Raw genomic sequence first — 288,358 nt, 5'->3', positions numbered from 1 at the left:
AGCAGGCTCCACAGAAGCCCTGAGTTATCGTAACACCAGGATTACCAACGAGTACAGACAAGAGAAAAATAAGTGAAGCTTATTCCAAACCAAACAGCCATAATTCAGTATTTGAGACATCACAAGTTACCTATTAAAAATATTTAAAAAGTTGTAGAAGCTAGATCTTTAAGCTTAACTGCCTGGTTTGGATTTCACAGATGTTAAAAGTGTTCACAATCTGGAATTAAACTAGGCTAATCTAAACCATAAATACAAACCATCATTTGGATTATGTCTGTAACCCTCTGGTTCAATTCACAGCTCATTTTTCTAGAGTTTAACAAGCGACAAATAAACCTTAGAGAGAGTTTTGTTAGTGTCTAGTGTAATCTACTATTAAATAAGTCCTCACACAAACCATAATAAAATTCAATTTATTGTAGTTTGTAAAATGTGATTCCCCACCTTGATAATTAAAAAGATATTGTAATAAAAGTCTTTAGTCCTCATGGGCTCACATTTGTTAAGGTCTGATTTTTATCCGAGCAGAAGGGTTATAAGAACATGGAATCACTGTTACAGCCTTTGCGTGCAAATGTTATGCTAAGGGAGACAATTTTGGCGTTACATCCGTAACAGGCAGGAAATTCAGGGCTCGGAGCCCTCAGCAGCCACCTGCACACTGCTGGACCAGCCCAGACCACCAAGGACCAGCCCTGCACTCTGTGGCATCAGCCCAGCCTCCCAGCAAGGTCATTGGGGCATCATTCAACCACACTGCTGCCATCTGAAGATCTCTGCACCGCTTCCAACGTACACAGACCCTTGGTCTGAACAGGGGGAGTAGTGCTGCTCTTCTGCTTTGGGTTCCATGGCAAGCCCAAAGCAAAGGCTCTGGTAGTCAAGTAACAGGCAGAAGAATCAGTGGTGCAGTATTGGCCCTTTCAACCTGCATAGTTAGCCGATACCTAGGATCTTCTTGCCTGGTTTCCAAGAGAAAGAGTCAAGTAGCTTCCCATTTAACTGAAAAATGTGCATGCAAAGTCATTTTTCCCTGACTCAAGTAGGAACAGAAGGAGAATTTCCTCGCAGACATTTCCAAGCCTACCTTCCTAGCCAACACTCTGCCCGAGAAATCTCTCATTCTCTTGGCATCTTCTTGGGGCACAGAACCATTGCTTTTGTGGATTTTTCCTGGTCCATTCGCCACTTCCGACACAGACCCGCACACCCGTGAACCAGTCGGGGTTCCAGCCCTGCACTCGCAGCCACAGTCTGGGAAAACCCTTCAAATTACCCCGAGTCAGTTCGAATTCCGGCTTCGTGCAAGGCCAGTGCTTTGAGCGCTGCTTTCTATTGTTCCAGCTATCTCAGCCAAAGAGAAGTTCGATTGTTTCTCCCACCAAGCTGGTGCAAGAGGTGGTAGGTATTCCTCTTGCTACGAATGGAAGGGCTACCAACCACTGACCAGAAGGACCACTCTGGAAGCTGCATCCTCACAAGCAGCGACCAACACAAGAAGTCTGCTGGAAGAAAACGTGACCAAGCATAGGGAAGCGTCATCAGTTGCAACTCGCAGCTCGACAGCAAGATCCTGAAGGGCAGATGCTGCACCTCACGTGCAGCCCTGCTGAAGGGGACCCTGCGCTCCAGAGGCTCACCCAGGTGGACAACATCTCTGGCTTATGCAATTCCACCCCCCTTATGACTTCCCTTGGCTGAAAGCAGCATCCTGGATCTGAACATCAGATCTCAGCCATTGGAGTAGGCTCAAAGGGAACCCGACTGCAAAATATAAATCCTTCATCCAAACACATCACTCTCCCTAAAAATCAGGAAACACACCCAATTCTAGAAAGTGCCCAAATGTACTGTTTATTTAACATGTATTCCTCCACCTCGTAAGAGATTAAATACATCTAGCCAGACAAACATTCCCATAACACAGTAAAAAAAAGAAAAAAGAAAAGAAAAGAAAAAAAGAGACAGACTCTACTCCCTCCTCTACAGCAACGAAATCTGGAGGCTCCAGAGAAGCAAGGTTATAAGCTTCATAAAAGGTTTAAGTCTTACTCCTAGATTAATTATTTCTAAACATGTTCAGAATGCAAGCACGTCCCTAAGCCAAGCCGATTCCCAGCACAGGTTGTCCTACAGTGGCACTCTGCCCACCGCAGCGTGACCTAACCAAGATACGTGTCACACGCGGCCATCTCCAAGTTATCGTGTCCAAAGGGCATTAATTTGTAGGTGCTTTTATTATAGGACTAGTGAAAAAGCACTACAGAATTTCTAATCCGCATGCCAGCATTATACATACAGGTCCGTAATTAAGTTTATTCGTTCATATCTAGCCATATGTAAAAGTAAAATCTCTATATAAAGCACCCAAGAGCTTTAGGCTGGATAACTTTACTCAGGTAACTGTAGAAAGACAAGAAAAAAACCTGTTAGCTAATTGGAAGAGCAGCTAAGGGTAAAACACAACAACAGATGGAAATGGAAGAACACAAGGACCGTTGCTACCGTATGGAGACTGCAATTTATTATACAGAGCTCAGCCAGCAAAATGATTGGGTTTTTGCTTAGCGACAGGCCAGGACTAGAAGAAAGATCATGCTAAAAAAGCAGCACAGGAGAGAGCACACAGGTTTCTCTCATTCGCAGAGATAGAAAAAACCTTGAGGCTTCCCTATCACCACTAGAATAAATAAATTAATTTAGTGTATCGAACTATGGAGTATACAAAAAGCGCTCATTCATTTACATATTTTGAAATATCAGTACACAAAAGCCTCAACAGCCATCATGCCACATGGAACACTAGGAGGAAAAAAAGCAAAGCAACATGTGGTGACAGGTCAAGTCTTAATTTCTTACCGACACTCCAAAAGCCATGTCTGGTTTGGAAAAGGATTTATCATTTCCAGCTCGTCTCGGTGCTGCACACGAGAGGGCACTGTTCAGTAGGCTCAGGGGATAGAGCTGCACAAATTAATCATGTGCTGCAGATGAAAATTGTTGTGCTAGCGCCAAGCAATTAGACCTTCTCTGGAGAATTAACTGTGTAGCTAGAAGCAAACCTGCCAATTAAATTAGCATCTTCAAACACCTCTAGGTGATCCTTCACTTCAGTGACCAGCATTGCCTTTTTTTTTTTTTTTAAACAGAAAAATCAAGCTGTTTATCTTAGCACAATTATCAATGTTATCGTTTTTCAGACATCACAAGCCTGGAGCTGACTCCACACAGGACAACAGCTTCTTGCTGGGGGTATCTGTACCGCAGAAGCCAGGGATGACAGAGACGACACACGGTGGTGAAGACCTTCAGAAAACTCACCGGTCCAACCCCGGCTGGATAAGCCATTCAAAGTCAGCTGAGTATTTAAGGCTTAAACAAATGGATCCAAAGACTCTGATCAAATCCAATGGTAAAGTCAAAGTGACACTGTAAGTGCCTCCAACTTGTACGTCAGGCAGAAAACAGATGCCCACATGTCAGGTATGTTGGTCTGCTACTGAGCGGGTGCAGAAGAGACAGAAGGGACAGAGGCAGGGTTCCAGCCGAAAATGCGCAGGTGTAACGAAGGTTAGAAAGCACAGACCAAACGCTGCTGAAGTTTGCTCATCCTAGCAAAATCATTCCAGATTTACCTTGCCCTGGACCACATGGGCTACGTTTTGCTTTTGTCCCCAGACTAACACCCTTTCGTTACCTGCTGCATTTCTGACATGTTCTCTGCCGTCCGAGCACAAAAGCATGGCATTCGTGATAGCCTTGGCCCCTCCTCCTGTAACTCACCCAAGCAAAATTAACAGGAAAGGGTATTTTATTATTGAAAACATAGTCATCCGTCTCCTGTCAAGTCCTGGTTTTAGGCTTCTGTATTTCTCTCGCAGCATGTGCTGACAGATGCCGCATTCCTCACGCTGCCATGAATTTCTGCAACGGGGGAAAGACAGAGGCAGACTATGGCCTTGAAACATAAGCAAGGCAGGAAATTGCTATCTGTTCGTTCGGTATAAAAAGAAACGCATGCACCGCTTCTCTGAGGACAATAACGTTCCTGCTGAGGAACTGGGACCAATGCCTCCGTATCAGATTACTTGCATCCCAGAGCATTTTAGTTCCCTCCCATTCACATCTTAGCTTTCAAAATCTTATAGGTAAGTGGCCAAGAAACCTATCAGTCTAGTCATCGTGTCTGCTTTTCTAGTCACCTTTCTGCGCTAGAGGACCAAGCGAGCGCCACGTCCTACGACCAGCAGCGCACATGGAGTCAGGCATCCCAACCGCACCGCGGCGGGGGGCACAGCCTGCCGCTGCCATCCCGGTGACCGCAGGCAGCTCAGCACATCCCTCGTGACCCGCTTCCCAAAGGGACTTGGCAGCAGAATAAATATCGTATAAAGCTTCTGGATTAGAGGCATCCCGCAAGTGCCAAGCTGATCGTCAAGTGGAGGCTTTTCCTAAATTAAATTAAATAACCTGAAGATGTGCTCGGCTCAGCAGTGTTGCATGTTACCAAGGACAGAGTGAACGCCTGGAACAAAAATCTTTTGTCCTTAGGTAGCCTGTGAACTTCCTGAACTCATCCAAGCCTACGAATCAGGAGTTCATCTCTACATGCCACACTGAGGGATATTCATGTCTCCCTTGCCAATGCTCTGCATTGCTACGGAGTCATTATATCATCATCTGTATTTCAGAAAGATGTTTCAAACATCTGGTTAGCTTTAAATGCACAAAACCACATGCACACACCAGTATTTTTCACGTTAATCTGCTTCTCCCATGGTTATGAGAGAACGCGAGAGCAGATGAACCTCAATGACTCCTGACTGATGGTGGACATTCTGTTTACGTTTCAGCTGACAACACTAAGGTATTTCCTCTCCAGCTGCAGCCAAACAACAACAACAAGAAAGAGAGAACACCACCAAAACCCCTAATCACGAGTCACGGACTCCGAGCCCGCTGTCTCCGGGCCACGAGCTACAGAGGTAATAACATTGCGGCGACAAATACGCAGCATCCTTCATCCATATTCCAAAGGGATGCAGATGGATAACGTTATTTTACCTCTTGCTTAGAGGCACTTACCTCTGGTCTGGAATACATTTAACACAATAGAGATAATTAAACTTGCTTACTCAATTCTACGATAATAGAAGCAAAATGCAATTTGACTGAAAGGCAAGACGGGCACATCGCAGCCTGCAAAAGAAAATGCTCTGCGATTCTCAGTTTCAGAGCTCCTGGAGCAAGACATAAAACTGCCCTCAGTGTCAAAAATTCATTCTGTAAAGATACCTAAAGATATCTAATAACCAACTATTTTACCTGACCAGCCTTTCATCTAAATAATATTTTCTGTGACCTCTAGTGAGAGAAAACTCCAAAGCTATATAGCTGGTAACGAGCATTAGCCCCAAGTGCTCCAGTTCCCTTGAGGAACGTACCAGGGAGACGGGAAACGAGGTGGGCTGAGCCAACGCTGCCTGTTGCAACACTCCAGCCAACAAGGACATTATCGTGGTTGCAAGTCTCAATCTCTCCCTGTAGTCTCAAGGAACACCAGTCCTTTCCACGAGAATATATCAGGATTTTCAAATGCATTTATTCATAAGGCTTTGAGTCCTGAAGGGACCATGATATCATATGTTCTGACCTCCTACATCACCCCAAACATTACATTTCATCCACTCACCCGGCTGTATAGAGCCCAAGAACTAAAGCCCTACAATTAAAGCTTCATTTGGGTCCTGGCAAAAGCAACCCTCCCGTGCATGCAGGCTTGATTTGACAAGCACCAAGAGACAGTAAATCCTCTGTGGCATTCATACTCAGAAACACGTGCTTTGTATCCAAGTTAGAATGTGTTGGGTTTTAGCTTCCAGCTAGGATTCTCACTTCTTTTCCTTTTGTTTCCAAAGTTTTCTCTCTCATTTATGCACTGGGATCATTTTATCAAATCACTTCATTTTTAGTTTTTATAAATTCAGTCCATTAAGCGCTTTTAAATATCATGCTTTCCCCAGCTCTCAAATAATTTTTTCTAGCCCTTTTCCACATTCACTTCTATCTGTTGACATCCTTTTGAAGGAGGGGGGGGAAAAAAAAACCTCAGACCAAACCCACACAGTTGGGTGGGATAACATGCAGCTTTCCTGCATACACACCCCAGCATCACACTGGCCTTTTTTTGCCAGCCTGGTACACTGCAAGCTTGTTCTGCCCTTCACAGAGTCATTTATTTCTGCAGCGCAACCGGCAGTGCCATCGGTACTGCTTGCCTGCCTTGGTCCCAGATGTAGAGCTACATCTGCATCAAAGCATGTTGTATTTCTGTGGGCTGAGCTTACCAAGCCTTCCAGACCACACGGCATTACTTCTTTAGTCACCACTATGCACTTCCCAGCTCAAGTGTGAGCTGTACAAAAGCTTCATCAGCAGTAATTTTATCATGACTTTAGGTCGCTGATGAGATGATGGAACAACCATGCGCCAAGCTCCACAAAGCCCAACAAGCAACCTCTCATTTCATGAGGGCTCCCCGATGATGACTATTTTTTCAGATGTATCGGCCAATTCTTAATCCATTTGGTGTGTGTGCTTTATGCTCTAACATGCTAATTGTTTTCCTCAGATACACGTCCAGCACGTCAAAGAAACATCCAACTTTATTTCAGCTACCTTTGTCAACCAAATCCTTAAAGAATGAGGCAGCTGTTTGGCTGTTGACCTCCATCTAAAAAGTGTCCACCAAAACCTACTTTGTCTACAGAACCGCAACTGGAACAGTTTATTAGTGCTTTCTCCTCCACCACAGGAATACTCACAGGGAAACAGAGCGAGCAATCAAGTAGTGACAGTTTACTCAGTTGTGAAGTCCCATCTAAGTATCAAAGGCAACAGCTGCTTTTCCCAGTACTTTGCAAGGGGAGAAGCAGAAAACCAGACAAAAGTATCCATCAGTGCAGGGCACTCCGAGCAGGGAATCTGGGACTCCCAAGAGATAACCATCATTCAGCAACAGCTCTCCAGAAGCACAGGCATTAACCGGTAATTGCTTCAAGAACACTCAGAACTGGAAAGTAAATAGAGTCTTCACATTTCCCTAATGTTGGTCAAATAATGGTCTGTTCATTTACCCAGCAAATCCAGCTCTTAGTTTAAATCCTCACAATCTATAAACAGACTGCAATTCTTCCACAAATTTCTCCAGCCTTTAGCTCTGATGAATAGCCTGAACAGACAAACTGAAGCTGCTACAGACAAAAGTGAGTTGCTACGAGTCTGGGCTACTGGTGCCACTCAATTAGAAATAAAAGCATCTGGCCTGAGTTGACTATCTCAGACTTGACGATCAAAGGCTTAGACAAAACACAAGTCTTCCCAACTTGTTTGCCAGTTGCCCACCAAACAGCTATAAACATTCAACAAGTCTCTTTGGTGAGTAATCGGAAGAGAATTTGCGAGCGGCCGTGCGAGCGCTTTCAACGTGGATCCTCTTGTGAATATTATTCGCACAAGCATGCAACGTGATGTTGCTTTCCCACAACTGTTCTTGCCAACGCAATTGTTGCTCATCCGAACTGGTTGGGGAATAAAAAGAGAAGTGTGGTCAAAAAATACCAGCAAAGCAGATCAGCGAATTCTAGATGGAAAAAGAGTCACGGAGGATGATCCCAACCACGTGACAAGGAATGGCTCGGTGCCTATGCGCTACGTCATTTTCCCCGTGTAGGGCAAGAGGGCAGATCTGACTCGCTTTCTTCTCCCCTCTCTACTTTTGCAGCCACACGCTCACTTATAATTAGAAAGAGGTAGCGTATAGTAGTAACTATCAATAAGACAACATATGAAAGCTATCATGTAAATGGGTGAAGTCCTTCACGCGGTTTAATCGTAGAGCCAGAACTCAGCATTGCCTTGGGCTCTGTGGTCATCAGAGCGTGCCATAACTTCAGTGTGATGAAAAGAGACTGGGGATCACTTTGACAAAAAAATTAAAGTATTTCAGACACTTCAGAAATGTGGGATGTCTCAGGTCACACATGAGGTTTTTCCTCCTGACATGCTACATCTGTGATACGAAACAGCTGGGAAGCCGATTGCTTTTCACAGGCACGGCACTCACTGTTGCGAGAGCGCAACCGAAATCGGCAGGGACGCCGAAGTCCTTTATCCAGCCCTCATCACACACTCCTTGAGCAACGGAAGATAAAGATTTGGGGTTTTGCAAGGCCTCCACGTACCTTTCCATTCACTCTGAACAACAATATCCAGTTCCTATTACCAATGGCAATCAACGCCACCCCCCCAGTTTCCATGCGCAGAAGCATCTTCTTGTAATTAAAAAAATTTAGGATGAAGACAGGAAAGCAGGTAAAATAGAGAGCCCAGTCTCCCAAAAGCAAGATTAAAATCCAAACACAGTCTCTATTAGAACACACAGACTTTTCCGATGTGGCATTAAATGAGGAAACAGCACAAACATGCAATGCAAGAAATGAAGTACCTGGTGCAGGTGTTCAGGAGATGAATTCACACAGGACAGAATCAGCGTGTTAAATCATAATCCTGCCCAGTAAGAGAAAGGAAAGAGCAATTAATACTTTTTCAGAATAGAAAATAAAGATCTTCCACAATGGAACAAAATAAAGACCATCTAACACATCACAACTTTCAACTGAACAGCTTTTGAGCACAGTTACATTAAGAAGTACAGACCTTGCTTTTTTTCTTTAAACTGTGAACTTTGTTCTATCCTATAAAGGAACAGTTATTAGGATTTATAATAATATTAATTATTCAGCTTTCTTATATCCTCCAAAAATATTTTATTCTAACAAATAAAGTGCTTGGAAGAAAAATCCAAGATAACCTTTACAAGAAATCTTATAATGTGAAGGTTTCACAAACAGGCTTCTTCAGCAGCTGGTTCCTTCACGTCACCATGAAGTCTACCAGGCAATTTCTGGATAGTACAAAGAGTAGCAATGACCACACATCCCATCCACTCCACACACGTTTGCAATAGCCTTCATGAAAGACTACTTTTTTATTTTAATCATGTCCGCATTTAAAAAAAAAAAATATCAGAAACATTAAAAAAAGACCAAAAACATTTAAACAAACACCTAAAACTTCAGGAACAGGGTTGCGATTGCCATTAACACCCCACAAGCGTAAGTGGCTTCACAGCCACGCTGTTTCAGAGCAGCAAGACAGGGCTCAAAATCCAAATACCACTAAAAGCCAAGCAAGCTCCTTATCTGTTTGAGACAAGACTGTTTTTTCTTGCCTCTGAAGGGAGCAGACACAAGCAATAGCCTCCCATGGGGAGTCTCCAGTCCCTGGGGAAGAGCCGGCCATCACCCGGACAAGGCAGGCTCACCCCATCGCCGCTCCCTCAAGCCCGCGCTGCCAGCTTGCGTGGTCTTACCCACAACTCCCAAACATTTGAGCATCTTTTAAAAAAAAGTCTCAACACCCGATGGCTCCTGCGTCAGCGAATATTTCGGCTATGCCATTAAAATTAAAGAATGAATCTCAAGCCACTGGGGTTGTGGAGAAATCCAGAACGCACGTATTGGTTTTACCCAGAACCGCAGCTGTCAGAAAGCAAACTGAAACACCCCTACGTTTATTTGTTATAAATCTCATGACTTTTAGCAACCGACTCACGATTTCTAAGTGTGCAGGGTTGGCAGAGCCGAAAATCCTTTTGACTCATAGCGTTCGCGGGGGAATCCCCAACTGGCCTTCGTTCCCCACCCACTCGGGGAGCGCTGAGGCAAAGGCGGCTTTTACCGGGTCCATAAACGCGTCTGGAAGAGAACATGCCTCCCCGTTCATCGGAGATTTCTCTCTCAGCGTATCTATGGCAAAGCTATTGCACAATAAACAACACGAAGCGTCCCGCTAAAATACAGCCAGTGTTTTGAAATCATACAGAGAACGCTGAAAAGATAAATAATTTATGGGGTTTGATGAACTGCAGCACTGCGCTAATGAAATCAAGACTTCAGAAATGTGCTCGGACTGTCCTTCACCCAGGAGTAAGGCTTCATCGTAAGTATTGCTACTCAAAGCAGCAACTTCTACACCGCCTCAGAGGCGGAGAGGGTGCACGTGGGAGATCGAAGGCAGAGAGGGGAATCTTCTAACCCAAGCCGCAGCGAGAAACGCTAAACCAGCCGCGCCAACCACCTCCTCCTCCTCGACATCACCTGGCCAGCAGCGACAAGGTGCGCCGATGTCATCGGCCGCACCCGAGCCGTGGCCAATCCCAACGATGTCAACTCGTCAACATCCATGTCAACTCCATCCCCCGGCTCGGATGCTGCCCGAGACGCAGACACGGGGGAGAGCCCTTTGGGGAAGGCGAGGCGACAACCGCAGCGATGACGGGAGCCAAGGCGAGGAAATCCGCCCGCGTTCAGCCGTCGGGGACCCCTGCCCCGTTCAAACCCGCAAGATCGCGGTGACTTCCACGCCTTATTTCCAGTGTCAGTTTAAGGACGGGGCGACCAGCAGCGTTAGGAAGCCAACCCCTCCAAGGCCCCGAAAGCGCTTTGGGATTCTGCGGCGCAGGAGTTACACGGCGGAGCGGCACCGGGTCCCAGCTCCCTTCCAGCGAGCCCCCGCTGCACGTTCGCAGGCTGGGCTCTCGTGCAGACATCCTGCTTTTCCCACCCTGTAAAATGCTATTCCAGAAATTCCGTACAAACGCCTTTCACATCGCATTATGTTCCCCCAGCAAAAATGAGCCAGATAAGGAATGCCTGCCTACGAGCGTTATGATCATACTTTCAACACAGCTGAACTTCAAAGAGAAAAACCGCTCATCCCAGCAAGTATTTGCTACAGCCTCTACCTCCAGTGTCTTTCAGGTGTCTGATAATCAAGTTATGCCATGAAACACATGCAAATTAATGGATTCCCTAAACATTCTTAGGTGGTTGATAAGCTGCTTAACACCACTGACCTCCTAAACCCCCAAAACGATCAGCAAGTGATATTTGAAAAAAAAAAAAACAAAACAAAAAACCACAAAATAAAAAACCACCCAAAAAACAAAGCCAACCACACCAAACATATGGTAGCACGTTTGAACACAACGGCTCTAAAAGGAAATAAAAGCTCTCTGTAGACTCCACATCCTCTAAATCCATCCTGCGGACAGATAAAAGCCACATTGTAGTCGAGTCTCCACCTAAACAGCTACAGCTAAATCTAGGTCAGCGCGCTCTCGCAGGAACCGCCGCGTTAACCGGTGGCGCTTCCAAAGGGGTTTTTGACTAACGCAGTGTTTTCATATAGGAACTGGCAGCCACCACCTTTTGCAACTCAATACTCTCTCAAAGGCTCAAACAGCCAAAAGTTACACTCGAAAAGCGCTTTTAAGCCGGCTGGAAAAAACAAGGCTGGCTTTGCCCTTATTCAGAGGGGAGGTGGGGGGGGGGGAAAAGGAAGAAAAGATGATGCCATGTGTTGGTAACAGCAGCTCCAACACAGCACTTCCTACCCAGCGCTCCCAACAAGAGGTGTCCTCTCCTCGCAGGTGAGGACAATCCATTTGCAGATCCAGGAGCACAGCCACCGGACCGGGACTCCCATCTCGCCGTAAGCTGCGAGCGTCCTAAGTTTGCACCGTAACTATTTAAAACGGGAACCAGTCACAGGAAGTTTTCTGTAGCCCTCGATTTAAGCAGGACCATCTTTGCTGGCTGGAAATGAAGTTTCTCACCCCAGTTCTTTGGGAGTAGGACTCGGGACATGGTTCCTCTTGGCTGCATCGAAGGAACTTAACATTTTCTGCCCAAACAGTTCAGAGATGTGTATTAGTTCTGACAATATTTGGTGGAAAAGAATCTGAGGTCCAGCGTGAGCCATTTGCTGCCTCCAGAGAGATGGAGGGAGGCAAACTGGTGGGAGGGGGAGCCTTTTCTATCCAAAAACAAATGTTTTGTCTCCATTCCATTCAGAAGGAAAAAAAAAAAACCAAACACCCTTGTACTAAAAGGTCTTGTTTTCATTCCGTTGTGGAACCAAACCACATTTTAAACCTCTCTGTTTGTACGAAGCAGACTTTTGTTTTCTGGTCATTTATCACTTTCACTCGCTCACCAGCTCCCGCCGCTGAGGCGCGGGTGACGCCGCGGGAGAGGACACCCGGGGCAGCCCCAGCCAGCCGGAGCCACCGCAAGGGAGCCCAGCGCCGGGGACCGCTTCTCCCTGGCCGTCCTGCCAGAGGGACAAGTCACCTTCGTTCCACAAGGACGTAGCTCTGGCTACAGAGAGGACCCCCGAATTATTTTTGGCCTCTAGAAAGGAAAAAAGAATTGAAGGCTAACTTCTCCTCTCTCCCCCCAGCCTCACCTTACCACACCAGGATCCAGCTCCGTCACATCCGAGCTTTCCACCCTCCTCCTGCTCCCCCACATCCCGCCCCAAAACCGTTTTGCCCTGCAAGATGCAGGTTTTGACCCTGGCCGAGCTCCCGCGCGTACCGTAGCGCGGCAGCCGCAAGCCCTGGGTCAGAGAAAGGCAAGAAAATAGGGACGAGGCAGGAAAAGAGCGACGCCGTTACCCGATTTTCGCAATTTTAGAGCGGCTAGGCGTGCAGATTTGGGTGCCGGTTCTGCCTTCCCAGGCCCGGACGGGGCCGTCCTGCCGCACGCCTTCGCGTCGATGCTGCTCAGCGACTATCAGCGACTCCCAGGGGTTTCCTTGCTCGGCGCTTGCTTTGTCACTTGCCGAGGACAAAAGTCCCCCTCGGAGCGCGCCACTGCCCAGAGCAAACGGACACGAGCCACGGGGGCTCTGTCAAACAGCCGAGACCCAGAGCGTCCCAGCCACGCAAGATCCGCTACCGCCTACGAACACGAAAGTCCCCAAGGGGTAGCATCCCCCAGCCAGCCGCTCTCTGCCCACCAAACGCGACGATGAAGCGGTTGCGTCTGACTTCCTACCCTGCGTTTAGCAAAAGGTTTGCTTTTTCCCCCATTTGCATCAGTTTTATGTCCATGTAGCCGGTTTTATTACATGTATCGCCATCATTCTTCTGACCCGCTATCTCCTCCAGAGCTTGCGATCCCGCTCTATGAGCTATTTATCTCAAAACCCAAATAAAGAACATTTTTAGGCTATGCCATTGCATGGGAGAGGAGCGCTTTAAGTTAACAGCTTGAATTAACAAGCCAGTAAAACTTAAAATTACCTTCTTTGTAGTTCCTGGCATCAGAGGAAGCATCAAGTCTTCCCTTTTTTCTTTTTTTTTTTGTTAGCGTGGCAGAATACGGGTGAATAGAAAGCTGCTTATGGTATCAAATGTTCCATTTCAATTTTGCTCTCTAACAAATAGAAAAGAACCCTCTCCTTTCCTAAAAGGACTCCTCCGGAGACAAGCTTTTACTGAATGATAAACAGTATAATTATATTTTAACCAGGCTGCCCACAAAGAATCGGCATTCAAACTATCCACTGCACCCTTCGCAGCCGAAAAGGCTTTGCGGAGAAAAATCAGGGAACACAGAGAATCTATTAAAAATCACATTTCAACAGAATCATAGTATTTCTCAGTACAAATCCATTAAAGAGATATACCGATACCTCCATCTCCTGTCGAGATAGCGTTCCTCTATTTATGTAAAATGGGATGCTAATTTACTGGGACTGTGCTGCAAGCCAATTCAGAAGTCGGCTGCACGTTTCTTCCAGCCCGATAGCTTAAACCGAGCCCCCCAGGAGCGCAAGTCGCCGAGACTGCGGGCACGCTGCTCCCACAGCCCTCCGGCGGGACGCCCGGCCGGCGCCCACCCTCTCCCGCCGGCCCCAGGAGGACGGCCTGGGCTTTTCGGCAAATGCTCCTGCACGTCCTACAGGCAATTCACGGAACAAAGGCGTGAGGCTGCTTCCAGGAGATCTCGGCACCCGTTTTCAGAGGCTACCAGGACTTCGCACCACGCAGGATCAGACACGTCACCACTGCCTGGTCCCCTGACCTGCGCTATTTTCTTCCCCCGCTACTGATACTGCACTTCTATTTTCAACCCACAGATCTCCAAAGCACTTCAAGTGTTAATAAACTAAGTTCTCGCGTGCCAGTGCATGATATACGTACCATCACGCCCATTTCACAGACAGGGATAATATTAAAGCTTGGGCTGTGGAAATATTCCAGTTCATAACACTGAATCGAGCGAGGAAATGGGCACTGGCAATATTACTGCGAGTCCTACTGTTCCCTCAGAGACAGGATTTGTACCAAGGTGGTTTTTCATCCAGCCACACTCGCTAGCCAAGCCCATCCTTCCTCCAGTGCCAGCAGCCATGTCCTTGATCAAAGATAGGTTTGTTTTTTTTTAAAGACTGTTTTATTTTCAGCCAGTACTGTTGTGAAGGAAACATGCACTCTGTAGATAAAGCAGCATAGTTTCAGCAAAATTTTCCAGAAAAAAAAAAACCCACACACACCAAACCACCAGTAATTCCTGTCTTCAGAAAGCACTTTCAGAGGACGACCATAGCCTAGAGAGCTCAAACGCACACGGGGGTTGCGGCGGAGTTCCCGCTTCCCCTTTCCATGGCTCCCACGAGCACCAGCAACTCTTCTATTAGAGGTTCCTGCAGTTTCCGTACTGCCCAACTGCTGATGCCCGAAGGCAGAGCGCCCGCCGGCCGCCCGCGGGCATCCCCTGAAGGAACGGGAAAGAACCGCTGCAGGTGCTTGGCGCTTAATGGAAAGCGACTCCTGAGGAAACAGCTTTTTTCCAGAAAAATATACCCAAGCATGGATATAAGCGCTTGCTGCAGAGGTTCAAGAGTGCAACCGTAAATGCCAGGAACCCTAAATCATGCTTTCAAAGCTCTTCAAATACCTAACAGGTGAAGGCAAGCCCTACAACTGAATCTCCAGAGAGGCTCTCAAAAAATAAAATAAAAAAAAAAACAAAACAAAAACACAGCTTAGCTGCTACCTCATCCTAGAAACATTTAGGCCCTCTAGACACTTAAGGCAACTTAAAAGATTTCCAGGTATCCAATATTCTGCCTCCAGACAAGCAGGATGTATTTTACTCATAAGAGCTCAGGAACACAACATCTGTTTCCAAACTTAATCAAGTCCTAATGATCAATACTTTATCAGAGATACCCAGGGAAGCCGCACCTGGGCTTCACGCAGCTGCAGAGCCCCTGCCCTCTTGCCAAGGATTAAACTGAGACATACATAAACTCATAGACAAACATGGTTTGGGGGTTTGGTCCCATCACATGTCGGTCCCCCGCCCCCTCCCCCGCTTCCTTTTCCTCTTCTTTTTACGAAGTGTTTCAGCCAGGATGTTCCCATCCCTGGGAACATCCCAGGCCAGGCTGGACGGAGCTCTGAGCACCCTGGTTGAGCTGAAGACGCCCCTGCTCACCACAGGGGGTTGGACTAGATGGCCTTTAAGGTCCCTTCCCACCCAAACTATTCTGTGATTCTAAATGCTGGAAAGATTCACTCTGGAACAGAAGGTCAAGGTTCTGAACATCCCGATAAGACCCTAGCTGAAAAGGCACATGGCCTTTTTTTAATGAGGCCAAAAAGGTGGAGGCCCCCGTTTAGCACACAGCCCACGGGAGTGGGTTATCCAATTGTCTACCAGGTGTTTAGTGGTGATGCTCTCAAGTGATCGCAGCTGCAGCGAGGAGACACTCTGCAGGGTAGGGAAGGCAAGAGAGACTTTTAAAACAAAAGCGAGGCAAACATCACAGCATCTACTCCAAAGACCATTAAATCCATGGAAGTCTTTCAGACAGCTTCCAAAGGTTTTGGATCAGGCCCAGAAGCTGCTTTTCATCCACAGCTCACAATGACTTTACTACCAAGAGAACAAAAAGCCTTTTTATTCCCATTTTCCAGATGTGGATACAGAGGAACAGAGAAAGCTGATGCAGAGCAGGTCGCAGCGGCACAGCCTGGGACGGGGTCACTCCAGCTCCCCACGAAAGATACAGCAGTACGGAGGGGGTCATCAGACAACACTCATCCCTTCGAGCAGCAAGGGGTTGCACTCGCTTTGTTATTGCGACACACAAAAGACAATTTTTAGTGGAAGAAGGACGTCTCTCTCCAAGAGAGAGTAGGGAAGCAGAAGGTAACATGGTGCACCAGAGCCATCATGTAATTATTTAGGATTGCAGGGGGGTATTGCCCTCGGCTGAGCTCGCAGGTTCACGCCGAGAGGAACAGAAGAGGGTAACAGCAACAACAGAAGCGAGACACTGGGTGCATCCACCCAGCCAACATTTGAGAGCTATAAAAAAAGGGGCTTGTAAGAAATACAAAAAGACGTACCTTTTGATGACATTGAAGAGCACAGGACCAAGACGGATGAGGCTTTGGGAGAAATGGAGAGGAATACTGAGAACTATTTTGCTACTAGGGAATATTCCTCTGAAACCAGAGCAGTTTCTATATTCTGAGACTTCAGAGCCCCAGGGCTGAGAGACTGGCACCAAATATTGCTCAAAACAACCGGGGGAAGGAACAAGATGAGCTTTGCATTCAAGACAGCTATAATCTCTCCTAACTCAGAGCAGGCAGCACAGTAGCATAACTGAACCAAGAGGGAGCTAAACCAAACCACAGCTCAGCCTCCCACCCCCACACACACACCAGTAAATCACAAACCATTAAAATCAAATAAAGGCAATTCAGGGACACAGAGGAGCGAGACACCTCACTAACCTGCTGGGCTCAGAGGCTGCTGCTCCAGAAGGAAAGGACAACGCTGGAAGATGCCCAGGGCTCCAGCCAGATCCCCGAGGGGACGGCAAAATTTCTAAGGTCCACATCAGCCCAAGCACAGCGCTTTGCGACCCAAAATCCAGAGGGTCAAGAAGACCCATGCAGCCTCCCAAGAAGGGGAGGTTCATTACCTGTCTTCCAGCTCCCTTACTGTCCCTGGCAAGCTACTAAACAAGAAATAAAACCCCAACTCCAGGCAGCACCCCCAGCCCCAGCGAAGGAAACCAGCACTTATGGGTAGTTTCAAGCCTGCTGCCAGGTGGGGAAGCTGGGCTGGGCTCTTCCACCCCATTAATCTCTTTCAGCTGCCCACAGCCACTGATCGCCCAACCTGGGGAGCTCCAGGCTGGAGCAAGGGCTGGTCCCTCCCGGGGAGCACCGCCGAGCCTGGCTGCCCTCCTGCCGGGGGGCACCTACTCCCAAGGGCCGTTTCGGGACCTGCTTTTCGGCAGCGCTCCCTGCCCGCCCTTTCTGCGGGTGGTCTCCTCCCCAGCATATCTGCTCTGCTCCGGGAGCCCAAGCAACACCAGGGCAGCTCCCGGAGCGAGGAGGCTCTCTCCCGAGGTGCGAGGGGCTCCGACAAGCGCTTCTGCGAGCCCCGGCTGAGAGGGGTGGGCGCCTTCACCGTGCACGCTGCTCAGAGCTCCGACAGCCCTTCCGGAGCGCGCCGTGGGAGCGCGCGCGTCTGCCGACCCCGGCAACAGACCGGGGTGCAAGAAACACGGAGCTGCGCTTGGCTTCTCAGGCTTGGGCTAAAGGAAAGCAAGACAGAGCCAGCACCTTTGACTCCAGCCAGGATCACAGCGAGCATCAGTGCCTTGGGACAGCGCAAGAAGTTGCCCGACAGAGAAAGAAAAATCTGACCCTAATCCCACCTTTCCCACCACCATCTGTGTTAATCTGCCACCAAACCGGGGGCTGACCTGGGGGGTGGAGTGGGGAAGGAGAGCACGGGCTGTCAAGAACGCAGCAGTGTCTCAACAACGAAAAAGAGCTGCAGAGTTGAGGAGCTGAAGGTTAAGTTTCCACTGGAAAAGGGGAGGAAAGCTCAGACACCAGAACGTATAGAAAGGCAGCGCTGGCAGCTCTTGCTACGTTACTGCTTATCCCGTGCTATCAGCACTTCTCCCCACGTCCAAGTGCTTTGAGTCACAGGAATCCACTATAATTAACTTCTAGTAATTACTGCTTAAAATCCAGGGCTTAAGTTTTTAATGTATAGGGTTGCAGACAGAACTTAAAAATGACAGCAAAGTGCTGCTTAAACTAAAAAAAAAAAAAAACAAGCAGGAGGAGGTAAAGAACCTCAAATTTATTAGACATATGAGACCTCATAATTTTGAAACCAGCCTTATAAGGTTGGAAGCCAGGTCACAACTTATTAAAGCAAGGGCCAGCAATACTGCGAGTGTGAGCAAACAGCACGCGGTACGGAATGTGAAACGTACCGAGCTACTGGATGTGGTTGTGCTAAACCCTTCACTTTCTTATTTATTTCGTTTTTCTGCTAACACTGAGGCCAGGCACATACCCCCACCGGCACGCAGAGACAATGGAGGCGAGTCTAAATGATTTCTAATGATCAAAAGCTCCGGCTGTTTGCAGTCTAAATAAGCCACTTTTATTTTTTAACCGGACAAAGGTGCTGGTTAAAGCCTTGCTCGAGGGACACGCTGGTCCTGCCCCAGTGCTGAGCCCAGCCCACACAGGAGACCAGGCTTGCGAACAGCATCTCCCACAGAGCCAGGCTGCAGCCTCTGCAAACTGAAATCTTCCCGTTTTCTGGGTTTTTTTCTCCAGGGAGGAGAAACAGCAGCGAAAAAAGGGGACTGCTCAGTTGTGAGTGACAAGAGGCTTTCCTATCAGTGATGGGTTGGTGCTGGAGGAGCTCGGCCACTGATTTTCTGCAGTGAAGGGACAAGCACCAGTAACCACCTCCTGAACCGGTAACTCATGGAATTGCCTGGGTTTATCCCGCGGGCAGAGGGTAGCCTCACGCTTGAAAGCCGCCTTCTGCAGACCCTTCTGCAGGTGTTACCATGCGTGTCTACCCCGTGCCTGGGTGCAGACACGCTCCACGCCGTGGGCGAGGAGCAACTTCACTGCTCAGCAGCTGTAAAGTCCTCCACGACCAGCAGCTGTGAGCGCGTTGCCTCTGCAGCCCAAGCGTGTCCTGTCCCAAGCACCCGCTCTTGCCGCTCCCGCGTCACTACAATTGTTCGTCAAGCCCCTGCACCGCACCGGTGCCAGGACGCCTGACAGGAATCGCAGTCTCGCTTAGAAGACACGCGGCCACCGCTTTTGAAATGAACTTTCCCGTGACCCGGAGGTGAGCCAGTCCGTATACTTATATTGAAGGAGGTATTTACGCATCCGCGGGACTCCCAGAGATGGCTCGCTTTGGCTTTAAAGCTTAATACAAGAAGTCTTCTCGCAAAGCTTTACCGCAACCGCGCGGCCAGCCCGCTCTCCCGACCACCTCCGTTACACCACGCTCTTCCTGCACCTCGCATGCCGTGCTGACCTCCGCGATTTTGTGGCCGTGTGGGAAGGACAGCGGGACCCCGAGCAATCACACAGGAAAATGCTATTTCGGGAAGGCGGAGAGTGACAGCCCTCCTCCAGCCTTGCACTTGCAGACTAACTTATGAGATGTAGTTCCTATGGAGAAACCTTTCACCACGCAGTAACGGTGTCGACTCCGCTTTTGGAAGAGCAACAAGATTCAGAACTGCCAAGATTCCTAGTTCCCCAGCAAAATATGGCCAAGAGAAAGCCAGCTGTGACACCCCTACAAATATGCTGTATATGAATGCTGGAGGGCTGTATGGAAACTGGATAGCACACCTCTGGTATTTGCAGTGTATGCATTTTTTTCCAAGACTGAAGCCCATTTTCATGGGGTTATAAATCAGCTATAATAAAAATTAATTCTCAGCACAAAACGCTGCCCGATAGTAAATCTAAAAACATATTTAAAAAAAAAAATTATTTGAGGTGGGTCACATTTCCACAGGTTTTACTCCTGAGATTTTGTCCACACCTATCTGGTCACGGAGAGCAGGACTGCACTCTGAATTTCAAATGAAATCTCAGAGAAAACGGGCTCAGATTCAATAGCCTGGACTCAACCTATAGGAAAATAGTAAAGGGAACGACTGCCCTTGGCAGGTCAGCTGTAATCATGCTGCTGAACCCCGCAGAGTGTTTACACACCGCCGAGATAGGTCTACTCTGTAAATACTTGGGAACAGCAATCTGTGCAAGTATTAATTGAATTTCCCAACCATTTCAGTGTCAGTCCTTGTGGAGAGCAGATTCACAAACCCCCTTAGCAGACCTGGGAGCACAAATTCCTGCAGGTTGGGAGAATCCACATTCCTCACCCTTTAGACACTTTTAAATGACACTTTTGGGAATCAGCACGGCATCGTGTCTTCCTTTTCTCCGTTCAGAGATAGCAAACAGGGTCCCCAACCATTTTTCTTGTGAAAAAGATGACGGGTTTGCATTTATACTGGAAAGCTGGTAATGCAGGGACCTTTTCTACTTCCTATGGCATGAATTCAATATCTTTATCGATGATCTGGATGAGGGGATCGAGTGCTCCCTCAGTAAGTTTGCAGATGACACCAAGTTGGGTGGGAGTGTTGATCTGCTGGAGGGTAGGAGGGCTCTGCAGAGGGATCTGGACAGGCTGGATCGATGGGCAGAGGCCAACAGTATGAGGTTTAATAAGTCCAAGTGCAGGGTCCTGCACTTGGGTCACAACAACCCCATGCAACGCTACAGGCTTGGGGAGGAGTGGCTGGAGAGCTGCCCGGCCTAAAGGGACCTGGGGGTGCTGGTTGACAGCCGGCTGAACGTGAGCCAGCAGTGTGCCCAGGTGGCCAAGAAGGCCAACAGCGTCCTGGCCTGTATCAGCACTAGTGTGGCCAGCAGGAGCAGGGCAGGGATCGTGCCCCTGTACTCGGCACTGGTGAGGCCGCATCTCAAATCCTGTGTTCAGTGTTGGACCCCTCACAACAAGAAGGACGTTGAGGTGCTGGAGCATGTCCAGAGAAGGGCAACGGAGCTGGGGAGGGATCTGGAGCACAAGTCTGACGAGTAGCGGCTGAGAGAACTGGGGTTGTTCAGTCTGGAGAAGAGGAGGCTGAGGGGAGACCTCATCGCTCTCTATAACTACCTGAAAGGGGGTTGTGGTGAGGTGGGTGTTGGTCTCTTCTCCCAGGTAACTAGCGACACGACAAGAGGAAATGGCCTCAAGTTGCGCCAGGGGAGGTTTAGATTGGATATTAGGAAAAATTTCTTCACCAAGAGAGTGGCCAAGCGTTGGAACAGGCTGCCCAGGGACATGGTTTAGGGGGCATGGTGGCATTGGGTTAATGGTTGGACTTGATGATCTTGAAGGTCCTTTCCAATCTTAGTGATTCTGTGATTCTGTGATTCTGTGAATTACTAGGTTACACTTAATGCCACCCCAGCCTAAGAAACCCATTATGCCTCTCCTGTGGAGAGGGGGATCTCTCATGCCACTCTTCTCTGGGTGTTTTTGAAGACTTTGCCTTTCATGAGGATAAAATTCAGTGCTAATGTCCAACCCAACATTTTAATGATTGGAGGGCATTCCCTTCTCCGTTCTACTTTTGCCCATGTCAGGAGCATTTTTGCACTGTTAATAGCCACGGCCTGGGGAGGGGGAGGCAGAGACAGGCTATGGACTTCCCCAAGGTGGCAAAAGCAGCACTGGCAAGATGATCCCAGCTATCCCAAAATGCTCCTGACTCAGGACAAGAGTGCTAAAACCACCACTACATACAAATACGTATTTCATGGGACACTGAGCAGGGACAGCTATAGCGTCCCAGAATACCATGGCAGCAACGCAGCTGAGCTGCAACTGTAGGAACCCTGTTGAGCTTGTGGGTACGTTATATGGTCTCACATCTAAAATCAAGGAGAACTCTTGCACAAAACGTGTGAAACACCAGGCAACAACAATAACAACAACAACAAAAGGGAGGACAGACAGCAGGAAGGGGGTTGCTGTGAGCTCCCGAGCCGCACATCAGGTCAGCCATAAATTGGAGACCCCGGACAGCCTGGCAAGAACTGGCTAAGACTATTTTCCCTGTCTAGCCTTGCGTATGAGGGGCACCAGGTATAAATCAATGCATTTAATTAGCCACCTAAAATAAGGATTTGCCATCCACTTGATGGAAAGCTAGAACAGGAGAGCGGCCGGGGCCACCAGGCTGCAGGATACTGATCGTAGTTACCCTGAAGTGAGATGATGGATGGATGGATGGTTCCAAAATCAGCTACGCACATGCCAGGCAAATCCCCAGGCACAGCACACTGGAGATCATTAGGGGAAGTCAGCCCCTGGCAGAGATCAGCAACGGGCGACTCTCAGCCAGAAACCCTGGGAATCTGCGAATGTACCTCCTCAAGAAACAGTGGGCAACCGCAATTTCCTGCTTTTCATCTGGGCTTCAAGTCACCATTTTTTCGGCACAGACATCACCGTCTCTGCACCTTGCTTTCCTTTGCTGGCAGACAGTGATTTTGTCCTGGGCTTTGTCGTGTCCTTCCCACCTCTCCAAAAATAGTCTTGTTTTTTCCTCTTTAGATTTATTTTTAGCCATTACATTCCTTTCATCAAAGCAGGCAGAAAACATTTTTAAAGATATTTATCTTCCCTTAGTGGCCTGACTCTGACCTCACATAGCATGGAATAAATTGGGAGTAAACTCCCTGAAGCCCAAGAAGTATTGAATGGGTCTAAAAGTAGTGGCACTCTCCCCAGCAGGAAACATTGCTATAAATTGCCCCAGTTTCAGTCTTAACCTTACAGAGAAGAAGCTAAGCTCATCACTTATATGCTTGGAGGCTGATTTGTCTTTGTAAAATCTGGCAAAACTGAAGGAAGCGGCATTTGCAGTCAACCAGCTAGGTCTGGTTATCTATTAGGAAAATCGGTGGATATAGTTAAAAAATACAACTTGCTCTGCAACAGTATGGTTTGGAGAAAATGCTTCAGACACAGGAAATGAAACATTTTTGTCTGCGATAGACAAACAGCTTCATCTTGCAGGGAAAGTGCCTTAGATTTGCGCTAATCGCGTGACAAGAATCCAGTGTGAATTCCACGCGAAAAAGCCAATAGCAGGGAGGGTTGCAGCATCCAAAACTCCTGCGAACGGGCAGGATGCTGCCCTCCGCAAGACCCTCACCTGCAGCGGTGGCAGGAACAGACGTGCAGCGAAGGCAGCAGCTCCTGCTCAGTTCAATGGCAGCAGCACCTGAGGTGGGGTGGATTTCCACGCAGAGCAAATAGCTGTCAGCTTGCTGAGAAGACAGCCAAGAAACGGCGGGGGGAAAGGCTGAAATTCAAATAAAACTCAATACCCAGAAAATGGGAAAGGTCAAGCAGTGCCACTGCAGCACTGTATTTCATTTCATTTTGGACACGGTGCAAGCCAGTCTTTACGGGAGGAACATAATGCTGGTGTCATCAGATTTTTCTTACACCACAGTTTTGCAACTGTCAGTGAAAATCAGGTCGGTCCAAGCCCCTGCGCAGGCAACTGCTGCGTGGCGAGGCTGCTCAGCACGGCTCACGCAACGCGGGCAGGCTCTCCAGCCAGCACCAGTGCAACCCAAATTTCTACATAAATACAAACCTCTGTACCTTAAAAGATGGGAAAGCGTCTCCCAGAAAGCTTCGTCTCTCATACGGCCACCGGAGGTGGGGACGCTACTCTCAGGAGACGATGCTGTCTGCTAACCGTCGCACACCTCTGTCGCAGAATCACAGAATCATTGAGGTTGGAAAAGACCTTTAAGATCACCAAGTCCAACCATTCACCCAACACCACCATGCCCGCTAAACCACGTCCTGAAGTGCCACGTCCACACACTTCTGAATACATGACATACCTGTCCTCACCAGCACGCTCGCTTCAGAGGACCCCCGCGCTGCAGGGACCACCATTCTCGGCTCCCACGGCCAGCGACTTTGGGGCTCCCATAACTTTTAAGCGGTGCCCTAAGCCTCACAGCCCTGCGTCCGCTGTCCGCCCTGGGGATTTCTTGTCCCAGAAGAAGCAATCCCAGCACCGGCCCGACGTGTCTCGCGTACTTGCAACGGTTTCCCTTGGATGAGCTGCGGTGAAATTGAAAGGGAAGAATGAGAAGAGAAAGTTGCGCCAGAGGAGGAGGAGGAGGAGAAAAGCCTTCTTCAGTCACCAGCCCAGCTCCTCAAGCTCATGTCTGTGCCTGCGCCAAAGCTCTGCCCACCTACGGCGTCTTCTCCCGCTCCCCCAGCCCATCACCGGTTTTAGTGGCCTGGGAGATGCCCTGGGTGCTCCGCCTCGCTCCCCTCCGCTTTTCATCTGAAATCCTCTTCGTTACACGGCTGGGGCACGGGCCCACCTCTCCCGCCGGCGGCGCTGCCCGCGGCCGCAGCCGGCGCTGAGCTGCACGGCCCGAGGAGCGGGAGGTTCGGCGAGGCGGCGGGGGCCAGCAGCTGGGGTGGATTTCTTCCAACTCTGGAGTCTGTAAAGGTGAGACAAGGGAACAAACAAGCAAGCAGCAAAGGAAGGATCTCTGTGATCTAAGAATAAAATTAAGCCGGGGAAGATTTCAAATTTCAGTGTTTGCATCATCTCTTTCTCATCTGCCCTTGAACAAAGACAGATAGTGAAATTCCTCTGAAATAAGAGAAAATATTTAAAATGTGATAGAAACGCTGTTAGCATAGGGCAGTAGCACTAGATGTTTTATCTCACCCACCAGGACAAAAGGTTCATTAATCATGTTGCGCTATTTTATGCACCGTATCTTATCTTCAGATTGCTCCCTATACTCTCTTTTACAGGACATCTGGGAGCAGAAGTGACAGCAGTAAAATATTGATTAATATTATTATGTACTGATGTTCTTCACTGAAATTGCTTTATTACTTAGGAAGACGTGAACAGGGGCATTACCTTGCCCCCAAATGCAGCCACCTCCTGGGTGGGATCCGCGCACCGGCACAACATTTAGGATAAGGAATGGAGAATCCTCTAACAATGAGGAAAAATATAAAGCCTTAAGGAAGGTGGAATATAAGGGCTCAAGTAGGCATTAAGACAGCAGAGCTACATGAAATCCCTTCCCTCTTGGGAAGGTGCCAACACACCTTTGGAGAACACGACTGGTGTGAGACCCCAAATCTTCATTAGATATGGAAGAAATGTGAACGTTGATTTGCATATTTTGGGGCTCGGCAGACAAGATTGCCCCCTCCTCAGTTATTATGTGCTTTTATAGTTTTTGCCAAATCTCTTAGCAAGAGTTTCTGTTCACCGACATGTTAAACACAGGATGTGTTTATGGCTGGGTTGGGAACAAGCAGATAAAGCTGATTTTTCGGAGCCTCAGAAGGAGAAACTCCAAATTGCTATTTCCCATGGCATGGCCAGCAGCAGCAGGGCTCGGTCCAGCAGCAGAAGCCCAGCTGACACCAGCTTAGTGCGACACAAAGCCTGAAACGAAGGAGGAGACACCGAGCTCCGGGCTCAGCTTAATCTCCGGAACACCAGCCCTTTAAACCCCTTCCCCACTGGAAAGCCGATCTTAAAACACGCGGGAATCGCCGCTTTCGGAGGCCTGAACCGCACCCGCCACCTGAAGAGCAGCCTCGCGTGTGGCCGTCCCTGGGGACGCGGGTCCACGCCGCGGGGTCCCCTCCGCGCGAAGCCCGTGCGCAGCGGCTGTGAGTTACAGCCGAGCCGTGCTGACGGGGGACTACACCCCACCAGGACCACAGCACACGAGAGGTGGAGACCAGGGTCTGGGATGGGCAACGTGCTGCAGGGAAACACCGGGAAACAGCCACGGGATTAAGAGAATAAGGAAAATCCCGTGCAATGCTGAGGCTGCAGGCTAATTCACTACTTCTGGCGCGCGGACACGGGCGAGAGGGTGGGAATGAGCTGAACGTGGCCACGGGAGAGCCGGCGCGCCTGCGGCAGGGCCGGGAGATGACCCTCAGATCTGCCGAGTCTGTGCCTGGTCGCGGGAGGAGGCTGAAGCTTTTCTTTTTGGAAGTGCTGGGGAGAGCCGGGCGGGAGCGGGGTGGCTGGACGGGCACAGCACCCACGAGAGGGCAGTGGCACCATGCACACGTGGGTGTTTCCACGGCTCCGCTGGAAACATGCTCCTCCGGCACCGCACGGCAGAGCCGTGCGGGGTTGACATGGCCCATTTGAATAATGCAAAATAGAGGCGTGCTGGAAAGAGCCACGACGTGTTTGTGAAGTAATGACCTTCAAAGAGGTGGAGACTTATGAGTTATGAACCCATCGCTGCACCCCCCCACACTTCCTAGCTCGTGTATAAACTTACGCAATGATTTATTTGCATCCTTCACAAAAACAAATGGATGTTTTGCATATTTATATCGTAAGATAAACCGATATTTAAACTGATCAAAGACAGCGGCAGATCTGGAGGCGATTACAGCAAGTGTTTTCTTAACTGAGGTCACGATGCACTTTGTGCGGGTGAGGCTGCGGATCTGCTCAGCACATGTCAGCGCACGATGAAGGTCAGCAGATCGAGGCGCGCGCTGAAAGCCCTGGCTTTCCGAGAGCACCGACAGTTCAAGCAAAACTGAACCTGGCTTCCCGCATCGGGCCTTGGTAATTACAAATAGTGGTCAAGGGGATAAATCTTGTACTGTTTGCAAAACAAAAAATTGAGTCCTTATGGAGTCTAAAGCCTTTCCTCTCTAATGGAAACAGGGTGGCAAGTCGGTCCAGCAGTTTCTGAAATCCGTCTTGGGAGATGCACGGATTACCAGTGTCCTGGGACTATGATTTCATCAGTTCTCATCCATCAGCTGAGCTGCGGTAACGGGCTGGACACGTCTTCCCGAGCCACCGTAAGTGGAAAGAAGCGCCGTGCAGCAGCACGCAAGCGGTCTACAGCCCAGCTGACAGGCAGTAGCTTGCCAGCCTGTAGCGCCTCGATTGCGCGCAATCAGCTATCAAGCGTGATGGATCTGAAGGGTGGAAAAAGTAATTGCCAGATTCAGAGCGAGGCAGCGACTTCTTTTGCTACGGGATAATGCTTCTGCAGTTTTTCCAGGTGCACGTTCAAAATCCTTGTAGCCAGGGCTCTGATTTGAAAAGCTGCAAGCTGTCTGCAGCAGAAGAGACAGATGCTTAGTTCTGCAAACCAGAGCTGGCACACCGAAGCTTGCCTTAGAGGGATTTTCCTCTTCGGCATCTGAGCTTACACGTTTAACCGCACTGTTGGTCAGGTGCCCCTGTGGGAATGGGCAAAGGATAAAATGGATGTAACGCTTTCGCTTGCAAAGCCTTGCGGTGACTGTGGCTGGGCAGAGGCTACAAGATCCAGGGAATGGCAACCTGGAAATTCTCTTCCCCGGCCCCACAAACTGTGGGTCTCTCGAGGGACACGGGCAAGGAGACTTTCATAACAGCCACCTCTGTGGGAAACCCAGAGCAACGCTGATGCAGAGATCTCGCCACGGTGCATTCCTTGCCACTTTAAATGTCATAGCACTGTGTTTTATTTCTGTCCACTCCCTTTCAAACAGCAGCTTCCCACTCTCATACCGGAGCCCGTGGGCCAGCAAACTCACAGCCTCCCAAAGCCCGTCGTTGGAAGAGCCAAGCTGTCCCTGTAACAGGCAGTCAGGAACTCGCCTTCTCCTGAGTTTCCAGCCTTGCAAAGCCACGTTGTGACTCGCCACCCTTTCCACTCAGCGTAAACGACTGTTGCAGGCCCAGAAGACGAAGCCAGCTGGGATGCGCAATCCCTCAAAGAGGCAGAGCTGCTCCGGGATTTCCATCCCAGAGACATCTGGGTCCCTGCTGGCCTCTGCAGAACCCGATGGCAGAACTGCAAACAAGCTGCCGGGACGGGAACATTTCTCCTTCCGTCTAATGTGATGTTGAAATTAAAAACATACCGTTATCTTCCACCCCCTTGTCATCCCGTCCCCCTACAACTAATTGCCTTTGCCCTCGCTCCTTTTGGCACCTTGGGTGCTGCAGGGAGGGCAGCGCCTGCAGCTTGCGGTTGTCTACACGTGGCACGTCACATTCCCCAAGCTGCAGCAGCTCAGCGAGCACATCCCTAATCAAGCCCGTGTGTACGGCACAGAGGACAAGGAGCTCGCCCTCCCCTTCACTCGCTCCCTCCAGCAGCCTGAGCATTCGTCGCCGTCGCTTCCATGTCAGTGGGTGTGATGATACCCACACGTCGGTGGGTGTGATGATAACGCACTCACCGAGCTGGTTATCAGCCTGTCTTGGGCAGGATAGGAGCATCAGCTGCCGGCTTGGAAGGGTGGACTAAACCACTGCTGCCGTGAGATCTGCTTTTAAGCACGGAGCAAACAGACTCACTGCAGGTGCAAAAACTCCCTGAGAGGCTGAGAGTTCAGAAACCAGAGGAATCTTTTGCAAGTCTTTTCCTTAAGTGACAGTGAAGGCGACTACAGGGCCACAGACTCAATGACCGCTGAACACCTCGGTGATGCTCTGGGATGGATGAAACCAGTATGCTGGGCAGCAGGCAGAAAGCTTTGCTACGAGTTGTCTCCTCTCCTCTGAAAAACACCCCTGAAGAACAGGAGAAGCCTGAGAATTTAATAGAAAAGCTACAGACTTGTCTTTTAAGTTCCTTTCAGCAGCACAAACAGGTTGGAGCGATCTGTCTCACTGTGTATGGGTCATGGTCTCTCTACCACGGAAAAGTAATTATTCGGTCTATAAAGGGATTTTGATACAAAATACCTGAAAGAACTAAGACTTCCTGTAGCCAAACTCCTGCACAATACATAAAAAGGCAGAGACTTCAAACAGCATCTTTCAGAAACTTTCCAGCAGATAAATAGAGAGCTCTGCCTTTAAAGAAACCAGGGGAACTGGGGCTGCCACACAGCATTTTGCAGCTTTTTGGGGAAATTTCGTGTTTCGCACCACCTACGCTCACTAAGCAGGGCTCCCTCTGAGTTTTAAGCAAATTTATCGCTGGTGAACAGGGTGCACCAGGCTAGGTGCAGCCACGACTGGGGTGCAGAGCTGCTACAGCCTCCACCCCACTTGACACGGAGCACGTTCCTGACGTGGGACAGCCAAGAGGGCAGCAACAGCCCCGCAGGACAGCACAGTGCTGCTCTTCCTGCATCCAACCAGCTCAGGAGATCACAGGTCTGCGTCTTCAGACAAGACATAGCATGGGCAAAAGCAAGGCATGTTCCCCTACCTACAGCAAAATCCCAGAGTTGACTCTGCATCCGTCCATCCGCCTGTCCACCTCTACACAAACCCTGTTTCTGGGGACAACCCCACTCCTGGTAAGTGCTTGGGTCAGACTCCATCGCTCGCACGTACCTTGGCCTCTTTGCTAAGGCTTTCGGCAAGGATGTGCGTTAGCGCTGGCGGTTCCGGTGGCATTTCGTGAGGTGGACGCTAGCCCAGTCAGGACTGGATGGAGGCCAGCAGACGCGGCTTCCCCTCAGCCAGGGACAGACCTTTCCAGGATCTGCCCTTGCGTTTCAAAGACTTGTATCACCAGAGTATATCGGCACAGCCTGCATCACACAGAAACACCGCTCGACCGCAGGCAAACTGGGACAGAAATAAGCAAACGACCTAGAAATAAAGGGTTTCACATCCATTTTTCCCAACAAATACAACCTCCTTTAATGTGTACTCGATCAGCCTCCGTGTTCTTGGCAAGTCTAGTCCCGACTTTCCATCTGCATCCCCCAAAACCTCTGCAAAGCCCTCGGAAAAGGACAGATTTCATCATTCTTATCTGAGCTTTGTAGACAACATTTATCTTCTCTGACAGCAATCAACTTGGTGTGCGAGCAAGAAGACAAATTAAAAGGCCACGAGACCCAGGAGGGCCTGGATTGTTTGAGCTGGCGCATTCGGGGGGTGAAGTCTTGGAGATCAGCGTTTGTTTCCAGTTTGTCCCTTTGCACGTGGTGCGCCGAGACCGCTCAACACGTCGGCGCTTGTGGGAGACTAAGCAGGGCCGAGCCATGCACAGGGAGCACAGACCTTGGGGGCTGCAAACGTGACCTTCGCGAGACGGGGGCCGCCAGCCTGCCCCATGCCGGCAGCCCCCCGCCCTCCCCACACCGCCGTGGCTGTCCTGTAGCCACGTTTCTGTTGGCTCCCGTGCCGGCTGGGCTGCAGTACAGGGATGAAATAATATTTGGACATGCTAAACGTTAACAGCAAGGGTTCGCTCGCAGTAGCGTTGTGTGCCGGCAGGTCTCGCAGGGTTTTAGGAAGGAGATGAAAGGCCACTTGCCCCGCTTCACGGGTGGAGAAATGGTTCACAGTCCAATAACTGACCTGGTAAACCAGGCTGTTCTGGATAGGATTCTCTGCCCTACAACGACCTGCTCAAGATGGGGAAATGCCATCGGAATGGTGGAGCAGGTCCCTAAAGCCTCAGGCCTGCTGTGCACCAAAAGGGAAGAGGGGTTTTGGAAACCTCGTTTCCACCAGGTTTCTGGCAACCCTGGGCTGCCAGAATCTGTCCCAAACTGAGCGATGAGGGAAGCAAACAAATCCCACGCTGGGCATCGTAAGGTCCAGATACATCTATCGGCCGGGACAATGCAACGCACGTCAGGATTCAGACAGAGCTGAAATCTCCCTATTTGTGGAATAAGTGCGGCAGCTGCTCCCGGGACAGCAAGTGAATCAAAGCAAATTCCCTGCCCGAGATGGGGATCCTGGTTTTTCAGGCTAGGCCCATTTTTCTAGGAAACACTCTGTCCTCCCGTGCCCTGCACAGGCTGGATTCTGAGCAGAGAGGGAGGAAGCATTTCATCCATAAAGATAAAAGACATCTGATGCGCTCCCCGTGCACCGCGCATTGGTTAACAACTGTGTTTGCAACAAATACCTCTTCTTGCTTTACCCAGAATCTAAGCTGCTTCCTGCCACGTGAACAGTCTCAACACCCAGCTCAACGAAGGAGTCCATTGCAAACTCTGTGATGTGCCAGAGATCTCCAGCCAGGCAAAGCAGCCCAGTCTCAAAAAACACAGCGTCCTGCCATGGAGAGGGTGTCTCCACTGACCTTACTCTATCAAAGCTTCCAGGTTTTGTTTGCTTGAACTCTTAGTTCCTTCTTTATGGTTCCCTTGAGCTGATATACTCATCATGGACTATGCTCCGTAAGTGACCCATCGCACCAAGATCAAATGGCCAGACAGACCCTGCAGAGGCCAAGACACAGAGCAGCCCAGCCAGCGCTGTGCAAAACAGGTCCTAGGAGGTGGTGAAACCAATTCACAAGGCAACAACGGAGAAGGCTGCCCTGGTTGCAAAAAGCCCCTCAGGAGAAATTTTCAAGCACGTTATTTCATGTTGAACAGAGCCAGCTGAGCAGTGGAGGAGCCTGGGGCTGGGTTTATCCCAACGGCAGGTGCAGTAACATGGACCGCACACCCCACCAGCCAGATCTGCCTGCATCGAGCACGGAGAGGCACCTCCGGATTTGGCATGTGTGACCCAGCAGTGCCAACATGTTTCTGCCTTTGGCCGAGTTCAACCTCCAAATCCAGTCATCCATGGGGCCTTCCAGCAAGAGAACTTCTCCCTGCCTAAAGGAGGAACTTTTTCTTTTTCTCTGCAATTAAATGAACACATGCAGAACTGATCCAAAAGATCAACTCACTCCACAGGGTTTTTCTTAACATGCTCATCACCACAGTACGCCGGCTGCATTTCGAGTGGCACGCTGTCCTGGTTTCAGCCAGGGTAGAGTTAATTTTCTTCATAGAAGCTAACGTGAGGCTATGTTTTGGATTTGGGATGAGAAAATGTTGATAAGGTGCTGATGTTTTGAGTTGTTGCTAAGTAGTCAAGGACAGTCCAGCTTCTCGTGCTGGCCTGCAGCGAGCAGGCTGGGGGTGCATGGGAAGCTGGGAGGGGACATAGCTGGGACAGCTGACCCAGGCTGGCCAAAGAGATATTCCATACCATATAACGTCATGCTCAGTATATAAAGCTGGGACAAAGAAGAAGGAAGGGGTGGAGGGACGTTCGGAGTTATGGCGTCTGTCTTCCCAAGAAACCATTACGCGTGACGGAGCCCTGCTTCCCTGGAGATGGCTGAACACCTGCCTGCCCATGGGGAGTGGTGAATGGATTCCTTGCTTTGCTTTGCTTGCGTGCGCAGCTTTTGCTTTATTTATTAAACTGTCTTTATCTCAAACCATGAGTTTCCTCACTTTTACTCTTCCAATTCTCTCCCCCGTCCCACCGTGGGGGAGTGAGCGAGCGGCTGCGTGGTGCGTAGTTGCTGGCTGGGGCTAAACCACGACACACGCAGATTTTGCGCACAGAAAATTCAGTTGGTGGATTTCGGCAGCAGTTTTCCAAAGACCTGAAAAGGACCAGGCACCAAATGCTCATAAATTGCAATGGGAGTTCAGTGCACAACCAACTCAAGCTCCATGGAAAATCGCAGCTGTCATTACTAAGAGGTTGCTGCGAGATGCTATTCCTCCCTGTTGTGAGTTACCGTGTGCCCCTCACCAAGCTCAAGTCTAGTAATGGTCCAAAGAGTCCAACCTCTGCGGAGAGCTTCAAGCAGTCAGCAATATGGGTTCATTCTCTGCCACCCCTTGAAGGCAACCATCACTAACCACTTTTTTGACCTTGAAGCTGAGATACAAAAATTGTCCGTGAGCAGCCTCTACTGTAGGGGCAGTTGAAGTCACAGCTTGAGGGACTGCCCTTTAAAAGGTTTCCAAGTAGCCAACTCCAAGCAGTGGGAGTTCACTGCCTCTGAAAATCACAGTTAGAGCCTACTCACATTAGAAGCTGTTTCTTTTAAGGAGGTGACCTTAAATTACACACTCAGTGCAACGCACTGAGTTCGTCACAGAGCCAAGACTAGACTCCAGCTCTTCTGGTTTCGGTACGATTCAAAGAAATCCAAACTTAAGAAATTTAAACTCAGTAACATCAAAGTGTTATTAAGCAGACATCTTTATTGCAGCACTGGACGCATGCGGGATATCTCCTCCTAACATGGATTTCTTTGAATCAGGTTCCTCTCCCTGATCCCGCAGTCTTTTTCCCATGTTTGGTTCCTTAAGAAGCCAACGGCTCCACCAGCACCGACAAGCTTAGCTCATTTGTGTTGAAGTGCTTTCCCTTCCCATCCCACCTGCTCACGAACCTCGAACAATTTCCACAGCAGCGGGTCACGTTCTAGCCCCTGACTTTGACCCCATGAAAATTCCTTCAGGCCCGTCAGCGGTTTGACTTCTGCAGGGGCTTCCATGGGCAGATCTGCACAGAGGGAAGAAATTACCTGCTTCCCTGAAATAAAAGCTGAACAAGACAAAACAACCCTATACAAAAGGCCGCAGTTGCCATCTGTTATAGAGGAAGCCTAAGAGAAGGAACTATCACAGAGGCAGAAAACGATCGCTGGAGACTGCAATTACAGAGGATGAGGCTTGTGGCTGGGGGCAGGAACCCCCCCGAAGAACCAGTGGTCCCCTTGCAAAGAGCCAGCAGGATTACAAAGATACGTGGGCAGGCACCGCTATTTCCCACCAGACAGAAAATGGGGGAGATGCTGGAGCTAGTCCTCGACGGCAGCCGCGGCCCTGGCAGGCATTGGCCTGGGAAGGGAGAAGGTTTGCCAGGATGCGCAGAGGCTCCGAGTAAGGAGCTGTGATTGTAACTCGCTGGCCCAGCTGGATGCAGGCTACAGATTTCTCGAATGCTCCTGGGAAGAGCAGCCCTGCTGTGCTTAATGTGGAGCTGCCATCAATTTTAATGCTATTTTTCAGAAATTCCCACTGATGATGGGAACAAAACCCACATCCTTTCATGGCAAAATCTCCATCCATTAGAGCAGCAGGAAATGATGATGCACGCTTCTGAGGAACAGAGGCCCTTTATATATAAAAAGGGCCAGGGAAGAACAGAGAAAATAATCATCACAGGGCTGGAGAAGAGACTTACAGGTCTGTCTTGGGACCATGATATTGGTCAGGAACAGCAAAGCCGAGAGGGATACAGCTTCTCTGCAGGTAGGGAACATGCAGCGCTTCCCACTCACTGTTCTCTAGTATTTTTTCAGGTGTGCTGGAGGTAAAAAAAGTGAAGTGATGCTTTGGACCTTCTCCTATTTCTTACAAAGATTTCTGCGAAGGTATGATTGTCAAAGCAAGCACAATCTGAGTCTGCCCTAACTGACCTGAACTAAACCAAGTTTCACTTTGTGTAAAAATTACCAAAAAAATCTTTATCTTAAAAAAATTAACCCCTACGCAAAGTCCAAGCACCGACCTCAACAGCATCATCAGCAACTTCAATCCATCTCCACGATACTCCTTGTGTATCCGCATCCCACTGTGTCTGCTTGCCAGGGCTTACCTAAACCGTCCCCGTTGCTCAAGGCTGGATTTACCAGGCGGTGGCAGCTCCAGCCCTGGCAGTGCTCAGATTTAGGGCTTCGCTGCAGCAGGTCTCAGCCCTCCTCCCTCCCTCGTGTGCTCTCGGCAGCCACTTCCCAACGCTTGGTAGGCCCCAGGGAGGAATAGAAGACACATTGCCCCCCTCCTGGCCCCAAGAACTTAATGCCTGGAGCAAAAGAAAAAAAACCCATGCCTTCCCTTTGGATCAGCGTGGTCATCGATACCCCACTGCACCCAGCACTTGAATTACCAGTGCAGACCAAGCCTAATCCTGCAACAAACCATTTCCCACCTCTTAGAGGCATAGTTAGGCCTTATACAAAGACGACAGAGGTGTGTATGCAAAAGTTTCCACCACCTGGGCTGTGACAAAGGGACGCCAGGGCTGAGGAGCGGGGCTCCCTCTCTGAGGGCTGGGCAGGACTCTGCCTCGCTTTTGCTTTTTAAGGGCTTTTCTCATGTCGTTTGAAATTTTGGTTTGTTTATCCATCTGTTTGTAATTCTGCTGAGGTTTGGGTGTTTTATAGTTAATGAGAAATTGTTTTATGCACCCCAAGCTATTATGAGTGGGAGAAAGGGTGGGGGTTCTTGGAAGCTATTGCTACAGACAGCTGAGCAAAGCAGATTTCCTACAAGGCCCTTTAAGTTTTGAGTCACAGCGCTGGGGTCCTCCAGGGGACCTTGCAGAAGTCTCTGCTCGGTGCAGATGCTGTCCCCATTTTCCTGCTTCTTCTACTCAGAAAGGCTTGCCTGCTCTCCCACGCAGACACGCAGCATCCGTCTGTTCCACACTGGCCAACTTACCCCGTTGTCACCTGGCTGGGGGATGGTTTGCATCGTGCATTTCCAGCCCCTAAACTGTCTTAGGTTTGTTATAGACCCCCAAAATGACTCAACACTAGACCTGCGCTACCGTAAAACTGAAGAATTACTTGTGTTTTACTACAATACAAAACCTATTACTGTTCTTCAAGATGGGGTCATAGGAACGGAAAGACATCCTTAGCAACCCACGCACAACTTCGGCTCCCATTGGCTTCTCCATCTGGATCCTTCCCAGATGAAAAACCGTCTGGTAGCTCACAGAGCTCTCAAAGGAGTACTGGACCCTAGTCAAGTCCTTATCCTGGGTGTCGTATCAGCACAGCCTGTCCTTTTCTAACCATTTTCTCCCCAGGGATTGCCTCTTGATTCAAACTTCACTGTCTGTGGTTTCCTCTACTTCATAAGCTTGGTACTGAATCAAGATATCAGCTTCTATTTGTTGAAGGATTAATTCTTCTCACTGCCTTGCTTTAGAAACGTTCATGCCCCTCAGTCATGGTTAGACTGAGTCACTTTCTGGCCAGACACAAGCAAAACTCTGCTGAATGGACAGGCAAAGCCAAAGGACCAGCTCGGTCCTTAATTTGACTACAAACAAATCATTCATCCACTGTGAATGAAGTGTTCCCAACAGAGCGAGGGGAAAAGGTTCAAGCTTTAGGGCACAGCCTTTACGTGTTGAAAACTGCCCTTCCCACCAGCGCGATGACTTCTTATGGTTGTCACCTCTGTGCTTTATACAGTCATGTAAGATGGCGATGACTTTGACTCACTATGTGCTCAGGAGAGAGGCTAGATATGGCACTGATACAGGAACTTTGGGTTGAATAACCTCAGCTTTGGGTCTGAGACTGAGTGACTTTGGGGTATTTTATTGTTTTGAAATCAGGCAAAATGCTGGAATATAATCCCTTGGGAGCAAATCCCTGGGAGGCGTTCACTGCTGGAACGGGCTGGAGAGGATGCTGGTGGGTCTGAAACTCTCCAGTGCCACTGCCACAAGGGTGGAGGAAGACGGGATGGAGGAGGTCGCATCAGCTCTCGGTGCCTTAGTGTACAACCAGTGAAGCACTTGCACAATTCGCTCCATCAACACATTTATGGGTTCTGGGCAACACGAGTGAAAGCAGTGCATCTCAAAAGCAGTAACATACTAAAAATAGTGAAAGCACATAAAAGCCTTAGCAATGCCGCCACAGAGCTGGAGGGACTCTCCACGCACGCTTCAATACTAACCTGGCTTCATTTTAGCCACCATTTCTGTAGAAACAGGGCATCTGAGTATACCAGAGTTATTACAGGAACAGAGTTAAGTCATAAATAGTAGCAGAAGCAGAAAGAAATGAAAAGGTGTGGGCAAAGAAGAACAGGCACGCTTGCAGCTGAGATCTGGAAGGAGATAGGGAGATAAAGGCAGATGCTGCTCCAGATGGCAGGAGCAGTAAAGAAGAAACACTGGCATGTGCTGTCACCTGCTATCTAGCTCTTTTTGGACTTGGCTGGGTTTTAGTTTGCCAGGAATCAATAGGACAAAAGCAGAACCCAGCAGTGAAGCCGCGCTTTGCCCCAAAAGTGAGGAGGAGACAAAGCAAAGGCACCTCCCTGCAACCCAAGGCAAAAACCTCAGGGCTGTAGAGCAGCCTGAGCCCCCTCTTGTCCCAGCCCTCTCTGTAGCCAAGGCTACTGCCGCGACACAGCCCATATATCAAGCAGAGCGATCAGCATCAAGGCAATTCATGGTTAATGCTCTGTTCGGAGAGCAGGGCGGGCTGCGGTAAGGTATGATATGACTGGCAGCTGCCACCGCTGTGGCCAGGCTCGTCTCCGAACCTGCAGCCCCTGAAGGAGCCAAGGAGATGAAGGATTCATCCAGCCCCAACTCACGCAAAGCCTGCTCAGCAGCCCTGGAGGTTTCTTCCTCCAGGAGGTTCCTGGCAGGCTGTCGGCAAATACTTAGAGGCAGTAATGGTGGTTGGAAGCCAGGGTGGGCTCTAGATGTTTTGGAGACCATTTTTCGTCGTTTTTCTGGGGTGTTGAAAGAAACCCTTCATTCTCCGTGCCTCTGGGAGCTTGAGAAATACAACGGGGTGCTGCTGTATCTCTGGAGCTTAAATCCGAGCACTGAGCCTCAGCAGTAGGAGAAAGCTCGCTGAGCTTTATTAATTACGTCAGCATTGCATAGGTGTCCGCTCAGCAGTCTTTCCCCGGCTCACGCCGAGTGCTGCAACGCTCCCAGAGGCTCCATCTGCGGATATCAAGAAGGCTAGGGCAGAAAGGCAATGGTTTTTCCATACCAGCAGTGCCTCAATATTGTGCCCGGGTCACTGTAAGGATGGGGAGTGAGATGCCGTCCCCAGCGCAGGGCTGGTAGCCGAGCAGTGCAGTGCTTGCGCCAGGGCCACGCACGTCACGGGCACGACCCAGCGCTTGCAGCGGGGAGCAGAAAGACCGCTACGAAGGTCAGCGCAAGGATACTTTTAAGAAATTGGCCTCAATGAGTCACCAAAATGAGATTTACGTCACAGCCTGGATTCGACCCCTTGTCTTCTGAGCCCCAGTCCTTTCCCAGGCAACTGTTCCGCCTTACACAGAATAGGAGCATGTGTGAAACACGAGGCTGTTTCGCAAACTGAATCCATCTGTCGGGTGGATCCCAGCGCACCCCATTTTATCAAATAAATCTTACCCACATTTCCACTCACACTGAGCAAACGGTTTTCCAGGCAGCACCAAAGAGGGAGAAAGAAACGCTAGCCGGATGCAGCGAAGGAGCTGCGTGCTCCCCTTGACTCGCTCGTGTGACCTCCTGGGCTGCCAACTGGCGAGGGCTTTTACTACGTCAACCGGGGCAACAACAGAGGGACCTCCAAGCCTGTGCAACCGAGAGGAAGCCACTTGAAAAGGGAAAACAAAATTAATAAAACAAAATTAATAAACCCCCTTTTGTTCTGCTTAGACCCAGCCGAGGGAGGTTGATATAAAAAGCACAGAGAACTGAAACAGAGGGAGAAGGCTCGCTCGCCTGCCAGTTGTGTTGTTCAAATCCAGCTCACTCTCGGTAAGAAAACAAAATCCAAAGCCAAGACCATCCCTGCGCACAGCTCCGCACTCACATCCTCATTTGCATTTTTCCAGAAGATCGCTCGCTTCGTGCTCTTGCAATACAGTGCCCAAAAGCTCCAAGCTCCCCGTGTGCTCACACCCACCCATCGGAGTCATCCTGACTCACCGCTGGCTGCCGCTCGCCCGCCCCGGCCATCAGGGAGAGCTCGTGCCCACCCCGGGCCATCGCGGCTCTGGGTTACCGCAAGGCAGGAGCTCGCCAGCAGCCTCCATGGCTTCTCGCTGATTGTTATTAATGATTTTTAATCTGATGCTGAAGAGGTGAGGCCGGCAGTGCTGTGGGTAACAGCTGTCTCTGATTAACTCGGCATCAGGGAGTCGTTTTCTTTTGGAAGCCCACAGCCAACTATAAACTCCCTTTGGAAGGCCTTGGTGCCATTGTGTGAAAGGAAAAAAAAAAGGAAAAATCTCAGGAGGCGATTAATTTATCATCTGCTTCTTGCTAACGTGTGTCCACAGGATGAACCCCTGTCACAAGACAGGGGAAAAACCAGCCTTTTAAAAGCCAATCTGGAGATTTCCTCAATCCCCGAGGAAAACAAATATCTGCTAATCTCAGAGTCTCTGGGCCAGAGCTGAATATCCATTAGACTGGGTCAATGCCAAGACTTCAACTGTAGTCCTCTGCTTTTACTTTTTGCGTTGGTTCGTTCTTTGTTTTTCAGTAAAGGGGTGAACGTGGTGACTCCCCGCAGCTCCGCACGCGAGTATCCCCAGCACACAAGCCAGCGCCGCACCGCCGCAGCACAGCACGGCCGCCTCTCTGCGACACCGCGGAGAAGGCGTCGCGATTGGCGATGGTCCCTCTCCAGCTGGACCCCTGCCCCAGGAGAAGGCACAGCAACCCCCGTGCACGCAACACGGGAGAAGATGGACAAGGGAGACTCAACAGGGGACTTCTGTGGCCGAAGCCTGGGCAACTGTACGTGCTTTGTGGCTTGCCTCACAGGTTCTGCTGGAGCTCAACGGGGCACCGCCGTCCTCACACAGCCACTGCTGCCACTTCTGTGCTCAAGCCAGACACCCGACATACCCATCCTGATGCTCCAAATTTGGCTCCACAAAGCACTGTGGGACTGGTCGGCTCACCCTTCCCCCCGGCCTGGGGTCCTGAGCTGCCCGGCTACCCGGGCAGAGACACATCAAAAAGCCACGAGGCCACCAAGACCTTTGTGGCTTGGGCTGAGTTTTAACAAAGGTCTCCAGAAGACAGAAGCTGGTGATTAACCCCTCCAACACATCCTCCTCAGCCCTCTGAAAGCCAGGGAGATCTTCCAAAGCAGTAATTCCCCAGCAGAGCAGACCACACAGATGCAACCAGCTGGAAGAGAGGGCTTTAGTTTTTATCTTTAATTTTTTTTTCTTTATGGCGTTGTTTTAACCTGGAGACAGTAATTCTGGGAGGGGCAGCTTCTCTCCTTATATATCCTTCTGCCCAACCTTAAATGATATTCACGGAGATGGAGAAAACGCTACCGCAAGGACATCACCGGGGTAAACCCTGTATCTTCACGCCTACATCCCAGCACAGAGCTTGCAGTTGCAAGCAAAACAACAACAACAACAAAGCCCAAAACAAACGAACCAGAGATTTGCCTCTCCAAAGCCATAATTTTTCCAGCTGATGACTGACTCAGGGATGCTACGATGTGCCTAATATTTAAAACCGCAAAGGGTGACATCGTAAGCCAAGACCCCTCTTCTCTTCTGACATCCATTACACAGGAGCCATCTGGTGAGCACACATTTGCATCACTGGCCGCTGGCGAACAGCATCAGACCAACTTTGGCACCAATTTGACGTTACTTCGCTAAATCTGCAGGAGAGTTTCCCGTAACTCGGTAAGAGAGGGTGGGCATCCGCAACGGGAGCTGCTGCTCCCACTTGCCACCATCACAAACCGTGGAGTCCAAGGCGTGAAGCCCATAAACGTGCCAGCTCCGGCATCCACCACGTCACGAGACCAGTCTGATAACCTCATCCACTCATTACATGTGTCACAAAACGGTCATTTTTGCATGAAGTTTTAGTTCATTTTTAACACAGCAATTGCATAAGCATTTCTGCATGTGGCTAGTTGTAAAACCTGGCCCAAGGTTTCCTTCAAAATGGCTAAAGTGTTATCTTAGGGGGGGCGGAAAGTTGTACGCACTGAAAAAACAGATCTATACAAGCTTCAAGTAAGTCTTTTCTTTGTCCTGCAGACTAAAATTACTGGCGTTTAAATCACTGCTATTTTTTGGAATAGCACCTGGGAGAAGGTTTAACCCTCTGAACAAGCATTAATTTAAAAAAAAAGGAAGTCTATTAGTTCTATTCTTCAGAGGAATAGAACTCCTGTATTATTAAGAGCATCGGGGATTATTAAAAAACGGTGAAAGAAAACGAAAATCTAATTCTGTTCTCACCGTTTCCTGACCTCTTATGCTTTTCCTGTCCTGGAGTGTGAGATGTTGCAGAAGACTGGAGGGACGGACAGGGCACGCGGTGGGAAGGGGACTCCACACCAGGCGGGGAACATGCCTTCGAGTGGCTTCCCTGCCACTGACAACGGGTTGGGTTTGCTTTCTTGTCCGCACATGCTGGGGAGGGAAACAGTGGGAGTCTCCCAGAGCCACAGCCCCTGAGTCTCCCCCCTCACCTCCTAATTTGCATTTGCATGAATTACAAAGTTTTTCTGCATTACATTCTATAAAATAGTTTCCGTAACATAAGAAAGAAGAGAAAATCCAAGCTCTTGTTATCTGAATATAGCCCTTGAGCATACGGAAAACCGAGCACGATGAAGAGACCCCACAAATTAACTCACTCCTCTTAGAGCAGAAACCTGTCATTAGTAGATGCAGCATCATTAAACGGCAGAAGCCTAATGCCAAACTTTAGCAGGAGAATAACGAACAGCCAGCTCCTTGCACGCTTTCACTGGTGTTTCTGTTTCACCCTTTCCTTCATGATACGGCCAACTCACGGAAACTACGACAACCCTTTGTAAAGCCCCGATAACTTACCCTGCAAGGTGCAAACAAACAAATGCTCATCTTCCATCCAGAATGGTAAAGAGGTAATAAACAAGGGAGAAACAAAGAGATTCATCTGCTTACCTTGTTTTTTTGAAATGCCTCTGCGTATCCCTGTGAACACTTACTTGCAGGTGATACTTATTCTCCAACAGGTAATTTCAAATGCTGCTGTGGTTTCAGGGTTTTTTTGAAAGGATGTGACATAAAATCACCTAACCTTGAGCTACTGTGGGCTGAGAGCACAGGTCACGCTGCAGATCTCTCATTCATGAAGGAAACCTTTTTTTTCCAGTGGAAGAACAAAACTGCCTGGTGAGAGGGATCAGAATCAGTTTGTATGTTAATATGTTTTTCTGGGACATAGCTCCACCTCAGACATGAAAAAAAAATAAATAAAGGGGGTTAACAAACAATTAGAAACAGTTGATTTCTATTAAATTCTACAGGATTTTTCCTGGGCCGTTGTTTTCAAGATGTGTCCGATCTTATGAGATCAGACACGCACGTGCCCCGAGTTTGGTGAGCACACAAAACTCCTTTAATAAATCACACGTGCAAATTCTCTATCATTGACACATGATTGTTTTTCATCTTTTTGCATTTGTCAAAACAAGAAGGTTTTCCAGGGAAGATGCCATTCCTTTTAGAAATGTCACATCTGTGGATGGCTGCAGAGCACGGGAGAGGTTGCTTTGCTCAGTTCCCTTCACAGAGCCCGTGACAGTAACCCCCAAACAGCGGCAAGGCCACTGCTGGCAGGCGGATCCGCAGCGGCGTACAGAAAACCTGCATGAGCATCAGGTCTCCCCAGGACACGGAACACGTGAGAGAGGATGCAAAGTTCATGCTCTCGTGGATGCGTCTCAGCAGCCTCTGGGTCATCCAGGGGAGCGACGGGGAGGACTCCGTATGCAGGTATTTGGCATTTCTCTGAAACCTCTGGTTAAATTTTTAAGGAAAGTCACTCTGGGTAAGGCAGAAAGGTATAACCCTTTCTGCCCCTGGGTTTTCCTGTCTTGGAATATTTGCAGACTAAGATACTATAGCTGGTGATTTGGGGCTTATGTTCAGTTTGCCTATAACCCCATAGAAAACCGTAAAACCCGGTGGAAGTATATCTATACTCTAAAGCAGAAGTTACATTTATTTAAAAAAATTAAAATAAAAATACTTTCAATACAGTCCTTTTTCTAATCTACCGCTGATGCCTCGTCTGAGTGAAGAGCCCCTTTCTATGCTAGGTACTTTGGGGCATTAACGTAGGAGCACTCTGGGTTAGGAAAATGGCTGCAAAAGAATATCCCAGCAATAGGAAACCTTCAGCCTGATGTACCACAGTCAGCCACACTTGAAAACAAATTCCTCACATCCAACCATCCAGCTGGGGCAGTCACAGAAAGGCAGAGGATGGGTAGGGAAAGGAAACAACGCGAACATGGTTTTTACTTGCCTGGAAAAGATGAGATTAGTAAAAGCCAGTTAACAGATGAGGAAACCACCTAGAACAGCCAGGGTGGTTAACAAAAACAGGTTTAAGTCACTTCTGTCAGCTTTTAGGTTCAAACTGAAACAATTTTTGGGGTGTTTTAAAGACAGCCCATGGAAAACATCCAGACAGGCATTTATTGCAGCATTTATCAGCTGTTTGCATTAACGCTTCATAGATGTTTCTAGCTGAGCCTGCAAAGGAAGCCGACACAAAATGGGGCACAAGTCAGCTGCTTCTCTCTGTGACTAAGTTAGTCATAAAAAACCTTAAACTAATGGGTAATTTTAACTCTGTGAGAAGCATAATGGAGCACAGTGAGAACAACAGAGACGGGATTCACTGCTCCCTGCCTCAGTTTCGACTTGCAGACCCACGTCAGAGGAAGCACATGGGTGTTGTCAGGGCTAGGGCAAAATGTCCCCAAGTTGATGGGGACAGGCCGGAACACAGGAACTGTCCCAACAGTCACCAGCAATCCTTCAGGGGTGGTATTTTACTCTAGATGTCCGATTTTCCTCGATTCTCCCTCTTGAGCCAAGACCCCGGGGACCATACCCAGCCCCCAGGCTGTAACAGGAAACATGTTCCTCCACAAAGACTTTGACAGTGGGGTTATTCCAGTCTCACACCTTCTACTTTATTTATAAAATCTAGTCAGCCTCTCAGTTGAGCAAAAAAGACCGCAGGCACTTTCCTGCTGCCTGGAAAAGGATGCTGTGTGGCTTTCCTCCTCTGCTTCAGGGAATAAAGGCAAGGATTAGCCAACAGCTAAGCATAAGGTGCCTGTGTCGTCTGGAAATAACGATTAACAAAAGCTCTATCTCAAAAATGATAAAAAAAATTTTAATCATTTTTCTGATAAAAAAATCGTTATTTTCTTAATAACGATTAACAAAATGCCTCCCATCGTTGGGAGGCATTCCCAACGATGAATGCCTCCAAGCTCACCACCCCACTCTCCTCCTCCTCTCATGTGCCACTTGCCTTTCTCAGCTGCAAACCTTTTGAGACACGGGGGGAACGAGCTTCGTGGGGTCCCGAGACAGAGCCCAGCGACGGCGCACGATGCTGAAACGGAGCGACTCTCCCAGCCTTGCCTTCTGGCCTGAGGCCACCGACGCAGCTGGAGAGGAGGGAGGTGTTTATTTACCAGGACGGCGATGACTTTGTAAGGTAAGAGAGAGGGAAAAGGCAGGAAGCCCAGCCTGCAGCCCATCTCGGAGGGGAGCCGGGTCTCGAGGGCGGCAGCGGAGCCTCCCCAGCCAGAGCGCGAAAACCTGAGCTGTCGCAGCACTGCAACGCGGTGGGCTGGCGGCTGACGGCGGGGTCTGCTGCCAAAGGCAGCCTTCACAACAACAGCTATACGAAGCAAAACATACGGTGCAGTTAAGGTGCACTTTGGGAAAACAGAAAGCTCTACTGGGGGGCACTGAGAGAGCAGCCAGGAAAAGCCAGGGCTGGAACTGGAGGAGACCACTAGCAAAAAGAAGCATTATTTAGCAGCCAAAGTAGTATTTTCCTTTCTCTCCTATGCTTCTCGAGATTATGAAAAACAAGGGTCTGCAGAACGCTGTGGAGGTCAGAGAATTAACACAGGTGGCTTCTTGCTCTTGCTGTATATTCAGACACGTTAACACACACGCAGCTTTCTCCATGAGATACTGCTGGCGAAGCCCCTTGCCATGAGCGCAGGGGCAGATGAGGAGCAGTGTCACACACCCAGTGTTTGGAGGGTATAGACGGAAAGGACGGTAACTGCCATAGCCCCTTTTGTGCAAGAAGTCAAGGTCGAGACCCAAGGGCTCAGTCTGAAATGCACCGGTCAGAGTTAAAAATGAACTGGTTTCCATCTTACCAAGGCTCCCAGAAAGCCGGAGAAGAACTAGATAAAAGGCACATACGACTCCTCCATTCTGGTAATTGCAAGCAGTTACTCGTAATGACCTCTGCTGAAAGAAATGTTACTTAGCCACTGGTGTGACTATATCCAGGGACAAACTGGGGGAATAAAATGGCGAAACTAGTGTGGAGCCTGGATTTCCCGACTCTCCCATCTGTTTTCCTTTTCTTTCAGTGCCCACGTCACCGGGTGGTATCTCCTTTGATAATTTATTTTTTTACTGTGTAATCACCAATAATCATTTCTGTGCACCAGGACTATCAGGCATGCTCGTAAAGCGATTTCCTACCCCCGAGAGCCCGTGCAATTGGATACCTCGTGTGCTAACCCATGAATTTTATCTACTTCAACATATACAGGGGCCCGAGGCCTTGAGGAAATTAACAATCCAAACAAATTCTACTGAGGTTTAAAAGATGAATTATTTTAATAACACTGAACTTATATTGGATTCTGGTTTGGAGACAGCTCTCTGCAAAATCAGGCAAAACGTCTCAGACAAAGAGGGATTTGACCAAACTTCAGCTCAGTTGTCACATAGTTTTCTGTCTCCTTTCCTTGCATTGCTGATTAACAAGATTATTTATGTCTAAGCACAAGTTCAGTCTCTCTTCCTTATCCAGAAGCTTGCTCTTTCCCTGAGTTCCAGAGAAAAATGAAAGTTAGTGGCTTAAAAATAGAAGGAAAAAAAATTGCTATCTCAAATGACTTTTGCTTCTGGCACTTCAAGAGCTGTTCCTTGTTTCGTTTGCTTTGCTTTATTTCTTGCCTTTTTGCCTCCCTCTTCTCAACAGCAAACTGCAAAGGTCAGACGCTACCATGACACATATGCCTTCTGCGGCAAGATTTGCTCTGCAGTACTTGGCAGACAGAAAAACCAGACAGTTTCTTAAGCGAGGTCGCAATCCGGCCTCGGTAAGATCACCACTGAGCACCAGAGCGTAAGCACGACATGGGAACCCTGAGTCAGAGTCTGAGCACAACAGAGCAGACGTCTCTCCCACGTGGGTATCGGATGCAGAGCAACAAGGGAAGGCGCGCGTCAATGAATAAATAAAAAAACAGGTAATTGAGAAAAAAAAAGTGGATTTTATGTCTGGCTCCTGTGTGGAAGTAAGTCATCAAAGCATCCGTGCTGCGAGGGTGAAGAGGACCTCCGCTGTTTCGCAGCGTTTTAGAGACGAACGCAAAAAAAAAAATATCACGGGCGAGAAAGAAATTTCTGAACTAAGAACAACCTGCCCCGGGCCCTGTGGAAGGTGAGGTTCAGCCATCATTGCTGAGTCCTTCATAGTTTCCAGTGTGTTTTATCCCGAAATGGACCACAACCATCTCCCATACGATGCTGGAGCTACGAAGTACAGAGCGGGGCAGAGGACAGCAATGAACTGAGCGACCGGACGACGCGCCGCAGCTAGCAAGAGAGCAGGACAGGCAAGAGGGACTTTAGATGGGTTATAATGCTTTTATAAACCATCATCCTTACCAGGTACACTATGAGGCAGGGTGTACTTCAAACCATCTGGCGAACATTATAGGTGCAAACATGAAGTTTGACCTGGTAGGAGCCACGCTACGAGACGTTTGGCAGCCACTATGACTGTATGCCTTTGTACAAAGGGCTTGCTACGGCGTGAACCTGCAGCTTCTCAGGTGGCTAAAAGCATTTAAGAGCTGCTGTTTATCTTGCCTAGTAATTCACTCGCATCCAACAACATCAAATTTCTGCCAGGCATGCCTGTGGTGCAGTTAAGAGACTCAGTGGCTCTCCCAGGTGCACCCCATCACTGTGCAGTACGGAAAGAAACGTCTATTTTCTTCCATTGCTCTTCGCTGCATTCTACAGGTGACACTCCACCCCACAAGCCCTACCAGGTAGCTTGTCCTTCTCCGGTGCCTGCCCACACCGTCAGCAACCAAACTATAGAGGGACAGATCTGAAATTGTAACCCAGACAATGCAGAAGCTTCTCCCTGTCGCTGCTGGACGGATCTGGTGACCTCCACACGGGCGAAAGCCAGCGTTCGTGCGGGAACTACCCATCAGTCGAAGCCCAGCTCCAGTAGCAGCAGCAAATCCTCAGGCTCAGAACTGCTTTAGTAGTTTGCGAAGGTAAATATACCATAAAGCAACAGCAGGGGAGGAAAGGGCGAGGACTCTGGCTTGGAGGAAGAAAGGCAGTACCCCAGGCTTAGCCAGCTGTGGGTCAGCGATTCTTCTATGGCAGAAGATGGTTTTCTCTCTAGCAATTCACTAGCGCCAGACAGTTAAAAGTTAAAAACTTGTAACACAATATATATGACTTTCAAAACAGCGTCACATCCCACAGCCTGAGCCCCTTTCCCAGTTGCGGAGCGTGAGCACTCGCTGGACCAGTACGGGTTTGCTTCCAGCCGGCTGCAGCGGAATGGGTGAAGCACAGCTCCAACCTGGTCCCTAAAATGGAAGCAGATGGTCACTCCAGGCTGCCGGGCCACTCTGCTTCTCTGCTGAAGGTTACGTTTACCCAAAAGCGCTTCCCCCCTCTCCAGGGCTCGCAAACAAAGTTCCAAAAGCTAAAAGAAACCAGCTCCCTCTGCCCCGGGCTTTGAGCTCTGGTCTCGGCCTGGCACGGGTCCTGCAGCAGCAGTTAGGTCTCTTCTAGGAAAAGCAAAAGCCGCCACTGGCGATTCCAGCCCCTTCCCAGCTCTCTGCGGGGAAGCGGCAGCTGCCTACACACCCGAGGTCCTCACCACCGTGTCCCGCAGTTCATCCCCAAACTCCCATGCTGCCCACTGGTCCTTCAATGAATTCTCACTCATTCTCACCTCATAACCTTGGCATAGTCCCCTTTGGCTTGTCTGAATTTCAGCTTTTCTTAAAAAAAAGATAAAATAAAATAAGCTTGTTTCAAAAACCCCGCACTGAAAAGTACTGCTGTGATGGACTAGCGTGACAGTGGGCTCTGGCCTGTGCCCAGCCTGCACAGGACAGGCAAGGGATTTATCCCACCTCCAAGATTCAGGGTCTGTGTCTGCACCAGGTTCAGGATCTGAGCTCTCAACATCTGTCCACATCCACTCAGCTCTCCTACCCATCGGCCTAGATAAGAGCTACCCCTGTGGCACAAAGCAGATCCCAAATTTGGTCCCTCCATCACTGTCTCTTCTAGGATGACAGCCAGGCTGACAACAGAAGATTTACACCTGAGGATGCCAACATTCACGTGTCTGTAAACGTCACACCTTCCCATGGCCAAGTGCCTTACTGGGTACGTCACACGTACAGGAGAAAGATGACAGAAGATTCCACATTGCACGTGGAAGGGACGATGCTTTCGGTGGTCCTCGCGCTGCCGCATGCGATGGGGCAGAGCGGGGGGAATTCTGTGCTTTGTGAAGGCGATGAACGCAGACATTAGCGTTGTGAGCTTGGGGAGGACATGTCTCCACAGGAGAGCTGTGTGTGTGTGATGTCCTGCCAAAGGCATGTTGGCCCTCACGATGGAAAAGGATCTTCAGCAGTAGTTGAAATCCAACCTGTGGTGTTGATGAATTACAACAATATATATCTGAAATACCTTCTGTTTTATTAATGAATCATGGAATGAAGATAAAAAGGGAATTCAGCTGAATTCGGCTAGCTTGTTAATTGAGGGGAAGCTTTCACAGCTTGAAGTGGAAGACTCATTTCCGGGAACACATGAATCTAAACCAAACCCCCAAAAATTGGAAGTGGATTGCAGGAAGCAACTCTATACTTATAAGAGGACAGACTTGATCAGACCTAGAAGGGTTTAAGATGATCTATCAACGATGAGAAGAGATACAATAATCATATAATGAAGGTGCAGGACAGTGAATTAGGAGGCTTGCGTTTAGTCCTTCTCCTGCTGAAGAGTACGTGTGGCGAGATACTGCTTCAAGTAGCTAAAGGACTAGGCTTAAAATGCTGGGAGGAGTTGAATGAGTACAGTTGGTCTTGGCTTCATCTCCCTGCCATAAAAACAAGTGAATTTAAGAGACAGGATAAAAAGAAGTAGCAAAAAGTGCAAAAGAAATAGAAAGTTTACGTACGTTAGCTGTTTATAGCAGGAGAATGAGTCAGTCTATCCCAGCAGTTTTCATTATGACCTAGATTAGGCCTTCAGCAAATTCCCACCTCGAAACTGGAAAAAGCCTCTGTACGTTGCATATAAATAGAAGTTTTCCAGACACATGAGGACAAGAGCTCAGACTAACTGGACAGACATCACCCACAATGTAAAACTACCATCAGGTTGTTTTACTATTATTATTATTGCTTAGAAACTGACCTTATTTATGGCAAATGTTAAGGACTAAAATCATGGAAGAAAGGGAAAAGCTAGCTATGTTTACATACTACAGGATTCTTTATGCCATACACTACAACAGGGTGCTGGCTACTGAAGATTGCCTGTCCCCCCTCCCAGGAATCACGTAGCTATATAAATTGAGAGTTCATCTGTCGCAGGGGCAGACTCTGCTTGATATACAGCCCAACCGAATTAATAACCGAGGCAGGGACAAAAGCCAGGACAGGTTGAACTGTTGCCCAGTGACGGTGACCACACAAGCCTGGGTCTAGGCTTCTCCCATGCGATCTTTCTTGCGCACTGACATATGTATGTTGTTTTTTTTTTTTTTTAATCCCAAGACTCGTGTCCCTTCCACAATCAACACAGCGACAGCCTGCTCCTCCCAGGTTCCTTCAGTCCATATGGGACAATGACTAACTTACCTAGAGGATTAATTCTTCCCCGGATCCAAGAAAACATCAGTGAGGGAAAGAAAAGACAGCTGCTATCGCACACCAAAAACGAGCCAAGCATGGAGACACTTCCTGAACTTGCAAGAAACCCCTCGGTTACAGCCTGCTTGCAAAGGGACTTATTATCCATAAAACTAAACTTTATAAAATGCAGCTAAAGGAGCTCTGGGCTTTCCCTACAAAAATACGTGGGATTCCTGGGGTGTCTGTGATCCCAAGCAAAGACCGGCAGCTGTCTACAGCTGCTCCCTGCGTAAGCCATTCTTTACAAAGGTCATGCATGGACTATTTGGAACAAGTTGGTGTGCTAGAAGGAGGCCTTACGCTACATGATGCTGAAGAGCTGGAAGCAGATTTATAGGAGCAGTAATCACAAGCGCTGCAAATGCAAGACAGCGCCGCGTGGCCTTGGTAGCTTTGAGCTCTGAGAAACCACTTTACCAAGAGTAAAAGGCTATCCTGAGGAAAAGCGAGTAGCAAAAAGCCTCACCAGAGCTGAAATCCACTAGAGACAGATCAAATGCAAAGCTGACAAAAATAGAGGACAACAGCATTAGTTCAAGGAAGGCTTCACAGAAAAAAGAGACGGCGCTGCAATGGAAGCAGATTTTAAAGCAGAGGTGCACAAAGCAGTAAGGAGCCAGCAACAGAAGCACTGAGCATAAAGTAACGAGGTAAAACTCAGGGTTTCATACAGAAAGCTTGGTCTTACTAATGGCACCTAGAGCTGGAAAAGATGCAATTATTACGAGCCTCACCACAGAGCAAGGAAAAGAATCAATAGATTTGTTATACTCCCAGGTTACTGAAAAAAAAATAATCTATAGAGACAAAATAATTGTAAGAATACGTTAAAAAGAAACATTTTCCATTACCTACAAACAGAGACATTTTTGGAGAGATGTTTAATGCCAAATATACTTCTGTGCTTGATGCATCAGCAGTGTTCTGGCAGGTGCCCTTAGAAAAATAAAGTTCATGTTTGTGGGCATTCAACACTCTTTGAGAGACACTTTCCTCAGCCTGCCACTTGGGTTGAGTTCAGCACCAGAGGTGTTTCACTGGAAAATACAACATATTTTTGTTGGTGTATCCAGGAGGGTTCCAAAGTCTACAGAGCTGATGCTTACATCTGGGGAAAATCTGCAGAAAAGGCATGACAGAAAGCTCCAACTCACTTTGGAAAGAGTTGGAGCTGCTAAGCTAAAGCTGAATTCCACGTACTGGAAATAAAGGAAAGATATCAGGCAGAGAAAAGTTTGGCAAGATGTACCCGGCTACCACAACAGACAAGGAGATTCAAGGATTTCCTGGAACGATGATGTGCAAACAAAGCTGCCCTACTTCAGCTGCTCAAATGAGCAACCTGAGAGTGCTATTGTACAAAAAGGGAACAAAGGATGCTGACCTTAACAGAGTACACGCGGGAACTGAAGAGGCAAGGCTTCAGTCCTTAGACGCTGTGATATACCTCTAGAGAGGATCTTAGCAGAGTCTCTGTCACCAGCATGGTCAAAACCAAGACCTATGTCATGCAGGTAAGGTATTGGTGCTCATAGAACTAGTACGCTCAAAAGGGATGGAGATTTTGGCCACAGTTGGCAGTTATGCGTTTAAAAGCAGAAGCCTCTCCTTGAGGAAGACAAGTGTTATCTGTGATCAACCACAAACCATGAACGTGATTGGGATCCATGAACACGACCGCTACCGCTGCCAAAAAGATACTGAGAAAGCTCTCCTTGAGAACGCAGCTCCGTTTCAGCTATGAACACACGATTTGCAAAGCAGATAAAAATGTCTGGTGGTTGCAGAGACACACTCCACACTCCCTCATTTACTGCTCTGGAGATGCCAACAACAGCTTTGCATACGGCGTTAGCAGCACCACCACCACGCCCTGTGCTCAGAGACCTCTGATTGAAGAGATGGATCGCTATCTCCTCCCGGCCCTGGTAGAACCCCAGAGCAACACCCTGCCCCAGCTCACCCCCAGAAGAACCTGCCCACCCAGCACCCACGTTACCAGAAACGGACCTACCACATTCGGGGACCTCCTGCTCTAGCAAATTTGTCAAAATAGACTGGATAAGCCTCATAGCCCAAATATTCACAGAACACCCCAAACCAGTCTGTATGTATTCTTGGGGAAAAAACACCGACTGCAAATGCCAGATCTACTGTAGAAGACGAAATCTCACAGGTATGCACTGGCACCGGATCAAGCTAGTACGCTCCTCACACATCTTTAATCTGCACAGGATCTTTTGGTTTGGTGATGGAATTTTGTTTAAAAGCACAGAGGAATGTTTTACAGTAGCTGAAATAAACAATCACATGGAAGTAGTAGCTCGGGATTGTCACATATGACAAAACCAGTCAAACAGGAGGACAAAAATCAATGCTCTAAAAAAGTTTTCACCAGAACAATGCCGGTATATTTTCATTACAAAAAACAGCGAGTGATCTGGATTATTAGATCTCTTTCCATGATACATCTTGCTAGAAGTTATGGCAGCTAACAAGACTGAGCTGATTTTTGCTAAATATAGCAGCTGAAATAATAGTCCTTGTCGATGGGCTTAGCCATCTCCAGTAAAATCAGGATCTGGAGTCTCCTTTCTGATTTGCTCCTATTATCATCGGTGCAACGGTTTGGTGTACAATGTCAAAACAGTGAAGGACCTACTAAAAAAAGCTATGGTCAGACGCTCACGTGAATGCTTATACTTCGTTTTTACTACTGCTGTGTTTGGCGAGCGAAGGAGCAGGCGAGCAGGGACGCCTTTCAGAGGCGCTTTCAAGCAGCCGTCGGACGCGGCTGCTGCGCTGCCCAGACGCTCGTGTTACAGCAACGCGGAACGAAGCCCTGAACGAAACAGGTCTCGTGGCTCAAAGTCATTACTGAACAGCTCAGCTCCTGATTCTGCTGGAGACTCTTAAAGTCGGAGGCTAGAAATGATCATCCCCGGGAGCAACCTGGTAGGAAGAGAAATTTTGGAAGGTTCAGTAAACACAGCCCGATGCCAACGTGCGTGCGCCGGTGGGCAGCGCCACGGCCGCAGCGGGACGGCGTGACAGGAAAGCACGCACGCACAGCTCCTACGGCCCTGCCGGAGCGGTCCCAGCGGAAGCGACACACGCGTCCTATGCGGAAGGCGCGCAGCAAGTCTGGCACGCCAAGGATGCAGCCAACCTTTCCTCCCCGACACACCAGTGCCAGGAAACCTGCAGAGACCCTGCTGTCCGGGGAGGTAATCTCGGTGATGGACCTGTGGCCTCTGTGGCCTCCCAAATATTTTGTTGATAAGGACTCAGCGGGCTGAAGCTGCATGAAAGGTTTTATTTCGACAGATCGAGTTTGATCTGCTCTGCAGGGCACAGTCAGGTTTTTAAAGCAGTCTAAAAAACCAGAAAAAGGCTTATAATCTGCAGCTTTGAATCTTGGTTCTCTTAATGTGTGCTAACACCAAGCTAATTATGCTTAATCTTAGCACGTACAATAATAATTAAAAAAAAAAAAGAGACAAATAACACTGCTTATGCATTAATGACCAAAGCCGCTGAACTGGTGACAAGTGAAACTAGTGAATGAATTACTGTTAGTATCCTACAAATAGGTGCTAGGTGCCGCACAAGGAAAAGACGGTCTAAGCCTCAGAGAGACAGAAGGCCAATAAAGACAGGGAATACAGGCCAGGAAAATAACATAATATTTAGGAATAATATTAACATAATATTTAGGCCTGCTAGGAAGTAGTCTTAGCATGCCAGCAAGTGAAACTGCCAAGACTCTCACACAGGCACAGAAAACACCACACCGTAGGAAGGGATTAACGGGCAAGAAGTAAAGGTTGTTTGCGTGTGAAACTTTGGTCCTGTCAAGTGCAAGGGGCAGCACGGGGGAAAGAACAGATCTTAAATGAGAAACAGGATATAAGACGAGGAGAGGCCAAGAAGGACTGCAGAAGTACAGACAAGAATTTGATGCGAGAATAAAAAGCCAAATGAGAGGAAGTTTCTGAATGGATATGATTTGGGCAAAAGGCGGTGTTCATCAAGGCCAAGAGAAAAGGATGTTGCATTAATCGAGACATGATGAGATAACAACTTGGACAAGAATTGTAGCTGTGAGGAAGAAAAGGTTGAATACTTACGGCTGAAAACACTCAGTACAGGAACAGGAAAACAAGATGATGTTTATTGGCCAGAAATAGAAGGAAAATCTCTATCCACCACCTGAATTGTATCAGCTGAGACAAGTCCTCCCAGGACGCTCTCCTTCCCCTCCCACATTGTACAGCTTCCTCCTTCAACCCTGCTTCCCTTCCCAGCTTTCTGTTATCATTTGGATGTCTATCTTTTCTTCTGCAAAGGACTTGACCAAGGAAAACAGAAGGCTTGTAAATCCGCCTGCCTGGATGTGGCTTTTTGATGTCTGGAGCACACAGACACGCCGCTGAAATTTATGGTTTCCAAGGAGGACTGAGAAAGGGCGAAACTTATGTTAGGAAAATGTGACTGCCATCTTCGTTCATCTCCCAGTTGTGCAATGGAAAACAGGCATCTTACAAACACATACACACAAAGCCCAGCTTGAAACGGTTTATCAACTCCAGCGTATTAACCACGAACCATTCCATAAAGACTGGTAATAATAATATTAATAATGAAATAATGAACACACCATCTGTAACATCACATCACCATCCACCTGGCAGGGCAGAAAGCACCCCGCGGAGAAGCAAGGCAGCAGCATCTCTTTCGTCTTCCATCCTTCATTCTGTCTGTATCAATCAAAAAGACTTTGGATCCTTCAGACCAGCAGACTGACCACAAACACCCCACAGTCCTTACCCAAGCTGTTGTACATTACACCGGCAGCAAACAAAATGTAGAGCTACACCAGATTTACTGAGGACGTTTCAAAGCCGCTTCAAAGCGACAGCTTCAGGAAAGCCCATCCTGAACACGTGGATTACCTGAAAACGTTCAGCTGATTACACTGAAGCAGGCAGATAACTACAGCAGCTCAAGAAATTAGCTGGAAGGAGTTAAGCCGTTAAAACAGAAACGTTCAAATTTGTATATTAAAGAATACAGACAAATTTGCATTCCCGCTAAATGAGTGTGCTTTTCAGTCCTTGGCAGCTCATCTGGAGTTTTGAATTTACGGCAGGAAACAATATAGATTACGCTTCAGACAACCACAGTTTATTTTTTGAGACTATTTGCAAGGAAACCTGAAACTCACAATAAGATAAAAGAGTATCCATTTGATCTGGTACCAAATAATTTGAATTCAAAGCTACCTCAATTTCTGAAGCTTACACCAAGCCATTTCAAAGTATTTAAACCATTTTGCAAGCGTTTAGACAGGAAGCTTTTCTATACTCACCCTTGAGGAAGTGATGGCATTATTGATACATGTCCTGCACTACATTAAGTGTGGCTGTGGAGTTATTTATGTGCTTTTCCTGACTTCTTTTGACACAGGAGTTGATTGCAGTGCGGTATGATTACGTCTGCATCTCTGAATCTTTCCTTCTCAGCTGGAAAGTCTCAAGTTCCAAGCTGGGATTCCCTCTCCACCCCCTTCTCATGTACTTAACCCTGCTTCTGCTGGAAGTGTCCAGTAAACACCCACCAAAAACTCGTAGGTAGAAGAGACTGCAGAGAAGCAGGAAGTGGGAAGGCAGCATTTTAAGAGAAATCAAATATATTTTCTTAGATGCTCCCTCCTTATTGACTCCGTTGTATACGAAAGCTCTTTTTAATTATGCTATTTTTAACTATGGACCCATAGAAACCAACCAGTCCCAAAGGATTAGGGATTTCAAGTCTCTTTCTTTTTTTAATCGTTTCTGTCTTGAATTCTTTTTCTTATGAACTTTATCAACCCACCCCTCCTCCCTCGGTTCCCAGACCGCCTACAGACAGAAGCATTGTTCATTAGCATGACTCTTGCCGTCGGCTACAAACAAGCATCTGTGCACAAGAACCTATCGCTTTGCTGTTTCCCTGGTCGCAACTGGGTAAAATGCCCCTTTCTAGGCCAGCTCAACCCTCATACACCGAGAACTGCAAAGCAGGCGAGAACGTGTGCTCCCCCCTCCAGGAGCAGTCGTGCAGGATGAAATGGCTGCCAGTGTCACCTGATTTCTGAGCCAAAGGCTTCTGATGTGACAGTCCTGTCGCACGACCAGCCAACGCCTGCCGCTACCCATTCCCCATCGTCTTGCTTGCATCCGTGCAGACCGACGGAAAGAGAAGCAGCACCCTACAGCAGAGCTCAGGGTGCTCCGAAGGTTTTCAGCAAACCCGGCACACGTAGATGAGCGTGGCCATTGCAGTGAAAACCTGCACGCTGTAGCTTCCATTCACTCACCAGAGCCAGCATCTCTGATGCATCACAGACTCCGTTGCCACCGTGTATTTCTCTGGACAAAGTAAAGGACACAAACTGAGAATGGAAGCTAAAAAAAACTATATACCCTGCCTGTGATGAAAGGTGCTCCGTCGGCACCTTAGAGCCAGGGGCTGCAGAAAGGCGGCCGGCGGGTGCTGCTGGGGCCAGCACGTACGGTCACCTCGGGCTGCAGTGGTGCAGTGGGAGCTATTGCCATCTCCAGGCTATGAACCACTCCAGAATTTCCCCATCAGTAATTGTGAGGATACCTGCCTTGTGTCTCTCAGCCACGTGAATACTCTGGTATGCAGCTGTTAAGATAAGGAAGATTGATTACTCTAGATAGAATAAATATTAACTTATGCAACATAAAGTTTCCTTACCATCCTCTCTCACAACATCTAAGGAAGTGACAGGCAGCGGTGCCAGCCACCGGCATGCTTTGCTCTGCACGTTCGGTATTTCCACGTAGGTATCTGTTTTCAGCGCTCATTCCAAGTAATTATAGGGATTTCGAATACCTAGGGTGAAGGAATATCCCTGAGTGGCAGGAGACACTCCTTGGCCAACCTGTTTGACCAGGGGATCTCAGCTGTGCCTACTCGGGCTGCCTACGATAGTGCGGATGTGCAGCCAGAAATTACACCACAGCCACTGCCGAGTTGTTGCTTGCATTTTATCTCTGCCCAAGTTAATGCAGTCAGTTGTTTGTGTGAAAGACATGAGGTTGCTCTGGGCTTTTTTCAGCATGTTGAGAAACGTTATTTAGGAATTTATTCTACTGGCAACTGAACATTTTTAGTAAGTCCAGATCCAGGGTAACAAACTAGTAATGGGTTTAGTGTTTCTGGGCACCTTAACATGGCCAATGCCATTTTCACATAGGTGCAATCTGGAAAAGTGCTCAAGATACAGAACGGAAACTCTTTTTAAGATTTTCAGTTGATTAAAGTTGAAATCATAGAAAATGGAACGGGGAAAAGACCCATGAGCTACAAAAATAGACACTCAAGACCTACACCAGAACATTGCTAATCAACAGAGAAAATTCTCATCAGAGAAGAATGAGCTTTCAAGCAGGAGAGTGATGGCCATGAGAAAACTTGTTTCAAGGTAGAACTTGATACTTTCATGAATTACAGACTGCATGACATAAAAATGCCAACCCCTGCTGCTGTCACAAGGGTTTGGTCTGCTCGGTTACTTGGCACTGTAAAGACTGAAGGAGAAACTGCTCCCCACACCTGTTTTCAAGACGCAATGTGATGGGCCGCAACAAGAGGTTGAGTGCTGGAGAACACATGCTAGTGCCTAGAGGGATATGAAGTTAAAAAAAATCTCCAGTGTCTGGCTTGTGCGTTTTATTCTTCTTTAGTTACCAGATTTGGATTCTGGAAGGAATTTTTTTTTCAGGAACAGATGGCCAAGAAACAGTTTGCTATCTCCTCCCTTTACAGAGTGCATGGGTAGTCCCATTCCTAGGACTACCTGGTATCTTCTCATTACAAGTTTCAGTCACTGCAGGACACCAGCAAAGCTGCTAATATTTTATACTTTTTACTTGTACATCTTAATTTTATTGAATTTAGGATATTTCATACCTTACTGGGCTGTGCTTTACGGCATGTGCTGTGTAGGGAGTGAATAGAGGCAACATCCTCTGAGAGAGTCCAGGGGATGGATTTAATAACTACAGGCTTCACTGCGTGGACATTTAGTTGTGAATCTGGTGAAGCCGCAGACTGTGGGAAGCACGGGCATCCCACGGGATAACCCTTGCACACTTATCACAGAGCGCCAGGCTGCCGCAGATCAAGGCACACTCCACTGTATCGTGGGGCTGCATTTGGCGATACTCTTGCCAACCAAGAGCAGAAGGTACCTAAGGATGAGGAATCCACCTCCCTCAACAGCTTGTTCAGTCAGTAATCTGCCTTGACACACGTTGTCAAACACTCTGCCTCATTTGCCACCTGGGTTTGACTGGCTCATGGTTCTTGCAGTTCCCTCCCTGCCCCAATGGAAGAGCCAGTGTTTTCTTCCCCAAGAGCAACGCTCCAATCAAGGGCTTTTAAATCTTACCCTCTATTTGCCCAAATCTGCACATTGATTAAAGCTGCAAAGATTTAGAGGGACTTGGAGCCAAAAGCCTGCAGCCACGAGGGAGCTCAAATCCAAGCAGACGCTTCTATGTCAGGCTCGTTCCTGTACAGCTCAGAGAGCTCCATGCTGTGAATGGGATCAGTGAAACGACGCAGGTAAAAGCAAAATAAAAGCAAAGCCACACGCACAAAATCTTCCTCAGAATACTCAACCACTTACTGTCCATGAAGCTTTATCTGTCCTAAGTGTGTGGCATTGGCTCAAAGCAAGGAATCGGCGTGGAAAACCGTGTCAATCCATGCAAAGACATTCACAGAAGTCAAAGTTTCTTGTGGGAATATTCCTACAAAAGTCGATTTTCTGGCAGAAAAGATCAATGCCTTCCACCTTTTACAAACACTAAAACGAAAGGAAAAATTTACTTTCACTAACACTAAGGCGCATTCAGCCTTTTGCCTCACAAGAAAATTTCCATGAAAACTAGGGAAAGTGTCAGAGGCAGAAAGCGTGGAGATGCACTATTTTTTTGAAACTCTGAGAACACGCCAGAGAAGCTCCTAGTTTCATTATAATGGTCAGTGTAATGCAACTCAAAGGAATTTCAGGAAGAACCCAAAACAGATGTAATCCTCCCAAGACACTTAGAGACTATTTAAAAATATAGTAAGGTATAAACAAAATTAAAAAAAAAATCAAACTAAAGCCCCAAACCTTTATCCTCCACCTCGCCCCTGCCCACCTCCAAAGCTGCTGTTCCTTGGATAAAAGTAGGATATTTTTGTCACTATTGTATTACAAAAAATGAAGAACTCAATGTGAGCCACCTCGCTGGGCTGCACGTTTAACTGCAGAAAGGAGCAAAAGGCAACCTGAATGAACGAAAAGGCAGGGAGGGATTCAAAACAAATCAACAAACTGATTCTCATCTTTCCCTTGATTCCTCCCGCCGCCTCTTTTATGAACATTTTGGCTTTTTTACTCCTCCTCTGGTTTTGCTGAAGAGAGCAGGGAGCCCATTAGAGCAGGGGGATTAAGAGAGTTGAAGTAGGATTGAGTAATAAACTCGCTGTTAAATAACAGCAATTATGCAAGGCAGATGGCCCCAGCGAGAGAGCCGAGCGTTTCACACGCACCGGGATGGGAAGCAGAACCAGCCCGCTCTGCTGCAGAAAGAGCACGTCATTTGTGTCTGATTAAATCATACCCGTTTATGATTATTAGAGAAGGGCCGCCCTAAGAGGGTTATGACACCAGGGAGAGGGAAGCAGGCGTTTTGGGGAGGAAAGGCATCGAATGACAAGTTTAGCTGCTGTTTAACCTAGACTGGAAGTTAAGCAGAATTCTCAGTGCAATTCACAGTACTTGGGCATTCACCTGGGCGCCTGCAAAAGAAGGTTTAATTTTGCTACCGTGTGGGAACAGCAGGGGAAAATCTGGTCACTAAACTGAAAATGTTACTGATTAATGGCAGACACATAATTCCAACCGTGACAAACTGTTAAATAAGCCAAGCAAGAGAGCTCCTTCCCTGTGCACCAGGTAATGCCTGTAACTGTGTTTTTTCTGTTAAATGCAATTCAGAATCCAGTAGACCAAGGGTTTCCGATTTATTTCTTTTCAATTAGAGGTGGCCAGCTAAGCTCCTCTGCTAAGATCAAAGCAGCAAAATGGATCTAAGCTTTTTGTAAGATTAAAAATAAATGCTATAGAAATGAGAGAGTAAATATCAAAAGGAAGCGAGAAGAGGGGAGAGGTGACTTCTAGAACCAAAGCAGTAGGAGGTGAGCCAACCCCATGCAAACTCAAGCAACAAGATAGCCATATATAAATATATATGCATGCATATATAAACACATACATCAAGCAAGCTGAAGTATACTTTTCAGCTCGTCAAATGGTGCTGGCCAGCTCCCAATTTTTCTTCTGCTTTACCCAGAAAGTTGATGGCAAATTTAATACATAGTTCATCAATTAAAAATTGAATTATTTTAAATATACATACAGGAGATTTGGTTGCCCTGTGGTAATAACAAAAGAGTAAATAAAGTCCTTTTTATTTCAGTGTACTCGCTTAAATTCTCAGATCCTGATATAATGCACTCAAGAGTTTGACAAGCAAACCCCAGTGCATCTTGAAAACAGAAGTCCCAAAGATTCCTTAAGGAAAGCAGGGAATCACTGTGGAAAATAGGGATATTTATTGTTTTCAAATTAAATACCATAAATGTCCAGATTGTGGCACAATGAGGGACAATGAACAGTCTGTCCTTACAGCTGGCATCACAGCATAGCATGGAGAGATGTCCGGCTAAGCTCAGCTTTCCATCCAGGCTTTTGCTGATCTGTTTCACAACCAGATTAACTTTCCTTTAACTAGTACGAAACATCTGAAATAAAATACTTACTGGAAGATTATATAACATATATTAACTCACGCTCAGCCCAAGCTGATGGACAGAGATGAAACTGGACAGTTTACTTAAACATTCAAAAACACTGATTAACCTGAGGGACCAGAAGAACAGAACTTTTTCCAGTCTACCGGTCAATTAAATATATCCATGCTGATGAACAAAAGCCTAAGAACGTAATTTTCTGCCTAAAACCAGTAACATTTTATTCAATATCTTTAGAGGACATTTTTCCTTTGCAAAATGTATACTTTAAAAAATTGAATAAGAAACAAATGTGAGAAAGCTTTCCAAAGCAGAATTCACGTAAATTTAAAGAAAGGCAAGGAAGTCAAATAAGGAGACATTTGCTCTTGAATTAAACTTCGCATGTGAAGCGAAAGATGAGGAAGAATAGGTTTTCATCCAGTTCCATCCAAATTATCAAGAAAAAGAACAAGACTTGATTAAAAATTCCCTGGCATCTTTCGAAAGAGGAGTGTTAACCCCTCGCCCTGGCCAAACTGCACGTGGGCAATCGCATCCCACACACTTCAGCTCTAACTTCAGCTCTGCACGACTCCTCTTGCCTCCGCTTGCTGCACGGTTAGTTACTCCTATTTTTGCGGGGTCTAAAACAACCTCTAAATATGTCAAACCTCGTTTAGCAGAGAAACCAAATATGTCCACTTGTACCAGTGCATTAAAAAAAGCAATCTCAGTTTACCCCAAACACCACTCTAACTGAATGACTTTTTTATTCCCGGCTTCATTCAAGGAAATGAGGTTTGACTGTCGAGTACTCACCTAAATCAGCAAAGCTTATAGAAGTGCTTTGGGATTGCAGTGAATGAAAGGAACATTCTTATTTCTGATAATAGGAAACAGTTTTTGCTGAATTATAGTTATGGCTCTAAATTTTCGGTACTTAGATAATTAGGAATTCTGGAGGAATACTGATTGCCAACAGAAGTTTGTGCGGAGTGAGATTCTACAGTGATTTTGGGGGTTTTTTTAGATATTGGCTTTCTCACTCTATTTTCTAACATGAAATTCCATAGCAGTCCTGTGAAGCGGATAATAAAGTCCAGGGCCACCAGAGCATACCCGTATGTATGCCAGGATCTCCATGAGGGAGACAAGCACTAGAGCAACACTTTGGCCAGCATTCCTTGCTTTATAGGCAAACTGTCAATACTGAAATGCCTGAAAATGCATCTAATGAAGGCATTCCAGTTTATTTGGGTCACAGAAGGGTGCTCGTTTTTATAGTTTTGTTTTGCAAGACAGAAATATGTAAAACTAAGAACAAATGAAAGAAAGAAAAAGAAAAGCAGAAAAGAAATAACCCACATCCTTCAGTTTTTTTAGACCAATTTCTAGTTGTACAATCCACCACACAATAACATTTTGATTAGTTTTTACATCAGGACAATAGAAGCCCTTAAGAATTCATGAGGTGGATGCTCTTTCAAGTGGGATTCAAGATTAAACTATCTGAAAGGTCATTATAAAGGTACCATCCTGCCTGCGCAGCCGTAACTACATGTCAAGAATTGAGTACAACATCAAGATAAATGGTGAGGTCCCAGCTATAGCAAACTTAGTATCAAAAATAACCAATGGGGCCAAGTAGCGTAACCAGAGGCTCTCCTCCCCAAAGCCTGCCTGCGTAAACATTATTACACAAAACAAAACCAAACCCATTAGAACAGTATCCTGCAGGTCACAGGATGAATTACAAATAAAATATGCAGCTGATGCTAGTCTAACCGTACAAGAAATGTCCCCCTGAAGACTCTCGGTTATATGTTCTCAATCTCTGCCTCTCAGACAAAAGCAGCACGAGGAGAAAGAGAACAGTTAAAAATGAGGATGTTATAAGGTTTGCTGAGGAAAAAGAACCTTATTATTAAAAAGGCAGAGGCTGTGAATAACAGAAGGAGACATAGTGAGAACTCACTTCTAGCTGACCTACTGAAAACGGTCAGTCTTCAAAGGCAGAACTACATCCATGGTGAAAAAACATCAACCTACCTGAACAGAGACCCAGGCAAAACCCTCAGTATCCCTGCAAGATTTTAATTCTTTGAATTATCTTATAGTAATTCTAGGATTTCTTACTGTTATGTCGATATGTTACTGTTACGATAATCTCTGTATGAACATATCTTCACACTTGCACAGAACCACACAGACCCTTCACAGTCACAAACATTTCCTAGAAGGGAATTAATTCCTGAACTACTCTTCTAGGGAATTACTCATTTGTACGTGACATAGCTTGTGATGTCTAGAAAACACATAAAACATCCCTGAAAAGACATTTCCTCCCTGGGCCAGGACATAAAATCAGGGACAGGGATTACTCATAGGAATACCGGGCTCAACGTTGAAGTCTCTTTTCTCTGAAGTATAAACATAGTGTGACACAGCTGAGACTAATGTAAACATTGACATAAGACTAAGAAAAATTCACATTTTGAGGAACATGCAGTCTTAACATCTGAGTGCAGTGGAGGATCTTACTAGGCTGCTCTCCTTACCTATTTCAATTGACTTGCACACTCTCCATCCCACACTGGTGAAGTAGATTTCATTCTCTTTAAATATAGTGAATGCTACTTCACTGCTTGATATGCCTTTACCATCACTTTTGGCAGAAGAGCCTTGAGCATGCAGCAGTCTAGTGGCTAAAGGAAACCTCTCCTGAACTCAACTTCATCTTGTGCCTGAGCTGAAAAATGCAGAGAGAACAGAATTCTTAATTGCACCATAAAACAAAGACAGACACCCTACAATTTAAATGCATGTGTGCTCCCCTTGAAAGCAGAAGATGCCCAGGATGCAGAAGGTAAGCTGGGTAAGAGTAAAACTTTCTGAAGATGACAAGAAAGCCACTGTGGCCAATATGAAAATAGCAAGAGAGTGGTATGTGGTAGCATGCAGGGGCTTTGCCATCCCAACTTTCTCACTGTCATTTCCAAGTGATAAATTATTATTAAACAGCCATGCTAAAATGTACAGGCCTTGCTTTATTTTTAGGCTTCTATTTGGATGCCAAGCTCTTCAAACATTGCCCAGTCTGAGAAACACTATTAAAAAAAGAAACTGAAGAGTAGCCAAATTCTTGGCCTGTTGCGAACATTGTATTCAATAAGCTGTGGTTCAGTTTGCATTGACTTGTGTGTGAAGAAATAGCCTAAAGAGAAGTAGGAATTTACATAAAGCATAATACTTACCAGGGACAACATTCCCAGAAATTGGGTGTGCTTAACCCTTCCTTTCATTTAAAAAAAAGTTACCCTGAATTCAACCATGTAGAATTTGTGGCTATGCCATTCATTAACACATTAAATGCATTATGAGCCATATATTGACAATAACCATATAGCAAGTCAGCTGAAAAATAAATACAAAGCAACACCTCCCCCAGCAAACTCTATTTTTCTGCAATGTGCACCATTAAGATCATCAGGTTAGAGCAAACATATATCCTCTGCACTCAAGCTTAGCAAATATGAAAATGTAGCTTTCTTGAAATCGGTATCAAATTTCCCACAAGTTGCAGTGGAGAGAGGATTACACCTTGCTGCTGCAGGTTGGATTACAAGATAGGTTAGACTGACTTTTGCAGCCCAGCTTTTTATGGATGAATCTCAAACTGAGGTATTGCCACAAACGACAAAGGAGGTAAAAAGGAACTAAAAAGGAGAGCGCTCAGAAGAATTGTTCACATTTTTAAATAATTATTTCATAAATTCATGGTATAAAATAGGATTTGCAGACTCAAAAGCTGCATTCCTCTTGCACTGAAAATTTAGATAACATGATTTAAGATTGATAACTTCCTTATAGACTTAATCTTACTTCTCAGTTTGACAGCAGAGCTTGCCAGAGAGCATGTGTCTTCGAATACTCCAGAACTACACTCTTACAGCACAGTCCAGTCAAACCATATTCATTCCTAAGGCAGAGAGCAATGTAGAGCTGCACTATTCATAAATACACATTTATTTTTCATTAGAAATGCATAATTACAGCATTTAAAAGTGTTTTCCCCTAGAAAAGTAGTTAAGCAACAGTACAAACAAAATTGTTAGTCTTCTGCAAATACAGTTTTCATTACACTGAACAGAAAACACCAGCAAAAGGCTAATACTTGCAGTTATGGGATTTTTCTTTTTTTAAATATTTTCCATTTTTGTTATAAACACCATAGCAAATAAAAAAAAAGCTGTTTAAACAGTGAAAAATATTTGAGCTCTTGATCTTCTATATGTGGTAAAGCAAGTATTGCAAAGCAGCAATACACTTCCTAAGATATCTGCAGACATTCAAATGGCGTATTTCACAGAAGAAATGAACAGGATGAAACATTAATTTAGTCTCACGGTTTTGATTCATTAGATTTCTTTTCCTCTTTAAGTGTACCTAAGGGCAGGCCATTTATTTTTTCTGAAGGCCAGATCCTCAATTGATGTAGTGATGTAGCTCCAATTTAAGTAAATGGGTCTGATTTATTCCAGGTGAGGACAACCAGATCATCAGAACTCTGCTATTTGCAGGAGATGTTTGAGGTGTGACCGTTAGTCTAACAGGCATTTCCATGGTCTTGTTGTTATACGAAGACTACAGCACTTAACTTCTGACTGCGATTCACTGACGTCTCGGTTGACACAGCTTTGCACAATTCTATTGAATTTGGATGGCTCCGTGTTCTATCTGCATTTCTGGTTGGATTGCTGATTGAAGGGTATCAGTGCCCTGCAAAAGGAAACACGAAATCAGTAAATCAATACACAAGTGCTTTCCACTGGTGTGGCCAAGGGAATATGAACTTAGTATATTAAGCTAAAGTTCTTGTCTATACCCATGCAAAATCTGCATGGGTATCAGCTCTACGACAGAGCTGGAATGGGAATACACTTAACAAAGGCACCAAAAATAACCTCAAGAGTCCACATGAAGACTAAGTAGCCTAATGCCCTTCAGGCTGGAAAGAGAAGGCTGAAATAATGAAATCATGATAAGATCTATAAAATCATGAGTGGCACAAAGAGAGCAAATAGAAAACAATTATTCCCTCTCTCTTCCCAAAAAAGAACCAGCTCTAAAAAGAAACACAATAAAACCCATGTCTGGCACAACATGTGCCGAAGCCGTGGAAGGACTTGTCCCAGCACGACATACGTACTGACAGCTCGAGGGCACAGAGCTGAACAGTGTTCCGGAAGGGAAGTCCACCAAGGGTGATCATAGAAAAGACAGCAGCAAGTCCCGGAGTGACAGAACTATTGTAGGTAAGGAGAAAATTACCTGTTTGCCCTGTGCTTGGAATTTCCCCAGCTGGTGCAGGATACGGTCTAAAACTGCCGACTTTACCCACTGCAGTCCTTCTCCATTTTGTGTAAAATGAGAATAGCGCTACTACAGTCAACTTTTTTCTCAAAATTCTTCCCACAGGCCTGATTCTACTTACTTTCCAAGCAAAAACAATTCTCCATGAAAGAATTTCAAGTAAGCACAATTGACTTAAGCTTTCAAAGGAAGTCTCCTTAAAAATTAAATTACTGCCTACCAGTAGTCTCACAATGCTGTGAAAGGATAATCCCATAGCAAAGTTTTTAGCCAAGTTAGTTGGAGTAAGGAAAACTAGATTATGAAATGAAGTCCATCTTTAGAGCTATAAGATGAATAGCATTTAAGAACAGCTGTATTGGCTTGGATAAAGTTCATCACACCCAATAAGCCTTCCCCTGATAGCAGCCAGTATCACAAGCATAGATAAACTACAAGAAAAGGGCAAGAATTTAATGATACTTTCCTGTACGCTCCCACAGATTCCAGAGATCTGCCCTTGATGGATTTTCCCTCCATAAATACATCTAATAGATGCTTTATGTAACACCCTGGATACAGAATTATTTCTGTGGCAGTACTTCTGTTATGAAAAAGTCTTACTTGAAGCCCTGCTTTACGCTCTCAGCCTAGTATCTGCAGGATGATCCACAAAGACGCAAGGATGGAAACCCAAGCAGATTTCCCATCCTTTAGGTTTTACTATACAGTCACCACTTATTTATTCAAATGGAAATACCGGAGGTTCAAAATTATAAAGCACTGCTCCTAAATTAAGGTCTCGCTGTCAAATTATTTCTCCTCTTCTCTCTCTCTCTCGTTTCCAGTAATTGCACACAGCTACAAGACTTTTTTCCTGTTCAACGTTATAGGTAATTTGGTGTTTACTTAAATGTTCAATAAATTAGTGCCGAAGTGGTGAATATCAGATTGCTGAATTTGATAGCGGGTAAATTTTCAAGTGACCATCAAAGTTGCTTTGCCTATTAGAGGAAAACTGTATTGAAGTAATATAATTATCAAATAATAGCCACAACAGCAATACTGAATATTATATCCAACTTTCAGACCAGAAGTAGAAGACTGCCCAAAGGGATTAGAAGCACACTTTAGATTTGGAAGGATTTTTTTTTTCCAAATCTAACAAAATTTACCATCAGCATAAGAATTTGAGCACAGAACTAATCCAAATATTCTTTGTCATCATTCTGGATTTCTACATTTTCCAAGCTGCTATAAGTAAGTATGCTATCAAGACATGAAAACAAGCCAACTAAACCTAAATCCCCAAAATGCATCTGATTTCAAACCATGGCTCTCTCCTTCCACACATGCATTTTCAATTTTACGCCAGCAAAACACTGTTGACACATTAATAGTTTGTGTTTACATATGTGGTTTAGGGTCACTACGGAACTGTCAGAATCCTACCTATTAAACCTTCTGTCTACAGCTAATTTGCAAATACAATATTGTGCATGAATACGTTGAAAATACCGAGCTAAAAGGCATGTTGCTGCCTGCTTCAGCTGAAGTCAGAGAAGAGATTAATTTCAAATAGCCCCACTCCTACCTTCAGTTTTGCACGAGCGATTGCTTCCAAAGGCATGGCTCCCAAGAAAAAAAGGTCAGAAAACTGGGGTCTTGTTTTCAGACAATAAATAAATTTGCAGTTGTGGTGTTTCAAACACAGAATTTGTGTAGAGCATAACATCCAATCCAGGCGGATAATAAACTCCACTTTTATAAGCTTTGATGGATAAATAGATCCAAAATCATTGAGAACATCTCAGTACCTTGGCAAAGAACCATATAAAAACAGATAAAAGTGTCACTACAGCCTCACTTAGAGGGTTTTCCCTTCAGATAGGAGATGTAAGGCGAGTAGGACTATTCCATAATTTTAGTCAAAAAAAGAAAGCTATTGAACTATCCATATAACTCAGAGTAATGCAAATACCAAGTTGGTTTCTCCAATTCATTAACATCCTTCGTTTTTCATTTGTGTAAACTGAGGAAATATTTATGGCAAACTTATTTTTAGTCTTCTCCGTTTTTCCTTTCATACTCTTCTTATTTCACATTCCTCTTCTGCTTGTCTTCAGCTTTGTATAAATCTCTGTGGTTAACCACAATATTAAAACCTAACACGGTGCAAAGTGTCCCTGAAGAGAAAAGTAACTCCTTTGGTGGCTTCCAGTCATGTGGGAGACGGATGCCGATGTTTACAACTGAACTCCCTAAGCTCCTGCCCGTCAGAGGTGGTAGCTGAGAAGGGAGGCCAGGCACGAGGAACAGACCCAGGAGAAAGTCCGTGGGAGGTAAATTTGAGAATTTCCCAGGCCTGGAGCGAGGACAGCAGCACAAGGGACATCTCTCACCACCTGGTGCCTATGCACTTTCTTAATTGCATGGGACCGGCAGTACTTGAGGATTTATACAAAATAAGGCACAATCCCTGTAGCAACACTTACCATCCAGCGTACTATTACGAGTGACTGAATAAAATATTGAGAAGGTTAGTGCAGAGACAAGACTAGCAAAGACGGAAAAACGATTATTAAGGGCTCCTCTGCACGGGAAGATCAGTGTACAGAACCTAGGATGTAATCTCACAGCACGGCACACTCACATGCCAGACAGTCCGGTAATTTTTCTGAAAAGCAATCTGTAGCATCCAGGTGGATATGAGGACAAACTTTTTAGCGGGGCCTGCTGCAATAGGACAAGGGGTAGTGGTTTTAAACCATTAAAGGGTGGATTTAGACTAGACAGGAGGAAGACATTTCTCACAATGAGGATGGTGAAACACTGGCAGTAGGCAACATAGCTCCATCTTTTGTTTGCGGCCCTCTTTGCCACTGGAGTAACTAACGTGCTCCAACTTCTTCTAGTGAATTGATCTGCAGATTGCCTTACCCATGTAAGAAGCACTAAGCACTTGAGTTTTGTGCACAGAGAGTCTGGACATGATTCCCTTGATTTCTTACGCCTTTTGTTTTTTTCCCCCTCAAGAGACTCAATATCCAAATGTTTGTAGCCAGATCAGGATTCTCTACAAAACTGGGTATGTATCGGACAAAAATCCACTCCAGTATTGGCTGCTAAGGATACCATTATATTGTGGCTAGCAAGCAAGAGCTCATTTTTCACAACCACTTGGCATTCTCTAGAACAGCAGCCCACTAAGTGGGGTTCACAGAAGAATGTGTAACCATCTTCAGAAAAATTTCTGACAACTGTTTTAAGTCAGCATTCTTGTGTTGTCACCAGTCACAGCTTCAAGCTGATGAGAAACTTTTTCTAGACTCAGATACATGACTGTTCAAGCTGATATAAAAAGTAAAAAAAAAAAAAAAATTTTGCCACCATAACTGGGAGGATCAAGTGTTCACTTACAATTGCTAACATTGCGACTCCTGCGGGAAATCCAGGCTGTTGATCAAAATAACTGGAAAACTGCTGTCAGAGAGGGAATAACATTTTTAAGAGAAACCTCAGTCTGAAAAATACTTTTTGGATAGATTCCAAGCAAGTTTTTTGCTCTGTCCTTTAACATGGCTCTCAGCCTTCAAGGATGCAGAAAAACAATGAAGACCAAAATAACTATTCTCTAGAGGCATTGTGCAAGAACATAGAAGCAGGGATAGTCAAAGACCATTTATACCTTTAACAAAATGATGTTTCTTATTATAGATTACTTTTTTTGTTTTTACGGTTTAGAAACAGGATCATAAACTCATTGGGACTGCAGTATTTGTGGGTAGATATATAGTTCGTCTGACAGATGCTTCAATCAAGTACATTCAAATGGCAAAAAGATATATGCACATACTTGATTAGTTGCAGAGTGGTCTGTCACTGGTGTCAGCTGCACATACTGGACTTGGATATCACTCCCTTGGAGCGGGGATCCATCAACACCCCCCGACGCAGGCTCGGCAGAAGCAACAGCTATTAGCTGAGCACCCTGCAACACCTGCAGGGAAAGCAACGGAGAAAGCAGCTCGTAAAAAATCACAATCAGCAATGCATTAGGAAGCATCTAACTCTGAACAGCTGCAGAACCAAAGACCATCAAAAAAAACACAAGAAAACTTGTCCACCAGTAACAGTTGCTTTAAATCAGGTGGGTTTCCGAGAGTTCACGGTACACATACGGAAAGATTCCCGTACTAGATGCTGATGGCGTTTTGCCTTATGAGATTCATAATTCTGTTAACGATTATTGCAAAGACTGAGTGGCACAGCCTGAGCAGGTTACACTGAGAGTGTGACAATGTCAATAGCACACGAGAACATCACTGAGTAATGCTCGTACTGAACAGACACAGATCCACGATGCTCCTTCTCACAGCCAAAGGCATTCAACTTTTGACAATTTATTATAGTAATGTTTATATTCCTATTGTACATGAAGGTGTAGGTTTAAGAATTACTGCTAATTAATGCTTGCTCTAGACACATCTGCATTTTGACTGGTGAAGGCTGTAAGTCCCCTACAGGCTTCAAAAACCAAAGAAAGGTTGATCCACCTAAAAGTGCTTGCTTAAAAGCATTCTTATGATTAGACTAATTTTAATTTACTTCTTGAAACACAAATCAGAATAAAATACATGTATTTAAACAATGACAAATCCTCAGACTTATTTTTTGCATTTGTATATTTTAGCTGGATTTAGTTTATATCCCGTGAATTATGTATTTTTAAACTACGGTATATGAACTACAGCGAAAAAAAACATCTTTCAAACAGAAGAAAGAGAACAAAGAACAAAAATAACATTCTTAACAAAGTATGATTTCTCAGCTGATCTGCGGGTGGGTGGCCATGAAGGAGTGGGTAGACCAGAATTTCTCTAGGGAGTGTGGGAGGCAAAAAGCGGTGACCTCCATAAATGACCTGCAGGGGTGTTGTCAGGATTTTATAGGGATCTTGGGTGTTCTGAGATACAGTCAGCATCAAACTGTAAAAGGATGCTACATTTTGTTTTTACAGGAGTAAGCAAAATTCTCTTGTCCTACGGTATTTGTTTTGGAACTATATGATACATACTGTCAGAAGCACATCACAGTCTGTCCTATTGATTACCTGCAGGTCTTAAATGTATTTTTTCTCATTTATTTCTGACCTATAAACTTCAGAACAACTGAGTGACCCGACAAGCCCATCATTCTCACATACAAACTGTTTTACAACAAAGCAGCCTATAACTTATAACAGTACCAGCTTCCCTGCTTTATGGTATGTTCTCAACTGCACACCTTCCAGCACACTTCTAAAGAGCTCCCATTTACAGCACACACTCTGGGCAACACTAGATAACTCTGCTATATGTCATCATATACCAAACCTATCAGATTCCTAGTGATAATCTATCTTTACCATGCTGCCTACAATTAAAAAAAACCAAGCAACCAAAACCAGCAATACTTGCATAAAATACTTTTTGCTGTCAAATTACATTTCCCTATTGGTTTCATGCCAATGGGTATGTGCTTCTCCTATTGCGCCTTCCTGCTGGATAAAATATTTGTCGTTAACCTTTCATTCACAAAGAACCGGGAAGCATTTTTACAGGATGTAATGATGAAGCTGAGCTAGGATCCACAGAGGTAAAATGGACAACGTGCCAACATCAGCAGGGGCTGACAAACGCAGGTATTTATGAATTACCAGTGACAAGGTCATAGATTGACTGCTGCTGCTCCATTCTCCCCAGCTAGCCAGATTAAAACCAGCTCAGTTCAGCTTAAACGTGCTCCAGTCCCAACTCAAGACTACAGCGGTAATAGCCACATACACTGCGCTTGGTTTCCAGTTGTACAGTTTGAAAAAAGATATTGATAAACTGGGGAGATAAGACATCGAACATTACAAAAATTGCAATTAGTATAGATTTTCCTTCTTTGCCACGTCCTGCTTGTGCAGGACCCAAGGACCACAGGCTTTAGTAGTCAACAGGGGAAGGTGAGTGGCCAAGCAAGGCAGATTCGTTGCCACTAGCGTTATGCCAAACTATCTGGGTTTTGCAAACCAGATGATTGGCTCTAAGTTGAATGTCGCATTGATATGTTTATTCTCTACGAACTGCCGCCGTTCTATTTTTCCCCATAGCTAAAAAACATGTTAGGATGCTTGGAAGCTAGGAAAAGGTCATTTTTCAAAACCCATTCCGCTTCTTTATACTTCTCTTTATCCATTTGTCCATCATGCACAATCTACTTAATACATGTTTAAAATCACTTTAAAAAAAAAAAGTATGTCTGGACTTTGAAAACTAAAATAAGAACAATCTAAGGCTGAAAAAGACTTCTTAATGTTTTCCACTTAATACATGCTATCATTAATAGCTGTCTTAGATTTCATTAAATATGGCCTGGTTTGTTATTGTGGCGTAACTGGCTATACAATCAGTCACTGAACAAGTAAGAATAAAAGCAAGAACAGGAAAAATATCTCAGTCTTAAATTAAACCATCTGACTGAACTTCAAATGAAGGAATGAGTGACATGTTCTTCTTAATATCTGCAGATTTTATATACAGCACTCTGAACAAAATTTTTTTTTTGCACTTTCTGTTTGAATTAATGTACAGTTTCAGAAATTAAGACACAAACAGATGAGAGTAGAAGGGAAGAATTGCCATCTTTGCTCTTTCTTTTCTGTAGTCTCAATGGCATAGTACCTTGTGTTTAATCTGCTGAGCCAAAGAGAGGATCAACCCAACCTCGGGGTCAGCCTGGAAGATTTGATTCCACTTTGCACATATGAAAACCTCTGTCAAACGTGACACAATGATGACCTGCAGCTTACTAAAGATATCACTTAACTAATCACACCGTATTCCTCCGATAACGCAATTTGTCATGAATCTCAAGCATATCCAGATAGGAAAATCCACCTGAACTGACATTAAAAACAGCAATAAATTACATTTTCTCTAGGCATTACTGGAGATTACGATAAATTTCTTAATACTTCTGTCCTAGCTTAAAAATATGCTAAAAGTTTGTTATGCTGGAGAACTATGACTGATGTCACCCATTCTACTTCTCTCAAGCAGCAGTGCTGATACATATTTTGTTCAGAAGAAGCCCAACTATAGAGTGGCAAGTCTGGTTATGGTCCTTGGATTCTGCTGGCATTTGCAATTCCGCATCACGTCACACGGCATTCGTGGAGGCGCTGGGTGGCAGAGCCTTTCGCAAATGGGGCAGGTGTAAGTATACGGCTTTTCTTTGGCTGCTCGCTTGATTTCCAGAACAGTAACTTCGTAATTCTTCCCTGCCCTTGACCTTAAAATAAAGGAACTGTACCAAAAAAAGAAATAATCCACCCTGAAAATGAACTTCTCTTCCTGGTTCCACTGGGCTTCTCTAACATCCTGCCTTACTGGTCCAAAACAGGTAACAGAACATGGTTAAACTGAAAAATAATGAACTTCACTTCTAAGAAAATAGATTAATTCATGCTCTAAACACACAGAGAACAAGCAGCTTGGTCACCCTCACTTAGGCATAAAAGCACAGGAATATCTGACATGGAACGTCGCTCAAGCTAACTCGGGCTACTGAGAGCTCAAGCGAATGCTGAAAACAATCCGAAAAGAGACTGCCTTTAAGATTAACAAGCGGACCAAAAAAATTATTTTGTGGAATAATTCAGTGGAGGACTTAGAAAAAGTATGTTTGGTCATCTATTATTGTCTGCTGTCAGCGGTAAAAAGTTGCCTTGGCAGTGACAAGCTCTTTAGCTGTCGCGGAACCGGAGCGCACTCTTTATGTTGCACAATTATTTCCACGGCAAGCGTTAAGCAATCGCACAGCTGGAAGAGAGCAGCTCGCTAAATTCTTCTGTTCTTTCAGCTTGCAGTTACAACCACGGGTATATGCTTTTCCCCAAACAGAAAACCTAGTGGAAAATGTTTATCACGAAAAATCAAAATACTTTAGGAAACGTCTGTAAGATATTTGAGAATATCTTTCAAATATATGTACTTCAGAATGCTTTGAAGCTACCAATACTCTCAAGCACGTTTTGTGACCTGGCCTGATCTTTGCAACCCTTCATGTCCCAAACCTTGCTGCCTCAAAGATTACCACACTGCATGGTGAGCCTGGTGAAGACAACGTGCCTAAATTAAAAAGCAAGAATGAAAAAGCCCCTTTCATCACCACTACCATCACCTTTCAGAATAAGACAACATCCCCTAAAACCTTCTGACAGAAATACAAATACATTTAGATTAGTTTTGATTTTAAATGGTCCTAGGAATACTAGAAGGAATAGCATTTTGTTCAGATGTTTAGAATGAAATGTGACCTCTTGGCATAGTCAGTGAACGCAGAACCACAGTCTCTTTGACCAAACATTTACTTACCTTAAAGCTCTATAAGCTTTCAGTGAGAGATAGAAGAGCTGACAGATTTGATAAAATGAGCTGAGGGACAGAGAGCAAATGGCCTCAAGTTGTGTCAGGGGAGGTTTAGATTGGATATTAGGACAAATTTCTTTACTGAGAGAGTGGTCAAACATTGGCACAGGCTGCCCAGGGAGGTGGTGGAGTCACCGTCACTGGAAGCGTTCAAAAAACGTGCGGAAGTGGCACTTCAGGACATGGTTTAGTGGGTGTGGTGGTGGTGGGTTGATGGTTGGACTTGATGATCTTGAAGGTCCTTTCCAACCTGACTGATCCTGTGATTCTGTTACACCCACTCAAAGCATACTGTGCCCATACGTACGTTCTCTGTCCCTCCTTACGGCAACGCTAACGCAGAGCCAGGCCTCCCATCAGAACCGTAGCAGAAGCGCAGACCCTTGCAGCGGTTTCCCACTGGCCTGAATCTTTGCCTTTCTCTTTGGTTTTCTTCCCTCCCCTCTCAACCTTTTTTCCTCTATCACTCTCTCTTCAAAGTCTTGATGATTCGGGACATGCAAGCTATTGAGCCTGAAGGTCCTGGATTTCCATTTTTCACCCCTTCTTTGGTGAGACGCTTGCCATATAAAATGTAATAATAAAATTAGTATTAATAATGAAAACCAGCTATTTTCTCTGCTCCCTTCCTTTCCATCTAAAGACCATTTTAGCTCATAACTAATAGTTCCCATTTAACATTCAACTGCCAGGGCAGGAAATAATTTTTTTTTTTTTAAATATTAAACTGTAATAGGTTTTCCTTCAGTTTTTTCCAAAATTATTCAAGTACAGTTTCCATCATGGTTCAATTCATACCATGTCCTTTGCTGATTTTACTTATCACTGAGAATTACCCTTCTAGAAGCCCATAACTTAAAACTTTTCTCTAGGCCCCAACCTTCAAAAATAGGTAACTGTTTTGGGATAGCTGAAGTTTGTTTACCAAAAAAGCCCATTCCTCAGTCTGGTCCTTGCCAGATTGAGCCTTCTAAAACACATTCTTACTACTGTTGTTGTGAGCTTTTTTATTAATCTAGGCAAGCACATATGTTTGCCTACCTATAAAAAGCTCAAAAACAAGACACACTGGGATTTTGGTCTCTTTTTTCCATCGTTTCTTCCCATTTCTACTGTAGGAATGCAATAAAAGATGACGTTTCTTTAAAAAAAAAAAAATGAGGTTTTGAATCACTTAGAGTGGTTGTTTATAGAAGGTTCACATCTGAAAATCCTGTAATACTTATAGCCAGCAAGTAAGCATTTCAGCAAATGTTGCACAAAAGAAATGAGTTTGCATAGGAACAAGGAAAGATCTCAGTGACATGCTCTAGCTAAAACTTTGGTAAAAAGGACAGTTTGGACCCGAGTGTGTAAGGATGGTTATGGGTTTAAATGATTCCTAGAAAACAAAAATTTAAGAAAATACCTGCCTATCATCCTCCTCCACTGTCATTGATGGTAAAACTGCATAACACTTTCAAATAGCAAACACGGCTCCTTCAAATGATACGAAGCTCTGCTGATAAACATGTTCACTTAAAAAAGAAAACTCCGCATAGCTGATTCTTTTCAGTCTTAAAAGTTTTCTTCATGGAGCCTTAAGACTGAAAACATCCACTGTATTTAGGGCCAACAAAACACTTGCAGGCCTATAGATGAGTTTACCTGGAGTAACTAGACTCTACACTTAGGTCCAGAAATCAAAACTTTTTAGTATCATAAATTAATGAGTTCCTTGAAACCATCAGAAAGTTAGACTAATCAAGGTCTCCACCACCCTGGCATTTACTAAGGAATCTGGAACAGGCAATGCAGAACGCCAAAAAAAAAAAAAAAATTCTTCCATAAGATTGTCTTTTGTCGTTCTTAATTTCACTTGATGAAGCAGAGCAAGACCCAACACCAGGAAACAAGTCCAGCATGGAGAATACTAAAGCATAAAGGAAAATCGGCAACATGATCTACTCTACACCCCTTCCTCTTTAAGCCATTGGTTCAATTGAACCGAGCTCAACTGTATTGACAAGCTCATATCTGATGGTGGTTGATGCAAAGTTATTTTGGTGATTTTACAGTCCAGTTCAAATAGAATTAAAGTATTAACATGACGAAAAGGAGCGGCAGCAAAGGACGGACCGACCTAACTGTTCTTGCGGAAGCAGTCATCTTCATGCTTAGATCAAGCAGTATCCATCGGGAACCGCAGTAACCCTTGCGCTGTATTTACCTATCCCGTAGGTACCTAAAGTAAGAATGCCTACATAGCCCGATGACGTGTTATCTTTGTAGAGAAATAAATTCACATTCAAGCTGTAGTTCTTCAGAACGTACACAGCTGACAGTACGGTCACTACATATTGCTGCATACTTTCTATGCTGTATGAAAAATTAAGCATTAAGTATTTTGACAGAATTACAAGACAGTTTTAAGGTCTAAATTTTATCTTCCAAACTTCTCAAAACACTAACAGCAATAAAAGACTGGAAGTTCCTCTTCCAAAAAGATAAGGAAGACAGATGGCTCACAGTGTTGCAGAGAGTATCTGCAGCTTTTCTCTCTCAGTAACTACTGATGAGAAGCACACAGAGGTGCAAGTAAGCACATGGAAGATGTAACCCATCCTTTAGATCATTTATTGGCAATGCTTTTTTAAGCAGAAGTCTCCAAAATACGAGGCCTCACTTCTTTTTAAGGTCCTTTTTTATGGCTGCTGTATGTCCGACTGCAAACTACTAAGATCACACTAAAGCAAAGCGAAGAGCCAAAATATACCAGTCGCTTTTTTTCCAAAATAATTACATATATTATTTTCTTATTTTTCAAGCTGAACTTGTTCTGATTATCATTTGATTATTACCAGCATCACCAGAAGAGAAGAAAACCTCTAGGCCATAATGCGTACTCCAATAATGTGTTTCATATCCAGCCACCACAGAGTTTCCAGGAATTCACAGGTTTTTCTATTTTACTGTTACAAAGGGCTGATCGTTGTATAGTTTGTCTTACACGGCATAAATTAAAGACCCTTACACAAAGCAATGTCCATGAAAACCACAGCTGCTTTTTGAAGTATAACATCTCTTTTAGAGGCCATCTTTATTTTAAAGACTTCAGTTGACAGAACAGCATGGAGCATCTAACATACTGCCCCGTCTTCTGCGTCTTCTCATTGCTCCCTGCAGGAAAAGGTCTGGGAGGTGAAAGACTATATTTTATCATGTCAGGCAGGCCACCAAACATTCACCGGTATAAAAAAAAAAATAAACCTGGAATATTTGTTCTTAGAAAAATACATTACTTTTCATCTAGTTTTATTAAAAGGCAGGTTGAGTCAATCATATCTAGTAATCTAGGTCAGAGTGTAAAAATGACCTGTTACTTTCATTACTTAGCATTTAATTACACTTCCATTTACATATCACTAATTATTAATTTTCTTTCATATCTTTGATTAAACTACTGAATAGCATTAGTCAAAGATATTTGTGGGAAAACACCAGAAAATACAAATTAGAAGGCCTAAAATTACTTTTTGCAATATATCAACTAATTTCTTTTGACTACATTTAACACTGGCTTCAATCATTTGCTGTAGGGCTACATTTTCAAATGATTGGAACAGCATGTTGGAAACATAAAGCAAATAAGTATACTGTCAATCACAAAAACCAGCCCATTTTTAACAAAATAGTGCTGATTCACATTAAGTATGCAAACATATTTTAATTCTTTACTAACTACCTTGTAAACTTTTCCTCTAAACTGGGCATATTTATTGAATTAAAAACACACTCCTCGTGCCCAGACGTTGATGCCAAAGAAAAAGGTTCAGCTACGATCTCCCCTTCCACCTGAGCACGATAGCAGGTATGGACTGGGCTACCCAGAGGAGAAAAGAGGAAAAAAAAAAAAAAGAAAAAAAAAAAAAGGGGGGGGGTCTGGGAGACCCAGTGGGAATGAAGCAACTACCAGAGTCCCCAAATCACATATCCTGTTGGCAGCTACCATCACCCAAAAATCAAATTGCTCCACTCACCTGTCCTCAAATATTGCAGTGTTGTGCGATAAGGGTTTTGCAGAAAATTACACTGCAAGAGCTTTGGTAACGTTAAGGTAATATATTCTCATTAACATCCCAATATGTTTCTTTTAAAATAAAAGCGTGTTTATTCTAAGGTAATTGGAAACGATATAAAAAGGATCCACTGCTCTTAAAGATTAGGTTATCATTCTGAAGGTAATGATCTAGTTCATAAAGCTTTAGAGTCCTTTCCTTACTCCGACAACAACCTGTACCTAAATTTGCTGTTTATTTCCTACATAAAGTGTGCCAATACAAACATAAATTCAGCATGTATAAAAGTCTAATATAGAGCAGTTCACAGAGAGAGGAACTCTCCCTGCTGTGTACTTCTAAGTGTGCTGAATTGAACCATGCAAAATGTAACCTTAAATCTGTCAAAACTTCATTAACTAACACCCCTACAGAGCCATATAACTGAGAGCACCTCCTTTAAATTCCCCAAACTAAAAGGCATGAAAAGTGAAACTGATTTCAGCTCTACCAAGTGTGGAAAAATGAAAAGAATAAGTCCAGAGTACATTTTTATCAGTGGCATTATTTCCTTGCGTAACAAATAATAAACCATCTCATCTGCTTTTACTTTGAGCATATACCACAGCCCCGTCCTACTCAGTAACATCTGCTCTGAGATTCCCTTACAAAATTCCCCCGTACAAAACCTGCAGAAATACACGAGCACAAACTGCAGCTATTGTGGTTACTTAAGCAAACTTCACAAAAACGTCCATCTTTCTGGCCACTGCGGTTGGCTTGCGCTAAACAAGCGACGGCAAATTGTGGCTTCGGGTATGTAAACCATCTGCATCTTCAAAAGCCCTTTCACAACACACCACCTTGTTTCCCAAGATCTCCATTTCAGCGATCCCCAAGGAGAGCAAGGCTCAGCGTGCCCCAAGAGCAAGCCTCTGCCTCTAAAGACTAACTCTACTCAACAAAGCCACCAATACTTTCCAGCACTATGGTTTTATGGCGAGTAGCAGCCATCAGCGAAATCTTGCCATAGGCCCCGAGCAAAGAAAAACGAGGTGCACAGAACTGCGTGAAGTTTTGAAAGGGAAAGCGTGGCAGAGGTTCATGATCTTTATTAACATTCCCAGTACAAGCTTTTTTTAATAAAAAATTAAATTACAAATAAATATTCTAGGGTCTTTGAAAAATGTTCACATCTAAATTTGTAAATAAACTGGAGAAACATAAGGGGCAGAAAAAGATTGAATTAATACAGCTCATAACGTCTTAAAAAAAAAAAAAACAACAACAAAAAAAACCCCAAACACCTGCTCTCACCATCACTCTCTGACCCTTTCCCAAGCACAGTCCAACTGGAATAAGCCACTTTTTTCATATACAATATTTAAAAACACGTAACATACAAAAAACCCATCAGGCTTACGACCTCCCGGCAGGTTAAATGCATCCTACCTAAATTCAAGGGAATACCTAAAGACGAAGGTGCAGTTGTTAAACGCATCTCATACCTTCACTGGGTCAACACACGTACTCTTACACGGCAAGCTGGGGGTCCCTCAACAGACTAACAGCTCCTTTGAGAAGTGGTTGGTATTGAGCCCAAAAGGGTAACCAGTGTAATTAAAACTTTATCTGTGAACTATTACACTAGCTGAAAGGGATGCAAAGTTAATTACTAGGAAATAAAAGCCCAAATCAAGCTTTGTATGCTGTGATCTAAATACCATGAGATTATATGAAATCCTGTATGTAAGTAGTCCACGTTTACATCAGCAGTATTTTATTTTAACTCAGTATCACAGGTAGAGGGACAGTAATTTATCTGCCAGCACCAACGGAGAGCAGAGCAAAGAGAGAGGTATCGTCTCAAGATGCTTCGGGGTCACATCCCATGGAAGCCAAGCGGGGTCCTTCCTTTGACTTCAAGTAGACATGGGCTTAGGCCCTATACAATGACATAAAATACACTAAAACAAAACACAGACTTCCACTGAAAATCCACTTTAAACTAGCACATGTGCAAAGCTTAATTATAATTAACTGGCAGTTCAACTGCAGATGTAATTTCAGTAAAAATTGCTTGGTTACGGAAAGAAGAGTTACGTCATCTAAATTCAGCGTATCAGATTAAAGAGGCTATTCGGAAGTATGAGGCTTGTAAGGAAATCTGTACGGTCCATCTGACTCATCTTTTGTGTGAAGATACTCTTAGGGAATCGCCCACCACGGGAAACTTCTCAAAACAACTTTGTGGTTAACTGACAGCTCTTCTCAGATGTTGCACTTCCCAAATCGTAACCTACGGTTTAATTTCGGTTGTTACACAAAAAGTAGTTTGAAGGTAACTGCACCTACCAGAGTACCCTAAATTAGGTACTTTTGGTATTTCGTGCCCACTTTCTCTGAAGGCAAGGCTCAGGTTAATCAATCTCTTTTCTGTACCTTTTTTTCTGGTGAACCAATGTTTTACATCATACCAGCTATATGCATGCATATGAAGGATGTGACAAGTAATTAACCCACCAAAAATTATTTCATATATCCCGATCACCTTTTGGCAGAAAGAAAAAAAAGACAGAAATATATAACTAAGTGTTTCAGCTCAGCTCAGCCTTCGACATTCTGTTATAGCTTGCAAAATCTTCATCAAATAAAATATTATTATTATAAATAATAAAATTATAAATATTATTCAAATCTACGTAATTGCAACATTTTGTGATGAAATGGCTTACTGTTAGCAGTAAAACACACCGAAAAAAAGCAGTACTGTTAAACCACAGCAGTATGATAAACTTGATGGAACTACTTCCAAAAGAAAGATTTTTCAAGAGTGGACAATTAAATATCTCTACAATAATTCACTATTTTGAGCAATACTAAAGTAGCCTTTGGCTTAAATTTTTTCCAACAGAATGTTATTTTTGGGCTTTATTCAACACACAACTGAGTGCTATTAAGAAATGGCTGGACGGTTCAGAGAAAAATACTACAGTGTCAGAGAAATCTTACTAAGCTGTAGCTGCCGAGTGCAAAAGCTCAAGAAACAAGTCATACATGAGTGACCCAGACTCCCTCCAACTGACCAGCACTGATAAAGATTATTCAAGTGAATAATAAATGGTGAGTCACACAGCATCTGGCCGGTGGGAAATTTTTTGTTGTGACATAACCTAGCCAAGGGGGAGAGGATAATTCAGTCCTAAAGGACTGTCTCCCTTTACATTTTTATGTGACAAGTCCCTGCTAGTCTAATAAATGTAAACACGGCTTTAAATGTCACCCTGCTGGTCCCATCCTCCAGTCTCAAATTCCTGATGGGATTAGTTATGCTTAAAACAAAAGGTCAAGATAAACACTGAAGTACTTTCAGCATTTACTATGAAATTCTGCTAAAGTCTTCAGGCAATTTCAGCAGAAATAGCATTCAATCCTTTCATAAATAACTTAAAACTAGAATTTGGACTCTCAGTGCCGATGAGAGGGTACATCTCCTCCAATGAGGCTAGTAGTAAATATGCCACTTAAAAATAGTAAGACCAGATCACTGAGGATCTACCAGAATCAAACACATCTGTTATTTTGCTTAAAAACGTCTAAAACAATTTATCACTTTCCACTCGGAATGGTGATTTTACTTTGATTCCATAAAGAAAAGGCATTTGGGGGGAACTGCAAATGTTTACATCATAACTGGCAGTGATTTTTTTCTTAAATACTAGCAAAATAACATCTGAAAGTTTGGTTTTTGTTGCTAGGGTAACAAAACACTGCTCCTACCGTACACTGCAGGATCCTATTAAGTTGGAGAAACATGGACGGGGGAAAAAAAGCACATGCGACAACAGCATGAGCCTTTTATGCCCAGAGGAACAGAAAAGTTCCAGTATTGGAATGTTCAAGAAAAGTCCTACGGAAAAGAAAATTAATATACTACTTCCTGCACTTTAATTATGAAATGATGTAAGCAGCTCAATTTATATCAATCAGTATCAGAAATACATAATGGCTTCAAAAGAGAAGCAGAAGAAGAATGGTAGGAACAACCACAATGAGGAATTAACGGTAACTGTGCCTGAACTATAAATCAGAAGTTGGAGAAAGTTATAAGCCAGTACTTGTCAATTAAAGAACACTTAAATAAAAAAGCAGTACTCCTGAGAATTACCTGAATTACATTACTAAGTTGCTTACAGAAACCTGCACAAAAAATAACACTGTAGACATAATTCAAGAAAAAAAATCCCAGGGAAGACAAGAAAAAGTGTAAATTTGACAGAAGTTAAAGAGCAGATTCAAACACTCAGGAGTTTTCCCCTTAACAAACCCAAGCCCTAAGGGAAGATGCTCTCTGAGTTGCACAGACAGGAAAAGGAATCCAGAACTTGGGAGTACCCATCTCTTTGGTTTTGTTTTTCCACACAAATCTCAAGATAGACAGGATAACTGTAAGATACACAGACACACGGAGTTCAACTCAAGTTATAGTAGGGTACACATATTTGTAAGGGGAATATGTACTCCATAATTTAGGATAGAAATAAACATATGAAATGGCTGGTTTTTAGAAAAAAAAACAACATACAACAAGCACACCTGGACTTCTCAAAATACCCCTACAAAAGCTTACAGGATACTGGTAGGGAGTGAATTAAAATACCCAACTGTACCTCTCATCTTGGCTTTTATCTCCCAGTAAAGTTCATGTAAAAAGAATCCAAAATAATAGAAGCTGTATCTACTTCATTTAAATTATTTGCACTGAAAAAAGGTAGTGTCACTGTAAACTGCTCCGTGTGTTCCAACAATGACGAAAAATTAAAGCAGATGTAATGTATATTTTAAGCTATATATCATGTTCCACCTCAGTAAATCTTATGTTTCATGTCAAAAACGTTTTCAGACAATAGTGCTCAAGCAAAAGCAATTAGGAAAAAATGATTGATTTCTTTCATTAAAGTGGATGTTCTTACCTATATCCACTGTCATTTTTAAAACTATCGTCTTTTTGACAAATTTAATAACGTTAGACTAACACAAATCACCATCCTCTGATTTCCATCACAGTTCACAGATAAGACATCCATTATATACACTTCTCCCTTCGTGAAGCCATATCATTTCTATTTAGCTTCTCCATCAGAAGCCTGAGTCAATGTGCCAAGGGGACAAACGTTCCCAATACCCTGGAGAAGAGCTTGGGAATTGGTGCTTTTTTCACACCAGCCTTTGCAATAATGCAAACATGCTTTTTCCAATTTAAAGTCATAAAATGAAAATGAATCCTAGCAGAGTGTCAGCTTGTTTGACTAAGTCGTGTACTATATGTTGCGGTACTGCAGCCGATACTTTCCCAATTTTGCAAATGAATTCCTGGTTGTTGAATTAATTTCCTCCTTTATTTATTTTTCTCAAGTTGAAGCCAGTATCCTGACATTTAAGAGTTATACAAATTCTTAAAAATGTGAACTGCCAGTTACATTCCACACTGAGAAGGCAAGGAAAATAATTTCTCTGGTAGTGATTTTCACAATTTATTTTTTCTTGCATTTATTAGCCTATGGCATGAAGTTCTGCAAGCCTGCTTGCTTGGGAAGGCATGTTCAGAGAAACTAATATTACAGATGATAACCAAAACTCTGCTGTTCAAATTTTGAACAAAGGAGAGTAAGAAGTGACTGTTTATCCGCTTCATTTCCAGCATCGCTTAGAAAACTGTATCAAGTCATTCTAAACACATTAGGTAACACATACACCCTGTCCTGCTATAAATCATTAAAATTTCTTTGTTTTGGGGTGGAAAACAATTGGCACAGTAGTTGAGCGCCTGTTTTCCCCAGTGAATTAAACTTCAACCATATGTCTATCGTCAGGGCAATTTTACCCTTCAAGAGCACCAGCCTGGGTGGTTCTCCAAGGTTTCGGGCACTTACCTGCGTGCGCCGTCATTTATTCGCCCGTTTGTCTACCGTTGGTGTTCCTTTTCCCCTTCAGTGAAATCCATGGCAGACGATTACTTTGGGATGCAATTACAGGAACCGTCCATCACTAACACTGTCTCCGAATCCTCTCCCACTTTGCCGTAGAGCTGAAAGTTTCACCTATGTGGAGCTTCCAAACATTAATGGCCTGTGGTTGAACTTAAATCAGGGTCTCCCATACGGCAATATATTTTGCTACCAGCTGAGCCTCCAGGCCAGCCAAAGGTCTTTACTTTCTGAAGCCATGTCCAGAGAGCATTTGCATACATGTTAAACTTTCCGATCATCATTTGGATTTTTGAAAATGCATTTTTGAACAACTCTCAATTATTTTTTTTTTTTTGTGAGAAAAGGGAGAGGAATATGGAGTGTGAATTTGAAGCAGACTTCAATGAAAGCTCTGGACCCAAAACTATTGTTTTCTTAGAGAACACATCTGGTTTTCCCCAACATACTGCCAGTTCTGTAACTCAGTTTAATACCCAGCTGGGATAATGTAAAACTAGCATATAACCTAAAATAAATGCTAGAAGCACATATTTTTGTTCAGTAATACTTGTATGCATTAAGTTCAACTTGACTAATGTTCTACCCACATACCGAAAAGTTTGTATCAACGAAGGAGAAAAAGAAGGAGGGGGGGAAGAAATCACACCCCAAACCAGGCACCGTGTACATGTGTGGCCACACAACTGGAAACTAGAACTAAAGCTCACCGGAGCGGCATAAAAACCTTCCTTTTAAAAGGTTAAAATTACTTATTTTTACAATCAAAACACAAGTTTTTAAAGCAAAGACATTTAAAATGTGGTTTTCTCCTAACATCGGAAAGGAATTATTAAAACCTCTATCACTAGCGTGTTGCAAGAATGTTCCCCACGCTGCTGAATCTTTTTTCCCTGACCAACCTGAAACATTCGTGGGAAGTGCAAATGTCTGGTAACAAAATTTTTAATACTTAGGAAACTATTGGAGTGTGTAGAGGAAATTGCTGAACCAAGAAAGCTGAATCTACAGAATACTCTTGTATATAAAATCATCTTCTTTTGGCAACTTTGATAGCCAAAACATAAATCAAAACCATGCAGCAATAAAAGTGACAACCTGCTAATGTTATCCTGAAGGCTGCTAAGAGGTAAGCATGAAGCAAGGACGACAGTGCGCTCAGTTTGAAAGCAATTCGAAAAATGTTACTAAAGGAGTTTAAAGCAGTGTCATTAAAAGTTACTCCTCCTCCCAGCCCATTAATGCCCGAATTATATTTTGACTTAGATTATCAGATTTTTATTCACACAGTAACTTTACATCCTAAAGTCTAAGTCTGACTCTATATGGCTGGCTGTTCTTATAGAGATGCATAAAAGCTTTAAAAGGGATTCAGCATTTTAGAAAAAAACCCAAACATTTGTACTTGATCAGATCAGGTCCTGATACAAATTGCAGCACTTACAAACCAGATTTGCAGCCCTCACATGGTTTCTGAGACTGCCTTGGGAGTGTAAAATGTCAAGATGCTATTAATATAAAGAATCCATATAGCATGTGCTCGTAAAAAGCATTTTTTTCATATCTAATACAGAACATGCTACTTTTTTTTCTTACAAATTCAACAATTAGACTTCAGCAAGGCAAGATCATCAAGATCTGAATGACCCTGCTGCAGTGTACCAACCTGTGAGACTACTTACACTTACTGAATTACTCCAGCTGAGTAACATAGGCAGACTTGAGCCCTGAATTCACAGTTAATGAGGGAATTCTGGAAATATTTCCTTTTGCATTTATCATTTCTTTCCAAACACCAAGGTGTTCTCAGGAACCTGTTCTCCTCCCGGTACCAACATTTTCCTGTGGTAAAATCTTTGGTTGTATCTTGCTGTAATCACAACAGTCAAAGTGCAAGGACTCCAAACTGCATACTATAAAAGCTATTTCACAACCTCCATTAAATCCAAGTTCCACGCTTTTGGATGCTTTTTGGGGAGAAGGGGGGAAACGGGATTTAAGGAGAAGGAGGTATCAAGTGCTACTTAAGCATTTTTGCCATAGCAAGAAGGTAAAAGCACAGGAAAGAAGAAAGGGGTAAACCAGACTCCCCAGCGGTGCGGAAGATTTATAGCTTACCAAGTATTCCCTCTGATACTTTGCTTTTATTTACCTACCAATGTGCATACTGCTTTTTCCCACATATATGGCTTAGAAATTGTATCACACAAAGAAACCCACTGTATAGGAAATAAGCCACAGAGGAGAGAAATAATGAAACAGCACTGGAAAAGATTAATTTCAAAATTTCTTTCCCTTTCAACCACAGTCCGATTAAAAAAAACCTTTAGTAATTATCCATCCTAGCATTTGAGATAAATAATAAACGACTGTACAGGACAGAGCATGATTAGGCAGTGTTATTAAAAAAAGCAATAATAGATAATAATTAGATTTTAAAGTTTAAATGATAGTAGAATCTAGAAGACAAACTCTGAACAGGTAAACTTTTCTAATAGGCTTGAGACTCTATGCTTTGTGAAAAATTTCATCTTCAAAATACATGGGATGAAAATTTCTAGCCACTCTCATAACAACGACAACATCCTATATGTGACTGATCGGGGGTTAAGTTAATTGCCTGAGTGGCCAGATAGACAGCTGGAAGTAATGAGGTGAAGAAGACTATGAAATCTTGTCCCACCCTTGAGCACACGAGCTACGCGCAGCAAACGCGCAGCGGCTCATGACTGCACGTTTGCTGTGAGCAGATCACGCTCAAGTCCTTTGCGCCGGTAGTTTCAGAGAAGCAAATGTTTGCATTGTGCGGGGATGATCTTCCTCTGCCTGCAATCCTGAAATTTTTATTATTAGGGCTCAACAATTCAATACCTTGCTTCTCTACGCTGCTGGGAAGCAGACCTGAACTGAACGGTGAATTCAGCTGTAGTTTGTCACTTCAAAACAAACACACTCCGAGTTTGCCCCTTTCAGCTGCAGTTGATTTGCAGATTTTTCAACTGTTCTTCCCTTTGGAAATCTGTGCGTCCTCTGAACAGCAGTGGCAAATACCAGCATTGTTCTGGCTAATGTCTTGCTGGATTGCTGGGTTCACACCAGATTTTTTGCTGAATATTGTATTAACATGTTCCAAAATGTCAAGAGGAAACTCATGCTAAAAAACTCCACTTTTCTTTTGGTGAGATAAGGTTAGTCATAAGTAACATTTACAATTGAAATACTATAATTTGAACCTTTGACAACCTTTGATATTTCTTCACTTGGTTCAAAATCTGTTACAGCGCTAATTTCTACCACTGTAAAAATGTACTCTCATTCTGAACCAAACTACTGGTGACATTTACTGCGGTCTTTTCAGAGACCCACACGGGCCAGTGCTAGACCTATTACGGCTTTATTTACAAAGAGCTCCTTTGAGAGTAGGAGCCAGCTCCATATAGATCGATGCACGTCTTTAAATTACAGATCTCATTATATAAACCATAGCTGCAGCTGCTGATTCATAAATGGATTTCTAACCCGTTAGGGCACAGGGAAATGGTTACGTTATACCGTTCCCTTTGGACTTTTCAGGGTCTCTAAAGAGCAAGAGACCAGAACGATGCAGCTATGTATAGAAGCAGCAGCACTGTCGCTTTGCTTGTGCGGTATACGGTGCTGCGTTGCGAAGGAACAAATCTACACCTGAGTTTGTGCACTCCTTTGTATGGAAGGCAAAGATTAAATTAAAAGAATTCAGTTGACATTGGAAAAGTCTGTTTGAAATTGCTTAACATGTTACTACCAAGGAAAATTTCTAAGAATTTGGACACTGCAAACAACAAAACAGCTCTTTACTGAAAGGGCTAAAGGTGCACATGAAAATACTCAATGTAGATAAAACTATAATAATGGCACAAGAACGAATCTGAAAATGTTTATGCATATCATGCAGGAAAAATGTATCTCAGCGCTCACGCACATTTTATCTGTCTAAAGAATCTGAGAGTAAGGATGCAAAGCGAGGCAGAAATTCCACTAAAAAGACTGAGAGAGAAACTGGAAAGTACAAAGTGACCCCATCTATTTGGTTCTCAAAAGACTACCTTCAGGATAAAAATTATGGTGGAATATTGATGGCACTCAAGGAAAAAAAAACCAAAACAAAACACCCTGCTGCCAAGCACTGCTCTTACTGTACACGTAACACAGGATGAAAATATATTACCGTATATTAAGATAAACATTTCTATCTTGATAAAAAGCTGAGAAATTCTGTAGACATCATGTTGATAAAATACTAGATTCTAAGATAATTTAGCAGTAGATAGAATTGCAATTAGTTTCGGTTGTGCCAGATTCATAAAAAACTTTAAAAAGAGGAGGAAAGTTCTGTATTGAGAAACAATTTGAAATAGTTAAAATCTGAGAAATTACACTTAGTTCTAAACTACGTTACAAAAGTACATCAGCAATGGATGTACTTACTATAAACAGCAAAAGTTTCTATTCATACATACAGCTTAAACCACTTGACCCAGGACAAGTTGTGCAGTAAAAGCAACGCTATCTTTCAAAAGCTTCCAATGGAATATTTTAGATAGATAAAATTCAAAATACATCATATTTATCACTGGAGGGAAAAAAAAGGAAAAGCAAACATCAGTTTTATTGTTTTTACTGCAGCTGGAAATTAGACTTCAGATTGAAAGGAAAGGACAAACAATACTCAGTCTTATGTCTAAATATGTTTGTTCACTGGTTGATAACTGGGGAAGGTTTCCATCCAAGGAAAACAAAAGTAATGAACCCGACCTAACAAACCAAACGGTGAGAGAGGATTCAGTCTGTGTGATATTAAGGATACAAATCATGTTAAATTACGTGCTAATAAAGAGACAGCTCTGAGCTTTACAGACCAAAAATTTCTCACGCTTATCCAATATTGTAAATGTTTTTGGCCTCGATCTTTCTCTGGGCGCAGCTGCTTCGTGCTGAAGTACTAGCAGATTTTGGCCACCGAGCTAGTTTAGCCAGGCCCAGAAATTAAGTGTGGATGCAGTGCTCCAGGTCCTCTGTCATGCCCCTTCCACTCACGACACACACACCCCATCTCTCTTCAGCAGGTCACTTTTAGACAAGCACCTGAAGTTGTAAACCATCAGCATCCCTGGGACAACACACAGGTTCTTCTACTTCTTAGCACATTGGCCACAAAGACCGGGACCAAGACCACCAAGAAAAAAACCTATTTTTTTTTAAAAGTGCAATAAAACCTTCATAAAGTTGATTTACTAAGCATGCCAAGCAACTTGGAACGCTAAACCACTTTTAATATCATGATGACCGAGTATATTTTAAAAGAAAATGAAAGGGAAGATGATTCTGCTTCAAAATTTAATTAGATAAAATCTATCGTAGACCTCAAAAGCACCAACAAAAATGAGTAATAAGCTGCTAATCTCCTACGCATTTCCAAGTTTTTACTCACTCAGTGGTAACAACAGTGAATGGTCCCAAAATTTCTTTAATAGGATGTAGTTTCTCTTGGTCACCTATGACTATCACTGCTAAAAGTATCGGATTAACAATTTTGGGGGATTAGACAAATTTTCCTGACTTTGAAAGTTCTGCTTTCAATTTCTTTAACAGCATTATGGTCCATTTTTATGAAAAGCCAAGAATTTTAAATAAAGAGTATTTATGGGGGTTTATTTAACATCGATGCTGTTACTTTTTTGATTTACGGGGTGGCATTATAACCAAAAATTTGTTTGAAAAACTTAAGGATTTTGAAATATCTGGCTAATGAGTGAATAATTGTCAAGTAACTTGATAACTCAAGTCACTGGTATCCCAGGTAAATAGGAACTGCCCAGATACAGAATGTTCTCAGCAAAGTGTCCAAGACTCTGGAAACTGGCTCAAGACGAGCTGCATGTTTTTGGAAACACGATGCAGAGGAAGGACTTGTGGAAGGACTCCTATGGGACAGGCTGAACTGAAGGAATGTTCAAAGGCTATGAAAGATTTACTTACTATATAATGAAACCACCTGAATTTTTCCTATGCAAAACACAGCACGGTTTAAATTTAAAGAGATACCTAAATGGTGTTACCTTTTCATCTATAGAGTGCTTCCATCAAAGTAGAGAAATTTCTGGTATCCTAGGAAAGCGTTGCAGCCACAAAAATAATGAGAAATGCTAAGCAAACAAAGTAAGAGGTCAGTATAAAAGCCTTGACCAGATATTGTGATGGACAGACCACCGAATCCCATTCCCAGTACTGCTTAAAGGCAAAAGTAAAGCGAGAACAAGTCACTTTTGCCTCTGTAAGCAGGGAAAATCTTCAAAATTAAAATTATGTATTAAACACTTCTGTTTTACACAACATCCCTGGCTACAGTAATGGGTTTTTCCGGTATTTATCTTTATAACTGAAGAGAAAATGTTGTTATTTTTCCTTGCATTAGCAGGAAATCTAACACTTCAATAAGCTGTATCTCCCACTTTGCAGAGCGCTGAGGGGCACTTTACGGTCAAGCAGCAAGCTCTGTTTCACCCAGGTCTAACGATCTGAGTTTACATAACCTGGGCACACAGAAACTGGCTTAACACAGACCTTTAGAGACCTGAAGCTTAAACCCCAGGTGGGTCCCCTGTTCTTACACCCTTTTTGCAGAACACAATACAATGTTATCTCACCTAGTATCTAAATAGTGACATCTATTTTTACAGACTTAGTAATTTATCGCTCCGTGTTGTTTTATTGTGATCATAACCTTTTCATTAACTTGTAAATTAATGATGTGAAAGACTGAATAAAAAACAAGGATGAAGATATTCCAAAGCTGTCATGGATATTTTTAATAAAAACATTTTGAAAGCAAGTATTTATTTTAGCTGGAAACAAATGCCTCTAAGTTCCTTTACCTCTTTTATACGCAGCTGTAGGCAACTGCTAGATGAATGAAACATTCTGCAGCTACCTAACAAGAAACAAATATTTCTAATACAGATATTAAGATTAAAACCAAACTCATTAAAAGGCACCAATAGCTGACTCCAGGCTACTCCTGCTAACCTTTAGTTAACACTTAAGGGATGCAAAGAATCTATGAAGTACTTCTAAAGTCTTTAGACTTCAGTTGATTACAAACAAGTTCTTCTCAAGGAGGCTCGAATTTGCTGTACAGACCTTAGTTAGAATCTTTTTTTCCAAGGAAATTGCACATCAAAAAACAATATTGAAAACCACTATAATAAATGGAACACAATGACATAAGCAGCAGAGTATTCAGATTGTAAATCAAGAGCATTCTCTGTATTGACAGAGAAAAGTATGAAATTGGCACTTTCAATCCTTGCTTCTTGTTTCTTAGATGTGTGTGTGAATAAATTTAGAATAAATAATAAATTTAGAATAAACAAGTCACTTCACTTTGTCAACTAAATTAAAGCTTTCCTGAAATGATTGCATTTGCAGCATAACAAAGGAGAATTCATTCATCTGAAATGTTACAAGGCAATCAAACCCATCCCAAGGATTTGGGGGAAAAACCTATCACAAATATGTCAAGGTCCTCTGTCCACTGAGAACCACAAAGCGTTTGAACACATCTGCTAACTCGGAGAAAAACTTCACTGCAACCCGCACCGCGTGTCTGAGCGCTCTGGAAACACAGGTGCATGTGAAAATCCAAAGGCTTTTATATAACTGGTGCAAATCTGACAGTGTTGGGGGCTGCAGACTTTGAGAGCGCTTTCCTACGTAATTCTGTGCACAGCACAACACGTTGTGCTAATTCACAGCAGAAGAAAAAATCAGAAGAGTTTTCTGTTATTAGTCATAAGCTGCTCAGCAAGGACGAAGGGCTGAGAGGTGATCTGACAAAGCAGAAAAGAATCAAGCCGTTTTCCTCCAAAAGCAAGAAAGCTTCTTTGGCTTCTTCCTTGGTAAAAGCAGGACAAAATCTATTATGAATCAGAGAAAACGCTTGAAAATGTAGACAAGAAATTCAGAACTCATCATTTCTGATCTTAGCTCCCTACCAACTTAATTGATCTTGGGCAAGTCACTGTTTCCACCTCTTCACCTGTACAATGAGGTTGTTAATACTTTCTTACAGGGACATCTGGAGAACTGACATAAAGGCTTGAAAAATGAAAAAAAAAATGGCTATGAGCTGCTTCTAGCAGCTACAGATATCTGGCAGTGACTCCACTGTCAGAGCTGCACTTAAAAACAGATTTAAAATGGGAAATAAATCCCTATCCCCCTCTGGAAGAAGGCAAACAATTAGAATATGAAATTTTATACGGGGTGAGGTTCTATGTCCCGGAATTTCCTCTGCCCGTTGTTGCTCTCAATTTTTACAGGATCCTATGCATCTGAGCTTCAGCTGACATTTCTCTGTGGCTGTACGCTTTTCTGTCGTTGGAAATACTCACACAACCACTGCCTGGGATTTTTGTTCGCTGTTATCTGTGCAGCTAATTGGTACTTCAGCAGTCAAAACTTTACTACTAAATAGTAGGTGCACACGACTTTGGCTACCTTTTATTACAGCAACTATGATTGCCATTAAAGAGACATGCCGACAGTCAAAGAACCGCACTGGAAGGAACTTTAATTCAAGGACAACGTCCTCATTAACTGATGCACTTCTGAAATTATAATGACATTAGGACCTCGTAATAAGGCAGAATAGCTGTGGTCAATCCCCCGAGATTCTTCCTGAGGTCTGATAAAATGCAAAAGGTGGAGTAACACAAAATGTCATTAATGAGATACACTGCAATTACTGCCTAATTGCGAATTTAGGGATTTTAAATCATGCATCATCAAGCAAAAACCGTCCTGCTTTAAAATTGGCAATATTATATTCCTTACATTGTATCTCAAACATTATTTGTTATCCTATTAAAAGAGGAAAATTTTGTGAGTACCAGGGAAAGTAAATTCTCAATTTAGCTGCAGGCAGGCCAAGTCGAATGGGCTAATTATGTTTATTTGGACAGCATTTAATTCGCAGCTGTAATGAAAAAGCAAACCAACACAAAATCTGCACAGACTGAACAACAAAAAGCTGACACACTTGCCTATATGTACAAGCCAGAAGTTTTTCTACTGTTTCAGGTGCTTTTATATTCATTATATTTGTTAAATATTACGTGGTACGTCAGTGTATGCACGCAGTGCTATTTTTGAGAGTTTACTTCTAGGAAGTTTCTAAAAAAGCACATAACTTTTACCCTAATGTAAATAAGTCCACAGAAGGTCAAAAAATCAGTTTTGTTTGTGGAATCTGTGCTTAATTTAATATAACTTGCAGTCTAAAACTTAATTTTTTATCCTCACTGCTCTGCCCACCACACCTGATCTGTACGAATTCCTCTTCTCATCATCTTTTTTTTAACCTTTTCTATCATTTTCCCCATAGTTAGAGAGTCTTCATAACGTTTTTCCACAACACCTCTCCGAGAGCAAACATACCAGGTTTATAAAGCATTTATTTGTTCTAGCCAACACCCCGTTCTTACATGTTCTATAGCATTAAGCATTAAAAAAAAAAAACAAACACCCTTGTAAGAACAAAAGGGTTTTATCTTCTGCTTGATTTATCTCGTGGTGTTACTTTCTTTTTCATAGGTGACTTGCAGGAATAGCAAATGGAAGGGCAAAAATCCAGCCAGAGATGATCTTTTCGTGACAATAAAACCCACTTCTCTCCCCTTCCCCTTGACTCTCCCAGCCTCGGGAGCACTATTTAGCATAGCTCCAATCTACGAAAAATTACTAACAAATGGTATGTTTGTCATAGAGGGAAAATATTTCCAAGAGTCAGGGTTTTTATATGGCGTATGTATCTATATGCATATATACATATTTCACTAGCTTGGCCAATTAGTGAAAGTGGTTCAATATGCTCTTAATTTCTCTTTTTAAATTAAAATAATAAAAAAAAATTTAAGTCCTCATGTTGTCAGACGTGCACATTTTGCCAATTTGAACCAATTTCTACCTCCTCCCAAAACCCAGGAGGCACTTCACACATATTTCATTCCTGGACTCTGAATCCTGAGAGGACATACAGAGGACTGTAAAAGGGTTCTCACTGAATATTTGGGAACGCTTAAACTTTGAACTGATAAGGCAGAGAGAACACAGCCAGGAGCGTGACTGCAGGATTTTGTCAACTGCAGAGGAAAACAGAAAAAGGTAATCCACTACTAATCTCATCTAAATAGGATTTGTGTTGCTCCAAGCACAGTAAAAAAATCTCAGTGAAATACAACACAGTAATACGTATCTTAGCAAAATGCAAGGCTGAGCTGGCATCACACAGAGACAAGCAGTAACTAAATGCTGGATTCAACTACTAACAACCATTGAGCCTACAAAGCAGAAAATGCCAAGCGACTAAAGTAACGAGACTTTTTGTAGCTGGAGCTGGAAACTTCAAGGTCTGCTCACGTCTTGTCAAATCCATGGCAAAATTCTCAAGAGCTTGAAATGGAACAGCATGAAACAAAAGCATGAAGAGTATAAATAACCAATATTCACTCAGAAAACACAACTCAGCTGCGAATATGAGTCACAGACACATGAGCTGGACACTTGAGATAAGCCGGGGAAACCCAAGATGCCCTCCCCAAAAGCTGTGGTAGCATGATGTAACCTCTACGGTTAAGATAAACACAGAAAGTTGTATCCTGTCCAAGGCCAGAATAACATTTTCTGCAAGTGCGTAACTACAGACTTTTCCTGTAACACCTCCACTCTGCCTCCTGATTTCCCGTCTTTACATAACATTATGAGGGAAGCTATAGCTACAGATGAGTTAAGATAAAATATTTTTTATTTTCACTTTGTGCACACGCACACACAAAATCTTGGATCTTTCCTTTCTCCACTGCAGTATGACACGTCCTGCAAACAGTAAGTATATATTGAATATATTGTTGCTCTTACATTGACTAAGCAGACTAAGAAAATCGCGTGGTACCTCTGAGCAGTTGGAATGTACAATAATGGCTCAAAAAAGCCTATTCTTACCACACAAAGTAGACTGTCCTCTTACATGTAGAAGTAAACATTTAAGAGTGCCTATCTATAACAGGACATAGGAAAAAAAAATAATGTGGATAAGCTAAACTACATTAAATACCTCAGCACCCTCATTCATAATTCAAGTGACTTTCATTAAATTCAATCTAATTAGACTGAAAAGTAAATTAAGATATATGGATTAAATCTGCTTGAATTCTGTAAAATAGTGTCCACACAGGGGCTTATTATGGTTTAAAATACTAAATGTATATCTTTGGTTCACTTAGATAAGCTCTTTGAAGTGTTCTTGTACAGAGAAGCCCGAAAGAACCCAGGTTCTCTCTAAAGGATGAGTTCAGTAGAATTATCAAAGGTTTTCTCATACACAAATCTACAATTTTTGGATTATGCTTTTAAAACATAATACAGAAATTAATCTGTTCACATTTTTAATGCAGGTTGCCGCACACAACAAACCCCTGCTATAGCTTCGTACTTAGTGTTGGCAATGTTTATTAAATATTTGTTGCAGGCACCCCTGGATGTGACACCCCTCCACGCAGTCTCCCTTGAACACAATGAATCTCACACTGTCACTGTTATTATTCAGTCTTCCCAGTCAGCAAAGGAGTGACAACATTCATAAAAATTACAAGGGAAATGCACTTTTTGTTTGTAATAAATCTGACCTTCTAGAACATCATCTTAAAGATTATTATAATCAATGTCCACCACAGACATTTTTCTTTTGCTTTTTGTTAGAAAGCATTGTTGACTGTATATAGTAACCCTACAGCCGTTGACTGTAATCCTCTACTTTCACTCCGTACCCCTCTGAGATTGCCATAGAAAAGGACTCCCTCCCATCACCAGCCTTTTGTAATAATGCCTGGACCATGCTTTGATATTTTGGAGGCCAGCCAGTTCCAGCTATAACTCCATTAGTACTGTATGTTACCTCCATCCAAACAAATCTCTTTGGGTATTCCCCTCGCTCCGGGAGGCAAATGTTCCTGGAATGTAGGAACTGATGCCAAAAACAAGTCCAGGTCTGGAGTGAGAACCGTCACCCTCCGCTTTATGAGAAATAGATTGAAAATGCTCCTGAGATCATACTGCAGGTGTAAGGTCCCCAGAACCTGCAGGGGACATACCGCCTTCCTCCTCTGTCTTTCACACCTCCAACAAGTGAGGTTCAATAAAAGAGAGAAGGGAAAGTCCCGAGGGCATTCTGGAAAGATTAACATTCAAATGACAACTTACAATCTTGATGATACCCTTTAATTACTGCAGAGTTTGGCCACGTCTCGCATCGCTACTAAGTCACAAATAAATAGCCCACTGCTCTATAAATCATCATACGACAGGAGTGCACAAACTCTTACTTGCGTGACAACATACAGTAATACAATATTAGCACACGGATCACAAATCTACTATTTCATTACGACCAAAGGACAATATAGCTTTTCATGTGTTAAGAGCAAAGAAAGCCAAGAGCACTCGCATCTCGTGCATGAGTGTAACCTATACGCGCATTTTGTGAACACTGCACGCATTTTCCATCTATCTACTTAAAATCCCTTTTGAAATGCTGCCAAGGCAAAATCTAAAAACCCTCTCGCTTACCTAGAAGGCTCCTGCAGTGAATATCCTAACATATCCATCAAGCACATCTACACATTTTCAACAGTTTGAGAAATCACTGAAAATTTAATTGAGTCATTTAATTTAATAGAGTCATTAAACGTTTAAGGTTTCCTTTTCTCTGAGGAAGTTGATGCCCATCCCTGATGAAGAATTATCTTCTAGGAGATTCCCGGGCTCTGTTTCTAGTTTCAAATACTTGTAGCTGATGGCAGCAAGAAATAACTCCATGAAAAATCTTCACAGGAGGAGCTTCATTCAAATACATTATGGTTTCATTTCAATACACTCTGCTGCACAGAAATTGGAACAAAACCTGCAATTTTAACGCATCAATAAATACAACAAATACACCCGCGTTAAAGTCACATGGATAGAAAAACAGGAGCAAGTTATATATTGCTGATACCTGTGCTGACTTTGATAGCTGCGTCTTAGGGATTTTCATTAAATTTAGAAAAAGGTAGAGCGAAGCCCCTCGAAGCACTGGACCGAGAGCCGAGGCTCTCTTGTTTCTCTTTCTCATGAGCCCTTGCACTGTAGCTGCAAAGCCACTTGCCTTTCCAGGCACAGTCTCAAAATTGGAGTTAACTTCCACCTTTTAAACAAAACTTTGAATGTAGTCGCTAATAGTTTTTACGGGAGAGATTTTGACATAATTTTAAACATTGAAGGATTATGAGTGCAAAAGCGATGAGGAAAATTCCATGTCCAGTACTCAGAAAAAGGCAGGACAGACAAAGCACAACTGCCTGCTGAGATCGTTCTGAAAGAGGATATTTGTCCTGCGCTCGCTGTCCTGGGCCTCTTTTGGCCACGCTTCACCTTTGCCAGACTCGCAATTGATGTGCAGTTGTTTCTGAGACTTTACTAGGGTGTTTCTTGGAACTAGTAAACACCAAACCCATTTTCTTGACTCACCGTGGCTTAAATTTTATTTTCCACTAATTTTGGTAGGGATGGGTTTCCCATAAGAGATTAATTCCCTATGCAACCTAGGCTCTCCAAAATTTCTGTTTCTATTTTAGCATGCAAGACAAGAACACTTTTGCCCGAAAGGAATGCTGTCATTACAAGAGAAATAACGAATTACCCTGTATATTGAGTTGGCATTATTCTGCTTTGTATGGCAAACTATTACCGATAGTCAAATACTTCTGGAAGTTGCTACACAAAAATCTTTTTGCTGTAAGATTTTTTTCATGCATACAAAATAAAAAGTTGAACATTCGCATTGCTCCTTGTCTTTTGTTATCTGAGTTTTCAAAAGAATCACTTCATGGAAAAGATGGAAGTTCTTCGAATTTCTTTTTTTTGTTAAACAAATTTTAAAGAACACAAGGTTAAAGTTGAAAGATGCCACTGCTATTGTTGGCTGGCTGTTTGTGAGTTGTCTGAAAATATATATGGAAAAGTCTCTCTGTAAAAATGGCTTTTCATTTGGATAACTGTAATAAGGATTTGCTTGGCAAGTGTTTTCACAGGAAAAAAGCTTTACATACGCAATTTTTTCCATAAAAAGACATAAACTTAGAACAGAGATAACAGTGTACAAGTCTATCCCTAGAAAAAATACTCAACAATTGTAAAAACAGAAAATTAAAAAAAAAATGTGCTAAAGTAGAGTCCCCTTAGCTCCTACATAGCCCTTTCTAACAAGTACCTTTGAGGACATCCTTGGATTCAAGCTTCTTCAAAGCCTGAACCCAGTGACTTTGGTGACTCTGGATATGGTCCAAGCTCATCTTTTCATTTAATGCCAAGTTTTGAACTGTCAATTCAGTACAGCAGACACCCAATGCCAAAAAAATTCTTTAGCAGTTCTTTAGCACCCTGCTACTGTTATTTTGCTCTTCTAAATCCAGCTGCAACCAAAGAATCTTAAAACCCCTGCAGGCATTAGTTAATTAGGCCTTAAAATTTGGACATGAAACCACTACATTTTTGGATTGCTTTTCATTGCATTTCTGCAGTGATGTTTCAGGCAAACAGTGATTTAATTGGTAAGTAACTTCATTTGAGCTGAAATTGTCTCGTGTTGAAAATGCAAGATTTCAAAAGGGAAAGCTCCCAGGATGGGGCTTCAGCCAAAGGGAACCTTTAACTCCCCAAATCCTACCCTTTCGTCAGAACTCAAGCACAGCTTGAGGGGTTTAGCAAGTAGAGAAATGACCCAAGTGTTGCTCTTCAGGAAACAAGAGTGACTTAAAGATACGGTCTGAACCCTGTTGGTATCCTCTTCTCCCACCTGTAGATCCAAGGCCGTGCGCACACAGCGCAGACGCGCACTCGTGCGCGCAGACCGGGCGCTCAGAAATGCGTACGCAGCAAGATTTAGAAGCGGGGTTGCCTGGGGAGAACTGCCTGCCTTCGAGACAGGAATCCTTCCCTCGGAGCAGTCTCGTTAGAGCCCACGGTAATCGCTGATGGAATTATTATATTAGGAAAAAAAAACACCCTACCAGCATTTGCAGTATGTACCGTGTCATAGCGCAGGAGCACGGGCTCACAGCGACAAAGGCAGGGAAAAGCAGCATGAGAGTGCTCTATAGACCCACCAGGTGAAAACAGCCCTGCACCCGAAAGGATGGCTTGTGCAAAGGCTTAGAGAGAGAGATTATTTTGCCAGCAGGCTCCTTATTTTGAACTAGCAATACAAAGTATTTTGAAGGGATTCAGTCCTACTTCTGTATCAACAAACCCTTCGGGTTCAGCTGTGTCTCAAGAAATTGAATTTTGTTTCAACCCTATGTTTTACATAAACTGGATTAGGCAAGTAGAGTCTGTATTTTTTTTTATTCCTCTTTTAGTAAAAAGTACAGGAATAATTACAGACACAACCAAAACTTATATCTCCTTACTTCAAATTCTGTGTTTACCTCAAATTCTGTGTTTTCAGTTAACAGCTTGTGTATCACCTGTACAAAATTGCACACATTACTATCCATACATAACTGAAAACGAGTTGATAACTTATTTCTACCTACAGAGAGATAAAGGACACTTACAAAAACAATTCTCTTCCTTCCTCCGAAACCTAGCAGCTAATGCAACGAAAATAACACAACACCACGCTGAACAAGCATCTCCTCATTTAAAACAATGACTTCTTTTTCTTTTCTTGTGTATGTGAATATAGGAGGAGGGCAAGTTTACAGCCTGAGCTCTCTTTTGGTCAAAACCTACCCCCAGTTGGTAAATGCAATTTTGGCAATCCACAGGCTTACTCACAAACTTATTGTTTGCCTGAGGTCTGTGATAACACATTTTGCATAAAATGAAGATCTGAGCACAGAGCTGCTATGCGCTCTTAGAAAATCAAGTTGCGGCACAAAATGTTACTACCCAAATCTACAGAGACCTTGGGTGTCTGCTTAAAAACACACAGTTTTACCTTCTGCATCCTGCCCGAGGCAGCTGGATGTTGAGTGTTTCTTGTTTAAGAGCATTTAATACAATTTAGAAAAACTGAATGATCTAAGCAGATGTATCTAATTCCCCTCAGGTGATTTTACAAAATGAATCTAATTCCTCATGAGTGTTTTGAATGATTCCTTCCCCCCCCCGCCAAAGAAAGAGAAATGCCAGAAATCTAGAACTTACACACAACCCAGAAGTAACAGAAGGTATCTGCAAACAACTTAAAAGGGGGAAAACAGTCTTCGTTTCAGCTGTAGTCATATTTACTAGTGAAAAAAGGAATACGTTAAAGTAGTTCACAACACTTTTACTCAAAATATATTGCTTGCAGAATGCTTTTCTTAAACGTGCCTTAATAACAGTATAAATATAACTTCTGTGAGAATGGTAGCTAGCCAGTGTACCTGTGAAATGGCAAATCTTTAGCCAAGAACTCAGTATCAATTTCCTAATATTAGAAGAAACACCATGGGATTTTTAAATCGTCAGGAATTTTTTTTTTTTTTTTTAACCTTAACGTTCAAAAAAGGTGGATGATTGAGCAACATGCACGTCCTGGGAGATACTGAAGCATTCTGGTGACAATAGGATAGCGTAGAGGAGAAACTCCTGCAGGAGAATCCAAACCAACTCAGCAACACATGAAAGCTGCATAGCGGCAGGTGAAATTCATCCTCAACAAGTGCAAGTTAGTGCCAGGTAGACTTACAAATTAACTGTGCCCATTCATGGAAAAGAAACGCAGTTAAGCAGAGGCTGTAAAGTCAAGCTAAACAGATGTGAAAGGCACGGGAAACAAGGACATAAAAAAAGTTATGTCATTTTGTAAAATAGTATTTAGTGCTATGCCTTTAAGTATGCGTTCAATTTTAGCTTCGTAATCTTAGAAACAAACCAGAAAGAAAATAGAGAAAGTGGCCCAGAGAAAAGTCTCCAAAATATATTGGAGATCTGTACTTCTTTGATGTGGAAGAAGGGTTGGAAAGTTTAAAGATTACTAAGACGAAGAGGCACAACAGGGCTGCATTTGCTGCACTTTGGGGCAGAATAAAAATGTCTCCTTATACTTTACTGCTTTAGTTCAGCATCATGAGACGCTCTTCAGCTTTGCTTTTTTTGCAGCATTTTAAGTAGTTTCCAAATGCCAACTGAGTTATTTCAGCTCTTGTAGCACACTTGTTTTACGTACCCAATAACATCAGTTCCAGTTATCAAAGATTAACTTCCACCGTGCCGAGTCGCACGATGCGTACTTAAGTGCGTCTCTCGTGCTCTGTAGCTCGTGCTACTGCACTGACATGTTGCTGAAGTCCTCTCGCTACGCAAACAGCACAGCAGGGTGAGCTGAGGATAAAGAGGACAAGAGTGCTAAGGGGGGAAAAAGTTGTTTGGATAAAGAGAGTGGAATATTCTTTAAATGAAGCCATATTTGAAATGAATACAAAAGGCTTCCAAAACAGTCAACTTATTTTCCTCATTGCTGTTGCAAATTAAGAAAAATTCCAAACTGAATTTGAGCAGCAGAAAGATTGTTTTGAATTGAAAGCCTTAATCACAGAATTGAAAACCACATCTAAGCGCTGTAACTTAAAGTTGTATTTATATGTGACAAAACTGCTGAAAGTGATGCTACACAGCATGGCGTATCTTTAGCAAACGGATGTATGACGACAGCTGAACTGACTAACAACAACATTAATTAATTTTGGTCAATACCGAACCTTTTATTAAACACTGCTAACATAGATTTCGCAGCCCGCCAGATTAATTTACTGCACCCTCAACAAAAAACAATTGGCAAAAACTGAGAGACTAAAAGACAATTATATTGATATTAGAAAAGTATATAAGTTCTTACCAATTTCGTGCTCTTCACTATCTCAGGGTGTGATGCAGAATCTAAACTAAGTATCAGGAAGAATTCCTCGCTCTAAAATGGCTCATCTTTAACATTCCTCCTGAAACGTGAGCACTCTCTTTACGGCAATTCACTATCTGCTAGCTAAAATTTTCATGATGTTCATTCCAAATACATATTTCTTACTACTTTGCTGAACAGAGTTAAACATTGTCAACTGAAATAAAGCAGACACAGCTGGAAATGCAGCTCAAACAAAACAAAGACATTAGATACTCAAACTTTTAGCATGCAAAGTTCTTATTAAATTAATAGGGCTCTCCTTGCCAAATAGGTATAGGAGAAATACATATAGGAGAAAATGTTATTTTCTAATCGCTCTCTACAATAGAAAGAGTTTAGAAAACTTTCATCTTTTAAGTTTAATAAAAAATACCCTTATCTCATTCTTTCCATATATGCATTGTGAATTTTTACACCAACATTCAAATAACACTTTTTAAAAACCCCGTAACCTGCACATTCTACAAAGATCAGCATCAGATAAAATCACCAAGGTAGTCCATGAAAAAAAAAAATCCACCTTCTACCGGTAAAATCTGCAGAAAATAATAAAAAACAAAATCTTGGGGGTTTTGGTTTTGTTGTTCGTTTGTTACATATCTGTTTGACATGAAGAAAATAAAATTTCTTTTTTAAAATCCTTTAGCCTAGACATAGCAGTAAAAAGAGCGGTAGTAAGTTAGAGAGTATTTTTATGTAAGCCCATGTAATTTACCAGTACAGTAAAATCCTACCTCCACCCTTATGGGTTTAAAAAATTTTATACAGGATATTAATAAATAGTAAAATACTAACAGAAAGCATATATTCAGTAGGGTATTTTTGCAATATTTCCTTTAATCCATTATCTCCTGGACAGTTTTTGGATCATTCTTCAAAATAAAAAATGTATGTTATCAATGAAGAATGTTCCCCAGGAAATAAATTACTTAAGGGATCGGAAAAACATTTGTTCTTCTACCATTTCTTAACACAAAAAAAGCATCCAACCTGTTCGCTTCTTTGGCAGGAATGCGTTAAAGCTTTGCGAAAATCAGCTTTAATAAAGATATGATCAAACGTTACCTTTTTCCACTTAGGCTGTAGGATAATTGTTTCCCAACATGATGGGTAGTTAACATGCAAAAATTAAACTTTTTCTTAGATTTTGCCTTTAATTATGTACTAAACACCAGTGACATCTTTTGCCAGCATACTTCCGAAACAGAAGACTGTTCCCTGCAACAGGGGATCTTCAACGTCTTGCACCGTACACACATCTGCACCACATGCACCACGTTGCTGGAGAGGGGCAGAGAGCACCCATCACCGCAGAGGTTCATCGTCCCCCAAATCCCCAGGCAGGCCAGCTTCTGAAGAGCACAGGCTCTAGAATATGCACACCAGCAACGTATCCCAAATTAGCCTAATTATTGCAAGGTAAGTTCTTTTTCTGTAGTAGTGGTGAAAGTGCTGTTAACAGTAGTGACATTTGGACTTCAGTTCTTGGAATTTAAAAAAAAAAATATCAATTCTAGCTCTAATTTACTGAATACAGCCTTACATGTGTTGAGTTGGATGAGCTTTTCAGCAATGCAGATACTCCGAGCTGACAGAAAAGCCCACTGTTAATTAAGAGATCACTTTAGAACGTCAATAAACGACTTCACCAGACCATACACAGCCTTGCCAGTAAGAGTCACCCAAAGGCCTTCTAGGTTACAAACCCCAGTGGGGCAGCTCGAGAGCTGGACACCACAGCCAGGAGGTTCACAGTGCTTATTTTTTGCTGGAAAAGCTTGACGCAAGCAGCCGGACTGACCGCGATGTGACCGCCACAGTGAACACATATAGGCCAATGTGCAAATTGACCTAACAAAAGCAGCAAAACAGCTCCTCCCCACCATCAGGGAATAATTTCCCTATAAAGAAAATGAGCTGCTTGCAAGTCTGCTACATATCTTAACAAAGGGCTTGGCCATTATTGACCTTAAAACACTGGCACAAAATCATACGCTTATTACCTAATTAATCCAGTCTTCTGGGTTTGAAGTTAGTGTACTCAACTTCTTCAAGAGAAGAGCTGCAAGGACTAAGTCCTTCAATTAAAGTCAAGAGGACAGATGTGAACTACCCATACTTCGCTCCTGCGGATTATCTTGGAACTCTGACAGCTCTGGGATGTGCAGAGCAGCTCCTGCTTTCTCCAACATGTTGGGGAAAGAAGGTAAAAAAATCTGAATATTTCTTTATCTGTACAGCTGCATATTCTAACTCTTGGGCTCGTACTGGGACAGTCACCAAGCACAAGCTGCTGAGGGCTGCTAGCAGCCTTGGAACAGACACTGTCACTGAATTGCCCTTGTGTTTTACAACCCAGCCTCGTTGTTACAACTAAGATCCAACGCCAACACAATCCCAAGCGACAGAACAGACTTAAAGTGTAGCTTGTATCCAAGTGTCTCCCTTGGGGTGAAATTGTTTTTGCCTTGCAAAACAACTGAGAAGAAACCCAAGGAGCCATGCAACGATCTAAACATTACCAAGACGACATTCACCAATGAAGAGGCAGGTAACAGCAAACACGTTATAACCACTGGGAGTAACAAATGATGCCGACAGCAGGATTGATTGGGAAACTTTTCCAAAGATCTTGAGATTTCCAGGCTTTCAGCAACCATGGCCAGCCAGGTTCACACAGTATAAACCCATAGCTTCTGCAAACCTGTTGCAAAGTCTTTGTTGCTTTACTCTGCCCTATCGTCATTACATGGTCAAAGATGACTCATTAGAGCAGAACACCACTGGGGCTCCTGAAGATAAAAGCAAGGGAGAAAGCGGATGGGTTTTACAGTCTTGTACGTATCAGTTTCCTGACTCAATGTTTTGCTGCTCTCTTACTGCAACGCTGCCAAAATTTAGTAAGAGGAAGAGGACTGTGCGGGTGGAAGGAAAATCAGTTCTACCTCTTGGGCATGCTTAGTCCTTTATTTCATTGAATAGGGCTTCCTTGTTTAACGCCGAAGAACTGCATGAAGGCAAGCTGCCTAAGAGTTTCTGGGTTGGGGATGTCCTTGGCATGCGGGTTTCAAGCGTCCATCAACCTGTTCAAGAGAGACACTTGCTAGTCTACCATCTTATTGCTGCAGGTTTGGCAAGTGAAATATCTGCAGATACAGGCCTTCCTGGGATACAAGGCTCTCTCCAGATGAGTAAAGGTACTCACAGCCTTTTATCTATTGCTTGGCTTTTTCATGTTCAAAGCGGTAATCTGAATCCATGAGACAACAGGGAAGCCTTTGAGGGCACAAGAAATTTTTTTTTCCCTGCTTTGAAAGAATCTTAGAGGTTATCAGTGACAACTGAAAAACCTAATTTCATAGTCCTGCTATATAAAAGTACCTAAATCAAAAAGTGATGCAAACCGCAGAAAAATCTCAGCCTACCACATCTTCAGATGAGGGGTGAAAAGAAGCAGACATTGCCCTTTAAGCCCTCAGCATGAGGCACATGAAATGACAGAACTGATACAAAATACAACTCCCAGTTTGGGAGTATGAGGTATATGAACGACCACAGTGGAATGTACACATGGATGGATTTTCATGACATTGAGAACAACATGTTTTATAAGGGAAAAAACAAAACTATTGTACATCAGCATAAGCCAAATTAAGGAGGTATTTCAGTTTCAGGTCTGGGCATGAAATAAGAGGGACTAAATATTTTTCAGAAACTAAAAGACGACTGTGTTTATTTCTGTTCTAGCACCATCGACCACGTTCTTTTCCATATAATTTAAGTCCAAATTTTACAAGAAAAACATTCAGAAAATATTTGTTCAAGTAAATAATCAAGAATTATTTGTGATACAAATTTAAGCACAGAAAGTTACTAATTTATGAAAAGCAGCTCTTCTAGAACCCTAAGAACTCTTTTTTTTTTTTTTCCTTTTAATATTTTTCAAAAAAAAAAGCATCTGGTACATCTGGCATGCAACCAAGTCCGTACAAATGACTAATCGAGAGACAGGGGCACAAGGATGGGAGCTGGAATGTGCTTGGGTCATATGAACTTCCTAACCCCAATCTGGATGTCTAAGGTTTGCTGACTTTGTTTGGTCTATCTCACCGGATGCTTTCCTTGGCACTGATACAGGTGAGGTTTTTTTGCAGTCAACTAGATCGGTGTTCAACTGTAAAATCCTGAGCAGTCATTTTGATGTTAGAGAGAAGAGCTCTGACTGAAGCTTTGGCTGGGATATTAAATTCTAAATCATAAGAACCTAATAAAAGACAAAAATAGTCTTATAAATATTTATAATTTATTCTTATTACATTTTATTTATTACTGCAGAAAGTATGAACCATGGAAAACTACACAGAAGCCATCAAGCTTAGCATATTATATATGAAAGACCATTTTTTACATTCTGGAAACAGATAAACAGAAAGGCTTCTAAATAAATCCTGTAAAGATCCTAATCCAAGACAAATATGATGATGATGATTGTATAATGCTCCTGCAGAGCGTCTGTCGGGTAATCTAATTGTTTCATGCGGTAGAAATAACCCCTCTACTGATAGGACAGCAGCCTAGTTAAAAGCTAGAGCACATCTGGTGATCTTACACACACTAAAAATGGCTTTTTGTTCAGACATGACCACTAAAAAAATTGTGAAACCAACTATTTTTCCTGTTAAAATATTTTGACAATATTCATGCTGGAACTCGTGAGCTGTGCCACTGCTTTTTACAGTGGAAGTAACGGGTTTTCTTGGCCTAAGCTGCTACTACACCCCGTAGTTTACGGGGCTTGCTGGGTCTCCTCCTCTGCCGGCAGCTCCAGGGTTGAATCCGAATCTGAAGTTGCTGTGAGCTGCATTTATTGCAAAGGCTATAGCTGACAATTGAGATCTCAGAACTAGAATATCAGAATGTTCTTTTCATGATTATCTATTACTCATACTGTAGAAACTAAGTTTAAATACATGCAAGAAAGTTAGTTGCCACTTGGTCTTAAGTCTCACATAACAGATCAACTTCCCTTAAAATTACAGTGAAGTTGGAATCATGGCCAAATTTTGCCCTCTAACACCTGCTTGCAAGGTAACTAATAACTGGTTTAGGCTGCTCTTTTTGAACGGGAGAGAGAAATCTGCATCATGATGCTGTGTAGTGAAATACCCTTTTGATTTTAGTCAAAACTGGAGACTTCTGTTTTTTCTACTACCTGGAGCCCTTTGCCTACAGGCAGCATTATCACGCAAAAATTAAGTTGACTTTGAGGCTGTTGCAATAAAACATAAATAGCCAGCAAATGAAACAGCAATGAAAAAATGGTAAGGGAGAAAACGTAAGCTTAGACTCATCCTCTTACTTCCATGTATTTAACCCACATACTTCAGGAAGGAAGAGGCCGGATAACAAATTGATTGCCTTTTTTTGTGAATCACCTTAATTCTGAACTTTTTGATCTTAGCCTTCTCATAACCTTGAAATCCAGTAATGATAAAATTCCAGAGATATTATGGAGCCCACAAGGGCACTTAACTGAAGTGTACTGTTACAGATATGACATTTAAAATCAGGCCTGGAGTTGGCTGGACAGATTCTCTAATATAATAAAAATAGCCTTTTCTTTCCCACATTTTACTATCTGTCTTTGTTTATTCAACCATTCAGCAAACCCAGCTGGATCACAGACATTGTCAAAGAAACATTCTAGGTCAGCCAGAAGTGGATGCCAATTGTCTAAAAATAAATAGAGGCTTTGTCACTGGAGTATAATTTTAAGGCCCCTGTAATGAATAATGGAATAGAAAAATCTTTCCAAGCAAGTGGGATACACTGATTTCAAGCAGAAAGATTTCACAGTTAATCTGAAATTCACAGTTATTGTAAGCTCCAGATAACCTAATTTTTATTTTACTTCAATAAAAATGATACATAGATGAGCTTATTAAAAGGTTTGGTATTGTTTTTAAATACTTAAAGAGCTGCAGAATACCTTGGAAGACAGACGAGACTAGCACTTACCTATCACACAGACAGGAAAACTGAAATGATGTGGTGAACCAATTTCCTATGGGTCACCAAGTGACAGAACTGGGATCAGATTTCACACTTTCTAGCTCTTATCCCTGATACAATACACAAATTATTTCCTCTAAGCAAAAAGAAGAGACAAGATAAGAACGCATAGCTTTATCAGTATAGCTTAATTGCTAAAGATCTTAAAGGAGCTTAAATAAGAAGCAGAAGTCAAAGATGTTATAACAACTAGAGCTTGGCCCTGTAAACATATTAATTTACTTTAAAGAAAATACTGATCTAAAAATAAATTCCGTCACAAAAGTTTTTAAAAGCTACTTCCTCAGTGGATAAATACAAAAGTTTTCCAACTGACATTTAGCCAAGACTCATCAGCAAAGATGAGATTTTGCCTCAAGTGTCTGTCACTGAGGAGTAAAAGATCGTGTGGAAACTCATTGTACATCTGTAAATCAAACAGAATTTTTGTTCCATTTTCTTTGGTCTTTGTTAATTCCTACATAAAACATTTTCCAGTCTTTTCTACTCAGCTTGAAGTGCCCTGAAAATGGCACGGTACAGGGAAGACACATTTAAGGTTTGCTTCTGCCAAGCTACATTATAACAGTGGTTTCTGTATCGGGCATCAGAACCACTGGATAATCCTGCGGAGTTAAAAAGTGGTGCTGGACACTTCGAGAGGTGATAAAAAATGCACTCAAAAAGAAGTGTCACTCAGATGAACAATTTCCTGATTATTAACTGTCAGTTTGCCAAAGTTACAAGTACCAAGGAAGCCCAGAGATTCGGGGCGGAACAGCATCAGGGTCACTTACATTAAATTAGAAACGTTATCATTTCAAGTTTTTAGAAATGAACAGTTTTGCCCCCAATTCCTTCAATTTGTTAGAATGAATCCCACCTGGCAAAATGAATGCAAGTTCTATTAAGGACATAGTAATTTATAAGACTACAATTTCAGAATCGTTAAGCCAGATTCAAGGTACCTCTTTGTTGTCTCTTCTTCACACACAACAGAGGGGGAACAGGAAGGGAAACTTTCGGTCCCCGGCTATGCAAAAAGAGCAGGTTGCTGGGAACCCTCGCTCTGTGCTGGGACAGACTGCACGTCGTACAACTTCATGTTTTGTATGTAAAGTTTTTGGACTGGCTCAGTTCTTATGACATTTTATTGTGTTTTATCACGTCCTGTTGAGAAGCTTCGTAATGCAGTAACAGCCTCACATTTTTCGTAAACTCTATTACTGGCTGTACTCCTTCATACCAATAGTGAAGGTACTTTCTATAAAGTTACATTTAGCAATGGCAGGCACGGGATTTGAGAAGTAGCAGTTTTGGCTTTCTGTTCAGCACTCGATAGATTATATGGCATGAAGGAATGGACTACATCCCCAAGAACCATAAATTCAAGTCCTAAAACAACAAAGTATGTCAATATTTCTTTTAGGAATGGGAGTCACTACATTGATCTTCACTGAGCTGGTTGTGTTTTTTGCTTGTTCAGTATTTTGAAATCATCAAGATAAAACGTCCAAAGAATGACATAGTAACTGAGTAAGACTCAAGTGAATATAACCAACTGCTTCTTGTAAAACCAGGGAATTACTGAACACATTGCTATACTTTTGGCATTGCTTCTGTGAGATATAAGCTCTCTTATGCTTTTGACATCTGATGTTGCTGTAAAATATGTTAGAAATGATGTTACATCTCTTCAGAAGGAAATCCAACCAATTTCTAACCTGCCATAAGCTACAGAAATTGTTTGAAATCTAAAGCAAAGTGTCCCAGACACAAATAATTTTCTTTTCTAATTGGCTAGAACTCTACTGCTCCTTAAAAAACGCTCCTAACAAAATACTTTACAGTGCTCTAATTCTGTAAGCATTACAATTCAAAAGTTTCTTAGCTTTCTCAAAGTGCTCATGCATTCATGATAAAAATAGTCTGGAAAAAAAAACATTTTTTAAAGAGGAAAAAAAGGAAGAAAAAGTTTTGCACGTTTTTCTCATCAGGTTGGACTCTAGTTTTCTATTAAAGCTATTCCAAGAAAGAAATGATTCACACTCCCCAAGTTTAAATGCTGAGAAATTTATGGTATCTTCCATCCTCACCCTGCCTGCTCCAATGAGCCTGCAAGCAATGGGAATTAAAAGCCACAGCAATGACAAGAACGTGAAACCAGTGCTTCCCAGCCTCTCGGGGAGAACATGTCGGATACTTGTGACCGCAAACTTGCCTTTGTTTACTCTGTTGTGAAATACTTCATATTCTGATCAGTTCTGTGGTTGAAAAAGGCTTAATGAATAAAATCTGCTTTAGAGATAATACTCAGACTGTTGTGAAGACAGTTCCCTGTAAACATTGATACACAAACACTACCATAAAGATGTAAAAGATAAAGGCTGTCTGAAGTTATTCTAAGAACGATCTCATGGTATTAATTGACACAAAACAAGTGAAAAATGTTTATCAAGAGATCTATCCCTTCAGAAGGAAGAAATGAAAGCTGCAAGGACTCAGTGATCATTTTCTCCTGCTGATGAGATACAAACAGGCAGCACTCAAAGGGAAAGGTGACAAGATAACACAGGTTGTTCTGCACTGCCAGAAGAGTTTATTTTTCCTAAATTAAAAGATCAGCTCAAGAGGAAAATTTAAGCTGGAATGATCTGGCCCCATGTGGTGGTTTTGTGCTCACTCAGTCCTGAAACACTTGCTGGAGCACGGCTTCACTGTGCCTCCCTTTCCAACTGGCTGCGTACAGGCAGAGCGTTTCACACCACCTTGCCCAGACTCCAGGCCAGGGAAGCTCAGCTGTTAAAAGTCCCTAACATCACGTCCCCCTTCCAAGTCAGAACTTAGAAACACATTAAAAGATTTAAAGACCAACATTAACACAACATGAAGTATTTACAGTCAAGCTTGTGGTTAAGTTCTTTACTGATCAGTTAGGAAAACGTTCTCTCTACCGGTGCTTGAGCCTTCTGGGCTCTCACGAAGCACTGTACCACACTAAGGTAATGGGGCTTGCTCGCTCGTTCCTTGCCTTGGCATTTGTGGTCTCATTCTCCAGCCCCTGCCTGCTTGAAATGATTTCTGGCAAAACCACCTTCTTTCCTCCTGGAATTTGTGCATCTATCTTCTGTTACTGCATATTGTGCCTATATGGGTTGACTCCCACACACAACCACAGGACAAGCTCGTGGACATCCCTGCTCCTTGCAACCGGTCTTTCCCATTGCAGACCCACACAGTGTCCTTTTCCATAAGACAAAACCAAAAACATTATTAATATGTTAGTCTCATGAGATCTTTTAGTCCAAGACTTTCAAGACAGCACTTTCTGTGCAGTGTAGGCATTCTCATTTTCATTCTTCCATAGGACAAAATGTCAGAAGGTGATTCTCAATGCTTCATTGCTGCTGTTCTGCAATTTAATAGTATACAGTACAGATTGGTTTGCAAGGGTTTTCATGGATCTGAGGCTACCGTAAACGCTTGGATTAAAACCAGCAAAAAAGATTGAACAGTCATAGTGTATCTTCTCTAACCCTTGTTTTTAACAAAAGAATTAAACCCCTAGTTTGCTACCTTAAATAAAACCTCCTCTAGTCATTACAAGGCCTACTGAATTCACACACTGACACTGGAGACACGCTGCCTCAAGCCTCCTGTTGTAATAGTTTTAAGTATTTTCTGCAAGATCCCGTCCTCTGTGGTAGCTCTGGCAACTGCAGGCCACATCGTGTCTGACTCTGGACAGCCTTTGTTTGTGTATAGTTGGGTTTGATCAGGTTGACATGTACTAAATTTAACTCTGGTCTTTGTTCCACTGTGCTTTTGGCAAAAGCTCTAGAAACAATGTCTGCAAATATAAAATGTCTAATAGTTTTGTATTCCATTGGCTAACCGTATATCTGCAGTCAAAAGAGCAATCGTTATATTCTAGTGGGATATCACCCATTTGCTCTATTTGGCAATACCAGTTAGTGGCTGATGGTCAGCTGGCCTCTCAAAGACGAACCATGACAACTTTTCACATAGCTGCATTAAAGCCAAAACCTCCCCCTCTTTTTCACTCTACCGGTGCATTTTTTTTATTATTTTTGTTTAGCAACTACACATACCAGTTCCTGACCATCAGTTCTGATTACACGGAGGCAGAAGAAGCGCACAAAGTCAGAAAGCTTAAGTCATTTTGGTACTGTCGCAGTCCTGGGGCTTCCTAGGTTTTGGTTGTTTTGGGGTTGGGGGGGGAGGGGGCAGGGGGCAGAAGTTGTGGATTTACAATCACGTCCATAAGTTATGTTTATCCGTCAGCATTCTTAGGCTGCTGATTCAGACGATTTCTCACATAGGAATCTCTTCTGCATCTCTTCCTAGTCTATCTAGGACAGCACAGCAGTAATACACATCTTTAATGCGACCTTCCTGCACAATCTTCTGTTTCGCCGAACGTGTTACTGCATTTGACACTCTACACCGAAATTTCTTTCTCCTGGCTTTTTAAACATTAAACTCAGCTATAACGCCCATTCTGAAATCCACTACTCCAGACACCCAAAGGCAGCTCCTCCTCTCCCGCACTTGCTAGCCCTGGATCTGTCCAACCCAACACAAGCCACATGCTGAGAAACCACAGAGGAGCAACGCTCCTTCGGTTCTCCTCCCTGCCATCACTCTTCCTTCTGGCCCCAGGCTCACCCTACCTCCAGACCCTCTCCTCTTCTGCTCCCAATGCTTCCCCAGTGCACGAACTGACCCACAACCTGAACATCTGAGCTTCAAGCCATAAGCCACGTTCTGCCTTCTCCATGGGGTCCTCTCCAGTACACAAGCCCTACTGACCACAGGTCAGACTAACTCCAACACATTATTTATCGCCTTTCCTCCCAGCTGAGCACATATCCAAATATAGTAAGAGCGCTGCTGAGACTCAAAAGAGATTTTTCTAGCATATGAATACAGCCGAGACTGCTGCAATGACCATGCATCCAGTCAATAAATACTTCTGGCAGGCCAAATTGTCCCCTTGGGCTGTCCATTGGCCATCACTGCTCCGTGCTATCAAAACCATGCTGTTAATTTTCAACAGAGCATCTCTGGTGTTGAACAGAACTCAAATGATAATCTGAGAAGACTGCTTCTTTCAAAAAGATTAAAATGAAAATAAAAATATAATTATGCTTTTTATGGGCTCTTGTTACGGACCTCCTGTCCCCACAAGGAAACAGAGCTGCTGGATTAAACAAAATAATATTTAACACACATATTTCTGCTGGATTCCAGCTCTATGATCCACATGATTTGTGGCTGCAGGTCTCTTCTGTAGTATTTTGTATTCTTCCTCACACCCACAGCATGCCGTATTCATCGTTTTTACCACAAATGGAATAGCTTCCTTTGATGGACAAATTCTACTGCTTTAAAAAGCATTTTGCTTCTGAGGCTCTTCCATCAGATTGCTATCACAATCTGATCTCTTCTCATAGAAACAATTAAAAAATCTTTCAAAATTGAAAAAATGGTTCTTGAGACTTTGATTAGTCACAGCATTTTCGATGATTTCAACCACTTTTAGCACCTTCTCTATTAGAAGGTAAAAATGCATCTCTCCCCCATGTTTCAGATCTTACTGGAATGAAGCACTGTTCCAATTTCTTCAATCCAATTTCACAGTTACCTTCCTCCTACAGAGATGAAAGGAAATTGTCAAGTGTCTCAAGTGTGTCAAAACCAGCTATTACTGTCCAACCGTGTTCCTTTTTGCTGTCCTCAGTCCATTCTTGTTCAAACTTTCCTGTACACCTAGCAAATTTCGACTCCGGTGTGTGTTCTACATCTTCCTTTCTCCCACTGAGGGTATCTTCTATTTTCTTTGTATGCTTCGTACCACATGGAATTCCGCAATCACATGAGATTTTTGAAAGACTGCATGTGCACATTTGTGTCGTGGGGTTTTTTTAAATTGCATATCTCGTTCCAAGTTGGCTATGCAAAATACCAATAACCTTCAGAACCCTCTACATGTATTTTGTCTCAAAAATTAATCTTTTAAAGAAGCTGTCCCTAACACCACACCTTGCTGGTGAGAGCATGACTACGTGGCACGACTATGTTTTTTCCTGTAATAAGTATTTGAGAGCTCTCACGTTGCTACCAAGAAAAGCTGTGGAGGAAGGACTGACTACACAACGTAAATCAGTCCTGTCAGTGCTACAATGAAAAATACAGTATCGATGAGGAAAGCAGTCTCAAGCAACTCAACTAAAATGACACTAACACAGGAATACCAAACCACCATGCAGAAAATGAGAAGGGGGGGAAAAAAAAGTGGTGCTCACGTGTATTTTCTGATCTCAATTCCCACTCACACTCAAATGTTGTGATTTTTACATGAAGTCATCATTTGAGATCACATTTATGGTGGTGTGCCAGAAGCTTTGTGCTTCTGCCCGCACTGGGATAAAAGAGCTGGAAGCCTGACAGCGATCAAGCTGCTGAAGTTTTACCTGGCAGTCACTAAGGAACCCAAGGGACCGAGTTGCCCAAATCACTCTGAATTTGAGAAAGGCTGTTAGTTCTTTGAAACCAGTTACACAAAAGTGGCATGAGCATACTTCAAAGGCACCAGTGCAGTATACTCATGAAGTTTCAGCAAAAAGCACAACCATGAAGGAATGTCAGGACAGCCAGGAGCCAGGAAGGCAGCCTTTGATGGGGCTATGAGAACAGAGACCAGGGGAAACCAAAGCAAAGCCAAAATAAGAAGATTCTTAAGAAGCCAAACTTTTCCTGGAGCAACTAAAGAAAAAAGGTGCCAAAGACTACCCTGAGGGAGAAGCAAGCCCCTGATTAGACATATGGATGACTATTGTAAATAAAATGTAGGAGTAGAGAAAGTCTACTTTTGGACCTAAAAAGAACAGCTCAAAAAGGCTTCAAAGAACAGCACAAAAATGAAGTTTTTAAGCTAATTCTTAAGATAGTATAATATATAATATATAATCCTGATAATAGAAGATCCATGCCTGTTTTTCCACAGGGAAAAAACCTCCAAGAATCAAACCAATTCTAAAGTAACTTTAAATTTACAGCTTACATAGAATACAATATTCTAGTACCAGAGATGTCCGTGCAAAAGCTGTGCAAGTCAAAGAGCTGGCTGCTGTCAAGCCCACGCTCTCAAAAACAAAGGTTCTCTGCTACCCATCAACACTGCTTCCAAAATGTAAAAACGAGGCCTGTGCTTTTTTAAGGGGATGCATCTAATCCAACGGCACTTTAAAAGGCATCTGGGTGCCCCGCTTCATTGGGTTCTCAGTGGAACATTATAGCTTAACAGACACAGTACATCTCTTCCACAGTTTAAAATAGATTTTAGAAGTGCTGCCTAGTGTCCACCAACATATACAAAGGTGAAGGAAACAATTAACGCTGAAAAGTCTCAGCAACTGAACTGTTGGCCCTGTTCAGCATCCCAACAAAGCCATCAATGCCACAAACTCCTACATGACAACGAACGTCTTTGCTATCCAGACGATATAAGTGCAATTCATATAACCAAATCCTCTTATACTCATATATATATATATATATATATATATATATATTTCAGTGTTACTTATTTCCTATATATTTTCTAATGGAGGGAGCACAATTTACTTTGATCAGTAATAAGGGCTGGTCTCCACTACGACGCACTCACACTCGAGGCGAAAGTTTCCTAACAGCGCCTAGGAAGCGTGGTTTATGCATTCACAAAAACTTCCCAGCCAGAATAGTCTCTGCTGCTGAGGCATCCGAATGTCTCGGGATGCTCCAGAATCCCACTCTGTTGTCATCCTTGCCTTGTAGCTCTTTTTTTATTATTAAACTATAAAACTTTGTTCACTGAAACAAAATGTTCTTTTGCAACAGTAGATTTCCTTTATAGTATATAGAGTCTTTCAGAGAAAGCCCACAGCTACCAAATCATGCCTTTAACCCTTTTAATTCCCCGCAGCATCTGCTGGTCAGAGGAGACGATGTTAAGTTTGTTTGTGTTCTGTAACTGCCGCGCTGGCTTTGACACCATCGGTCCCCAACGGGATTTCAGCAACCGGCTGCGCAGAGAGAGGCACGTGGGAACGTACTGAGAAAACCTGCCCAGGTACCGGTTCTTATTTCACAGGAGTAAGGACCACATATGTTAGGAAAACTTAACACAGACAACTCTTTTTAAACACGAGTTCTTGCTGCTTGTACAGCCTGGCCCGAATCGTTTCTTCCACTAAGATGCTATCAACAAAGCAGAGAGTGGCACGTGAACCATAAGACTTAATGGCCCAGAAAACTATATACATCATAGCCTCACACACAGCAGGCAGCTATCCTTATTATTACTGTGCAAACTCATACTTTTTAAAAAAATTATTCTAAAGCAGACTGGATTTTTTTTTTTTTTTTAAAACACCGAAAGCAGTTTTTAACTTTTCTTTTTCCCCTCACAAAAACATTTCATTTTGGCATTTTGGTTTGAATACCGCAAAAGTAAATGGATTTTTTGTATGTGTTTTTACTCTCGTATTTCCCTGCTTTTACTGCTTATTGTATTGCAGTGTTTCTCACTAGAGCAAATACAGAAAGAACTTTCCAAATCAGGAAAGAGGAAGTCTGGGGATTTTTTAGCTTTTGATTTTTGCACTCAGTTGGGTTAAAAACAGCAAGGATTTTTATTTCATTCAAACATTTTGCACAAATTTCTGCTTGAATAATTACAGTAAAAATGCAAACAGATGACATATCAATTTATCATATTAATAAAATGTTTTACTTGAAATGGAAAATGCAATTCTCCAGAAATTCAACATTTGGAATTAATATGGCATTTGTATGAATTTAGAAAAAATTCAAAATAAATGTCAGTTCTTGTACTGACATCAAGGTCTGACTAATAAAAAACAAACCAATTAACCGCAATGGCTAAAGTCTGTGACTTTTAAGTTCTTTTCTTGATCATTAGTGGTTGCAAATGCTCAGAATAAGAGCTGCTGGATGCCATGTGCCATACAGAATTAGAGCTAGGGAAAACCACCACATTGTCAGTTGTGTTTTCCTGGTCTAAGCAAAACAAATTTAAAGAGATACTATTCACTTTCAGGGGATAATTTAAATAGCATTGATTTTCTTTATGAACTCTGCTTCCCTTTTTTCCAATTATGTACTAGTTAAGGGGATGTGAGCTTTTCATTAGAGGAAATTCTGAAGAGGAAAAAAATACAGATTTGTTTGGAAATGTCAATTACTTAAGGAGAGAAACAATGAGGAAGGTCAAAATCTATCTCAGTCAGTATTGACAAAGTCTGAGAAGTAGGATTCCACTGTTACAATTTTAGAATTTATACAGATTTTAGACAGAGACTGAAAAGATTTTTTACTTAATATTTCAGGTAGGGAAAAATTTCTAAAATGAACAATAAATGCTTAGGAAACAGTCTGGCTTAGTCTGAGGTAATGGAACAGGAAATAAGATTAAGATCATGTTGAAAGCACAGAACATCAGTACTTCACTCTGGAAGACGTTGGCTTCCAACACACCACCAAAGTCATCGGCTTTGCCCAAAGCTAACAAAGCTCTGACTTTGCTAACAGCTCGCTACAGCGTGATTGCGCATTGAGAAGCGCTACAGGAGACAAGAGACTGATATTAATGCTCTAGTGCTGCTGCGGACAACACGATCAAGAGCGGTAGTATTGCCCATTCGGTCAACTATTTTGCAGCATTCTAGGAATTCTTTTATTCCTCTGTTAGCTTTGCTGCAAGTTTTCATCAGAGCTTTTGACAAAACCAAGTGATACGGAATTACTGTACGGCAAGAGGACACTGAAAATTTAGTGGTATTTAACTGTGGCTTCTAGCAGTGTTGCAAGCTATTAAATGTGTTGTGTTACTATTAAAAATATATATATGTTCACAGAAAAAGAGGACCCAATTCCAACTTCAGATGTTCTGATTTTGTAAGGGTGACATTCCTTTTTCATTAACCAAGTCAGTCTCGATCTACACTACCATCAGTGAGACAAAATTCTGCTCTTTTAAAAGTCAGTGACAGATTTTCAAAAAAATCAAGTTTGACAGCGGTCTCCAAATATATTCCACTTTCACAATAATGAAAATATACTATTCAATGTATGGAAAACTAAAGCATCTGTGTATCTTCAATAAAGTAACTCCAGAAAGTCACAGATATTGGTAAGCCAAGACTTGTATTCTTCAAACCAAGTGACCTAAATTAAATTTTCCCAAAGGAAAGGAGCATTTCTAATGAAGACATTTGCAACTGATACACCTAATAAATGCTCTTATTTAATGATATTTTCTAAAAGAACAAAGTGCCCCCTGAACAGTTTTATCTATCCATTTCTAGGTCAATCGTTCAGAATCCTGGATTTCCTCAACTACTACTTAACTACTCCAGATAATGTACAAGGACTCAAATGAGAATCATCTTAATTTGGAAAATCTCCACGGAAGAAGGAGCATCTATCTGTTCCTCATGTTTGGGGCTTTTAAGTATATACTTACACAAACAGTCATGCAATACACTCATGAAACTCATGAGTGATTTTGTTGTTGTTGTTAAGAATTCAACATTGAACTTAAATGGACTCCAAATAATGGTAAAACCGTTAGCATCACTTGGAAAAGAATTAGGGCAATAACAAATGTTTTTGACAGTTCCATTCCCATTATGCAAGTCTAAGTCATATTGTAATTCAGAACAGATGATTCACTGATCACTTCTTTCTTCAGGTTTCAGATAGCGTCCCTCTGGCGTACCACCATTGACAATGAAAAACACACACCAAAAAGTAAAATCATTCGGTATTTTACCATACGCCTTTGAAGAGCAGTGTCCTGTTCCCCGGTAACACACAGATACACAGACAGAACAGTCATTCCTTTAGGAGACTTAGAATCTGGCTTCACACCAAAACGCAACCCTTTAGCACACAGCTGCACGGGACGTGCACAAAGTGAGCATCACGGGCAAAAATTTTATCTTTGCTGTTGACTTTTGGAATACCCCTGTATGCAACACTGGGGCACGTTCTCTTTTCTATACGCTTACTACCCATTTCTACCACCTGACAAGGTCTTTTTTGTATATTGACCTGTTACAACACAAACTTATCTTGAGGGAAAACACGATCCCACCAAAGTCAACAACAAAGGTCACTGTGCCACTGTTGAAACAATCTCATTCATTTCTCAGAGCAGGGGCTCTGGTTCGGTCTTTCTTACAGCTTTCTCCTCCCTGCACGGACACCTCCTCTGTTCATACTTACAGCTTAGCAGCCGTCCTGTTCTTGAACTGCACACTGTTTTCTTCCTACCGTGTTTTATGCAAAACGCTGCCATACCTGCCTTCTGCTAAAAGAAATACTCAAAACCCAAAACTCTCACAACACAGTTCTGGAATTTAGAAGTACCGATGAGCAGGTTTTTCTTTGCTAGCTGTTACATCTACTTACCTCCTGGCACCACTGACATTTTGCCTCTGACTGAATCTGGTGCATTACAGCAACTCCTGCAACCCTCAGCATCTCTACCAGGGAAACCCATGAACTGGCTTGGTTTTGGAGCCAGCGCTGAAGTATCATCTCAGAAGCAAAACAGTGCGAGTCTTGGGAACCATACACAAACTTAAGCGTAAGATGGGCTGGATTTGAAGACGGTACTTCTTCTGCGTCACTACTGTGGGACTGAAATACCTCCTTTTCAGCGTGGTTACGAGCCACCTAACGAAACAGTTAACTAGAAAAATCACACTAACGTGATAAATAACTTAATTCTAACACTTCCTCCTGGTGAACTCTGTAACACTTCTGCTGTTTAACACAAATATTTAGCAACATTCCAGAAGCATGGAATGACATATTTCAGGAATAAAAATAGTTGTAAAAAAAATGAAGCAATTTATAAAACAGATTCATTCATAGCTCAACCCTGGTTGGAGCCCAGAGTTTCTATCAAAGAAAAAGAGTATCTGTGTGTAAAGCAGTACTGCTTTTTGCTTCCAGACCAGTCAGGAACTGATAGCTCTAGCTGAGTAATTGATGGAGCCAGTATACAACAATTAATCCCAGCAGACTGCATCAAATAAAATGAAGCAAGTTTATAATTTAAAGTACTTATTCCACAAAGAAGAATCTTGTACACAGTACACTAAAGAAATGGCTAAGGCAAGCTACAGTGGATGATTTTCCAAATATACTTTCCCAATGTTGCTCACAGTAGTAGAGATACGTACTTTGAATAAAGTGAATATATCTCAGCTAATTAAAATAGCATCTGAGATCAGAACTAAAAACTGTGCTGTTGATGTGGGATTTCAATGTCTAAAATAAGCAACAAAGTGGTTATCTTGTAGTTCTTTTTAATGTATGCACTTGAGAGACAGACACACATTAACTATTAAAAAATACACTGAACTATATAGCATCCTGTATGTTTTTTTCCAAGTCACCATACAAATCACAAAATCATGCTCTTTGATCATCCTCCTTCAATTTATTAGATATTCGCTCAGCTAGTTTGAAATATCTTAAGGATTCTGGAAAATTTGACTGAAGATATATTTGAACTATGGAAAGGATTAAATACTTGAACAACAGACATATGTCAATCAACCGGTCTGCTTAACATTGTCTTGTTAAAACCTTGAAAACGCTGTGTAAATTACACAGGTTTTGCTTGCTCTTAATTTGCAATTGAGCTACTGCGGTCTAATTTTTTAAAAGGGATAGCTTTTGTGACCAAACATTGCAAAAAGCAATTGTTTTAATGGCGAGGAGACAAAAAAGGTGAGCCGTTTCCCATCGTCACATACTTAAATTAGTCACAAAAGGCTTCCAAAGTCATGACCACCGTTTGTGAAATACCACAAAAATCCCATTGATCGTTTAACCTAGGCAGACAATATGGAAATCTGGAAACAGATTTAAGTCATCAAGATTTACTGTTATGCTTAACATAGTAGAAAGATTAATTATGTTAATGGCCTGAACTCTATACTTGCCATTTAGTAACCTAACAGCACATACACATGCACACACTTATTTTGTTTTTCATCGGGATGAAACGAGATCTCTCCATGCTGAGCAGCTAAGCAATCATCAGCGTCTGCCAGCAGCAAGCAAGTAGTTGGTATCCAGCCAAGGATATTAACATTATAATGTATCCCGTATCAAGCCATCCTAGGCATTGACAGTCCAATTGTATCAACCATTCCTAAAATCCTTCTTGGAATTTGGAATGTCGGACAGTGATTTCTGAACATAAATACGATGCTAGAGGCATCCCTAATATTTAAAATAACTGAGCATGGAACTACTAGAGCATACCAAGTGGAACAGTGATGGGATAAGGGCAGATCTGCAGCATAAAGACAGGGTTCATATCACATGATGAGAAAAATCATAAATGAAGAGCACTAAAAAAAATAAACAAAACAAAAAAGAAATGATTTCTCTAGATTAGCGCAGCAAGATAGCTTTGTGATGACTGCTATTCTACAAGCAGAGATTTTTATTACCAAAATCTCTAATAAGAGACAGCTTGGACCTATGCCTTCTATGAAGGTGGAGAAAATTATTTTTCCTTATATTTAAAAGATTATCACTTCATATCTCATCTCTTCTTATTAAGTTTACAGCAATATTAAAACAAGATTTGGGTGAATAAAGAACATAATATACTCCAAAATAGAGAACATATTCTTTGGAGCATTATAAATGCTCCTGTCCGCTTGAATGGAATTTTAATGGAACAACCCACCCTCTTAGGAGAAAAATAAAAAAAAGATGACAGAAAATATTATCCTTTTCCAAAACCTTCATTAAACAGCCTTACTTTACAGCCACCACAGATCACTCTATGGACTGTTGCTCAGGGACTCTATCAAAGAAAGTACCTATAAGAGATTAACAAATCATCTTTATTAATTCTTTCCACCAGTCAGAACATTTTTAAAAATGGAAACGAGTAATATGGAAAAAAAAAAATCCTAACACATATCAGTATTAAAATAATGTCTGATTTTAACATATGTCTGTACATTTCACTACTTTTGATTAGCAAGCCAAAGAAAAACAACCAAGTTTGCGATGGGAGAGAAAGGTAACCGTGCAAGGCTCCGCAGGTCATTAAGAGAGACACTGTATTGGGAACTGGGACTTCTGAACGGAAGACAAAAATAGTTGCGTGACATAATGTCTAAATCTTGAGAAGTGCTAGGGAAGAACTCTATGTTTAAAACACAGACATTATATTACGTGCTTACAGCCAAGTATCTGCTGGAATTCACTGTTTGCTCCCAAAACAAATCTTTACCTGCGTCACTGAAATGAACCATGAAAGCAGGGTCAAATTTGAATCCTCTGTTATTGATGGGAAGCTATTTCTTTATTGTTGCACTTTGCCAAAAGCTGAAGTGACCAAAAAAATGCCATAAATATGAGATTTTGCTGCCGGAGACTTTGTTTACTTTGCCTTCAGCAGAGATTTGGGTGTTTTTTTTAGCATGTAAAGGTAGGCTGGGTCCCAAATCAGAAAAGACAAAAAAACCACAAGACAAAACACTGCATGGCTGTTGATGTATGGTAATTAATGATAATTAGTAGATAGGGAAAAAATTCTTAAACAAATTGACTTGAAAGGCAACTGCAAACTTTCTTACATGTTACCTCTTAGGTGCTATACTAAGAACTTGGATGAGACAAAGCATTATCACCAAAAAATTAAAGACATCACAATTACAGTTGCCCACAAGACAAGTTCAAGGACTTCACATTAAAAAGCAGAGCAAATGCCAGCAAATAACAATCACAATGTGGCTGATGAGGAAGTCAAGATGCGCCATGGACTGGAGATGCTCGTCCTTTTACCAAATGGTAAAACAAAAATGGCTTTGTAAGTCTCAGACGGGGCCTGTGGACCCAATGAGCGTTAGTGAACTTCAGTGTAGACAGAGAGCAAGAGGGCAGACACCCCCGTGATTTCCTAAGCTCACATTTTTGTTTCAGGTGCTGAACTGCAGATTAACAACAACACTTAATGACCTTTGATAGACTATAACATATAAATATCTACACACCAAACCTTAAGTACCCTAAAACAACTTAACATTTGCTCTTATCTCCAAAGTAGCAATTACTTTTGTCCACTCCTGATAACCTTAGTTAAGCCTGTTTCTTTCTTCCTTGTTTCCTTCCTTTCCCACATGTAAAATCTCTTTGGACACATTTATCTGAAAAACACCATAACATATTCTTTCCACCCTCTATTACATTTACATGAAAACTTCACCACACATCAGATCAGTTCATTTGTGCATTAAGGGCACAAACATACAATAGTTACTGCTTGTGCCATCCCACACTTACACAAAGATGTTGCCTTTTATTTCATCGTCATATAAAGACATAATGTGCTTTAAAGTTGAGAGAGCAAAATGAAAAAATATTTGCTAATTTTTCAAAGAATCTTTTAATCAGTCCCTATTCAAGGTTGATTAAAAGAAACCAAGTTAACCCAGCATTCAGGATCAGCAACAAGCCAATGAAAGATTCTTTTCAATCGCTGGAGATATCAGAAAGAAAGTAAATTCATCTGAGCTATTATTTTTTCCTAGCAGCATGGCATTTCGATAGTTATTTTTAGTTAAGTACTGAAAAGTCTGGGAAATGGTGCCACTACTACTTGATAAAACCAAACAAAAAACCCTAAAAAGCAGAGTTTTCTGCATACACCAGGGCAAGGACTCATTTTGCCTTGTCTGTTCTTCCCCGATTTCATGTAAACTTAAATACCATATGGAAAAGAGGCCGAGGCTCTCCAAGTCCCTGCTAAGCACTCTGGAAGTGGGGAAATATGTATCCATCGTGACGAATGAAATAATGTCAAATTTCAAGAGGACTAAACTACTTCACGGGAATGCCAATGTATACCTGCTACATCTTGGAATAGAAAATGTAGTAATAAACACGTCTTAGAGTGGAAAACGTTGCAAGTACTGATGGCAGTCAGGTGTAACAATTACTACACTTGAGGATGGGCAATGCTGCTGGAAAAAAAGGTTTTTCCTCTTGACCCAATTCAGGATACTGTTCTTGGTGAGGTATCAGACATGGACATAGCTGGTTTTCTCCATAAAATAAAGCAGTATCTTCTGGCACAAAAGAGTGCCAAGAGAAAACTAAATGGAGCCAGTTTGCAAATGAAACTTATAACCCAATAATGTCTGTAGGGATCTGATACCACCAACTCTCTAGTACAAAAGATTTTTTTACTGCCTTCCCAGCACCATGTACCATAAATGAGTAAGATGGGAGACAGCAGAATGGAAAGAAAAACAACTTAAATCTCAACAAGGTGAAGAAGAAGACTTGTCTAAGTAGCAGCAACCAGCTATCTTTTTTTGTACAGTGCTCAAAATTTGCCAGGGTCATCCCTCCCATCCCATTTTAAGCAAATCTTAGTTTAAGAAAAGAGTTACAATACATCTTTAAGCAATTAAAAAATTGACAATAATTACTGGATGTGGTCAGGTTAACACAATGAAAATCTCACCGAAATAAAAAAATTTTAAAAGGCTCCTGCCTTTATTCTTTACCTTAAATCTAAAAAGAATAAAAAACCCCAAACAATTAATTGCTGGGTAACAGATGATTAAAAATTGTGCTAGCAAGACATTCAGGTTTTCCATTCTCTAAAGAAAACAATGAAAATATTTTACATACTTTGAAATACAAGACCGTAAGACTAAAAATTTAAGCTACTTTTTACTTTACTGGTCGTGGTGGCTTTCAATATCTGCTACAGCTTTCTGTATCGATTAGCGAACTTAGGCATCCAACAGCTCATTTCTGAAGTTTTACACAATTAACAGGGATAGAAGTACAATTAGACACAACGAGCCAGTACATATTCTCGTTGGTATAAAAAAGCGCATTCACTTTCAGGCTCTCCAAGACAGCTGAAAGGCAGAAGGATCGCCCAACACAGTGGCACAGACATGGAAAGAAATGGTCCTCTTACCATAACTGCGTTGGAATTTTCATCTTAACGAAATACAGAATCCCTGAATTTGCCACATAGGTGTTTTTCAAAAATGTTAACTCGTTTATAGAGCAAGGCCTGCTGACTTCCAGTGAGCTTCTAAAACCACTCGCCATTCTCCCCAAAAGTGGATGAATTATGTTATGTAGTAAAAAACACATGGCATTTTCTATTAAATATCAGAATGAGTTTTGCGTTCTGTAACTACAGGGAACCTATTTTCCCATCAATATCTCTTAAAAAGCAGTTCCTCTTTTTTTTTTTTCCTTTTTCCTCTATTTTGTTATGTTTTGTTGACTGCCATTGTATTTTCCCCGAGCGCTGTCTCCTCATATTGGGGTAGAAGAACTCTATTGTTCTATCGTCAAACATCATAACCTGGAGTAAACAATTTACATAGATTTGTTTCGGGAATCTTATACAGAATGATGACAAGGACCACTGGAGATCAGTTGCTATCCTACTGCACAGCGTCTTACCCGGCTCTAAAATTACAAAGTAGGTGCAAACCTTCTACAAACTCATTTTAAATTCTGCAGTTAAACTACACCTAATGTAGCTTATTATAGCTACTTTTTTCGTTACCCATATTTAATAACACACATTACTGTTTTTCTTATAATACTAATTTTTCTAGAGATGTTTTCTAGAGATATAATACTAATATTCTAGAGATATCTACCTCCAGAGATATAGAGATTATCTAGAGGTATTTCTAGAGATATCAGATATGCTACTGATTACCCAAGTAGCAGGGTTTTTTCCCCAAGCTTTTTTTTTAATCTATACACCTTTGTAAGTTTTAATACACTTAACTGCTTTAAAATTAGATTTCTCAGTTTTAATTTGCTAAAATGCTACTTTCTGTAGCAAACTGAGTTTTCAGAACTAAAAAGCATGATGAGTGGTTTTGATGATCTACTTTGAGGAACAGTCAAAGTACAGAACAGCTCTTCTATGGGATGCCAGATTAAAGAGTGTATGTGCAAAAAGGACTATCTTCAAGCAAAAAAAAAGGAAAAATCTTGTAATTGAAATGCTCACACTGAAGTATTTTAAACACTCTTACTTTATCCATAAATACATTGTGCTTCTATGTGAAATTTACATAAAGCACATTTTGTTTCCAAACTATTCTCTTCATTTTTACTCCTAAAAATAGAGCAGACCTGCAAGACTTTAGTACAACCTATTATTGACAAAGTATCAGTTAGAAATAATCACTTTTTTTTTTTTTCAAAACCATACGAGCAGTTTTTAAGTTCCAGCTGAACTATATCAGGTTTTTAATTCTGTTGTTTTTCTTCTAACAATCCTGTTTGTTTCTCCGTGCATATTATTCAAAGCAGATGTGCTGAAACAAGAAAAAGCCTTTTCAATCTACTACAGCAGCTGGCGCAGAAGTTAAGGTCTTCTTCCTTTCTCTCGTTTGCACACAAGCACACACGCGTGCACACACAGACCCAATGTCAGCAATGCATGCAGAAAGACTCACGCTGTGAATGTGTCTCTGTCCCCACGGTACGACAGTTTACAAGGTTGATGTCGGAGCAGCACATTTCTTGCACTTCAAATTTCCTCCTCATTTCTTCAACCTTTCACCGAAAAAGTGACTGACAATCATCTTAATACTACTGCCCTCTACTGCTTAAAACTTAGGGACAGGAAAAACACTCCTACGTTCTGTTAATTCTTGACTGAGGAACTTGAATAAAGAGTTTTAGTATTTTTAAAGCTAGAACTTTTTAATTAGATGCATTATATGAAAATTAAGAAATGCGGAAGATGGTTCCTTCCTCTGTTTTGGATAATAAATTATTGACGTTAATATTGATAGAAACTGCAGTATCTATTCCAAACGCTTAGTAAAGGCAATTAAAATGCTTATTTAGAAAATATATTAAACAGTTTTCTTTCCCAATAAAATAACATCTGCAAAATGCATACAAGTGAGCAGAGGCAGAGTTAATATGTCAACACATTTTTGTTTGTGTAACTGAAAAAATCAAGCTCGAGTTATGCATTAAATCGGACCTTAAAAAAATGTGGTGCCCTCACTGAAAAGCAAGGTGTGAATATCTCAGTAATGATCCGGGAGGTAAAGAGAGATACAAAAACTAGATGTTAAAAGAGTTGGTTTAAGACTGTCCCATTGGTTTGTAAATAAATTCCTCCACAAACCAACCTACTTTCATTTTAGCTTGATCCAGTCACAAATAAGATTCACTGGATATTAGGTGGAATTATTAGAATAGGGTTTTTTTCCACTGAACATTTGGAACCATTTCTCCCCCTTTTCCATTCCTCTACGATTTAACAGCTTGCCCTTCCCTTCAGACTACAGCAGAGTGCAGAAATTGGACAGACGTTTCAAACATAGGTGATGAGGTCGCATCTCCTCCTGAGCTGTATTACAGGGTGTACTATGTGTGTTGAAACCAGATCTGAACGAGACATCAGATTCATACTCCTCCTGAGGACATTAAAGACAAACTCTCACTGATCTATTTCTCATACACGTTTATATTCCAACCTTACGGGCCCAACGGCAGCACCGAAGGCTGCTGTATTTTCTCCATCACTACAGCAATTTTCCAAGAATATCCTTACTGACCACGGATTCGTATACTCTCATATGATCATTACACATATGAGGACATTTGCTAAAGCTTACTTGGTGAGCTACCTCCAGAGCCCTGTATCTGAACTCTCCTAAACCTCAGCTGCCACAAAGCCCACAGCGGCAAGGTCAGAGTAGAAGTTCAGAAAAAGATAATGCACTCACTGCTCCATAGAAATACCTTATTCAGCAGCAGAAAAACATGTTATTAATGCAATCCCCTCTCCGTACGTATAACTCAGCAGTTATGGATGGGTCTCAGGGCACCCCTTTGATCACAAACTTCTCTGGAAGAGTCTGTATCTACAACTGTATAAGATGCCAAGTTTCCTTTTGAAAAACATAATGTAGCAGAAGCAAATCCGCATGCGTATTTCATAGGCACACAGTAAGAAGACTGACACTACAAAAGCAATTTACACCGGCTAGCTTTTGTCTGCTAAACCTATCATACGTGCTGTTTGTTCTGGATTCTCCTGCTTCTTCTAACTTACCTACAGATACTGATACTAAGTGAACTAAACGCTGCTACTCTTAGTAATTTTTCATTCATTGAGCAGAACAAATTGTCAGCTCTCCAGGAATACAAATGATCATATTTTAGATTTTGAAGTGCATTAACTTTTTAATTTAAAAACTAAGGGTATTAGTTGAAGACCATTTGCCTGGTGTCATTTTAATTAATTTCTAAATCAGAGAAACACTGGCTGTGAGGATGTACAAAATGGAATGTCTAAAATGCAGAATCAAGCAACGTCAAACTACTGAAATTGTCCTGTTCTACCTCTTTATACCCCACATACACTCCTGAACACTGTGGCACTATGTCAGCTTGTGCAGGACACACACTGAACACTTCCCGGGATGCAGAACACTGAAATTCAAAGGAAGAAAAGGATGGAGTTAGGGAGAAAAGAGGGCAGGTAATCAGAGGAAAGAGAGAGACAAATTAGAAAGCTTCTGGTAACTCATAAGTACAAAATGCAAAGTCCAAAAAAATTCCCACTGGTCCAAGGCTTCAAGTGTTAGTTAATATGAAGTCTAATTATTTTTGCAGTTTGGTATTTTTATTAAACGTGCACTGAAATATGAAACTTTCAGCTAATAGAACACATGTGTAGGTAGACAGCATTCTTTTTGGCATGATTTCATTAGTTCCATGAACAATGATGCCAGAAAAACAAAATCTAAATTCAGTACAACTACCAGGACAGACAATTCGGGTGTGGGGGGGAGTTAAAAATCAAGAACAGGCATCATTCTGCAGAGAAGCTATTATTTATTACTAATATTACAAAGCTTAAAACATTATCTATCACCTTGGAAATTTTACTGAAAAAATTTCACAGTACATTTATGCCATTTTTTTGCTTTAGTTCTTATGAAACGAAGAACTTTAAGCTTTGCAGTCTCAGCTTCTTGTAAACCTTTTACTTGTGATTCAGAGCGAAAGACTGCATCGGGCGGCAGTACTAAACCTCACCCGAATAGAGAGAATACCTAACATCTGTTAAGCGTGCAATAATATGTGGAAGACAGCAGCATGAGATGAATTTTCAAAGGGAGTATTTAGTAGCCAAGCTAAGATCTAGTACCGTTAGTAAGTATATATTAGTCAGCTAAAAATATTCAGTAACAGAAGTGCTACATTATTCACTTTCCTTACTATCAATATTCTTCAGTGTCCCTTGGCAGCGTGCATTAGAGTTCAAAATGCAGAAGAAAAAGCCACTCTCCTGAAAAGTAATGGACAGGTGGGAAAACTACAGAAGTCTCTTTGATCACAGGTCATGTACAGATGATTGCAAGCTACTGGATTGTTATGACTTACATTACCACTGAACCATATCATATGACAGGTTTTTGTGCTCTTATCCCACTACAAGCGCCAAGGAAAATGTATTAGTTTCAACTTCCATTCTTAAACCACAAACACAGTTTAGTTTAACTCATTTTGCTTTGCAATTTTCATGAGCTAATAGCTCAAAAAATGGTCGTTTAACACAGATCAGCTGATGAGCAGAAGCCAGTTGAGCCACAGACCTCCCTTCTACCCCTTCGCATAACACACGCATGGAGCCGTTGCAAGGAATCATGTGAGTGCTACTCATCCACTTCAGTGCAAAACAAGCCCACATGGCTTAAACTGCTGATGAAGGTTTCAGTATCTACAACAGAATGGAGATAAAAATCCCCTAAACATTTGCTTGCTCCTATTTTTTGGTCCACTGGAAAACATTTAAGCACTTTTGAAGGCTCTTGAGGGCTGCTGTGAATTTGCAGAGGCCAGCTGAAGTGTGACAGCGCCTGGCTGGTGATCCTCAGGAGATAGCAGTTACTCTGTGCACCGAAATGCAGCTGAGTGCATGAAGAAAAAAACCCAGCACTTCACCATTTCTTTTCAAGGAAACTTTAAAAAGCAGGGCCTGGAGTACAGTTAGTTAAAAAACCCAAAATTTGGATGCTAAACTGATTTCCTACATACACACGTACAGCCACAACTACTTAGGCGGAACCAAAGTTATCCCAAATATGAAATACTCTGTAATACTGCAGATGTCTTTACACAGATAAGCTGATGTTGATTTCAACAGCAACGAATTTGATGAAATCATGCTTTTCTTCCCTATCTTGTGTGTGCTCTCACACACTTCAACAAACATATATCACATATCTATATATATGCACAGACACATGTATATACACATTTACAAACATACTTTTAGAACCCTTTTCTACCAGCGTAGCTTTATTCTGTGTGTACTAATGCAACTGCTCTAATGATCAGCAAGACTCTACTTAGGGGGATTCAGAGTTTGGAAGTTTTTTACTACTCTAGATCTTACCGTTTTTTTACTCCAGGACTATTTTAGCATGAGATGCAGCTGAATGGTACTGTTGTATGAAAGGACTCACCTCTCCCTGCCTAATGCAGGGAAAATATGGTCATCCAAGGCATTTCCCTTAAAAATAGCATGAACTTGCAATGATGTTTTAAACTACATTCTTTGGTTCTATTTGAGAGAGAGAGAGAGATGCAATTTGTGGAATACTTGTTATGAATAGGTATTTCAAGGGGAAAAATAATGGTATTAAACTATAATTTTAAAAAAAGTAACTTAATCTACATGCCACTCTCGGAGAGACAAAACACCACCCAATATTAGCCTTTTAAGATGATATAATTTGGACAGTGGTATTTCACAAAGGAGGAAAAAAAGAACACTAAGTACTAAAACAAAGGTTCTGACACGACTCCAAAAATTCACCTTTCCTAGTCTCACTTCTGCAAAAGTACTTCTGATTAAAAACTCAGTAAAGAACATGTAAAGTGTTTGGGTTTTTTAATTTTTTTTAATACAAATTAGATTGCTTCTCCACACAAATACTTTAGGTATTCAAAAGTTCAGAGTATTTGGTAGCTTCTCAAGACCTTGGAGTTCAAGACCCTTCATGTGAGCCTTTTCAATTCAGGGCAGTATTCAAGTTCTAGCCATATGTTTCACAACTTATTAATATTCAACAGGAACAAAAAAAATACATAACATTCATTCAAGTGGCCTGGCTAGAAAGCTTCTTACAGGAATATTTTTGTGCTGTGGATATTTTAATATAGTTCACCATTTAGTAAAGTGTGTCTGAGATCAAATGTTAGCAATTTTGCTGACACCTGACATGGAAATTCTGCTAATTTAATCACTTATTGACTCATCACTCAAAGTAAAAGCTTCTTTTTCTTACCTCATGTATGCATAAGCACCTAATAAGGGCATCTTATCAAAAAGAACAAAAGCAGATGCGAAAGATCTGTTTCTCCCAAGACAGCCATATAATGAAAAAACAGCTGCTTAAACCTCAGCAATAGATGTTCCTAGGTTTGCATGGACTGCAGTCCACATCTGGCCATAGTGGCAGTTGGTAACAGAGAAAAGAACACACTGTACACAATATAATCAATCCAGTTTGTGAACGTAAGAGTGAAGAGGCCAAAGACAAGCAAGTATAAAACACAGGGATAAAGTATCTTGCAGGAGTAATGAAATAAGCTTGGTCAAATACTTGTGAGTCCACAGACAAAATACTTAGCTTATGCTTTATCATTTTGCAAGTTGTTTATTTAAACAGAAAGACCAGAACAGATTTTGCTCTTTAAAACAGCCACTAATAATGTGAGATCATGCCAACTGCAACATTAATTTTAAAGATCAAAGTAAAATGTTGCTTAAAAACTCAGTTCTGTTCCTACCTGCCCATCTTGACCCACATGAACTTGATGTATCTGCAGGTTTCCCTGTAAAATAAAAGCATTGACAATAAACCAACTTTGGAATTTAAAAAGTTGCTCTGTCCTGAAAAAGGCCTGTTTCTCATCTCATTATTAAACAACTCCAATATTAAGGAAATCTATTAATTTAGGAAATTCTGCTGAGGGTTATTTTGGCAATCCAGCTACAGTTCAATGGTCAGCACTTTAACCACAGAGGATAAACAGACTAAAAAGCAAGTAGGTTTTTCAGCACCAGCATGTTTTGCTTTTTGAAAGTTACTGTATAATGTACAGTATTTTTATGCAAAATTTGTTCGTACGGCTTTTGAGGTAAGACTTTTGGTTTTCCTTATTTATACAAAACTGCAAATTTAGGTCAAACCCTTACTAAACTAGAATTAGCAGTATAACACTTTCACATGTATGACGTGCTATTTACTATTTGTTGTTATAGAGTTACTGCCTGTGCTAACAGATCTTTTTATTTTATCAAAATTTAATACCAAAGACCAACATAGTTGTCTTACAGGAATTACATCTATTACCAGAAATTCTCAATAATGTAAAGTATTTTAAAGGAAACTGTAGCTACAAAGTCTAAAAAGGAAAGCAATATCTTTACAAAATGAAGTTTTTTATTCACATGCTCAGAAATGTCTTTTCTAAAGTACACTTAGATTAAGAAAAAACAGCTTCCCAAACACAGAGACTTGCAGTGAAATAACACATTTCTTTGAAGAAAAAATACCAATTCATTGATTTGCATGTTTTCTGCATTTTCTCGTACTGGCAGCACTTCCTCTTATTTGAAGTGTACATTGTAATAAATTTAAAACCAGATGTTTTAATCTGTCACGGACAAACGTAGTCCCTAAAACTCTCACATATGGGAACTTCAGATGAAGCCAATGGACACCGGGGTGTGCCTGAAGCTCAGGATCAATTACAACTACTATCTGCTGAATCGTAATTATTTCAGTGGCACTTTACCCAAGAACTGCTTCAGTTTTATTGTAGCACACTGTGCATTCCTTTAGACCCAGAACATTTTAATCCTTTCTTACTCCCTTCTAGGTCTGAAAAGCCCTTCAAAGGAGACTGCCTTTAACTATAATATTTATGATAATATTTATTCTATAATAGTTCCCTGTGTTAACAGTATTCCTCCGCACCAACAGTGGTTTTATGAGATGTGATTGAGGGTATTTTGGAAGTGGATTAAACTAACCCAACAAGCAGATATGCTTAACACTGAGTAAAACAACTCCACAGGGAAATCACGCAGATTAAAACTGTAGTCTGCATTTATGTTTAACCTTATTTCGCTATCGCTGCTTCATGTGAACAAACTAAGTGCACAAGAAATCTAACAGCAGTCTTAGCAGTTAGGAGTGCCTATACATTCTTAAATAATCAACAATAGCACTCTCCCTCAGGTAAATTCAGCTCGCTTTAATAGCTGTTTCGCCTGAGTGGGGAGAAAAAAAGAAGTCAAAATTGGAGGGTTCAGTACTGGGTTTATCCACTTTCATTCTGCTGTACTATTTTTATGAAAAAAATATGAAGTGCAAATACTGCAATGCCAGATCACTTGATAGTAATGAAGTTCACTTTATTCTGCAATGTATCTTTACTAGATGGCATCTGAAGGTTTCCCCAGCTCCTGTTCAACAGTTGCCACAATTAAAGACAGAGTATTCTGAACACATTTAGTTCATAAAGCTAACTAAAATAATTTCATTTCTCAATGGCAGTGCAAGCACTTAGGCTGGTTTCCTATAACACTCTGCAAGTACTAAATTTCCAATGAAGACAGCCATATACAACAATCATTAGTGTAACACACACACTGAACTGTCTTGGCTGGCCAAGGGACCAAAAAAAAAAAAACCAAAACAAACCCAAATCAACAAACAAACAAACAAAGAGAAACCCTCCAACACCCTCCCCCCCCCGAGACAGAAATGGCATATTGCATTTACTGTCATAAACCACATTTCATCCTGGCTCCATCACATGCTCTTGCTTCTACCCACACTGGTCTCTCTAGTGTACTGTAACCGATCTCAGAGGTACGGTTTTAGAATCAGGGCCCTAAGTTCTGGCCAACATCTGCTCCACGGGCACCCAAACGTTCGGCTCACCTCACTGTCCTGTGTGATTTGGACTTGCTCGCCTTGAGGAACCTGGGCTATGTGGAGATGGCCCTGTGGGATCCACAACAAAAGAAAACACCAAGGAGCATCAGAAAAAAATCATAACTAGAGGAAGAAGCTATCACCTTGGATTCAACACAGCTTAATATATGGAAGCAAAATGCTTATTCAATGAAAACCATTAAAGATAGCTTTAAACAAAATAAAGTACATCCATATTTCCCCATTTTTTTAATGCAAAGTATAAGCAGAGTGACTTTGAAAAAAGAATGGTTCATTTTCACATAAGAGGAAAGAAAATAGGCATAATAATAAATATTATTTATGTAGTGCATTTCTCTACAAAGTATATGCATTTTTGACTGATCCACAAGGCATGGGACTAACTTGCTTTGGTAGATTAGCATTGTGCCTGAACATTAACCCCATTTAAAGACCTTGGAAACTCAGTTCTTAAAACAGATATGCCACGACTAATCACTCACTAAGAGTGAAGTTTTAAAAGGTATCTGTAAGTATCCACGTATCTTTGTACATTCACATAGTTATGGTTAAGCACAGTACCGTGCTAAAGACTGTCTCTCAAGCAGCTATAAATTGGCATGAAGTCGTTAATTTGAATGCAGTTACACTGGTTTATGTTAGTGGAGAATCTGCACTAAACAGCTTTAATAATGTTAATACTTTGTATTGCTGACCATACCCACCACTTCAGAATGGTATCAAGCCTACCATTTGATCAAAGCACAGATAAGAGAGTGGACGGGATTCCTTGTGCATCCTGACTAGCCCAGCAAAGTCTTTGCTACTGTGATTTACCTGAAGGGAGATTGGATTCTAAATAACCTACTTCAGGGTTTATAAGGCTTTGTGTTCATTTTAATATGCCTGCATGAGACAGAGATTAAAGATAATCATTTGGAATTCTGTCAAAGGCTCTTCTTATTTTATAGCACAAGAACAATTGCATGTGATTTTCAAAGAAACACAGATCCCTCTATTTCAAACAGTTTCATTTCCTTTGGAAGGAAACTGTCTATTTATAGAGAGAAAAAACATACTGAAAGTATCACTCTGACAATAGGGACTGTATATAAAATTAGAGCAGAGCCCAGTCCATGTTGAGATTAGAATCACTTTCCCTCCTTAACATCAAGCTCTCAGGGCTCCCAGGAAAAAGCACTGAACATTTAAAAGATCCATTTGTGTTTTCCAATATAAGCAATCCTTTCTTACTAAAGGGAGGGGGGAGAAGGTGACTTTATTCACCTTTGTATCATGCAGCATTCCAGAAAAGAACTGCTCACTCATCTTTTGCAGATACATAGCTGGCCTTCAAGGACATTCCTTTTAGTTTGTTCACAAATTCAGTTCAATACTGATTTTTTTTAAACAATATATACAGTATAAATTACTACGACCTTATTAATGACTCTTAGCCTGATCTTTATGTATGATTCCCTAGAACTGAAAAAGCAATACCATTTTCATCTGTTTCAACCTAGGACCCCTTTACATGTTTGACAAATTATGACAACATTTAGATATTGGTCATAGTGGATTTTTCCTGAATTCCAGAATCCATTTCAAGGATAGTTGACAAGTCCACATCTTTTAAAGGGGCAAAGTTTCATCACTTACATCTATAAACATAACCATTTTGTCTATTATATCCATGTATTTCATATAATTGTCTCTTCCACCTTGTCTTTCAAGACTTGAAAAATACTTTTCAGTCATCAATTGAATCTCATAAAAAGATCTATACAGTAGTTAAGACATGCTTTTTAAAATATATAGGGAAACCAAGAGACAAAGAAATTCACACGATAATACTGTAAAGTTATGGCAAAAGTGAAGTGGAAATGGAACCTGTGCACCCAGTTCCTGCAGAAAAAGCATTACTTCACTTGAGGATGCTCTCAACTGACAGGAAAAAAAGTTTGAAAGTTAATTTATTGAACTTCTCTTTAGTCCTCTTCCAAGTTTGAGAGTAGTAACTCAAAGCATTTAGGATCTAGTTCCATTAAGCAATCACCCTCCAGAATTAGCTCAACTTCCATTTAAGTCATATGGTATCCAGGTACATAACAGGGAAGGGCAAGGCCTTTGGGAAAACGAGAGGGATGGCCCAGACTTTCCAACCCTATCTGAATCTCACAGCTAACGGTTCCTACCATCCCTTACACCCACACTCCAGCTCTTTCTTTTGACTTACTTTATAAGTAACCTTTTTCACTTGGGAAAAATGCACGCTCTAACACAATTTCCTCTCCACAACTCTTACAGTTGCTGTCTGGAGCTCCTTCCACTTCCACACACTCCTTAAAAAATATTCTGGCTAATATTGAAGTCTTCCTTTTAAGCAATGCTTACAGCTCTGCCGATTGCCTTCAACACTGTGCCACACATCTTGAAATTTTCCCCCAATTTCCATGACACTTTGCTCCTCTGATTCTTCTACTGCTTCTCGGGTAAACCTTCATCAGGTTTGAGACACATGTATTTTTTTTATAACATTCCAAAAGCATCTGTCCTTCATAGTATTTTTTTCTTCATCGTATTTCTGAGCAACATCACCATTTCCACGCTATTTGCGGCTCTACATGACCAAACTTGAGTATTCCCTGTGTTAATGGAGTTTTCTCATTCTTTATGTGTAAATGAATCAATGGGGCACATTTGCTCCTCCTCTCCTGCACTGCCTCTCTTACCTGGGGAGAGAACACTGTAAGTATCTACTAAAAATGCTTCATTATCCTACTTCAGACTCTTCTTTGTAATGGCGTTGACCAAAACCTTTACAAGAGCCAGACCACTGGGTACTACAGTTATATTGTTGACTAGTATCTCTCAAGAATTCTTGTTTATTCACCCATTTCCACCTGGTTTTTTTAGCCTGGTTTCAAGAGAAAGCGGGCTTATGTGATCATCATGCAGAACGGGTACGTACGTGTCTTTGCACGTTTCTTTCTGTTCTGTGCTTGGACACTGCCTGGCACAGTTGAGTGCTGGCCCATACTCAGACTTCTGCGTACCTTCAAAACACTAATACTAGCAGTGAAAAATTTGCTATGTTGTATGACCACAGATAAATGCTGTAAACTGCAAAGCCTGAAGTTTTTGAAAACTAATGGCAGACAGATTTCACACATTAAATTCTCCGGTTTCTACCACAAAAGAATGAGTGTGCAGATATAATTCATTATTTCTGAATGCCACACGTCAGAAATGCCACACAATCCGTTATTTCATTATTTTCTTCCACTTTTTTTAAAAAATTTGAATTTAAAACAATCCTTGTAGTCAAACTGTGGCACACAGGAACTAAAGCCAAGGTGAGTTTTTTCAGAGTACACTAAAACCACATATAAAAATAATCATGGCCTGAGTTGTGGTAGGAGTCTCAGGCTTAAAAAATGTCAATATTTATAATTTTTACTTACATACATGCATCTAAATGAATACACATGTAAAGGCTTCAGCTAACAGATGTTCCAAAATGCCTGAGAATGTAGGGTTTTTTAAATGAAAATAAATAAATAAATGCATTCTTGTTTTGGAAGGCATAGCCAGAACTACCTCTGAGGTGTAAATCATATGCTTAGTGGGTCTGCTATTATTATTATGGCAAGTGCAAGCAAACAGCCAGCTAGAGACTAGTCAACTCTATATACAGAACTCTATGTGCATGTATTTGCAACAATTGTGTGAGCAAATCCTGCATGAAGATTTTTGCCAAATATCTCTAAAGATTTTTTCATAAGCCTTCAATGTTTATGTTCTGAAAATCATGCTTAAAAAGTGATGGTAGGTGCCTTTTTCAAAATAAAAAATTAATTTTCAACTGAAGCAAAGTTTGCAATAATCTAGATCATTTAAATGGAATAATTTAGAAAAAGTTGAGTACATACTACTTGGACTTGTCCATCTTCTCCTATTTGGTGGATCTGAACCTGCTGAGCATTGGCTAGTGCATAGTGTAGTGCCTGTGGCTGGTTCTGCTGGATCTCATTAGAAGCTGAAACTGAACTCTGCGAACCCTCTGAAAGAGAGACAAAAATCCAGCTTTATTAAATGTGTGTATGTCAGGCCAGTGGCCACGCAACAATGCATACTTCAAAACTGTGGAAAACAAATGCGATCAGTAACTAGATGCAGATCATTTATATGTTAATATTCTTACTCGTGTTCATTGCTCACCTGTAGATTTGCTACAAATTCCAAAGGAGTTCCAAAGGCTATTTTGTTTCTGAGAAAGCCTACATTAAAAAAAAACCACATGCATTTCCCAAGCAGTTCAACGCTTTCTCTTGTGCACCTGTGTAGCTAAGAACTATTACTGCCACCACCACTACAAGGATACATTTGAAAACCCATCCTGTAAATTGAAGTTTTTTAAACGTGACTTTTTTTATGCATTTGGTGTCAGTGATACTGAGAGACTAGCAATGTCAGTAATTCTGTACTAAAAGAGTGAAGTGGAATACAATGGACCAGAGACTAATGCTATGCATGGGTCTTCCTCCAGATTAAGACACCACTAACAGGTAAATTATCACCAGATACCATATATCCTTTTAGGCATCAGGAAAACAACTCGGGCTATCAATCAATGACACTTTTGAAGCACATGTGATAATTCAAGTACGCACTGCTAGGAAAAACCTTAAAATGTCCCAATATCATACTAATAGCATACTAAGATTCAGCATCAGTCCTAGTTTTCTTCATTTTTTAAATTTGAGACATCTTGGAGAATGGGACTGTCATAAAGGGCTTTTAGAATAATGTATTTGAATAAATACTTTTTACATACAGTATTCTTGTAAACTCTTAACATTTTTCTTTTGCTATGCCACAAAAATACATTGAATGAAATCTCTGAAGCATTAAGTGTTTTACAATTTTTATAAATTATTTATTGCTCTGACAATGACTTTTATGCTACAGGGTAACCTAAAACACATTAACGTCTAACATGTAGTAACATTCAATACTATAAGGCTTTCAAGCTGTCCAAGTACTAGAAGCTACAATGAAAATATTTAAGAAACAGTGTCACTCTACTTCTGTTATAGATCATTTCCTTACAAGATTTTATGTATTGCTTAAATAAGCACAAGATAGGCCTCGTCCTGCTCAGAGGTGACTGATGGCTGATCTATTTTGATTTTTAAAATGATGGTTGGTTTTCTTTTGAACAAACACAGCAGGAAGGCATGTTTCATGAAATTTTAGTACCTCTACTTAATACTCTAAGATTTATACTGAAAAGAGAATGTTAGTTTTGCAAGAATGAGCTTTATCCACTCAGACAAATATTTTAATGGAAATGTTCTTTAATAAAATCATCCATTTGGGGTTTTTTCATCCTATCTGCAAATGTTTGTTTAAGAAGATAATTTTGAGTTTTAAGTCTAAATATGGGAACTGGAAAGTAACTCAAAACCACCAAGCTAGTATTTACTTATTTGTTGAAAAGTTTATTTGCTTAACAATTCATCTAGACAGCTCTAATTATGTTAACAATCTGCAAATACATAACTACAGCCAGAACACTTACGCAGTGAGCAAAACATAACAAGCACATGTTATGTACTTGTTTGGTACAAGTACAAAAAAAAAGTCCGTTGGACATACATCTTTAATATCTTACATTTGACTAGTAGGTAACAGCAGAACGTTTGTAATTTCTTAAATATAGGCCTGTTGCTTGCTGTGAGATTCCAGTATTTCCTGCACTTCCTGTACAACGGAAGCTTGCTGTACAGAATTCCGGATGGGATTAACAAATCACAACTGGCAGGAGAGTGCTGTACCTTGCATGAGAAACTGTGCTATCAACCAAATAAAAATGTGATTTGTTCAAATTCTGATACTAGATCATGCTTTCCATTGCCAGTGGCTTTGTCATGGTCAGTGAAAGTAACAGATAGTCTATAAAGATCATTTACCTAAGCCTCTTTGTCTTCCCCTTTTTCGCTCATTTCCGTTACTTCAGTCCTTAATAATACTTCATGCAATTCATTTTATGTATTTTTTATTTTACAACAGCATTTTGTTAGGATGCTAAAGGGCTAAGAAAGCCCACTGTTATTCATCTGTGCTGGAGCGTGTCCAGAGAAGGGCAACGAAGCTGGTGAGGGGTCTGGAGCACATGTCTTATGAGGAGCGGCTGAGGGAACTGGGGTTGTTTAGTCTGGAGAAGAGGAGGCTGAGGGGAGACCTTATCGCTCTCTACAACTACCTGAAAGGGGGTTGTGGCGATGAGGGTGTTGGTCTCTTCTCCCAAGTAACAAGTGATAGGACAAGAGGAAATGGCCTCAAGTTGCGCCAGGGGAGGTTTAGATTGGATATTAGGAAAAATTTCTTCACTGAGAGGGTGGTCAGGCATTGGAACAGGCTGCCCAGGGAGGTGGTGGAGTCGCCATCCCTGGAAGTGTTCAAAAAACGTGTGGATGTGGCGCTTCAGGACATGGTTTAGGGGACATGGTGGTTCTGGATTAATGGTTGGACTTGATGATCTTAAAGGTCCTTTCCAACCTAGTGATTCTGTGATTCTGTGATCTTCCTTCTTAGAAGCTACCACTAGTCCATTCCATTGTGATTTTGTCTTTCCATCATGCTTCCCAGTCCCCCACTATGTAATTCAACAGCTGAGCTGAGTTACCACTCAACTGCTAGTCAAACCACAGTGTCCAAATACATAATCCTTCATCTAGACGTGTGCGTGTATACACACATATGCATACATACATAACTTTATATGCTCAAACATATATAGTGTAAATGTAAATACACTTACACAAACAGCAAAACTGGGCTTGGGACACAAGCAAGGTAAGACATGTGTCTCACTTACAGATTTAACAACCTCCTAGCAGTATTCTTCCTGTAGCTTACGCTTACCATTAAACAAACTGCAACACGGTACTTCCGAGAAAACACGAAGATGCGCTTACAAAGAGTATTTATTTTCTGATTAAGAAAGTTACGCAGTGAAAGAATATCAAAGAAATAAGAGTTGCAGCAGATAAAAATATTTATTTACATATATATTATATGCACATATTGAAGTGCATTTTTAACTGTAAAGTCCAAAAGCCTTTATATGTAAACTATCCTTTGCTCCACAGATGCCAGAAATTACTACGCTTTTCAGAGGTGGGAACAGGAGATACAGACTAAATGCAATCATAACGTACATCTCCCGCAGTCACTTATAAATAGATTTCAGTTTGGCTTCACTGCAACAACCACAGTTGGGTTTTCTTTTTTTCTTTTTTTTTTTTTGTTTTGGTGGGTTTTTTTATTCTTAGGAAGAAAGAAGACAGAGGATTCAACAGTGTCTAAAAACAAAACATCCTTTTAAAGTATTGTTTTTCCCCCTCTAAATCTCTGACCAGACAAAAGTAATATTTATCCGTTTTTAAACATTCCCCATTAAAAACAAACACAAACATGAATAGCACACAGCTTGAATAGAGGATATGTCAACAGTTATAAATCACTGTCATGTAAACTATCTAGCTTCACGTTTACAACTTTGATATATTAGAGAATCCCTGGCATTGAGTTCAGCTGAACTCTTGCTTTGAAATTTTCCTTTGCTCTAGTTACAAAGGGGTACTTTGACATGAACCAAACAGCTTATGTAGTGCTACTACTGAGCACCTCATCCATGGCATTCCCAAAGCACCCTCCACTACATGGAATAGCTTTGGAGCCACCCACAGAATGGAAGATGCTGCATTGACCATTCCACAAGTAATTAAGTTGTGATACAGGGGAAAAAAACAAAACAAAACTACTAATGAAATATTCCTTCCTCCCAAGTTGAAATTGGATCTTTTACATTTTCTGTTTGTTTACTGCATGTGCTTATGAGTCAAAGAAAATTTAGCCTGAGTCTGTCTTCTCAGACCAATGTTCAAGAGGACAAAATCACCACTGAAGCAAGTTACTTCTGTCACATTACTCAACACTAATCTTCCTCAGACATTGCCAAGCAAGATTAGATTTGTCAGACAAATGTAATTTGTCACTGTTTCAAGAATATGTGTGTTTAATTTTCAGCTAAGATCAGTTTTAAAATTCCTCACTTCAAAGGCAAAACCTTTGGCATTTTCTAATTCTTTCCTATTCTATTTCATATTTATCAGTTGAGCATCTGGCTTCTCATTTTGGAAGGAAACGTAGGAGGTAGAGATTCTGTAGCCAGACGTACCAAAGCAGTCCTCAAAAACAAAATGTAGGAAAAACACCATTACTGAACAATTAATAGAAATAAAACTATATACTGTAAACTATTATCTCAACCTGACTCATCCAGTGCTAAATGCCTCCAATTTTGCAGAACAGCTTTGAAGATTTGGCTCCACATCCATTTTTATATGTGACATCTCGGCATAGGCTGAGCACTTCAGCCTAAATCTACATATAAATCCCAAAGTCATAGAACTAATTAAAAATTCCAACATGGAAAATTGTGATAACAGCTTTAACAATCTTAAGAGAAATTAAAAGAAAGGGAGAAGGCAGTCTTCTATTAATCCTCCTCCCAAAACCCTCACTTCCTACTGCCTTCCCTCCACAGACTGCTAACATTTTTAAAAAGAATATCTAGTTAAATAGTCATGGCAGCCATGTACACAACTCTTGTCAGGAAAAAAAAAAAAGGGAAAAACACACATTAAGGACTGAAGTGTTTGCTCTGAGAAGAGCACAGCAAACCACTGCAATTAATACCTCAATTCCAACAAAAGGCAACAGCTTCAAACAGAAGAGACAGATAAAATAAGGAAAACCAACTTCTGCCTAAATATAACAGTCTGCTACAACAACTTTATGCAACACATAAATCTTGTGGCTACTGCAAAGCTGCATAGTCAATTAAATGTAGAACAATCTCAATTAATATATTTGGGGGTGAAGGAGAGATTAATTCATATTTTCCTACAAGATTCCTTAGACATGTTTTTGTCTGCAGATCAGTTCCTCTTGAGCTCTTAACACTTGAACACTGTCACAGAATTACAACGCCAAAAACTTCTAAGGCTACGTAAGGACTATGGGCTCAGCCTCCTGCTTTGTCATTTGCATAGTTAATTTTTCCGTATGATAAACGGAGCAGAGAGGAAATTTGTTATCCTTTTCAACTGCACAACTCAAATCAAAGCCATGTGCTACATGAACTTCTATGTATAATGGGCAGAAAAAGCCTAAAATTTTTTGACATCTCCAACAAGTACAGAAGAACGAAGCTCAAGAATAGCAACCCTCTTTAGATGTAAATAATTCAGAATTATTTATTACGTGTGCAATAATTCATAAAAATCACAAAGTCACAGAATTAGATGAGGTTGGAAGTGACCTCTGGAGATATCTAATCCAATGCTCTTCCTCAAAGCATGGGCAACCAGAACAGGTTGATCTGGACTGTGTCCAGGTGGATTTTGACGGTCTCCAGGGATGGTGTCTCCGCAGCTTTTCTGGGCAACCTGTTACTACGTTTGACCACCCTCAAGATTCCTCAGAGCCAGAGAAATCAAAGCCAGGTCACAGGCAGGTGAGTTTTGGGCTGCTTTTTTTTTTTTTTTTTTTTTTTTTTTAAATGAAACAAATTAATTGCTGCTAAAAAGCAGCTCTGAAAAAATCAAGTCCCCTAATTCATAGGGGAGGATGTCCAGCAGGGCAGTGACCATGCTGATGTGAGACTATTTCAGGACTAACAAAAATATTATTTTCAATGATATGTAGGCATGTTCAACAATTTTCACCGCCAAACAGAAAATGCTAAGTTATTCTAGACTCTTAGCATACCAGCATTTAAGAAAAGATTCTGTAACACATAAGAGAACAGAGCTCCTTTGCAACATTTCAAAGAGCTAATAAATTTCTGCTGACTGAAACATGTAGTATTATACTACAACATAACAGAAAGCTATGTTGCTATTAGCAGCCCCTAGAGATAGCTGATGAAAAATATTACTTCAAGCCAATCGAAGACAACAGTTTTGGATTCGAGCCTTTTTTTTTGTCGTACTTCTTGGTCACAATTTTAATATGAAATACTACAATCACAAGTTCAGAAGTGGAAAAACCTTACCAAACTCTGGGAAAAATTCACACAGGGAACGTGGTGTTCATTCACTCACGCTCAGGACATTGAAATCATATTTAAATCTCTTAATGACGTTTTCAGAACACTTCAGCTGCATGGCAGAGACTGTGATACTATGCGTCTACTCGAGGCATCTGTTGATGGCAATAGTGCATCTTAAAAAGAACTACTTTCTGAAGACTATAGGAGTATCTTCTAGGATAAGCCCTAAAACTTCCCTAGGAAATTATCATCATTTAGCTAAGAATCAGTGGGTTTAAGTACTTCCACAAATGGCTTAGGTTTATCATAGTTAACCTGGTAAAAGGGGTGAGTGTGTGTGTAAATTTTTCCCCCACGTGGCATAATCTGAAATGCTTGTTTATAAGATATGAAATGAAAGTGCTTTCCTACTGAACGTGTGCGACACCCCTGCTGTATCTGAACTATCAGAGAACCTGACACACTTACCTTAAGGGGTTCAGTGACCTGACCTGACTAGTCACAGGACGATGCTCTACTAAATTTCCTGATCAAACTAAATAATTATAGCTTCTTTCAATAGAAGTCATACAGTCTTATGCTGAGCGAGTGGAGCCAAAGCCAACGCTTTATATATACAAGAAATTACGCTGCATATCCCTGCATCCTTCACAGTGTAAACACGACACAGTAGCCATTCACAATCTTTTAAGAGCCTTTTTTTTTCATTATATGTTTTGTGAGAAGCAGCTACTCTATTCCGCCCAATAGATAAACAACTCAAATACCTGTTATATGTGAACTGACATGGAGCAACATATTACTCAGTGAAACCAAACACAGGTATTCTTCTGCAGACAGCAGCAACCACAGCTGGGTGGAGACCTGACATAAAGCACCTGGAAGCTGATCTTAATAGCTACAACTAACAATAGTGGGAAAGACAGTTTCTCAAGTAGCTGAATTCCAGACCGTTCAAGGCTCACCTTAAATTGCCCTCTGAAACAAATGCTACCATAAAAACTGTCTGGGTTCATATGTAACACTTTAAAAAGCTATATTTGACAGCTATGTTGTCATAACTGTGAAATACAGACCTCCTTTACTTCAGAGCTGTGAAATATTACTTCTCTTTCCTGCTAGCTGGCAGCAGGAATTCCGCTATATCCACCATACAGTGTGTATAATAAGGAACAGATGCCTGTGAATTATGATGCTGTAATTCCGTTGAGGGGTTCCAGGGATGTCAAACCACAAAGGCAAAGTCTGAGCGGTTCATGAAGTTACCTGAACAGAGCGGTGGAATTACAGCCCTGTCATGCAACAGTTAGCTTTTTAAACATCCGTGAATCTACATTTTTTTCCCTGCATCTTTTCTTCTCCCTGTATACTCACTCAGCCTCTCAACCCACTCTCCTGTTTTTCCTCATACCTCCTCTCCTTTCTTCAGATGAAATACCACTCCCACCTGATTTTGGAATGCAAATTAGTGTTTCAAAGGCCACCTGATTCTGAAAGTGGTCTGTTTTTCTAAGAGCTTTTTCACAGTGGGTGCGAATGTACTGGTGAAGTCATCCAACATCTTTACAGCCTCCCAGAAAATTATGCCAATGACATTCTGAGCGAGAGCAGTATTTTAAAGAAAACTAACAAAAGACTCTGAATCCATAGGAACATTTTCACATACCGTTACCAAAGGCAGCTGTTAATGTTATTGCCGGTAGTCTACTTTTGGCTGCACAGTCTATCCAAGTCCTGCCAATGACATGCCAAGATGCCTCAGCTGACCTTCATCATCTTCAGGACCAAAGACATCTTTATAAGGACATGCGGTCACCTCTTTGCTATCTGAGTGGACTTGGGAGATAAGATAGCCTGTTCAGCGGGACACCCAGGTGGCATAATAATTCCTGGGAAAATCCTGGAGATTGATGTTCCAAAAGCAGCCAGCTCAACTCCAGTTAAATGAGCTAGCCAGGGCACACAGCCCAAAATATGGCTCTTGCAGAACCAGCTCATGTGTGTCTGTACCACGCTACTGCCACCTGCTCAGATAGCATATTGCTGAAATCCCAGGAGTTAATTCAGGTGCCTTTGTGCCCATGGAACAATTTACTCACAGATCAGGTTAGTGGAACTGGGCGGGGGGGAAATTGAGTTTTCAGCTTAACCACAACAAACAAAACCCACGAAAACTTACTACCTTATGGCCTTCTAAAGACATGAGTTCACTGAGCCTGAGTCTGTGTTTTACATCTCTACACTGGACTCCCCAAATTTTCAAACCAGCAGATTAAAGATTAATATTTTTAATAATAAATCTCAACAACAGTCAAGGAGTACGGTCTGATGAGCACAGGCCCATAATATTCACTTACTACTGCATTTTTATTCTAAAATACTGATTGCGAAGAGACTGAAAATAAAAATCCCATCAACATATATGGCTTATGGTTATCATTACACTGATTAGTTGTTTTCATTTGAGATTTTTGGATATGATTCCCAGTTCCAGCACATAAAATTTTCCATTGAAAGCAGATTTTGGCATTCTTTGCATGAGATACAGTGGTTAGTGTTAACATGCAACCAAAAATTTTATGCAGGCAAATAAACTTACTTCCTTTTCTTTGGGCTCACTTCCAAAACACTGGTTTTAATATATGATGTACAAATGTCCCATAACACTGCTTTATATTAAAAGCATGAGCCAGAAATGTCTTATGAGAACACTTCTTAGGTCAGTATTTTTCATTTGTTAGTATTATTCATGCCTACATACCTATATGGAAATATAGAATCACCTACAACATACATAATTTCTTCAGAGTAAAATACTTCAGGAACAAAATTTAGCACGTCCTACTAAATGGTGTGAACACACTCAGAAAGATTTATTCACTTGACTCCTCTTACGAACATCAGTTGCAGAAACATTTTGACCTTCTACTCAAACTGAACATGGTAAAAAAAAGAACATATGATAGCACAAAGCTGCATCTGCTGAATTTTATCAGTTAGCACATGTGGATGGACGTTCTTAAGCATCTCAGTGAAGCCAGGCATTCAGATAATGTACAAATCAAAGCCAATCTATCTCACACACTGGAATATACTACACTTTCAATTCTGGCAAATCTGTGTTTTACTACTGTTTTAGAAACAGACTTTCTTCTCCCTCTTCTCTTTGCGAACAAATACACACATCTCACTTCCTTTATAGGATCATTAATGCACCACAACCAGGAGCGTGACTTCAATTTATAGATGAAACAGTATTAGAAGCTCATCCTACCAGCGATCTACTTTGGTTACAAGCCCCATGAAGCTGCGAAGGACTCCTAGTGCACCAGGAGGTGGTTGGCTTGCACTGAAGGCCCACGATGATTTAACTATGAATGGTTGGCTTCACTTAGTACATGGATACGCTCCTTGAGGAGCACTGTAGACATACATATGCTGTAATAGAGACACCTCTTTGCCAGTGATAAATGGCACTCCAAAAAAAAAAAAAAGCAATAATATAAAATCCACTCCAAAACTTAAATTGTGAGAAATGTGGGCTTCTCCATTTATCTTTGTTACACAAAAATATTCAAATCTGTGGGTACTACCTACACCTGTTTAAGTGTAACTTAAGACCAAAATAATTTTCACATATATTGAAAAACAAATGGCATTATTACTGTAAGTTTCAATTTCTGTTGGGGTTTGTTTGGTTTTTGTGGGTTTGGCAGAGTTTGGTTGGTTGGTTTTTTTACCTGACCCGCTGTAAGACGATGACGAAGGCGTTCGCCTTGAAAAGCTTTTCACGGCAAGACTCTGACCTCGCTGTTTCCGTCTCCAAGCTGTCCGGCATTTGGAGTCTATGCTTTGCTTGATTCGATACCAGTCAGATTCTGTGATTCCAAATTTATAAAATAGGTGACCTGTAATTAGAGAGAAACAAAAAGGGCTGAAAATTAGCATAAATTCCTATTTTGAGGAAAACGCTAAGATGACAGACACCGTCATGCACACAGGGTAAACAAAGCAGCTCTGAAAATTTTAGAACTGTCCTCATGCTTGACACTGCCTAAAGGAATACAATGACATTACAAAAAATGCCAGAGCTCTACGGTGGTGTGATTTCAACAGCTATACACAAAATTAAGTAATCATACATGCATAGTTATGTATTTAAAAATGTCAGCGGTCTATGAAATTTCCTGATCTACACTTCTATCCATGGAAACTGCAATATTACATTCAAGATGTGCAACACTGACCAACATAAGGATCCAGCACTCCAAAGCCAAAACTGGATAAAGCTTTATTTATCACTGATAGTGCCTCACAATATGTCTGCTAAGTAGGAAGATGTAAAAAGCTCTATATAAAAAAAAAACCTCCTGTAAAGTTCAGTTCACAATTCATCAGAATCCAATAAAAATGCAATACAAAATTATAATCTTCTGAAAAATGTTATTACTAGTATTAAGTCATTTAAAGAGCCACATTATGCACTTTCCAGCATTTGGTGCTAAGTTGCCAAACTGGTATATAAACACAACATTGACTTGTGAGTTGAACTGAGTATTTTGAAACAAAGCTCATACAGATTGAGTCCCACTGCCAACTTAAACCAGGTTTATTATCATGTGCAATCTCCGCACCTGAAGCGGAAGCCTAATTATACAAGAAGCAGAGGGAGCAAAAAGACTATTTCAGGTACGACAAGAAATACTTGTTTCAACGTCTGGACAAATGGCTTTAAAACTGGGAAGGAAACATGTTGTGCATTGTCAGCTGTTTCCAGGTCCTCCTCATATTGCTACAGACTTCTACTGTAAGCCTTAGAGTGGTTTGTGTTGTACTTAAAGAATCAACAGTTGAAAGCATTTGACTGTATGTGAAGAGAAATTTATAATCTTCATGGCTGCAGAAAAAACACTTGAAAAAGCAAACCCAAAGGTTCAAAATCCACAAATTAAACCAGAACTATCTGAATGTGTAACATCTAAAACTTCAGTACTTCTAAGTTTTTCAGATTTACATGTGCAATACTGCACTTAAAACTCAATTCAAAGCTGTAATATATGCCTTTACTCAACATGACTATGCTTGAAGGACCTCTTAAAATTCTTATTTTCCTTTTGGTATCAGTTTCTTTCCACACCCTGCAAAAGAAAATAAGCTTTTCAACCTACTGGGTTTACAATCTTACTCTCAAATAGGATCCTGATCCCGTGAAGTACTTGCTTAAGCTGTTGTATAGTCCTACAAAACAGGATAGGATCTGCTCCTGTAAGACAAATTATTTCAAGCCTATAGCCACAAAATTCTAGGTTTGCACAAACTAAGAGCTTTGTACTTTGTATTATAAATGAGCCAAGAGTCCTCAAACTGAAATTTGCAGGTTACTGATCTAACATAGTCAAGCGGAGTACTGTATCTCTTAAGTTATCATCATAATTTTTAAATACATTGTTTTCTGATGCTCTGAATTATTTTATTACAGATCTGTTCTAAAAACAATTTGAAATAAAGTAGAGAACATACAGGAGGAAAACACTGGCATCAAAAAGCCAATTCAAAAGCCCCCCCGATTTCTCACTGGCAATTGACAGTCAGCACGTTCCTTAGAGATGCCTTTACAACCTTTACATTATGTCTCCAAAAAGGGGGTGGGAGTAGGAATGGAGGAAAATCGACTGAAATTATCAACTGCTGCTGTGCAACAGTTTCCTTTCCATAGGTGTCAGCAAAAGGAAAGCACATTCTGTACTGTAAATACTGAGACCACATTTCTCAGTGTAATCTATTACTAATATGTGCTACACAGAGAAATGGGTTTATAAATGCTTGCAGTAATGTCCAATAAAAATAGTTATGCTTTAACTCTTTATACGACTTCAGCTGTCAGTACATACAAAAATACTTGTGTAGTCCTACAGAAAACACAGTCATATGCTCTGTGGTTATTTTGAAAAAATGTCCATATTTCATTCATAAATGCATTTTAATGACTTTCACGTTCTATGCTGCTCTGTTTAGAGAAGTGACTGAAGCAACTGCAGGTCAAAGAAAACTCTCACAGAAAAACAGTCTAGCTAGGAAATTTAACCATTACAGTATAATCCATGGGATACTGCAGGATGTCACTTAACTCAAAGCGAAATCAAAAGCAATATAAATTATTTGGGACAAGATGGTCTCAGGTGCAGTGAGCTGTTCATACTAGGAGACCCAAGACCTATAGGTCAAGAGCTTGAGAAAGATTATGGGTGCCAAAGCTGCGATATAAAATGTCCCAGAAATTGCCCTATTGAGGGAAGACAGGAAAAGACCTACTTACTGATCACAGAAGCTATCATTTAATCAAGGCGATAAGGCATGGCCATGAAATACTGGACAGAGAGACCACAACCTTCATGGAGAGAACGTGACTACAGAGGAAAGCATGGCACATAGATAAAAAGCTAAACAGCGTAGGGTCAAAGAAGATTTTAGGCTACAGACCTAAAACATCAGGCACAGATTTTCAAAGCCAGGCGTGCTTATTTTTTTTCCCTTACTCATGAAATTCCTACTTAACTGTTACAGCAGGCAAAGGCGTAAAACTGCTATAGATTAAACGCCTGCTGTTTGCACAGATTTTTACCCTAACTGCACACTCAGTCACAGTAACTGCCTGTGCAAATTAGACATGAAAAATTAGCCCTTAAGTACAAAGATAGTTGATATAAAGGTTAAATGAATTTCAGATGTATAAATCTATCCAGTTGTTATTACAATCTAAAATGTTATTCTACGAACAGGTCTTTAGCAACCACATTTCATAACAGTCCACCAATGACTGAAGAAAAATCTAATGCTAACGACAGTGGAGGATTTCTTAAGTAGATAAAAAGTTCACCATAACATTAGAAATAGGATTTACCTGTAGTAGAGAGATACATCCCAAAAACATGTGTAAACAATATTAGAAAACTGAAGCGTGCTGACTTTCTGTTCTCTGTCCATAAATGATCACGTGCAGGAGTGCTTTCAGCTGTCTCATTCTGAGTATGTCAAATACCAAAAGAAGTTAGAAAGGCAGCATTAAAGCAAGATACTGCAAATGAGACATTTAACTTGGGGAAGTCCATATTAGAAAAGACAGAAATACTTCAGTGAGAAGGGATTTGACTTCTTCGGAACATTTGCTAGTCAAAAGCAGCATGAAACATTGTAATTTGTAGGCAGCACAGTCTCTATGAGCCACATAACAACCCTGCTAAAAACACATTAAAAATACATTCAGCAATATAATTCAGCACTTTGGCAAAAAGACGAAACTATTTTGGAAGACAGATGCACTTATACAAGAAGAATGAAGTAAAGGATTCTGATCAGCTAAGGCTAGCTGACTGTTTTTAGCTGTCTTTTTATTTAGGAGAATCGATGGCTGCCAGTAACATTCAAAACAAAGGATGTGCTTGTTTTTAAACATTAAGGGCCCAAAGTTTGCTTTCTTTGGGAACCTCACTTCCTAAACAAAGCTTTCTATGAAAACACACCAGAGACTTAACACAGTTATTTAATAAATTGCAAGAGCTTGAGCCATCTCTATAGACCATATAGACCATATATTTCTATAGACATATTAGCAGCAGCTTGGGAGACAAGAAGGTCCACACAACGAATTCGGAGAGATACGGGCTATTCTGAAATGCGCAAAGAGGAAATCACTTGGGTTTGCAAGCAAGATCCAAAACTGAAATCTTACCAAGCAAAAGCATAGGAGGAAAGCATGTGTGCATCAGGAAAATTAAAGAAGTCAGCTTTAAAAGCCAACAGGTGCATCATACTAAGGTTTGCCATCCAGATCCTAGATTAGAAACACAGCACATTTTTGCTGAAGTTCCAATAAAACTAAAAAGACGACTGACACAACAAGTTCTAGAATGCTTCGTATGCACCGCAAAAGAAATCTGTGGTTCAAAGGGAAACAAAAAGCTTGGAAATGCAGTGGTGATGATCGGGTACAAACACAGAGATCGTCAGCAATGATGTCTTAAATGACCACGTATTCCCAAACTTTTGGGGCATGTAATGTACAAAATAGGGGGAGAAAGGGTTGGGTTTTTTTAAAATCAGGGATAATTAGAAAGAAAGAAAAACCCATAAGACAATGTTCCTGAGAAAGTAATCCTCTCTTTCTTAAAGGTCAGAAGTCAGTCAGCAGACGAAACAATCCACATAAAACATTAAACTGTAAAGAAATTTAATTAAGAACAAATTGAGGAGGAAGAGAAGACATTTACAATATCAAAACCAGACATGAAATATTCCATCTTGATGCCGCATTCAAAATCAGCCTCCGAAAAAACAAATTTCATGTCAATAGCTTGCATTTGGATATTGCTAGGTTGTGCTGCTTCCTATTCTCCATGAATACCAGATTTCTTTAGAAAATTGAAAGGTAAATCATTATTTTCATGGACTTGGCAGAGTTCCTTTTGCTGCTGTTTATACTGAGATGGCACAGACTTTCCCTCTGTTGTTGTTACATTTTGAAAGATTAGGGAAAGTGTTACCCCCAGAGAATCTAACAGCCACATGGTATAAAATAAAGATATAGTTACATTACGTGTGTAATCCAAACAGATTTGGTTAACTGTTCCTTCCATTTCCAAATTCAACATCATTTTTAAACTCTAGAGAAAAAGCAACCGGATGTAATATTCAAAACTGAAATGATTAAACTTAGGAACAGAATTTTTTTTTTTAATTGACAAGAATATGATGAATATTATGAAAAACAAGGGCTTCAGATTCTGCCTGCACAGAGTCATGAAGAGGGGCGATTATTTGGGGGTTTGGCTAACAAAATGCATTTTTTCACAGAAGGGTCATACATTTGGAGTTCTTTTTATTAAACGAATAGCGTATGACAACAAAATCTGCTGTACTAAATATTGGAACAGGGGAAGAAAAAAATTAAGCACCTCTGAAGTTACTTCTTGCGCCTTCAGGCTTGAATTCTTCAAATGTAATTATACTCATGCATTCACCATATTGAAACAATTTTCAAAAGAGTAATTGTTTACTCATTTGACAGCTGGGAGGGGGGAGTATGATCTCTACAGCTGGGAGGCAGCTTGCCTCTCCAAAACTCAGAATTGTTTAGGGTTGGGCAAAGGGATGCAGGAGGGGAGGGCAACATGGTCCTCAGTCAGGGAAAACTCGCCCGGTACAGCCGGTGGGATGGCAGAACCTTGGCAGCTTCTCCAGCGTCACATGCTTGGGAGCGTCAGTCATGTCACCAGATAATCCCTTTCCGTAACACTGTTCTCATCCACAGGCTAAACAACATCCAAAAAAAGAGATGGGGGGGCTGTTAAAAGCACGGAGAGAAGGAAGAGAGAAGGAAAAAACTCAGCTACCAAGCAATTACTCTGTTTTCCATTTTATTTCTATGGTCCCTTTGTTTAACTATTACATTCATACCTTTCCAACAGCTAGAAATTTATAGACTACTAGAGACTAGAGTGTGCACACTTTAGAGTGCAAACTATATTCAGGGGGTACTTACAGACAGCCTCAAGTACAACTGAAAACCTATTCTATTATGCATACCTGAAGAATGATTTACTAAACCTGGGTCAGTAACCAGAAGATCTTAAACAGTCAAATATTAAACACTATAAACGTTCTCAAAATCTGAACTTTTTTTAGGAAATTTTCAACTGTCAGTTTTTTTAAGAAAAGAAATGCCCTCTTTTCCTAGGTACAGAAGATATGGTTAAATAGGATTTCTGTAAGTAAGATTCCATAGAAAACAGATTATTTTATTGTACTCTTCAACTAAGTTATAATATATATTATATAATATATAATTATATATATAAAAACCTCAAAAGTCCATGTTAATCAGATCCCTTTCCACCTGGACAATAGGAACTCAAGTCTGTACTAGAGATCATATGGAGTCTTAGCTTAGATAATTCTATGACAAAATGCATAATTGCTAATTTTACAACTGCTTTACAAAAAATACCCAGAAATTGTTTACCTGCGGTAACAAATTACATCTGTCATGAAAAGAGTGTAAGAAAATTCCTAAATATCCAGAAATTGTTTACCTACAGTAAGAAATTACATCTGTCATGACAAGAGATTAAGAAAATTCATATATCACTATGAACACAATTTAAAAACACAGGCATGTTCGAGGAAACACTCCAGATGTGAAAAACGTCAGTGAAGTCAGTGGTCTTAAGCGTGAGCATGTGATTAAACAATTTAGGGAATAAGGACTAACTTTAAGGACACCAAAAACTGTTTTTTTTCAGGAGTGTATTGCTCATATTGCATAATTCTCCTGGCTTCCAGGTGCCATGTCAGTGTTATATAAATACACGTCAGCACATTAAAGAACCAACTCTATACATTGTATTTTCATACCTTTTACAGGATAACTGGAACAGAAGTGAGACTGTGCACATAAATTTCTGCAGACTGAACTGACACCAGCCTATCGGCGTCCCATTCCTACTCTGCGAAAACCCAGTAACACGGGTCTTACAATTACCCAGACACCATCTGCCCCAAATTACGACTACTACAAAATTCCCCAAGTTCAAGAATGGGATGGGTTGAGGTAACATCCTATCACTCATTGCTTGCCCTTTAGAATTAACATCTCCTTTCTAATATACATGGAATCAGCATGAGCATGTTTTAGCCATTTCAAGAAAACTAACAATTTAAAGCAATGGTTTCTCATCTCAGCTCCTAAAATAAGGCCAAGTTCAAATCTATATCGTAGAAATACTTTCTGGGATCAAAGTGTGCATTTTGATGCACCAGCACCAAAGAAAGCCACGGGAAGTGTTAAACTGCAACCAGTAACTATTTATGAAATGCTAATTACGCTCCTTCGACAATCTGCTGATCACAATTCTATGCAAATAGAACACTAAACCATTTGGAAGAACAGGCAAGAAAGTTTTCCCTCAATAAAGTCAAATTACTCTATCATGTGAGGAAACATTTCAGAAACCAACTTGTTTTAAATATCTACCAAATAGCGTAAAAAGTGTTTGCACATATAGACTTGTGTCTCAATTAATAGAATTAAGTGAAAGTGAATTATTCACTGCCTCAATCATAACAACTTTGTCAATCTGAAGCTGCAGCTCTGATGATTTAGTGGATGCAGACAGATGGCTGTAACCTCATTCATTTTTCACATTTATCTCAAGAATACCAGATCAAAAGCCTAATGCAAGAGACCATTCACCTTATACAAGTGATTGCTAGAATTCTTTCTGCTTCGGGTAAAATATGTGGTCCCCAGCATCCAGATAGTTTTTGGGTTTTTTTTGTTTGTTTGTTAAAATTATGAGAAAGCATTACAACCCAAAAGGCATGATGTTTCTCCTTCTCTGTTCTTGCTCTCTAGAAAACATGGACAGAATATCTTGTATTTTAAAAGATTTAAAGCATTTTGAAACCAAATGTAACACAAGAAAAAGCAGCACCTTCTTGATGCTTTAATGCAGATCTGGCTCAGATTTCATTCTGGTAACATACTGTTCCTCAAAAGAAATAACAACTGTCTTAGAATCGTCAGAATATTTAACATCTAATTTTATTTTATTAAAAGTTAATTTGTCAGAATTAATATTTATTAGTATTTCTTTAGAATATTTGCCTGAATATTTAATTTTGAGCAGATAACAGAACGAGAGGAAACGTGAAGTTAAACATTATTTTAAATGCCCTTGTTCTACAAAGTAAAAGGACCCATAAAGGCCAGCAGCACCCTACCAGAAGTTTGAAAAACAAAAATAAAATGAATTAGCATCTCCAGATTGCACCAACATATCCTCTTCCAAAACAGAAGAGCTCCTACATTCAGGCACACCTTACCACTTTCTGGAAAACCAGCCAGTCTGTTTTTATCTATTTTACCAAGAGCAGAACCTGGTTTATTTTGACGCTGCGAGAGACAGCCATAAGCGTGCGAATAATGCCATCTAGCGGAGCGTCACATTGCCCATTCTGGCAAGAAACGACAGCATTTTCCCGTGCGTGTGTACGTTTGCTCCATCTCCCCTCCCTTGCAGCAGGCGCCGAGCGCTACAAAAGGTTAGCAGAACCGCGGAACCAGCGACGCGCTGCGCGGTGGAAGCGAGCAAATTAATCCCTACAGGAGCGGAGCATTTTTGATGTTCCTGGTTGCACGCTCGGATTGAAGCGAGTTCCACGCCGTGTGTTACAGCAGTGGCCGTAAGGCATTCTGGTGGGGATCTTTTGATCGCTTTTCTCTGATGGTGACAGAGTATCAACAGCTGCATCAAAGTAACTGTTTAATAACTAGAGTATAACTATCAAAAACATGAAGTGTCTAACTCATTAAATGAATCAATCAGCCCCACAAGAAAATAATTCTATAAAACCTCTGACTTGGTCTAATCTGAAAAGTCTTTGTGTCATCCACCACAGACTTGCCTCAGTTCACAAATTACACGAGGTACTCCGCTACAATGATACCGGACAAGTGACATACATTTGCTTCTAATTTTTTTTTCTCCATTAAAAAAAAAAAAACCACATTGCTTGCTCTGAAAAACATGTTGCAAAAAGCCAAAAAGACACAGCAAATAAAACAAGATACCTTGAAAAAAGTTCTGTGTTTCTTTTCCTCCCAAAATATATATATTCGTGCAACATTCGGGTCTCAGTATGAAAGCAAAATTGCATACTTCATATAGCTGTAGCTGTACAGCTAAAAATTGCAGCAGCAGCACTCCATACAGACTGCACAAGCATTTTCATCTGAAATGGCTTTTCATGAAGATTAGGACCTAAAGACTCCAATGCTTGTTTGACTTACCCAGCCACTGACAATCTCCTTCCGAATAAAATACCTAGCGCGCTCCTAATAACTATTACCTTCTTTTTGCATAATAAAAGTGTACCTATGGGATACCATGCTTTTAAGTCTTCAGTTAACTTTGCCGTTTAGTTTTGCACATTCAAAATGTCAGAGCATTCATTTATGATCACAGTCAGCAAGCAAAGATCTTGCTATTTTTTTTACTTGCTGGGAGAAACTATCCCACGAGGTTTATCAGACATCATTCTGTTTTGGAATGGAACATACCTAAGTATGTGATGTGTTTATTGCCAAAGGATCAACTTACTTTTTGAAATCAGTATCTGATGCTCAAAAACAAATGGAATCACCTAAATTTAGGCAAAAACGCTTGATCGAAATAAATTCTTCCGATCTTAAGGGGCCGCTGCCAAAAATGACCTGATGTGCGGTTATTGATAGCCACGATTTTACAGAGAAGTTGACTAAACAGCTGTTTGTCTTTTACACAGCAGCACAATGTGATCTGACAGAACCAGCAGCAGAACCGATGGAAAAAGGAGGGTTGTTGCTTTAACCACCCCCTTCCCGAGACATCCCGTTACATAAGCCCTCGCCGCAGTGCCGCGGGAGCCCATCTGGATGGCAAACGCCGCCACACGTGCCGCCAAGAAAAACTCACTTATGAATCAACAACGAAAATTTCTCCCCTTCCGAAGGAGCTTGTGGGTTTGGAACGGACTGGCACGACAGAAACCTGAACGTTGCGGGAATTTATTTACATTTTACTTGCAGTCAGCTTGAGGCATCTCCTCACTTCACTTTTTAACCCTTGTGAAATGGAGAAAAGAAAGTTCAAAGCCAGGAAAGGAAAAGCTATGCAACTTTCTGGAATTCCATTTACGATATTTTCTGAAGTCACAGCTCTCCTTGCATGCAGCAATGCGTTTTCCAGATGAATGTACATTATTTTTGCACCCATCAATCTGTGTTTGGTAGCTGAGCAGCTTTTCCTCTCAAAATGTCAGGGAATACTTTCAAATACTTTCTTACGCTCTTCATGTCTTCTAAAAACACACTGTAGAAGTTAAATTTTGTTATTTATAGGCCTTTAATAGTAAAGAAAATATTTCTTGTCTCAAGTCCATTGAAAGTTCATTAGGATATTTTATTTATGCAGGGACTGAGCCTGAGTGATACTGGTTAACTGCCAGTCTCCTCTACAGATGGTGAGAGTAAAGCATGCTCTGCATCCTTCTGAATCAGGGCCTAAAGGGACACCACCACTGCACACCGGAGTAACTACCCTGCAGACAGTCATAACACTGGAGGAGTTCCATGAATGGAGAGATCAGTCCAAAGAAAACAGATTAATACAACCATGACACAAAGAGTCCTCTATTTCACTTGTAACTTCATAGCTCGGATGGATCTGCAGTATTGATAAAGATGATCCTCGGACATCACACTCAACACATTGATTATAAATGGTCCGATACTTCTTGCCCACATCAGGGTTTGAGGCTTGTTCAAACGTATGTCATGACTTCTGAAAACCAAGCAAGACTCCCTTGATTTTCATTAGGAAAAAAACCTGCACTCGTTCAACTAAGTTATCATATTTCTAGCAGTAACTTCCCCAATGAGCACATCCTTCTTACAAATTACACAGCTTACCCCTTGTTTCATTATACACTCCTGAAGGAACATTTAAACTCACTGAGAAAATTGCTTTTATGCTCACAAACTTATCTAAATATTTTTAGCTGCCTCTCAAGAAGTGAGGACTAGCACACTTCAACACATGCTTCAAGTAAGTCTGGCCAAAGCAAAACAGTATTGACAGGATGGAACAACTGTGCATCAGCTGGGAAGACGTGGTCCAAGTGACCTAATGCATTCGTTTTCTCCTCTCTTTAGAGCCTACAAATTCACAAATGCTTGACAGCACATCACGCACAATCAAGTCACATGCAATCACAGTTGCGACTGACAGGCTAAGCAGCTGCTTACGTTCAAGAATGGAAAATTAAATTCATCGCTTGTATAATGCAAGAACAACAAGAGAAGTGTGAGAAGGAGAGAGAAAACACACTGCCAACAATTTATTTTATTTCCCAAAATTGCTGCCTTTATTTCAGTTTATTAAACAGTAACTGGCCAGGAAAGTAATTGAAATAAACATAAGTGCCCAGGAAAGAAGAAAACAACAGCCAGCATTAAATTACAGTGCTTACATAAAGTCAGTAAGCAAGTGCCAGCACTGATGCCATTTATGAGAACTGCGGTACTGAGATAAACTCAATGGGTTCTCACATTATCTTCTTGCCTAGCCTCAAAAGAGGTTATCACTTCCCTCCATGTGGCAGCATTTAATTGATTCACAAAGCAGCAGCTATTTGGAACTGAAGCCAGACTTTTGCAGCTCTGAGGAAGACAACACGTTTGCAAAAAGCAGCATTGCTGCATCACAAGGCCTTTCCCAAGGGTGCTGTACAAAAAAAAAATTAATGCTTTTTGGATATGAGAAAAGCACAACAGAAATGCTTTCTTTCACTTCTCTCCATTTAAAGATGTGCTGAATTCTCAGATTTCGCTTCTCACTCTCTCCTGCAGTTCAACACCTCTGCAAACTCTCCCTCCTCTCTTCCCAAGTTCTGCCCCTAACAACAGTCACCACTCTTCTCATGGACTTCAGAATGAACCACAATGCAGGGAGGTGGTCCACTTGGTAAGATTCAGAGAAGAAGTTTTGAATAGCACACAGCTCAGGAGAACCTGCTTCAACTCCTCCATCTGCCACAGGCATGATGCTGCAGAGTTGGGCAAATTCTTGTCTACTTGTACTTAACCCTTCAAACTGTAAAATTAAGTTTGTCCTACCTCTAAGCCATGATCTGGCAGTTGAGGAGAAATGCACTTCAGCATCTGGTAACACCACAGTCCTCAAAGGAACAGGCTTAAGCGAATTTTTATTTCCAAAGAGCTACAGTTCATGGTATTTGTTACTAGGAGAAGAAAATGTTGGCAAAAAGTACTTCCAGGGACCACAAGATTAGCTCATCCATGCAGATACAAACCACACGACTTCTTTTCAGACTACTATAGCTTGGAAGATTAGTTAATGTCCTATATAATGAAGAAACAGAAGCATGGGTTAAACAGAAAACATCAGAGACCCTCAACAAATTACTAGCTTGAGCACTACCACTAGCCATTCCTCTTCCCCCCAAACCTCCAGAGTATCCAGAGCATGACCGATTCTTGAGTTAACCAGTCTGTCAAGCAGGATGGATTGAAATAACAAAGAGCAATGTAATCGCAACAATCCAAGTTACAGAAATTCAATTTTTAGTGCTGATGAAATATTAAAGAGATAGGACAAAATGCCAATTTTAAAAAGTTTGAATTTTTCTTGAAGTTCTCCAATAGTCTCCTGATGGAATCCAAGGTCTAGATGGATGTCTACAATTGCTGATAACCAAGACTTGTAGCGATCTCTGCTGCATCTAGGTGTAACACTGTTTTAGAAGATTGTATATATACTATACGCTGTGACAGTTAGTGACTAGTACAATATTCAGAAATGAGACACATGAAGCCCAGAATTAAAAACAGGAAATGAAAGGAAGACAGAGGGAGAGTGCAAAAAAATATACAAAGATTAGGAAGGACAAAAAGAGATAAAAGAAAAAGATGTGTATAGTTTATAAAAATGCAGCAACAAAAAAGGCTTTTTTAAAGTGGAGAAATGAAAAAAACCCAGAAGATACTAAATACATTCTGTATTTATAGCATACACTTTCAGCAACTAATGTTTATTTATATAAAACATTCTACATACTAGCAACAGTCTGCAATATCTCATAAAACAGATCCACGGCTGAGAAACACTAGAGCTAACAGTTTGTCTATAAGAAGCAACCTACTACCCTTCCTCCAGTATTTAAAGGCATGAGAACACTCAAGACAGAAGTGTGGTATATTAGTTGTTTATCCTGCATTGCTGTTAAGATCAAAATCTTCATTAAAAGCAAATGAGAAGCTGAAACAGTAGTGACTTCCTGCGATCCACAGATCTTACATGACACGAGCTACAAGTTGCTTACGCTGGCGCAACCTGCATTGTGTTTGGGTTCCATGCATGAATGTATTTACACACATACACTGATCTCACTGACATACATTACACAATCAAGGAGTCAAATGTGTTTCCTATTAAGCGAATGTGGGTGGTCTGCTCCTCAAGCTGTATTGTGTCAATGAATTTGTAAAGAGTATCATGCTTAATTCTGTTTGAACAGCCCTCTGAAGAGGACATAGCTACATTTCATTTTTCAATCAACATGTATCAACATCTCGTTCAACCAGTACAGTAGAAAGGTGGTCCCATCTTTACTGGAAGCAATATTATGACACAATAGAGACACCAAGCTTGAGGCTTTCACAGAAATGACACACTAACAACGTTACACACAGAGGAAATAACTAATGTTAATTTGTTTTAATTTAATTACTTAGATTATTTTAAAGAATAAGAACTACTGAGAAATCCCCTCTCAATTCTTTCCAAGACAACATGTAAAAATCATCCTTTGTGTTGTAAAGTTTCTTATAAATGCAAAAATCTGAATTTGGAAATCTGTTTTTTTCAAGCTCATTTGTGAGGACTGCTATAAAATGTCAAGAGCTAAGCTTATATTTTTTTGTTACAAAAACAAAATTACAACTGCGGATGTTCTTATATCGTATTTCACCAGAAAATGTCTACATTTCTAGTAGGTCTGAAGTAATGAGCTACTTAATGACATATAGTGTGTTTAAGTCATTTTGGTTTCTTGCCCAAAAACTCTTTTCAATACCGCTGCCATCCCACAAGCAAATTTATACCACAAGTGAAAATTTATACTTCCAAAGATAAACTTTCATCTCTCTTGCGGTAAACCTTATGCAGTGTATGAAGATTTTTTAATAAACATACATCTCTTAATTTTCTATAGTTTCTGCATATTATACAAAATATTCTCTCTATTAAATACAGAGTTGGTTGTTTTCTTTTTCTTTTAGGGAAAAAAAGGAAGGAATAGCTTTCCACTGACAAACTTTAAGAAACTTGAAACAAAAGGAAAAATAAAATCCGTTACATTGGCTTGAGCTTTTCTAGATATGATTGGCAAATGCGAGGCTGATGACATTAGATTTTTCATTTAAGTTTAAAATAATGCATCAAAGTATTACCGCTCAGAGCAGAAGCAAACCACATTGTTAGGACAACAACCTAATTTAGTTCCCATGCTAGTGCTGCACTCGGGGTTTTTTGGTGGATTTTTATGGAACACTTCACCCATAGAATCAGATGGTCTGTGGACTGGTAAAGCAAAGTGAATATGGCATAGCAGGGCTCTTCCCAGTACCTCTCTGACAAATATGAGGGATGAAATCATGGCACAGCTGAACCCAACAGGAGTTCTGCCACTGAACTGAATGTGGCCAGAATCTCATCCTCAGAATTATCCATATGCTCACTCACATCAGAGCAGATTCATAAACAGGCTACTGAAATAAAATTTCATTTCAACTTAATTATTTGCAGTGATGACAGATTATTATGTGAAATCATCATTTCTGGACCAATGTTGTTATTAAATTTGCTGCTTCATCAAGTTTACATATATTTTCTTCATTTGTTGCCACAGGATTCTTTGTCATAGCTTAATACAAATCTCAATAGCCATTAACATTTAGGTACCCAAAAAAGTAAACTCTGGTCAGATTCACACAGGGTGCATTTTTTCCATTAAGGCATACACAACCCCTATTTTTTTATGGACTGGTTCCCAAGAAAAAGCAACACGCTAGTCGAACTGAAGAAGAAATAAAGATATGTTTGAGATACCTGGATCTCAAACCTCGAGAACCACACTTCGACATCAAAGACACGACAGTGGTTTCTGTTGCCCATCATTCAGAATGCTGCTGCTTATGATCCACTGCTGTTACATTTCTGCCACTGCAGACCTTTTCCAACTGCAGGGATCACTTCTATAATCCAATTTCTTTATGGTCAGAATGCCTCATATAAATGACAATCCCTAGCTTGAGCATTCAGTCACATGAGCACATTCCTGCCCCACGCTCACTTTTTCAAAAACCTGTTCTTCCTACTCAAATAGTTATAAGCTCACTCGTTTGACTTGTGCTCACAGATTTCAGCAATGGGGAAAAGGTCTGCTAGTGACTTGCTTTAATCTTGGAGAAAGATTCATTCCTTCATGTTTCTAAAAAGTATTGTCAACAAAAATCTAAGTTTTAAAAACACAATGGAACAAGATAATTTACATTTATGAGATCAATAGATAAAAATGTTTTGGAGATTAAAATTACTTTGAATCATGATCTCCCTTAAAAATACATATTTAATATATTCGCAGTAGAAGCCTGAAGTCTTCTGCCGCAGGTATGTAACGAGACAAAAATTGGCCTAATACAGCAAACTGAGTGGGTTAGTTTTGCCTATCAATTTCCCCGAGATAGCCAGAAAATTACTAGAAACAAAAGCAGGTCAATAGGACTGTACTTCCTCAGCTCAGTTCAGTGTAAAGAAAGCACAGCGCCCTCATCATCAAACATTCATCACATTTTCTTCCATGTAACTATCAAACATATTGCCCTAACAGAAGCATAAAAACAAAACATCAAATTCTTCAAACACCATTCAAAATAAGCTCTCTCTGGCTATGTTCTTAAGCCTTACTTGGCATTTCAAATTGGCAATTGCATACAAAACACTCTAGCATAACAAATTATTCCCATTCTACTAATCCATTAGTGACCTACATAAGACGTGAGTATAAAGAATCTTTTAAGCAGTGCGATCTACTGGTATATTAACATCTAGTTCCGTTACTAAAGTTGGTCATTTTTAGACTCTCTCTTCATTCCACACTAACATTTAAATTTGTTTCCTCTTTACATGCATAGCAAAGGTATCACAAAAGAGCTGTAACACTTGTGTCAGATGCTTGGCTGTTAGAAAGGCCTTCACCTACCTCCTCTACTGAAAATATTTACACCGTAGTGCATGGAACAGAGACTTGGCTATCCTCAATGTATTCACTGAGTAGCCCTCTAGTAGAAGTCACCATATCAGAACAAGATGCACATGTCCAGTTTCTTCTTTTCTCTTATAACTAGTGGCTACACCTACTATATTCTATATGCAAAACACATTTGATTCCTTTTAAATTGACAAAAATTGCCTCTTCGATGTAACTTATATCCGTTCATTACTGAAGAATAGATTTAATAACCAAAAGAGTCATGCACACTGGAGCAGACAGAAATGCATTAGCATCATATGCATTCCTGTCGTGAATCCACAGACTTTATGACACTTAATCTCTCCTTTAGTAAAAACTGCACATTTCTTTCATCTCAACATCAGCAAGTCTTTTGAAATAATACACATAAGTTTTGAACAATTGAATAATATTTAAGTTTGTAATTTGTTTTATTATTTGTTCCATTATCTGAGAAAGCCATATTTCTCTGATATTTACTACACTTGGTGCACTCACAGCTGGTAGTTGCAAAGAAATATGAATTCAGATTTCAAGATTGAGGAATTTCTGGTGAACACCCACAACAAACTAAACCAAACCAGCCCATTAGGATTCCTTCATAAACAAAAGCTAACAAAACATCTGTCTGGCAACAATACGTACCCCATTCTTACAAAACGTAGTTTAACTGCAACTAGCAGACAGTTTCTGCCTTTTCTACACAGTATAAATTCAAAAGTTTCAGTATCATACTCACAGCGAATCCCATAAATCATGAGAGGATCAAGTTGCTTCTTCCCATGCTTCCCCTGGCCCGAAAGGTTGGAGATGGCCTGAATTTCCCGATGAAAGAGATAATCAAGCAACGTCAGGGCCATCTTCTCGGCTGTGCGGCAGTTCGTGCTGATGTGCAGCATGTCAGCAGGGGTGATGGGGCAACGGACCCGCATCTCAGGATTATTTTCATCTCCGAGCCATGTCCCATTGGGGTAATCCTCTAAAGAAAGAAAAAAAAGAAAAAAAAAAAGAAAAAAAAAGAGATTGTGGAAATCCTAATTGTGGCACAGAATTAAACAGTCAGGTTCAAGTTACAGTCAACACTTCTTAGGTTATCATGAGCTCTTCCAGTTTTCTTCATAGTCCCCACAAACTTCTTTAAAATTTAGCATGACTAATAGGCTCACAAGACTTACTACAGATAAAAAGTAAATCAAATCAAATCTACACCAACAGTGACCGAAAGTTATTGCCATTAATGTTCTGGCCTACACGAGGAACCAGTGCAGTTAGTCCAGTTGTCTAACTCACTCTCAGATATCTTTTTAAAGTGTCTCATATTAGAGGCCAATAGCTGAAAGAGCATACTATATTCACAGTGTTCTCATTCATCAAGTTAGTCATCCCCTAAAAATGAAGGTTACTGCAACCCCATAATATTCTTAAAGTACAGCTAATTTCAAGAAGCTAACAGCTTTGAACCAAAGCATTTTCCCCAAAAGCATCAGATTAAAACAAGTCTAAGCAAGATTATAAATTTACAAAATTATAATCAATGGTGAGTAGTAATTTATTTAATCTCTTAAAAAGAGGATTTCAAGCAATGACAATCATTCAAAATGTAGCCAGAGTTCCCAATCAAAATTTTGGTCTTTCTTCAGATTTACTGGCCAGTAGTCTACATTATTTCCTAAACCCAGAGTTTACCAAGGAACAGGCCCCGCATAAAGATAATGAATCAATCGCTCATCTGCCAAGTGCATCTTCCCTTCTATTCAAGGTCATCAGCAGCAGAACTATACCTAACTTCTCTTGTGTATACACACACACATTTTTTTATATATAAAGAAGCTTTCTGATTTCTGTCTCAGCCTCTCAGTTGGGGATGAGGAGGGGGGGCAAGGCAGAACTATTCGTTTTAAGAGGAATACTAAGAACTCGCTGGAAATTAATCTCTGCAGACAATGCCAAAAGTTACTGGATTCAAGAATAACCAGAAACTAGAACAGAGCTCATAAGGGTGACCAATCCCTACTGAAGTGGAGGGTACAACACAGGACCTAGGACGAGACTACTGTTCCAGATAAAAACAAAATTTCCAGTACAAATCTCGACAATGCTAATAGGAACTGGATAGAACAACATTCCAGTACTAATTCAACGTTCACTGACACAGACCATTTGGATTTGATTTCTATGCTTGCTCAACTTTGTGGAGCAAAACAAAGCTTCCTGACTTAGGAGTCACTCAGCTCTTCCATACTTTATAGTATTTCATTGTTATTTCACACACCTTCAGAACAGTAAAAATGTGAACAAAGTCATTCAATTGCATGATTTATCTTTCATTAAATGCCTTTAAAATAGAATTTCATGGTATACACAAAGTCACAAATTCCCATTTTCCATAACCTTTCTAATCACAAAATAGGCTGATGGAGTTCAGACAGATGAGCAGATGACCTCCTCTTCTCATTGAACAGGACCCCGGACCAAGCAGCATCTTTATTTCCAAGTACTGGCACAGGTTAAGCAGCCTGCATTTTACTAGACTACAAGCCAAAAGTATGCAATATAATATAACATAAAAGCAAGTCAAACACTAAAAAACACTTTTCCAACATGACCTTTGGATTGAGTCATACCACATGTCAGATGCAAGTTTATTGCAATGAATAATGACAGTATGAAGCAAACCTTAGATTATGCAATACCGATATATCATTATGAACATGAGATTACCAACTATAATAATTTGTAAGGACAAACGTTGCTGATGTATGTAGAAGCTAGTCCCGCAAACTTTTTTCTGTTGAAACTGGAACTTAATGCTCTGCTCTGAATATATTTTTATACACTCACCATTTTTTTAAATATACATTTTATTCGAACCTTACTTTTTATCCTGAACTATGTAATTGGGCACACTAGCTGTTTTCTGCTCACAGTACCAGGTGCCATCTGAAAAATAAGGTGGTTCAGATTAATTATGACTTGTTTTGAATGCCACTGTGTCTGGCCTCACCACAAGTCTGGTTAACATTATCAGGGAAAACAACAGTCTGTTCCTGAAGATAAATTGACTGCTTTATAAAAATTTGGGCAAAGTGGGCAAAGCAAAAACACCTCCGGATAAATGTGTAAGTTTTTCAAAGAAATTCTAGGAAGCCCGAGTTAATGATTCTACATCCTATCGAAACCTTACTGCCTTACCAGTTCACAGAATTACTGTTAGAGTTATTAATACTTATGGAACACCTTTCACCTGAAGTCTTCTTTAACAAATGCTATCAACCTACATGAACCAAAGATTTTTTTCAAATTACAAAATTTTTTTTTTTTTTTTTTACTGGCACAGAGTCTAGAACATACTGTTTTTACCACGTGCAACTGTTCTTTTATTTATTCTTTTACAGCCTGGAAAAAAGACGCTATCTTGTTATTCTGACCTACGAACACATGCTCCACATTAAATTATCTCTGGCATTTTCCTCCTGCTTTAAAAACTTCAACAGAAAGGGAATTTGCTTTATAATCATTTTGCATTAAGAGGAACTTGCATGACTAAAGTTAAACATGACTCTACTGTCTCACTGCAGCTACTTGAGGGCACAAAAGTTAAACTATTCCTTATCGTATATAAAAATAATTCCTACCGGCCTGCCAACACTTCTGGCACTTTGCATACAGCAAATATGATGAGATTGGCACACAAAAAAAAACTGTTGGAAAGAGGAAGTATAGTGCCAGTTATGAGGGAGGCAGAACTGCTCTGAACAAGTGATGTGGTATGGGAGAAGACAGACTGAATAAGGAAACAGAAAAAAGACTGGGAGTTTGATGGAGTTCTCTCTGAACAATTCAGTACATAAACACTATTGATTAAAGCTGCATCATTTGAAGCTGCTAGCACTCCAACATCCTTTTACGCTTACTGAAATGGTTCTTTACGTGTATTATCAGGCATTATACAGAATATCTAGATGGAATCTAGATGAGTCAGTTATTTAGTACATACGTTGCAACAGCCAGACACCGAATCAGGACTCCACCAGGCACTGTACAACCATACACAGCTGCTTCTATTCCTTAAAGGCTACCAAAACACAAACAACATCTGAAGGGTTGGGGAGGAAGAATATGGTCAAAGAACGCGCTTTTCTTAAAAATAATGCAGCATAAATGCACACACTCACCTGGAACTCAATCACACACCTTTTTTGGTTTGTCCTGAAGTATTTTTCTTTTGTTAATTTTCCTAACGGCCTTGCTGTATTTTGAAAGCATTTTGAGTGCTATCTGGAAAGGTACTTCCTTGCATCTCTTTACACCAAATATTGTATCAGAGAAATGGCTCTTGATCATTTCAACTTTCAGTGTTAAAAGTCCTGACATTGTTATCTGATTTCCTCTCTGTACTCAGAAGCTCATTTCAATGACACACAGGCTAATTTCTAGCTCCTCTTCAATGTTTTTTTAAGATCAAAAAATTTGCCTTTATCTCCACTCTACCGAACCTAGAACTAGTTTGCTTTTCAACACTGTTTTCAAATCTTTTTTACTGTATTAAGTCCATTTCTTTTATCTCACAACACAGCTGACCATTCCTCTATTTCGGTAGGCACATGCGAGAAGACAAGAGGCGGCTGGGGCTGCGATGCAAACAAGCATTTCTAAGGAAAGAGGATGAACGAGTTTAAAGGTTAGTATGAAGAAAACCGATGTCAAGAGAACAAAAACCAGACAAGAGTCGTTGTGCCTTTCAGACTCGTTCTCGACACGTGTATGTGTTTTCTCACCCAGGGAGATGAGAGAGACTTAACCATTACTCATATCTTTCCATTGGGACACACTCCCCAGGTTTGAAACTTGAGCCTTAGCAGAAAGACCAGAAGTAAAGCTAGGCTCTGCTCTCTCGCCAGGTGCTGTCAATCACTCTTTTAAAACAGGGGAAAACAAAAAGGAAACACCTGCCCACATAACCACTTGGATTAACACGTTCCATTATTCTGAGTAGTTGTGTTTATTTTACTAACTGGGCTGGGTGCAAATCTGGCATTTGCAGCAGAGAAAAATGACTGGTAGCTGCAATACAAAGGCAGAAAGATGAATTAACCTTAAAAAAAACCCCAAACCCCCAAATCCTAACCTACAAAAATAAACCCCCACTTCTAGATAAATTAAATAATATTTCGGCTGATGTGTGGAAAATTCAATGTCATCTTTTATAATAATCTTCTGCCCGTTACCCCAAGTCCTTTGACTCTGCAAAAGTTCACAGGGGTACTGATTAACTGACAGACTACAGAGTACTGACTTTATTAACTCACAATCATGAAATATAAGGAACAGAGTGACTATCAGGCTATAAGTTAACCTATAAATCTAGCAATGTGATCTAGCAATGTGAACATAGAAAGCTATGTTCACCAAAAACTCCTCCCGCCACAAAAAGCAGTCGAGACGCTGGGAGTTCTGGCAAAAGGAGGCGTACAACACACACACCCACGGACAGCAGAAACCCTGGACACAGAACTGGAGTTTTTCGCCTAACTATTCTTGTGGTGAAAAAAAGGTTTAATTTCCACGTAAATATAAAAGAAAGATAGCCAGAAGAGTCTCATGCTCCAAGTATAATCTTCTGTACAGCACAAAGGATTTGGCTAACAGAGACACAGTTCCAGTTAACTTCTAAGCCCTACTGTTAGAGGACTGGTACACTATACGAGATATTCTGAAAATACATCCTGCACTCTCCTGCACTCATGGCTTTCTTCAGTTGTCAGACAGACAACATACAGCACAAAAGAACATATATGGGCACGTAATACCAAAGCATACTTGTCTCAGCAAATACTGTGGTGTGCACAGAAGTCTCAGCAGAAAATCAGCGAGATTACTAGTTTGTTAAAAATAAGGCCAGTTTTAATACACAGTTAAATCCATGAGAGAAAGAGGAGATACGCTTACTGTATGACTCATGGAAGGCCAAGGAATTTATTCAACGGAAGTAGAAACTGAGGACTATGCTATCATCTGCAATTTAAAAATATCAGCTAAAATAAAAATACAGATAAAATTGAGAAAATTAAATTCCGTGGACTTAGAGGGCTTCTTAAACCCTTAGAAAATATGTTTTTATGTCAGAAAATCAGACTTCTAATTTAAATTTTGCCCACTTTCACGTTTACTGTGTCTTTGTTATATTTAACTTTACGTAGACCAGACTGTTAATTCCAAACATCACTGCGACAGATACCTGGAAGAAACCATTGTTCATTTCTTTGCTCCCAATAATTAAAAAAAGAAAAAAAAATAAAAAAGGCAATTCAATTTCTACCACTTTCTTTGGCTTTAACAAATCACTGAAACCGTTGAAGTCTCATCAGGGACTTCACATCAGCTAGATATAATATTAAGGTATAAAAAGGTTGCTATTTTAAAGTTCTTTCTCGCTGTCTGTATCTGGTCATAAGGAGCTTGGCAGAAAAAGCAAAGTGCTGCAAATGATCATATAACATGTGAGATTTAATCTTGCAGTGAACTGGAAAATCCTGTGGACAGATAAGTCTGGGCCACGTACAAATAGCTGCTTGAATTCACATCTGGAACACAAATTCTGAACACTATTTAATACTACTACTGTAAATTGACTGTTTCAGATGCAAAGTTGAAGAGACAATATGTGACTAAACAATTTTCTTTGGAAAAATATTATTCATCCTTTAATTAACACACTATGTAGACCAGTTTTCCCTTATCGCCTCAAAAAAAAAAATGCATGCTTACATTTCTAATTCTGTATTTTTGATAGTCTTAAAAGGCAGTAAAAGGGATGCAGAGAAAGCAGATATGATACAAAGCTGTCATATATGGTGCCAAACATCGTATGTCAGTGTATCAAGTGTAAAGTTCACTGAACCAAATTCTAAATCAATGGATCTTGTCATTTTATTTATATCACTCAAAAACAGCTTTCATGGAGCTCTGTTCAAGAGCTTTTCACATACTTGGGAAGGACAGTGTGTTTGTTTCTTAGCAATTTCATAGTCTTGGCTTTGGCATAGACATTTTAAAAAATATCTGCTTTTAAAGCAGCACAGTAATGCTGAATGGGACATTCTTATACCACAAAGATGAAAGGTCCTGGGGTTTTTTTCCCTTCCATATTAAAAATAGGACAGTAACTCTATTGTGAAAGATTTAAAAGGACAAAATAATGTGCATTAATGCTTTAGGAACAGATGCTCCTCTTGTTTGTACAGTAAGTCACAGATTAAATATTTTAAATGTTACCATATACTAAATGTGTAAGAACAGTATTATTATAATATTCCTTACATTTTGAAGTCCTTGTATCTTGAAAGCAATATCTAGTATTAAGCAAAATACTGATCTCATATCTCCTAGAAAAGTGTGCAAGTATAGAAGAATTACAGCGCCTTTAGATAGCTTATTCTTTAGTTGAACAGTAAGTATTCAACATTTGAGCTTTGCTGAGCTAAATGGAAGCAGCTGCTTAAATTAATATTTTTTAATGTACATAAGCTGCATAAAAAAGCAGATTCTGTTTTTACCAATATTCTAATGTTAAATTTTGAAGGGCAAATTCCTGTAAAGCTTTTCAAAATAAAATTCAACACCTTCAGAGGAAACACAAAATTGCCTGATAGCAGCGAAAGTAATTTATCAAAACTATTAGTAAATATATTTGGATGTTATTTATTCTTTGCTTTCTGCTGGTTGCACATTTCTTGGTAAAACAGTACTTAAAAATGTAAAATTCTGAAACCGCTATTTAGTGGTTTTTATTTTAGCTCAAGGCTTATCAGAAAGAGTTCTTTATGAACTAAGTGTGATCTTTTACACGTTAATTCCAAGCAGTTTACCCAACAAATGACAAATCGCAAGTAAGCGACACCCTCTTTTTGACTGTTTCCTATAAATCCAAGAGTGTAACACTCTTAAATCAGAATCCAGTGTTGCAGAAGGTACTACGCAAGTACAGAACAAATACAAGATCCTTATCCAGCAATTTTACAATCCAAGAATGAGGCAGGAGTCAATAGGTAGATCATAGTGAGGAAGGCAGGTGACAACACATTGAGATGGTAGGCATCACCAGTATAAAGAGTACCTTAAAGTATTTTTTAAAAGCTATCTTAACTATGGCTAAGTTTTATGTAAACACCATGAAAAAAGACAATTTTATGAGTGAGTATTATGGATGGTCATGTATATATAGTTATGAGGATCTCCTCCCAAGGAAGTACAAGAAAGCATAAAAGTCTCTGTGAAAATATTACAAGCCAGGAAACCTGTCACCTATGGCCAAGGAAGTCAGAGCAACTCTAAACAGTGACTGCGAGGTGGCAAAGGACAAGGTCTTCCTTTGTAACAAGGGTGTCATGGAGTAGGGAAAGGGATGCAAGGAGAAGATGATTGGGTTAAAAAGACAAGTTTGGAAAATCATATTTGTAACAACTTTCTGAATACAAGGCCAGAGAGCAGTCCTTACAGTAAATAAGATGGGAGGTAACTGGAACCTAGACAAAAGAGTGTTATTTTCATCTCAGATGTTATCTATTAAGAACATAAAAGGCTACTTTTAAGTGTTGATCATTTGAAAATCTACCCACCATTCTTACCAAAACTTATTTGTTCACAGTTACTGCAACTTGCTTTTCTTCATCTAATGCTAAAACTCTTCAGTTAAAAAGTTTAGACAAATATATTTGAGAATGTCAGAATATTTTTAAACAGATTTGTGGTGAGCATGAAAGTGCATGCAGTTGCCAGGTTATAGCTTAGTCAATTGAAAACCAACCCTTGACAGGATTACAGCCACATACCAGTACTAGAGAATTCATTAAAGTCAGAAAACAATATAGGTATTTAATATCAGAGGTTTAAAACTTCTGTAATTTAAAACTAGTGTGGATCTAATGTTCTTCACAGTATTACTTTTTGCAGTGGCAGGCAAAATCCGAAAGAATGCAACAATATTAGGATGAAAGTGTTTGTGAACAGAGACTATACACGAGGCCTTACTTGCCACATAATCAGCTACTACCAATATCTTCAGAGATCTGAAGACCTAAAGAATCAATCGCAAAATAAGTTCTGTGCAAGAAGGACACTAAACATCAGCTGTAGCATTTTTGGCTGGTGAAATCCAACTCATAGGCTACAGACTATGTACAAGAATTCTAGAAAGCACAGAAAAACAGCCTCCTGAAAACAACTTAACAGTCTAAACTTTCCTTATATTACAGAGTCACAGAATCATTAAGGTTGGAAAAGACCTTTAAGATCATCAAGTCCAACCATCAACCCAACACCACCATGCCCACTAAGGCATATCCTGAAGTGTCACGTGTACACGTTTTTTGAACGCTTCTAGTGATGATTACCACCCTGAAAGTGTAAGAAGGTACAATATCTGAAAACTGAAGAGGAAAATAGAATACTGTTATCACATCATTTAGCACACAAGCTTGCACGTAACTATTAAAAAAAATTTCAGTGTGTTCAGTATATAAAACTTTATAGCTCTCCCACTCCAAAGCTATATCAGTGAAAACAGTAAGATCTCTTCCTGTGCTGTCTATACTTTGCATAATACACTGAACTGTACAAAGTTGGAGGGTGCCCATGGCATTTAAGTCGCACTATTCTGCACAGCTTCAATACACCTGAGAAGTATCAACTCCGTTCCAATCACAGCTAAACAGATGGATAAAAGTCACTGCATTGTAAACTATTTAACACACACACAGCAATGGACAAACAAGTTTTTGGTAACAGTTCCTGAAGATCTACAACAGTTCATCACAAAAACATGTACATAGATACCAAGCCCAAATGATGATGTTTTAAAAATGTTCTTCATTAATCAATTGCTCATCAGTTTTAAACCTAATTAGAAAGTTCAAGATTAAAAAAAAAGCACAACTTTGTTTAAAGTAAGAATATGCTGTACTCCAAAACTTACAGTAAGAATACATTCATGTCAAAACTAACTAGACTTTTAAAAGAGGAAAACACATCTATCAATTGTTGACATTTACTTTAAACACTTCTTAGTGATTAATGTTTGTTTCTTATTCCATTAAATGAGAAAGATGTGTAATCCATGCTGGGGTAAAAAAAAAAAAAAAAAAAAAAAAAGAGGACAACCAACAAGGAAATTTCCATACATTTTTAAATACAGGTTTCCTCCAGATTGAAGAATAAGCATACAGTGCCCCAGGAAAACACAGCAAAAACATTAATTTTCATTATATCTACATTGTTTTCATCTACCAAAACCTTTCAGAAAACCAGCCTCTATCCAAATTCTTAGATACCCACACAGCAAAATGGTTTAAGTTTGACAGATCACACTATAACTCATGTTTGGTGGTTTCTTTTCTCCATTTCTGTTCATATATTCAGAGAATAATTGGTACACAAAAGACTTCTAAAAACATGAGAACAGCTGGGTACTTCAAATTTCCAAAAGTCAAAAGTCAGCCAAATTTTCCAAAAGCCACACGTTTATATGAAAACACAAAGGTATACCTCCTGATGTAAACTCCTTTGCTGCATTTCTACCACAATATATGAGTTACCTCCATAGCTTTGATGTTTCAAAAGATAGAGAGAGAAAGAGAAAAGAAAGGTTAACCAGACCTGAGATTTACGTAGTTAAGTGCACTGTGGGTAATGGCAGTTTCACAACTGTCAGAGGAGCCCTCCAAAAGTTCTTCCAAATCAGAACTTCTTAGCTAAGATTATAACTAAGAGAATTACACAACAAAAAGATCTCTGGTTTGAAGAGGACCTTTTTAAACATCACTAACGCATTGTGTTAAAAATACACGGAGGGGATTTTTTCCCAAATCAGAAAAATAGATGTGCGATGATTAAGTTTCAGACCTTACAGACAGCACTTACAATTAACATTTTAGCATTGCTTGAGCAGTTTAAATTACCAGAATAGAGCAGCTTGGACACGGTTTTATTTGGTAGGTTGCATGTTTGCTCTTTTAAGACATTTCTGCTTTTTCACTTCTACTCAAATATGAGTTCAGTTCAGACACACCGGGGCTTCTTCATTCAGTACTTTGTCCCAGTACAGTCAAAAAAGTTTGTATTTTTCACTTCAGATTTAAATGAAGGCTTCAATCCAGGTCTCCAGAAACCACAGATTCAAAGTTAATCAGTTTTAAGTTGATGCCCCTTCCCCATTTAAACTCACAGAGGATCAGTGGCATTCAATTCTTTCAAACAGTATCTCTGGAAGAAGCGATCTTCTTAAAAGAGAAGCTTGGTAAAACAGAGTTTTGAGCTTTGATCTTAGTATGAAGTTATCCTCCCATCTGTAGAAAAGTTTTTTGACATCTAAAGCACATGGTTTACTTGTGCTACCGTTTATACATCCATACCAACTGCTGTTCTCCAATTTCCCCAGAAGATCCACTTGGCCTTGCAACAAAGTTAGAGCAGAAAAGACACACTCTAACATATGCACTCAGAACAACAACGGACTAATCACTTTGGACAGTTATTAATACCTGTGGGGTAAAATTACAAATTAAATGAAAAAACACCATTTCTTAGTTGGCTGAATAAGGATACACTTGATATTTTCTATGCCATATGACATTAATAAAAACAGTAAGTCACTTACTAGTAAGCCTTCTAGCCTATTTCAATTTGATTTTACACTGGAAATTCAATACTGAATAGTTCTATTCTTTCTGGGTTTTACCTTCAATTGTGCAAGATTACTTCATGAACACCACTTTTAGAACTGCAGTCCAATGACTACATCAGGTGTTGACATTCCTACTATCATCCTCATGTGAAAGGACATTATTACAAAGTTAAATTTGGAAAAAAGTCACAAAAATTAGAGATTCATTATCTCTAGGTGCTTTCAGTTCAGTAAATACTATATCTTAAAATGAAGACGTTGCAGGACATTAACTGCATCTGTAACACGGATGAACATTTTCAGTCTTGTGAAAAGCAAAAGAATCAAGTAACTGTTGCTCAAAGAAAAGAGAGAACATGCCTTACTGCACATGCAGAAAGAGTAATTGTCCTGGTTTCAGCTGAAGATCAAATAAAGTCACAATTTTCAGTCAGGAAAAAAAAAATTATTGTAGACCATTATTGGAACCAGGAACTGGGCTCCATGTTTCTGTATAATTATTCACAAATAGAAAGGCAGTAACACTGATATTTTTTAAACTGCCATATGTGATTAAATGCTCTTTCAAAACAGCCAGCAGAGAGCAAACAATGCCTTTATATAAGTCTATTAACCAAATGCTGAAAATATCCACAGGTCAATGCCATATCCAAAGTCAGCTAAAGCCCAACTATAAACATAGCTTAGTTTTGCATTCCGGACACAAGACAACAGATGCGAGTCATACTGAAAACCTGGTGTTTAGCCTCAGTCCATAAGTACGCCATTCTCAGCCCCTCGTATTTTATGACCAATCAAGATTCCTTTTAGCAGCTCGAAATCACTCAGAATTCTTTCACTGACAATGAAAGCAAGCTGACGGGTGCTGTAACTTTTGCCTTTTACTGCTGAAGAAAATGAGTTTGCACAACCGACCTATTATTCTTCATCACTTTATTAATAATTTAATTTTTGTGACATACTGCAGGCTAGTTCACTTAGCATTCCTTCTGTGCAAGTGGTCCTCTCATCTTCGTGACGGCAAAAAGAGGTAGGTGTTGGGCATTACTAATCTGATTCTCAAAGCATTCATCAATCTTGGAGAGATTTTTAATGGATGAGCGTTCTAAAGGTCTGAAGAAAATCAGATCTGAAGACATTAATGGATTAGCTGTTTCTTCAAAATTTACATATACAACAATGGCATAAAAGGCCAACATCACATTTCTCTGTGCAAATCTGTGCCAAACCACCACATCAAAAAGGGCATTAGACAAGAAATACCCTCCTAATATTAGAAACTCCTTGGCATAGCTGACAGAGTTGTATAAAATACTAACAGACTCCAAAAAGACTAAGTTTTATATGTAGTTTCACATCAAAATATCAGCACTATCTGCAATCCAATCATTTTTTTGAGAGGAACTCCTCAGTCTGTCTCTGTCTCCTTTAATTCCCCATTGACCCTTCTGAAGCAACTCTGTCTCACAACATACAAACAGGACAGAACCTAAAAGCTCTTTATAATATGCATAAGTTTTACAAGTATCCATAAAAGTCAAAGAATCCTAGGTTCAGATGCCTTAGAACATTTTCGGAAACAATCTTTGATGCATGAGACTGAGCAGACTGACTTCTGAAGTTTTAAAGCATCTCATTGAATCATCAGTCAGTTCTGAAACCCTCTGAATGCACTCTTAAATACCCAGTTTCAGGCTGTCTGGAATTAATCCTTACCACTAATTGTATCCTAACCTGTTCACACCCAACATGCTTTTACCAAGGGCTGGAGATCATGCAGAAGAAACTGAATCGCTCCTACATTAGAGTCTTCCTGTTTCAATGTTAGAGACCAAAAAGACAACACATTTACCTCTTAAGTACAAAGGTCACCTCCCAAGTGCATTCTGCTGCAGTAACTTCCTGAAGTAACTTATTCTCTGGTACATGAATGCAAATATGAATTACCACATCCAGAATAACACTTAAGTAAATATTCAATAAATGTGTTTTTAAAAGTAATTAGGAAAATTACTAAATTGAAGTCCAGGATTCAAATTACATCCGCAGCAAAAAAAAATCACTGATACCTTCAAACTAAGCATAAAGCATAATTTATTATAAGCTGTTTTCATCTAAAACTCAGTGTCCCTTATACGATCTTGTTTGTGATTAAAATATAGCAACTAACATTAATTTCAGTATTTCCAGCCACATAAAATATCTTTATAAGGCTAATCTAAAATTCTTCGATCTGTTTACATTTGATTTCTGTATCTAAGACCTAAAGAATCTTCAGAAAAATCTGACACTACACACTGTCCTGTTAACACTCTGTTTTTAATATGATTTCCTTATAAAATTTGTTTACAGTTGCTAAAATAACTATTTTACATGCATAAGAATTACACAAGTGGACTGTCATAGTAAGTTACAGGAGGAGACGGACTAGTAGATTTTCTTTCCTACAGAAGACTTATTTTCCTCAAACAATATTCCAACTTGGTGATAGGAAATCCTGCAGATTGCATGTGTTCATTTAAAGGGTTTAAAATATAAAGCTACACTGCCATAGTGGGGCATACTTTAAAATTTTTAAGTCATTTTAATTAGCTGTTCTGCCTGCAAAACTAGTAAAAATGAAAAAACAGCCAAATGATTCATTCAGATTCATTCACTCCTATCTGATGCTTGCTGTACTGCCTAACAATTTGAGGTTGGACCCATGACAGGGTCTCTGTAGTTTCCAGCTGAATCTTAATCCATTCCACCACAGCATTTACTTTGCTCAAGCAGCCTTATAGTTAGATCAGCGTACCTTCAGAGTTCAGCGTAATAAGCGTGACATTGTTCCCAATGCTTTGGCTTCCTAATTGTCCACTGTTGGAAACTGAGTCACTGGCCTCAGAGCCACTCTCTCCATCTTCATTGTGACTGTCATCGTGCCCTGGAACTTTCACCACTATGGTGTTCTGCCTACGTCCAGGAACAGCGCTATGGAAAAGAAAAGTACATAACTTTGGGAAAACACAATCCTTGATCAGGAATAGCATCATAAGGGAATTCAAAACACTAATTGACTAAATTAAATGCATTATAAAAGCATACTCCTTCACACAAACCTACTCCTGTTTGTAATTCAGAGCTATCCAGCAAAATAAAATGGAAGGAAAATAGCAAAAGAAATAAAAAATTTTAGATGCACGCTTTCTAAATTTGCATCAACGGAAAAGTCTAGGCCCAGTGTACAAAACAGAAAATAGCTAAATAATTTATAAGACCGTGTTATAAAACAGTGTTATTTACGAACGTTTTCTACCCAGAATCTCCAATTCCACTTAATTTAAAATTTGCTTTAGATAGTACAAATTCTAACAAGCCTTCCTGGGCTGCTGCACATTTCTTCTTCAGTTGGTTAAATACAGGATCTTGGCATGTTCCCAAGTGACTGTGCATCCGTGTAAAAGATATGTAGCTACGGGCACTCTTTCTTTCAACCATCAGCTGTCAGCTAACATTGAACTAATCCCAGATCCTCCAAGATGTTCTCTCCCCATCGAGAGTGAAGCATTGCTCTGTACCTTTACTGCTGATAGAAGGTTTCCCTAGGCAGAACTGTCAGCCTAATAAAATACTCAAGTACTGGTTCAACATTTCTTCCCCCCCGCCATTACCTAGAACATTCTTCATTTTGCACTTCAAATTGCTGCACAGACTGATATTGATCAGTCAAAGGAAGGAATGAAGGGGAAGGATTCCCGTAACTGCTACTAACTTGCTAAGGATATTTTCCAGAGAATCCGCTGCTCTGCTCAATGGCTCTTCCTGCCCAACCATCTTGGCTACAATTGAATTCTGCCGGTCGTTGTTCAGTATTACTGTGGTCTGAGGGACAACACTACAAGACAAAAATCAGAGAGGAAAATGGAATGTAAAGAAGCAAACCTTATAAATAATACATTAACACAGTCTTATGGTTTAAACAGTCTACTTGAAAACAGAGACTGCCTCTAAGTATTGCTCTTTCTCCCAGCATCGTGGTTATGTATCAAATGCTAAAGCTGGTAATCCATCGAATTTGACATGTACCATTTCAAGTACTCATTTTTTTTTCAGAGGATAGATGGCTTCATTGGAATCATATAAAAGTCCACGACCCCTGGCAAAGCGATAAAGAATTCATCAATTCAAGATACACAGGAGGAAGTCTGTAAATCACAGCTCCAGAGAGCCACCAAATTGTTGTTTTGAAAAGTCTGAGAGTGAGCATTTTCAGAGATACTATGGCCAACTTACATGGTAGTGCACCATTTTTAGTAGGATAACTCCCATGGGAAAAAAAATTAAAAGTATTTATTGCAAAATTGGATGATGAGCTTAGTTAAAAAGCATGTAGTGTCTTCCAGGGCTGGGGGCTTGTGGAGGGCAGGGAGATTAGAGTGGTACTAGGGGCATCAGAGCAGAACAGGGACAGACTGTGACTTTAAATAATGACAAGACTAAACTATTTCTTGTGTGCATTTAACATACAAAAAAAAAAAATCCAAACCAAACAACAGAAAAGCATTTAGTGTGTGAGAAACCAGAAAGCCTCCTCTGTCCCTTGTGATGACAATGTAGAAGGAAGTAAGTAGAGAAGCACTGCATAGAAAAATGCACTATAATACAAAAGTAAATATGAAGTAAATTGTCTCCAGCATGCAGCTTATCATTTAATTTGGTTTCAGAGATTATTAACATTATTCCCACACCATTACTCAATATTCTAAGGCATGGTTTTGATATTTAAGACTATTTCCACTGTGCTCATGGTAAACTTAAGGAGAGAACTTAGAAAAAAATTTGTGTTTTAGTGACAGAGAAGGCTTTCTTCATTCTCTTTGCTTCCCACAGTGAATAGTCCACTATTGTTTTTACTGGTCCAACATCTCAAACGTGACTGATAGTCATTTATTTTTCCTAACTGTGTTCCTTGGCTAATTGTTGAAACACAGATTAAACAAATCTGATGACAGCAGCTCTGTTTATTTCAGCTGTAACAGAGCGCCTGCTTGCTTGAATATTCATGTGTCTACATAAGACTTTAAGCGCTACAATATCCATCATTAAGACCTAAAGAAAAGATAAGAAACTGTCATAAGAGTTAACAACAAATGGATCTCATCTTTGGCACAGATAAAATGCTTGACCACAGGTTGTTTTGGATACAGAAAGCCCCAGGCCTAATGCCCTGCCTCCCTCTTACAGTAACTGCATCTGTTGCTAGCAGCAAATGGGATTCCTCATGGACTGCCAATGATCTGTTGGAGTGCAAACCTTGAGAAGCTCTGGAAGATGTTTGTCTAATCAGACAAGTACAGCCTGTACTATAGCTTTCCATGTGTATGTGAAGTTCGAACTGTGTTAGGCAACAAATGGGGGTTTTCAGTTGGTTTATTTTAGTTGCTATCAAGAGCATAAGGGTTTATGATGTTTTCATAGTCAGCTTTTCAAAATTTTCTCCATTATCAAGGGGAAAAAAACTCTCATTTTTTATTTAAAAAAAAAAGGTAATTTCTGTGTATTTTCTCAATGCCAGCACTAAACATTAAAAAAAAGGCCACACCAAATACTTGATAAAATACTGACACGTGGCAATGCTGGCAGTGGCCCCAGTTTAGCAGCAATACGTGTTCTCGTTACATGTCCGAAATTGTCCAAATATCTACAGTTGAAGTTTTTACAGGCCAGGATAAAATGTTCAAGAATTTTAAACTTCCTTTTAGATTTCCTGTTCTTTATCACCATCTTTCTTGCAATCACTTCTGAATGCCTGTTTAAAATGTCACTTACCAAAGCTTATTTTTAATGAACACTCTGAATAATTAATTTCAGCTGTAGAGATAAATGCAATAAAATTACACTTATAAAGTCCTTAGGATTTTTCACATATTTAGGTTATATTTGAAAAAGAGTCTTAGCACTAAAAATTGGCATAAAATAAGAAAGAAGTTGGGGGTTTTCCACCCCAGGCCCCCTTTTTTTAAGGAATATTCATTTTTAAGGAAGACAATCTAGAGATTGAGCTGGATGGCATACAGCTAATTTAAGCAAATTTAGAATAAGGAAATACTTTTATACAACCCAGCAGCACAGATTTATCCCCTCTTCAATGCATCAATGTATGTTCAAGCTTGCTTACTTCAATGCATAAACTTTTTCTTTTCTTTTTTTTTCCAAATTTATCCCTAAACAAACACCGATGGAAACACTGGCTCCACTAGGAATTAACTTTTCCCCGTTAGCAGAGTGGATTATTGACAGGAAAAAGCCACTTTCACAGTTGTTTTGGGAGGAGCCACTAACTAAACATACCATTTTACTGACATGTATTTTCCTGGCTATACAGCACAAAGGGAAAAACAGACACCACACACACAAGGAAAACCTCTGTAACAAGCCACAACTACCACCAAATTGTCCATCGATTGTTTTACATTTGGAAATGAGCTGTTATCAAGTTGTAAGGACTCAAAGAATCTATAAAGCAGTTTGGAGAGAAAACAAGTCACACAGCACAGTGGTAGAGAACAGCTAAAATTTATTTATTCCAGCTTTGGAAGTGTTCAACACAGCACAACAAATCTACAATGACCAATTAACCTTTCTCTGTGATTAACCTGCCTGAGCAGGAGCTCTAGTTTGAAAATAACTGAATGAAGTTTCTTGTCTATTACCAGGAATCGTCAGTGTTGGGTAAAAGATTATTTCTGTGTTCTGTATCTACCAACAGAAAGACTCCAGTAAAATTCACTCAATTCTTTTTCAGTCTTAAAGGAGAAGGCATTTATGTTTCATGCTTAAGTCCTGAAGAACGATGCTTTCAAAAGCAGCCTGCATGAGGAGGATGAGGTCACCTTTCCATTCAAAACATCATAAATGTTAACCAAGAAACTACAATTCTGGTCCATGTTCTACATGGAACAAAAATGGCTACAGAATTTGCTGACAAATTCTGACAATGAGGCATGAGGCCGAAATTTTTCAGAGCTAATGCTGTGATACTTGAGCAGTTACTTATCTGGAAGAAAAAGAAAATAACAATTGGGACCAATACAAAAAGGCATCATTACGATTGAAAAAGGAGAGTTTCACAGGATTATCTTAGACTGCAGTTTGTCCACAGGAGAAACAGATATCCACAAGAGTCCCTGCAGATATGGGAATGTGCTTCCCATTAACTTTCCTGTGAGATGTTCTACTCTCTGTTTTCAGATTTATGTATTTATTTTATAGAGACAACAATAAGAAATCTGCTCAATATACATGAAAATAAACAAGGAATTCTATGTAAAGTCAAAATACTGGGCCAACCTGACAAAATCCATCAGAAGAAATCGTTAAAACTTATTACAGCCTAGTGCATCCTCATACTCGATTATTCTAATTTCTTTTTTCAGTCTGTACATCTGGTATGGAAGATGAATCAACTTTAATGATTACTTATGTACTAAAATACAGAGAACAAAAGTCATGCAGAAGGAGGAAAGCTTCTGATATTCACTCAGATCCCAAATGAAGCAATTCTTTCTATGAGTGCTGCCAGTACTATACTCATGGAGAAGATGGAAATAAAGCATTAAGAAGGGTCAGGGGGAGCGCTTCAGAAACCCAGTGTTGTTGCAAAGGCTTCAGTACTTTCCATTTGTGTTCACGTATTCCTTTCCCCATAAGCATTAGAACTTGGAGAGACTGGTTCTGCAATTTGCCTATTCTTGGACACAACTTAGTAAAAAATGTAAAATGCATGCATCCTACAGATATTACTATATTTGGGGATTTTTTTTTAAATGCAGTTGACCAAATAAGCTGTTAAATTACAGGTGAAAGTATTTCTAAAAAAAATAAGCATACCAGATAATGATTTTCAAGCATGCGTATTTAGCCTCTGCTTTTTTTTTTTTTTTTTTAATAAAAAAGGATGTTCTATATTTTTCATAAGAAAATTGCTGCCAAAGGTAATTTTCAGTATGGAAAACGTGTGAGTCATAGATATGATCATTAGTCTTAACTGTTGTTTTTTCATTGCCAATAACCTGACAATCACACAGAATGCAGCCAATGAAATAAAAGAACTTTTGGCAATACGAGAACCATCATCTCCTCCTCTTCCTAAATGAGGTTTTCATTTAGAAAGGGAGAAAAATAAAGCAAAAAGAACTAACTGACATTTCTATCTTCCACAAGGTACTATATCAAAAGCATTTCTCCAAATGGATGAAAATTAGTCGTGGAAAAACTCGGACTGAAATTCTCAGACAAGAAATGATTCTTCTTGTTTTCCTAGACACACCTATATAGACCAGTTAATGGAATATTTATAACAGTGCTCAACCAGTTAAAGAAAAGAAAGAAGAGAGTCCTCTGTTTAGACCATTTCTGAGCCTCCTTTGCACATGTGAACATCTGCAAATAAGTGAATAAGAGCTCGGAGACAGAGCTCAGCTTAGAGCCATTCAGCTAGCCACAGCCACATGAACTCCTGTTTCCTGTCTGTATAATACTTTGTGGTCACTGCAACACCCACACAGCGTGCGCTGCTTATCTGGAAGGCAGGGCTCCTGAGGATACCATTCTCATCTTCCTCTGGCATACGTACGAGAAGGAGATGTAGAGAGATCAGGAAGGCAGGAGTTGGAGTTACTGCTGGCAGACTGCTTGTACTGAAGTTGTCCAGCCAAACACAGCCTTAAGGAAAGCAAGTCTGGGAAACAGACCTTGAACTCTAGTATTTTCCAGTTTACTGCTGGAGACTAACCTGAAGACTTAAATGTATAGCTCATGCGTGTATGTGGGCTCTGGAAGAATATTACAATTAGCCCTACCATGAAGAAAATTTAAATGTTTTTCAAATTATACAGAAAAATACCATTTTAGAAATGGTCATTTCCTTACTTTTTTTCTTTTTTATCTTTCACTAACACTTGTGTTCATCTGTAAGAATAGCCACTCTTTGGATCTTTTCATCACTATTTAGGAAGATAATGTTGAAATGCTCCTTCCTCTTGATGACCACCTGCTTCCTTCGCCTTCTGCACATACAGTTAAGATTCCCTATCCAAATAGGAATGAGAAAAACAACATGAATTTACACTATGGTATACATGAGCAAAACCACAAACTGGCAAAGCATACACAAAAATACACTGGATTTATGCCAAAAAAAAAAAAAAAAAAGAATGTAGCTCCTCATCTCCCAGGAGAGCGCAAACTTGTCAACAACCAAACCATTCCCCAAGGATGAAGACCACAGGGACACCTGCTGTAGCATAGAGAGCTGTATGGGAACTTGAACAGTTGAAGTTCTAATGTCCCTAAACTGTGCATTTGCCTAGTCACAGCCAATTGCCAGAAAAGCAGCAGTGTTATCCATCATTTTCAGTAAGAGTTCAGTCATCAAAAATTATCTTTGGATTCTTTGCATCTGGAACATCACATAAGAGCAGACTTTATAAAGACAGCACTAATGACTAGGTCCTGTAAAAAGACAAGCCAAAGTACACCAGCCATCACTGGAGAGAGATTCATGGGTCTGAAAACTGAGAAAGCTGTAATCAATTTATAATAAAGATAAAGCAAATGCAGCATTTATTAAAACATACTGTTAACAGTTTAAGAAAATTCAACCTCAAATTTTCAGCTCAAATAAGTAAAAGCCAGACATTTTCCAAGTTACAAAATACATCTTTAGAGTGTTTATTGAACTCAGCCTTACCTACAGAAAGAGCCTCTGAATCAGCTGACAATGAGACATATGAATTACTAGCTTTAAAAGCAATTTTATCAACCAGTTTTAAAAGATGTTAAAATCTGTTGTGGATTATTCTGCTCTGAGAAAAGCTGGAGACACCTGTACAATCAAAATGTAACCATTCATAAATTACAACACCCATTTCCAGCTCATTCTCCAGCTAACCAACAGCCAGATAATGCTACAAGTGACCCAAAGAACCTACCACTTAAAAAGTCCAGTTTGTTACTTGTTACTTCAGGGATTTTACAACACCTGTATGGGTACACAAGCAACTTCATAACCTGGTTTGTGGTTTTTGGTTTTTTTTAAAACAAAACAATTTCTCTTATTTTGAACACAACTGAAACTCCGTAAAAATTAAATGCACAGTGAAACACCATCTCCAAAGAATTTTTTGGCCTAAGCAGATACACAAAAGCAGCAAAAACCAGTACACTCAGGCCATGTGCACGCAACATAAATAGAACTGAAAAATACTACAACAGAAATAGCATTAATTATTAGCCTGCTACTTTTGCTTATGGACAAGGACAGGTAATAACTTAATTCTTTAAAGATAAATGTACTCACAAAAATACAACAGCAAAGATTTCCCTTTTTCAGACAGTATCGGAAGAAATGTAGAGTTGCTACCCTTCTTCGAGTCTTAAATTCTTGAACTAGGTAAGTAGTCGTACTGCAGCCTACTGGAGATTGTATTAAAAGTGAAATGAGAAAGGTTGATCTATAAAGGAAGGACAGTCATTTTCCATAACAAAGTATGTAGGCTTGACTGACCTTGAACACAGTTACTATGAATGAAATGATCTACTGCAGTCTTTAAACTGAAACAGAAATTGCTGTACGTTTAGAAAACACTGTATGAAACAAAAGTAAAGACTTTGAACCCTTTATTATACATTAGCCACTTCTAGAGTTATTTTCCAAATTTTTTTACAAATTCTGATATCTAATATCAGCCTAAGTCTGACTTATGTGGTACTAGAAGTTTGGGGGTGAAGGAAGCAGCATTATAAACTAGCTTTTGAGATACCAGTTACAGTAACGGAAACCTTGATTGTCACCAGATAAACTGCAAATAAATACAACCTTAGGTTTCTGCAAACAGAACTCAAACACACAGCTCTTACAGAGCTGGTTTGTAAATAATTTCCATCATGTATCTCTATTTTTCTTGCTTTGCATAATGACCCGACCAGTTATGTACACCCGCCACCACACACACTTTTTTATAGAAAGGCCAAGGATGCTGCTACTCTGAGAGCTGATACTGAATCTTTAATTTCTATATAGCCTGAAGAGATGTTAAAGAAACATCACTCTTCACTTTTTACAAAGAATACAATTTTTAAAGTTATTAGGAGCAGATTTCCTGTCTCATACTCCACCCTTCAATATTGAACAAAGAGATTGAGGTAAAGATATGCAAAAATGTACAGTTCCACAAAAAGGAAAAATTCTGTTTGGAAAGACATTCAAATTCCAAACAGTGTGTTTTTTACGTTTGGAAATGTATCAGTTAAATAGCATCTGCTGCCAAATAAAGCAGATGGAAGACTGGCTCTTTGCCATCTTACCAACCTTGCCGAGACCTTGCTAGATGTTAGGCTGTTTCATTCTTTTGAACCTCTAAATCCATCCATAGCTCTTTTGCACCTTGCTTAAAGTAAAACTAGGACTCTCCAAAACCACTGTAGATTATTCCTTTTTAAACTATACTACTGTGTATTATTTTCCGTAAGTAGCAAGACCAGTTGTTTTCACAACTTTGCAAAATAGTATCACTGGTACTTTAATCTGGTGTAAACTGGTATGAAAATTATTTTGAAAACACAACGTAAATTGCTGTCATTTCCAAAGGAAGATGAAAACTTGCTCCCTTTAATCACAAATTGATTAGTCGCTCTCCTCTTCATTCATTTGTTGTGTTGTACTTGCAGAATTAAATACCCCAACTTACAGGAGAAGTTTTCAGGGAGTGCTCTTACTGCTGGATTTTCAAACTCCCAAGCATCTCCAGAGACTGTAACATTAAAAATATTTAAGTTCTTAAATCTGGAATCAAAATTAATATATAAGGCTTTTCTGCCCCCTTCTGTTTATTACATGCTTGATAAATTACTTCTTAAAATACATAGTATGTAACATACGCTTCCACAACGCAGTGCACTGCTTCAAATATATTGACTTTTAGAATTCTTAGAATTTCAGTAGATTTACAATCCTAATAATAATTTTCAACCATTTCACAACATTCATGAGGTAAAAACTGTCCACTTTCATTAACACAATAATCCTTTTCAACTGTTTATTTAGGCAAAAGGAAAAGCATGAGCCGTATGAAGGCATTTGTCCTGAACCAAATTTCAAGTCATGCACCCTTTACATTTATTTCTTGAATGCAACAGCTGACTACGCTCATGGAACCATACAATTAAAGTAAATGTTTTGCTTCCCCCAGAGTTCATCTAATATGATCTTATGAGATTTGGCAAGGGGGTAGGTGAACCCACATTTTAATACTACTATAATTGGTTTTAAACGTTCTTAGACACTAATTGCACTAGTAAGTGTCCCCCTAATCTGTGTATAAAACTCAAAGCCTTTCTGATCCCCATGTACGCCTCCCTCTCCTTCTCAGATACCCTTACAATTAAAGGATGTTGATTTCTAAAACGTCTTGGCACAAGGGGCAAATTCTGTGCACATTCAGTTCTCTCATTTCTTAGCCTACGATTGTGAATAGCAATATATTGCACAACAAGGGACTTCACACAACTGCATCTCTGGTCTTGGTGCCATAACGTTCACATAAGGTTTTTCTTTACAAAATGAAAATAAAAGGATTCACTAAGGTCTCAGAGGCAGAACAAAGTTCCTGTGTATTAGCTAAGTGGGAATAAACTGTTTACCCACGTGTGGTTCAGAGCAAGCACAAATTACGTCCGATGCTTTAAACCTCCTACTTTAAAAGGATTTCACATTTGCCATGGGCTAAGAGCAACAACCAGGAAAACTGTATGATTACCTGGCAAATAGTAAGATACTAAGCCTTGTAACACATCTACAAGACTGAAACCTTTATCTAAAACTTGAAAGAAGTTTATTACTTTATTTTCAATGTATATTGCTGAAGATCTTAGCTAGCATATTTAAGAATTCTAAATGGTATCTTCCCAAAGGATTATTTCTAGTGTTTTAAGCCTCACAGGCACATTTTAAACACTACCAGCACAATTAAAGAGATCTGAGCCACACATTTTTCATCCATTTTCTCAGACACAAGTTATCAGCTGCTACTTGCTAGGCTCTCATTTGAATCATTGGACTAATATAAACAATATTTCATCAGAAAACATTAACGTAAGAAAAATTGGACTTGGGAGAATGAAGCAACACAGTTCAAATCTTGGTCAGTTTCAAAAGTTTTATAAAGTTCCATCCCATACATGCGTGAATTACTGAACTCTCCAAAACACAGATGAAATGTTGGTATTAAATTGTTATTTTAATTCCATAACTGACCTTGCACTCTAAACCTAAATTCTATCTGGAAGTTATACATTGTTTCTGAATTTATCAAATCCCAACAACAAATTACTAAACACTTGGCTCCTCAATATCTTAGTGCAACAATAATGGAATGTGAAATTCCAATGAGAACACTGCTGTACAAGCTTCTTAAATCCAAGATGCCATTTCTCCTTAGTCCTGCGTGAATTTTAACTCCCAATAGCAAAGGGAGTAAATGTAAAATCTTACAAACTGATGGTTTGTAATAAAAAAATCTTCGCTTGCTGATGGTCTGTAGCAAAAACTCCAGACAGACAACGAACAAGGCAAGCTTCATTTCAAAATATCTAAGTCTCCAGCATAAACGTTCAAACGAAGAATTACCATTTTTTGCAGCACTGCTGCTGTAGATCTTACAGGATACAGCAAATAACAATAAAAATCAGAGTCGTGAGAGTTCTTAAACTATTTTCAATATCAGGTTGAAATGATCCTAAACATAAAAAAATCACAGAAGTACACTTAATTCATAGCAGGCACTTCTACATGAAATGCATGTTTCAATGCAGGTAAAATAAAAAGATGTAAATTGGTATTCTTACTGCTATCTCAAGATGTTGAGGCTGACAAGTTCTTGTGACAAATTAGGAGACTTTGGAAAGCACTGTCATGTTTTTCAGGGAATCGAAGATGTCAAGTTTTCTTTTTTTCATACTGCAGCCAAAGAACTAACATTGCAGCCCTGGATGAAGAAAGAAGGGCTGACATCTAATCAAAGAATTCCTTTATTTTATTAGTTCCGTTTCATAAACTGAATTTTTGAATGCAAGACAGGACTGTATGTTTCAGATAAACATGTCTACTACACCTCAAGAAGGTATTTAGTATTTTTCATCTATCCACTTATATATTTCAAGCCACAACAATTCTTCAAGACTAAAATACTGCTCATCACTTGCTGGCATTATAAGGTGATAGTAGCTAACTTCCTTCACTTAAGAAGGCCATACAAATCATACTTCACATCTTCAACTTGAAAACCAGAGTGAGTGTGTGTGTTTATACACAAACATATGTGTAATAAACCCCTTTATCACCTGCTTTGCAGTAAGGATTTTAAAAAAAAAAAACAAAAACACAAAAAAACAAACACTAATTGCACTAGTAAATGTCCCCCTAATCTGTGTATAAAACTCAAAGCCTTTTTGATCCCCATGTACGCCTTCCTCTCCTTCTCAGATACCCTTACAATTAAAGGATGTTGATTTCTAAAATGTCTTGGCACAAGGAGCAAATTCGGTGCACATTCAGTTCTCTCATTTTCTTAGCGAGGTAGTAGAACTGAAAACAGAGGCCCCAAAAGGCATGAAAAGTATCAGCATTGTGGACCAATCAATGCATTTATGAATGGCAGTTCAAATTCTGGCTCCCTTAGTCAAACTTCCACTCTACCAGAAATATTTTATCAAAATGTCAAGGTTTTGCTTATATTTATGTGCTCTTAAAAATCTTGAAAATCTGAACAAAAATTTTAAATTTATAAAAAGATGTAAAATCCTCTAAACTCACAAAGTTTTAATTATCATCTTTACATTTTGTTAATATTGACTTTGTTCCCCAATTTTGAGTGTACCCAAGATGAACATGGTGAAAATAGATCACAGACAATTGTGCCATTTTCCTTCAACCCCTTCCATGCCCAGACATAAACAGACTGGAGTCGCATGAAAGAGCTATTCACACGAAGGCAGCACAATCAACCTCAATTCTTCATGAAACAAACCCATTAATTTTAAACAGAACTCTTATTGGCTGAAGGTACAGATGTGACACTTGAACTGGTAATTTAAAGTAAATGTTTGCACACAGTATCATTGACTGATGACAGAAAGTGACAGGGAAAGGTTGTTAATTTATTGATACCCCAGGGGCCAGTCCAAAACAATGACAAAAGTTCATCTGTGTTTTTTGTCAGGCACTCCCAGACTTGAAGGTTTGCACTAAAGACACTGCTGGATGAGGCCCCAGAAACAGGCTCTAACATAAGATATACTGAGGGATAAACAAACCTGGCTTGCTTATAAAAAGCGACAAGAATTTCTGAAAACCCGATGAACTCCAAAGCGTCTCCAAATAAAACCTTTATAATACATTCCGATTAACACCCCAAATCACTGACTGTATTTTCAAGACATCATCTGTAATGCTTCACTCCCTCTCACCCCCCAAAACATGGTTTAATTTTACATTTTTTGCTGAGCTGCCTGCTGGGTTGTCTTGAGGACTGAATCTGCTTCCAAGGAAATATTTTTTCAGGCCTAGAGTTCAGTGCATGAGATCAGGCTCACAGCAGGCAGAGTAATGTACCTGCAACTTGAAAATAAACCATACACCATACATCTTTCAGGATACTATATTCCTCAATACATGCTTTGTTTCAAACTGGCTACCTAATAAAAAAAAAAATCTTCCTGCAAATTGAGGGTCTTCAGACCTGAAGAGGGTGTATGTCCAGGAAGGGACAGTTAGCTCTTAACTTCAGTTCAAGACAGCAACAATCCCAAAGGTTTACAATGTTGATTTATTTGTCATTGAGTTTAAAAAAAAAAGGAAAGAAAAAATAGCCATAAATTAAACTTGGATAGTGGTTTACACCACCTACTGAGTTATAGTATCAACTGCAGCAAATGTGGGAAAGAGGTTAACTATATACACCAGAGACTCAAGAGCCACTATTTAGCGATAAGAACAGAAGAATTACTATTCTTTTTAAAAGCCTGTATTAAAGTAGTAGGATAGTTTATTATAAACTATAAAAATCCTTACGATAAAGACGCAACAAAAATGAAAAAGCTGTTCAATACCTGATAATATGAAATTAGCTTGGTCAAGGGGTTCGTAACGCCAAGTAAAAAAAAAAATATATATAAATAATAGAATTCTAGCTATTTTGTTTTTTATACCAATGCCTTGATTAAATTTATTGAGGTTTGTTTGGGTTTTTTTCCTAAGGACTTTATGCAAGAGCAACAATAATTTCGCTAAATCTAAAAGAACAGTCACCCTACAATTCTTTCCACCCCATATCCCCCTGCTTCACAACTTCATTTAAAATCATCTCAGTTTTCAATTTTGTATTATTTGACTACAAAACCACTTGTAAACAAAGAAACAATCACACACCAGAAACACAGATCTGGAACTTGGGAAATCGGGATCCAAAAGGCCTGCAACTGGCACACTGCAAAGTGGATGAACAAATCCTGTTTTCCAAAACCTGTTACACGCTGTTGATTAAACTTAATGGTAAAACAAACATATTAATGATCTACACCTACAAAAATAAAGCAAGTTTGTACATTCCATCTGGTACACAACTGCATCAGGCCTTCTCTTCCGCTTGTAAAAAAACTTGTTTTGTATCTTAATACAAGATAAGACAAATGCTGTTTTCTAAAATTAGCTGATTGAACCTACCATCAAATTAATGGCAGATAAGACTATCTGAAGCACCTCCACTTTAATAAGCTGATGTCCAACCCCCTACGAAGTCTTGTTCAAGGACACCGTATTAGGTCTTTGCACAGTAACTGAGTTCGTTAAACTCTGCAATTCCATTTAACTCTCCAGTTCCCATTAAACAAAAATATATGCAATTCTATCTCTACACTTAGCTATCAGTATCCTTAATCGGTTAGCCACATATGCATATGGTAAAGAACCAGATGGATGTGGTCTGTATTTCAACTTTACTATACCAAAGGCTCAAGGAAAATATCTGAACAAAAGCAAAACCTCCATTTACCTATGAATTTCCATATTTCATCAGAAGCATTTTTATCAACTATGAAGAAAATGCCAATTTTAAATTTATATCTTCTCCAAAATTAATACATTTTAAAAACTGCTCTCAATTACATCTACTTACCCAATAAAAATTTCCAAAATAACAGGGCAGAATTGTATAATGTAGTATTTGCAGAAAATACACATAAAAACAAATGATGGAGGGTTCTGTGAACCCAAAACAAATTCCTATGTTATCTGAAGCAATCAACCTTAACCATTTATACTGGGCTTACCCACTCAGAAAGATGATTAATAGAAGGACATTGACAAAAACAACACCGTTTCTGGACTGAAATCTTTCAAATTAAATATCCTCTTCAAAACATGGATACACTATTTTAGTCGCACTGTCACACTGTGTGTTCATCAATTTATAAATCTGGGCACATGCTAAATTTCAAACTTATCATTTGAGGCTGCCATACTGACAGGCCATCAGGCATTGCACCAATTCTCCTATCCAAGAAACTTTCAGCAGCTACTGGAATTTTTGACCAGCATGGTACCTCATAAAGAAAAGAAATTAGAGGTTTTTAATAGCCATACTGGCAGGAAATGTTGCAGACAGAGGAAGAAAGACAATCACTTCCTGGATGGAAAAGAAGGGCTATACTAACGCTGCATGAAGCCGGACAAAGCTCAGAACACCAGGACAATAGACGTACTCCCATTAACAATTTATTATTTTGCTACTGTTCTTGGGTCTTTTCAAGCTCCATGTAGTTCAATGTAACTCTATGCAATCTAAGGATTTTTGCCATCCGTTCTACTACTTCTGAAACCTTCTGACAGCCTTTCTTCCAAGAAAGACATTTTAGAAACTCCATTAATGCTACATCTTTGTAGGTAATCCTCACATCTACGTATTTTTAAGCAGCAGCTACTAAACATTGAGAAAATACTTTCTAAAAATAATATCTTTTTTTTCCACCCTCAAAGAAAATGAGATTTAACATCATGCTGTTTCTCCAATCTCAGCTAATACTTTGCACTTTTATGACCAAATCTGACAAAAAGAAAGAAGTCTGAGAGATATTACACACCTGTTAAAATCTGAGGCTGGGGTAAGGGCAAACCCAAATGCTACACCCCACTAACAGAAAGTCAGTAAGGTTTCGTTCATTACTCCAGCAGTCACATAGGCTACTATCACGGGAAGAGCACGGAAGATTTCAAAATCCCACAGCAGGGAGCGTCATGGACCATACAGCAAACACGAGGCTTGTCCAGTGGAAAGGTAGAGAACATAGGACAAAAACCTATACAAAACTATGCTTGTTTAGTTCTGCTTTTCGTGTGATGGTTTATTGAAATACAATAGCTACAAGTCTTTTCATACTGTTTATGGGCTATTGCTGTTTCCCCCAAAACAGTTTACATCTCAAATTCAGAATGACTTCCTTTCAAAAGAAGTTTTCTCCTGTTAGTTTTTGCTGTAGCTTAAACTTAGTATTTGGACAGTTAGTAACAGTACAGTTAGCCTATTGTTCCTCTGTATCTCAACTGTTCATACAAATTATTCATTACAGACCACCACGGACCCTTTATTCTCTTCCTTATCTGCACTGCAATTAGCTAGTATATAACCAAGTACCGTAACAGTGGATCAGAGTAAGCAATATCAACAAAAGGATTGAGAACACAATCCAGCTTTCATGAAGATGTACTTGTGCAAAATATCAAGAGCAGTAGACAGTATTGTAATTTCTGAATTCAATGTTTCGCAGTTTTCCAAGACACATCAGCAAGCCTTCAAAAATCACATATCCAGAAAAGGATGTTGGAAGATTTCCACACATGTCATTCCTCGTGTGTTTAATAAAGAGACAGAAAGCAGAATAAGACTCTAAAATGCACTGCATTTCTGCCCTGAAAGCTAATAACGTGGGGTGGTTCCTGATTTATTGCAACTCTCCTTGAAAACTTCTGCTTCATTCCCCTAGTAAGAATTTTTAAAACTTGGAAACAACAGTTTGGCACAAAAAAGGTATGAATTATCCCAATAAATCAATGTGTTAAATTTACTAGAAAAGACAACTTATCATTGAACGTAAATCTCACAACTGTTACAAAGTCAGAATCCTGCCTCCCTAATGCAGCTATATGGACAGATTGCACTCTATCACTCCATCCTATAAGCAGCCAGTGTACAGTGCTGCACACAGCATAAAATTCCACATAGTCGACAAGGCAGGCCATAGTGCATAGCTGTGAATTCACCTGGTATTTTGTCACTACCCAATTGCACCATAAGATGACACAGAAGAAAGCTCCTCTGTCCAAGTTGTCCTTGTTTTCATCACATGATGACCTAGGCATATTTCAAGCTGAGAAGTCTAGGAAATTAATTTTAAAAGCGCTAGCACAAAGCAATCAAACTGTGTGGATTTATCATGCACAGTTCATACACTTTACTGTGTGCACTGCTGTAAAACACATTTTGATTATGTTAAATATGCACCAAACTAATGCAAGTAACTAAATTACCAGAAAAAATGTAAACAAAATTCACTATAGAGTAGAAGAGAAAAGATCACAAATCCTAAGGTACTTATCAAAAAAAGAATGAGAGTCTGCTTTACTGGCAGTGTAGCACCACCTGGTTGCTAACTAGTTTTCGTTTTGCTAACTACAATGTTTTTGTTAGAGTGGCAAACCTGGTATTACTGTAGTGGCAGAAGGAGAAGGAGGTTGAAGAATCTCATTCAGATGCAGAATCTGAAAATCACTATCCAACATACTAACCCTTGTTGTCAGCTCTCCACTGCCACCTGCAATGTAAGGGGAAGAGGGAACAATACAGATACAACAGAACAGCCCATGCAGGCTTTCACTGGAAATAATGAACAAGTGATAAAGCTTTTTATGAATGAGACACAGAATTCAGTGAAAAATTCTATCACTGTAACATTGAAGTGTTACTAATGCCAAGTTAAACACATACACCCCTAACTATTTTCTTTTGAGTCATATAGGCCACAGACTGCTAAAAGAACAAAAAGCCCTCAGTGCTTTATTGGCCAGACACATCTGATAATGTGCAACTTCATACCAACACTAACAAATGAGAATCTTACAGTCTTCAGGATGTCTGTCTAAATTATGTTCAGACTGTCTGAGAAGCTGTCATCATAAATTTGTACAGCCAAAACAAAAAGATTAAACACCAAGCTCACCATTAACACACAGGACAGATTTCTGATGGTTACAGAGATTAAAAAAAAAAATAACCTCAGGTCTGACAAACCCCATAAGAAACTCAAAACAGTACAATTTACAGAGGAAAGCATTCACTGAACATGAATTAATAAGATTCCCAAAGGGGCCATGTATTTCTGAAAATGTTTTTGAAGGCTTTTGTGCACAAACCACAGTAAGAAGTTCAGCTTATGCACAAGAACTTGAAGATCTCTAATATAATGACCAAAAAAATTAGTAACAGATTTAAAGAAGGTACCTTGAGAAATAACTATTGATAAAAAGTATCTAGCGAAAACAGTGGTGTAATATTCTAGTTACTTGCTCTATGATCCAAGATATTTCATGTACTTTATTTCTTTTTATACAGAAATTAGCCATAATTGATCTTTTCAATGTATGACTGGGAAGTTTTCACAGCATAAGTAAAAGCAGACACAGAACCTAGAAAAGGGAAAAGGAGGGTGTCCAATGGTCAGGATGTTCATCACCAGCACAAGAACAAAGACCAATAAAGGAATTCTTTACAAACATTGTATTTGGACACCTAAAAAGGAAAGTTGTTTTGGAAAAGTTGGAGGATATCAACTGTTCCTAACTGGACAGATGACTCTTACAGCAAAAGGAGCAGAGAGTACTCAAATTTACACTGAAAATAAAAAAAAAAAAAGAAAGACATTCAAACTTTTAAAAGGGAGATCAAGAAACACATTGGGTTCTGTATCATTTTAAATTTTTAAATGCAAATGACCTATCTTTTACACAGCTTAGATTACATTCATGTCATGTTTTAACCCCACCCAGCAACTAAGCACCACACAGCTGCTCACTCACTCCTCCCCCCAGCCAGTGGGATAGGGAGGAGAATTGGGGGGGGGGGGGGGGGAAGTAAAACTTGTGGGTTGAGATAGTTTAATAGGACAGCAAGTGAAGAGAAAATAATAATAATGATATATAATAATAATAAAGAATATACAAAATAAGTAATGCAAAACACAATTGCTCTCCACTCACTGACTGATGCCCAGCCAGTTCACAAGCCACTGTGCCCCTGGCCAACTCCACCAGTTTATATACTGGGCATGACATCATATGGTATGGAATATCCCTCTGGCCAGTTTGGGTCAGCTGTCCTGGCCATGCCTCCTCCCAGCTTCTCACTGGCAGGGCAGGAAAGTAAGCACTACTTAACAACAATTAAAACATCAGTGTGTTATCACCATTATTCTCATACTGAATCCAAAACACAGCACTGTAGCAGCTACTGGGAAGAAAACTACCTCTATCCCAGCTGAAACCAGGACAATTCATCAGAAGTAATCACACTTAATGAACAATTGCAAGGTAACAGTCTGCATTGTGCAACAGGTACAGCTACTTGAGCAGAGTTCATCCCTCATGTAAAAATCTCCAACTCTGAACCCTTATGATCCTAAGGTTATACTGCATCATGTTTCACAAATGCATGAACTGAAAGATATCATAATAAAATGCGACTATGACCTTGAGGGTTTTTTTAACTTAAAATACCTATTAAAAAAATAGCAATACTGAAAGTAAAAAAAGCAATTATACAGCAGGGAGCAAGCAGTGGCCTAGTAGAAAAAGGGTAATGTTTGTGGTGAAGTTTATTTTTTCTCTCCTTACCTCACATGGATGAGTCCCACAACATAAAACAAAGAACTAAGCTTTTTCTATAGAGTTCTACAGTAGTGCACCTGAAACACTGCACCAAGTATAACATACCAAAAATATATTCAAAATAATTTTCAGATACTGAGAAAGTTCAGAGAGAGTGATGAAAAAGATCAGAACATGGGAAAACAGACTGACGAAAGATGAATTAAGTTAGTATATCTTTACTAGAATGGTATGACATGAGAAAGTTGCCAGTACACCTTTGTAATGGAGAATAAAAAGTAATTATTTAGAGAAGTATTAAACTTCTAGCTATACAAATATGAATGAGGAGGGAAAAGTTGTTAGACAAAAGAGTCTTTTGATAAGCATATTTCTCTTGCTGGAATCACCTCCACGGCAAAATGACAGATACTTAGATCAAGACTTAGATATTTAAAACCATGCTAGTCTTGATATTAGATCAAGACTTAGATATTTAAAACCATGCTAGGCAACTCATACATAAAAGGTACTGCAGGTCAAATCTGCTCTTTCATCAAAGTGGATTACATTATTTAACAGATTTTCCATCTCCAACTTCTAACCCCAAAATAAGCACAGATATTATTCTAGCAAATGTCTTTAGAAAACAAGCACATAAAACAAACTCCATTGTATTTCTGGTGAATAAAAGTAAAATGAGAAGCCATTAGACTGATGATGAACTCATTAACTCAAAACAGTCACATAAATAAAAGTAAAGCAAGTCTAAAAAAACTGTCTAAAATAGCTGATGAGACTTTTCCAGAGGATGGATGAATCAGCCTGGTTTAAGTCAAAATGAAATGTGGAAATAGTTGCGAACTGTCCATGAAGCAGCGTCTCATTCTCAGTAACATCAGGAAACTAGTACAAAAATTACCTTCACGATAAATTAATTCTGCATTCATAAACAGGATACCAAGCTCTTGACAGCTATACAGAAAGCTGCAGAGCTTGATGCCAAAGAAATGGATTTACGTTATTTTAAAAAGCACATTGATGAGTAATCTGTTCTTTTCTTACCATCGTACTTTATTGCATGTCTGCGTAGCGCCAAGTGGAGAACCTGCCACCATGGGGACCTGGATGGGGCTATGCTGTTTGTTCATGACAAGATCCAACTTCTCTTCCAATGATTTACAGGTAGCCTCTAGAGCCAGCAACTTTGCCTCAATGCTATCCAACCGCAGGCATATTGTCTGATTAATGGAATACAGGAATGACTAGAAAGGGGAGAATGCAAAAGAAAGCGATTTTAAAGACTTGCGCATTTATCTTTAGCAACATAGACATAAGGAAGCTCCAGATAAATGTGACTGGAAAACAATTCTAAAGGAAATAGCAGTTGTGCCTAGTGACAAAAATCAGCCACATACAAAACTGATGACATCCAGGAGCATTTTAGCATTCTCAAATTCTTCCAGATATTTATTTAGAAGCCAAAAGCATCTGAGCCAAACACATTTTCACCTAAGCACTTTGTTAGTATGATTTCATACACCACAAAATCATTTAAAATGACATGCCAAAGCTTCTCATTCAATACATGTAAAAACAAAAAGATTATAAATCTATGAACACATCCTCCTGGATGAAGTTAAATAAGATTTTTTGCTGCCCAAACAGATAAATTCAGATGATTACAGTGGAAATTATATCAACACAAATAACCTCAGAGACAATTAATGCCGCTCACTTAAGATTTCTCCTGAACAGCAAATCAAGAAAAGCAAATAAATAAAACCTGTTTTCCTAAGCTTTCCCCCCCCACCAAAAGAAAGCATATTCTACTTGGTTTCTCTTGGGAAAAATAGGCTATTAAAGGGTAATGTTACACACATTCTCCTTTGCAAACAGCAACTATGCCATCTTGTGGCTCTTCATTACAATTTACACACCTAATCAAGCTGGTTGCTGCTCCCCCGGAAGCTTCAGTTTCTATGACCATTTCAAAAATACAGAATTACATATTAAAACATGCGTGGCAGTAAAATGCTCCTCATATACTTATGCTCCAAGATGAAAAAACAAACAACAAACCTAAAACATGCTAGTGAGAAGAGCAGAGGAATTTCTGCAAGTACAGAAAAGCCTGTGCTACCAAGCCTCAACCAAATATGGTTTAACTATTAGGAGAGTGTTGTTAGCTTAAAATAATAATTTAAAACATGCTGAAAGTATCTACATATTGTAATACAAATACAGGCCCAAGTTTATCTTTTAGGTTAACTTTATTTACTTTAGCAAAAAGTGTACCAATAGTGATGTTTGAGTCACTGGAATTAATTATGACGACATTTTATAATGCACATAAAATCCTTGCTACTGATTTTACACTGGAAAATTAGCCAATCATCCAGATTTCAAAATTTATGAACAAAAAAACGTACAGACATTTACAAGAAGGCTATGAATAATTCCAGTATTACGTATAAATGGTTTATTTTATATTCTTTTCTTATAATATATTTCCCTAAGAAAGCTAACTTAATTGGTATTACAAATAAAAACAGAAAAAGGCATTATCATAACCTTAATAGAGGGATCCTGGCAGTTAATTTCTATACGCTGACGTTTCAGAGCAGGTTCTACATCATCATCTGTCACTTCATGATTCTCCAACACAACTGCAAAGAAAAAAAAAGCATTGTCATAGTTTATAATACAAGAGGACAAGGCTCAAATTAAAAATACATTAAATGGATAAAACAAAAAAAATGTAAAAGGCATTTAATTAACATATTGTATATATTCTTTTACACTTACTTCGGTTTTCTCTTAAATATATGACAATATTGTACTGCTTCTCAAAAAACATTTATCCAAATCTAAAACTGTTTCACGTGCACTGAGGATGTAACACTCGGGCACTACCTTGGATTTTTTTATCAGGAACTTACCACAAGGTAGCAGAGTTGCCACATTAGCTGTTCTGCTTCGACAGATTCTACAAGCTTCTGAACCCTCATGTTTATACAAAATCATAAGAAGTACTAATGAAGTCCTGTACAAAGAAAGGAGTACACCCACTTCTCAGTGTACTAGTGGGTTATTTTTCCCCAGTAGAGATGAACACAGTGCTGCAGGCTTTCCACAATCAATACTTAGATATGCAGACCTACAGATTCTAAGAGCCTTTCACCTAAAGGTAAACATTTCGAAGAAAATAGTAACAAAAAAGAACTAAGTTTAGAACTGGGAGGCCTGGATGGTAAAACCAAGAGGTAGAGCCCTAAACAGCCTCATGGTCAGAGCATAACCTGAGATTGCATGACCAGGTTCGAGTTGCTTTACCAAACTGAGCAAAGGAAGAGTAAAGGTTGACCATACCACAGCTGACAGTCCTGAACACCAAGTTACCCGCTAGGCTAGGGCAGGCATGTCCCAGCTCCTCCTCCAACTCTTCGGGAACATTTCTGAAGTGACTTTTTCATTTTGCATCAGAAAAAAAGGGGGTTTTGAGATGCGTTTCTGTTTTCCAGAACTGTAGTTACTGCTCTTTCATACATGTTCTTTACTTACATGTAGCGGCAGTAGAGGATCCATACCTAAAGCTGATCTCAATGCATTTTCGCTTAGTAGGTCAACTTCTAACCCAAGGATATCACAATATTTGCTTTCAGAAGTGTTTTTCAATTTTACTGTAATTTTGTTATACATACAAAGAATTTTAATAACGTATGAGAGAAACTATTTTACAAGTAAAACAACAATTCATAATAGATGGGTGATAGTTCTCATTTCAGGGAAAGTCTAAAACATCTATTTGGTCTGGAGAAAAACAAAAGATTGCAGGAGGCCGTACTTCATCCAAAGTTTTCGGCACTTGTGTACCCCTGCACAAAAAAAGCCCCAGGCAATAAAGCCTTAAAAAGAAAAGTAAAATTAAAAAAAAAACCAACCCTGATTTCTAAAGGGTATTGAAGATATATAAGTTAAGCTATTGAAAACGTAGTATGTAGTCTTAAAAAGTGCCTGTCAGAAAAAAAATCTGCAGACTGCTTTATATTTTTAAGAAAATCACAACAGTGATTCCCACCTTGTTAATGGGCAATACTATAAACGATCTTTCTCATGCCATCAGTACCATCTGCACCATACCTGGGTTATCTGGAGTCAAGTCTTCAACAGCAATCTGAACAACATCTGCCAAATCCTGTTCTGACATCATTCAGAACCAGGCAGCAATATCCCGTCAGACACCACTGCAGGTCCCCAAATAAGTAATTTTACAAGTCATGCAATCCTGAAAAACAGCAGTAAGAAGAGCATTAATACAGATACACTTCATAAATCAATACTGCATTTATTTTTTCATTCTTCCTCTATAGAGGGAGATGCAGTTCCTAACAGGAGTGGCCAACCTTCAAAGTGATCATCCAATGGTATCAACTGCTACTTCATTCAGTAGCCTCGCTGAAGAGCCAAGGGCTGAACTACCTGCATCCCCTCTACGAGTAATCTTTCTATACTAGGACAGAGACAAGAGCTCAAGCTTTCTTTGCTGATCCACCTTTCTGCATTTTCCCAATGGATAAAGAGAAGATTTAGATTCAGAGATTTGGCAGCTCATCAGTATAAAATACAGAATAAAATGTTGTCTTTTAAATTGATTTTTTTGTTTTAGAAGTTTTAAGAGCATACAAGACCATTCCTAAATTGCAGAGTTTTAATTTACAAACTCTTACTTAGCTCTAGAAAGTGATCACACTTTAGTATTTAGTCTGGATGCCACAAAAGCATATGAAGCTCTCCAGCCACACTAGACTTGCAATTGCTGCATTCTGTACAGATCTATATGCACAAAAGATCCTTACACATAGGAATTTTAACAGGATTCTAAAATCTCCATAAACATCCAGTAAGAGCAGGGAGCTTCCTCGCAGCTAATTACAACTAGACTTGAAGAAAACTTGACTTTTTTCCTTGGCTATTGAACTTGCCGGGTTTTTCTACAGCTCAGTTCTGATGAAACTATTTTCAGAACATGGTCCTGATTCTAAAGCCAAAATATTTCTCAGCCCTGCTCCCTTGGAATTCTCTGTCAAGGTTATTTATTAGTGTTTTAAGAGAAACCTTCAGCCTGCAAAATTGAATTAAAATCACTGGAATCATTCATATCTGTGCTTTCCCACAGTCTACAAAAGGATGGACAATGAATACCAAAAGATCAGCCAATTTCTTCCTTTTTAACCTGAAGCAAAAAACCACTAGAGAGATAATTTGAGGTTTACCAATGGAAATGGTAATTCAGCCCTCAGCACTGACACTGAATCACATCCAACTACACATAAAGATTTTCCTCTTTCCCTCTTCCATTTGAGCACAAGAAAGCCATTAAGCCAGACAGGTGGAGTACAAATTTTTTAAGAGAGCAACACAACCTACAGAAGAATTTTGGGACTGGCCTGAGCAACCACAGCGTGCTGTGAAAGTCCATCTCAAAAGGAGGACTCCCCACATATCAGAACCGTTTACTCAAAATACCAGCACTGCCAGTACTGAGTCATTTGAAATTCTGATCATGGTGAAAAACTGTTGGGACAGCACAGACTGTGGCAGCACGCCCAAAAAAACCTGGCAATACATTAGTGCATATGGATGCCATTTTGGCAAATTATATTTGCCATTTCTGAGAAATCCTGGTAGCCAGCCAGGCTTAACATAATAAAACAGCTGTGCTACAGTTACTGTTTCATAATGTCACATACTGCTAGTAATATTAAGAACCCTGCCCTCAACTTGAAGGAAGACATCCGCCACTCCAAACACTAAAAAAGGACAAACTAGAACAAAACACAACTTTTAAAACTTTGTCTATTTACACGATTCAAGATTTCACTGATACTTCACGTGTTGCATTTGAACCAGTTATAGCTGCAAATACATCAATATTTTATAAAACATGCCAAAGCATTTGCAATGCTTTTGTTTAAATCCACTTTAATAGTTCATGTGATGCACATATTTAGCATTCCAAAATTCATTATAAAATAATAACTGAAAATAATTAAGCTTTTCTTCAACACAAACAAAAAACAACTTCACACTTCTGACATCTGTTCCCCCCTCTCATGGGTCCTAGTCTGAAAGTATTCAGCCTCACATCAGAGAAGTAGTACCAAAATATTCTGTCACAGAGTCTTTAAACAAGGGCATAACAACCGAACTATGACTGGCAGAACAGCTACTACACATACACAGCAATGTGTCTTCATAACATTAGTATTTATTTCCATTTAAACAAATTTTATTACAATTTCAGTAAGTCAGACACAGCTCATAGGCAATTAGCCAACAGCCTGATGGAACACATTTTTGCCTGCTCAACAGGCAGAACAAAATATACTTCTGCTGTCACCAGATGCAGTGAGCTCCTGTATCAAAACATAAGGGGAAAACAAACACATTTGTTATTAATGCTAGATGGGTGCATCAGGAAAGCAATGCCCAAGTAAACTATGCTGGGTACTGCAACACAGCAGCTATCACAACTTGAATAAAGTGCTCCTCTTCCACATTCAGAATTTCGGTTTATAATAGAAATTTTTAGCAGTGGTCTAACCTTGCTTTCAGAACGAAGGGTAAAAGCCTGATAAAATTTAACAGGATTAGAGTTAGAGTCAGATTAGTTTATCAGTTTTAAAAAGCCTCAGTCAACAAATTCGGAATAAGAACTTTGCCAATATAGTTTCCACATATTTTTTTCACTGAAGTATTTACCAGCATTTCTTCATGTAAAGCACTTCTTTTCTTGAAATTTGCTATACGTTCCCAGCCTCCCCCCCGTCCCTTTCTTTCTTCTGGCTGAAACCCTACTCCCCATTAATTCTAAATTAAGTATATGTACCTTGGCCTTAAGACGCTAATGCTGAAATATTACCTGGAACAAATATTAAGCTATAAGAAATAAATATTAACAGAAAGCCAGGAAGCCGAGGATAAACTACAACAGGGACATGAAACGTGCCCACATTCTCTCCCCCAACCGGCATGTGGAAGTTGAATCAACAGAGCAATATTTTATAGTCAATTTGCTATTATCTGGGGGAGGGCTATGGGAAGACAGCTTATACCAGACAATGGAAAATATCTCATTAACACATGCACTACAGGAGGCCTTGGCCAGCCAAATTCAAACTGGCTCCAGCTGAGCTATTTAGGTGGATCTATACTGCACTCCTCACTTCTCCTGGAGCTCTTTTTTGGGAGTTGGAAGAGAGTGCTTCAACTCTTACCCAACGCAAAAACTGAAAAACAAGTTACAGTGTGTATCAAAGGGATTTCCTCCCACCTCCATTCCCACTTCAGCCCTGGGCACCTTCAAATCTCAAACGTTTCTAACCCTTCAGACCTCTTGCATCAGGAAGACAGTTCCCAGATTTGCTCTTCTACTGTCCACCCTTTCCTCACCCCAGGCCAGACACTATTTTGGTAATCCTTGCCTAATAAACCCACCAGAAACCCATTCCCGTTGTATAAAGCAGCACAAACTAAAAATTGTCTTATATTTTAATCACAGTGCATAACGGAACTAATCACACATAGCAAACATATTGCTTTAGTTCCTTCTTACCTCCCAAAAGAAAAATATTTTTTCAAAATTTGAGAAAACAGTCCTAAGATTCCAAGACAGAACAAGCATCAATATGGAGTAACAGGGCTAAATCTTCCAATAATAAATACAGTCTATTTCATCACCCGTCAAAACTTAAAAGCATTAATTTCCCTATTTATGTATTAGGAGTTCAAAGTAAAGACAAACACTCCTCCCTGTTCTTGGCTTCTCATATTCAGAAAAAAAGCCAAAAAGAGGAGCAAAAAGCCTACAGCATTCCTACAATCACTTGCTAGGAGGTGGCTCTAGTACTGGAACCCTCAGAAAAACTAACCAGAGGCAACTAAAGGTATAAATTTAAAGCAGATTAGATAAAGTGCACTCAATAGTTCTGCCAATGTTCTTACTCAGAATTGATACACTTAGCACAGAATTAAAGTAGCCTTTGTTTAATTAAGTAAATTAATATTTGTAAGCAACTAAATTAAATTCACCTGAATTGCAAGTCAGTTTTTCCACACACAAGTTTAATGCAATTTAATTAATCTATTTTAAAACATTAATTCAGACTAACTCTTCTGAGCAGTCCCTTGTAAACAAACCTATTTACTGAAATATCGCATGGCTTTACAAAGTCACAGGGCATCATTCCAAAGTGTATAATCAAAAACATCCAATGCCTTGTTAACATATAAAAACATGCACAAAACATAAATCATCTCTCTCATACTAATTAGTGAAGATAGATATTTTAAAAAAACATTTTCCAGAGCTCTGGTCTACTCAGAGTGTTTCACTGAACTTCTCTTATTTGAGCAGCTAATCACTCCCCTGGCTACTATTTCTCATACTTCAGTCTGCACTATAATAAAAAAAATTACTTCTGATTGTGTGAAAAAAGCTGAAGAATGCCATTTTACTTTGCCCAGCACAAAAGCCACAAATGTTTTTCCTCTTCATTTCACTTTCCCTTTAAATCAATTAAGGCCAATTTTCAAGTATGTCATTTACATTACAAATATATATATTCTTCTTTAGTGGTTGTAACCACTATTAGCCAATCAGCCCATTTTTCTGAGCCTAATACCTACCACGAATGGGACAAAGGTCCTTATCTTGCTAAAAGCTATGATTTATTGACACCTATAAAAGTTTTCCAAGCCAGCTGGACTACAAAGGCAAACCTAATAATAAGAATATATTTTATACACGCATGCAAGTGTATTAATCCTCTGCGAGGACAACACTGTGCAAAAGTAAAAAGACCTTATTGCTGTAAAGGGATTATAGTATAAAGATCACCTTCCCTCTGAAGGTGAAGATCCACAGAGGACATAATACTCATCAACTCTACTGCTTCAGTTAAGTCACTTCAACTTCCCCAAGTACTTGTCCCTTCAGGGAAACAGCCCAGAAGGACCACTGAGCTTTAAGTCTCTGCAAAGAATAATCCACACCAAGAACGTCTTTGTGCAGTTCAGTTTAATCCACTCTGGAAGCAAATTATGGAAAACCAGCAAAAAGGCACTCAAAGTACAAAACAACATTTTTCACATGATAGTCTTAAAAAAGAATAACCAGCATGCTCAGGTTATAACCCCAGCTAATGCGGCAACAGATCTGCACTGAGAAGCCTGTTGTTGTCTTCACAGAAACAATCTCTATGAGCAGTCCCATGGAAATAACTGGGAAATGTTTGTATAATTTGATACATGAAGTTATTCACGGGTATTACAAGGTTCAGAACCTGACAATGCTCTTTCAGTCTTGCTCTGTGACTTGCAACATTTCTATAATCCCAAAGTCTGGCTTTTTCTCAAAGATAAAGTCACTTTAGTTGGCAGCTAGAACAGAGCCTTCCTACACTAATTAATAATTCCCCAACAAGCCACATCACTGCAAATGTTAATGCACTGTAACAGATGAGGAATAACATAACAAGCAACAATTTAATAGCATGCAGGGTTAAATGCACTGTAAATACATGAGCTACAGGCCTCCCTTATGTTCCAGCTCTCTGAAGCTGCAGTCTATCAGAATATGAAGTTAAAAATCATTTTTGGGGGAGGATGGGATGGGGATCAGAATGTACACTTCTTCACAACTGCAAAAACTATAAAGGAGAAGATCCCAATCTTTCTTAGCATCTGTTTAGCTTTCATCCTTTTTTCTCAATCCATCTTAAAAGGCAAGTAAAAACCGTGTTCTAAGTAAATTTCATAGTAAAACTACACAAGCATTTCAGTTTTACAATTTAAAAAATTAGTGTAATAATATACAGGCATCCTTGGTTCAGCCAAAGATCAGAAAAAAAAAGTCTATCCTCCCAAAACATGACAGAAACATTGCTTATCTGTGAAAGCATGGACACCAGCCATAACATTCTGGAGATAGATATATAAAATAAATATCACTCACAAAGATGCTATGCTGATGGATTCCAGGGCAAATTCTTAAAATACAGATAGCAACAGAAAAAAGGAAACAGCTGTTCCAAGAATAAAGGATATTGAAATTTCTTTGGAGTACAAAATCTTGCAGGGAGGCAGAAATTTTCAGATATTGCTATGAAAGCTCACATTATTATTATTATTGCTTTGTTTCTAGAAGTATTCCTTTTTTTTTTTTTCTTTTCATTCCACCTGGTACAAGTCACTGTTTTGCTTGGAAGCCTTTCTCTTTGAGCAACCTGGTCTAGAGGAAGGTGCCCCTGCCCATGGCACAGGGTTTGGAACTAGGTGATCTTTAAGATCCCTTCCAACCCAAACCATTCTATGATGATAACTCTAGCTCTTCTAATACACTGCCATTGACCACAATCCTAACACAATGTATATAAACTAAAACAGAAATACCGCTGTCCAGCTTAACACATTCTGGCAAAAGGAACGACAGCACTGAGTGTGTGGCCACATACAACAGCAACTCAAGCACAAATTCTCTGTGGACCTTGTATAAACACTCTTGTTGCTGTCATCTGCCAATCTTTGATATAATTCTTCCCAAGTGAGCTAGGAAGGATATGTTAGCACCTATTACAGCTACCCTTTCAGGTGCTTAGACATGCAAAAAAGTCTGAATTTAATTTTACAGACATATAAACCCTTGAACTTAATGAGACTACCCATATGGACTGGATATACGTAAGTGTTTGCAGATTCAGTGCCTTAAGGCAGAGGTCAGTTTTCTGCATCATGGTGTGATTATTCAGGACATCGGTCATTAATGCTAGGCACATTATGTATGTATGGCTGAAAAAAACAGCAAATATGAAACAAGAACTGCCCAGACAGCAAATGCAGTACATGCAGAACCAGATGGAGTCATCTTGTTTTATTGTTTTCATCCACTAGATGGAGAATCTTTACTGATAACAGCTCCAAAAAAACCCAACACTGCAAGTACTTAAATTCAAAGAACCAACTTCCAGAATTAGTTTCATATTATTTATATAAAAGTGTCTCCAAGCCTCAAAGAACTTCTACCCATGATGAGAATTTTTTTGAGATAGGTAGTCCAGACATCCTCTGAACTCTGGGTAACTGTACCTTCATTTGAAGTTCAAAATTACTACTTTTTTTTTTATAACCTCTTAATCTATTTTTCTGTGATACCTCATACTGAGTTTAGGAATTTCAAAACACTGCCTAACACAATCAGAATTATTTGGGGCAGATCTTAAAACAAAAACTGTAACACTGATAAAAATATTTTTCTTTTGTGCCTCAATAAACTCCAAAACATCCTGCAAATGTTGGGAATGGACATAATTTTGGTGAGATTATCAGCAGGACTTGAAAGCTTGCAGAGTGTACTCCAATTAATGAAGGCAGCTCCACAGTGTCAGATTCAAAGCATGCCTTAAAATATCACACATAACTCACTGTGCCTATGTCTTTACATAGAGATGGTTGTACCCTTGGGCCTTTCTACACCAGAAACTATACTCAGAAAAAGTGTGTTAAGTTTGGTGCTGTAAATTTCATATTCAGGAGTACTTTCATATGTTCCTAGCAAAATGACATTCTTGCTAAACAAGTAAAATCAAAACCAAAAACTATGCTAGTGCTATTTCTAGTAGAAACATGAATGAACAAGAAAAATGAATGGAATGAAAATACAGCTGCACCTCAATTCATTGTCATGTTGTCCTCAAGCAGAAAGCTCTTACCAGAATATTATGTATATGAGAAAGAGCAAAACTTTGCTTGAAGTTTAATACTGCCTGAGAAAAGTTGTGAAGTCTTCTTCCAGTCCCAGGAATCAAACACTTGGAGGAAGGGTACAAGCAGTACAAACATCTTTTACAGACACCAGGATGTAGCCTTTTCCAGGTGAGCATCCTCTACACCAGCGGGATCTGCATTATGCTCATGAAACCTAAGTTACTTCACGAAGAATCAAGGAAGCACATTTTCCCCCCGCAAGGATGTGTAGACTGGAACAAAGTTTATCACCAGATCTTTGGGCCTAAACTTGCACATGAGAGAAGACTTTGGAGAACACAATTTCTATCAAATTTAAGTTTCATTACTACTTTTTTTTCCTGGAGGGGGGGGGGGGCTTACTGATATTAAGACATTTTCAAATCTCAATGGTATAGACTGAAATAATTTTGAGATATTTCAACTTCAGTTTCCCATATGAAGTGGACACCAAAAAGCTGAAAAGTTCTTTAAGACTATACATGATACATTTGTAGCTGCTTTCTAGCTAAGACGACTGTGTGTTGTTCAGAAAGTCTTTGAGATACTTTCTGTACAACTACTGGTTCAACTCAAAAGGATTTTTTTATGTATGCAAAAAATAACAGAGTTAGATACCAGCTATTTATTCAGTATTTGAATGCCCTTTGGAAAGTGGGAAATAAATAGCATAACAAAAGGGTTGCAACTAAAAATAACAGTTCTAAAGAACTGTCAGATGCTACTGGGAGAAAGAAGGAGGTGAAAAAAACTTTTAATATTAAAACACTTGCTAAAACGTGCTGAATAAGTGACAGCTTCTGAATATTGACCACCTCCTTCATATATATAATAATTTATACCTGATAAAAGCATTTGCACACACCTCTAACATAGCTTCATTAACTATTTCAATATTAAGTAGCTATCCCATAAGTTTCCTTCCTGCTTAATACTTTAATTCTATTGCTGTGCAGCCATTTGATATTTGTGAAAATGTATGCAATCTATATTATTTTAAGTTTATTTACCTTTTGCAAGACTGAAAGTACACAGTCAAAATCAAAAGATGGGAAATAAAGAGATTTTAAGGAAATTAGCACAGTTTTCAATTTATGCCTCTGAAAGCTCAGTTTTTCCATTATGTTGTCCAATCATTTCAGTATCAAAAAGTAATTTTTTCCCCCTCATAAAAAAAGAACTAATTATCTATACTCAAGAAAATAGCTTCATGAATGGTATCACAGATGGTACTTTAAATGACCACTGAAATGGCAAGGCCATTAACTCAATGCAATTGTTTAATAAGAAATGTTTACCAAAGAACAAATTTGAGCATAGATTAAATTTTCCATGAAGATTCCCTCTTTCAGAAGCCCTCACAACCGTGAAGCGTTGGTGGCATTGGGCTCTGCCTTGGTGGGAAATGCCACAGCAATATGCCACAAGACTTACTGACTCCATAGGAAGGCTTATCACCAATTTTGGCATCAATGACCACATGCCAACAATAAGCCCGTGATTCTTCAAACCTTCCAACAACATTTATTCCAGGTTTATAAACAGACCTAGAAGAAAGGCTGAGTGAAGTATAAGCTAGCAACCATACTGTAGAGAGGAGGGAAAAAAAAACCCAACCCAAAATGACCTGGATAAGACTTCTGTCTGAAGGATTGAACTACTGAATTTTTAAACCACATCTTGTGCTACTGAGTCTGCCAAAGCAAATATTACTTCACAAGCCAAACACTGCAATTTAGTGTAAACAGAAAATTATTGCTTTTAAGTATGTTGTTAACAAGTGTATAATAATCGGGGGGGTTAACTAAGTTTCTTCTTTGTTTTATTAGAAATTATCCAAAAGCGGGGGGGGGGGGGGGGACACAATAAAACCTCATGCTTCCCAAGGAAAAAGCATTAAAAGTGACCAAAAAAAATTCTTTAAGTTATGGGTAAAGAGAACTGGACTTTTTAATTAACAAAAAATACCTTTTATTCACTTTCATAAACATCAGATTTAGGTTGCAGACTATTATTTGCTCTAAAGAGTTAAAGATACCACTAAATTCAGAGTACGTTTTCAAACTGAAATCACAGCAGTAGGCAGATATAAGAATGTTCGTCTTTGATAAAACTAAAAACTGGCTCTGACAAAGATCTCCAAGTTTAACACCACCCATGTTTTTCAAGCATAAAGAATCAGAAAGTTCTCTACTTAACGCCAAGTAAAAGATCATTTCGAAACTTTAGTTAGTGCAAAAAACTGCTTGTGTGTGTTTCTGGAAGCGGACATGCTGCAGAAATAACGTGTCAGTGTCTAGATAAAAATGAAAGCAACAGTAACTAAGCCCTGCATCTTGGAGCTGTACTCCTGAGCACTCGCACCCTGAAAAATCCAAGCGCAGCTCCAACGTCACAACTACATCACATTACCAACAACACACTACGCTAGGACTAGAATGGCATGATGAAAATCCCCATCAGGGAAATTCCAACCAGGACAGACTGCCGAGGAAAACATCTTGCCCCACGCTGGTTTGCAACAAAACAGCACTGCTGAGAAGCCACTTCCATCTGGCTCTACTGTTCTACGTCCAAAGCTGCTACTCCTCTCAGCCCCAAGATATCGCGTGCATGTCATGGGCACATAGAGGAGCACAGACACTATGCCAGAATCTGTTTTCCTCTGACCATCATATTCCCTCGCCATGTTAAAACTAGCTCTTCTACAAAAACAAAACACGAATGTGGAGGCAGGCTGTGGGAATCAGACATACACCTGAGCCTGACCTCCTTTGGTGTGCTTCGTAAGACACCCTTGTCTTACAAGCACACGTTTTTCATTGGCAGAAGGAATTACGACTTTCTAATACTTTAACTTTCCAGTTTAATTGCCTCTTTGCAGGAAAGAGGCTTTTGTCACATGACTTAGAGGCCTTGCTTCATAAAGTTGTGCAGTCTAAACGCAGCAGACACCCCAGGACCAGTATGCACTATGACAAGCATCTGGCTCAAGTCCAAGGGAAATGTGTGCAAAATGCTTTACTCTCATGTGTTCAGCTTACCTAAAACAGAATCTTTGACCACCAAAGGGAACAATATAATTTATATTTTTCTATCATTTTATATTTTTCATAGTATGTGCACTGCTAATCTTCTATACACTGGAAAAACTTTCAGATCTAGCAATTCCAGGGGGGACAAGGACAGACCCCAATGTTGGCACAGGCTTCTACTATCAAAAAGCATGTGGCCAAGATAAAATATACAAGAAGTAATCTGCTTACTCAAAAGTCTTCTAATAGGTTTACCTCCTGTAGCTATCTAGAAAAAGGAAACATTCAAGCTGCTGAAAGAGACCTTAGCACTGTTTTAAAACACAGGGGTAATACCCGTTCTTTTTAAATTCTTACCACAATTCTTATGAAAATAAACTAAAGAGCATCTTTTCAGTAGAAAAACGTAGAGCAAGTAGTTTTTGACATTCTGAAATATTTTCATTAGAACAGTCTCATCCTGTTTTGCCATTGCCCCGCCCTCCTCCAGAAAAAAAAAGAAAGTCACTCCAGATTTAAACTTGCCAGACTATATATTCATAGGATGTTAAAAGAGAGATAAACTGGTACATGTAACAGACACATTTGTGTCTAAGGAGCAGGGAAGGAAGGGGTGTTTAACTTCACACTTGCTATGAATCCACTCCATGGGCAGGAGAGATGGATCCTCTTTTCATCATAAAATACAGGTGCTCCAACTTTCAGAGGAAAATTTGAACTTATCTGTTTTTCCCTTAAATGGTCTAAGTCAGGGTTTTACAAACAGGAAGCAAGATAAAATAATTTTGTTCAACAGACGACATTACAAATTATTTTATTTAAAGCCCCAAACCCAAATGATTTTACGAAGTTAATCCTTTTGTGCACTTTTGCTTAACGTCTTAACATGCAATCTAACAAGTGGTAGGCAAAATTAAGTGCTTAACAGTAGCTTTAAAAACCTAAAACTGCAAGGAAACAAGTGTTTGACATGACTTTTATTCTTTTTATTTTTACTTGAAAAAAAGATTACGATTTAGCCCTTTAATGAATATGTAAAAAACAGAAAATAAAATTACTTCAATAGTTAACAACTAAATATCAAGTTTCAAACTAAAGGAAATCAAATCTGTGAAAAAAATTTTATTGGCAAAGTTCAGAATACATAGACATTTTGTTGTCCTAATGCTAATCATTAGCTTTGCATTGCCTCCTCCTACAAGTAGCTCTTCTGCTCAATTCAGATAAACAATTCCTGTAGATCTCTGGGACAAGAGCTTCTGTGCACAAAGAGAAATACCCATCTCTTCCTTTCAAAATGAGTGTACTGAGAGAGTCTTTACTTTCTAAGGACCATCACAGCAACTTCAATTCAAGGCATTCTTCAATGAAAGATAAGATGACATTCAAGTTCTGACAAAATAAAGGCATGTATTCTTCCTGCGCAGACAATGCTTTACAAGTCTAGGGAAAAGCTCGAGATAAAGACCAGAAACAACCTCAAGTCCTTGAAATATGCAAATGTGAGCATATTACTGTAATTAATGTGGATCTGAATCCCACAGCACTACTCCTTGCAAAAATCAAGGTAAACCCCTAAGTAGCACTTCTGGTTACATGCAGCTGTGATTATAAGCTCATCTTTCTTCACCTAATCAGTCCAAAACAGTATAGAACCAAGTATGCACAGTCAGGACACAAGCCCGTTTCAGACATGTTTAGCAAAACATTTGCTGATGGATCCCTTTCAACTGTGAACATTGATAATCAGCGCTCACTATATTACTACTATACTCTTAATGTTATTATTCAATTACTCCAAATGTTAATAATCAATTACCCTTTTAAAAGAACCTTAAATTTTAAAACCTGTCCTGTAACCACACAACTTAAACATGGCTGGATAATTAAAACATTAAAGCCAGTTATTGTTATTGTAAAAGAGATTATAAATTACAAAACAAAGAAAAAAATAGTTAAAAAATATTTTTATCCTCTGAAGGAGATGGAATGTTTCCCAAATCCAAACTCAATCTTTCTACTCTCTTCAATAAATTAACTAGTCTTTCTGCATAACACCTTTTCATGTATTATTGACAAGTGAACTACTGCCAAGATGTCATTTAATGTATGGAGTACGGCTCATATAGTTTCAGACACAATTTCTTGTTATTCTGGTCGATTTCTATGGACAACGTTTAAACATATATTAATAATTTCTAACAGAGAAAATCCATTGTTTCAAGAGGCACTGCTATGAAATTATTAAGACAAAATCTTTTTTTTGTTTGGTATTTGTTTGTTGTTTTGAGATCTTGCTTGAGTACTCAAACTTCTACAAACTTTGTATTTGCTTCTTGAAAGCCTGACATCAATAGGCTACTACACCTAATGTAACCTCACACAGAAGGCAAAAAAAAGTAGCAAAAACTGTTCCAAACTATCATTCTACAACAATTTGAAAGCTGCTTCCACTGAAGCAATCACTCTGTTGCTCACACCCCTCCAAACTTGTTTACTTAAAAAAAAAAAAAATCTTCCTTTGAGAGCTCTAAAAATAAACTGATACATAAACTGTATGTCCCATAGCAAGATAAAATTACTATATTTGGTTAAGTACACAACTTCCCACTGTACAAGGATTTTAAAAACAAATAAATAAATTTTAAAAAGGCAACACTTGACTTGCAAATAAGGAAAAAGGGAAAACTGAGTGTGTTGTCAAACAGATCACTAATATGAAGAGAACAGAAAATACCAACTCCGATATGGATGTGAAAAACGCTTACTGCGGCTTAAATGACCACACACGCAAAACAGCACCTCAGGAGGCTATTTTTTTTTTTCCTCTCCCCCTCTAGCAGGCATTTGAAAAGCAGCAGCCCCTCACCATCACCGCTACCTGCGAGCGGCGCAGAGAAAAGGCAGAGGCAGCACCAACGTCACCAGTCATTTGCACTCTCCTAGGACGGGGAGGGAGGCAGCGAGTGCGCTCCGCGGTACCCCTTCCCAAAAACGGGCCCGCAGCGTAGCGTCTGCGCGACCCGAGGGAGAGAAGACTCAAATCTGCCTCGTCCTTCAAAACGGGAAAACACAAGCCTCAGGAGACGGGGGGAGGGACAGGGCACGGTCTTCGGGGAGACCGCCGGGGAGGGACAGACCGGAGCCTCCACCGCAAACGCTGGCAGCCCCCCGCAGCGGTAGCAGGAGCCGGGGCCAGCACTGCGGAGCCCCGGCGACGGGGTGACACCCCTCCCCAGGCCTGAACGCGGAGAAAGCAGGCGGGGAGGGAGGCGACGCGGGGCAGCCCCCCGCAGAGGGCCCGGCTCCGGCGTCCCGCGGCGGGAGGAGGCGAGTCCCCGCTCGCCCCCTCCCCGCCCCGGCCCGTGCGGGTGAGGCGGCGGGGGCCCACGGCCCCCCCGCCTCAGCCCCTCCCCGGAGCCGCCGCCTCGCGGCCCGGGTGCTCGGGCGGCGCTGTGAGGAGCGGGAACACTGTGAGGGCCGAGGCTATACGCCCGGCGTCAGGCCCCCCGGGAGCTCAGCCCCAGCCGTCCGGCCGCGGGGCGCCGCGGTTACCGTGTGCGGTGCTGAATTCTCGTGGTGTTTGTCGAGCGGCTGCGATAATGGCGTCCTTCCTCGCGAGAGATCTCCCTCTCCTCAGCGCGCAGGCGCCGCCGCGCTGCGCCCGATCGGCCCCCGCCCGCCCCGAGCGCTCGCGCAGGCGCACGGGGGAAGCGGCCGCGCGGCCGCCCTTCACCGACGCGCCGCCGAAAGACACTACAATTCCCAGAGGGCAGCGCGTCGGCCCTGCGTTGCCGCCCCCGCCGAGCAGGTCGGGACCTGTAGTACGCGCGCCTGGGGTGGTGCATGCCGGGAAGTGTAGTCTGCACCCCACACACCACGCACGACACCCCACACCTCACACACCATACCCACACACACGCACTACACCCACACACACTCACACAATGTCCCCTCTCTCTCCCCCAATGACCATGAGCCGCACACCTGGCCCTGGCACAACCCTGAGGGCTCAACAAAACCCTCTTGCTCAGACCGGGACCCCACGGCAGGGTCTCGCCGTGCACCCCAGGACGGTGATGGACCCGCCAGCATTTCAGACAACGCAGCCATATGGCTTGGGTGGTGGTGTCCCGCAGCCTGCGATCACATCGTGCTGGGCACAGCTCTGCAGTTCCTTCTCCAACAGCGTCACGGGGCTACTGCAAAGTCCAGTGTCACATCTCTTTTTTTATGAAGCGTTCCGGGACCTGCCAGGTGACATAGCCACAGGATTTGGCCAGCGGAGTTGTCAGCAGGCAGATTAAATGTATATCTGCACCTTGAGAGCCGCCTGCACTGAGCCATTCACACACTGACACATTCCCTTTCCCTACTCCCTTCTCTGGTCCTTCCACTAAATTTCTCCCTGCTCAAATGGCTCCTGAGCACTTGCATCACTGAAATGGGATGATCGGAATGTGAGCTGTCATATTAAGGAGAAAAATGTCACCATGCTCAGAACACAGCTGAAGAACAGGCAGCAAGTGGGAATTTGCTAAATTAGCTCATCAGATTGATTCTTCTGTTGCTTCGTTCTTACATTGGGCGTGAAAACAGAATGACTGGGCAAAGGTGGAAAACCTTCTGTTAACCTTCTAGGTATGATAAAAATATGCAAAAGCACAAAAAGGAAGCACAGAGGAAGTATGCAAGTAGCTCTGAAAGAAGACAAAGATTAGACTATTTTACTATATCCTTATATATCCCAGTGTTGTCCAAACAAGATCATCATCATACCTCATTTTTCAGCTTCAGCATAGCCAGTGGTGACTTTCAGACTTCTGCATTAAAATATTCCTTAAATGAGATGCTTAATTCACTTCTGCAGTGTCAGGACATGCAATTGAATCCACTCTGGTTCAGCTGTAATTGGCTTTCTTGACATCTACAGACCTATGGCTAAATGGAGCTGTTGCCATGGCTGTGGGCTAGCGGTTTGAAATGCCGTGCTCAGGCTCTGTAGCTTTGTCACGTCCAAACTCAAGGTGTCCACTGCAGGACTTTTGTACCTGTATGAAATTAAACAGTGCATGTTACAAAAGCTCCATTTTCTAAAGTGTTTCAGACCCCAGGGGACCAGCAATTCCTCCTGCTCATCTATCTGGAAGTTACGGAGTCAGAGAACAGGACTTGAGGGGTTTTGCATTTCAGTCAGGGAAACTTGTGCTGACTGAGGCATGTGCACCTTGCCTTTCTTCAAAAGTGCTCCTAGTGACTTCTCAAGCTGGTGTTTTCAGTATTAAATAGTTGTCATGAGCTCAGGAATTAACAACCGGTGCATTAGGAAAATCCTTGCTTCTGCTTCCAGATTTGTAACTTGTTCAGCTGAGTCTGTTGATTTATTTACTGTGTTCTCCTCCTTCACAAGCAGATTAGGAAGTTCAAAGGTTAAACTACTTATAAACTGACTTTTCATACAGGATTATTTCACGCTTTGCTGCACAGATTTGGCCTGCAACAGATTTGCCAAACAGTTTCTGCCGCACTCAAGCAATTGCCAGGTCCCAGCTGGAGAAACAGTGATACAACTATCAGCGTACTACCTGCTGTGGAAAGTTGCTAGTGAAAGTCTTTGCCATCATAAACCAAATCCGATGTAAAAGCTGCCCTGTTTTCTCATCTGGACATTCTCTCCTAGAGATTATTAACTCATGTTCTGCTGAGGATGTGAGATCCTGCTCCTCTCTGTATAGCCAGTAAATAATTTCTCAGCTAAAACAACACAATCCAGAAAAACTTCCATTGTCATAAACCGATCATATTATTCACCTATTAACAGTCAAATTAACTGCAGGAAATACTGGCACGATCCAACTGTTGTCTACATCTTTGATCAGAGATAACAGAATAAAAAAATAACATAGCAATTTATCATTAAGAAAGGCTGCAGCACTACCTTCTGCTAGCGAGTCAGTCTGCTCTGATCATGACAGCAACCTGGAATATACAATTAACTTTCCTCTTGTAAGGGTTTTTTCCCCTCTTTATCGGAGACATGATTTTAATTTTTTTTCCCCTATCATTTCTTGCAAAGCAGGGGTTGTTTCCTTTTAAAATTTTGAGTTACACCAATAAATCATGAAGAGACTCTGTTATCACAGCCTATCTCTTGTTCTCCTTGAGATTGACACAGCCAGATATGACATACTCTTCATGCAGCATGAAGTATGACAGAAAACACTTGTAAACAGCGGAAGGAGGAGGATCTTTCTATTCACAACCTAACAGTGGAGACCTTCTTTGTGCTTAAATCAGGAGGTCCAAATTTGGCTTTTAGTCTTTAATTTACAGGACCAACACATGAATGACTGACTTACCCAAGGATAACTGTTTCCTGTGCTTCACAATCTCCTAAGCTTTACGAGCTTTCAAAATGTGCTCACCTGAATATTTCTGCAGTAATGTAAGGACATTCAGTGTGAGTCCCCCTCTAGTGATTGAAAGCTTCACTTTACCTTGGGATAAGAGACTGCCCATGAAAAAGCACCAGGAAGAAGCTGATAAACTCAAAGTTATTTTCTGATTTAAACCATAGTAACTTGCTCAGGTGCCTACATCAATTCCATACAAAAATTAATAAGAACTTCAGGGTGCTAATAGATCAATTTCATTTTTTAATTTTAAAGAAGAAAATACAACCTGTTGCCTTGTTAGTCTGTTGTCACAAATAAAATAACAAGATATTTCTTTGTTGTTTTATTTCCTCACCTTTTTCATCCTCTTTTTTTAGTCTCTCTCGCGTGCGCATTTTATGTATGTGCTAACTTTTCTCTGCCATGTTATGAAGAATCATTTGGTTCCAGGAAATATCTAGCTTATTTTACCGTTGTATCAGCATTCATTTACTATTGTTTCCTAAGGAAGTTGCTGCTTTCACATGTTTTGTGTGGATCAAGAGAGATTGGTATCTCATTCATTGGTTTCCTTTTTTTTTTTTTGTTAGGAAAAAAACTTACCATAGCATCAAAGGTAAAAAATTAACACACTGTGCACACAATTTTGCAGCTGCATCAGCAGCAGGAAAACAAAGGTTGCCAAACAAAGCATTCATTTAAACAAGTGACGGGCATTCATAATTATACCCACTGCTGAGCATGAGAATATAGAAACAAAGGCATGAAGAACACAGAAGATGTGATCAGGGCACAGAAGTAACTCCAGAGTATTTGCCAGAAGAACTCTGTAGGAATAATTTTCTTTCCTATGGAGAAAATCTTTGATTCCATTCTATACTATTAAAAATAAAAGAGTACTTGAAGTTCCCTTGTTAATACAGTTTCTGTTTGAGTTACTTTATTCATTTTCCAAATACTAACTCTCCTAACTGGAGAGGGACACAAACACACCCTTGTGAACATAGCATGCACTATCTTGTGACATAGTGATGCTTCATTAAAAGTTATATAAAATACATTTTTTAAACGAAAATAGTATTAATGCTATTTGTAAACTTGCTGTAGCATTTCTCCTTTTGTCAATAGAAAACTTCTCCGCTGTTGAAATCTGTTGTCAGTTTTCCTCCTCCAAGTACATATTTCCTCATCACTTACTTTACAGACACCATGTCCATTTTCAATTCTCTCAGAATTGTTCTTTGATTTTATTACGGAAAACAGGTCAGGATCAAGTGGGTTTTGCTCCTGAACCTACTTCAGCTAGCTCTATGACTTAGGGCAAGACACAGACATCTTCTGTTCTAACTCTGATCTCACTTCCGGTTTATGCTGAGTAAACTCCATTTCATTCAATGAAGATACTCCTAATTTTCATGAATGAGGATGGAAGAAAAGGCCTTGAATTCCCACAGCAGAGGTAAAAACATCGCTACACATTTGGTCATCTAGCTTGTCAAAGTTCAGGATCTTGAAAGGTCTTTTTTGTCAGTCTGAGAAATAAGGTGAGAAGGCTCAGGCACGATCTCAATGTTCTCTTATTGTTTACATACTGTTCCATCTCCCTGTATACATCATGAAAAAAAAGCGGTAGTATTCCCCTTCTCAGAAATCTGCCATTCTAACAAGCTGTGTGTTTGCACTTTGCCCGGCTGTGATCTTCCCAGGATCACGCTCACAGCTGTTTCTGCTGCCCTTTTACCTTAGTCACACAGCTGATACCTTTGCCCAGTATTTGCTAGTTTGCCCAGCTTTGTCCAGGTTTGCCACAGACCATGTTTACTTGTCAGGTACCACTATCATCATTAGTCTTTCTTAATCCCTAGGATTACCAAAAGCCTGAAGGGGAGCTCATCACACTTACTGATTTTAGAGGATTTTATCCTTTTCTTCAGGCTGAGGGTTGCCTGAGAACTGCTTTTTCATTCAGTGTGTAGTCCCCACCTTCAGATTTTTTTCCAGGAACCCAGATACAAAATGTTACATAGCATCAGTGTATCATTAATGCTATTCTAAGCAGAATTTGACCATCTCCTAGTTCCAGACCCGCATCCGTTTAGACACATGTTCAAAATTATCTGCAATGTAACCCCATTTTTTTCAGGTGTGAGAGGTAAAATAAACTAAGTGTAAATCTTCATCAGTGGCCAGAGTGACAGAATGTCCCCTCAGCAAGTTTCCATATAACACCGCATTTGTCATATGCCGGATGGTAGGGCTACCATTTGGAGAGGTCCTGACTGCTGATGAAGTACAACAAAGGCAAATGCCAAGTCCGGCGCTTGGGATGGTGTAATCCCATGCTTCAGTACAACCTGGGGACTGACTGCGAGGGTGAAAAGCTCTGGAGAAAAGTGCTGCAGATCCTGGAAGACAAGCTGAACCTGTATCAGCAATGCACCCTTGCAGTGATGAAGTTTAATGGCATAGTGGACTGTATCAGAAAGAGCATGGCCAGCACATCACGAGACTATTCCCCACCACTCAGCACTTGTGACGACACAACTGGAATACTCTGTCCTGTTTGGGGACCTCTAATGCAAGAGAGAGAATGAAAAACTGCAGGGAGTAGAGGTGGTTAGCAGGCTGGTGAGCTCCGTCGCATTGCAAAGTGTCCTAGCAAAACTTGGACATCAAAGAAAAGCTTCCCTTGGGCTGAAGTAATATGTAACCCATGGGAAGGGTGGACAATGCACAGAGGAACGAGTGCTGAAGCCCACCTGACTGCTTGTGAAAGCTGCCCTAGGAGGTTTCACAGGGACTCCTCAGCAGCAATGCCATCCAGGCAGCTCTCCACTACTTGACTGATCATCCTGTGAGCTGTTATACAACAATAACTAGGGGAGGAAAATGTTGATTATGAAACCACTTTCCTTGTATCTCTTTAATTACAGTAAGACTATATTTTTTTCTGAATTGTTGGGCTTGACGTGCCAATGTTGCAACTGAGACAATATTAGGACAGGAACACCCTTGCAAGCATGATGCCAAGAGAATCAGATTTCTTGAAACACCAAATCAAGGACGTAATTTTCTCTCTGTAAGCAACAGCATTCATTTAAAGTTAACCAGAATGTAAGTACTGGCAACACTCTAGTAAGCACCAGAAAGAAAACAAATATTGATCTTCTCTGCCTAGTCTGGAGGCACTTACAGCAAAAGCTAGATGGGTAGTGACAGCAAGAAATTTCTAGATTTTTACTTCACTAGTTTCTGTGAAGATAAAGTAAGCACATTTCCATTGTGCACAGTCACACTCCACATATGTAATTACTCACAATTACGAGCAACAATGTAAGTTTGATTTTGCAGTTCTTTAGGCATAACCCCTGCAATGGCTTGCACTTAGATACTCTGAAGCAGGCAGCTGAGGTAATAAATGACAAGAATTAAGACAGACTCTCCTATATAGTAGGTTTTGGAATAGTAAATAGCACAGATAAGCTCGCCACTTTAGGATACCAAAGAGGATTCCCTGATCCCGAGCCTTGCACTTACAGCCTCATGATGAAAGATGACAGACACGCATAAGCTTAGTGAAAATATCACCAAGCAACTAATTCAAATTCAAAACACCAAAGTTTGTTAAGTAAAAACAAACAACTGTTGAAAAACATTTCACGGATATTCATGGATTAAGAAAGGAGTGACTTTTAATGGCAGAATGTTTAATAGTCTTGTAATTTCTGCTTGCTCTGTCATTGATAGATTCTGTAGCTTTTAAAATATGCCCTCCTACGTACTTAATAATCACATGGATTTTGCAAATACTTATTGTGCTGTCATGACCCTGAGGCCACTAAGAAGTTTTAATGGCCCTGATAAGCCTCACCTGCAGCCTCCACCCACAGCCTTGCCCATGGGCCAGGAGCCCATTTAAAGCTCAGGCCGGGACCCCTAAGCTCTGTTGTTAAGGTATTTGTCTTCAGGTTTGTCTTTGATCCTGTCTGTAGGAATAATCTTTAAACCCTTGTTGCTGCTTGTCTTTGGCCCTGTCTCCTTTTGCTCCTCTCTGAGCGCTCTCTCTCCGGTTGGACCTTGGACTTGGTTTGTCACTCGTGGAGTTTGGGGCTGCCAAGGGACCCTTTTACCAGTAGCCAGCTCTGCCAGCTGCGTTCAGCCTCCGTGGGGTGGCAGCTTGCTGTTGAGGGCACTGCCTGTGCTGGGGTCATCCTTGGCTCCCTGCTCCCCTGTCTTTGGGGAGTAGCTGGCCCGTGCTGCTCCCTGACATGCCCAGGGACCCTGTTCTAATGGCTTTCCATCTTCTCCAAAATGAATTGCTTGCCTGTGTTTCTGTACTTGGCCTGAGAACCTACAGCTCCAACTCAGAAGCTACTTTTGTCTGTGACATCTACGTAGATTGCAGCTATGGGAGGAAGAGCATCAATTTGTTCTGCCCACTAGAAAAAGAAACCCAACACTTCAGCTGGGTCAAAGTGGTATGTGACTGGGAGGGTAAACTATAGTTCCTTATGTCTGTTCCTATTTCTAGTCTATATGAAACTATTCCTCTTATGGGACATCTGATAGTTCAAAAGAACAAATTCCTCACCTTAAGGCTGCAATGATACTTTATTACATGCTCAGAGCTAAAATACTCTTCTGCAGGAGGCTGCTCCCCTTCCTGTTGTCCTGGGCAAGCCTTGTGTACCTACTAGATTTCTGCAAATCCCTCAGTTTGAGCAGTCACTTGAATTACAGCCGCTAATGATAGCAATTCTTAGCTATCACTATTCAAATTCAAAGCATGTATGCATGAGGAAAAGATAAGAAACATCTCCTTGCATAGAAAAGAGCAGTTTCTGTAACCCTTCGGTGTTCTTCGAGCCAGATGAGAAAGAACGTGCAAAGCACAGGTAGAATAATCATCAACTAGCTGGCCCTCCAACAAAATGTAGAGCCAATGAAGAAGCTTGTCCAGAGACAAGTTGAAAATTAACTACTTGGTTAGCCCCACCTCTCCAACCAGGAAAGGGTGCTCTCAAAATTTTTTTTAAATAGGTCTGGAAACCCCTCAGTTATCTTGAAGCTCTATATCCGCAGGATTTCTTTGCTCTACTTTGTGTTGATAGGTCGCTCAGCTCTGGAAAGCTCCTCTGGCTGTTTGACAAACTGAAGATTTTAAGTGCCAAGGTGATAGCAATGAATAGTGTGAAGGCAAATACCCTGGCACATTTATACAAGCAGCTGAAAGCTATCTGGAGTCCCCCAGTAGTGCCAGCACGACTCTGCAGTCTGGCCGCCTGCACTCGTAAGAACAGGAATGATGCATGTAAGTGTATTTCATTTCATCAAAATAGTACTGGATACCTGCCCAAGAGAGATGTACAGGTGCAAAGACAACGAATGTGGTTGAGCGTAGCTGCTCACTCTTATTTGTAAGCTAACCAAAAAGAGAAATTTGAGAATGTGACTGAAAGATTAAAGAAAAAAAAAAAAGTTACTAGAATGAGAGAAACTAGACCTAGAAATACTGTATTGAATTGCATGATTTATCTTCATGTGCAGGATTAAAACATTGTTCTTTGTTATTTCTGCTGTGTCAGTGTTACTGGGTTGTTTGTGATTTCCACTTGTAACTACAATGAAGAAACAGGCTATGCAACAATTAATTTGTAATCTCGTCCTGCAAGGTTCTGACTGGTTTCAGTGAAAACTGTATTTATAAGTGTAATTCAAAGCACATTTAGCGCAAATTGATTCTGAGTGACTTTGAATTTAATAGACACTACAGTGTTTTGTTTTGAAAATGAGGCCTAATAGAAGTACAAACCACAAAACCCTACAAATGTGGTGTACAGGAGAACTACCATGAATCACTTCCTGAGATGCAGGGTACTACTGGAAGATGTCAAAATTTAAAATACTGATTAACTTATCTACAAATAAGATGAGGCCAGCTGGAGACTGTGTGTCTGCTCGCTTGTGTGCAGATAATGTCAGCTGGAGCAACAGTAAAGAGTCATTTTTTACATCTAGGAAATCCTTTTGTTTCCTATTTTTTTCTCTGTAAATGTATTTAGCTTACTAACTTTTCCCAAACAGCCAGATCCCTCCTTGAATACTGGGATGTGGTTCCCTTCTATTTAAATTATCAAACAACAAATTTTGTATTCACTTAACTGATGAGAAAACATCTGATTTTGTGACAGATATAAACAAAGCAGAATGGAGACAAGCACCAGGCTTGGTTTATATTGAAAGCTAGACGAAATATTCAATAACTTTCAGTATTTAATAACTCCACATTTGTAAATGCATTTTTGAAGATGAAGCAAAAATACTTTCTGCCACTGAGTGACAAGCATTTCAAAAAACCTGGTAGATTAGCTGCAAAGTGTGATGTGTGCATGTTGTATATATTTCTAGATATGGAAGTTTTATGTAATATATAGCACACAAGCTTCCCTGTCACTCAGCATGGCAGAAATAATTCAGAGCAGTTTTTATAAAGATACAGTACTTGCGATGTTTTTCAGAGTTCTCAGTCTAAATTTTCTCCTTTTTCTTTGCTACTCGGAATAGAAAATGTGAATTTATTCTGAAAGCTTAAAACAGAATGGGTACTTCAATCTAGTAGCATAACTTGTTAATACAGCATTGCACCTTCATTTTAAAAAGGTGCCTTTAAATCCATAGAAGATTCCTAATTCTCGAAGCAAGATTAGCACTGAATTGTTTTGCTAGGGAAACAACCACAAGAAAGAGCCTCATTCCTAATGCAAAATTTGAATGAGTCACACTTGCATCCATGACTGTTTTTCTCTTTTCTGACCAGTGTAGAGTTTTCTCAGCATAGCTCAAAATTCTCTTAAACTTTTACTTCCTTCCCTACCACTTTTTTCTTTACAAGCATGCTCAGAAACTTAATTTTTTTACCATTAAAATAAGGAAAAAAAAAAGACATAGTTCATCTATTCAAAGAAAAGCACTACAGTAATGTTTAGAAAAACAATGATTCAACCATATAAAATAGGAGCATTTCTAACAAATTTGTATTAATTAGGTGGATATAATACTAGCTTTTCTAATGATTTCATATTAATTAGGTGTGTTAATTAGTCTGTGCAACTGTATGTACACCCACTCCACACATGCATGTGTGCACATGAGAGAACATACTCTAACAGCCACAAGCAATGTCCGCATCCCTCCTTTACCTGCAATTTACCAGCAAACGTTTTCAGTGTTGGAGATTCAACAGCTAAAACCAAAACCTGTGCCAAAAAGTGTAATACTTGGGCTCATACAATACTGCTCATCGTGTGCAGTGATACGAATTACTACTTCAGAAGGGAAATCCAAGGAATCCACTGTAATTGTGGTTAAAAGTTCTGTATTTTTATTCATTTTTATATTTGAAGACACAAACTATGATTCCAAGTGAAAATTTGTTGCGAGTCTGATGAATTCCAACTTCAGAAGCCACACAGGCAACATAAATCAACATCCTTCATTAAAAAAAGTAACGAAACTCACAAATCGGCAGCACAGAATGCCTCCGCACAGTTCCTAATTCTTTTGCTTGTCCAGTATTAATACACCACAAAACTTTATGGCCTATAGAATTTAAAACTTCAGGAATGGAACATACTTGATCAGTGAAAGTATTACTCTAGGAAAATTATTTGAAATTGTTTAGGGGAGTAAGAAGGTAAAGTGGAGAAAAGCAGAGATGTCTAGATCCACATGTGATGGAGAAAATAATTATTTTATGGTTACCCATGGTCCATCAGTTTTCATCAGTAATGGGTTAAATGATGCCATATTTTTTGCTGTGGACACTTGTCCATGGGGAACTGTACTGAGAAACCAAAACTCACTTCATGGTAACAAACATTCCAGGAAGAGATCATACAAGACTGTTCCATCATAAGACCGTCGCCGATTACATTGACTACAATTGCCATCTAACTCTCTTTACACACATTCCTCTCTTCAATTTAAGACAGATGCTATTTATTACTTACATTTTTCTCCACTCTATGGCATTCATGCAGGAAATGCCAAAACAAACTGATTCAGGGAAACACTATCTTTGGAATGCCTGGTTTCAGCCGCCAGTGAATAGACACCAGCTCTGAATAAGCCAGCCTGTGGGTTCCTCCATCTGCTGGCTAGACCCTGTGCACAACATGCATTCAAAGCAAAAAGCACATTCAATTGAATTCTGCTATTCACAGCTGACAGTTCAAACAGCCCTTTTAGTGACAAAAACTTGATGAAAGAAACAGTAAAATTGGACTACTGAGCTCTTAGGTAATGTCTTCAATATAAAGTTCACCATTTCCCTGAACTTTGTCTCTTTTTTTTTTAATCTTTCTTCCCTCACCCTTCCCACTCACAGAAGCAGTCTCTCACCAAACCGGGTGGTGATGCTTTCACTTGGCAGTTAACTCAGACATTTGCTGTGAGGACCTACGTTGAACAATTCAAAGGCTGACGCTTCCCAGTGCCTTTTCTGGATTACCCTTGTGTCCCCACAAGGACAAAAGTATTTTTCTGCACTTCACTGGGAAAGAACTGTAGAAACATTGCTGAGAAACATGGCGTACATATGTAAAAACTTCTAGTGATGTGGACTACCGCAGTGGATGTCTGTGCTAAGCTCTGTGGTATCTCGTAACAATACATGGAGGCAGTGGTTTCAGACGCCTTTTAATACAACAGAAAGGGAGTTGCTGGAAAAGCCCTTCATAGGGATTTTAAGGCTATGCAGCACACCCTCACCCTAGTAATTATTGCCACAGCAGACTTGAATGGCTTTTTTCTTCCTTATCCTTTTAGAAGTTACAAGGACAGCAGAAACCTTCAAGCTTTCTTTAAAACAATTGTGTAAGTACAGCAATGACACACAATCCAGGTGTGCCATCTCCAGGACTACACATACAATTGCAGTTACTACACAAATTGTCCATGAGATATCTTCTAAGCCCTTTCCATGCTGAGTTACTAAGCCTGCATGCATAATTTTAACAATGTTTTTATAGAGAAAAGATAAAGCCTCTGTTTGCTTTACCTTGCCAACTGGAATTACCTCCTCCTTATCTGGACTTAGCCTCAGTCACTGCCTTCTCATCCAGGCTCCTATCTCAACCAAACATTCTGGAAGCAGAGAAAAGCTCAGCATTTCACAATCTGCTGCTGCTTTCCTGTTGAGCTTAGAGTATGCTGTCAGTTACATCCGTTTGATAAAAAGCACTGGACTTTTTATCAATAAACTGGCCTACATCACAGTCTAAATCTGACATCAACTCAGCAGAACTTTCAACACCTTGTCACAATGGACCTCAGCCAACCATCACAAATCTTGATTCATACTAAAAAGCTTCAAAGAAATCAACCTCTCTTGGATTTCCTCTATAATATTCAATCCAAGTGGCTGAAGCAGAGCCATGGTCCTTTAAAGTTTCAGTGTTCTTTATTGAGTTTCAGTAATATGTTTGTTTTTATTTTTCTAATTCAGAATGTGTTGCTATGGAAAGCACTCCTGCTCAACTTAGGACAGAAAGAAACCTATTTCCTTCAAGTGGGTGGGGTTTTTCAGCTGGCCCCACCATGCTGTCCTCCCTGTTTTACTTCAGAGCTGGGTAAAGAGTGTTTGAAAGTCCCTGGGTAAACAAATCAAAGTGCTTTATTCAACAGGTCATAGTTTTTTTCCAGTTTTTAAAGATTAAAACCATAAGGACTAAAATCCACTGAAGCTGAGTCATTTTACCCCTCATTCTTACTTGACAACCACATGAATTAATTTTCATACTCTTGCTTCTAATTTTGTAACCCATATGCAAGAACTCTCTCTTCCCCAGCATACTTAAAGGGAATTTAAAAATGAAACATTGAAAAATGTTTTATCTCTTTAAATCAAGTTTGCAACAGTGCAAACTGGCAATAAATCCTTTCATTTAACCTGATTTATTTTGGATTTTTTACCATAGAACTGTGGCCCTAAAAATATTTTCTTAGAAATCGTGTAATAAATTATGATAATCCAGTAATACACACAATCTGTATTTTCATCTGGATCCTGACTCTCACCCTAAAGCTTTTGATACTTCCACCAATGCTAAATGAACTTTTTAACAACTACTCCAAAAAGACCTGTTAAAGCATCCACAGCTGCAATTAATTACAGAAAATAATTAAAAAGATGGGGACTATTTGGATGGCTCTATACATCTACTTCAGATAGGAAAGGCAGGGAAAAAGTGCAAATGTAAGAAGCTTCCAAAAACTATAAAATTAGAAGGAGCATCACTGTGTCTGTCTGGAAGGTTTTAAAAAAAAATAAAATTAATCAAGCATAGATTAGGTCTGTTTGTGGCAGATCTCTCTTCACGCATGACTCACATCTTGGTCGTGCTTGTTATATTACAATATTTACTACAACTCTTCTGGCAATACCATAGATATGCATGTAACAAAGCTAAAAAATAGACTAGACCCTTCCTCAGTGAGCTGATCGTAAATGAGGCATGCATAAAGCGAAGTGTGCAAAGTGCATGCTCTCTTAATTCTCAACTTTTTTTTTTTTTTTAACTTCGCACATTTGAAAACAGACCTAGTAGATGAGGTTTCTATTTCTCTTTCCACACAGATTCTGTATCGCTTTAACTCACCCAGTAGACCAATTGCCAGATTTCTGGTTGTGGTGTTCACGATACACAGAAACCACTCTTGGTTCAGGAACAAGAGAGCATAGCTGACACCCACCTCCCAGATGGTCCAGAAACGTAACAATTTTGGAAAACCACGAGAACAACAGAGATACCGTAAATCTGGCTGCTGTTATTCTCTCCAGCTCGCTGCATGTGAGCCATGTCTCTCTTGCATAAACCATCCTCTCTAGCTGGGACAGGGCCAAGGAGAAATTCTGTTTCTGGAATGGTCCAGAAAAGAGGATTTTGGCAACACTAGTTAAGTGCTGGGAACAAGGTTTAGGGCTTACGTTTTCCTTTTGCACAGGTAGTTTTTTGCCTTTCTGTCTGCAGTTTCCAAAACAATCCACCCCACTGCCACTGAGCTCATGTGTTGAAGGGTTTTCTTTAACCCCCTAGAGAAGAAAAGTGTTTTTTTAATTAAATGCTCAAGTTTTACTGAAATTTATGCTCAGTAAGAAATAGCATGTACATGTAAAATCTGGATGCAAATTCCGTGAATGATTCAGAAGGGAAACAAGTGTTGTAGGTCAAAGTTACTTCTCTCTAGTTTTGCACCTGAACAGCCCATTGTTTCCAAAAGTCTACACCATAAGAAATTTCCTTTGGTTGTGCTGTTCAACCCACAAGAAATTATTTATTGTGCTCAGCTTAGTAGCTCTATAACAAACGTCACATTTTCAAAACCTTCCAGGGTCAAATCCCTAAAAAGCTTCATAAAGTTTGGTCATCTTAATGCCAAAGTGTAAAGCAGTGGAGTTTGAGGCTTTTTCTTCCAATTGCTTTTAACATACAGAAAAGCGATAGTTGTACAGAAACCAGGTTACGCTCTGCAACAGTAAGCATCTATACTCTGATGTAGGGCGTACATACATTAGTTAGTTTGGTACATGTGACTTCGAGGCTGCTCAAGGTTATCAACTGTATTTAGAGGACACGACACAGAAGAATGGCATGTGAAGTAATGACAATCTTCTTTTGCTAGCAGATGAGAATAAAACCCAGTATCTCCTGTTTATGCTCAATATTAAAATATCTGAAGCTATGTCTGAGCTCTCTACTGCAATTAAGCATGAAGCTCGTATGGACTGTCCTCATGAACTACCTGTTGCTCATAAGTAGCTTCAACAAGAGACAGGTCTGACCTTTGCTAAATACAGTTGCCTAATCATGATCAATAGGCTACTAAAGGGTGATTAAGCCTGAATGAATAATGATGTTCATGGGCAGCAACTGTTTTCAATTTCATCAAGTACCTATCTCTTCTTTTTAAGTTACAGGAAGCTACATGTTGGGGATAGTAAGGTTAGCCATCCTGAAAAACATTGAGAGCCAAACCAAGAATACGTTATGTTTGCAATTGAATCCTACTATATAAAAAAAAGACTGCACTTTAAAGGGGGGGGAAGTAAATTGAAATTTAAACTTGTGTTTAACATCCTAAGATTGCATGTTGTCTTTGTGCATCTCCCAATGACCTGTTTTCTGATCATGTAGCCACTCAAAGCAAATCGTTTGCCGATTTCAATCCCCTCTTACTCAATTCAGGAGTACTTTAAAGATGTTATACCGTGAATGCAATGGAAACTTCGTACGCAATGTTGTAAACTAAAGCAAACGCTTCTTGGTTGACTCTAGTTGAGTATCTAGACTTGTCTCCATTTCAGTAGAACATTCTTCATGCTATGTCAGGTTCCTCATGAAAATTCAGAAGTACTCACACTAACAAGATTAAAAATCCCCAAAAGGTAAACGCAGATTTATGAAATGATTTTAAGAGAGTAACCAAGAAATACGACTCAAAACAAGAGGCAAGATGAAGGCCAGGAGCTGAGGTGTGGTGTTCTGCTCCTGGCTGCCCAATGGGCCCAGCAAAAATGAGGACACTTACTTCATCTCTGTGCTTTCACCAATACTGTCAGCTTTCTACAGACTTTCCTTTTTTGCTCTGTGCTCCCCGCTGGCAGCTGTAACACAGAAAAGGTGCAAGGAGTAACCAAGGTTTTAACCGGAGTTTCATTGAAGCCTGCCTTAAGCGTGGTCAGATGAATGCTAATTGAATTGGCCCCTTTTACCGTCCTGGGGTGGGCCTATTTTGGCCTCCAGACTTTGGGACAGATGCAGTCAGGTCAAGTGGCCATTGTGTTAACTTTTCCTAACTTTTCTGTGTGCTGCTTGGGACAGGGATGCAGCTGTGCCTTGGGACACCTGTATCTCTGTGGGTGGGAGACGGACCACGCTCCAGCCCACCTGGAGAAAGCAAAGCCTCGTACTTGGACAAAACTAACTAGACAAGAATAAATGCTAATCCCCTACGGTGTCTAAGCAAGCCCTGACGCCATCACCCTGAGAGGAGATACATTTTTGGTGTGAGACAGGCATTAGCCTGACCATGGGAAATGATGAAGGCACACCCATAGGGAACTGTGGTCTCTTCTCTAACGTTGTCACGGGATAAAAAGCCGGTAGAAGCCAGGCTCGGCCCGAATTTGAGGAAGAGCTACCGGCCCCGCCGAGGCCCCCCACCCACCTCTGGCAGAGAAACCGCCCGCACCCCTGCCGGAGCCATGGCCGCGAGGGGGCCGTGCCGGAAGGGGCCGCGCCGGGCCGGGCCGGGCTGGGTGGTGGCGCCCGGCGAGTCGGCGGAGTCCTCCGCGATGCTGCCGTTGCTGCTGCGCCGGGCTTGGGTGGCCGCTGCCTCACGGCGGGGGACACGACGGTGCAGCCTGGGCGCCTGCTGCTCCTATCGCCTGCGAGACGCCCGTGAGTGCTGACGCCCTGCCGCGCCGCCTCCCTTCGGGGGGAGCCGCTCCCCTCGGGGAGGCCGCCCGGGGACAAGCTCCCTCAGGCCGGGGCTGCCCTCACCCCACGAGGCGAGCGGCTCCCGCCGCCTGAGGAGAGTAGCTCGCTGCCCCGGGCACCCCTCGCTCTCCCCGCCCGGCTCGTCGTCCCCCGCCCCGAGGCAGCCCCGCTGCCCACCGCACTGCCCCCGCCCCCGGGCCCGGCCGAGGGGCCTGGGCACGGGTCAGCGCCCGTGTCCCGCCGTCGCTCCCAGCCCCCCCGGGCTGAGGGGACTGCCGGTGCCTCCAAAGTTCGCGTAGAAGAAGCAGGGACGCCGCTTTCAGCCTGGCATTGTGGGCGCCAGTTCCTGCGCTGAAACATCAGGAAATGGCAGTAACAACAACAGAGAGCTGTGGCACTTCTGGAGAATATTTTGCTTGCTCGCCTGCCTCTGCCTTACCTGCGTGCGGTGACCTTGCGCGGGCCGGTAAAGTTTGCGCCTTGCTGAGGAAACCGAGGGGGAAGGTTGTTTAACCACCCCTCATGTGAGTGGTTTGTTAAAAGATTTATTTTCTCTCTCCCTTTGCGAAAGACCACGAGCGGTTGTATCTAAGGAAGTAGCCCGTAACGCAGTTTTGGTTCCGTGGGTGGGCAGGGCACGAAAAAAACCTTTGTCTGTGGGTCGTGGACATGGGGACACAGCAGGTGAACAATTGCCCTCCCGTCCACACAGATCTCAGTTCTGGTTTTAAGCAGAATAAAATCCCATGGAAACAGTATCCATGCATCTGCCCTGCTCGTGCCAGTTTGAGGTGCCCAGGTTTCCCCCAAAATCCCCAGTTGAGGATTTTGCAGGTGTGGGGATCAGCGGTAGGTGCCGAGCGCATAAAGTGGCCTTGGTCAATGTTGGTATGGGCGCTTCAGGAGCGCTACCCCCTTAGCAGTGGCATAGCCCCTAAGCTCACATAGGCGAAAGGCTGGCACCTTTGAGAGGGGATTTTTTTCTCTCTAGCAGAGGTTGTTACCCCGTGGCTGGTGCAGCCTGACGCCGGGTGATAGTAGCAGCATGTAAGGAAAGCTGGAGTGGTGTGCGGAAACTCCGGCAAGGCTGTAAACCAGAAGCCACCTTAAAATCAATTGTCAATAAAAAGAAAACGATATTCTGACAAATAAGGGGACAGAATTTCTTTGAGGAGCATTTTGCAAATGCAGAAAGGTATCAACACAGTTGCAAGTCAAATTACTGCGCTTCCCTCTGTGGCTTTGAGTCATGCAACTGGAATGTAGTATTTATTTATTTTTTTCACTTTTCTGTGCATCAGCTGACTTGAATTAGCCATTGGAGCCAATATGCCAAAGTGCCTTCTCCTGCCAAAAAGTTCTGAAGTATTTAGTTGGAAGTCCTGTATCGTGCATTACAGCCTGACTCTCTTCATCGTCTTCCAGTGCATCCACTTTGGCAAAGTCCGCTTACAATTCCTGGAGGCACCCGACAGTCTCCTATCAATATCCAATGGAGAGACAGTGTTTACGACCCCTTTCTGAAGCCTCTGAAAATCAGCTACGACCCAACAACGTGTCTTCACATCTGGAATAATGGATATTCATTCCTGGTTGAATTTGATGATTCTACTGATAGATCAAGTAAGTAAAACTCAAGAAAAATCTCTTTAATTTCTTATTAGTGCCTAGAGAGGAGAAATATTTGCATAATGCAAAACCTCAGAACAAATGTTGAAAATGAATGTACAGTAAAGGAATGCTTTAGCTAAACATGGATTTGCAGTGATGTGAATTGTAATGCAGATGTTCTATATTATTACATGTTTTATATTATACATAAAAGGCCTCACTTTTACTATGTATGTATTACCATGGACATTGTGCACAAATCCTCTGTTGTATGTTGAAACTTTTTCTTATTGCACAAGCCGTAATGCCCTGCCTTTTGATTACATCTCGTAATACCACAGCTTTGTCTACATGAGTCAATCTTCAGCTGTATGTATATCTACTTAATTTTAAATGAGATTCCATCATTATACTTTATTAATCTACCACTTATCTCTTTTGTAGTGTTAACAGGTATATTTAGTGCATTTGAATTAATCAGCAGCAAAATTACTTTCAGTTGGAAAGCATACATACTTATCTCAATAAGCTATTGGAGAATTAAATAATAATGAGCTGCTACCACATGGAGCAGGTGCATGTTGTTCCTGTTTGTTTAGTATAAGAATGTGAAATCCAATTATGCATTTCAGCAATTTGTTGTCAATCAGCGTGCTGACCTGAGCAGCTAAATTTTTTTGAAGTGCTCAATAGAGTCAAGTGACTTAAAATCAAAATATCTCTATGATATTCCTGATTTCGTGTCCATTGTTCCTTTTAAAAGTTGACTTTACCAAAGGATATTGCTGGTATGTATAAAGAAGATACTTCGTAAAGGTAGGTGAACTGGTAGCAGTTGGTCAGGGGTATTGTGAAGCACATGATCCATGTTCATTACTCAACTTCTCCTGCAGTGAAGAATTGAAGGACCATGGGCAAGTTTGAACCTGTTTGATTACAGTCATTTATGTTTAATGTGATTGCTTACCACAAGAGATTCTAGAACTTGGTAAGGGATTTAGTAATGCTGTTGGGAAGGAAGCTTTCAGTATGCTAATAAATAAATAAATGCTTTGTGTCTGCAAATTACCTGAAAGGGGGTTGTGGCGAGGTGGGTGTTGGTCTCTTCTCCCAAGTAACCAGCGATAGGACAAGAGGAAATGGCCTCAAGTTGCGCCAGGGGAGGTTTAGACTGGATATTAGGAAAAACTTCTTCACCGAGTGATCAAACATTGGCACAGGCTGCCCAGGGAGGTGGTGGAGTCACCATCACTGGAAGCGTTCAAAAAACGTGTGGACATGGCACTTTGGGACATGGTTTAGTGGGCATGGTGGTGTTGGGTTGATGGTTGGACTTGACGATCCTAAAGACCTTTTCCAACCTTAATGATTCTGTGATAGCAGTATTTTTGGCTGATCTCTGGAAAGAGGCTGAAAACAATACAGCAAAAATAGTAGTGGTGGAGTGCATGGAGCTTTCAGGGGCTTGTGTGATGTTTGGGTTTTTTTGTTTGGTTTTATTTTTTATAGCTGTTCATCCAGAATACTAGTTTCCAACCAGGGAATATTCCTGTCCTTGTTCATTTGAACGCTCTGATCTATAATGAAGAAAACAAGTAGTGCCCTTCTGTTTTAACAGTACAAACTGTTATTGCTTTAGTGAGGTGGGGTTAGAGGAGAGACTAAGATGGAGACATCACTTGTTAGCTAACGATTTTTAGTGATTTTAACTTACGAACTTTAGATTGGTTTTGCTTTTAATTTAACAGTTTTTTACTTTATACAGCCATAGCCTGCTATGTGTTGAGGATGTATTCCTGAGAAGTTAATGGTTTGCAGTTTGGTGGATAACAAAGACCGTTTTTTTTCTGCAAGAATTGATGTAATGGAGGGGAATTGCCTGTAGGAGGTTAGGGTAGATACACAGGGACGGTTTTTGTGACATAGAGGCAAGCATGGAATCATCAGGACTGTCAGCGGGCTGCTGGCCTTTCAGAGACTGTCTGTTCAGCTCTGAAAGATCTTACCCACTTCATCTGTAAGGCTGAACGCTTGAGGTAAATCTTTAAGTGTGAGCATTCTTGCTGCCTTTTCATCATCATCATCTTCCTCAAATGAATTAAAGTAAATGAGGGGTGATGACGCCTGGTGGAGGATGGCATTAAACTGTCGGTGGCAGGACTCCAAAGCGACAGTCCGAGAAACAACAGATCACGGGATGTTGCTGTATAAGTGCCCAGGTTTTCAAGTGCCTGCCTTTCTCTTCCACCTTTCCCTCTTTACTGTTGCTATTTCTGATTTTTCTTTCTGCCAGCTTCTGTCTAATAATAATAAAAATCCAGAGAAGGAAGCTTATGGATAAACAAAAAAAAAGGCAAGAACATTTAAACAAAAGATGGAAAAAACAAAATTAAACATGCATCCAGGGTAGACAAAAATGCCCAGCTCCTGAGATGAGGCAAAACAAGACTTGGGTAAAAGATGAAGGTAGTGCTCCCATAGGGTGTTTGCTTATGAGCAGAGCAAGAGGATTGAGAAGAAAGAGGGTGTGGGGAAGGTATGTACTGAATGTGGTCCTGTCTGTGTGAGTGACTGCCGTCTGCTGCAAGGACATGAGATGAAACAGAACTAGGGCTACAATAAAAAGCTGATGTGTTTTTTTCCGCTGGTGGTTGTTAGAGTTCCTTTAAACTTCTATTTTCTTTTGAAATTGAAAAGACTGGTAAATTGAGAGGAAATGAAATGGCAAAAATTATTGTAAGGGGAATGCAAGTTCCTATTTGTTTCCTTTCACTTTCTAGCATCCGCTATAGGAACCTGATTTTTTACATACCTGTGCCTAACTTTATTTGTGAGGCAAACATTCAAGGGATGTGATTATTGACACGAATGTAGTCACTCGTGGGTTTGCATCATCACATAGTCAGGAGTGGATAGTGTTAGAGCACAAGAGCACAGTAACTTTAATTCTGAAAGACTTGGTAGTGTGGGCCTCATCTTCATCCCGTCCCTGAAAGTTACTTTCTCCATCATCATTTTTTTTTTTTTGTGATGGTCAGTATTGCATTTATGCTAAGAGCTCAGCAGCAGTGAATGAAATTAATTAAATGTCAATTTGCATAGCTTGTTTTAGCTTACTTTTTTGTCACAAGCAGGCCTACCTAGTTAGAATTGCAAAACTACTGGCTGTCTCTCAGGGGGGGAAAAAAAAAATACAAGAAAAGCTCTTAATGCCTCTTGTTTTCTTCTTTTCAAAAGTAGTGTTGGGATTATGTACTTTATACAGTGGTTTGCTATAAATTTTAACCATGACGTACAGTTAAGTAAAAATCAGCAAATGAGTCTCTACAGCTACATATTTGTTGTTAGCCCTTTGGAAGTAATTATGGTGTCTCGTTTACTAGATGCTGTGATGTAATAACTAGCAAGAACACTTTGCGGGAGGTTCCTGGTTCACTTAGGAGGAAATGCGTAAAACCCAACAATAGACGGAAAACTAGGCATAGACTTTTTCATTCGTGTATTTGCAAAATGGTGAGAGGCCTTCTGAAATTGGGAGAGCAGACTGAATGTTTACATGTACTCATGGCTAGAAAAGTGCATTAAAGCTTCCAGAAGCTCAGAATCTTGCCCATAGGCAGACTGTATGTTTAGGTGCTTTGTGGAGTGTAGCTTGAGCAGTTTACAGTAGGCTCAACGTTAGCATATTTGTGGCTGTGCAGGAAATCTTTTGACGTTGGTCTGAAAGCTGCGTAGAAGCAGAACAATATGTTTGAATTTTTGTAACTTGAAGAAAAGCAGAATTGAACATTAGACACAATGTACTGATTTTTCTGGGAAAACTGGGTTTTTGAAGTCTTGTATTGCCATGGGAAATCTCAATATTTGTAATAGATATTGAGGCTTTGCTGGGATGTCATTTAATAGATGTATTCATTGCTTTGTCATCATACATGTTTCTTCTGCTAAGGCAGCTCTCCTATGCCTGCTCAAGGAGAAGAGTATAGAACATTAACATGTAATCATCATGACTGCCAAACTTGATGGAAGAAAAATTCCCTTGAGGAGAGATGGATGAGGAGACTATTTAGCTTTACTTCAATTTGATATAGTTGATTCAGACTGCGGGGGAAAAACAGTGATGTGTTTGCCTGAACAATTTTGTCATAGCAAAGTAAAGTGTAAAAGTAGCCAAGCAATAGGGGACTGTTTCAGTTGCTCCGCCTGATCTTTTTTTTCCTGGGCAAATTTATTTCAAAGAGGATCTCGCAGTGCTACTTGTCTGGACAATTCTAAATCATGTTTATTAATATGTGTGTCTTTGTTTTGTTTTAGTAATCGTTGGAGGTCCCTTGGAAAACCAATACAGGCTAAAGCAGTTCCACTTCCATTGGGGAGCTATAAATGAGTGGGGTTCAGAGCACACGGTTGACAGTAAATTTTACCCAGCAGAGGTATGAGATAAAATGCTGAACAATGCAAATACTTGTGGGGACTGGAGGCTAGGTCTCAGGCTGTCTGTGACTATACTGCATGCTAGAAAACTCCGAATTTGAAGGATCGCAGCTTACTGTTAAGGATCAGACCTGGTAGGTGCCACAGCTTATCTACTGTTTTATTAGTAAGTTCGTATTCACTGTGTTTTCTAGAGAAGAACACAGTCTTAAAATTGAACATTGGCCCCATTACTGAAAGTTTCAGTAATGTTTTCTTCTCCCCAGGGGTAGCTGCCAGACAAGTGGCAGGCAGCAAAGTGTCGTTGCTATTCGAGTGGCACAACTCTGCTTGTCTTTCCTCCTTCTAAAGGGGAAAAGTGTGAGACACAAAGCAGACTGAGGGCACAGTCGGGTCTTAATGAACTCTCAGGTCCCTGATAAAGTGGTGCAGATCAGGTGGACAGCAAATATTGAGGTAAATGTGCAAGCTCAGATCTCAATTAAAAAAAAATTAAGTGCTTTACCTCTGAGCTTCAGTAATCTCCAAGTTCACATGAGGTGTAGAACCTCTTTTCTTGGGAGTACGGTGCATGCACTGTATCTCAGCTGCTGCCTCTAGTGGACCTCCAAATCTCCCAATCTTCACTGCTTTAAAATCACTTTGCTTATTATTACCAAACACTTGCAGAGAAACAAAGCACATACTAAATACTCTTTTTAAAAAAATGCTGAAAGAGAAAATGGAAGATTATTTAATTCTCACACCCATACCTGTAGCTCGAGAAGCCTGGTCTTGGTTACCTTGTATACAATAACTGTCCTGTGTAGGTGACCCCAGAGTCTTGGCTACTGTTAGAAGGTTTATTCCAGATATCAACAATTTTTTGTGTGTTCTTAAGCTGTTAGAGTAACGTACCGCATAGTTCTATGGTAATATAGTGGTTATGGTGATCGCTTTATTTTATGTTTTCAACTCTTAAGCAATTATCAAAGTAGCAAAACTTTTGTGACTAAGTTACTACTAAGGCAGAAAGAGTCAGTAAAAAGGATCGATCCAATAGGGAAAAATACAGCTTAAGTTGTTCTGAGAGGAAAGTATGATAGGTATAAACACAGTTGTATGCCAAAGATGGAGAATTTGAAAAACTATTATTGCTTATTTTTGAGAAGATGTTTATCTGCTGTTAATGTGTTCATAATGATGCCTATCAGCTTGGCAAGATATTTATTAACAGCAAGACTGTATGACTAAGTTTTGGGAGACTGTTGCTGGCTGTCTCTTCAATACACAGAACTTCCTCAATGGAATGCTTGAATTGGACTGCAAGCAATGCAGAGGAAGCTTATGTTATGTGCAGGAGAATGTTCCTTAGCAGAATAGCATGCTCTCTTCTTCCTGTTAAGAGATGGAAGAGTCCTTCGCTTCCAGATATACTAAGCTTTTTTTTATGCCTTTAATTAGCATTCCTGTAATCAGTCTCCTACAGACACAATCCCTTTCATGTGTGCAAAATGTAGTTTATGGGTCTTTGGCTGTTGTTTAAACAAGGCGGTGGGGGGGAAGTACCATTATTTTCCAATAACATTTTGGTCCTCAGTTTTGTGGTGTGTAACTTCTGAGGTAGCTCACTGCAGTGTCTCAGATTGCCAAGGACCAAATGTAGCAAAGATCAAAAGTCAAGTTTCTTGATGTCATTGCTGTGCTCTGTGCATGTGTTGATTTCTCATTAATTCTTATTTCAGTTGCATTTAGTACACTGGAATGCCGTTGTGTACCCAACTTTTGAAGAAGCTGTGATGGAAGGTAACGGCTTGGCTGTTATTGGAGTGTTTTTAAAGGTAATTTCACTTTGTGTAATAAGCTGTAATGATGCCTTTTTATTTTCATTTTGTTAAAACTGGTTTAGGATAAAATACCTCTAGATTTTCGTTGTCATTGCTTTCAAAAAATACTGATTAAGGTGGTTGATATGCAGGATGTCAGCTTCATGATTCTCTAACTCCTATTTGTCTTCTGCAGCTAGGAGCACATCATGAAGGGCTGCAGACACTGGTTGATGTCTTGCCAGCAGTTAAACACAAGGTAGGTCTTTTAAGAGTCCCACGAGTGATTACTCAGCATAGCTAATGCAGTCATTCAACACAAAGAATACTTTGCAAATAGAAAAACACTAATAACTGCTTTTTTCCTTGAATGTCAGTAGGGGGCCTGATTTGGCAGCTTGGGTGAATTGTTGATTATACTGGAAGTGGAGGGGAGGAAGCTACTTTTTAAGGAGGAATTGTATACTTTAAGCTTTCCAAACCTCTTGGTTTAAGAAACGACGCTCTTAGATTGTGTCCTCTTAGAAGGGCATATACAGGTTTAATGTATGCTCTCACTGAAGCTGGCCCTTCTGCTTCTATGAAACAGATGCCACTGGATTAGTTTTCCTATGTTGTTTAACTGAGAGGAGCTTTCTGTGCTGTGTAAAGTGGTAGTTTATTTCTTGTGGAATTAAGGCTTTCTGATCTTTGAGGAGGAAATTATTGTTTGCTTTTTTTAAAACACTGTAAATTTTCTGCTAGGGGAATGGGACTCTTTTTTTTTCATAGCTGATTTCTGACTTCTGCCAGGAGAGGGAGTGCTGCGTCTCTGAGAGTGCTCAGAAGCAGCTCATGCTCTTCCAGGTGCCCATTCCTTTTTGAAAGTATACACACTAAAAATACACATCAAGAATTTTGCTGGCTTGTAAGCATATCCAGTTGAAGTCGCTGCGCCATTATTTATCACAGTAAGGATTTTTTTTAATCCAAATAAAACAAATATTTATGTCAGTGCAATGAAAATTCTGCCAGATAAATGCCAAACAAGCCAATTCAGTGCCCAAAGACCTACAAAAAAAATCTGTGGATATATATCCGTTATGAGAATATAACGTTTTACAGCATATGAATTTGAAAGAAACTAAAGTCAAGATCTTTAAAAAAAGAAGTGGTATCAATCATTAGCCTCATTAAGTTGCATGTGGGCTGCTCTAAAAGGGATCTTATTTCCAAAGGGTGTTGGTCACCCAGCAACTTATCAGCATTTGGTTTAAAACGTTTGAAAACCCTTGTTGCCTTGCCAGCGTTATCACTGACTTAAGCAGCAAACTCTGAGGAGCATCACCCTGGTGAGGAGGAGGAAGGTCAGATAATACCCATTCTCATGTCCTTGCACCTTCCTCTTTCACATGAAGAGTGAAAGCTCCCATCTAGAATCTCTTGTAACCCCCTGTTTTTGAAAAATTCTTTACTGTAATATTTCTTATTCTCAGTGGGGAACTGATAAAGCCTATCTAAGGAAAAACAGGATCTTCCTTTCCTGCATTGCCAGTACATCCTGGAAATACCCCAAGAGTAAAATGTTCGTGTAGGAAATCATGTGCTCTGAAGCTCCTACATGCTGTCTGGTATCTCACTTGTGGGAGTGCATGTTCTGGAGACATGAGTATTTTATGTGATTTAAATAAAACTTTAGTCCTCTTCCCTCTCTCCACTGCCTAAAATCATGTGGTGAAAAGTAAAAGCACTATTGTTTGCAGTCTTAAGGGTATCTGGCAGAACTACCTGAACTTATTCCACCAGTTATTCTTTCTTTTTCCTGTTTTCTTCTAGCTCCCACAAAGATGTAGTCAGTTGCTTCTTGTTTCTTCTGCACTGAATTCCTAATGGCTTGTGGGGACAATAGAAGTATTTCAATTTTGTCTATTCACTAGCTGCCTCTCATGCATCACGCCCAGCTTACCAATTTTGTAGAAGTTTATGGGGTTATAAATTATTAATTTATGAAGATCATTATTAATATTCACAATAATTTTGCATATGCATACATAACACATACAGTATTTAATCTCATTCTTAGATCTTTTTTAATATTCTGTCTTTTTTTCTAAAAGTACAGTTTTTAAAATTAAATTTTTTCTGGTGTTTAGGACACTGTTATCGAGTTTGATGTCTTTGATCCCTCCTGTTTGATACCTTCATGCCCTGACTATTGGACCTACGCGGGCTCTTTGACTACTCCTCCACTTACCGAATCAGTCACATGGATTATTAAAAAGAAGCCAATAGAGGTTGATGAGAATCAGGTAAATCTCATGCTTACATTTCAAATCATACCATACCTGTTTGACTGCCTGCTGCCACAGAAGGGAAGATGCACAGAAGTACTTGCTTACCAGTACCAGTAATTCTCTGGGAATACATAGAGATCAGTGGCTGCTTCACACCCAGTATTTGTTTGGGGAGGTATCTTGACATTAACAGCAGCTAACATTGAAAGAGTTAAGACCTCTTCAGTAAGCACTTAAAGATGCTCTAGCTCTTCCATAGAGTGTTATCTTGGTCTGTGATAAACAATGCCTTGTGCTGGAAGCTGCCTCTTGAAAACTTCTAAGGTTTTTTTATTGGAACTCTGCATAATTTTGCTCTCCTTACCAGGATGCAGCCCTTTTTGTGACAGAGAGAGAGGAGAAAGGGCAGGTTTTGTGAAATTCCAAACTCTGACCTTTTGTGCATATTCTTGATAGCCACATGCATTTGCACAGAAGTCTTGCAGAGACTGCAAGGGCTAATCCTCTGTTCTTCCCTTTGGTGGACCCCGAGTCCTTCCCATGCCATTCTGATGGCGAGAGAGTGAGTCCCCATTGGGTTTTCTCCTTTGCCTTTGTGGGCATGTTTACTCTATATTGGACTGTACTGTCCTTGAATTCCTTTTTTAAATTCCTCTTTAAAAACGACAGGCAAAAAAAGGTTTCTGCAAACATTTGTATTACAGAAGTTACTTCAAGTGGACAAGTTTGTGGTCAGTAGTCTGTTTTGAGACCAACCCTAACTTGTCACCATATGCCCACTACTGCTTTTAACTTTAGTACTTCATGTTTCAGCATGATGCTATCTATTCCTTGGTGTGAAGTAGATGCAAGGGCAAGTAAAAATGGTCAGAAGGAGGACTCATTGGAATTGTACTACAGTTGTGGGTTTTGTTAGAAGTTTTCAGGGTTTTTTTGTCTATTCAGAGAAGTGGAGTACTTTGAGGGGCATTACAGCACAGAACAAGTCTTGGAGATTGTTGTAAAGCAAGTAAAAATTAACAACCCCCGAAAAGTCTACCATTTTTTCATGGTTTAAGAGGCACTGAAAATTATCAGTGCATTGTCCCTGTTTTTTGAGGATTTGAAGTGCGAGTCCCAACAACATGAGGCAAAATCCTGATTTTTTTTCACTTTTTTTAATACAATTTTTTGCATGGACCTTGTCCATCTGGAAAGTCATGCTCCAAACAAACACTAACTCCAAAGAACAGGCATGTACGTGATCTCAGTATTTCAGTTTACATAAAAGAACAGGGCAGGAAGAACGGAAGATTGTTAACAGAGCAGAGAGAACAGAATGCATAGTGTATCATTCTTCTTTTCAACTGAAACCTTTTTTTTTTTTTCCCCTTGTCTCTTCCTTACTTTTTTTTTCCCCTTGGCTCTTCTGTAGTCTCATTCTTTTATGGCATAGAAAGGCTTATAGTTTATTTAACATTGTAATGCCCTTGTGAGCATTAAAAGCTAATCTGCTGCATACTTTATTTTAATCCTCAGTTATAAACCACTGAGAACAACAACTGCGTAGATTGTTGCTTGTTGAGGTTCCCTCTTTTCTGGGTGCCAGCATATGGACATCTGTATAAGGAGCTCCAGGAAGTGCGTAAATTAAGAACATTGAAGAGGTTTATTTAAGATGGCATGTGTTCCAGTATTTGAATGGGAATCGGTTTCATCTCAGATGTGCCACATTTGAGATTTTATTTGTCTAAAGATGGCAGATGACTGACAATTCATCTTCTGCATTGATATGGATAACAGGTGACAGCAGGTGACAAAGAAGAGCCAGAATTTTGTGCTAAAATTTCTCAGAACTCAAATGTAATAGTACCTTTGATATTTTTTTTTTCCAAGCATGAATGATTGTGTTTTGTCATGAACTGCAATAATTCTCCAGTTAGTAAAGTTACAAAACTGGACCTTTCTCATTCTCAGCTGGAGGCATTTCGGATGCTGCTCTTTACTTCAGATGGTGAAGAAGAAAAGCGAATGGTAGACAACTTTCGCCCTCTTCAGCCATTAATGAACCGAACCGTCCGTTCATCCTTCCAAAGCAGGCATCTCTTGAATACTGAAGTGCAGCCCAAGGACCATGCTGAGCAGATCAGACCATAGATGGCCCATGAAATGTCAGTCCAGACTGCAATACCTGGGAATAACTGACATTATTTTTTAATTATTTTTCCTCTTTCTGCAGTGTGTGTGCACAACATGCAGTTTCACAGCCAGCCAGTGTCAGTTCTGCTAAGTGCCATTTGACAGTAGAGAAGCTGTAGGGTTTTTTAGTGTTGTGTTTTTTAAGAAGTAGATAATATTAACCCTTAGCAAATTGACTTGCATTAAAGCAGGGATCAATCGGGAATTATTTTGACAGTTAAAGGAAAAATACAGGCAGGAGGTCTCTTCCCCTGCCTGTTTTCTGAATTGTTCTCTGTCTCTTCAAATGTTCTTTCAGTGACTTGCATGAATTAATATTCCCAACTAAAAACATCCTAGCAATCAGAAAGTGTGAAGAAGTGAAAAGTATTAATATTGATCAGGACCTTTTGTGGAATTATTTCAGAGGCTTGGGAAGAGAACTAGCTTCTCTAGTCACATTTTATCTTCTTCCTTTTTCATTGGTGCTTAGGCTGGTGAGAGGAGAAGGAAAAAATTACTTATAGAATCTAACCTCTTTCCATTCTATTGACTGCATGATCCATGTTTGATATGGATGCCACAAAATGTCCATTCTATCTACACCACAAGGCAGAAGACTTACTCTAAAACTTTCCAACAAATGCAGAAGCTTTTAGCTTTGGCAGCTTTTACTTTTCTGTATTAAGGTACCAGGAGAGGACAGCAGAAGAGTATTCACCAGTATCTCAAGATTGGCAACAGCAGCAAATTAGGCAAAAATGTCCAACTGATCCTAGGAAACTGATGACATCAAATGAAAACAAAATTAGATAAGCCCCAGATGACCCTCCCACTGAGATTGAGTGGGGGTTGGGGCAGGGGGCACAATGAAACAGTGCTAGGAGACTGTGGACAAAATGCAGCAAATACTTTAAAGATTTTTTTTTTTTCCAGTAACTTAATAGAGGACCAGTGTGCAGTCTTCAAAGTTTTGTCTTAATATGTACTTTTCTTAAAAAAAGAGTTATCTAGCTTCAGGACAACTGGGGACCAGATTGTATTTATAGAATTATAGAATCTTTGGGTTGAAAGGGACCTTTTAAGGCCATCTAGTCCAACTCCCCTGTAATGAGCAGGGACATCTTCAGCTAGATCAGGTTGCTCAGAGCCCCGTCCAATCTGACCTGGAATGTTTCGAGGGATGGGGCATCTACCACCTCTCTGGGCAGTGAGAGTTCCAGTGTTTTACCACCCTCATTGTGAAAAATTTCTTCCTTATAGCTAGTCTAAATCTAGTCTGCCCTCTTTTAGTTTAAAACCGTTACACTTTGTCCTATTGCATCAGTCCCTGCTAAAGAGTCTGTCCTCAACTTTCTTGTAAGACCCCTTTAAGTACTGGCAGGCTGCAGTAAGGTCTCCCTGGAGCCTTCTTTTCTCCAGGCTGACCAACCCCAACTCTTTCAGCTCTCTTATAGCACCTTATGGTAATGAAGTTAAGTGGTGGTTGAAACTTATGTGTGGACCAGACAAAATTGTTCTGTAAGCTGCCAGCTGTGGAGCCTTATCCTAGAGTTACGGTCCAATTGCCACAAGTATTATCTACCTCTGAAGCATACTACTACTAGCTGTAATTTTCTCTCGAGCACCTTTCTCACTGACTTTTTATGCTTTACTGTATTTAACAGTGTGCCAGTGCTTGAAATCCATGTACCAAATATATGGTCAGATTTTCTGATGAGGAGCAGGTCTGTCTGTAAACTCATGATGTGATCTTGATTGATTCTGTTTGAGGAGTCTTCTCGGAGAACAGATGTTACTTGGTCTGCTTCTGCCAGTAAGCAAAGTCACTGGTTGCTGGTGTGATTCAGCAATAGTGAAGCCAGGATTGCTAGCTAAATTCAGAATTTTGGAATTATACCTTTTTTAAAGTCCAAGTGTTCAATTTAAAAGCACTTTAACACTTTTTAGTGTGACCCTGATGATTTTAAGGTTTTTGAATATTCTTGTTTAACCAATTAAGTGCCCAGATCTTGCCTTTATTTCCTTTAATAACTCTACCTCAGGCCGTTGTTACGTTGCAACAGCTGTGCCTTTCTCCCGTGGCAATTTGAAATGTGTCCACTTAACCAGAGAGTGACTTTATGTGGTAAATGTAAGAAAATCTCTCTTCTATCCCAGTGTAGTATACTTATTTTTACTGTGTAGTATATTCAACATGACCGTACATACCTTTAGTTTCATTACCTCTCCCAAGCCCTTACTGCTCGGTTGTACCTTACCATCTTGGTTGAACTGTGTAGAACTACACCATCCATACCAGCTTGGTTGAACTATACCATCTCAGTTGAACTATACAGTCTTTGGTTTTTTTACTTTGTTGTATGTTCTTTTTACTATGTTCCTGGTCTGCAGAAACACATCAGTGATGGTTTTGCCAGAGAATGACAGGTTCCAAAATAATTTTGGAAGGGATATTTATAGTTCTGGCAATAGGAGAAGAATTCTTGTACATTCTGCCTGAATGAACATGATCTAGTAATTTTTAAGCTTGAGGTTTTCGTTCAGTGCTGGTCTTGCAAACACTTTTCTGAGGAGGACCCTGTGGAAAGATGGCAGTGATTCAGAACTGGCATATATCTTGTCTATCTTTGAGATTTTTGCTACTCTTTATTAGCAGTTAGGAAAAACTAATATAAGAAGAGATCTTAATGCTGCCTTCACATTTAAAAATACAGGTAACTCAGCAGCACTAAGCTAGCTATAGGTAGCCTGCATCGCTATCCCTATCATATATGAATGGGTCTTTTAAAAAGCTTTATGCAATTGCTCAAAGTTTTTTAGTTGCCTTGGTAATTTTCACCAAAGTTCTTATGTGCTTGTGTTGCTTTTTTCGCTAGTTAATATAGCTGTCCTAGTATATGCAAATACAAAATACGTATTTTGTTCTTAGGGAGCTACTGTGGTGTAATAGTTTGATCTTCAGATGCTTCATAATGCTGTAGCATGCTTATACCTGACTGAGTTCTCAATGGTTAGGTTTGCTCTACTGAACAGCATTTTCTTCTGATTCAAAGACATAGATCCTTGTTTCACTTCCTATGTGTGTAAATCTCTTTAACATGCTCAACACCATGCATCCATCGGAGATGATGTTGATTATTCTATTATCTGTTTAAAATTCTCACAGAGATTCACTTACTTATTTAAAGTATCATCATGGAACTTTTGTTAGAGAATATGTGTATTATCCAGTCATACAGTTAATAAGCTATACTCCATACATATTTGAATAAAATCACATCTAAGTATACAGACATAAAATTAATCAATTTCAGTTTCAGCACTGATTGTTTTGAATATCTGGAAACAGGGTCAACGTAGAAAAAATTAACTCTACTGTGCTACAAAAATAAGCTGTACAGGGATTTTCTGTCACACTTATTTTGCTGGTTTTTGGGTCTTGCATTTACCTGTTAGTGTTTTAGCATCTCTGGATAAGTTAGGCAGTATCTTGGTTGCAGAGTGGATTGTTGTTGAAATTAGCAGTCTGGAAATGAACAGAAAGGTTTTTTGTTTGTTTTTTAACTTTTGTGTTACAGTAACTTGTATTGGCCTTGCAAAAGTTCTATGTGCCTGCATGTCTATGTAAAACGGGAGATGGGATGTAATTCTTTTGCCTTATTCTCTCAGTTGCATGGGGAGGGGAAATAATTTGATTTGATTGTTGGACTAGAGCTAATATTTGTAACAATTTTGCACAACTAAGTTAAAGTCTATTTGAAAAGTGTCTGCATAGGAATCTTTAGGTTCTCCTTTTAGATGGTACAATACAAAAGGGTCAAAGCACACATTTGTATTTGTCCTTGCACAGTAGTCACTTCTGTTACTTAGTACTGTACTGGGAGGTGTTCCTGTAGCAATAACTACTAGGAATTAAAGACTGTAATAGAAGTAATTTTGAGGACAGCTTACTGAAAAGGGAGTAGAAGATTTTTTTGAGCGTAGATCTGCGTCTGTGTTGGTCTGACTTCCAACATTTCTGTCAACTGTCACTCTTATCAGAAGTCTTGTTCTTGGTGACTTCATAGTTGGAATGGCTTCATTTGGCGTTTGAATGTTTGATCCATGTTCCTACATTCCAGAACTTGTCACACCAGTGCACTTAATGTGTATGCCACCACGTATACCTGACCAGTCTTCTCTTGTCTTCTGTCATGACTGGCTTGCATCGGTATTTTTACCGCAAGTCTGACAGGAGTGTATCTTTTGGCTTTGAAAGCAATAGAAATGGAGATTGCTTTGATCTCACAAAAACCTGCTGGGTTTTAGAGTACTGGAATTCTACACGGCTTACTTTTGAGGAAGGGTCCCTTCTGCTCAACTTCACAGTCAATAGTATTTGCTTTAAAATTTGTATGCCTTAATTTTTAATGTCGTAACTTGTGGTTTTTGGCTCATCTTTGCTTTTTCCTTTGTGCATCTTGTTTTGGAGGCAGTTGTTACATTCTGTATTTTAATGTATGTTACCTGCCTAATCGCAATTTACTAAAATAATTGTCTTTGCAGACAACATATGTAACGGGGAATGCCTTTTGTTTTCCTAGGATACAGGCTTTTTTCCTCAGTTTTTACCTGATGTAAAGAAACTTCTAGCTGCTGGATTTTAAACTGTTACCTTAGTGTGTGACTATGCAATAAAGAAACACAGAGAAACCTGTGCCTGTATCTCATTGTGTAATTAAGCTCTCAGAGTTAAAAAGTAGCTTTTCTGTCAAGAAAATAACACAATTTTTCCTTGAGAATGAACCAGTTCATTATGAGCGGAGTCTAATCAGATGTCAGACATTCTGTGATACTTAAAAGCTATGAAAGACTCTGCTGAACTGTATTACAACTGGAATGAAAGAACAATGACCTCTCTGTTGCTGCTGTACTCATGGAAGGATATCTAATTATTTGTTACATTCAGCTAGATGCAACACGCTGTCTAAAATGGGATTCCAAATTTTGAGGATCTTTGCTAAACTACTTCATCTGACACTGATCATTAAACTTGACCTGTCAACTAAGCTTCTTTTTCCGTTGTGTAATTAATTGGTGTTGATAGAACTGAGTGTTGATCTGATGTGTAGTGTAGCGCTCACATTTAGTGGTTGTGGCTACAGGAATCTTATCAAATAACCCCCCCAAAACTTTGAGTAAATTAAATTATTGATAAAAATTGGCTGATCAGGTAAAATAAGCATTAATTTATCTGTCTCGCTGCTTAGACGTGCTTAGAGTCTGGATGTGTAGATATGTCATGCTTAGCTGAATTCATTTCCACTTTTTTTGACGGGAAAAGTAGGAGATTAGAGAAGTAGGAGGTTACATTCCTGGTTAAGGAATTCCCCCATAAAATAACTGTAGACAATACGTTTATATAAAGCCTCCTAAACGGTGCTATTTGTGGTAGGCAAGCCATTTCAGTATGAAGAAAGTGGCACGGGTTAAGAGGCCAGCTCTATTATTACTATTTAAGGGTTCTAGAAGCTACCGCCGCTTCCATTTACCCAGCGAAAAAGCTTATAAGCTCTTGTATTAGTATAGCTGAGGTGATTGCTAAAGAAATGGCTTATTTGGTTCCAGCAGGTTGTCTTATTTTGATCAAGGCAGCTCTCCTGATAAATGGTTAAGAACATACACATTACTTCTAACAAATGGCTAATTTACTTCTGATATTGGTAATTGTTTTTCTTTCTGACAAATAATTCTTTCTGACTTTCTTTTTGATGTGACAAACTTGAAGTGCCTGAGTATTAGCATATGGAGAACTGATTGTATAATCAAATAGTCTTCAAAGATTCTGCAGAATAACTTGGGGGCCTGAAGAGAGTTAATGTTCATGGTCAGAACTGATAATAATACTTAGCATTTGTGAAGTGCTTTGAAGATACAAAGCACTATATGAACACACCCTAACACCATGACTGCAAAGCAGGTATTTTCTCAGCGGTACAAATGGAGATATGGTTCTAGAATTAACTCTGATTAATTTGCAAGACAGTCAAGTATGTGGTTGACTTTAAATATGGCAGTTCGGTGGCTGCTACTCCACTGCTTCTTGATCCCAGGATTTCCAAATGTGAATGGTGTCAAAACCGAGACCGAAGTCTGCAATATTAAGAAATTCACGTTTGGAAAAATTGGATGCAGAGAGAAAAGGATAAATTGGTCCCATTCTTGTGAAAGTTAATGGAAATTTCTGTGAATTAGGTTACTATGAGGTGTAAAATGCTGATCATCAAGCAGTTAATTTATTTGCCTTAAGGGAAGAACTTAGTGTAGGGCACTGGTGAAGTAAATCCATTGATGAATGCTTTTGTTCACCCAACTATCCAACTGAGTTTGAGCATTCATCTGAAAATATCTGAAGCAAACCTCTTATTTCAATTCCAGTCCTGTCTTCTGGATCCTGATGTAATGAGGCCAACACAGAGACAATCCCGTATGTTGTAGCAACCTCTTGGTTTTTTCTGGTTTTATGGTCCTGTGAACATTCTGCCTAGGATAAAGTATGAAATACAGTAACAAGTAAATGTTGGTAAATCTTACTTTGAGAAATAATCGGTTTAGATTACAGCTATATAGCCTCTGCAATGGGGATAGTAGGCTAAAGAAAGGCTTTTGGGGTTTCAGGAAAATTGTGTGATAGGTATGTTTTGCTGTTTATTTTGAATTAATTTTCATAGTCTTTGCAATCTCTTCAGGATCCTACTTATTTTTGAAAACTAGAAAAACATGCTCGGTGCAAAGGTAATTTTTGTCTAAGCTGTCTTCTGAAATAGGGATGCTTTATGGAAAGAGAAATCAAGAAACGGCGAGTGCTTTTTAAGCCTGTGGGCTGTTGTGGCGAAGAGCCACTAGGTGTCAGGGTCTGATCAGTGCTCCAAGGGGCTGCCAGGGCTCCTGCCACGGTTGGAAGTGGTCACCATGCCGATGACCACTGCGAGGTACCCAAAAATGTTACTAAAAATGTTACATCTTTCCCCAGAATGCAGACCTCGCGTCTCTCTGAGGTATCTTGCAGAAAATCTCCTGACCCACACTACTGTCTGTACTGAAGCGTGTCTGAAACTTGGGGAGGAGGAGGATGGACACCAACCCTGGGTTTCAGAGCTTGGCACGACTTGTGTGACGGCAACTAACCACTTGCTGAGAAACAGCTCCTCAAAGGTACCGCTTCCACCCCTCAATGGGAACGATTGTGGTTGAGAACTGGGGCTTCCAGGCTTTAGCCTCTGAACTCATCCCCTATCCCACAAGGACAAGAGAGAGTCTGAATTTGCTGGAGAATTGGCTCCTTAGGCACTATGGTTAAGTGTCCAAGTAAGTCTCCTTGGATGCGAAACCTATGCCTTCACTGAGGCAGTATGACAGAAGTTGCTTCTTTTGCCAGATAGGCGATTATTTTAATTTGTTTTTTTTTCTGCGAAGAAGTCTCTTTGGTGATCTTGGCATCCGAGATGGCAGGCAGAGGTCTGCAGTGCCTGTGCAGAAATGCAGGTGAGGCAGCCACGGGGCCTTGGCCTGTGCCGACATGTCACATAGAAGAGTGCACTAAAACCAGGTGCAGCTGCGGGGGATTGGGAGACGCGGGTTTTGCTGAACTTTGGGTCTCTGTGTGTGTGTACACCCATTCTCCTCTGTAAGAGCACACAGTCTGGGCAGGAGAACGAGGGGTAACAGACCTCCCCTCCCGGCAGGGAGGAGCACCCTGTACCCCGCAGCCGCTTTGCCCTCCCCCCTACTCCCCTCTCTGGTCTTCAGGGGTGCAGGAGAGGGCGGAGGGGGGTGGCGTGCGAGCTGCCCGCGCCCCGAAAGAGAAGGTTCCCGGCGGCCGCCAAGCCGTGGGCACTGCGACACCCCCCTTCCTTCTCCTCCTCCTGCCGGAAAGTAGGCCCGGCCCGTGCTCCCCGCCTAAGCGGGAGGCGCTCGCCGCACGCCGCCCACCGCCGCCGGAACAAAAGGGGCGGCTGCATGGTGGCGGCGGAGCGCCCTGCCGCGCCCGCTCCGCGCCGCGCTCCGCTCCGCGCCACCATGTCGGGCAGCGGCGGCGGCAGCAGCAGCAGCAGCGCGGTGAAGAAGAGGAGCCCGGCGGGCTCGGCCTCCTCGCTGGCGCAGGAGGAGGAGAAGCAGGCGATGGAGAAGATGCTGGAGGCGGCGGGCGGTGGGGCGCAGGAGAACGGCTGCGCCCGCTCGCCCTCGCCCAGCGCCTCCGCCGAGGGGGTGACCCTGCAGCGCTCCATCACGTTGCTCAACGGCGTGGCCATCATCGTGGGCACCATCATCGGCTCCGGCATCTTCGTCACCCCCACCGGCGTGCTGCGAGAGGCCGGCTCGCCGGGGCTGTCGCTGGTGGTGTGGGCCGTCTGCGGGGCCTTCTCCATCGTGGGTGCCCTCTGCTACGCCGAGCTGGGCACCACCATCACCAAGTCCGGCGGGGACTACGCCTACATGCTGGAGGTCTACGGCTCCCTGCCCGCCTTCCTCAAGCTCTGGATAGAGCTGCTCATCATCCGGCCCTCCTCGCAGTACATCGTGGCTCTGGTCTTTGCCACCTACCTGCTCAAGCCCATCTTCCCCACCTGCCCGGTGCCCGACGAGGCTGCCAAGCTAGTGGCCTGTCTCTGTGTCCGTAAGTACCCGCGGACCTTCTCCAGGTGCCTGCTATCCTGCTACCCCTCAGTGCTCACCATCCCCAAAAAGTAATTCCAAATAGCTAGCTGCCTTGAGCCCATGGTTTTGTAGGAGATTCACCATCTCTTCTGTGCTAAACTGGCTCCATCCTGGGGTTTTTGGGCTGTTTGGAACAGCGTGAGTAGGAAACGTGGCCCCATCCCAAATAAATTGAGCAAAAATTTCCCAAACTACCAGTTAACGGGCTAGCGAGCCTCTCTTGATTTCTGGCAATGCAGCGAGCAGCGTGCGAGAAATGCAGTGTGTACGCTGGAATGGGATTCCCCATGCCCTCCCGCAGGAGCGTGTTCGGGCAGGGTAAAATCCCCTGGCAGCCCTGCAGTGCCGAGGAGCAGCGGTAGCAGGGGTGGGAGCTTGGGTGCAGATATAGGTGAGGGTAACGGGCGGTTGGGAAATTATCTGTCATGAGCAGCTGGTGCTGAACGTGGCCTGTGCTGCAGTGCCTGGCTGTTTTCAGCACCAGTTTTGAGATGAGACGCGTCTCGGCTGGGTGTGCACTGATACTGTGCTCGAAGCCCGTTTGGGTTTTTTGCGAGCAAATACTACATCTCTTGACACGTTTTGCCTTGCAGAGAAGTTCAGTCATGCTGTGATGAATTTAGGGCCACCGATGTCTGCCGTGGCACACAGATCTCTCTCCTGATGCAGGTTTTATTATCTCTCTGGTATTTTGAGGTCTGCGATTTTTGCCAGTGAAGCCTTATTTTCCATTCCTCCAGTGGCGGCGAAGTCACCCCATCCAAATTCCTCATTCTTTAAATATAGGACCGTTTTCTGCCTTTCTCTCCTCATTTCATATTCAGTCTGTGTTCCACTCCGGTAGTAGTTCTTGTGCCATTGTGACAGCGTATATTGTGAGATGATACAATTTTTTGGTGAGGATTTTGTAAAGCATTTATTCTCTGTACAAAGTTACAGTGAGGTGATCTTTTTATGTTTTCATTTCAAGGTTGTGAAGAGAAGCCTCCTTGTCTGTGCTGTCCAAAGGGAGATTGTGTTAGATTCCTTCACCCTCTGAGGATTGCGGGCATTCAAAAGTTGCAGCACATGGTCATTATGGGAAGATATATTGTCTATAAATGTCTTCATACACAAAGTGACAGACTACATCTTATGGCTAGCTAGCAGATATAGTAAGATAAATGTCAGGGCAGCAAATTGTACTTTCTTTGGGCAAGACCTAAACTTATTGCCCAGATACGTTTTTAGGAACGTCAGGGCAAGTAGACAGGCATATGGACTTTTCGTCCAAGTTTTTAACAAAGTGGAGTGCATGTATTAAGGAAATACAGTCACCTAACTAAGAAAGCTATAGCAGGGTTAGAAAATAGTTCTGCTGATGGGTTCCTTGCATCAAATGGGGCCTTGTGAAAAAACAGGTTTTAGAGCTTTCCCCCCAGTCTGCAGTACAGTTTCTCTTCTTTCAAAGAGAGGCATGTATGCATGTGGTGGTCATATCATTTGCCGAGAAACTAAGAGAGTTTATTAGATGGACTTTCTTAGGGGTTTATGTCAAAATTTTGCTATGCAAGAACATACTGTAGTTGACAAAACCTTTGAGAATGTGTTTCTAATAACATGTAACTTCTCATCTGTAGGATCTTTCCCCAAATGGGTGGGATGAGGTGTCTCTGTTCCTGTTTTACTCGTCAGAAAACAAATAGAGGGGTAAAGTAGACTTTGCCCATGGCGAGATCTGTTGAGTGATAGGGTGGATTGCAGCATGAAATTTCTTGATGCCAGGTCTCATTCCCACTTACGCTTCTCCAATAAGTAATATGTCTCCAACTTTCTTTTTCTAGCAATTAGTAGTTTTCCTGAAGCAGAATTTGTTCTTGAACCTTTATCTTGAAATGCCAAGGAAAGAGTTGCTAGTTCTACAAATCTGCGTCATTTCCATGTGTTTCTTCTTTAAACTTTACTCCCCCCTACATCGCTGTCTGCTATTTTGTTTATGCTCTGGGTTAAATTTTCATTTGTCTCCTTTGCCTACAAAAGGTTAGTTCAGCATGCATTGCCTTCAGCAAGTTAGGTTTTTTTGTAACTTTGATTTTTGGAGTTAGCTTTTCTGCTTTCTAGTGCCAAAACCACATCATGAAGCAGGAACAATAAATGAAGTAAATCTGGTCAAAGGACTTAGCGAGTCACACAAAACTTCTATGGACTAACAAGCGTCTTTGTTACATGGTTGGTCCAAACATACTCCTACCCAGTGAGATACTATTTTTTCCAAAGAGCCCTAGGGTGGGGAAAATGGCGTATATGTGCATACGCTCTAGAGCATATGTTAACGAGCTATCTCAAAGGGGGAAGAATGGTTTAGGAAGCAATAGGGGCATTTGGGGCCCTGGGTTGGAATACAGTTGAGTTGTTATGTAGCCAAAACCCATCTGCCTAGAACAGTACCAGCTGTATTCTTTGCAAAGTTTGTGTCTCAATATAAAATGCAATTGGCTGCATGGTTTCTAGTAAGAGGAGAAATAACAAAAGTTGTTTGTTTCCACTTTGAGTGTTACTGGTATTGAACAGTTGAATATATAATGTGGTGTTCGGGGTTTGCCACCCTGAAGTACAGAAATTGAATTCCTAGGCATTAAGATAATCTAAATAAATCACAGTCTTGAGAGAATGAAAAAACCGTTGGAATAGGGAATTTTGTTTGCCTTAAGGTGCTGAAAAAAACAAGATGGGTGGTAAGTAGAATTTAACTATAAATAGGTATTTTCTGCTATCAAGATTGTAATCTACGGGCAGTTGGTATGCAAGACTACTTCTTCCGAAAGACAACATGAATGCCTATTGTGGTTGCCAAATAAAAGTGTGGGAATCCACTATAGGGAAGTCTTCCTGTAGCAAGATGGGTCAAGCTGTTCATCATTAGTGTGGCTAGTTTTATGTTCACCGCAAAACAGCCAGTGCTCCCTAGTTCTAAGAATTTGCAAGTAGTTTGGCTTAATGCTTTTCAAGCTGTGGGTTACTTAAGTAACTCATAAACTGCATGTTATTTTATCTGTGAGATTGGATGGCCGATACTTGTAGGACTGATAAATCACAAAAGCAAATGCTAAGGGATAACAAACAGAAGGTCCACCTGGTATCCAAGCATTTTTTGATCAGAAGAAATTAAAGTTCATGAAACTGAGGATTTGTGCATATGCATGAAAACCCAACAATAATTTGAATTCCCCCAAATATGGCCTCAGGTAAACAAATTTTACCCTTTCTACAGAGGATGGAGGGACAGTTACTAGGTTCTGAGTTTTCATATTTGATGACATCTACATTACAGTATCAGTACTCTACATGGCAAAGAATTAAACTACTAAAGATTCTATAGTCTGTGTTTCAGGTGCACATTTGAGGCTACGTAGATAAATGAAAATTATGTTTGTTGTTGGCTCTTTTCTCTTGAAAAGGCATCACAGTGGAACGTACACTTGCACTGCACTTCCAACACGCTTGTATCTTTTTCTGTAATTTTCTCCAATTTATCTTCATTTTGAATTAAAAAACTACACACTTTTTAACAGAATACTTAGGTAGCAAATGTAGTTTTGAAATAACTTGTTGTTTATATATGTTACAGGACCATTTTCACAAAGCAGAAGCAGGATCACGTAAAACTGTTTAATCCTGTCTTCCCCCCCCCCCCCATTGAGGAGGTGATGTCCAGGTAGTGGCCTGAACAGTGACATGGAACAGCATCCAACTGAAAGTGCATCTCTGAAGCCTTGTAGTTCTAGTGGGTCAGATTCTCTTTTACAGCTGGCTGCCACTTGTGTTACATTTCTTAAATTTGAACTGATAAATCTCAACAAAAATAATGAAAAATTCACAGAGCGCAACCTAATACACAGTGTATGTTCTGGAGATGGCTCAAGGATGGAAAGTTTCAAGTTATCCATTTAAAGATAACATGCATATTCCTTATTTCCACCTCTGAATTTGAAGATTTTCTACATGTGAGAGAGGTCTTTGAATTGTGGTGCAGTAAATTCTTGGTAGATAAGGGAGACAAGGGATCATGCGACTTCTGGACCTGAGCTGGTTGTTTCTTGGTGGCTGAACTGTTCTTCCTACACACATTCTTAGACTCAGCCTGCCACACACCCTCTGTGTGCTATATAACAGGTTATTCTATTATATACTTACTTTTTAACCATATAATCTGCTCCACAGAAGCTTGAGAAACTCTGCCAGTTGCATATAATTTTACTCTTGATCTTCAAAGTCAAATCAGTGATTTGATTGTTAGCTTCTGAAGTCTTTTGTCGCTTATTAATTATATATGCTAATCTGGTACTAATAACCCCAGTATTGCTGCAGCAGTATCTGCTACTTCCAAAGACACAGTATTTTAATCTTCTTTCAAATTTCTTTAGACTTCCTTTGCTGCTTCTGAAATATTATTTTGGGCATTCCTCCTGCAAGCATGGAATTCCAGTAAAATGATCCCATATTTCTCATTTGTCTCTCTTGTTATAAACAGCCTAATAGTGGAAGGTTTAGTAGCAGTCAGTACAGAGCTGAGACATATCTAATAGCACATGTCGTATGGAAACGTAAGTGCCTGACACCTCCCTGAGTACATTGTGAGTTAGAGGAGGAGAATGGTATCAAATCCAGGGTTTGGCAAAAGTGTATAGACACATGCCTTGAATGCTTGCCAAATTATAGCCATAGTCCATAAGTGAATATTCAGCATTAGCATTTCAACTAGAAATCACATATATTGAAAGCAGGAATGTCTCTCTTTAGTATTAAGGTTTTACTTTAAATCTGACAGTTTGGCTGTTTGATCAGCGGTTTAAAGTGAAGCTATGGGTAGATTTTGAACTCATCAGGCGTTAGATGGTAAGCAAGGCAAGCACAAAATACATCTTATGCTTGTCTGTTCAAGATGGGTTTTTTCTGCAGCGTTGCTACTTGGAATTAATCTGCCAGGACAAGCAGGGTGTGAAGCTTTGAAGACTCTTCTTTTGCCTCTCCTCCAGAAAGGTGGATTAAATGACTAAGTGCTCTCAGTAAATATGCCCTTGTTTGATCAGAGTGGAAGGAAGGGGTCTTTGTAGAATCCCTGCTATATGGCTAATGTTGCAAGGCGGAGGCTGCTTTTTTAAATCCAGGTTTAACTGGGGAGAGAAGTATTAATGAAAATAACCTCTGACACTAGCAGGCCTCTCCTGAAATGGATGCAGGTTTGGAGGACTCTTGAAACACAGCAAGCAACTACTGAATTTCTTGGCACCCCTCTCTTGGCTCTCACAACAAATGTCCCATTAAATTTTGTTGTATTTGAATGATTTACGCTACTACTGAGACCCTTCAGAGTCTTTTCTGATGTGGGCAAATTGTGAAGGCTTTTTCAGAGAAACCTGCCATGGTCAGTCTAATTCAAAGCAACAGCACTAGATATTTCAAGTATTCCAGTAGTCTCATAGTCCCAGTGTCAGATGTGGCCAATAGGTGAAATGCAATGGATGAGAAAGCAGTTTCTTGCCAGCCAGCACACAGAGCTGAATTCTGACCCCCTGTATGGCATAGGTGGCATGATTCAGCCTAAAAGCTGCCTGGAATTTTTCATTAAAATCATGACCCAGTTTTTAGTTCTTGATGCTGATGTTCAACCACCTTCCTGTGGATTTGTGGAACCTAAGTCAGTACAACTACGGGAAGAGGTTTCTGTATTGGTGTAACAGCACTGTGGGCCAGGTAAGATGCCATGTTTTGCAGGACCATCTGACAAGGGTAGTTATATCTCTGTGAGGCTTAAAACATTACTAGATGTTGTTTGCTGTTAGGAAGATAATTCAAAAGAGGTGGGGATGACAGAAAAGATGTTTAGCTTGCGATAGTTTTACAGTCCTTTTAATTTGCTGGGAATGGCAGGTGTACCTTTTTCTCCCATTACCAAGTCTATGTTTGTGTTCCCATGGTAGAATTACCTGTTTTGTGGAACTGCTGCATCATCTAACCTAGAAACTTTGACAGTAAGAACACAAGCTCTTTTCTAAGGACACAAGATAGTAATTCCTACCATTAGCTAGGACTTAGTTCCCCTAGCATTAATAAATGCTTTGTAGTTTTTTATGTACCACACAATTTGAATAGTGTAAACTGTATCAGCATTATTATGGTACGTTGGTACCGAAGTGGTAGGTGCATTTACGTAGGCTTGAGATCCAGCCTCTGCAGTAGCTGCAAACTCTGAAATTCTTCTCTTCCTCCAGGCTGCCTTTTGGCCCTGACTGTGCTGCACTGGTTGGCACAGCTCTTGAGAGAGTGGTGGCAAGTGCTTGTTAATTTATTCCTGCAGAATTCTGGAAACCTGAGGGTGCAAGATGCTTCTGGCAGCTGTGCTACATGGTGAAATGCTGGCATCATTCCGCTTTGCACTAACTTCTCTGGCTCCGAGCCTGTTTCAGCACCAGGGGCTTCCTGGAATTGAAAGCCAGCGGAGAGATGGAGCTGTGACACATTCAGGGTGTCTGTGGGCATTTGTTGGAGACATCCAGAGTTTGTGGTCTCAGTTAGGGGGTGGGTCTGGGGAAGATCCTTTTTATTCAACTCCAGTGGTAGGGCAGCCTTTGCCTTCTCCTTTCATCTGTTGTTTGTGGATGTGCCCATCCCCTGATTCCTCAGCATTGCTGTTTGGGGAAGAAAAATAAAAAGAAAACTGTAAACTGTTGCCAGGTATGTTTATTATTCTAAGTTGATATAGACACATTTGCTCTGGGACCAACTGGTCCTTTCCAACAGCCTCATGTGCCCCTAAGCGCTTCTCTTCTACAGACTGATTGCCCTGGCTGTTAAGTTTCTCCAGGGACTTGTCCTTGAAGAAATATCTGCAAAGGTTTTCCTTCTGCTTTTTCTTGTTACCTTGCAGGGCACAAGTCTTCACTTGATATCTATCAAGTTGAAATTTCCCTAACCATTTTCTGTGTATGTCCTTGTATGTACATCTCGTGTTAGATTGTGCTATTAGAAACAGACAGCTGAGACTATTGGAAGACGCTGTGGCATCACAGCTACCTGAATATAAAGTGGAGTGTTTTGGCCTTAGTGAATAGCTAAGGCATTGATGTTCCCATGGTTTAAACCACTGTAGTCAGTATAGTGTAATTCCTTGTTTGTACTATGTGGAGTAACTGTTTATTTTTGATGTGTTTAACCTCTTGTGGGCTTAGGCAGCAGATCTCTTCAAAGACCGTTTTTGGTCTGTGCCTTGTGCTGCTGCCATCCGTGCGGTTTGTTTCTTGGTGGCCATGGGCTCAGCTTGAATGTCTCTGTTTGAAACCTGGTTGCACCGTCTTTGTTAGAAGAGAAAACTGCTTGTCTGTCATCTGTACTGTATGAAGGAGCAGCCTTTGCTGTAGGATGGAGCTGAGAACTGTAAGTAATTGTGAGGAGAAAATCAACATCATCCAGTGGCAGATGGTAAATGGAAGCATCATCTTAGAATTGTAAGGGCTAAGTGTTTTGGAAATGTGTGAGTTACAAACAGGAATCATTGCATGATTCATCCTCTGTGTGTAGACAGTGTTACAGTCCCCGTTTTCCTGGTGGGGAAGCTGAGGTGGAGAATTTCCCTTCATTCTTCTCCTTTCTTTCCACAAGTTCCTACCCTGCTATGCATTTTTCTTCTGGTCCAGTAATACCATGAATAGGAATCCATCGGTAACTTGCAGCAAGTTAACTGAGCTTACTTCTTTGAAGCAAGCTATTTACACACATTTATCATAGTTACAGAGGTGTATACTGAATTATATAGGAAGCACTGGAGGTCAAGACCAGGGAAACCTATAGAAGAGGAAATAAAGGACAAAAGTGACATTGTGCAAGGCTCCCAAGGTATGTAACCTCACACGCAGCATGAATGCAGCTGTGCCAGTACCTCAAGAATTCCTACACCCGTTTCAGAATTGTTTCACCTGAAAAGCTGCTAAAGATCTGACGTTGAGCAAACTCCCATCTCCCCATCAGCAAGTTACATATACTGCTGGAATTGGATCCTTTTTTCCCCTGTGAGTGGGGACCATCGTGCAGAGCTGTGGATCGGCTGCTCGTTTGCTTTTTTTCCAAACAGAGCCTTCCCAAGCACTGTCTGTACTCCATCTCCAATCCATGGCCACATTCCATTACCTGGGAAAGCTGCAGCCCTGCCTTTTTCTATAGGATAGTTGCCAAGAGTGTTGCATCATAAATGCCACACCCCAGTTTAGCTGTATTAGGGCTCCATTCACATACTGTTTGCTTTGGGTAGATCCACATGCCCGCAGGGCAGCTTTACTACATTCTGCCTTTATAGACACAGGCACTGTTGTTACATATAGTGTGTTCATCATGGTCTTGTTCTATGTGGGGATTGGCACGGTGCCTTTCTATGTCTGCTTTGTAAGGATTTATTCCTATTGTCATCCAGAAATCATGTTTGGGAGGGATCTTGGAACTTGGGACCAGCAGATCAAAGGAATATACCCACAAAGTGTGAAAGGGGGGAGGCAAGATTCTGGGTCCTATGTTGTATTAGTCAGTTTATCCTTGGTTCTTATCAGTAATGGGGAAATTACCTGACTCTGCAGGTGAGTGCCAGTGGAGCAGGTTCAATGACATGCCTGAAGCCAGCGGGGACTACTAGGACAGAGTAAATAATTGAAGCTGGACCTGCTGTTGTCTTTACAACGCCAAACTTCTCTTTGAAAGCCTCTGGCTTCCCCTGTGGCTTGAGTATCTTGAAATGAAGCTCTCCTCATCAGAACAGATGAAGGGGTGAACAGCACCTTGTGAGCATGTTCTCTCTACAGCAGTCAAAAAACAGTCTCTTTCCTACTTCTGCCAGAAGTAATAAGTAAATAAAAAATAAAAGTACCCCCTCTTACATCTGCAATCACTGCAGCTTTCTAGCTCCTATTATCCCAATTATGTAAAGCCTTTGGAGAGGGGCTGCTGGATCAGACAGACTGTGTCACGTCAGGTCGTGCTGAAATCCGTATTCCTAGAATCATTCCCAAGAACGGCCCCGGTGGGTCACGCTAAAGGCCTGCCTGGCTGGCTTCTGACAATGGCCAGCGGCTGTAGCCTTAGGAAGGGTGCAGCAGAAATTAGGGCAGGGCTGTCTGATCTTTCCCTGCATTGTATCATTGCCCTGATTTATAGTAAAGCTGTGGCTGTGCAGCTTTCCCCCGTTGTTCATGTGGAGCAGTTCATCTGAGGTGAATGGAGAGGTGCCAAGAGGAGTCCCTCAGCCCCTGCTTCCCAGGGTAGCATCTCGGATCAAAGGGATAAAACTTTCTGCTTTAAGAAACCCTAGCCCTCTGGTCTCCTGAGAAGTTGAACAGCCACTGGAATTTGTCTTGGAGTTTTACTGAACAAGTACTCAGTCTGTCTTTTTGTCTCAGTGTCTGTAGGATTCTTTCTGATGGGTGAGACTGGGGTTTTTTTTAGCCCTTCCTATGTTGAAAGCACTTAAGTGTACTAACTTCACCACACTCCTTTAGGAAAGATAAATATTATTACACGGTGGGAAAAGCAAAGCAGAGAGATTGTGACATGAAGGGCTCTGAATCATGACTGGCACAGAAGAAGCTCTCAGCCCAGTTCAGTCTCTAGCCCAAAGTGTTTCCTTATTTTTAAGAAACAAAAAAACAATCGGAGCCTGTTTGTCTGTCACTGATACGTTTTTATGGGCTGAATACAGATGCTTCTGTTGCTTTTCAATTTTGGACTATGTAGAAAGCTTTTGCCTTTTATGTACACCGCCACCGTCTCACGGTCCGTCCAGCAGACTCCATACAGAACCAGAACATGAAAAACGGCCCCGAGAAAGTCGGTATTTAACGTGGAGGCTGAAGCAGCTATTGTCAAAGAAACAGAATGTCTAAATGGGGAAGGGAATGCCACTGTCGCACCTCTAAGGACTGTCTTCGCTAACGGGAAAAGCGTGCTTTTAGATGTGTTAGCTCATCCTTTAAATATCCCTCTGTAAACAAGGAGAGTTTTATTTTTAGCATAATTGCTGGTCGAAGTGAATCCTGGATCCTCTGTTCCCTCGCCGGCCTCCCCATTAGGATTCACTAGAGGTACTTTTAGTAGATGTATTGTGATCTGTACTTGGTGATATTTCACTTTGTTTTCTTCTCTGCCCCTCGCCTCCCCTGAAGCATAGACATACTGTAAGCTGACCTTGCTAACCTTTATTTTCTCCTCCCCAGTATATCTGGACAACATCCCTTTTAGCATACTGGTTGGAGCAGATATATCGCAATCCTGCTGCAAGGTGACAGAGCTGTGACCTTGCAAACCGGCGATAGTGCTGGCCTGCTGCTTGATGCTGAAAAGCCTCCAAGTCTGGGCACGCCGTGTCTTTCTAATTAGAAGCACTATATTTTCCCCTGAACAGCATGGCGGGGGGTGGGGGGGGGGCTGGGACAGGGGGTTACGTTTGGGGGTGGTGTGCCAGGTTCGTGGCACGGTTCCTCGCTGCTTGCTTTTGGCCGTGTGCCGAAGCAGGTCAGCCAAAGCCCAGCTCGTGCTGTCCTGTGACCTGCGTGGAAGCCCGCAGGCGCAGGGGTGTCCTTCCCAATGAAAATGGCTCCAGGTCATTTTGTTCTCACCCGCTTCAAAGGCCCAGACACCCTCAAAGTGCTAAAGGGGCTTGAAAGGCATGATACAAAAAAAAGTGAATCTGAAATTCCATATTTACTTCTGGCTTTCATTCTTGTAGGATGTATTGGGCCATGTGCTTTTCTTCGCGAAGACATCCAACTCTTTCATTTCTTCAAACTTTAAATGCTCTTGTATTGAGATGATACTAGATCCTAGGGTTTTGGGGTGGGGAGAGGAGCCAATGGTCCTGAAAGCAGGCTTCGTATTCTGGAATGTGCAGTCTGCTGCACTGGGACCGGCTTTGCTCTTCCCTGCCTAAAGATCCCCTACAAGCAGCCTTCAGCTGAGCAATATATGGACGCTTAAATCCTGTCAGCTTGATGCATATAGCGGGCTCTCAGACCCCTGTGAATGAATGATGCAACTCCTATCCCCTCTTGCCTACGTGTGCTCTGAGTCACCGGGAAGCCCTGTCGTTCTTGGCACTCGCTCGAGCAGGAAGGTGAAGTCTAATCCTTGCTGTGGGACCCAAATACTGTGGTCCCCGAAGACCGAGCTCTCTGAAGCCAGCCTGTGGGTACGCCTGAGCCTGTCCATGCCCACGTGTTCTGGGAAGGCTATTCCCAGCTCTGGCACGGGCTCTGTGCGCATTTCCCTGAACTCTTACCAATGCAGTTGCTTTCTCACAGGCGGGGCAGGATGCAGGGTGGCAGCGAGCCAATAAGACCCTTTTAAATGCCCAAACACTCCTTTCTCCTCCCATGGCTTTATTTCTCAGTTTGCAGTGTATTGTGCCCTTGCTGGTGGGCAGGGTGTGAGGCTGCGGGCACGTGCCTCTGCTCCAAGCTGGTGAGATGTGAGCAGTTCTGGTGCGTGGTCCTGCCGCAAGCCGGAGCGCAAAGGCAGGCGCTGCCGATCCTGTGCAACCCTCTCACGTTGGAGGTGAGGTAGTGAATGGATGGAGTGCTGGTGCCCACATCCTTCGCGTCCACGTGTGCGCTCAGGCTACACGCAGCTGGGTACCGATCTGTAGTTGGGAGGTAACCCTGCTTCAGAGGAGGGGCGTGTTGTGGTTTTCCCTGTGATGCTCAGCATGTGTTGAGGGTCTTAAGGCACTGAGTGCTTTTGCTGGGCAGTAACCGAACCATCCGACTACTGCTATCTCTGCCTCCCGTTGTTATCCGTCGCCTCCCCACCTGGTTCTGAAGCACCCTGTGGGGCTCAGACCCATGGGTACGGGCTTGTAGCCGGAGTCTCCACTGGCAATCTCCTGGAGAGATTGGTGACCTGATAAAGGTGCTGCTGATCCCCCTCGTATCTTGGGAGTTTTGATTAAGGCTGAAATATCTGTATGAAATACTCTGGGCTTTAAACTGTGAGTGTAGATATAGCCCGTAACCTCAGGAGAGGGTTATCTGCATCTGAGATGAGTATTTTGGGGAGCAGCTGTTTGGCTCCGCTTGAGGCAGTGAGGACCCGTGAAAATGAGCTGCGGGATGTGGGGGAGAGCCATCGCATGAGGGCAGAGGCCAGCCTGGAAGGGAAGTGGGTGACAGACAGACGGAGGAACGTAGTAGCCAGGTTTTATTCTAGCATGTCCTGTAACAGAGCAGCAGTGGTTGCCTTTGCCTAACTCTGCTATGCGCCAGCTTTAGAAAAACTTGCCTGGCTCCTGCAGAGTAAAAATACAAGCTTGAAACCCGAGTGAGAGAGGATCCTGCAGGGAAAAGCCTCCAGCTCCCAAAGAAAGGTTGAGATCCACTCCTCCCTGAGCTGCTCGGTGACCGGGGGGCTGCAGGGGCTGGGGACAAGCTGGCGTGGAGGCAGCGAGGGATGGCTCGTTGCAAAGGAGATGAGATGAGGAAGGCATCCAGCGTGTGGGGCACTGTCATCCTCTGTGTGGCGTTTGCCCATCTCTATAACAAGCAACAAGCTTTGGGGAGTGGGGAGTGAGCAGGGCATGAAAATAGTGATTTGGAAGAGCAGTAAAGGTTTTAGCCATTATTTTCCCTAAAGCAGGCGAAACTCAGCCACTCAGCAGCTTCAGGGCTTTAGACAAGCCCTAGTTCACGCTGTGTCTCGCCTGGCAGGAGTGTCACACTGAATGGTGGCAGGAGTGGGCGATACAGAGGGAGGGTGATGAGGGAACAGGGAAAAAAAAAAAGGTAGGAAATTAGACTTCATTAGTTGCATTAACCGACTGGTAGGTGGTGAGAGCTTCTGGGCAAGCAAAATGCTGCATGAGCAGGCAATGTAATCAGGTACAAAAAGCAGCCACAGGAAATCTGAGCCACTGCGCTGGCCGGCTCTGTGCAGCCCTCTTTTCCATTGCTGCGGCCCCGGTGAGCATCGCCAAAAGTCTGCAGGACCATCCCTGGCACCGCTGGTCAAGCGGGTCAAGCCTCCCATCCGACTTCTCTTCCCATCTGTGCCGCTGACCTGCAGCGTTGTTTGTCTCGTAGCTCACCCAGTGGGTCAGGACAGGGATGTCTCTTCCTTTATGTTTATGCAGTGGGCAGCACGGTGTGGCCTCGATAGCCTTTTAGGTGCTATTGTTATACAAATAATTATGTACCAGTTCTGGGAGCTTGTCCTGCCATTTCTATGGTGTTTTCACACAACTGCAGCATTACATTGGATCGACTTAACAGGGATTGCAGCCGAACACTTTGATGCTAATGGTTGCAGTTAACTGCTTTTATTTGTATGCCCTCAGAATTGTACTTTCCAAGTGCAGCAGGGCAGTTCCTTGTCCCAAGGAGTGTCTGCACTATTCAAACCACCTGTTGCCAAAATGAAAGACAGAATAGAGAAGTGCGTGGCTGCAGAGCCTTGCTCTTGAAAAGTTTCTACTTTAAGAAGACACTCTTTGTGTTTGCTTAAGTTTTAGCAAAAAGCAGATGCCAATATGTCATAATTTGGTTTGCATTTTAAGTGTTTCACTGAAAACTGATGTGTCTCTTCTTGTCCGTTTCCCCTAGTGCTCCTCACAGCAGTGAACTGTTACAGCGTGAAAGCTGCTACTCGTGTTCAAGATGCCTTTGCTGCAGCAAAACTGCTGGCTCTAGCTCTGATCATCATTCTGGGTTTCGTGCAGCTTGCAAAGGGTGAGTATGTTTCTTCTTTCTTTTGAAAGTTTCTTTCTTCTTTTTGAAACTCTGCAGTTAAAGCAGAATCTGGGAATGGGTATAGAGCCCAAGAGTCCTAACACAAGCATTTCAGAGCTAGGAGAAGTGCTTTACAAACTTCTTTTGTTCTCTTGCATGCTTGGGTGATATTTCCAGCTCATGCTTTGCAAAGGTCTGAGTGCTTTCGTGCATTTTATTTGAGATTTCGAATTTACCTCGCTGAAGTTATGATTGATTTCATGCTACTGGCACCCAGCATATACTACCCAAGGTCTTTGCCGCTTGATGCAGTCACTGTGTGGCTTCTCCCTTTGAGATTGCAGAGCTGCCAAGACTACAGGGAATGAAAATTTTGGTGCTATGGCTCTTGGAAGTCTTTTCTGTAACTGGTGGCTGGTCACGGCCATTTGTGAGTAGAAAAGCGTCTGTATGTGCAAACCAACTCCCAGTAATTTTCATACTTCCACAAACCACCCCTGTACACTTCCCTTCTTCCTACTTCAGGTGTGGAATAGCTTGGTTAGGTGTCCCTGTGTGAGCCCATGGACCTGGGTCAGGCAAGGCTGCAGAAACCATGTAATGAACGGCGATATTAGGGCTCTCAGTTGACACTAGCATGCATGTCTGTCAACTAGCATCTAAATAAGAAGATAAAAATGCGAAGATGAAGCAAATTTTCTGGTGTTTTTGCTTGTTTTCTTCATGCACACTTCAAATCCTCTCAAACTTTGGGAGATACTTTTTCCCCAACCCATCTGATTAACTAACCCACACAGATAAGCTTTACTGTGTGCTTTTTTGTGTAAGTTTTATGAAAATAAACTTTTCTTAGGGAACAGTACAGGCCCTACTTGTTAAATGTGGATAAAAGTCTACAGATAGTCCCTCCTGTCTCTGTACTGGAAAGTGTGTGTGTGTGTTTGTGTGTGCACGTGGGTCTTTTTAATTCCTGTCTCAGCCATGGGAGCCAGTGCTGTCTTTGCAGAATTTCTTGCTTTATCAGAGGTTTTATTTTCTTCCAGCTCAGTGCCTATGCTCAACAGGAACATTGTTTGAGGCTTATCATAAAATATACCTCCTTCCTCTTCATAACTCCCCAGGCTGCTTTGCTTAACAGTTTTTTTTCTCTCTTGGAAGGAAAAGGATAAGTCAACATATAAATCTGTTAGTTCTTTGACATTTTACTCATAAAAGGTCTTCAAAATTGTTTTTTGCTTGCAGGTTATAATCTTAATTTGCATCTTCAGAATCACCTTCCCTCCCTCTGTACTGTTCTTTTGTCCTTTTGTAAAAGGTGAATCACTTTCTGCCCTGGTTCCTCAGGTATAAATACATGATATTTCCGTTGACTTGTATCTGTAACCAGTAAGATTTCAGTCTTGTGGACAAAAAAACCCATCCTATACTCTTCTGTCTCAGAAGCATTTTACCTCCTGTGAAGCCTATTACAGTTTCAAGTTTTTGGTAGGTCTGGAGAGGTACAGCTGTGACTGTGCATCTTACCATACAACTCATTTCATGTGACATTTAGTTTCCACCTGGCCTCTTCAGAGTGAAAGGTAACAGGATCAAAAGCAATAGTTAGATGATAACATCTGAAGGCAGACTCTTCCAGTCTGTGCACACAATACTCAATGTAAAGCAAGCTGGTTCAAGAGTGGGAACCTTGGGGTCTACAGAGGATGCTCCTCACAAAGCCCACATTTACACCTTGTCCTAAGTAGCACGCTACTGCTTGTCTGAGTTCCTATTTTACAACATACTGCCTGGGATTCTGCCTGTGGTCTAACATGGATTTTGTTAATCTCCTTATGGAAGTTGCAAGATCTCTGGTAAGTCCTTAAGAATGTGCAAGCTCCTTTCATGTGCCCTTCCTTCACTTCCACATGCATTTTTGCAACACTCTTTTCTTTAAATCATGCCAGGTAACTCTATGCTTTTATGTAACAGAAATACATCAAGAGATTGTCTTTTTTTTCTTATTTTTTTCTTCAGTGAAAGCATACTAGCGTCACCTAAAGCATATGGAAAATGGGAAAGCGCTGCACTGTTCAGTCTCCATCTTCATTGGGACAAGAAATGATGGGTGCAAGCTGTGAGGCAAGGGAAAGTTAAATTAGCCATTAGAAAAACACTTTTAACTGTAATGCAGAGCTCAAGTAGATTGTTCAGGGAGGCTGTTTCACTGGAGATTTACAAAAACAGGTTAATAAATGCCTCTTGGGAGTGGTTTGAGTGAGTTGAACTTGCCTTGGAGCAGGGGGACAAACGCCGTGCACCTGGAAGCCGCCGTGTCTGTGCTCTCTGAGGCTGCGCTCTGCGTTAGTAGTACAGTACAGAGTGGCTGGATCTTCTTCAGGCAAAACACTACACACCCAGTCTTTTACAGTGCCGACGCTTTTAAATGGGTAACTTTTTTCTAAAAGCCTGTTTAACCTCTGAGTAGATGGGTGATCCTGAGTCCCACACGTAGCCAGAGTGCCATGCCTTTGCCGCTCCTCTGTGTGCCCTTGTTTTCTTTTATACCCATTCCAGTGCTCTTTGGGCAAAGAGGACTCTTACCACTACCAGGCTGGTAAATTCGGTCCCAAGCTGGCAGCTATTATTGGGGTGAAATATGCAGCAAGTTGGTTTGTCTGGGGCTGCAGTTTCAGCGGTGAAGGCGTTGTATGTTCCCGTGACGCTCCGGCTAAGTGCCTGAGCAGAGCCGATTAACTTGCTTTAATGGTTACTGCCCCATTCCTGCTTTATGTTTACAGTATCCATAAACAGACAAGAGGAGCAATACCACAGTTTCTTGCTCAAATGTGGAAACTTCTGAGACTTCACAGAAATATGTATTTCTCTCTGTTGACCTCCTGCCTTTAGCTGTTGGCTTTTTTTCTTTTTATCCTTTCATTGGATATTTTCATTATTTTCAGAAAAGCAGTAACATCTCAAGACAAAGAAATATGTGGCAATATTACCACACAGAAAATAGCATTTCCTTGTGATCTTTCTGTGGACAGCTGTTTTACATCACTTCTTTCATGCAACTTCAAAAGGAGGGTAGAAGTGGGTTTCCTACTTAGACAGCCTTTCAACTACTTGAAAGTTGACTCAGTATAGCTGATGCACTTGGAATGCAATTATTTTACTAATACAGAAGTTACACTTTTAAAAGCCTTTGTGGGCCTAGAGTTGTGTTGCTTTAGAAGTTCAGTGTCCTGGACTTAGTGTGTTAAACCTTATATGTGGACCCCAAACTGTACAGCTCACCAGTCTGTAGGACCTAAATAGTATAAATAACTTCTAGCATAGACAGGATCAGGATTTTTTTCACTCCACTGTTATAATAACTAGGCTTATTTTTGGTTCTGCTGTTTTACCAGCTCTCACAAATTGCTTTCTGTCCATATTCTTGACCTGGTGAGCAGGATGCCTGGGACTAGATCCTGCAGCCAGTTTGGACAGTGGCTGTGCAGGTTTAAGGGATGTTCTCTGCACTGGCTGTGACACAGAGGTCTGTGGTTAGGTTTGCAGCTGTGTTCTTCATACCCAATCACCCTGCACCTCGCAGTGTCTTAACAAGTAACCTAGGCGTGAAATGGTTAAAAAGAAGAATTGGGCATTTGGGACTTGGGGAAATAGATTTTAATACTTGTTTTATTGAACTTATTGTCCTTTTCTCAACGCCTGATTTCTGATCTTAAATTTCTCGTCTGCGGTGCCTCGAGTGCCTCTTTGATGGCAGCAGCATTATTCTCTTAACTCCTTTCATTGGACTTGTCAGAGACCAGCAGAGTTGCATCTGCTGAACAAGCACGGGGTGAATTAAGGACAAAATAGGCAGGTTTAACTCCAGACATTTGCCATGGAGAACTTAGACTAGGCAGAGAATTTTGGTTTTAATCTTGGGGTTTTTTTTTTTCCTTTAAACAGATGTGTACAGTATCAGCCAGCACTGGCACCCCCCAGCCCAATATCATTTGCTCTTTGTAAAAAGGTATTTAGAGGTGTAGTTGTGGCTGGCAAGTTCTGAACTCAACATGGGAGGGTTTCTGAAAGTACCAAAATGAAGCTTCAAACCTTCAGTCATTAAAGTGTGCTTAGCATGTCTGTGAAGCCTCCTAAAAATATTACCTAAGTACTCCAGGTGCAAGGCAACATCTTGGCACTGTGGGCGTGCATGCACATCTGGGTACTACTTTTATTTATCAAATCCCTTTGCCTTTTCCTAGAAAATGCCTGTTTGATCTCTCCCTTTCTCTGTGAGGGTTATTTTAATAGTTCCTTGTCCAAACTTTTCTCTTTGCCTTTTTTTCTGAAAAGTCCTGCGATTGAGAAAGACCTGAGGGAGGGAAATTTTACTCACTCTTCTTTCCTCCCAGATTTTCTTCTCTGTTGCCAGTGGCAACATCAGTTGAATGTCCCAAAAAAGCCCCTTGAGCCAGATCTGCAGTGAGACGGGTGGGCTGAGCTGATGAGCTCTGCAAGCAGCAAAGGCGAGGGTACAGCTATAAGCCTGGGGAGGGCAGGGCTGCTCTGCAGGGGTGCTGCTGACATGGCAGGAAAACTTGATTTTGTGGCTGGTAGTTAAAACTCAGGCTCCCTCAGGTCTCAAAGCACAATGGCACACAGATACTAAGAGAAAACAAGAGTGGTTGTTCAAATTATCTTGGGCTTGTACCTACACTTAATCACGCTCATCCGTCTAGAGGTGGATAAGCACTTAACATAGCTCAAGAAATCTGTGACAGGTTTTCTTTTGACCTGGTCTCAAAACCTCTTGTGTCCATAGGGTGAACCTGAGAGTGAGCCTGATTAGCAGGTCAATGCTTAGGAGTTTGTTTTCAGTTGATTTTTCCTTTTTTATTATTGCCTGCCACATCAGTCATGACTTGCTTTTTTGCTGAGGGTAGATGCAGCAACGTCTTTGTGCACACTGCGGGTCATCGCACACAGGGTAGCCGTTTCACTGGTGCCTGCGCCCAGAGGGATGAGCTCACCCAAGGGACTAGCTCTAGGATGCAGCCTGGGACATGAGAATCTACTGATGGTGGAGCTGTAGGTGTCTGAGATGAGTTTGGAGCCTAAAGCCAAACCAGACGGGTGTTCGCCCAGCCAGCCCATGACTAACTCGTACTGTAGATCCTCTTTGGCAGACAGGAGGCAAAGCCTATGGATAATAAAAGTCCTTCAAGCTTTTCAGCGTGTCCCTGCAAGTTGGGGCTGAGGCTGGTGTACAAAAGATTGCAAGAAAAGCATGCCCTGCAGCTGCCCGTGCTGTTTATTGTTACACTGGCATTCAGAAATGCCACTATAACATGATTTTCCAGCAGTAAGCTTTGAAGGAAAGCTATTGTGCTTCTCTTACTCAACCTCTTGATCAAGGAGCACATGGAGAGTGGAAGACTGTACTGAAGGAGAGCATGAACAAGGAAGCTGGGAAAGCTGCCAGCATCCTGTACCTCTAAATCACATCAACCACATGTTGGAGATCAATCAGGCATCTTAATGTTGGAGAGTCGATACAACACAATTATGTTTTATAGGCCTCTCTCTAATCTTTGATTTCTTCTCCTGCCAAAGGTGAATGCAAATGCTGAGGCCAGGTGGGCATGGCAGGTTAGTGTGCTATGTGGCTTGCCTGCTCTGGTTTGGAGTGAGCAGTGGTTCATTTCTGCTCAGACAATTTTTTTCTTGCCCTCTCTGCCCAGAAAAGTTTTGGCAATTACAGGTTCAAGGATAGAGTTCCATATGCTGGGGCTTTTGCATTTTACAAGTGCAAAGTCGCCTGTCCAAAAATAATAAAATGCATTTAATAAAAACAACAAATACAGAAGCCGTCAGTCAGTGACCTGTGCTGCTTATGATCACTGTGAGTTGGAGTGTGTCTTTACACACACCCTGGAAGCTTGGCCTTTAATGGTGACATGAACTCTTGTTTGTTTAACATTGCGTATGGAAGCTTATAGCTGCATTAACTCTTCTGAGTGGTAAATGTGCCTTGAAATCTGAAAAGCTGCTTTTCAGTTGTGGATTGTAGCATGTTGCTCATTTTTGGTATCCTGAACGAGCTGCCAAATGCTAAGCTTGATGAAGGTAGGTGCCTTGCGTTGGAGGCTGAGGAGCGCATCGCAGGGGACCCTGCTCACCACTGTTGTGGGCTGAGTGGGTTTTAAGGCAGCTGACATGAGAAGCTCTGTTGGCTTCTCATTTTTCCAAGTGCAGCTATCCCAGCAATGCAGACATCTTTAACTAGAGAGCAGCTAATACATGGGTATTTGCTTCTTTGCAGCTCTGTCTGGATCGCCCCTCTCTGTCTCTCTGAAGTCTTTGGTTGCAGCAGAAGCAGTCTTTCATGCCGAAGGTGTATTAGCACAGTCGATAGCTCTGTGTGTGTGTGAACATATGTTTTTGGTTGCATTTATAGTGAACCTTTCCCACCGACTTCAGCTGCTGGACTGAAGTTAATGTCCTTGCCTATGGTGCTAGAGGTGGGTGACAGGAAGGAGGATCTGCCCTCCCCAAATGTTCTTGGCTCTCCAGCTCTCCTGTGCTCTGGTTAGCCCCTCCAGAGCCTGGTCAGGTGGCTCATTCTTGTTTGTCACTCTCAATCACAAGTTTCTATGGATGCGGACTGAACCTGTATAAAAAGAAAAAAACAAGCTTATGGAAGTGGCTGGCAACCTAGTAAGGGGTTTGTGTAGGGTTTGTGCTTTGCTGCTAATCTGCCCGGATACGGACAGACATGGGGACATTTAGGACACACCTTTCCATGCTGTGCTAAGGACCGAAGGGACCTTGTTCATCCGGGGTCTCTGCACTGCCTGTGCTTTCTGGCTGCCAGGGAGGCACGGCGTTGTGCGTGCCGTGCATCGATCCAGGGCTCGCGCCGCTGCTTCTAGGTCCGCTTTATTTCTCATCAGCAAATGTTAATGCTGGCAGACACAAAGGTTGTGAAAATCAGGAGGTGTTTGCTCAGGAGGAGGAGGGTAAGAGGTTTTTTTGGTGATATCAGCAGGATGCAGAGGAGGTGGGGAAGGTAACAAAACGCTCTCTGGCCCAAGTCATGTCCTGGTGGACCATTGCAAAAGGAGGAGTTGTGAAGTTTGAGTAGTGTGTGGGATGGAGTGAATCCAGGAGCCCAGACCCTTGGCTTCACCCTGGAGGAGAAATAATGTTGACAAAACTTCCCAGCACTGGGAGGAGAGAGGAGCTTTTCCTTGAAACAGAAGGAAGTCATTGAAATGAGGGGAAGTGTCGTAGCCTATCTACAGCTGGTGGTGAGAACTGGGGACGTAACCCAGGAGCTCTGGCTCCTCCTTAGATGTCCTCTCTGCTGGTCCAAGGTTTCTAGTGGTGTCTTTCAGAACCACAAACTCGTCTGCTGCGGGACCCAAGTTTAATAGCTACTGTTCAAAACTGCTTAATACAAGCTGTCTGCAGAGCGGCAGCGATCAGAGAGGAGCAAACAGCTTATGTGGCTACCAGCATGCCTGGGGAGCCAGGAGCTGCCAAAGAGGTGTCCTCCTAACCCTGGCCTCTGTGTGTTTCTTGCCGTCTTGTTTTTCTGACTCTCTCTCTGAACTCTCACTGCTTTTCTTGGGAAATGGCTCAACAGCTGAGTGGATCTTCTCCTCTGAGGTTTTTCATATATGCAACACATTTCTCCCTGGCTTGGTTTCCTCCACGTGCTCAGGTCCCCCCCCTTCTCTTGCTGAGTTTTCTAGATGGCTGTGTTCCCTCTCCTCGCTGTTTAGGCAAGTTAAAAATATTTAATTATCATTAAATGCTTTCTGCAAGAGAGGATTGCTGTGCTGTTAAAACCAGAATGGACATGACTGGGAAGCAAATGAACATTTTCACAGAAAGGGTCTGAACACGCAGCGCATGGACCCGAAATAGGTCCCTCCTGCAGAAAGGCCCCAGGTGACCCATCGCTTGCCGGCACAATTACCAGAGTCTTGGCAACTGGCAAGATCAGCAAATGGGGTTTATGTCAGAGCTTGTTACCTTAATTTGGTTAATTGTAGAGCAGAGTGCAGTTGAACAGCCAGTTCAAACCAGGTTTCAGATTGCCGGGGTGCCGGGCATGGGCAGGGCATTGCCTAGAGAGCAGCCGTGTCTGCCCGGGCTGGGGAGGACGGGGGAGCCGGGAGGGTGGGCAGAACTCGACTTTGCCCGGCGTGCGCTCGCTTACAGACCTCTCGCTCCGCTCCGGGGGAGCCGTTGAGGCCGTGCTGGGCAGCCTCACCTACAGATTTGTAACCCTTGATTTGGTCCAAAGTGCAATTCAAACCTCCAAAGGCTTGCATTGCACGTTCAGGCTTGAAAAGATGCAGAATGCCTGGAACAGAGGTTCATACCTCCATTTTGAACACCAGGTCCCAGTGAGCATTTGTATTGGAGGAAGATGGTAAGAATGACTGTGCTGGACCATCTAGCCCAGTATCCCCAGTCTCTGCTGGGGCCAATAGCAAGCATCAGGGGGCAAGTGTAAGAACAAGGTGGGCACGTGGTACTTCCTGGATGCTTTCTCAGCCTCCAGTGCACTTCTGCGTCCTCTGCACCAGAGGAGGTATCTTTGTGTGATGGATTTCTCTTCCAAGGATTTATGGGTATAGTCAGAGCTCACCCACTGTATTTTACAACTTGGCCCATGTGGGAAGACATCTGGGATACCTTTCCTGCTGGAGCCTGGCCTTTTTGCCCCAAGCCATGTAATGTGGTGCCAGTTATATCTGTAAAGGCATCGCTGTCAGGCACAAATTATTATCTTTCTGGTGATCCACTGGCCGGCAGGGAGGGACCCTTTGCGGTGATGGGGGGAGAGGACGGCTGCTCTGCTGGGATGCAAGTTTTTGGAGAACTACAACTCTTGCTTAGGTGAGTTAGGGAGAGGGCAGTGAGGTGTCAGCTCCTCAAATGTTGAGGAGGAACAAAACCGGCATTCCTTCCTACCTGGTCTCTCCTGGCTGCCTCCATACTGACTTGCCACTCCTTTGCTGGTAGCTGCATTTCGGTACTTCAAAGAGATGTTAGATGCGTGCCGTGGCGTGTGCAAGGAAGAGGTGTGCAAGTAATTAATTATGTCTCTCCCATCCATCCCTCCATCCGTCACCCCCACCCACAATGTAATGAAATGCCAGGCTTTGTTTTAATTTCTTTGCTTCGGTGCCGCTCCCGTAGTGGTCCCACGCTGCCTTTCGGGCTTCTTTGCTTGTGTGTCCCAGAGAGCAAGCGGTCCTGACACACAGCCAAAGCATCTGTACAGCCCAGCAGTCCACCGAATTGGGCTTGGACCCTCCTTGCCCAGAGGGTGAAGATGCCTGCGGTTCCCAAGCGGGTGGTGCATCCTGAATCCAGGCAAGTGGTTTCGGTCTGGGAACCACTGATGCTCTCCTCCTCTCCTGGCCAGCTGGGCGAGGGCAGCAGCTCAGCCCTTCCTCGGTGGCACCAGCACATGGTTTCTGTGTGAGGTCTGGGATGGCAGAGAGTGAAACCTGCAGATGCCTCAGAAAAAGGAACATTTGGCTTGAGAGCTTTTTGCCTGTGACAAGCAGAAGGAGGCTTTCGGTGGAAGCTGGTGTCCAGCTGTGGACAAGGAATGGAGGTGTGAGCCCGTGGCGTGATGCTGCTTGTGCCCTGGCTGCTCCCAGATCAGAGCATCCTCCTGACGTGGTAAAGGTGGTGATCCCTCAGCCTGGCAGACCACGAGCAGACCTTTGAGAAGAGATGTCCCAAGGGGTGTTTGAAATGTCTGGAGAGCTCTCCTGCTCTCCTAGTCCATCAGTGTGCATTTTAGTAGCTAATTACAGTCACTGTTAACAAAAAATGTATCTTATTCCCATAACAAAAGACCTGGAAAGAGCTAGACTAATAATTATTCGGGGGGGGGGGGAGGGGTAGAAAATAAACTCGGGAAAGCTGAGCCTGAGGGATGGAGCAGAGTGTGATACTGTGCACACCCACCTCCTGCTCAGCCTTATTGTTCACAGCCAGGCTGGGGCATTAACGCTAAATTAAGCCTTAATGACTGAACCTATAAGCCAGGAATTAAACTCACAGTGTTCTATCAGTCTCTTTGCATTTCCTGGCTTTCCTGTAACACTTTGATGTACATGTTCTAACCTCACTTGTTAAAAAACGATTGGTGCATTTTGCTGAGGAGATTCACTGGCTGAAGGGGCATTAAATACAACCAGCATATCCCAAGATAGATTCAAACAAGACCTTTGTAGTGCAAGGTGCTGCCAGGGCAACACCGGTGGAGAACTGCAGTCTGCGGTGGGATCTGGACAAATAGAGCCTTGGAAAACTGGTGTTTCCCAGGTGTAATTGCCCGTGTGCTGCTGCTGTGGTCCCAGCTCCTTTGCAGCTCACACCCACAGCATCCCCTTGCAAATGGAATAGCAACCGAGCAGCAAAAAAGGCAGAAGGGGAGCTGGTTTTCTGAGTAGTTTTGTGAGCAGAGAGCATTTTGGACACCATATTAGGGAATATCTTTTTGCCCTGGATAGGACTCAGCGGGAGCAGCGGGGAGAAAGGAGATGAAGGGGAGCTATGCCCAGAACAGAAAGGATGGGGATAGAGCTGGAGGGTCAGGTAGAGAGGGTGAAAGACAAATGTAGCTCTCCCACATGCACAGGGCAGCTCCGTGTCACTGGCATAGATTTGGAGCAGTCCTTTGTGAAGCCCCGTGAATGAAAGATGCACCGGCAGACCAGTAGTGCTGTTGGGAAAAGTACCCCTTTCCCAACGCTAGAAAGGTGGGAGTGAGGTGTTAAAAGATCTGTGCATCCATGTTTGTTACCTGGCCTCTGCAAAAGTGGCTTTTGGTGGCAGAGGGGAGTGATTGTTTCCAGTGTGAGATGGGAAGAGAGACCATCCAGAGGAAGAATGCCTGGTGTATTAGGATGCCTCCCCCCACATGCATGTCCTGGGTACCTTGTGCTAAGAGATGAAGGGTTAAGCTCCAGGCCCTGCTGACTGCCATGTGATGCAGTTGCTCCAGTGATTAGTAGAGATCTGTGCCCTAAGAGGAATCACATGGGCTTAGACAGGGCTCCCTGGATGCAAACGTGCCCTGCTGAATCCTGCCTTGCTCCCCACTTCCGTCCTCACCAAGGGGAGCGCTGGGTCCGGGGAGGGGAGCGCGGCTTTGCCATCCCAGGCCTACACCCACATCAAAAGGCAGGGAACAAAACAACTGCAGAGCATTTTAAAGCAAAATAAATAAACCTTTGGCTGCTCTGGGAGAGTTCTTACCAAAGGTACAATTGAGTCGACTATTTGTGGCTTTTTATTTCAAAAGCAGATACATAACAGGAACTTTTGATATTCAAGTCCTAAAGAAGCTAACTTCTGATACTCAAGCCCCAAAGAACCTGACTTCCCACAATCAAAGGGATTGCCACAACCTTCTGCTTTATCAGGTGGCTGGTGGGACTAGAGGAAATCCTGGGTTTCTGCTTTATTGGGTGGCTGGTGGAAGTGGAGGAAATCCTGGGTTTTTATCGAATGAAAGCAGCTTTCAGCTGAGAGGACAATTTGACAATATCTGTTTGCATAGCATCTTCCAGCAGGAAGGTCCCAGAATGTTTTCTTCGCAGGAAGAAGTTATCTGGGAGATTACCTCCGTGATAGCATGTTGCAGTGTGAGAAAGTTTTGAGGACTCAGTAATGGCCAGTTGCTTGAGACAAGTATATTTGGGGCTGATTATTTGGTCCATTACTCCAGATGAATTAAGTACTGTAAAACTGGAGGGATCAGCCCAATAGAAATATGTGCACATGCTCTCTAGCATGACCTCAAATGCATCAGCATGATTATTACGTATCCTAAGAGCAGCTTTTGCCTCCAGGTTTCTCTGTTTCAACGCCCAGAAAGGCCCTTGGGGTTCACAGTCCATCTGCATCGATCTTGTCTTGTTTTTGTTTTCTGCAGGTGATGTGACAAACCTGACTCCTGAGCACTCCTTCGAAGGCACAAAAGTAGGCGTGGGGAACATTGTGTTGGCTTTGTACAGTGGTCTCTTTGCCTATGGAGGATGGTAAGATGCAGCCCTGTACCTCTTTTCAGTGCTGAATACTGTAGTTGGTTTCTTTGTCCCCGGATTATGTTTGCAGGAAGAGTGTGGTCCACGACTTTCCATCTTTCTTGTAATCAGGGCAATGAGGCAGATGCTTTGGGTTTGGCTAGTAATGTTAATAGTCAAACTTCACATCCCGTTTCCAGCCAGGACACAGAAGCAGGAAGAAATGGTGGTGATCATGCGATTCAGAAGAGGCAGCAGATGATGGGTTGCTTGGTGCAGCTTCTAGGTGGTGTTAAGAGAAAGCAGCAGGGTGGGTTTGGCTAGCAGAGAAGAGATGTGTTACATGCCAGCAGATTATTTAGAGCACCAAACTGAAGCTGCTGGAAAGCTTCTTTATCAGTCCCTTTGAGCACTTGTAAGCACAAGGAGCCTGCTCAATTTGCTGTGAAAACAGGCCAGTTGTAGCCATCCTTATCACCTGGAGGGTGGCCCTGCTGCTTGTGGGTCCAGCTCTTCACCTGCAATCACCCCTCCTGTTGCAAAGAAGCTGGCAGCATGGTGTGCTCGATCCACCAGCACCATCCAGGGCGTGCGCTTTGCAGGTTGTGTGCCGTAGGTCTTGGACTAGGCATCAGCCATCATAAGTTTTTCTGCAAGTTTCACTCTCCTGAAATCCCCTTGGAGATGAGTAAGATGAAGGGCTTCATGTATTCCATGGACGAAGCAGAATTAACCACTGGTCTTTTTAAATTACAGGAACTACTTGAATTTTGTTACAGAAGAGATGATAAATCCCTACAGGTAGGTGTGTGTCCTGTGATTACTTCCCTGGGAGGAAAGCTTGTTCTTGGGAAGCCCTTTCCTCATGTGTGTAACAGGGGTTGCTAATCAGCCCAGAAGCTAAGGTCTTTTTCCAGGGAAATAGAAAATGAGGTAAATTAATGGCAATTGTTACTCCCTGGAATAGGGAGAAGTGGAATAATAATCTCTGTATGAGAAGGGCTGTTGCTTACGCTGCTTTCCTGTACTGCTAATATTATCAGTGTTGCTGGAAAGTCCTGCTTCCTTGGCATGGCACCTCTCTGAATTATAGGCAAAGAAGAAGCACTCATGGCTTTATTACTGTCTTGTATAAACTCCCAGAAGAGCATTTGTGCATACATCTGTTTGTCATGTGCTCTTCCTGTTTCTTGAGCAATAGCCGCTTTTCTGCACTGCTCATGCCTTTCAGGGTTATGCAGAGGACTTGGTGAGATAAGGGTGGGCCACACCAAAGCAGGACATCACTGATAAATCATTTTTGCTCATAGGAAAGGTGCCTATGAGGCACTGTCGACACGAGCTTCAGGGTCACTTGTGCAAGAACCCATTCCTGGCTGACCCTGGCAGTGATTAGTGCCTGCTGGGAAGCATGAGGTTTGATACGCCCTTTCCTTGACAAACACAATTATAAAAAAGTTTTTGCAGATTGCAATTATTTTCTTGTCTTCTGAATGCAGTCATGGTATTTGACTCTCTCCTCCTGTGGCTTTGAGCTCCACTAGACCAATTATACGTGGCATCAAGCAGGGTTTCCTTTTTCAGTTTCCGTTTGCAAATGAAGTTAGACTATTTGGAAAGGCAAATTTGTACCAGCACAGCCTAGTCTTTATAGATCCTTTCAGACTGTGTCTGAACTCATTTTCTTTGAGTTTCATCAATCCAGCCAGCTGCACAGAGTTAGAGCCTAAAAACTGCCCACTAAATCCCTGATCTTTCCATGTCCCACAAGAAACTCACCAGCACAAATGCTTCTCCTTTGCCCAGAAGAGGATGCACGCGCTAACGCCACTGGCTAGCAGGAGACACAGGGGGGCGTTTTTAATTGATTGCCTTTGCAGTGATCTTGGATTACTGCTTGCCGAGACAGCCAGAGTGTCTCCATGCAAAAAGTCCCTTCTGCCATAATCCTTCACTCCACATCTGTCAGCCTCCAGGCTGTTCCCACGTGGGCATCTTCTCTCCTAGGGGAGCAGCCTGTGGCTGGGAAGCGGGACATGCTGAAGAGCCAGAGAAGAGCAGAATGGCTCAAGCCAGCTTTCAGTGAGCGTGGGAGCGCTGCACCATGAGCCGCCGATCCCTGGCATCAACAGATCTCTTCTCTGAACTGCAGTGCTCCGTTACAATTTCTGTTTTTTTTCCTAGAAACCTGCCTCTGGCTATCATCATCTCGCTACCTGTAGTCACTTTGGTTTATGTGCTGACAAACTTGGCTTACTTCACGACCCTGTCGACGGACCAGATGCTGACATCCGAAGCCGTGGCTGTGGTAAGATAGGTGCATTTCTAATATGACTCATCTGTTTTCCAGGGCTGGTTAAATCAGACTTACAATCTCTGCATACGTCTCCTAGTTGTTCCAGGCTGATCATGGCTGCTTACAAAAAAGCTGATGTTTGACAGGAGATGAAGAGCAGCCGTGACGGGAGCAGGGAAGAACATTGTGATACCAAGTGGGATTAATCACAGACGATAGTAAGGGTGGGCAGATAGTTAATGCTGCTCTTAATTTGTAAATATGCAAGGTTGCTGCTGGCCTCATGACTTATCATCAGTTACCAGCGCATGTTATTTACGGGAAAAGGTCATTCAGTCAATACTAAACTAGATTGTTCTGTCTCTGTATCTTCCTTGTTTTAATTAAGAGAGAAAAATAATACTTCTATTAATTAAAATGCCATTGCGGTCAGAAATCCTGATTGCTTCAGAAGTGAGCAGCATGGTATGACCTTGCAAACTGACTGTGACCAGGATTGTTCGGTGCTTCAAGGGGAGTCTCCCAGTCCAGGATAAGTTGGTCTTGGCCATTCAGGTGACAGCGCTCCATCCTTCGGGTTAGTACCGAGCCCCGGCTCCAGCCTGCACGTACACAGTGCTGAGTTATTGGAGATGCTGGCCTGTGTGGCATTGCTCCAGTTGTGTGTCTTTGCAAGTCTTGAAATCAATGTAATAGTGTTGGCATAAAACTGCAGTGAAGCAGTATGGGGTCAGTTTGTGATCTAAAACTACAACTCCAGGTCACCGTGTTCTGAAGGGGCCATGTCCCAGGTCCTTACTCAGCCATTGGCAATAGCTGCGTGTCTGAATCTCTTCACAGTTTCCATTTGGTCTTGAACTTTTGGAAAGCTGTTCCAATAACTGTTGTGTCCTGACTCTGAGGGAAGGGCTTGCTGATGATTTTTTTGCAATTCCACAATATGGTTTTTCAGGAGGGAGGAGCAGCACATGGCAGTATGGAAAAGTATACATAACAGCTTCAGCTACCAAGCCATGTTAATTGTTCAGATTTCTGCAAACGTTAAGCCTATGTAGGCAGGTGTGAGTTCTTTTGGGTGTTCTGGGTGTGAAATGTCTGTCTCGTCCCCCCTTTAGGATTTTGGGAACTATCATCTTGGCGTCATGTCCTGGATCATACCCGTCTTTGTAGGTTTATCGTGCTTTGGATCCGTTAATGGATCTCTCTTCACTTCTTCCCGGTAGGTTTCTTGCTCAATTTTGTGGTTTTTGTTTACAAGTCATGCTTAATGCCTCTTCGTTTGGAGCTGTCCTCCAAAGGGTGGCTGTGGGTAGACACAAAGCCTAAAGGGTCTGGAAGCCATGTGAGGAATGCAAAGAAAGACTTTTAAGACTTTAAAACCATACCCAGTTTAAAGGAAACCCTTTCAGTCGTCTTAGTCTTCTGTTCCTCAGGCAATGTCCTGTTGAAGTTATTAGAACATAAACACAGGCGGCGCTGCCTGAGAAAGTGGCTTTAATGAAAAGCAGAAACTTATGATCAGGGCTGAGAATCCCTCCAGAAAGGGAAGAAAGAATGGGGCAGGACAGGTACTGAGGAGGTTCCAGCTCTGACACATGTCTCCCAGGTTATCTTAGGAAAGTCACTTAATTGCTCTCTCTGGAAAAGAGGGTATAAATACATCTTTTCTTGCATTCCTTGCCCGTCTCCAGCCTTCCTTCCAAGACAGGCACTCTCCACTGTGCATACATGCAGAACACCCCGTGCTGGGGTCTGATCCTGGAGTGCCCCACTCCTGAACCAGCGACCAGCAAAAGGGCAAGAGTGCAATGCACCACTAAGGTGGAAAACCGGCATGGAGCCTTGGCATTTCAGTCATGCTGGCCTCAGCGCTGTCTAGGCTGAGCTTGGGCTGTCCCCCCTTGTTTTGTGCTGAAGACAAACCCCAGCCCGGGGCTGAAGGTTGCAGAGGTGATAACTGCTCTGTCTTCCCCGCCTCAGGCTGTTCTTCGTGGGATCCCGAGAAGGACACTTGCCTTCAATCCTGTCCATGATTCACCCCAGGCTTCTCACTCCCGTGCCATCCCTCATCTTTACGGTAAGCACCTGGGTCTGTGATGATGAGCATCGACCCGATACTGAGAAATGGGTTGGGGGTAGGATCCCATCAGAGTGGTTGGAGGGGGGCTACTCGGGCACCATCTCCAGACACAGCCATTTCTGCATGCACCTGCAGGAGAGGATAGACCCTCTCCTCATCGTATCCTCATATTCCACTTCTGTTTTTGAAATCGCTCCAGGCACCAATTGAAGATGGCTTAAATGCATAAAAATTAATCAGCTGCTTTTCCTATTATTCTAAAATACCTGTATTTAGTGTTGTAACATACGTGATTTTTGACGACTTCTCCTTTTGCTCATGGCTTCTTTTTTTTTCTGGATGCAGTGCGTCATGACTCTGCTCTATGCCTTCTCCAACAACATTTTCTCAGTCATCAACTTCTTCAGCTTTTTCAACTGGCTGTGTGTGGCTCTGGCCATCATCGGCATGATGTGGCTGCGTTACAAGAAGCCAGAGCTAGAAAGGCCCATCAAGGTGAGAGCAGCATGGTAATTGCGTGGTGGGTCCTCCCTGAGTCCCTTCTCAGCACCAGCAGAGGTTCAGCAAGTACAGCTGCTTGTCCTGGAAGGAAGAGGGACTGGGATTGTAAGCGTGCAGGGGAAGTGTTGTGGCGGAGTTTACGCAGGCATTCCTGCTGCGTGGAAATCTGCTGAATGCAAAGCGGTGCGGGAGGATGAAGAGCTACTGTGGCCACAGGGACATCAGAGTGAAGGAGGCTCTGGGTGTCAGAGATGCAGGGTGTTCCAGTGGGGTATCCCAGTCGGAAGTTCTCTGTGATTAACGTATTCCCCCAGGACAAATTGTAGGCTGTGGCTCTCCGTGAAATACTCTGTACCATCATGGAATTCACTTAAAATACTTTTTAAATAAAGCAGACAATCCTACGCCTGCAGAGATGAGAACTTTGTTCTCTTTGTCCTTGGCTAGCTTGGCAGTACCGTGTCCCATCTGGGAGGAGGCCAAGATCACGTCAGCCACAAGCATGTCTGCCTGCCTTAAAGGCATGTTTCTCACTCATTCCCCTGCACAGTCCGGTCTCTGCCAGGCAACAGGAGCCAGAGAGAAACAAACTCACAGACCTGTACCAGTGCCTTCCCAAAGTAACTCTTTTCAGGGTGGTTCCTTTGGTTTTTGATTTTACTTCTAAAAGCTGGGCTGCTCTCAGCAGGTGCTCTGCTCAGAGCAGTGTAGCTGAGTCCCCTGAGAAACTGCAGTGAAGATGCTGTGGCTTGTGATGCTAAATTGTGGCTTGTGATGTAAATTTGATGCTGTGGGTACAGGTGCTTTTTATAAGCAATCATTCAAGTGTGGAACTGGGGTAAAAGAATGGGTGCTGAGGAAGATTTACACAGTCTTGGCAAGCCACATCTCCCTACTTTGTTGTGCTGGTATTAAATGTATGTGTTAGGTGTTACCTACTTCCATTTTCTCCAGGATTGCTGAAAGAGCACTGCATACGTACCTTCTGCGAGGCAGTTCATGGTCATGGTCCCCTTGTTCAGAGCACTGGGACAGACAGGAGCACTGTCCACACAGGGTCCACGGTGGAATATGAACTCCTTCCCTCCCCAAGCTGTATGGCTAGATAAAATTCACTGGAAAATGTACCCTCTTCCCCTGATACAACTTCTGACCTGTTTTTTGGGTCCTTACTTAGGTGAACATCTGCCTACCCATTTTCTTCATCCTGGCCTGCTTGTTTCTCATTGCTGTTTCCTTCTGGATGACACCAAAGGAATGTGCGATTGGCTTTGCAATCATCTTCAGTGGGATCCCTGTTTACTTCTTCGGGGTCTGGTGGCAGAACAAGCCCAAGTGGGTTCTCCAGGGCATCTGTAAGTATTACCAGTGAAGAGCAAGAGTGCAGCCTTGGCTTTTGCTCCAAAAATAGCAGTTTCCCAGTGAGCATGCTACAGCTAGTAGCACTGGATCTCCTTTGTGTAGTGGAGGCTTCCAGTGTCTTGGCTCTGATCAATTCTTCTTTAACAGTAGCAAGTTTTAACCTGATGATTACCTTACCTACCAAGCACCCAAAATGCACCCTGACTTGCAATAATTGCAAAGTTTGGGCCAAATACTTTTTTTTTTTTTTTTTTTTTAAATCTTGGCAAACAGTTGGTTGTTATGCAGTGGAGCATAATTTGCAGAGCACATTGCTGCCTTTCTTCTGCCTCCTGTAAAAAGCACAGGGTCAAGCCTTTTGTCATCAGAGAATCCCTTTCCAGTGGTGTAGGAAAAGACGTAACAGCGTAACAGTCTGAGCACAGTTGGCCTCAATCTGACTGCTGAAAATTCGGAATTAGTCCCAGTCCATCGTTTATCCAGTGCTAACATTCCTGATCCAGCCAAAACTCTCCTTGGCATCAAAATGTGGCAGCAGAGCAGAGGGAAGGGAAAATCCCCTGGATGTTTTCTCTTACGAGGTTTATTTTTAAGGTATCTTCGTATAGGGTTTTCCAAGAGCTGACACTACACCACGGTGTGTTTTGAAGGGATGGAGAGGCTGTGCTTGGCACATGTAACCTCTCTCAACAACTGAATTAAGAAAGTCAATCCATGTAGTCCAAGTAACTAAATTCTACTATCCGCCTCCCAGCTCCTACAACAGGCTGACCTAGAAAAGCAGACAAGTAGAAATGCCCAGCCCTAGCTGGATGCTTTTTATGTAGAAGAAAAAGGCTTTCAACAGTGCTTAGCACTTGTTATTCTTACCTCCCACCCCATCTCTCTCTCACACTCACTTTTTTATTCTGAGTATTAGGCTCAGTTCCTGGAAAAGCCATTTTTGCAGTGCCTGGGTGGCAAATTACCATATTGATTGTTTTCCACCACTAAAGGCTTGTAAGGAGAATATAGAAAATACTCTGGGAACACAGAATGATAACCCTGCAAATGTCCAGTTTGAAACATATGAACTTTAAACACCTGTGTATATTCATATATTGCAGATAATTTGATCACCTCTAACTGAGCTGAGTTTGACTTTGTGTGTATTTAGGATTAGTGTTAGCTCTACCTGGCAAGACCTTGTGATCTCTAAACGCACAGTGAAGCAGCAGAAAACACAGGTGTGTTTGGATACGGGCCACCAAAACTAATGGGTGGAAAAATAAAGTTACTTCAGTTTAGCACCTTTCCTGTGCAAACTAGCATCTGAAATGCTTCCTTTGCTCTTTACCTGCTCTGGGCAAGGCAGTGGACTCTGCCATGTGTTCAGTATGCTGAGCTGGTTTTGTCCTGGCTACTCCAGCCTTTAAAGAAGCTGTGTGCGCATGCAGCCGAGGTTTTCAAAATTGGAAGTAAAAGCATCAGCTCGTATTTTCTATGCCCATTCCTGCTATTGTGCCTGATTTGTATGTTCTGGCATCCAAATGTAGTTACCGTATCACCATGCAATTAGCAACTGGTGTCAGGAGTTACCGGAGCCTCTCTCGGGGCAGTACAGCATCCTTGCCTCAGGAGCGAAGCTCCCAGTGTAACATGTTTAAGTTCTGGGCATGAGTAGCTCACAGCTCATTTGGTTCCAAGTCTTAAATTGTATTTGGACTAATCTTGCTCAGAACCATGGTGGGGAGGCAAATGTGTCAGCCCTTTTGAGGCAGAGTATAATGAACTGAGACCGACCAAGATATATGTTGGGCCTCTGCATGTGATCTCAGACCTGTACTTTGCTTTCTTCCCCATAGTCTCCGCAACAGTCCTGTGCCAGAAACTGATGGAAGTGGTTCCGCAAGAATCATAAGCAGGAGAAGCCAGAGACATTCAGCTTGAGGAAACGCACAATATTATTTTAAGATAGGAGAAAAAGACAAGGAGAAAACGCTTCTGATCCCTCATAAACGAAACCTAGGCACTGGAGCACCCTGTCAGAGCTGCTTCGTGTCTGACACCATGCCCCCAGCTCTGCCTTGCCTCCTCCAGCCCCTCCATCACCACCCTTTATCCTGGCAGATGAGCAACCCTGCGATGAGAAGTTCTTGGTACAAAGGTGGGCCAGGAGGAGGAATTCCTGCCAGCAGCTTCAAAGCAGGGTCCTGCCTGTCTGGCAGCAGCGAGAGCAATCAGCATCTGTGTGTGTGTGTGATACTGAGGGCTGTACTTCAGTTCTGCATTCTGTTCAGTTATTTGTTTTGGGTCTGGGATGCCCCAGACAATGGCAGATCTGCTCATGAGCCCAGTTTAAGTGTCGCCAGCCGTACAAACGTGCCTGTGTAAGGGGCTGGGACTGTCACAGAGCCACAGGGTGGTCCTGGGCCTGGCCCACCTGCCTTACCTGGTCTAGCGGGGTGGTTGGGAAGCAAAGGTTGGCTGATGTTGGCTCACACACACACACAACTCATACCAAAATACGTGCTGCTGGACGCTTTGGACTCTGTCCCCTGGCAGTGACTTAGGTGAGACAAGGCAGAGCAGAATTAGTGTCAGAGAAATGATGTGAGGAGGTCTTGTCTGACTTTCATTGCGTTCCTGACTAGAGCACT

General features: G+C 41.4%; 3 protein-coding genes across 6 annotated transcripts; 2 read left to right on the top strand and 1 right to left on the bottom strand.

Moving 5' to 3' along the window:
• Nucleotides 1-65,008: 65,008 nt before the first annotated feature.
• BANP (BTG3 associated nuclear protein) lies at nt 65,009-202,282 on the bottom strand (the record flags this gene model as incomplete). 4 transcript variants are annotated; one of them, XM_082005556.1, is made up of 13 exons in its annotated part: nt 202,133-202,282; nt 200,932-200,985; nt 200,564-200,658; nt 199,055-199,254; nt 179,792-179,914; nt 178,835-179,010; nt 165,097-165,336; nt 148,190-148,357; nt 138,256-138,386; nt 134,330-134,401; nt 132,165-132,209; nt 69,510-69,653; nt 65,009-65,080 (listed from the first exon to the last, which is right to left on the bottom strand). In XM_082005556.1, the coding sequence occupies exons 1-13, from the start codon at nt 202,200-202,202 to the stop codon at nt 65,009-65,011; spliced, it is 1,590 nt and encodes a 529-aa protein (XP_081861682.1). In that variant the 5' UTR covers nt 202,203-202,282. The 4 variants fall into 4 exon arrangements, with proteins under 4 accessions (XP_081861682.1, XP_081861683.1, XP_081861684.1 ...); XM_082005557.1 differs by lacking the exon at nt 200,932-200,985; XM_082005558.1 differs by lacking the exon at nt 200,932-200,985 and having other exon boundaries at nt 134,330-134,392.
• Nucleotides 202,283-232,184: 29,902 nt separating this feature from the next.
• Nucleotides 232,185-244,982, top strand: CA5A (carbonic anhydrase 5A; the record flags this gene model as incomplete). The annotated part of the gene is made up of 7 exons (XM_082005730.1): nt 232,185-232,684; nt 234,149-234,346; nt 238,649-238,767; nt 240,493-240,588; nt 240,770-240,832; nt 242,706-242,861; nt 244,803-244,982. Exons 1-7 carry the CDS (start codon nt 232,489-232,491, stop codon nt 244,980-244,982), a joined length of 1,008 nt encoding a protein of 335 aa, XP_081861856.1. The 5' UTR covers nt 232,185-232,488.
• Nucleotides 244,983-252,434: 7,452 nt separating this feature from the next.
• Nucleotides 252,435-287,619, top strand: SLC7A5 (solute carrier family 7 member 5; the record flags this gene model as incomplete). Its single annotated transcript, XM_082005509.1, has 10 exons — nt 252,435-253,662; nt 267,311-267,436; nt 279,390-279,495; nt 280,237-280,281; nt 281,665-281,788; nt 282,892-282,995; nt 283,757-283,853; nt 284,202-284,351; nt 285,535-285,712; nt 287,564-287,619. Exons 1-10 carry the CDS (start codon nt 253,005-253,007, stop codon nt 287,617-287,619), a joined length of 1,644 nt encoding a protein of 547 aa, XP_081861635.1. The 5' UTR covers nt 252,435-253,004.
• Between the last annotated feature and the right edge of the window lie 739 nt (nt 287,620-288,358).

The sequence above is a fragment of the Phaethon aethereus genome (genome assembly GCF_964289735.1).
Source record: "Phaethon aethereus genome assembly, chromosome: 13".
Lineage (NCBI taxonomy): Eukaryota > Metazoa > Chordata > Aves > Phaethontiformes > Phaethontidae > Phaethon > Phaethon aethereus.
The sequence above is the reverse complement of the archived record's forward strand: the minus strand, read 5'-3'. Positions and strand labels throughout refer to the sequence as shown.